The sequence below is a fragment of the Callionymus lyra genome, chromosome 16 (genome assembly GCF_982586985.1).
Source record: "Callionymus lyra chromosome 16, fCalLyr1.hap1.1, whole genome shotgun sequence".
NCBI classification, from domain to species: Eukaryota; Metazoa; Chordata; class Actinopteri; order Syngnathiformes; family Callionymidae; genus Callionymus; species Callionymus lyra.
The window spans coordinates 301,382-582,652 of record NC_141833.1 but is presented as its reverse complement, the minus strand read 5'-3'; the positions used below and the strand labels follow the sequence as shown (position 1 = coordinate 582,652).

Genomic DNA, 281,271 nt, shown 5'->3' with positions numbered 1-281,271 from the left:
ATATATCAAAATGACTTGTTCAGATTGGCAAATAGATATGCATAGAACACAATCAATTAGTAGTTATCAAACACTATCAAAACTTTTTTTTCTTTATCGTAACAGAAACATGAAATTCTCAAAACAAACTCTCAAGTTGTAAATATCTATTTTGTAAATGTTTGCTTCTGATTTTATTTCCCAAAACAACTTATCTTATAATGCACACATTACTACTAGATCATTGGTTCAATTCCCGAGTAAATCAAGTATATCCCGTGGTAAAATAAATGTCTTATTGTATAGAAACTGGGTGCACTTCCTTGTAAAAACAGCAGATGGAAACAGAGACTGCAGGCCTATTCTTTTACCTATAATTTACCTGAAACTCATCATGGAATCACAAGCAACTACGAGGAGGATCCAACTGTGGTGATGTTATAATCCGAGGCGTTGACAGCGTCTCGCTGACTAAAGCACTAGATTTTAGTCTGTGGTCTATAATACTTGGCTTTGAAAAATTCAAATACAAACAATTTTACCTCCTGAAATCTGACAAAAATGGGACAAAATTACTATTCAACTTAAAATTAATCTAACATGACAGGCTCTAAAGAGCTTCATGTGCTTAATATAAAAAAAATCTATATGTTCAAAGCTTTTGCTCTGTCCGTCACTAAATCAGAAACATTAAATTCAACCCTGGATTAAAATATTTGAATTATTTGTATATGTGTATTGATTTTATCAATGTATATTTTAAAGGCATACACAAACGTTTGAAGATTTTTAAGAGTAAAGATTGAGCCTCAGACAAAAATAAAAGTCATGTGAAAGGCAGTTGAAGAGAATGTTATTTTCATTTTTCATTCATAAGACGTGGAGGACACCCTGAACAGGATGCCAAACTGTCACAGGGCACACAGAGACATACAAAAATTCAAAAACACACTTGGCTCCCAACCTGAAAACGCACCGGCATAAAGTAATGTCTTGAGCAAAACAGTCTCCTCAGACACCCCTGTGTGAGTCATTGTCTCCACCATTGGTTTATCCTCCATTTACTCCTGTTGTTTCCTCTGATCCTCCCAAAGAACCCACGCAGACGAGAAGGAACAGGTGTCACTACAGACGAACACAGGTACCGTTTATCACAGGGTTTGAATTTATACTGTGGTGCTGAGGGTCAGGTAAGGCATGTCCGTCCTGTTCGCCCCAAGGTTGCTCGTGTTCCTCCTGCAGCCGGCACTCTGGTAGAATGACGTCAAAAACTCATTCTATTAAGGTTTTATTTTCCCCCACACTCTTTTTAAATAATCACACCACCACTGTCCAGACTCTTGTCCTATTGTGCCTGGTCCCCGGTTAAACTTTTATAAACGTTTTATCCCTGGTTATATTAAGACATTTCACTGGATTTCTGAGGCGGACACCGCATAGAAACAACTTTGTCGGCTGAGTCTGACGCTCCAATCCTTCGTCCTCTGGACAAAGTTCCTGGTGGAGGTCGTCGCTTCAGGCTACAGTGTTGGTGCTTTTCTACACCCCTGTGCCTTCTTCTTGAGGAAGCTGACTCAGGCGGAGGCCAACTACGACGTCAGCAACAGGGAGCTGCTGGTGGTGGTGGCTGCACTAGTTGAGCACAGGCACTGGGTGGAGGGTTTAGAGGGTTCACTTTGTGATTTTCAATGACCATAAGAACTTTACATACCTCAGGTCAGCTTCATGTTTGAACTCTCCTCAGCTCTGTAAGAAATTTTAACATTGTCACTATTGCATTGATTGATGTGTTGGGATTTTTCAAATTGATCTAAGGTAGCAAAATTAGCTTAAAATAAGTTGTGTTCCCAGAGTTGACACTTATCAAAGCCTTCAAGTCAGTTACTTCCTGATTAATTAATATCGTTCCTTCCATGATATCAAAGCAATCATCATCATTACATTACATTTTTCTTAACTGTTCTTTTTTTCTTTCTTTAAATAAATCCTATAAAAAGTACGTCAGTTTCCTTTTTTTTCAGATTTTTGTATAATCAATTCAAGAGCCTCTTTTTCAGTAAAAAACATTATACATGACAACAAGTAGTGACTTTAGTTAATGAGATTGATTCAAACTAGTGTTTCATAATTAATTAATAAAGCCAATTAATTAATTATTATCCACATAAATCTAATGACTAAGACTCAAAGGTGGTGCGCCAACTTCAGGTATTCTGACCTAGAAGAAATTTCAAAGTTAAATCGACCAGAACTTAGATGTTCTGAAAGTAAACCTTTTTCTAAGGGCTGTAATCACTACAAGTCAAAAGAAAAAATTAAACTAAGTCTTATGTCGAGTTAAAACGGGGTGAAGCCAAATCTTGTCAAGACACACTGGTGGATTCTTCTTCTGGTAGAGATACTCCTTATCAACATGAATAACGCGCTACTCAATCATTCAATCATCCCCAGCCGTGAGAGCCTGCCTGCGTCTGTCAAAAGAAAGAACAAAACATAAAACTGGAAAGACAAAAACAAAATGAAACCGTAAGAGAAGCAGACATGACCATTTTCTTGAAGTGTTCCAATATGTTAAATTATTTTTCTCAACTTGAACAAGATTTGAAAATTTACCGATTTAAAAAACATATTATTTAATGAGGACATTAAATATGACAAATAGCTAACAGAACAAAACTGCAAGCTTTAGATAATAGTCTTTAGTCACGCAGGCAGAAACCGGGAGGGCAAAAATCTAAGTAAGCATTAACATGATTGAGTGAGTGAATGAGCAAAAGTTGAACGAGGAAATTAATCTCAAGCTTGGGAGTTGATGTTCTACTCTCTGATTAAAGCCACTTAATACAATTCCCAGTGCTACATCTTACATGATGCACCTTTATGTTAAAATACAATTCTTAACTTGGCCAACTATTTAATTTAATTTTGACTACAGGGTCCGAGGAGGATCATGGTGAAGAATCTTGAATCTGTTGACATTGTTTTGGAGGAGATCCTAGATCCAGCAGTGGTGGCAGCTTAAGAAAAAAAAGGCCTTGTTCAGCCAGAGCCTGAGTCAGTCCTTAATATAGGCTTTATTAAAAAGTAAAGTTTTAAGATTTCTCTTAGGATTAACAAATTCCAAGGGAAGGAAATGCCTGTGTTTTGACAATTGATATTAAGATTAAAAGAAGATTTTTGAGATTTTTTTATATGTCAATTAAATAGTAAGTTTTCATCAGCAAAACATTTAAACTTTTATAGTGAATAGAATCGGGCCAAGAACAGAACATTGTGGGACACCACAGCTGAAGCGTGTGTCGATAAAACAGATTTAAAGCAGTTTAAAGAAGTTCCACTTATACCTATTTGGTTTTCTAGTCTTTGTAGAAGAATTTGGTGGTCAACAGTGTCAAATGCAGCACTGAGGTCCAGAAGCACAAATACTGAAACACCGCCCCTGATCAGAGGTGGTCTCTGTGCTGTGGTCTTCCCTAAAACCAGACTGAAGCACAAAAGACAATTGTCAAGGACTAACTGGTAGAAATTATTTCAAATATGAATCAGTATATATTAGTATGTATGTCTAGTAAAGCTTTAACATTTGTAGCAGAGGACACTAGCAAGTATTGAATCTTTCATCTAATAGTTACGATTTACCATTGAAGAAGTTCATTAAATCACTCTTGCTGAGATGAGGAGGAATGGACCACTCAATAGAATTATGGTTCTGCCTCAGCCAGGCCACAGTGCTGAATGAGAACTTTGTAAATAAAAAATCAAAGACTCCTCAGATCAAAGATGATACATACATAGATACAATGTAGTGCGTCACTGTACATCTGAGAGGAAAAGATCATATCTTAGGCTTTCACTTCTGACTTTAAATATTATGTGGGGTTCTGAACATAATAATATGGAGTCCAAGGTTTTTCGTGGGTGCATAAAGTATTATGTTTATGTGGGCTTCATCTGCTTAACTCATGCGGTGGAGGCATCCTGCAGGGTGAGTTACGGCATCATGTGGGGAGTCTGAAATTTGAAGTTCAGTGACCCCGATTTTCAAACGATTATCTGCTTATCGTAAACAGAGAACCAAGAATATTTTACAGCAAATTATTCCCTCACATTTTCCTTGGCCTGTGGCTCTCCACGATGCTTTGGACTAGCAGACTTCAGACAGTATGTTGCCTAGTGTCTCTAGCAATCTGTCAAGCTTATATGTTGGTTGGCTTTATGGCACATAATAGATTCTTTTTATTATGCAGTCATATCTTTTGACTTTTTCTTTAGGACTTAGGAAAAGCATAACTGATATTTTTGCTTGCATGCAAGCAGAGATAATATAAGTACGCATGTGGTGACTTATGAAGCTAAAGCAATTCGAGTGTTCTAGGTACATGTAAATTAAATCTCATGGCATCTTTGTAAGAGAATGTGGCTTTGTGGATGTTTTAAACTACTCTTGTGCCAAACTGTGCTGAGATGTAGGGGCTGGTGGGTGTGGCAGGTGACAAGGAGGTGCAGGAGAAATACGCCACCAATTAGAAGGTTTTTTCCCAAGATTCTTCTGAAAAACAGAAGGTACGAGTGAACGGAGCTGGCGCACTGCAGGACGTGACAATAGGAAATATAGTGGAGGGTTCCAACAAGGTGCTAGACACACCAACAATATTGCAGTAAAGGATGAAAGCTCCCATATTAAAGACACTTCTGCTTCTGTGTCCATGTTGGACCAAGGCAGGGTGATTGAGGGCGGTGTCATAGTTGAGTGTAGTCCTCGTCCCAATCCGTTGGTGGGAAAAGCCACAGAGCTTACGGATGAGCACATCACATTGACAAATTCAAGAGTGTAATACGGCAACCAGCTGATGGCAAAGACCAATGTGGAACCAATGAGAAGTGCTGTAGCTTTCTTGTTGCGTCGATGTGCAGCCAGTGTGGTCCTGCAGCGGTGGAGGTGGGAGATGATGAGGCCACAGTTGATGGCAATACAAAGGAGGGGCGCCACATAGTACACCAGCAGGGCAGGAACGAGAAAGAGGAGCCACTCCTCTCTTCCACCAGACCATGTGCAACCAACATCGAAGTTGATGTAGGTGACTTTAGGTAGAGCCATCGTCACAGAGACCAGCCATATGCCAACCACAGTGCACAACCTGGAGTGAAGAAAAGCAGTTAAGCACATTTCCCCCCAACATGTTGCCTAAGCATGAACAAAACTCTATATACGGCTTATCCTGATGGCAGCAAAGCCTCCCTTAGCAGTGTGGCATGCAGTCTCGGTTCTGAATTACTTTATTCCATAAAAATACATCTTTCGCAAATTTCAAAAGCTTTTTATGACTAAAATACAAATCAATTGTCAAATCAAAGCAAAAATAAGGCTTATTCCTTAAAACCTTGTTGAAAGATATAACTTTCTTTGACCAATGCAGTAAAATCACAAGGACAAGTTTTTGCCAAAGAGCTTGTTATTTAACATCTCTGAAGAGAGAAGCCATTTAAACATTATAATAATAAATCATGATCATTATTATTATTCTTATTATAATCAATTCAACAATGCAAAACACAAAATAAAAGTAAAGTAATACGAAATGTTTTGTTATCAAAATTATTTATAAAAATGTACTGTAACTGACTGACCTGTTGAGAAATATATATTTTCTATGTAAGCTGAAAAAAAATTATAGTTTACCAAGACTACATTTTTAGGACAGCGCAAATTTAAAATCACTTTTTTTAATTGGCAACAAATGTCAAAATTGAACCTTCAAGTTTAAAAGTTACATTTTCCTCTTCTACAAACTGCAGTGAGGTCCTCATCAGAATGATGCTCCATTTTCAAGTTATTACTTTTTGTAGCCCTTAATGACATAATAATGGGCTTTGCTCCTCCTCCAGCCTATATTTAGTTTACAACACAGGCAATAAAAGTTTGTCATTCTGACTCTGAATTTTTTTTTTTATGAAAATATCATTTTTTCAATGGTGCATGAAAAATAGACAGTTTCTTCTATTAGTTTGTCTTTTATTTGACAAAAAGGTTACTGTAATACTGTAAAAGTCTTTCCCTTCATGATGATGTTCCGTTTTGAAGCTATTACTTTAAAAAGTGGGGGCCCATTATGTTAAATAACAGACCTTACTCCTCCTCCAGGCAGCTGTAATCACGCCTTGCTTTATTCATACAACAAGTCCCTTGGAGGTGGACTATTATGCGGCCTCAAACTTGTCCAATCACACAGTGTCTAGAAAAAAAAGGCTTTTCATCAGGCAGGGCTTAAGAACATTTTCCCGTGAAAATATTTAATTTAAAGAGTTTTGTACAAATAGACATATACTGATGGATAAGGATGTTTCATTTACTTTGTATAAGTGTTTCCTGTTACTTCCCTTCTCTCTCTCTCTCTTGACAGTTCCTAGACCTGTGTTCCGTGAGATCTACAGCTGCTGACAATCGGGCAATCAACCACCAGGGATAAAGCCAAGGCACACCCAACAGTCAGCGTCAACAGATTACTTCTGATACCTTGGTAATCTTGCTCCTGCCCGACATTCTGGATAACTTACTCTGTACTCGTACCTCGCTTGTTGTCCTGACTGCCTTTTGAGTCAGCGGTTTTTGTTTTCCTTAGGTCAGTTGCCTACTAATTTTGTTTCTCTCCTCTCACCTAATGGATCACTTGCCTTGCAGCCACGCTTGCCCTGAACTGTCTATCGCTTTCTCTTGGACATTTTGATAGACTTCACAGGCCTTTGTTTATGAATTGAGAAAACAGACTATTAAACACTATTTTTATCTTGTGGACATTTGTTGTTTATACATTGTGATTAAACTGTGTATTTTTATCGTTACCTTGCCACTGTTCTTTATCTCCTTCCGCACTTGGGTCTTATGTTTAATAAATCATAACAGAACCTGTTGTCCATCATGAACCCAGCTGGAGACGATAAAAGTCAACGACCTCTAGCAACCCAGGGTTCTAGGATTGCCGCTCTTGAAAATGTTTTGCAAGAGGTTACTGAATGAATGTAGCCCTTACTGCAATCGCTTCAGGTCCTTCTTCATCCTCTTCTGTAACGGATCACTTGATTATTCCTTTGTTAGCTTGTGAACCGTATGCTCAGGGGGAAGGCTAGTGCTTGGGCGACTTCGGTATGGAAATCCAGGCCTGAGTGTCTAAAATCTAAAGGGGTCTTCTTCCGTTGCACAGTTCAGCATAGAGTTTCCAGTGGCAGCTTTGGAGTGTGGTTGGAATGAACCCGCTCTGAAATCCACGTTCACTTCTAGCCTAAGTGACACAAATTCTTTATCAACTCTCGACCTGGGACAAGCCCGATTCCCTAGACGACATTGTTTCTCTCGCGGTTCGTATCGCCAATCGACTTCACAAGCGTAGATGCCATGAAGGGGCAAGAAAATTAATTAAGAAAAAAAGGCAAAAATCATAGCAGTGAAATAATAACATTAGAAAAATAAATCTGAAAATGTCAATGGCACATATTCCATTGTAGCTGTTTGTCTGTTTTGGTTATAACCAGGAAAGAACTTTAAGCAAAACAGATGGTAACCTCTGGTTCCAGGAATGGAGCTCCCAGCAGGATGTACCCAAGGATACCACTATAAACCTGAACTGTGACCAATACGTTATTGCCACTGTTTGACTGAAGATGATTAAATCCTTACCATTTAAGTGTTCATGTAAGTTCTCAATGACATTTAATTTATCTTTTATCCTCATCCGGTTAATCATCCACGATATTCATGCGGTCCGTTATTGTTTGTTGCTCAATAAACTAATAATCTGTGTATTGATTCTTCAACACTCAGGCTATCTCGCTGACTCTGATCTTTTACTTTTTGCAAATCCTTCCACTGCATGAACTGGTAGATTTAAGTATCTCTTAAATTTATATTGTTCTCATCAGTATATGTCTGTTTGTACAAAACTCTCTTAATAAAGTTATTTAAAAATGCATTTAAGTCATGCCCACTAAAAACGCTGCGTTTTTCTTGAGCTAAAATGTTTTTTACCATAACCACACTTATTCGGCTGTGATTAGTCAAGAATGAAGGTTTGTCACACAACGTCATCAATAGAGGAAGTCTCCATTTCCAGAAGCTGTTTTTTTTTTCGATAGATCTTATTGATTTTTACATTTCATACACACAAGTTCCATACACATAGAAAAAAACTAAAATGAAATTCTAGGTTTTATCAGTGAGCAACAATTACAATTAAAACATGAGGTGAAACTAAAGAAGTCAGAATGAAAATTCACAAATAATATAGTTTTACTTGATTTATTTACCAGTGCATTAAAAGCAACTTTTCGATCTGCTGCATTTTTTTTGGTTCTTTAACTTTCCATAGTGTCCTTTTTTTGTTGTTGTATGAAGCTAGCAGTCACTTCTGGCTGAAGCTATGTCATTTGTGTTCTAGATTGACCTACGTATGATCCAAATTAATCGACTTTCAAGTCTTGTATTCATCTTAGCATGCTAGTTTTTGACCTTAAGATGTTTACAAACACATTTCCACTCCAGCTGTCTTTTAAACCTATTTAGTGAGCAGATGGAAATAATGGAAATGTATTCATATTTTAAAATATTATGTTAATGCCCTGGAGATTGGTTCTCAAAAATATGAGCCAAACTTAATGAGCTCCGTTGCACGTTCTTTGAAAAACCAGCTAAATATTTATTCTGCAGAAAATGAACTCTAGTGGTCCTGTCGACCGTATGACAAGCATGCTACAAATCATGGAAATTATGATTAACGCACCATTGTTTTCTTGTAATGTAGGCTCATCTTAATTCATGATTTAACTTTTAGAGCTGATATACCTAGACGTCTTTTGTAGTTGTGGTTGTACGAATGTGTGAGGCGCTCTCTACTGGCTATCGCAATGGGTTTAACACCATACAATGCATTTTTTTTCAGTTTAAATTGTAGCATCATGTTGCTCTTCAGAATCCATCTTTGCTATCTTGCAGTAGCGTGCTACAGCCAATATCTAATCAGGTATTATTTAATAATACTACTATAAAATGGTGATACCAATGAGTCATTCTCTCAATAAAAAGAGACCAAAGAGATACAAAGGAGGTACTTACACCTGGGACAGGCTGGCAGGTGGTCTAGAGCGCGGGGCAACAATGCGATATCGTAGCACGGACAAAGCTGCCAGACTGAAAATCTCCACACCGACCGTTACAGAAGTCATAAACCCAAGAAGTACACAGGTACCACCTCCAAGCTGCCAGTTCTGGAAGCTGGCACTCAGAAGCACGCAGGGCAAGGTGAGTAGGGCGCCCAGGTCGGCCAAGCTGAGGTTTAGCAGGAGGATGGAGCTTGGTTTGCAGCGGCTCCGAGGATTCCTCAAGAGTACCAGCCACAGAAGTAGGTGCCCACCGATGCCCACCAGGAGAGACACCAGGCTGACAGAGGGTAGAACCACATCGAAGGAGATAGTGGTGTTGGTGGAGACCAGGTTAAAAAGGAGATTGACAATTGCCGGCATGACAGGTAACACTCTGAAAGACAAAGGGCAAAAGTCTTGAATTTGGAAGAGAAATAGTTTAACAGGAACTCTCATAAATATTGGTTGGTGACAAAAAATAACTTCTAAATACTAGTGGGTAATTATAATTGTCCTGTTAAAAGGGTACGCAGGAAAAAGTGCATATGACGGAGTTGCCTGAAGTATACCATGTTGACACTTTTGGTAATATACATTTAGTTATTTTAAGCAAACTTGAAAGTTTTGAAAAGTAAAATAAAATGTATTGTTATTATTTAAACAGGTTTAGAAATAATACTCAATAATAGTTGGCTTTATGTCTATGTCTATCTATTGGTCGAGAGCAGTCAAGTACAATTTGCTAGGCGATGGGTCTTCAGACGTACAATCTCGAACAAGTTCCATTCTGTCTTCTTTTTTCTGGTTGATCAATTCTCTCCTTGCTACTCGGGCTCTGATTAGTAAATACGCTTTGACTTGCTTCAAAAGTTTAGGTTTTTCAACTTGAGTGGTTGATACTGCAGGTGTCGCCAGACATTTGAGCTGAGAATAACATTAACACCCCAAACACTTTTGTTCCCCTATTCCAAGTGTTGTCATTTTCTCTACATTCACTTTAAATGCTTAGGGTGTTGCTATCCTTAAACTGCGATCTATTAGTTATACCGCAAATCTATAAATGTAGATATGGAGCCAGGGTCTTCAGTTTTTTATCGTTTTTTTTTATTATTTTTTATTATATTTGCTGTTAAATCAACTACTTCAGTCCGGAGTTCTTGAAACTTTTCTTTTTTCCTATAGTTGGGCTCTGCCTGAACCAGCCCTTTTGTCATCTTGTTATAGGCTTAGATTGCTGAAGCAGGAGCTTTTAAACACAGAGCTCTTTCTGTATCCTTCTTTCCTGCACTATCTTTATCACCTGTTCCGTTTAAAACCAGACCTTCTACTCCATCTCTTCCAGCGCTCCAGGCTGGTGTTCTGACATAATCATGAAGTCGCTTAATTCTCTTTAACTTTGATTCTAATTCGGACAACAATGTCAAGGTTTAGAGATTTCTCTTCATCACCCTCTGTTGGCCTAATCTATACTCTCCGCTCTTCTCTCACTTATCCATCTGTATCTCTATTTTGTTTAGTGCCTCAAAAAAAAGTAAAACAGTGTTTGTATCAAAAGTATGGAAGGATCACTAACATTTTTGCCCACTAGTTCTGGGGTTTACGCCCACACAAAAAGCAGCAAGAGAAAGCCTCACAAAACATCCTGGGAGACTTAATTTTATTGTGGTCGTGTGTTCACTTTCACTTTTAAACTGAGTTTAAGAACCTTTTTATTACCCCTCAGGCTGACATTTAAATTTAGAATAGATAGTGGTTTAACCATAATATACAAGTGACGGTGACTCATAAACATCCAGAATGATGAGCTCAAATTTCTTAAATGGCTTGATGCATCGTTACACCCACTTTAGTCTAAAATATGATCAGTAGCTGTGATACCGCGAGCGAGGCACAGATGGAAGGACAAATGAACAAATGTTGATTTGTTCCTCCATCCATCTGTCAGCATCACTCAAGCTCAACATCCAAATGAAGGAGGTGGATGTACGTGAGCGGCTCAAGTGCAAAGTCTCTGAAGATAGTTCTGAATGGATCATTAAGAAGTATTCAGTTAATAGTCAAATGCTCACAAGTCAGGGTTTGAGAAATTAAGTAGCTAATTATACAACTTAAACTGAAACTCAGCAGAAGCGTGAAAAGGCAAGTGAAAGAAAGGGCAGAAGAGAATGAGGGAGGAAAGATTGTAGCATGACAGATGAGAACCAATGCCGAGAGCCCAACACAGACATGCGATGAGCAAGGCTGAACTAATTGTGTTTAATTTTAGACTCAATGACCTGAACGTGAACTGATTTGAAGTTCTTGAGTTGTTAAAAGCTTAGACATGGAAAAGAGATATCTTCTTGAAAATTAATCCAGCCAGATCCTGCTGCCCAGTGAGCTGGAAGAGCAGAATGAAAGTGATGACACTTTTCAGTTCTCACTATCATTATCCAGCTCACATTTTCATCAGTTTCCCACTAATCCAGTGAGTCTGTCGGTAGATTTTATGAAAAGAGACTGAATTTTTTGATATATTCCTAGCGATGGATTTATAAATAAGTTTCAAACAAAAGATACTTTTTTCCATTAAACATGTTTGACTGGCAGCACAGTGATTTGTAAAGAAATGCTAGATAAGAAAATGCTAAGCACTACAAGCCTACTTTCTTCACCTAAGATGCTGCTAACCTAAAGATTTTTACAGGCTCTAGCAGCGTTTAGAAGGCGTTCTAGCAGAAGGTGCAGGAGAAAGACAGACAGGCAGAAGAAATAATATGCAGAGGAAGATGATTCAACAATATCATACTAGAATTATAGTGTTTAAATCATATAGAGAAAAGAAAGATACGAGTAGCAAAAAGCTTAAATTGGTTCAATTTGTTGGGACAAAAAATTGGCTGTGAAAGTGTATTGTTTCTTGAAGATTTAGGAGCTATTTATTTGCAAAAAGTAAACATACGCAGCATTTTTTTCTAACCTTGTGAATAAATAATTAAAGTGATAGTTCACCCAAAATTCACTTATATTCTATTCACCCTCGTGTCGACTAAGGGTTTGGATTATTTTCTGAGTAATCTGTTCTTTTTTAGAGTTATAGACTAAAATATAAGTCCTTGTTAATGTAGCTCAATTGTCATGCATCTGTAATGTCTTCTTCTGTAATCTTGTATTTAAGCCTTGACATGAGTAATTGTTATGAAATAAGTCAAACAAGTCTATATTTTAAGCTTGATTTTAGTGATAGCTGCTAGGCCATCATCCAAAATTCTGTGCATGCACACTGACACTTAATGTGTTCGAATGAGGAAAGACTTCAGGCTGGGAGACTGATAACTTCCGCTGCAACAGACGTGATGTCGAGGATTAAATACAAGATGGACGTTGCAGACAGGCAGGCAGACAATATGAAGGGGCTCACTGACAACTGAAAGTATGATCAGCTGAATGAGCCTACTCAGGAGGCGATCTTAAAAAAATAGGATGTGGAAAATCTTATTTATACAACATATTATAATATCATGTAATATCACAAAATAGGGTTAATAGAGTCATTTAGAATGCCGTGTTTTTCTTTATAAAAAATATTACGTCACTATTTACAATACACAAAATCTTTAAAGGACCAATCATGGCAGTTATAGCTAGAATATCCATTCCAATTATCTGGATAAATAAGAACCCCCCCAAAACATACAATGCTAGATAAACGTATAAATCCTTTCTGTATTCATAGGTAACACGTTTTCACTGCTTAAGCCTTACAGCAAAAACACTAGTCCAAATCAGTCTAAAGCATTTACAGTACAGTAAGAAGTCTCAGGAGAACAGAAAATGCACAGATGGTTCATGGATAGATGAAGAACGAGGGCACATCACTTACAATCAAACTGCTGCAGAAAAGAAAATCCCTCTGCTCTATGTCAGGTGAAGCGCCGGATAATGAGAGATCACACTGCTGCGTCCCTAGTGCTGTCACTTCACTGTCATGGCCATGCCCTCCATATGACACACACACACACCTTCACACGTGCACACACACGAATGTCACTTAAGTCTAAACCTTGAGTAAAGTTTCATGTGAGGAAGGAATAAAAAGTTTGTTTGTGCTGTATCATTATAGAATATGGTGAAGGTAGAGATAACATTGATAACATTTTAGTGGTTTTTAGAATTGTAAGGTTTGTAATATTTAAACATGGATTAAATAGTTCCTGTATAAATATGGTTTGCTCCATCTTGAACATGTTAATGTGTTAAAAATATATTTAAAACTGTTGAAGTGAACATCGTTCCACTCAATTGACTAAGAATTCTGACATTGATACTACACTATGTTAAACAATACTGTTTAACATAGTAATACTGTAATGTTTTTTGTTTAAAATCTAAATATTTTCCTAAATGAAAGTTGATTTATGGTTGTGTCCTGTAGTTTTATATGCAACTTCCCCAACTGATAAATCTTTTTAAAAATCACACGCAAAGTAGAAAATTGTTACAGCAATTATCATCTATCTGATTCACACTCCTTGTATTTGGTGGTGCCACAGTGTTGTGTTAGTGCTGTTTACTTGGGTTGTTTTTTTTCATTACAACTTTTCCAGTGGCCTGTTCACCTTGCTCACCCCGTGCTCCGCTGTCCTCACAATGTTCTCTCCATCACTCCGGCTCAGCCTGACTCTTTCTTGCAGTCACTTTGGCTCACAGCAAACACACTGAGCCACTCACATCTTGCTGGTAGCAGCTGAATCGCGGGGAAGTTTGCAGCACACGACAAAGTGAATAAACATCTTTTATTGCTGTGACAAAATCGGATGTTCGATAGGAGGGTGGAGTCAGAGGAATGTGTTAAGAGGGCGACACTTTGTCTCTTTAAAAAACCCATAAACAAGATTTTAGTTGGCGCTTTGTCTGGGAAAACTGGGGTAATAAAGTTTATTGCTTTACAGTATCACTTGAGCATGAAACACAACAGATGTTGCATTTTTCTGTTGTGTTGTTGCAAACGACTTGACAAAATTTAGTCACATGACCTTTCTAGTGCTGTTGCACCCACGTTCCCGGTGGAATTAGTTTTCAGCATCAACTTTGTTTACTCATGAATGATAGCAAAAAAAAAGCATCGAAATGCACCTCAAACTTAACAACACAACTAATTTAACATGCATTAAATAGTCAAAATTGAACTACAGATACCATTTTTGGAGAGTTTTTAAGGTCTAAAAGTTAAATAAATGATCTTGTTAATCTTACTGTCTGTCTGAAGGTCAGACAGTGAAGAAAAAGTAATAACAAAACTCCAGGACACAAAAACCATGTGTCAGCTTCTTTTCAAACACTAGATTGCAGAACAGACAGGGGACAAAAATGGAATTAGTGTGGCCCCAACACAACCGTAAATCCTTGTTAGATTTAGGGAATTGTCAGCACTTACCCTCAGAACTTATTAAACATAAAATGTGTCAGTTGTTAGATTAAAATTATTATACACTATACGTATACGCCATAGTTAAATTAATGCTAAAAGATAATCAAAATACAAAGTATAAATTACTCGCTTTATCTAAGAGCTTAAACGTTTGACTAAACATTGACAATCAATATTCCACTCCAGACTGATTCACTGGTTCGAGGCAAGCTCGGATCAGAATTAGAGCTACGACACCGGTAATTTAAAACATGTTTATCTGCAAATCACACCTTAAATCGTAGATCAAAGAACGAAGCAAGACACACCCGGGAAAGGGGGGCTAAAAGACGGAAACCCCCACCCAAGAACATTTGAATAATTCGATTACAAGAAAACAAATTAGGATGTCTCTCAATGGGGGATCGGGACACAGGGAACTTGAAAGGACAATTTAGCAAGAAAGGACGACCCCCTGGGCGGGAAATTTGCCTTAAATATAGCGATGTTTCTACAGATCGAGGCCTTTTCTCCCGGGGCTATTGACCTGTACAGTCCCTGGGAGATAGTGTGTCCTGTCGCGATCGTAAAGCTTGTATTTTGTTTGACTTGGAGTGGAGAATAAATTACCCTTGACACACTCTGATTGTCCATCTTTCTCCACAAAGCGAAGTATAAGAACTGGGACAGGAAGTGACGTCGTGTTGGATCGACGGAACGGACTCCATGTTTTTATCGTTTTACTGTCAAACAAGAAATTTAGTGGGACAAACAATTCCACACAGTGACAGCTGCAGCAGAGATGTTGAGAGACTAACTCTACAGCATTTACTCCAACTCATCTTATCCCTTGTGTTATGTAGGGCGCTCCACCACTGCATATGTATTTTTTGAAGCCAAGGAGGTTATTCAACACATGTGTTGATTTGAGTGTATCTTGGACCTTTATTGTCATCTGATGGAATGTTATTTTGTTTACCACCCACATTTATTTAAAAATGCTTAATGTTGAGTAGGGGTTGTTTTTTTTAAACCATTACTTTAAAAGTATCGTTCATACGTTTTCTGAGGTCACTTAGAATCAGCTGCTTTATTGAATAACAAACTGAAGACAAAACTTTGACTCTCTGGAGTCTCCACCTCTGACTTTCACGTTTCAGCTCTGAAGCTGTAGAAACGATGTTCTGGCCTGAGAGTCTCCAGGTGACGGTGTGGACTCCTCAGTCCAGCAGACAGCAGCTCCACTTCTGGATCCTGCAGGTCGTTGTAACCCAGGTCCAGTTGAGTCAGACTAGAGGACAGAGAGCTTTTTTCACTTAAAGTAGTTCAAATGTTTTACATTACCCATCATGCATATTAATGTAATAATAATACATGTATAATAACAATAATTATGAGTAAATGAAATAAATAAATGTAAACCCAATATAGTTTGGGGTTGGGGACAGGGTTGGAGATTTAGTGCCAAGAGCCACCATATGGTCCTAATATGGGCCTAGATAGAGTGTCTATTACCCAGTTGACCATAAAACAACCTTTGAATACAAACGTTCCATTTTACAAATGGCAAAGGTTGACCAACTGCTCTGTTAATGTGAAGCTGTATGCATAATTTAAAAATGCACTGAGATGTAATGTAATTACATGTGATGATGTGGTCCTAATTAGAAGGGTGGTTCTGAGGGATGGACACTTAAAGTCGTCTCTGACCTTGCTGGAGCACAGTCAGTTATAAATCATGCTTCTGTTCTCCCTTGACCTTTAAATAACCTCACTGTGGGTTCAAATGACAAACTAGAGTCGATATCATCCTCGAGACTATTGAGAGCGTTTACCTCTGTCATTGGTGATCCTCCACCAGCCCTGATGTCCTGGAGTGTCTTAATTAAGTCTGCAGATTAGCTACGGCTTAAAAAGGATAGCATCCCAGGCAAAGGATCTCTTTGACTCTGTATGGCATGTTTCCTTCACACTCGATCACATTTTCACTTCATCAGCCGAGCCCTAACCCTAGTTCTTGGCAGATACAGATGATTAAATGATGGATTCAGTTGGGGACAAGCTTGGGCTTTGGTCCTATATACAGACCAGTAGGTCTCAACTAGCTGAACCTGATAAAACAATACATTCAGCCTGGGTATAAAGATGAGCAAGATGATACAACTTAATATGTATGAGAAGATGAACTCATGCTGGCGAAAAAAACTAATGTTACACCTCCTGCTGTATTCCCAAGATTACAAACACAATCCACATAATTTCCAATTATAATCAGCGTTGTAATCATGCAATCATGTGCAAGAGAGGAGCAACAACTTCCTAAATAATGAGCTAAAGTAGAGTAAACTAGATGGAATAATGATGGTAGGAGTTTAGGATTATTTTTGTATTGTAAACAATTGAATTGACGACATTTCAGTTACGATATTCCGACACCAGGGTCAGAAATACTATTTTGTAAAAATAACCAATAGGGCCTTTAACACTTAAAATCCCTTTAAAAAAATTGCATTATCCTATATAGTTTTTTTTTTACTTAACACCATGTAAATCCCATCAGTACTTGCCAACTTTAGTTAGCTAGTTTATAGCTTATTTTCTTAGTTTTCATTTACCACCCTATAATACACTTTGTAAATTTGACTTATTCCCAAATAAATAGCAAACCTTTTATTTCTCACATCAAAGTTACATCAGGAAAACCTTTTTAATTATTGAAATAAATATATGTTTTAGGTCTTGTGACTGGATGATGGAAACAAACTGCTCTATGAATAAGCACACCTGGAAAAAGGGAAAACCTAAACTATAAATATATGGCTGATGATAGTAAAAAAAAAATCTTGTTTGAAGATCAAACTTTTTTTTTCATTTTGAGATAATTAAAAATAAATTAGTTTAAATATTAACTTAGTTCAGCAGCTGTAATATGTCAGACACAGATCATGGCTTTTATGTCTAAACACATAAAACAACAATCAACAACACATTAATACTGTACATTTCTGCGCTTGATGTGGTAAAAAAAATGGAATTGAAATGAAGTGATGGTATCTTGTATTAAATATGAATAACGCTGATATATTTTCACCAGAATCGGACACTTGAGAGCTAAAACAAAAAAGTGTACTGCCGTGTAATTATTATAAAACAGATTATTTTATAAGAATGACATCATAAACATATTTCTTCTTTCTTATTTGGAGTGACCATGGTTGTCTCATCATCCTCTGAGTTCATTATTATGTTTATGTGAAACATTGAAAATCCTAACTCTTCACATGGATTAGCTGTATGACAGTCACTGTTACATTGGAAGTAATAACATCGCTTTTTATCCTCAGGATGAATCAGAATGTTAGTATAATCATACATTTATGTGAACTTTTTTCGTCGACTTGATTTCACTGTCTGTGGTGACTCAATAGATGCAAATGACATGACAAGGATATTACTTCACTTCATATACAGTCTTTTTTATCGTACAAAAATACAATTATAATACTTACATTCTTTGTAAATGTATAAACTTCTGTTTGTAAGGATTCATCGAGAATCATATTATTCTATGAAACATTCGATCATGTCATTGTAACACACGGTTAGTTCCCTCTGTGTCCCTCTGGTGGCGCATTCCTGGCAACTGCACCGTCTTTGTTTCAGGACAACTAAATTCATGCATATCTGTGGAAGGCAGGAGCTGAGACTGGTCACTCTCTGCAAGATCAACACACACCTGAACACCATCTTCACCTCCACCGACAAGGACGCACCTCCAGGTACGTCCACACCGGGAGACAGAAACTCAGAAGGAGGGAGAGACGAGTAGGTAGAAGGTGAAGGTGGGGACAGAAGCTGCTGACCATCGGAGCACCAATGACAGGAGGGCATGTGTGGAGCTGATTCCCTCTCATTCCTACTCATGGAGCGCGCGCACGAGCAGGTGTGGACCAGAATCGTCGCGCGCCCAGACCTCTCCTCTCCTCTTCCTCTCGGGCGGCGCTGAAGGATCGTACTCGCCGCGGAGACACAACAACATCCTCGTGATCCTGCGCGTCTCTTTTGCGAGGAGATGCCACTCATGACTTCATCTCTGGCTTGAGAACTCGAGCGCTTGAGGAGGTGACCCCAGGAGACCACCATGGCTGACCAGGTAAAGACGACAGATCTGTTGACGTGATTCACTTTAGTCATTTGGACTTTAAAATAACTAACACGTGGTCAAATATGTGTTATTGTTGTTCTGATTGCTCTAATAACTGTAGCAATATATGATTGATATTATAATATAATATGTCTCAAGATTATATTCCACCTGGATAAAATAGACTTGAATCGATTGTTATCGGCCCCAGACAGTGGATTTGTGCTGCAGATTCCAACTACTCTGCGTGTATTAATATTGCATTGTGAACTGTTGTTTGGCCTAGTTTTCTTGTCAGCGTGGCTCAGGGAGAGAGATTAACCCCTGACTTACACGGGCTGAGCCTGCGGTCAGAGCTGTCATCGCCTGCACGGCTCCCCAGAGGCCCCTGGCACAATAGAGGCCATGTTTAATTGATGAGCTCTTTCAATTAACTTAATTGAGCCACCTGACGAGTGTATCACGTCACGAGAGTCTATGATAGTAGTAGAAGATACAGTTACTGAGAGCCACACCTCGACTGAGAGTAACACACACCCCTGTAGTGTGTGCAGTTCTTCTCGCTCTGAGGTGTGGTTTGTGTTTCTACACTCTATGTAATGTGTGTGTTATACACTTAAAAACAGATTGTGACTGCACAGTCAACTTTAATGTTATGAGATCTTACATGTCTCAATGGTTGAATATCTCAGTCCTTCTTCAGGCACAAAGATTATTTTATTATTATTTATTATCTTATTGATTTGATTGTTTAAGCGCTTTGTGACCCTGGTCTGGAAAAGTGCTCTATAAATATTACTTACTTACTTACTTACTTATTATTTGAATGGTCTAACTAAAACACAAGTATGACTGTTTACTACCCACAAGGTCAGAGGTGGTTCACACTTCAGTCAATTTCCTGGCACAGAGACATCTTATCTTAAAACTTAAATTCCTCTCTCGCACTTGCAACAGACAAGATACCAGCATTGATACAATTATAATAATATTATATTTGGTTAATTTAATCTGATAAACAAACTCTAATTCAGTGTTTTTCCATCATCGGCAAAATAACTAAAGAGTCAAACTCATAAATGAATAAAAATAAACTTGATTGATTAACCCAATGTGTGCGGGTCAAAAACATTTTTTTATTTAAGATCTTTGACTAAAAGGGAAACATATATTTTTAATGAATTAACCAAAGGCTGATGGAGTTTATTCTAAATATTTTGACCCTGTATATTGGGAAGTTTCTGACATAGCCTTTAGGGGCTGCATCTGCTGTGGTTCAAAACTAGGATGGAGTTATTTTTGGTAGGTATGCTAAATGAGTTAATTTATAACATTGAGATTTAAAATGTGATACATTTTTGTCCTTTTTCATGTTTTTCTATCCAACACAAATCATTCATATTACAATTCAATATATAACAAATCACCTATTTATCTTTGTAATTGTTAAGATTCAATTACAATTGTAAACAAACATAATATAAAACCCAAGTAGCAGACATAGAGTACAATCCAGCTAAAGATTGTGGTGTAAAATTCTGTTGATGCTTTAAAACAATCTTCTGTTGTCATAGGAGACTATAGGTGGACTCTACGATTGCTTACTCTTGTCAGGAAAGTTGCTTTGCATGATGATTTCTTACTTGTTTTGGTAGCACTATAGGAGGGTTTGTTCTTATGGTGGGAATCATAATCTGCTCTTTGTGCTTCTTTTAATAAAGTGCCAATAGTCCCCTCCCTCCTGTGGGCCCACTGGGTCCCTGGGGTATAGCTGGAGTAAGATTAATAGCTGTGTTTCTATTGAAGAGTATGCTCTGCTTTCCATATACTTTTCTGAGAAAAATACTGGAAGAGGTTGGAGGGGTTTCTGACCTATTTTATAATATTATTATAATATAATAATAATATTTTATAATAATTATTTTATGACTTTCTTTTCAATACACAGTGGATATGCACCTGACCTCACTTGTGTCCTGCTTTGACGCAGCTGTAGCTCTATTCCACACATCCCTGGTGTTGTTTTTCTCTCTGTGCAGTTATTCCATTTCAAACATGAAATTAACATATGTAGCTACAAAGGCTTTTTGTTCAGTTCCCAGTCTCCATGTTCTCTGCCTCCATGTGCTCTCCTCTTTCTCACGTCAGATTTTCTCCACCTTGGCAAAAGCTCACTGATATCTCTCCCCACCTACTTCCTCTATGCTTTCCTGTCACTTATCGCTCACACCTCTGTGGTTGGCACCTCCAAGTAGGTGATGACTCTCCCCCCTCTTATCGCCCTCTTCTATTTTTAAACACAATAGTAACGCTGGTACTATATGGGTCAGGAGCCATGAAAAAAAGGGTCTTATCTGTTTGCCATTTTTGTTTCAGTACAGTATGTTTCTGACCACGGCGCCACCCCTGCGGCGAGGAAGCACACCCCTACCTGTCAAGCACCAGCTGAGGAGGGAAGAGGCTGTAGCCGACGACTGCGATTGGATCCCGGGCCTGGAGCAACCTGCCACCCTGCCGATCAGTGAGACCACGGTGCCTCGGGACGAGTCGTTTAACCAGCTGCCCAGTGCACAGTCCTACCATGGAGGCGCTCTGAGGATAGTGCTGCTGGGACAGAACGGTGTGGGCAAGTCGTCGCTGGCTCTGTCGCTCGCCGGGCAGTCGGACAGATCCCTCTCCATAGACTCTGAGACCCAAGCATGTGGTAATGTCTGTGTGTCACGGACTGTGAAACCCTTTATTGATAACCCTGCCAACCAAGCTCATCACACAATAGCCTTCAGCACATCGGCACCACCTCATTTTATTAAGGCGAAGTCTAGACACCACCTTGATTTTTTTTAAGAAAGACCTCATGATATGACATGATTAAACCCCAATATTAAGATCATAACATGGTCACTTAATATCTGAAAGTGTGCAACATTGACAATCCTACTAGCATCCTAAAAATGATCTGCTGTTGAAGTCAGATAGTCCAATTCACTGATATGAAGATTTAGGGTGAAAGGGAAAGTGAAAGAGAGCAACTTGCTGACTAAAGCAACACAGTCCCGTCTTGTAATATATCGACTTTGTTATGGATGGTCCCGCGGCGTCTCTCGCCGATGCAACAACTCAATATATTATGCGACCGGAGTAAGACTTGAAATTCTCAAATGCATTAACATCTTCGTGTCGGATTATCTGACTGGCTTCATTTATGTATTTTTGTGTTTTCAGTCACTTCTATACAAAAATGTATGTATGTGTGAGTTGAATGTTTGTTTGTTTGAACGTCAGTGACATCACAGACAGGGGCAAGAAAAGCAGATTTATTTAACCAGTATTTAAACACAAATAATGATTTCATGATTCAGCTCAACACATCCCCTCCATGATGAAAACACATTCTAGTAACACACTGGCTACCATCTGCAGTTTTGTTTTTTTGTTGAAGCCACTGCATAAATACCTCCTGTCAAAATTAAAACATTGGTGAATAAATATATTTACAAATAAAACAATCTGCAGTTTTGCTAAGGGACTATGTAACCCATATACTGTAGAAACCCTCCATTTGCATTTTTACACTGTCACCCTTTATCTTCCATGACCTTCCCTTAGAAGGTTTGGAAATACCTTGTTTTAATTGACTTAAGGGTAAATACACAGATGTTTTTTATCCATTTTGTTTTTCATTTTCATAAAATTATAGTTTTTCAGCCATATAATTGATAACCCAATTAATTTCCAATCCAACTTATTTAATTTAGCATACATTCATTTCAGTTAACCAAATTGTTGTATATTGTAAGGGCAGCAGTGCACAGATTTAAAAAAAAACAAAAAAAAACACTGCTATCCTCTGAAATATCAAGCCTTATTTAAAACAAGAACATTTTATTTTGGACAAAACAAAGGTAAACTTTGAACTGGCAAAACCTACATGTGCAATACCTGGTGATGAGCTGATGAAAGTGTATGAAACAGTGTCCTCATTTTATGGGCCATGTCTGCTGTTACATATTATTTCTTAGCTGGCTGATATTCTGGCTGAGAGAAGTGACTGTGAATGCAGCCATGCACAATGTTTTTTCAGTGACTCAAGCCATGCCATCCTACCCTGTTAGTATTTACAATGAATGAAAGTTGATACACAAAGAGAGAGAAATAAACTTTTAGTCCACTGTAGCTCAATATGATATTGTTTAAAGAGAAATTAGTTAGTTTCTTTAATAAAAAGCTCCTAAGTCCACCTAAAAAACCCTCCATGTTGATGTTTCATCACAACCAAACAATGTCAACAATAGAAATTGAATAGATCCTTCAAGTCCCCTGTATCGCCCTCATTACTCAATTTATAAACTTCTTAAATAATTCAGCTAATTTAAAGCTTGATACATTGGTAGTTCTAGCTATTGCCGTCATAATTATATAAGAGGCATTTTTGGAGAAACAAAATCTACTAGGCTTAATTACTGCTGGCAGAGCAGATAACAGATGCTCTGCTTTTTCTTACAAAAAAAATCAATACTCATCCTTGTGAGATGATGGTCGGCAGCTGATTATTAATTGAAAATTGCTTTAGAAAGTTTGTTGAAAATGAATAGTCTATGAGAGGTTTTGGAAAAAATGGACTTTTCAAATTCAATCCAAACCCCAAGTTCAACGGGGTCATCTTAAATAAGTTGAAATTCACAACAAGCAGACGTTTTGTCATCTTCAATGGAGTCAGTCTCACAAAGTTATTTAAAAAGACTTAAATCTAGAGAGCACTTATATACAGTAGGTGTGTTTTTCTCTGACATTAGTGATGACAATAAGATTCTGGAAGAACTGTCTTGCTGGTGTAAGACTGAATACCATGTTCTTCCTGTCGTGAGTAAATCCTTCAGTCAGTGCCACAGACCCAACAGTAACCTTGTTGTTGCTTTGCTACATGAACTTATTCCTTAAGAAGCTGGTACTTGTTCAAATGACAGCGTGATGGAACCAGCATTTGGGAAAACCTTTCATCTGGGCTGTTCTACTAGAAACAAATGCAGCCACCATAGTGTGGTTTTCAGCTGTTTCTGTTCTTCTGCTGAAGGCACTGCTTAAATACCTCCTGTCAAAATTAAAACATTGGTGAATAAATAGATTTACAAATAAAAAAAATGTAAACAAAATCCGTACAATGTGTGTTTTGTGATTCCTAATAAAAAAACTAACCTTATTTTGGCTAATTAGTGAAAGTGCTGACAGAGTGTACGCCCAGATCTTAGCTAAAATGTTCTAAATTGGTAATTGAGTTTTTAGTTATGTAGTTCTGATGATAATAGAAAAACTGAAATATATATTTTCTTGTGAAATTGCCAGGACAGCTATTGGAAAGAAGTGGTTGGATACATGGTTTACCAAGACATTTATGTCTATGTCTATTTATGGACAGTCAAAAAATATATAGAAAATTTAAAAGTCCATTAAAACAATAACACTGGCAGGGGTTTGCTAGGATCAATGAGTAAGCCGGAATCCTTATTTACCTGGAAGAAGTCCACCCGTGCTACTTTTCGGGACAATATTGCTCCAGGGTCAAATTAAAACTGTCATGAGAGTTGTTCCAACATTGGTGTGGATGAGATCTAATTTAAAATAATCCTGAACCTATGAAGGTTATTCATAGTAATCCAAAACTGTGATGTCCATGTGACCAATTCTAGTGTTTTTTTCCATTTAAAATTGACCTGAAATGTTGTGGCTCATAAGTAATACACTACACATTCACAGTGGGAAACCTGTTGTTCATGTAAGAAAAATGTCAATTTAAGATTATAAATGATTACAGTAATTGTACGTAAGAAGATACATGACCTCCTCACTTGTGTGTCTCAACTTGTAGGTGAGGGCTACGAGTGCTCAGTGACGGTGGATGATGAGGACAGCAAAGTCATTGTTTTTGACAACTGGAAACAGGTGAGCAGCAACAATTGTTTCATTTCTTTCATGCTTGTCTTTCTCGGAGCAGAAAAGCCGCCATGAGCTTTCTGTTCTCCTGCCTTTGTTATTTTCTCACTCTAAAAAAAAACTATTTTTTGATTTCCTTCAGTGGGAATCCATAATTATGATGAACAAGGAGAGCTCGTGAACTGCTACTGATTTCCCGAAAAAAAAAGAGTCTGCATCTGTCAGCATGAACAGATTGGGGATTAAATCTCTGTGACATTGAGAAAGGCTTTAGACGTTATTAAAGCTCATTAATTGTGGTTTTGGAGGGGGCAGTGATCTAATTAGTGTGTGAGCTCAGTCAGTGTGTTCCAGATGTCCGGTCGTCCTCCCAGGTCTATCCCACTTACAGCTGATTTCACAGGCAGTTGCATTGAGCCCAAGGAACTCCACTCGCACTTTCTATCCTTGAACCATCGAGTTATCATATGGTCACCATTATTCACAAAGAAATGATAAAAACCTTGATGCGTGGTTTTCTTGTGGCCACATAACACTGTTGACTCTATATGCTCTGTATGTAGATGAGATGTAGAAAGTATTATGGTATGTAGAAATTAAACAAAAAATCTGAACTTTATGGTGAAGCTACAGTGATTTAAATTGCATCAACCCCCAAAACACCCCTCTTATATTATATATTATATTATATTATATATACCTCGCGGTGCAGGTAATAGAAACCTGGGGTTGAGAAGAACTTTTGTGATTATGCCCACAACGATGCAGGGAAGTGTTGCTGAAGGGCTAACATGACGCTGCATACTGTGGAGATGTGAAAGAGAGAGAGAGGCAGCACGAGTGAAAGCACCCTATAGCTGCTTTGGTTGGATGTGCATAACGCATGGACAGAAGCCAGAGTCTGCTCTGCCAGACTTGCTGGATGTTGTTTGACGTCACAGCAGCAGGATGGTTTTAAATAAGTCATTCGTGTTCCAGAAATAGAACCACAAGCACACTTGGCCTTGACCCAGCAACTGATCACTCCTCTCTGCCTCCACCCTGACTTGGTTGAATGTCTTTAACTGCCCATAACCAGGATTGAGGTCAGGAGTCTTTGAAATGCAACAGCACACCTTTATAGCATCGGTTTTGTACGTCTACATTTAGACTGCCGATGCCTGCGCAGCATTGAACAACATGAACCTATAAATATATATAAATATAAAGGGACACATGAGGGATGGACACTTCCCACTTAAGATCATTAATGTCTTCATCTTAGTGAAACTTATTAGATCTGCAAGACCATTTTTGGGAACAATAAATCTATAACTGCTGTTTCCCAAATTTTCACTGCCTAAAAAAATAGAACATCATCAAATTTCCGTTTTTCATCATCAAATACAATTGGGTATTAAAGACATTAAAGTAGCATTTGATTATACAGTATCTCATTTATTTATTGTTTTTATTCATTATATTTGGGACAATCTGGCTCCTTTTTAACATGTTAAGTAGAGCGGATAAGATCATTCCTCTGATTCATGTAGCTATGGTTTTTCCACGGACACATTCAATCATGTTTCAAGCATGTCAACATGACCTCATAGAAAATCAAATGACTCTCAATTTCTGACAATACCGAAACAAATCAATATTTCAATTTAGTAAAGCTTATTTTTTTACCTGGCTCAGTGCATTGAGAATCTTGAATAGCTTTCAAATGTCAATCTTTAATCACAGTCTTCTGTGACCTTGTCCTGAGAGTCACTTCTCTGTTACGTTGAGTGGCACCAAGGTGTTGTGGACACATCATTTTCATTGAGTTGTTGATGCATGGGACCTTAAATAGCTTCACCCTGCTCACAGAGGTCATTGAAGGTAGATATATTTCTTATCCTATTTTTCATACGTAGATGCTCGGTTGCTGAAAACACGCCAAAAATAATCAGTAACTCTTTCTTACGACTCAACTGTTTATTTCCTGAATGCTTATTGACCTGTGTAATCCATTGTTATTATCATGTTGAAGGCTTAGTGACTCCTGCTGCCATGAGTTGTACGAGGTGTTTGTAACACGCTTATTGGACACTCCTAATCACATTAAATATGATCTTTATGAAATTGTATATCGTACGAACTGCACAACAATCATAATCCATTGATACATTTACAAAAACAGGCTGACAGTATAATATCTTTCAGAAGTAGTGTTGAGGCTTTGTCATTTTCAGGGATCAGTGCATGACGCTCTTTCAAAACTGAATGAAGTCTAAATTTGAATCAATGTTAAAAGCTAAAGATTATAGAGCATCTTGTTGGCTTTAAAAATAAAGATACTGCTCTGTGACGCTTCATCAGCCCATCGATTGTTAATGGTGTTTTGTCTGTGTAATATAACATTGTGGTTTATATACGAGAGGTCCGATTGTTGGATTATCTATGACACCTGCAAAGTGAACCATCTGTAATTCAACTCCAAAAGCTTCAGAGTTTAACCAGGTGCGAGACAACTAATGGTTTAGGGTGTGCAATTCTAGAAGGAATAAATTCCGCATGTTTGATATTATGTTTTTGAAAATGCATATCCATGTTATTTAATTGGCATGCTATTCTGTTGTGTACAAGGATTAGACACCATCAGCTGCTTTGTTTTCAAGTATCAGATAAAGGAGGAGCAAAATAATTATTTAATGACTTGAAATTGAAATATTTATAAAGAGGACAAAAAGGTTCAGCCTGAAGCACTGGAGAATGTAGGCCAGCATGATTCTGGATAAGCTAATTTGTGAAAAGGAAACACTTCTTCAGAAGATCAGATTGTTTGTGGTCAGATTAAGCAAAGAGAGAAGGACGATAATTGCTGCTTGACCTCTAGAGTAACGTGAAAAGAAAATGTCACTTCACAGCCAAGTGTGCGGAAAGAGATTCGGCCTTAGGGAGTCAAAGGAATTTATCTCCCTTCTGACAGCTTTGCTTTTCCCTCTGTTGAGTTCTGCAGCCTGATGGAAGTTGTTCCGCACTATTTCCTAGTTCCCCCTGTTTGCCTCAAATCCACAGAAGCTTTTTCACCACATCTGGTTTGTTTGCTCAAGGTTCTTGTGGGAGTGAATAATCTTTTTTGTTGTTCACAGCAAATGGGGCTTAATCAAAAAGATGGAAACACAGTTGAAATCCATGTTGTATCGTCAGGTGGTTAAATGATTATAATGAATTAGAGACCACAGTCAGGTTTAGCTATGGCCTGCTGTCACGACCACCTCTAGAAGCATTGACAGGATTTTGGTGAAGAATGAGGTCCCAACAATGTCCATACATTAGCTGTAAAGGAAGAAAGCAGCTTTTTTTTGTTTTACTTTCAGAGCTATTCATGGTCAGGCTCCTCTTTACATCAGTGATCTGATCCAGCCTTACACCCCAGCTCGGGCTCTGAGGTCTGTGGATCAGAATCTACTGATGGTTCCTCGCACACGGTTCAGGACCAGAGGAGAGAAATCCTTCCAGACTGTTGCTCCTAAGCTTTGGAACGATCTTCCTCTCTCTATGCGCTTGATGGATCTACTGACTCCTTCAAGAAACAACTTAAGACTTTCTTATTCTTGCAGGCTTTTCCATCATTTTCTCTGACTTTCTGGGATCTTTTCCTCGGTGTTATCTTGATCTTTTTAGTATATATTTTTTGAGTATTTTTTTTAAATTCTTTAAGGGCTTTGTGACCCTGGTCTAAAAAAGCGCTCTATAAATATAAATTACTTACTTACTTACTTACTTTAAAACATAATTTATAATGTATAGAATATATGTATAGACATACAGTATGTTTGTTGTCACAAATGTATCTTAGCGCAAAACAAGAGTTAGGATAAGGATATAATTCACAGTGCATGGCCAAAATTAGCTATTTTTGCAGAACTATAGCAAACACTACCAACAGCATTGTAATGTAATACATATACTGTCTGTGCTTGTGTATCTGATAGTCAGAGACAGTGGGATTCTTTTCTTACATGCATTTCGGAAGCTGGATTCAGAGGTGACTTTGAGCCAAACGTTGTTGTTTCTAACTTTGTGAACATTTTATCATAGCAAAGTTAAACCCCAAACTCTCTTTCCTTTAAGCCTGAGAAAGTTTAGATGATACTTGCATATCAATAATCTTTAATTGAAGAGGACTTTTATCAATGTTTGTAACCTGATCTAAAAGACACTCACAATATGCTTGAGGTGATAGTTCACCCCAAATTCAAATTTCACTCTTTATAGGCAAAATGTATGTATGTACATATTACTGACGCAAACTGGGCTCAGAATACCAAAAAATACCTAGGGGTTATTATTGTATTATTGGACCAGAGGCTGGTCCAAATTGAGTAAAAAGCCCTGTTCTACACTGCAGTGAACAAAGACAACAGATACATGTATTAGCTCCAGAGATCCATTACACCAATCACATTAGTCAGGGATGATATGAGAAGCCTGAGAATGAATGACCAACAGTATGGTTTGATGAGTAGTGTTTCACCAGAATATAGACAAAAGGTAGGTAGACAAAATTATTCACATTAACTTGTATTAAAAAAACAAAATCTGAATTTCTGTGATTCTTATGTTGTGATCCAAATAATGCAGTATTTAATTTGTGTTGTGAATAAGTGAATAATTATATCAAAATGACTGCAATTCTGCAATTGCTCGAAAGGCTTCATTGTGTTTCACTAATCCACCTTACATGGAGAGGTCAGAGGTGAACTGCAGCATGGCAATCCTAAAACTGACATGGAATCTGGGATTTGCCAGTGGACAATTTAGGAGGACTGAGGCGCCACATGCCGTCCTATAAAGCTGGAATCTGGGTCATGCTGGGACAGAATGTTTGTTTGTTTGTGTGGCCCATGTGTGATGAGTTGTGTTCACACTGTCTTCAGAATGTGGTCATATCTGTTTGTGTATGTTTCATGGTGTCATATGTGTGTGTGACTAGAGCAAGCCCACTTTCCTGTAACATATTACCTCAGGGAAGTGTCGTCCCAGGGCATCAGGAATTTGGGAAAAAAAAGAGCAAACTAATTCAGCATGTTGTGCCCACTAAGCCCATCCGGTTTCAGAGTATCACTCTTGAGTTCTGCTATTTAATTCCCTTTTCTTTTTTTTCTTTCTTTTCTTTTCCCTCGGTCTTCCATTCAAGTCATTCATCACCCCATCATCTGTATTTTAACCATTAATTATTTGAACTAACTCCATCCCAGGGAGACAGTAATGGGGTAGAATGTTATAATGCTAAATTGTGGCTGAATTATTTACACGTTTACCCACTTGTTTGTGTAAGTAGCTGCTTGAGATCTAGGTGACATGTTCTGAATGTGCCAAATAAAGGTCTGTGTACAATTGTATAGAGTTTAAAGTAAAATATTATAGTGCAGACAGTGCTCTGACACTCTAGTGGCTTCTGACGCTGATAACAAAGCTTCAACATCATACATATTATAAAAAATATATATGTTCTGGGAAATTTTTAATCACAGCTTGCTTACAAATAAAGATTTACTTAAATAATAAAAAGTCATACAGTTTACATTTTTTGAAGTAAATTAGTCCACTCTATGTCCAGTCCTTCATCAGTGTGTTTTTCAGTGCTCCTTGCGCTCAGCTTTTAAAAGTAAGCAGATCAGAAAACTGTTTTTTTATTCTTATTAACCAACCTTCAGGCTATAGAATGGCTGGATTGATGGCACAGATAGTCCTGGGCCATTTTCATGTCAACATTTATCTAGAAGGAAAAGGAAGGCTCGACTGAAGCCTTGAAGGTAGACCCTTGAGGATTTCCTTTTTTGACACTTCAGTTTAATGTTCTATATGTTGTTTTCTTTTCAGTGAATTTAAATTGTTGAAAGCCAGTCATGCTATTTATGGGCACCTCTTGTAAAGGCAAACTTCCAAACTATAGTGTATCATCCACTTTGAAGAGAAGCACGACCAGTTGAAAGACTGAAGCTCTGATTTCAGTGCAGAGACTGAAATGGTTGATTTTTATTTTTTCTAACAAAAAAACCAGCAAAAAGCTCACCCTAAAAATAATGTCTACCTGCAAATTGCAATACAATTTATAGAAGATTAAATAGCTAAAAAATATACAAAACAATTATCTGAGATGATGTTTTACTCTGTGGATATAATGACTTCTAACTTTCCCAGGCTGATTTCTCAGCAGCAGAGTGTAACAGGAAACTGCTTCAGACACTAGTGATCGTCTTTGAATGTTTGTGTGTATGTGCATGGTGGGAGGAGTAAATACTAACAGATGGTCTTTTGTGAACAAAGGCTGGGCCTAATAGGACCGAAACAGAGAGAGCATGGGGTCAGATTAATATATTTACTTCTCTCCAGGCACACTACGTATCTGGCCTCACCAGTGTCCACTGCACTCCTATTAGTGTTTTTACAAGAGAACACCGTCTTGCTCTTTCTGTGTTTGTGTTGACCATTCCCCCGCCTCATCCTTCACTCCGACAGTGACAGGTGGCCGATTCTCATGCGTGCCAGCTCCCCCACCCACCCCTGTTAATCAGGCAGAGAGCCAAGGTTCTCCCTGTGCATGTTCCACTTCGAGGTCCTATCACACCACACTGGGCCTCTTGAGAAGGCTGTGTGTTGTAACTCATCAAAATGTGTGTCTGTTTTGCTCACCAGAGTTTGTGTTGTGCCTCGTTCCTCGATCAATCTTTGCTGAAAGTTCCCGTTCTCTGCTGGGATCGACTTGTTTTTGTATCGATTGGTCGCTGGTATTTATGGCTTCGCTCAATATCATTTGTTAGAGCATTAGACCTTAGCAGTGAGGATTGAGTTAAACAAGTAAAAAGTTACACATTAAAGTAAACAAACAGAATATCTTCAGGTGTTCACATTGAGCAAAGATGTTGACGGATGAACAAAGCATAGCTTTTTAGAATTAAACAATTTTTCATCAATTCATATTGAATAAGTTCATTTTGATTTTTCACCAGATATACCTTTCCAGCCCAGGACTTGATAAAAGTTTGATCTGTTTGAACTACACAAGCATGAACCCAATGTGTTAGTTTAGCACCTACTCATTTATAGTAGTCACTCATACTTGTACAGTGTGGGTTGCAAAGGCATGATAATAGTATTGATCCAGAGTGATCTTCATCATTAACTCCAGGCCTTTTGACTCATGGTGCCAGTTCCTCTTTATCAGGAACATCACCTTTGCTTTAGTTTCATTAGCTAGTCACAAGATAGTATTTAGATATTTATCATTCATTCATTTTCATTCACTTATTCATTTTCTACCGCTGATTCCTGTATCAGGGTAGGTAGACACACAGTCATTCACACACTGACGATCAGGTCAATCTAGAACCACTTAATCAACCTCATTGTGTTTTAGACTAAGGGAGGCAGGAGGAGTGCCCTAAGTAGACCTACACAAGCAAGAGAACGACACACAAACCCCACACAGAAAGGCAGCAAGTTGCCCTAAGCTAGATGCAAACCATCAACCTTCTTGCTGTGAGGCAGTAGTGACGTCACTGTTGCTGATTCACCAGGGGAGTATTCAACTCCAGATATTTTTGGAACAAAAGGTCTTCCTAATCATATGACAAGTTAATGTCAGCCGCTGATCTATCCTCACAGTCTGCGCTGGTTGAAATGACATCCAAGCCCTGTCATCTTGGCTGGAGACGCAATTAAAATCAGCAACATTTTTTTACTTTCATTATTGGCATTTCAGTGTTTCAAGTATGCAAGATAGAGCAGATTAGCTGCTTTCTGTCAACATAGTGATGTAGCATTTTATTGATAAAAATAACAATAAAATAGCTTCTGAGCCAATTAATCAACATTCTTTCCTTCCTGAACACACTGATTTTAATGTTTATGCCTCAAAAAAAGGAATTTATATTAATACTAACACAGAGGCACATTTTGATATGATAACATTTTTTTGCAATTGATCTGTCAATTTTGTCCTTCTGTTTTTTCTAGGTAAAGGTAGAAAAACAATTTGCAGATATCCAACCTCGACTGAAAGACAAAATCTTAAAATTGAATTTAAATTACATCGATGTCCAACCCTTATCAGGGGCACTAGCTAGCACAAACTGGTGCATGTGATACATATTGGCTAGGAAAGCTGAGCAATAATAAACTATATATTATTAATTCAAAAGGGAGTTGTGAGAAGAGGGTTTGATGTTTTGTTAAGTTCATAATTGCAGTTAATAATGGCGACGACAGGTCAAATTAAATCTGCTCAAGGGCCAGTAAAGACAGACCGTTGAAAATACATGGAATAAACATATCTGCAAACATTATATTGGCAGGAAATACCCCTGAAAATATGCAAAATCAGTGATTTTGACTATAAAATGTTCATAAAACAATACAAGGGATACCACAAACAAATTTGTTTTCGGGCCTTTGGGTCACCTTGACCCAGAGATAACGCAAGGTTTAAGTATTCAAACCAAAATTATTGATTTCATTTTATGTTTCAATATGTTATCAAATCAAAGAAAATATTATATTCGTCAAGATGTTAGAGACAGAGTTAAAGCTCTGCCTTTTCTCTGGTACTGCAATTCCAGGTCACATGTTTTTGATGATACACAATTTCCATAATTCATTTTTCTTCCCCCCGTCAGAGGATTTGAGTGTTTCTAAGTAGATAACCGATTTAACTCAGAAAGAGGAAATTTAGAAAAACAAGACTCAAAGCTTATGTATTTAAATTGATGCTCCATAAAATGTCTGTGTCACAACACATATATATGTACAAAGCATTTCTTTGACCCAAAAAGGAGCTTAAGGTGGTTCAATTGAAGGTTCGATTGTGGGAGCTGTTATTTCAACGTTGAGTACTAAATTATTTATTTAAAAGTTCATATATTGGGATATAAGAAATAAATACAAATACAATTTCTGTTTAGCGTGCAAAAATAAAAATCTGGGTTTTAGGATTAAACCCACACATCCTGAAACATTTAGGGAATTTTGAAAGGCTTTTAGGAACAGAGATGGGCAGAAGTGATGCTGAGTTGCTGTTTTTGTAATAACCCGAAGGGATAATTAAGCATCTGTGACTTGAATCTGTCGTTGGCTCGGTCACAGTCTAAATGGTCAGGAGACCCAGAGCCCAGTGTGACAAGCATATGCTGCTCTCCAAACAAAGCTTGTAAGTAAGTAGGTAATATTTGTAGAGTGCTTTTCTAGACAAGAGCGCCTAAACAATCAAAACAATACACAATTAAATATATATGCTTAAAAGGTCAAGACACCATCAAGACCAACACAGGAGTCCCAGAGAACCAAGGAAAGCCTGCACGAATAAAAGTGTCTTAAGCTGTTTCTTGAAGGAGTCAGTAGATCCATCAAGTGCAGAAGGGAGAGGAAGATCGTTTCAAAGCTTAGGAGTAACAGTCTGGAAGGATTTCTCTCCTCTGGTCCTGAACCGTGTGCGAAGAACCATCAGTAGATTACGATCCACAGACATCAGAGCCCGAGCTGGGGTGTAAGGCTGGATCAGATCACTGATGTAAGGAGGAGCCTGACCATGAATAGCTCTGAAAGTAAGAACCAGAATTTTAAAGTTGATTTTAAAGTTGAGTTCTTGAGCGGGTCAGAATTCTCGCTGCAGAGTTCTGTATAAACTGCAGGCGAGACAGCTCCTTCTTGTTAAGGGGGAACCTAATGTGCTGATTTAAGTGTCTCTTAAATTGTTCTAGGACCTCTATTATACTCATCAGTATGTTTCTTTTTGCACAAAACTCTCATTTAATAAAGATATTTAAATTAGAAAATACGCACCCCCACTCACTTAATATGCGCTGTTTTAGCTGAGAAAAAGTCTCCTCCAAGCAACCATGCCCACTCTGCTCTGATTGGTCACAAAATCCCAAGTTGCTTTCAAGGACTCAGGTAAATTTCAAACTCACCCCTAAAACTCCCGTTTTTTACATTAAAAACGACTAATAAAAATAAGGTTTGCTGCTTAATTTACACATTACAAAAACACCTAAAGGCAGAAGTAACTGTAAATATTTATTTTGTTTCACGATTAACATGTAGGTACTTAACTCTTTTTTTTTTTTTTAGAATCCCTTATTTGTCCCGCGAGGGGAAATTCGGTAGTGCTTTTGACAGCCATTCACACATACTGATGGGAGTAGGCTGCACACCTGCGCCAAGTCTACCATCAGGAGCAATCAGGGTAAAGTGTCTTGCTCAGGGACACAACGACACAAGCTTGTCTGGAGCTGGGACCTGCAACCTTTTGGACTGCAGGCAACCACTCTACCATCTGAGCTATGACGCCCCATTTAGGGCTTCTATGGGAGGACATCTCCACCAGAGTGACGTCAGACTGTTTAATTTAAGACGTAGTCTCGTTTGGCGAGATTTCAGACGGGAGAGAACTTTATTAAGTAATAACTTAAAAGTCAATGAATGACCTGCATTTTGAAGAGGACGACTTCGACATTTACAACATGTGAATAAGCCAGGAAAGTTGGGTTTTCACATTAGGTGCCCTTTAAGACATGAAAACAAACTATTGCAATAGTCCAGACGAGAAGACACAAACGCACAGATTATAAACTCCAGATCATGTTGTGACATAATTTTTCCTAAGTTTAAAGATTTTTCTCAGTTGAAGGAAACAGTTTCTGGTCAGTTTTCTGAAGTGTTGTACTAGAGACATGTCTTTGTCAACACCCAGGTTTCTCAGGCTCAGTTTCACAGACTGACCTAAGTCACCCAAGTACTGACTCAACCCTGGAACCTTATCATCAGGATCAATAACCAAAGTTTCAGTTGTGTCTTGTGAACAGGACAGCCTAACGCTCATCAACCTGCCAGACTTCCATCAGCTGCTGTGCCTCAAGGAAAATAGCATTCATTTCACCAGATCGTCCGTCACTCAATCTTTCCGCCAGTCATTTATTAATGTGTGTGCATGGATGTGTGTCCACAGGACCTGTCCACCCTACAGTGTGACGTGTGCATCCTGGTCTTCTCGGTGACTGACAGACGAAGTTTCCATCGTACAGCACAGCTCCGCCTTCTCCTCAGGGAGTCCCAGCCTCAGACGCCAATCATCCTGGTGGGCAACAAGAGTGACCTTGTCCGTTCCCGAGAGATCAGTGCGGAGGGTAAGTACCTAAGAGGCTGGGACCACAAACCTAAACCTTTCATTCATCTTGCTTTTGAATGTAATGGTGTAAAGCTTGACACACAAGTGTCCACTGTAGTGGTTCACTTACAACTTTGACATTGAGAGTCGTGCATAAATGAGAAAGAGCTTCTCAATAGCTGTAATATTCACTGCATGAAATGCCTAATTTGAAGAATCAGGCCTTCTTTTCTCGTGCACTTAATTTATATCTTTTGCTTTCGATGGAACTTGTAAATGGGGTAATAAAAATGAAGATTACCTCCAGAGTTTTCAAGTGCCCCCACAGAGATGATCCCTGTCTATCCAAAGTAAGAGTAAGAGTGTGGAGGCTGCAGTGCGCATCACCATTATTATTTCATTTAAAGGGGTTAGTTCACCCAAAATTCAGACTTCATCCATTGTCCTCTCATTCAGGAGTAATAGGCAAAATGTGTATCCATTTGAATGAAGTGAATGGAGCTCAGTTTTCATCTCCTTCATCTTCGTCCAAAATAACACACTTAAAATCATCCATATACTTCAGTGGTGCTTGTCTGTAATGTCCATCTTGTTCTGAAGCCTCGGCGAGAGGGATTGTTCTGGGAAAAAAAAAAAATATATTTTAAGATAGTTTGTGGCAGACATAATAAATAAAAAATAATAAGCGTAATAGACCGAAAATACATATCGGTTGCACTCCCAGAGCTTATACTGTCCACAGTATATTGCTTGTTAGTTCAAGCTAATTTAATTTAAATAATAGAGATGAGAGAATTAAATTGAATTTCTTTCTTGTGTATTATGCATTATGGGAACCTTCATAAGACAATGCAGTTAAAAGGCTTTAAATAAGAAGTTATAGTGGCTAATAAAAATATATGGCAACATATAACCTGCTGAATAAAGTATTCCAAGTTGTGGACTTAAAGAGCTTTAAGAAAATGAATTTCAATGCAATCCAAACACCCCTTATAGTTCATCAGTTCAGTTGGTATGATTTTAGACGTCATAAAAAGTTCTATGAAATCTTATACATTTTTTATGAACGTTTATAAAATGTATAAAGCAGCTGAGCTTCATAGCAGATAATGTTGTATGTAGGGGGTTTATTTCCTTGTGGGGATTTAGTTGTGTTTTCTTTGCCTCTGTCTCCTCTACCCATGATACCCATGTGATTTCAGAGTGAGACCTTCCCCGCTGGATCCATTAGACTGGCCTTGGGTGTTTTTTTTTTTGTTTTGTTTTTTTGCGTTTATCAGAAGGAAGAAATAGATTAAAGTATAAAGTCCTCCCGTGGAGAAATGACTGCAGCCATTATCATTATGATAAGTAGAAAAAAACCTCTCCATGTTGCTTCTTATGCCATGTAGAGCAGTATGTGGCCGTTGGGCTGCATCAAGCTCCGTAGAGATGTCTACTTAATTAAATTAACACGGTTGGAACAATAACAAAGTGAGTCAGCTCTTTCTTTTGAGTCCCACAGCTGCAGGACAAATCCTATCGTGTTTGTAGCATTTTATGTGTGGTCTGCATCATCTGAGAGGTCAAACAGACTCTTTTTTCACTGGTACCATTTTCACATTGCATTGTAAGACCAATGTACCTGAGGCACAGATATCATCCTTTTTAATTGTGACCCAGGTGCCATTTTTCGTAGAACAGATGACATTTCTTTTCCTCCTATGAACGGAATTTCTCCATTTTAGAAATAACCCTTACATATTCAATGTCATTAAAAAGGGATTATTCATAGGTTTGTTAATTAATGGGTGATATATAGAATTTTGAGTCTTTGTATATTTCTATGGATTAGAATCCAAGCGTTATAATAAACCTCAGAATGACAGGTAGCACTTTCATCTATAATCTTAGTTAGCAGATGGAGATAAATGAGTTTGTAGTGAAAAGTCATTTGTAGACTATGATGTTACTTTATAAAAATAGTGTCGCCAGACCATAGAAGCATGTTATGTAAAACCGCAGCAAAAAAACAAAAAGATTTTTAAGTTACACTCTCACCCGGATACATTTCTTTTTACAAGCAGACATCAGATGTAGTTTAAATAAAGTTACATTTTGATATGAGGTACAAAAAGTACTTACGATTTATACAAATTGATTGAGTAAAAAACAATCTCTCCTATTAAAAACTTCAAGCCACAAGGGACAACATTTTTTCAAAGATTTTAAAGCACCAATTTACCTTTAAACAAACGTGCGGAACAAACTCAACATTTCAATACTTCATGTACATGTTCAGTACAGTCGAGGACAGGGGATGAGCTTTGAAAACCTGGAGCTTGATTCTTCTAGATTATTGATGGAGGTCCTGGAGTGCCAGTACAGCAGTGTCCTGCTGTGGTGAATCTCCTGTCAGGGGTTGATTAGTCACCCTTTGTTACACATCCAGACTGTATATCTGTCTCTTAACTGTCACACTCCAGAGCACATGAAACACTTTTGAGCGTACAGACTGAGTGGATGGGTTTAGGAACTGTAAGATTGTTGGAAATTAAATACCTGGATGTGGTTGAAGCCAACCAAGGCAGAGCATTCTGTGTGTAAAAGTACCTTTTACCACACAGATGTTTAGTATTACAGATTACATTAAATTATTTTTATGTATAAAATAATAGATCTATTAAGAAACACATTTTCTCATATCGACTTCCAGATGGTTTGTGTGTTTAACTTATCTAAGTGTTCCAGGACGCCTTTGCTCCTTTATCTTTATGTGTGTTTGTCCTGTCTGCACTTAAACTGCACATGCATTGAGCGAGCAAACATATGTGTGAGCGCACACACACACACACGCACACACAGAGGTGCACATGAAATAATTGGGACCTGAATTGCTTGTAAACATTTAGAAATTTCTAGAATTTCTTGAATTTCTAGATATCAATAAAGCTGCTCATTGAATCAAACAAGACAAGTACATGCCGTTTTACCTAAGGTCATTCCCCTTGAATGTTGTCACAGCCATAACTGCTGTGAGAGTAGCTGGACCTGGCTTTCAGACCCCTGGGAGATTAACAAACATTTTGTTGTCATGTGTCGTATTGTGTGCTTCCATTGTGCACGGCCACGGGCCAAAGACCAGCACATGTAAATGCACCTGTCCAGTGCTTGACTTTCTGCACATCCAGAAATAATTCACTGGAAGAGGCAGCTTGTGTGAGAAAAGAACACTGAACTCTAACCCAGAGCTGCTTAGTCACAACATCCTCACACTTGAATGCAAATCGCTTTAGGTCACTCCGTGTAAAGACCAACAAAATGTCAGCGTCTATAAAAATAGACCCCAAACCATACTCAAGTTTGAGTTACTCGAGTTTTTATATATTTTTATTCAGAGATGGATTTTAGAAATGAGTTTATTGCCAGTTATATATTAAAACTGATTTTTTTTTTGTGGTGTCAGGGATATACCATTCACACTAATGTTCACACACATTTTCTTACTGGAAGATCAAAAAGCAAATTTGGACCAGTAAAATAAATCAGAAAATAAATTAAAATATGTTAGAATGTACCTACAAGATGTCAAGTTTGTTTGTTGTGATAGCTTGAGGAGAGTAGTAGAGTGTAAACACATCCCCAGCTGCTCATCTCTATCCACTTCAGTTTTTGCTGCATCCTCCATGACAGGAGAGGACAAGGGGGGGAATCAGGAGACAAGTCAGCTTATTCTCTCTTCACAAAAACAATAGCTGAGATGTGGTCAGCAATATGGAAATGTGGCCTTGAATCATGTACTGACCACATGTCTATGCTCTAACACACTGCAGAGGAAGACTTGTCAATGTCTGGCCCCCGGGCCACCCCCTACCTCCGAGAGGTCTAATGGAAATGAAGACACATGTAAAAGTGTAAGGGATATGCTGAGTTGCATTTTTGGCAATATGTCGGATCGTTTTATTTTTATAGCCAGCAGTTCTGGTTTCTCATGTGGCCCTTTTAAGAAATGAATGATCCCTCTTGGTCGTAAAGTCTGTTTACGACGTGTACAGTGACACTGTCATTGTGCTTCCTCCCGCCATCACTCTTCGTTGTTAACACACACACATACACACACACACACATAGACACATGCTCGCAGTGGAATAAAAAAACGGACTCTCTGCTCTTCTGGCCATAGATTAATATCTAGTGCTTAGTCGACATTTTGTTGCCATGTACAGCTCTTTGTCAAGACCCTTAATCATCCAAATTTAAGCTTAGGTTGCTACTATTTTATTGAGAAATCTCAAAAGTCAAATTAAAGTTGTATCTGTGAAAATTTCAATTTTCGGTGTCAAATCATTAAAGAGTTGTCTCAAGGCACGCCTTCGTCAATAGCTGTACTCGAGTTTGGAATTGTAATTTCTAAACTCTGCTACTGTATCAATTCTACTAAATAGTACCTTCTAGATTTAGTTTTAGTAAAAGTAAAAGAAAAGAAAAATATCACAAAACGGGTTCTTTCATCACTGGTTATTAAACAAGGTGACCCAGGAGTGGAACACAGAGCTTACGAATATTTAACGAGAACACTAAAGGTACATGTGAAAACCTAAAAACGGAGGGAGAGAGCAAATTCAAATCCAGAGAAGAAGTAACCAAAAGTGCTGACAAAAAGTAGCTACTAAACAGTCACAATCCAAAATTTCATTCTACAAGCTGGTAGAGTGAAGCAAAGCCAGAGTTTACCAGGTATTTTCAAAACATGCCAACACATGCTGACACGTGTGACTGTAAGAGGGCCAACACAGGAAGTGGCAGAACAAAACAAAATGACTGAAGAGGAGATCGGGATTGCCTTTGAGTCAAAAGTGTTATTCAAAGGCTCAAAACGGCTAATTACAGCAAGTGTTTTGAACCATACACTATACGTTTAGCGTCATTGAAATTGAAATTAGACAAAAGATTAGATTGTCGGACCTGTTGCCAGATATGCCAACTTTTGTCACTGTACCATCCATGAGAACAGTGCATGCAGCGATCGTGAAGATGTAGACAGAGTGGAACTGAGAACTTGGAATGAGGCCACTTCAACTGTGAGCTCGCCTGCCTATGAGTTGCGACGCAGTTTAAGATTCCGAAAGACACCTCTATGTAAATAATTGTTTACCTCTTTTTTTAGCAAGATGACATTAAGAACAATGTTAATATCGGATCAACTTTCATGAAGCCCCATTTTCAGTGCTGACTAGATGATACTATGTCCATAATAATTCTATTTCTAACAAAACCTCACAAACCAACCAAGCTATAAAAAAAGATGACACATTTTTCATTTAGCTTCACTAGACTCATTTTCTATTGTAGTTAACATTTTCATATTTGTATTTAATTTCTAAATTCTGTGATGTCTTCCTCAGGACCATCTTCATTAGGTGCCATCACAAATATATTTATCCCTTTTTGAACATAAAATCAAATGTAAATAAACCCACACCATGCCAAGAATCTTCCTCTCCCACAGGTGCACGCTTGCTCTTGGCTCCATTCACTCTGCACTCTTCCGCTGCAGTCCTTTCATTCTTCCAGCATCTTACACTTTTACTCATTTACTTCATTGCTCCTTTTCACATCCTCCTCCTCTATCCTCACATCCCTAATCTCTTTGAATCTTCCACACATCCCTTGTACGACTTGGAAAAGCCAAAAGACTCTGAATGTTACGAGTCCCCATCATTTCATCACATTATTATTATAGCGTAGAACGATCTTTCCGCTACTTCATACACAAAGAACTGCTTTGATTCTTGGAGGAAAAAGTTTCCTTCCCCAGTCCAACCACATAAAGGGATTCATTGGTGTCACAGCATATGTGACTGGTTGTCTGTCTTAATGTATTCAAGTCTTCCTCTTGCCCCAATTAGCTTATATAAATTGGTAGATACATTAAATGAATACCACAAGATGATCAGTTGAATCAGTACTGAATGTTGGGTGCATACAGGAAGAAGGTTGCTAGTCAGCCTCACGCTCGAGGAACTACAGAGGTTTATTCACGACTCGGAATTGTAAGTGTGAATAGTTTGTCTGTCGCTGTACCCTGTCTCTGCGACCGAGTCATGGTGTCCCCACATGTCTTCCAAAGCAGCTGGGACAGGCTCCACCCCGCATGACCCTAATAAGGGAATACGCGGTAGAAAATTAATAGGTACTGATGGTTTTCTCTATCTCTAATTAAGTTTTATCAAGACATCTCCGTGGTACCAAGTGGGATTCATAGCTTTCTTAGGAAAAAAAAAGGCGTGGTTCTTCATTTTAGATGAAAATAACAGTGAGAGTATTACGTTACATTCAAGTCACCTATTATTTTTACTTCTTATTTCCTATCCTCATCTTTTATGTCTTGACCTCTGCAAGTCAATTTTCAAAATACTATTAAATAATAAATTATATATGACTGAATTCAATCCAATCATCTGTCAGCGGTATTAGGATGTACTCCGCTGACCTGATTTGGGATTTGTGTGTTTTTGCCCTCCTGACTATTAACTGCTGCTGCTCTGGGCTGACAGCTGCTGTTGTGCATAGTTCTGATTTACTACGCTCTGATCAAATCCTGTTTTTCACTTGAAATGCCCCTGTGACACGTGGCTGAGCAACTGCAGTTTAAAGACATATTTTTCATTCCCCATAATTCCTCCCATTTGACTTATTAGAAGATATTCTTTAGATGTCAAATCCTACTTGATCTTTTTCTGAAAGTTGCAAATAGCTTTCTGCTAATTGGTCAGTATAAAATAGAGAGAAAAACAAGTCAGTCAAATAAGTTAATGGAACCTAGTATTCACCACGGTGTGGTTACCTATTTAGACCTTAATCCAGAGATACCAATCATCTCTTACTTGAAAGGTACAATACAGAGAGCACTGGTTGTAAACGCAGTACAAGGAAATATGAGTAAAAAAAAAATTGTATATCTGAGCAATTGGAGAAAGATAAATGACAGTTTTATAATAATAATATATGGTTTACTCGTATTTTTTTAGTTTAAAGAGATAAAAGGTGATAGCTGTGAGATGCAGCTGAAATGTTAATATAAAATACAGTATTATTGAATCTTTCATTTTCCTCTCTGCAAGTCAGCCACCTTTCCTGCACATCCATTTAAAATTCTTCTTGCCAGTAGATGCACTACATACATTTATCCGTCTGGTTTGTTATCATCCAGACAAATCAGCACCCTGTGCAGGCTTTTGCAGCGAGTCAACAGCATACCATTGCAGCTTTTATTTCTAGGAGAAAAATATTATAGGGGCAGTGACTTCACAAACTGCCACATGTAGCCTTTTATTTCATTGCTAAATATATGTGAAAAATATATCCCTTGATCAGGCCATAGAAGAATCGATTGATTAAAAAAAATTGCATTTAGATAAAAAGCATTTGTGTGAATATGATTGTATACAAACAGCATTTCTCTCTAAGGAGAATTTAAAGCTCTGATTAAAACGGTTTACTGCAAAAGACTTACAGAATCAGTTAGTAGTCACAGCTCCCTTAGCTGCACTCCTAAGGCCTTTATAAATCATGACCATGGATGTGTTATTTTCCCAAATGAATCCACAACTGTTATCACAGACGGTTGTGTTGGGAGTTTTTAGCTGTAATGTAGTCTGATTATACTACTGAAGCCGTTTAGTGTGCCCATTGTGATACACTCTGAGCAAGTGTATGTGTAGTGCTTGTATAGATATTTTAGAAGAACGGCTTGCTACTTTAGGAAGACAGCTAAGGAGTTTCCTGCATGGATGGTGGTTTTAAAGAATTCATGAAAATGATTGTCTTCAAGAGACATTTTGCACTAGTTCTTCTCCACGGACAGAATACATTGTTTCTCATTTGTTCCCTGAGGAAGTTGTACATTCTCTCTAAGCCAAAGAATCATTTCCAGTACAACTTTATACATGATTGTATTGTATTTGAACGACTTTGGTGCTGACCGGTGGCTGTTTGTCAACAGAAAGAATTTAATTTTTGAATTGATTTAGTCAAATATATATATATATATAGATTTATACAATGGTTATTTGATGAATAACAACCTAAGGTTTCACAATAGACTGAGATTCAAACCCGTCCTTAAACCAAAAAGAATCGTGCACTTAAAGTGACAATTCAGTCAAAATTCCCTCATTTTCTACTCACCCTCAAGTTGACTCAGGGCTGGGATCATTTTCAGAGTTATCTGTTTCTTGTAGGCAAAAATGTTTGTCAAATTCATTGTAGCGACTGGAGCTCAGGTGTCTTCGTCTTTATCCTTACAGAAAATAATAATTAATTTTGGAGGAAGATAAAGACGACGACCACATCAATTTTTGGCTATAACTCCATAAGCAAAATGATTGAAACTTGAGTGAACTTTGGGAGAACTATCCCTTCAATGTGCAGCAAAAGAAAGTATACAGAGAAAAGACTCTTGAAAATGATTCTCATCATCATCTTTGTCTCATTTTCCAAACAGAGGCCCAGTCCAGCGCGATGATGTTTGATTGCCACTACCTGGAGCTCTCCGCCTCTCTGGACCACGGCACGAACGAGCTGTTGGAAGCGGCAGTTCGAGCAGCCCGAGGAGACTGTGTCGGTCCTGGCTGGACCGATGGTGACCCAGGTTCGGGACGCAGAGAGAGCCTGACCAGCAGAGCCAAGCGCTTCCTAGCCGGGTTGGTACCACGCTCCTATGGACGGGACCGGGACAGGGGCCGCTATCGAGAGATGAGTAGACATCGGGGGAGCAAGATCCTCCGCCAGAAGTCGCGCTCATGTCACGACCTCAGCTCGCTGTGACATGTACAATCACACGGCGGCTCGAAGAAGAATCAGCTGACAGATGAACACAGATGCCAGATAAAAATGGAAAAATAAACTGTGTGGAAGAGATTTTGAACCAGCGGAGGAAAGAAAACCTGCTAAGCAATAGTTTAAGAAGACAAAACAGAGCGGATTCTGTCACCGTGAGGCTCTTTTGTACAACGTCAAGCCAGACGAGTTGGAATTGCGTCGCTCCATTGAGGGTGAACCAGAGAGAACTCAGGACCTGATGATCGCAGAAAAGAGTAAAACTTTGAAAGTGAGGTGATGAAAACACTAACACTTAAGTAGCACACGTCAACAATATAGAGGCAGCAATCTTTAGTGTTACTCTTTTTATAGCATGTTTCTGCATCATGACCCTTTACACTTACCCGAGTCTGGATTTACCTCACTGACTGACAACACAAATCCCTTTACTCAGTGGAGCCACTTTTCGCTACTCGTCATCCTTTTTGTGATCATGGACTTGTGTGGTTACCATCCAGTACCAGCCATAGTGTTCACCACACAGAATAACCCTTTACTTGTTATGGAGACAAATAGCTTTAGAGAATAACCTTTTTTTGTAGATTCATGATACGTCACAAATCCCTGATCGCGACCAAGCATCTGAACTACCTGATATCCATCAGTTAGCTCCATCCATCCACACAAACATCAGTAACAGTTTCTGTCAAGATGCATGTGACCTGAAACTGAACATTCTGAAACATGTTTGGAGTCGCTCAAGTCAGTTGATGTCTCGCCTAAACCTGTATTTCCCAGTCCACTTAGCACACCTGTCCTTCAGAGAATAAAATTTCGTTTGATGTCTGGAAAGCAAGTGTTCTCGCTGGGTTGTTTTGCTGAATTATGTAAAACAGAGGTCTCTGGTGGTGCAGGCCTTTGTTTAAACCGATCAAGCATGTACAGTTTAACCAATGAGGTTTCAGCTTAAACAAGCAACACCAGACTGACAGTCAACTGATTACACTCTGAAGACTCCTGATTGGGTTAAAGGTGGTGCTCTTGATTGGTTGAAACAAAAACCTGCACCACCCCAGCCCTTTGAGGACTGGTTTGGACCCCCCTGATGTAAAATGTGTCTTGGAATGGAACTTTTATCTAGTTCCTAGATATTCTGGCGATCAAATAATACGAATTTTGTAAATACTTTTTCAATCCAGGTGAAGCTGATTTGGTGAATAGAATCTTCAACATGCGTTGTTTAAATATCTTACACAAAGACAAATAATGCGTCCCACATGTTTTGTATCTTTTTCCTGTATTGCACTTTCTTATATAAATGAAACGGTTTACAAAAAAAAAAGAACTAGATTATTCCTAAACATTTTGGGTACTATTATTTTTACATTTTCTGAATATTTGGTTCACTCGTGTGGTAGAACCTCTAAGTTGTGATTTTTAAAATGTTATTTTGCACAACGTTACTTTTTCCAATTACCGTGAGACTTTTTAAGGTAAAACAAAAAACCCAGAGCCTTTATCTGGTTTATTAACAAATGTTTACATAGACAACTGGCAAGAGCAAAACGTAATATTTATGACATTTCAATAACAACTTTTACAAGAAGGGGCCCGAAGCACTATTTTAAATTTTATAGATTTGGTCTTAAACACAATTTCTACATACTTAGCTCCGTTGAGGAGGCTTTGAAATGGCAGATAAATTACATAAGTATTAAGTGTATTAGATTTTCCTCATGTAGCTACTTTACCTCCCTCTATATGGTTTGGCTTTAGTTACATAACTTTGTACTTGCAATGTCCTTGAGTTGTTGGCTTGAACAGGTTACTATGAGTACTACTGATGTATCACAAGTTGGTTGGAAATGTCACCTCTCATCCAAGATGCTTCTTCAGTTCCATATATTATATACATTTCCCTTTTGCTGGTATTATATGTTGTGCCTCAGCAAGAAGGTAAAAGATGATGCAGATTCCTGACAGAATAGTGCCTTGCTGTTTGCAGGGGAGTCCGTTGAATTTGTTATTTTCTCTCAACTGTTCTCCCTTTATCTTCACTTCTATCCCTCCTTGTATTCAGTCAAAAGTAGAGCCGCTCTATTTGTAATATTACTGGATTCAAATTTGTTTCAGGTTCTCAATGAAATCAGCTGGTTTAATGTTTTGTATGGCTAATGTGGGTGTGTCTCAGAAGTGCGACTCGGTTGTATTATGAAGCGCAGTGATGTACTTTACCACAATGTCATAAAATAATTTTATAAGTGTTGGTGGATGTCTCTTCAGAGACAAAATGCAACTCCAGCCTATTTGTCTCTTCAAACTCAGTCCAAGGATAGAGCTGATATTTTGTACCTTTGAATTTTTTCTTTTGGAGTTGGTATGTCATCATTTATTTTTTGTAGTTATTAGCAAATGGAGTTGCGACCGAGCTAACCACAAAGTCACTGTTGTCCACTGCCATTAAAATCCCCCCTCTAACCACCAGACTTCGGTTTGGTTGTTTTAGTTCTGCCTAAAACTAAACTTGAATTGGTCAATTTACCGCTCACTCTCCAACAAAAAGATATACTGTAGCTCTGAATGTAACATGGATTCAAAGTCCTGATAGGATCTCAATAGAAATTGATTATTTATTTAGCAAGCGTAAATAAATAGGATGCATTATGATTATTCTCTTGATGCTATTCAATCAGAATTGTCTTTTAGTATAAATGACATTGGATATGACTTTAAAATGCAGAAGAGGGGAAAAAAATACATTAAGTGCATGTTAACGATTCTATGCGATTTTAAGTCGAGCGACACCAGTGGACTAAAGTGGTAATGTTTAGCCCGACGGGAGACCACATTTCCCATGAGCACTCGATAAACGTTGCAAAAGTTGCCATGTCCCGGTTTGAGGAGTCAGACTTCCATTGGAGGATAGATACTGATGAGGTAATAAATCAGATTGTGGATAATGAAATATGATGTGTTATGACGTCTTTGTAAATAACATAACTTTAACTTTGTTTTTGTACCGTAAGTTATTCTCTTATTCATCATGCAATGGACACGAGGACAACTCATTGATATGACTCAAATCACTTGTATTTTGTTTTTGTGAGTTGATTGGTCAGGTCAGTAAATTAGGTTGTACATCTTTAAAGACAAAAACAAAGGTTAAAACATGCATTAAACAAGTATAATGCATTTGAATTACTTAAGCCTATTAAATAGGATAAATAATATCAAATTCCATGAATTTTCCAGATAAAGAATTAACATTTAACTATCTTTTACTTTTATTTGAAAAACGCAAAAGATAACTATAGTTTTAGCATAAACCTATTCAAAACAAATCAAATCAAGTCCATGCTGCAATGCGTTCCCCAATCCACCCAGCAGCTTAACAGAATGTCTATTGCTTTTGATTGTTCAAGCGCTTTGTGACCCTGGTCTAGAAAGGCACTTTAGAAATAACTATTACTTACTTACTAAGTGAAAAGGTGCATTTTTTGATGACACCGAACTGTATTTATTGAAAAAAAAAGCCAGATGAAATTATTCAGCGAACACAAAAATCCTGCTTTACAGATATCAAGTCCTGGATGACACAAAAGACAAACTGAGGTTCTAGTTCATCTCAGAAAATCCCTAACTAATGATATAGCCTTCATAACATGGACTCGCTGCTGCTGCTAGCACCAATGTAAAGAATCTGGGTGTTTGCTTTGATCAGGACTCCGCCAATCCCGCCGCCTGCCTACCTACCAACACCTCCGTAAACTTTCAAAAATCAGGAATTTCCTTCACTTGTTACCTCCAGTCTGGACTAATGCAACTGTCTTCTGTCAAGAGTTAAAACATTCCTCTCAGGACATCAAGTACTAAAGCCTTTTTTGGATTTTACAATCCTTAGATTTTGGACCTATTAGTTGAACCTACTGTAGTAATGGAGCCAGGGCCATCGGTTTTCAGGCTCCTCTGCTTTGGAACCAATTACCAATTACTTCAGTCTGCAGACCCCCTCTAAATGATAAATGAGTAATCTTAAAACTTTCCTTTTTGACAGACGAAGTCATCCTGCTATAGGCTTTAGAATGCTGAAGGAAAAAATATTACAAAACTATCGTACGTTACTATGTAAAAATGTTTAAAATGAGACAAATCTGTCTTAAACTTCTGAGAAAGCAGCTTGAGCTAAGATCCTATAATAAAAAGGTATCTTCCGTCAAATGAGTTAATGGAGAAGAGGAACCTGCTTGGTTTATTCTCCGCAGAAGTAAGTAAGTAGTAAGCAAAGTAAAGGTTATTTGTAAAGACAGACGGTATTATGTGGCAAAGAAGAGAAGAATCGTCCATCAGTCATTCACCAAAGATGTCACTGCCTTTCTTTATTTGTACGGAGAGCTGCAGACGTGAACACCTGCATAAAGCCATGGCAGGTGAGTGAGTGACTTTCAAATTCAGACGAGATTTTGCTGCAGCTAGAAATTGTACCTCCACTTACACAAACCGAAGGGATGAGCCACTATTGAAGATAGTATGATGAAGACACCGGGCGACCCTCGAGAGGAATAAAAGCCATCGTAAAGATAGAGTACTTTACAATCGTGAGCCGCTCTGAGGAGTAAAGGTTGCCTGGAGACAGTCGCCAAGGCGACGGTAAGTCCTATGGCATATCATTTGTGCTATATGTTGAGTTCAGAATTTCAGGTTTGTTTGACTTATTCTCCCCTCACCAGCTGCGAGCGCTGATAGTGTGGCAGTGCATCCTGGTTGCAACACAACACCTCAGCAGATTGACAGTGAGAGGAATTATGGCGGCTAAGAGGTCAGATAAGAGTTGAATAATGGTGCTTGCTTGACAGCCATGCATGCTGGAGGACACATGGGAAACAAGAAGGATAACCTTTTCCCTGCAGCGTAACCATATCTCCTATGACTATCTGTGTTTTCATGGTGAAAGGACGGAGACGGCTGAAAGGACAAAAGCCACCCTGTGGGTTGAATAGAAAGCCTGTCCAACTTTCAGCGTTCCTCCAAATGAGCAATGATTTTCATTTTCAGTGGTGTGGGTGGAGGCATGTAAGCAAGGAATCACCAACACAGCTGATGCCCTTTGTGCGTAATTGGACAGCAGCGAACGATGAGTGACACTTAATGAATATGTTTGAATATATGAATGTGAAATGGAGCTTCTTTTTTTTTTCACTTCATTGCCTCTGAAAACTTGTGTTTACACAACTTGACACCTTAGATGAGAGCAGTCTTGCCAGTTGTTGCTTTTTTTTTTAACCTCATTCACTTTCTTCTGATTTCTACGGCAATGCAAATAGTGCTTGTCAATTAAATAACCCGCTCTGGTAATTGGTGTCACACAAGGAGATGGGACTTTCGTCAAACAACTAGAGAAATAAAACCAAAAAAACAGGTCAAAGCTGAAAACATGAAACAAGTATTTTTAAATTAAAGTAAGAAAATCGTTTACATCAAGAAGATATGAGGAAAGGGGAGAGAGGGAGAGAGAGAGAGAGAGAGAGAGAGAGAGAGAGAGAGAGAGAGAGAGAGAGATATGGAATAACATCTTTTCGCTCCCCAAACTCAGAATTTTACAATCTAATAGCCCGAGGAATCAATTTGTCCTTGAGTCTATTTGTTTTGCACCTGGTAAGGAGCATTTGTGCACTCATTCTGCTTCTCTGATCACTGATGACAGTGTTGAGAGGATGACTGTCATCATCCATAATAGACAGTAGTTTGTTCAGTGATCTCCTCTCAGCAACTGTCACCAGTGAGTCCAGCTTCATGCCAACCACGAGCCAGCCCTCCTGATCAACCTGTTGACACTCCTCTTGGACACATTTCCACCCCAACCCACCATACCATAGAACAGTGGCCACCACAGACTGTTAGAACATGCAGAGGAGCTTCCTGTAGATGTTAAATGATCGGAGCCTCCTTAGAAAGTACAGTCTACTCTGAACTTTCTTATACACATGGTCTGTGTTGCAGGACCAGTCCAGTGAGGGTGAGGTGACCTGCTCAAACCTGTTGAAAAAGTTCTTGAGACCATTTGCCTCCTCCACCGTGTCCACTGCAGTCAGAGAGGACTTGGTCTTGTGTCCAGTGATGGTTTTAACACCATCCAAGACCTCTCTTATGTGTTCCCCACTCAGCTTCTCCTCCAACCTCCTCCTGTAGGTGTCCTTTTCCTCCCTCAAGCATCGCTTCACCTCCTGCTGTGCTGACCTCATGGCGTCCTTGTCCCTGCTCCTGAAAGCCACCTTCTTCCTGTTAAGGACATCCTTGACCTCCTTTGCTACCCACGGTTTATTATTATGGTAACAGCGGACAGTCTTAGCAGGGGCGACAACGTCTAAGCAGAAATTTATATTACCGTTATCGTAGAAGTCTTGATGGTCATAGTCAAATGAGGCATTAGTTTGTATAAATGACTAAAACGGCCCCTCCAATGTCCCCGTCCTGAACCTTCAATCTTTTTGACAAAAGTGAGACACTGAGTGACAACATCTTTTGCAGAATATTGCAGGTTTATGTGTGCTGTACTGTTGAGCAACCACTGATACTAGGAGAGACAGTCTTCTCACTCCTGCTGAGTCGCCACTTCACCCCCGCAAAACACCACAATGTGTCTGCAATTTCTAGAAAGGTTGTGCTTGTTTGGTAACAAGGAGGTGTGCAATAACTTGCCCTCTTCTAATGTAATAATGTTGTTCTTTTCTTCACTGTCTTTAGTTAAACCAAAGTAACTCTCCTACCAGTATATCATGTTCTCCTGCCAGTTTTACTGAATGAATAGGGTTTATTATCCAAAACGACATTTATATAGTCACCAGCCAGATGTCTCCTCCTGCTTAGTCATATCTCCAGGTGTCATTTGAAACCCAAACTTTAAAATCCTCCTGGAAATAGTTGTGAATTAACATCTGGATCCATTTACAAGTCCATTCAAAATGAATTAATTTGTTTATCATTATATTGCCAATTAAAGTCAATGCAATTTGATTTTGAAATCTGAAATTTCTTGACCTTATTTATTGATACATGGTTATATTTTCATATTCATAAAAAAAAAGGTTTGCTACAAGAACATGTTAGAGTACCTCACCTAGACAAACATTGGAGTGAATAAAAGTGATATTTCATGTGTAATCGATCTTGAGTTAGCAATGATTGATTACAGCCACAGAAGGAAAATCTGAAAAATGTTGCAGGTTTCTTTTTCTTCTCCCTTTGAAACTTGACGGTGAACTGAACTTTGACACTTACAGTTAGAAGTTGTGGTGCCATCTTTAAGTTCAGTTTGAATGTTTTCTCTTTGAGTCCCATCCTTGCATCAGGTGTGTCAAACTCAGTCACACAAGGGGGAGAAATCTGTAGATTTAGTTCTGAACAAAATGTATATTTACCAAACATTAAGTATCATCTAGACCAGGGGTCGGGAACCTATGGCTCGCGAGCCAGGTGTGGCTCTTTTGATGATTGCATCTGGCTCGCAGATTTCGGCTTTTCAGATAAAACATAAAATATTATCACTTGTTTCAGGGGTGGGCAATACGTCGATCGCGATCGACCGGCTGTTGCGAGTAGATCGCGTGATTTAATAAAATATGATATAAGAAAATAGTAAAGAGAGCTCTGATTGGCTGCTGTGCATATTAATCAAATGGTTATTGCGCCGATTGGTTGAAAATTTGATTGACATGCACAGCAGCCAATCAGAGCTCCCGCCTCTTCCACTGAACGCACGGAAAAGATCATATGAATCGAGAATAAAAAGAGCAAAACGTGCGACAGTCATTTTACGCAATTCAGAAAAACGATATAGAATTATAAGCTTGTTTTTTTTAAATAATATATCGAACAAAATAATGCGCGTTTGATCGCTTCAGGTTCTTCTCTACGAGAGTCACAGAAACATGACGTCAGGTCCATCAAAGTTAAGCTGCAGGTTCCAATGAAAGCGCAACAAATGCTGGTTTTCCTTTTGTGATCGCGTTCTTAAAACACACTTGTATTAATACACCATCACATGATGACTATTTGTAAATTACCTTTATCTCACGAATGTAATAAGAATACGCTCAAACCCAAACACATTAAACAGGTGCAGGTGAGCCACACATTCTAATGACGTCAGAGACGATCAGACAAAGCGATGATGATGTGAAGTTACTGATTTATTTATTTATTTAACAGTTTTATTCTCGTTAAACTTCATCTGAAATTTAATTAATCCACTTGTGTGATTCATATCAGACATGTTTAAAATTAACAAATATAAACTGTTAGTTTGAATTCATGTTTTCATTTGTTTTTGTTTTTTCATGATCACAGAAATGGAGAAATTTTAGTCTTGTGCTTCATTTGAATATGATGGACATATTGAAATGGAGGCATGGAAAGGGATGAACCCGTCTGAATTCTTTGTTGATTTTGATGAACAAAGGAAAAGGGCTTGAATTCGTGTCAAGCACAGATTCTTACATCTGAATATTATTTATATGGCTCTCACTGAAATAAATTTCCAAATATTTTGCTTTCATGGCTCTCCGAGTCAAAAAGGTTCCCGACCCCTGATCTAGACTGATTGTCATAATGTGTTTTTATCCTCAGGGCTTTATGTATTCTAATTTCTATACTTTGGGTTTGTCCCATTTATACTGTAATTGCTTCCCTTCATCAGTTTTACTCTAGTTGCAAGTTTCTGTGTTATAGTCCAGGTTGATACATGTGCCTTAGTGCATAATTATCACTCTTAAATAAGTTAAATAAAAGCGAAAGTTCACACAAAATTCAAATTCCACTTATTTTTTTATTTACTATTATTTTATTTACCATTATTAAGGGTTGGGATTATTACTTTTAATCTGTTACCTTTTAGGGTAACAGGCAAAAATACAAGTCTATTTTAAATGTAGTGACCTGAGGAGCTGAGGTGTCATTGTCTTCAATTGACACAATAAAAGAACACCAAAATACCTCCATACTGCTCATTTGTAATGTCCATCTTGTATTGAAGCCTAAAAATGAGAAATTGTTTCAAAATCTTAATTAAAATCCCCTAGCACTATTTTAGTTGACAGTTTTAATGGATAACTCTTTGACCTTTCACTTTTATTCTTTACCACTAGAGGTCGTAAAGCTCCACGAGGGCAAGGCCATCTGTACTGAATCTTAAATTATACCTTTTTTGAATTCTGCACACAAGTACATAAAAGTTCCTTTTTTATTAAATGGTATCCTCAGATACAAAAGAAAACAGTATTTTAATCAAGAATGTCACTAAAAAGCTTCCGTTTCTTAGACTCCCCGGTCTGGATTTCCTGCCAGTGGTATCGTCTGTGGATGAAGTGGGACAAAGCAAAGTTGGCCCAGACATGGCGTGCAAACTGATCTGACCTCAGCTGATTCTCGCTGGGCACTGAGGAAAGAGGGAGGGGCAAAAGGTTAATACTGCTGCCAAAGTCACACACCCAAATCTAGATCCGTGAAATCACCGAGCTCCTGTGCGATGTTCTCCTTCTGACTGGGGGTGGCGCTGTTCCACACCGCTTCTAGTACACGACTGCCCAACCTGGAGCAGGCCATTTTGACAAACTGACCCTGGACATGAGAGCAAGACAAGGTGACAGGCTGTCTTTGTAACAGCTTGACTGACACAACAATAGCATAAGGTGTTGATGGGTTGATTAATGCTGTATCATGATGCAGTTTCTTCATTTTACTCTGCACTAAAGTTTGTGTGATTTATTGTTGGCAAAGGGACGTCATAGCTCGTATGGTGACAGGTTCAATCCCAGTTAAGGACGACATTGGGGCGTTGTGTCCCTGAGCAAGACACTTTACCCTGATTGCTCATGATGGTTGAGCTGGCGTGCTGCGTCGCATCCTACTCCCATCAGTGTGTGATTGTGTGTGTGAATGGGTGAATGCGTAACTAAGTGTAAAATATAAGTAAGAGCCATTTACAATTTACAAATAACTATTCATTTTTACACCACACCTTTTAGCACATTTTTGCAAGTGAATATTTACAAGGCTTCAAGTTATATATTATGTTTGTTTTCAACTGTAATTAAAGTAACAAAATTAACCTTCTCCGTTTATTTCAATGTATGCTTTTATCCTAACTTTATCCTAACAATCACAAATAAATACATTTTTACTGTGAAGTGAATTATTCATTATACTATGGAAAAAATGCATGAAAAGAGGACAAAATAGTTGCATATTTAATTGCAATTGCAACATTGACGAAAATAATCGCAATTCGATTATTCTCAATTGTTTTCAATGTTCGCCTTATTACGGCATGATCCAGGTTGTAGCGTATTCAGTAGTGTTTGGATCAGGGGGTCACTGACGCTGCAAACTACTCCAGGGGCACTGATAGACCTGAAGGGCTACCATCCGTTTGTTACACAATTCTGAATAATTATTATTATTATTATTGTTGATGATAAATATTATTTTCCTGGAAAACACCAATCACAATATTGATTCTTCAAAATCAAACATTAAATAAGATATAATTACACGGTTATTGTATGAAAATATGTTTTGAATTGAAATTACTGAATTAGAAAGGGAAACAATTCTAAGAATGTTGCCACTACGAGAAACACCTTAAACTAAGAATATATAGGAATATGGTTTATATCATACCTCTAGTCTCCTCAGGATCTTGCCGCGCCCCTTGTCGCTCGATGTGGTGATGAGCGCCTGCAAGACGTGGCTGCCTGACGGGTCACAGGCCAGAGTTAAAAGGTCAGCCGGGGTCAGCGTGCGAAGGCTGCTGAGCAAAAGGGAACGCTCCTTGAACTTGGCCAGAGCCTGGACCAGACGAGAGCCATGGTAGCAGATGGAGGAGAGAGGTACCTGGGAAATAAAACGGATAAAAACGTTTAAGCCCTTAGATGAGGCTAGTATTTTATACTCTATATTTTGATCATCTTTTTAGCATTAATTTAACTTATGGCGTATACGTATAGTGTAGAATAATTTCCAATCTAACAGAAAGAACAGAGCTCCAGTGAGTATGTGACATGACACTTGACTATGGTGAGGATTCATGAATAATGATGATGAGGTTTAGGTTGAAACTATCATTACAATTCTATAAATCTTGGAGAGCTCTTCAATAGCTCATGAGGATACAATGCGTCACCAAAACATTAGACGAGACAGTGTTTTAACATGCACTTCTGTTATGAGACATGAGCACAGGAATTTAACATTTTATTTATGGATTTTCCAACTGCAGACACATAAAAAGTATTTATTTGTAGCTTCATGGAGTATTGATCCGTAGTCAACCCAGTAAAGGATTGATTCAAAAGGGCCAAAGATGAGAGAGCTCCTACAAGGTTTATCTTTTTTAAATCTGGGTCCTTCAAGTACAGTCAGGTTTTGTAAGTACTAAAAATGTATATTGTATGAGCAGAATGTGCACAAAAAACGACTACCGGTCACAATCTATTGAGTCAACCAACAGGTGTACAGCGCCATGAAAACAATCCAACCAAGTCAACAGATCCTTATGGCCTTTTTAAGAAAAAAACTTTGGACAGTTAATAATCAAATTGCTGACAGAAACAGTAGTAGACCCACTGAATTAGAATACTTAACACACAAACACATGTACATTCATTATATACACACATATGGATACTCTACTGTTGCTATAATTATTGTGATTATTATTCATTTAAAAAGGAGGAGATCGTGGACAGAAGGACAAAAAGGGAAACCTTGATTGATGAGACTAAAATCATGACAATTGTGACTCAGATTTGTGATTTAATTTGAATAAATTTGTGTTTAAGGTCAAAGATGACCTGGAGGGTAAGGTTCATTCGTCATCTTGGTACGACTCCATCAAAAGGTCATGAGGAAAACATCCCGTAGAAAGTATTGGGGATACATTTCATGTTTTTTTTTTCTACTTTAATATTCGGGTATCCTTAGCTTTACCTCGGCCGGTGTGCTGCCCTCTGCCTGGTCGGAATGGTAGTAAATCTCATGGGTGAGCAAGGACAGGAAGAGAGGGAGGCAGCTTGTGTGCCTGGAGCCCGGCACTGCGCAGTGGAACGCCTGGAGAAGGGTCATTGGGTTATAGTGAACAGGACACATTAGTAATGTTGGGTCTATACGAAATGCTTACATGTAGTAGACATTGCATCATCTCCTCTTGCCTCGTCTCATTCTCAGCGCAGCTTTCCGCCAGTTGCACGATCACACCCATGTGACCGACAGCCAAAATGGCTTCCACTCCTTCAACCAGCTCGTCGAACAACTTCGGGAACTGAGAGACGAAACAAACGGTAGAAGTGGTGCTAAATCAATACCTCGAAACAAAATCACTTGAACTCCTGCTCAGATACACTGGAGAGAGAGAAACATGAGGAGTATCTCACATCTAAAGGAGTAGTAAAGCGAATTCAAACGTCGAAACTGTAGCTTGTGGTTTGTTCAAAATACTGTCAAAAGGTACACTGTTCGGTACAGCTCAAACTGATTCTTGGCCTGATAAACCTCTTGATTTAAATATTGGCATAATCAACTTATTAAACAGATTTTTTTTTGCTTTAGTTGAAGCAAATTAAAATAAAATTATCAAATGTAAATATATAAATGGAATAAGCATTTATTTGAATGCACCACAGTCATTCCGACATTGTTGAACACACCAAAGTCACAGGTGAAAGTTTTCTCGTCTCTTTTCTTTTTGGCTAATTTTTCAATGTAGCGACATTAGCCTATTTTTTTTTTCTATTTCCAGTCATTTAGGTTCCTCAGGTGTGACATGGGGATTTGATAATGTATCAGCAAAAGCACTGTGGAGATTTGAGTTACACTTGTTAGACTTTTTTTTACAGAAAAGATTCAAAGAACATGTCAAATTTCCTAAAACACACAACTGGAGCAATATTTAAATATAGGGTCACGAGACATTAGCACTTACAAACTTGTACTTGGCTGCAGCAGCGGTAAGCCTCTGGATGGGAAAGTTGGCAATGGGATGGAGGACAAGCTCGACCAGCTGACCCTTCAGGTGATTCTTGTAGAGATCCCGAAGAAGAGACTTGGGGGAGAGCTGGATGAGAGTCTCGATCAGGTGACTGGAGGCCTGGTCTTTGAGGAAGACCAGGAGTGGGCTAACACAAAGTCAAGTATTTATGACAATTAGATCACCTTGCTCAATTCATATCAAGTACAAACACTGACCTCACTCCCGGGGCAGAGCTGCGACTACTCAGGTACTCTACGGTGCGTTTAAGCAGACGCTTGCAAAGTATAGGCCGCTTCCTATGACACACGGTCAACATGGTCTGGAAGACGGCACTGGCCACGGTGTCGGTGACACTCACTGGGAAAGAGATTAGAACAAAAAATTAAGTTTGAAACCAGTCAGTATAAGCAGTGAACCGAGGCATATTAAACTATGTGAATCTAAGCAGTGTCAAAATCTACTGTGGTTCTTGAATATGTCAAACCATGGCACCACCTGCTGTCGTGAAGGTGGAACTGTTCGCTGATGGCTGCATAAGGACAGTCAAAGGCCAGTGCTTTTGCTGAAGTCTGACCTATCTTAATGCCATCAGAATATATGCTCCCTGACAAATGTATAATGATGTATGATTTGAAACCCGTATTGGCAAAACATACATTTTGAAATGTGTGTTACATCTCAAACATGAATTTATTTACTTGTATCCTGTTTTTAATTAATGTTACTGCACATGGTAACATGGCATCTCTCTACAATAGAAATGCAAGATGCCATTGATACAAATAAAAATTCATAGTGAAATAAGAATTGACCATGATGCTGGTGACAGCATAGTACGTAGAGCTTATGATTCACCATCACACAGGAAGCACCGATTTAGAGGATTTATGCCAAAAAACTGAGGCCCTGAGGTGACTTCCTGTCCAGCTTAGATTTCATTAAATCAAACCATAAAAGTTAGTAAAGTACGGAAGAAAAAAAAGAAAAACTGGAGCAGCAATATCCTTTGTATGAATATAAAGTGTACAACTCAAGTCCCTCGATTAAATGGCAAGGAAATGTAACATGAGTAATGTAGGTTCATTCTAGATCAAACAATGCGCAACAACAGATGGGGAAAAGCACACATGAAGTGTTTAAACAGGTTATAAAAACAGGTACAAATGCTTTCATCGTGATCATTTTTGAGAAAAAATAATAATTGCTTACATCTCTGGTCTCATAAATGCAAACTACTTTATTACAGCTTCATCGATATGGTATTTAAAAGAGAGCAACAAGCTTTACCTAGAATCTCATTTCAAAAGCCATTGATATAATGTGCACAATGGGGACGGATGTGAGAGTGAGAGTTGTGTTTTCTTCACATAACACAGACAGAACCAAATTGAACAAACGTGTGAATGAATAAAAATACTTTTTTTTTATATATATAAGAGTACCACAACAACTGGAGACTGCAAGGCTTATTATGAAGTATTGTGTGTTACAGGAGGATAGAGAGATATAACCATTCTAAGATCATTTAAGACCAACCCTATAAAGAAATTCTGCAGAAATGCAAGAAAACTTACCAATGGTTTCGGATACTATAAACAACAAACTTCACATCTTTTTCATGACTTTACTCAGCATCAATAATTAATTGTTTTTGTTGAGAACATCTCCATATTAATGTTAGTCATTCCAGAAAAGATAACTTCACCATAAGCATTTCAAAGATGTACAACATCCAATATTTATTTCACTGGTTGAATGTTTTTTTTCGGTTTGAGAAAATCTCTTCACTACATCACTATGTACTGATGAATAGAAAAACCTTGATTCCTCTAATTGAGGATATCTTTCCTCTATGACATGTTGAAGTCATTACATGCTCGCCAAAGCGAACAAAACATGAATTAGTTACTGTGTAACTACAAATCAAACCTACACTTTCGATATTAACATGTTAAACACACAATTACTTAAAATTACGAGGATGTTTTGGACATTCTAACGAACCACTGCAATGGAGGAGGCTGCCTTTTTTTTTTTTTTTTAATTTCATGCATATTTCACTTCCGAGAATTCCTTAATGTCAAACGAAGCAACAGACCTCGACAAAAACATAGAACGCAAGCAGGCTCAATCAATACGGATTCTAATCTGATATTTCTGCCAGATCTTTTTTTACCTCTCAAACCAAATTTTCTTGCGGTTTTATACGCAAATTAACACAAGTTTTAAAATCACAGTTTAGCTTGAAAATAGCGGACCTTAATTTCCACTAAAAGGCGCGTATATGGGATCAGACAAGCACCATGAAAACATTTGGATGTACTTAAGTGCATCAGTTAAAGCAAAATAAAGACGAGGACAACTGAGCATCAGTTGCTACATTAAAATGGATTAACTGAAAATAATTGCTAACCTTAGTCAACAGTAGTTTGAGTAGAGAATAAGAAATTTGAACTTTAACTATTCCCTAAACAGTTTTAGACACTGCATTGTTATTGTATTCTCTTGCTTAGAAGTACACAAATATGAACAAATGTACGGAAATTCTGAGGATCATATTGGTTTGAAAACAATGTTAATGCGTGCAGCTTTAGACAGACAGATAGGCCTGCTGGGTTTTGTCAACTGAAGACGAGCAGCACTAATGAGAAGGACTTACAGTTCACATTGTCCATCAAGGTGTCCGTGAGGTGCTTCATCTCGTACCAAAATGAGGTGGGGATCTCAAAGTCTTTGAGCTGAGGTACGGCACAATGGTTCCTCTTTAAACCTTTGAAATAAATTCAGAAAAATTATGAGTTGGAAAGAAGATCCAGAACTTAAAAAGCTTTGGTTTTGTACCAGTTTTGGACTCTGAGCGCGCGGGTCCTATACAGCCCACCAGAACGTGTAAAAGTGTGCGGACCACATGCGAGCCATGGGGGTGTTTGATGAAGTCGGGACAGTTGTCTCTCACCACCGAACTCAAAGACAACACCTGAGTCTCCAGAATCCCAGCGACGTCCTCTTCCTCAGAAGCCGGATTATTACTCTCTGAAGTGACAAAAACTATTAAAGTCGACTTCTTTTTAGTTGTTAAAACGTGGCCTTTGTCGTGACACTGACCCTGCCATCTCGACATCTGTCTCAAGGCACTCTCCACCACGTGGCCTCCACAGCGATCGCAGGAGACCATTTTCAATCCTGGTCCTGAATCTTTGCAGAGTACAGAGAGAACTTCCCCCACCTGGTCTAGACTTGATAGGGGGAGTAGATTTTGGAGTGTAATGCTTCCTGTGCAATCCATGGCCACCACAGAGGCTTTTTCTTTGACCTCTGATAAGACATTCTCTACAAACATTACTGTGGGAAAAGAAAACAAGTAGATTATTGAGTGCAAAGAATGTAGTATTTATGATATTATTCACTTATATTCCAAGCAACGATATGTCAATTTTAATATGTTAAAATTAAAAATTTCAAATGAGAAAACATTTTTCAAGAATCCAAGACACAAACATTTGAGTTATAGGCATTCGTGTTTCTACTTGTTGAGTAAATATTGATTGTACCTCTCTCTTCGTCGTCTTCGAACCCTTCACCCAGTCGTTCTCCCACTCTTCTGAAGTATCCAACACTCAGGGCATCGAGACGCACCGTCTCTCCTCCTCGCTTTTTTTCAGAGTCATCCCTCTTCTTTTTTCCTCCTTCATTCGCATCATTTGCATGGTTCTTCCGCTTCTTCTCTCCTTCCTTAAGAGGCTTTCTTTTATCTGGATTGGCCAACATCATCCGTAACGCTAAACCTTTAAACGGATCTTAATACTGATCACAACTGTTCCACGTCGAATGGTGTCAACTGGAATGGGAAAAAAGAAATAATCCATGACTTTTTAAATACAATATAAAGTATATGAACATAAAATACACATAAACATAAATTACAAATAAATAAATAATCCATGACTTTTTAAATACAATATATATGACCGTAAAATACACAAACATAAATTACGAAAACATAAATAATCCATGACTTTTTAAATACAATATATTTGAACGTAAAATACACATAAACGTACATTACAAAAAATAAATAATCCATGACTTTTTAAATACAATATATATGAACGTAAAATACACATAAACATAAATTACAAAAAATAAATAATCCATGACTTTTTAAAATACAATATATATGAACGTAAAATACACATAAACGTAAATTACACCCCAGCTCGGGCTCTGAGGTCTGTGGATCAGAATCTACTGATGGTTCCTGAACACGGTTCAGGACCAGAGGAGAGAAATCTTTTCTGATTTTCTGGAACTCCTGTTGTGTTAACAGTTTTATCCTGATCTTTAAAATATATACTTTATTGAATATTGTTTTGATTGTTTAAGCGCTTTGTGACCCTGGTCTGGAAAAGCGCTATACAAATAAAAATTACTTACTCACTTACGTACGAATTGAAGCTTTCACATTATAATAGTAATACTTAAAAATGAAAACTGAGATTTATTTTGTTGGCAGTATAAACAATATATTTGTTGTTCTTTCTCTCTTTCGGGAGCAACAGTGGAACGTGTTCTTACAAAAGATAAACTGTGCAGAACCGTGTCTGTTGGCCTAATGTAACGCGGCGCAACACAAACAAGTCCCTGACAACGAGAAACTGCTTCAAGAATGCATCGTGCGGCCCCTTCAGGGAAAAATACGAAGATGAAATAGTGTTTTGTTTAAACGGGAAACTGAAAAGTTAATTCACTCACATGTCTTGAAGGTGTACCACAACGGTCGCCTAAAGATGACGTAATGCGTAAACGTCACGGGGCGGGTAGGTTGGTGAAGTTTTTGTTTTAATAATAAAAAAAACGTAGCTTTCTATCAACATTAAAAATAAACGATAATAAGTATAAATAAATATAGGAGGGCTCGTGGCTAAAAAAAAACAAACAATAATTAAAAAAAAAAAATCCTTACACTACTACTCACGGTAAACAATAAACACGTCAAAAAACGGCTTGAAAAGTTATATATATATATTTTAAAAGCTTTTGAAATGGCTAGCAGCCAAGACGTGGGTTGGGATCCTTATTACTATTTTTCCAAGTGTTATAATACAAATATAATTAAAACCTTCTCTGCTATATGAACAATGATCAGCAGATGGCGCTGTGACCCCCCGCCTGCCTGACATTTTTGTAAAAGAAGGGGAAGGGAGTGACCACCGGATATTCTAACTTTAGTAAACTCAAATAATAGATACAAGGTAATAAACAAATATAAACAGCAAACTTTACCATCCTGTCAGGAAAAGTATTTAATTAAATAATAAAACACACATAATTCTGTCAACATAGTTTATTTTCATAGTCATCAACCCACATCAGTAACTCATTGTTTTAGGCTCACATTCAAGATCCAATAATACAGGCATTTGAGGCAGTTGCTGGTTTTATTTTTTTCTCATTTTATTTGTAACCGCCACAGTGGCAGTGAGATTAAAACAAAGTTTCAAAAGCCTTCTCATGTTTCAATAGTTAATAATTGGTCATGGGAATATCGTGGATCTTTAAAAGAAAAAAAAAAGAAAACATTCTAATACATCATTATAGTTTTACAAGTCAAGGCAGGAAAGGGTTGCTATGTGGACACCTAGGTGTGGCTCAAAAACTGTTAGATGTTGCTGGCTTGATTCCATCGAGAAATCTATGTGATCCCCTGATGACTACAGTAACATTACATCAAAACATTTCATCACTAAACTATATAATTAAAGACACAAGATTCATTGGTTCAATTCCTGGCTATGCTGTCGATGTGTCTATCATCAATCATGCAATCCTCAATGAATCACAAACCCATGCTTACGTCTGTAGATATACTGTATATTAACAGCTTTATATGTTTCTTACCGTTTATCCTCTTTTTAGGTATCACCTTTAGATCAAAAATGTCCAGGACAAAACAGTAGTTTAATCGTACTACTACTTGATTATTTGTACCACCTCAGTCTTATATCTGAAATATAGTTTGTGTATTGTAAATAACTAAGTCCTGGTCATAATCTGGCAAAATTATGAGAAATCATAGGTTTGTTTTATTTGACAAAAAAAACAACAATAGTACATAATGTTCATAATACATAGTAAGTGTAATGAGTTGTATATTCTTATCATTTAAAAATGCAAAAATGTAATAAGTGCTAACTGTCTAAATTGTCTGACAATGAGAATGTTCCTTTTCCCTGGCAGAAATAACCAAAACATTTTGTAGATAATACAAAATACATTTACAATGAGATTCAAAAATGCAGTTTGTAATTCACCTTAAAACGGTTTTGATAATTTATTACGGACACTAAAATAGGTTGATTGACTGCTTACAACTATTTGGACCTTCAGTTAAAGTTAAAAAGTAAACATGATGAACATGTTCTTGATTCTTACATGCTGGGCTATAGTACTTTTTGCCTTGATGTCTTAAATCAGACCACCGATGCCCATTGGACCAATCAAAATTTTCTGGCTGACACAACAAAAAAAAGCAGATTTTGTCTGTGGGTGGCGCTGTTTGATGTGAAGTAGTGAGTACTAAATTACAGTTCTACAAAAAGAAAACCCTCTTAGCCCTTCCCCTTCGTCAACCCCTTTAAAACGAGTGTCAAGGAGAAGGGCTAAGACAGAGGCTTGGACTAATGTAAATGTATAATAATCTAGAGTCATTACCTATGCAGGCACAAACTTGTTGAACTTTTAATTAAAGTCAAAGTGAACTGCAAAATAAAACAGAGTGTAGTCATCAATCGATGTGTTCCCTGAAACAAAAGAAATGGTGAGATAAGTAAAATAAAAAATATTGATGATATTTAGTAGTATGTAAATAAATGTACATGGAAAATACAATAAAAAACAAAACAACATTATTACCGACATTAAACTGAGTTTTAGGTCGACTTAAATGAATTCTAGCATTCACTGGCTACATTTCTGGACTGTACATAGCTGTTCATCTTTAGATCGACTGCTGGACAAGAGCAGCTGTGAAGACTCAAGGTCCAGGAGCGAAGCCAATGTCGGGTCTTTTTGCTTCAAGTTTGTTTGGGAAGCACACACATCATCACACACTTGCTAACACATTCGATGGAAGACATTTGGTCTGAATCACAACATCTAAACAGAACTCACACAAAGATGAGAACAACACTTTGACTTTTTCTTAGTTTATGCGTTCATTCATGTTAAGAAACCAACTTGTGAATATGTTGATCATAGTGAGTAAATTGTTTTGATTGTAAAAAATAAGATGATTAGTGTGCGTAAATATATAAATAGCCTGTTTTTTGTTTTGTGAATGTGTTATTTCTCTCAATATGTGTTTTCTGATGTACTGTATTTATTTGTATGCGCGCTATAATGGATGTGCATTGATTTGCGTGGACATCATGCAGTTTGTCAGCACAACAAAATCTATGAAAGACTATAAAATTGTACAAAGTGTTGGTTTAAATATTGAAAGGAATCACCATGCTTCATTCTAGCTCTCAGCTAGAACTTCAATCCTCCATTCCCTTCACTTTCCCACAAAGCTTTGCTGATGAGTGAGCCTGCACAATGCAAAAGCCCAGTGTAGAAGAGATCTTTTCTCTGAAGTAAACATCCAAAACAAAGAGACTTCATCTGGAACACTGGACATAGAAGAATAAAAACTAAACTTCAGCACATACTGTACACATACTGTAGTGGTCCCCAACCCTGGGTCCTGAGAGACATTTGTCACTGGGCCGCACAGAAGAAAATTGTATCATTTCTGTTTGAATTATTATTACTATCTGAAAGGTGTTTTATTTTCAGCATGTGCCTAGTCACTCTTGACTTGTGAAAATGAAGAACCACAAATAAAATATGAGTGATGTATTCAATAGTCACTATGCATTTTTTAATCCATTTTTTAATTAATTCAGGCTGTTCCTCCTAAGCTTTGGAACGATCTTTCTCTCTTTTTTTTTTACAAACTTCTAGCGTTGAGTGCGTCTGAATTTAGAATAATAAGTGACTTTTATTTTAAATTACACGAAATGCAGAAGTGAAAGTCGACCAGCGTGGGTGTCTTAGTTGTGATGCTGCAGCCGGGAAGGACACTCCTTCGATAAACTTATGACATACATCTGACTCTTGGATCATGACTCGATCATGGACGTGTTCTGAGGAGCGTGGAAAGTCTTACCGCGCGAGGGGCGAGGTCAGGAGGAAGAGTGGGCTCGGAGGGGGGGGCGTGGGCGCTTTAAGTACCGAGCGGGATCTGAGTTCTCCCAGATCCTTCAAGGCAGAGTTTCCTAAAGTTCTTGCTTTGCACTCCGAAGGACAGTAAGTAAAGAAGAATCTCATTGGGGGGTCATCACACTGAGAATGTAAGTTTCCGTTTGAAGAACTAACCCTTTAACAGACTAACAGAAAACCACGCGTATTAATAATGTCTATGACAATAATAATACAATTAATAACAATAACAACGAAAGTAAGTATATTTTATAATAGTTTGTATTTAGAAATCACAATTAAAAACGCATACTCAAAGCTAAACCGAGTACTTTAATGATCTAAAACGTTTTTGTTTACGTTATTTAAGTTATTATCGCGTATTATTTTCTCATTTTCATTTATTTTAGGTCAAATTCGTGTGCTTATTAAAGGGCTAGAAATGTTGAAATCGGTTAACGGGTTGGACTTTTTTTTGAATAACGGTCCATGATTATGAATAGATATACTTTAATATGAATGCACTGCAATTTCATTATACTTAAAAAAAACATGTTAGGCAGTCTGGGCAGTCAAATTTTATTTATTGATGGGGAGTTCAATTTAAATACCAAAATTTAAAACAAATGTGGAGATTGAAATTATTTTAGTAATGTTCATAAAAGTTACAGTTTCTAACAGAAGTTCAAAACATCGGAGTTCTTTCATCCACTTCTGCATCAAATAGACCACATGATGCTATCAAAAGACGACTTGTTAAAGCTGAAAGCCAAGCGTGCTCCTGTTTTTCCTGATTTTGAAACTCTCCAAGCACCCATGCCCCTGTGACATGCCTCTCCAACTTTTCATGATGAGGAGAACAAAACAAAGTTGGAAACGCTTATCGCAGACGGCAGCAGGCTCAGAAGCCAAGCTTCCATGCCAACACAAACTGTGGGCACTGAGAACAGCGTAATGGAACATGTTGTGTTGAAAGGCAGCGGGATGGCCCATGAAGACTTCATTTCAAGCTTGGTTGATGGTTCCATTAAAAATCCATTTAAATTAAGACATTTAAATGTGAGGCAGCCTGGAATGAAACAAATAAAAGGAATTCTTGTGGGGTGGCATTAAAGACCTGCCAAAGCACAGGGGTAAGATATCTCATATGAAACATTTGAAGGCATCATTAACTTTTTGGATTCAATGAAAATGTATGAGAGATGAGAGAATGTATTTCTCATTAGTTGAATGACTGATATCCTGTTCTGGACCGAGTTTTGAAACCTGAAGTTCCTTAATGACTTTAACAATTTACTGCAAGTCAATTCATTTTTCTGTGTTTTTTCCTGTGTTTTCCTAAGATTAAATGGGGAAACCAAAGTTTAAAAAACATATGCCGTGGTTGAGTTTGTTCTTCTACAACCTAACTAACTCAATTGACCGTGGTGAAATCATGTACCTTAAAACTTACATTTTAATTAGGTTTTGTCGTATATACATTCAAAACATAAACATTTAAAAGTAGAACGCGACGTGCACTGCCAATTCTCTTTCATTAAAAAACAGCAAGAGTCAGCGGGGGTGGGTTATGGTTTCCCAACAACGATTAAGAGTGTTTATTCCAAATGTTTGTGTTATTGAAGGACTCAAAAATGTTCTTCTAGACCAGAATGTGAACTTAATGAAATTCAACTTAGGACAGGCAGATGGTTTACATATGTGGGGCTGCTCCACCCAACTACCTCATTCTCAGCTGTTATCTGACTCTTGAACTCTGCTGCATAACTCCCCAATTTATCCCCCATTAAATCAATAGAAAAAAGCTTAAATGTGTAAAGAAAACAGTGAAATACTTACTCCCATTTTGGATATATTCACTAAAAACAGAGCAGACACATCTAGCTGAGCAATCTTTCAAATAGTACTACAGAGTGTCTAATATTAGCTCAGACATAGTTAGGGTAGTATTTCCCCACATGCCAGGGTTGTGTGGGATCTTACTAGAGCAGTAGTTCTCAACCCTTTTTGTTATGTGACCTGCACTGACCCAAAAATAGGATGAAAAACCCCATTGTGCTTTAGTGTTTTAAAATAAATGATTATCACTTTGAGGCCTAAAAAATACAAACTTTAATATTAAACGATTAATTAATTACTAGATTAATTACACAGAAAACTAAACTATATTTTTCATGCTCAAAGTATAGTTACTACTGAGTTAAAGAAAACCAGTACATAATACAAATAATATTTAGTTTCTCAATCAAATCTACAGAGCTCCAGACATAACATTGTAAAACATGGCCATGAAATAGTATTTTGTGACCATTTGTTGCGAATGTATACCGAATATTAAATAGTAAAAACAGAGAATATATACAGTACATTTCAAATCATTGTAGTTTAAACTTCATTGCAGAATTTTATATATTTTTTATTGTTGCTTCATTCACAAGTAATGGAGTATCTGAGGCTCAATAAAGACGCTGATAACTCTGTTAGGAATTAATGAGAATTAAGTAACTTAATGACCAAACTAATTCAAAACCTGAGATATGTCTACCAAATATTGTATATCTATATCTATTTAAGAAACATCTCAGCACATGTTAACCACCAGTATATAAATGTATTCTCTTCTATTGTGTCTTTGATTGATTTATTAAAAATGTACCATCATTCTTTTAGTTTAAAAACATGTTTTAATGACATGTACTGTGGCATTTTCTGAAGAGATTTTTCAGAATCATCCATTATCAAAACATTTTCCCAATGACACAACTAAATATTTCACAAATAATGTTTTTGTAAAACATTCTCCTCCATGCAGTGCCAGTCTGAGATTTATGCAATTATAAATAATAGAGACATCACATTGACCGGTATTTACTGTATCTCCATGAACTACATCATTAATACATTCATTGTATCGATTTTTTTATTTGTCAATATTTTTCTTTTTTAACAGGCGGTTTAACCAGAATAGGAAAAGTATCAAAATAGAAAAGGGTAGAGATCGGAGACGCTTGCCAAGCCGCTCATTATATATTTTTAAGCTATTATTTCTTACGTAATGTCATTATAGGCTGGTGATCTCCGTTGAGATCTGATGCATTCAAGTGGTTCACAAGCATCTTGAAATATTCTTGTAGCAACCCTGTAACAAAATCAAATAACAACACAGTTTTGAAACAACACAGCCAGATGAATGTTGATTTATTGATTGGCTGACAAACAGCATGTTAGTCAAAAATCCTTTAAAATCTTACAGGATCAAGATGGTTATTTAAAAAAACAAAAACAAGCAGCAACCTCCTATGTAATAAATGCACAACTGCTTTTAGAGTCTTTGTGTAATCCCTGAGCTAGCCTAGTCAAACAAAACTTAATGTGGATAGTTATTTTACTTGTCCTCTTTGCTTAGCAACCGACTGGCGATCTTTCTTGTCCCCTTTTTTTGCCCATTATCAGCAGGAACTCGCTGCATGGAGCAATACTTCTACAATAAAACAGCTTGTTAATTTCACTTGGCAACAAGAGACTGAAAGGAAACTCAATCTATGTTTGTTGGACTTTCAGACTAAACTAGCATTGACCGAGCCTGGCAGCGTAAACATTTGGAGAAGCATGCTTTTATGTCAAAATTTAACCAAAAATCAAACAAATCTGCCATGTGTGTTTGTTTAAGAATCATGCATCCCATCATGATTATGGGATTTTACACAACTCAAGTGATTTTACAAGCGACATTACGCTGTGCTAGTACATTATTTTGATGTGCTCCAGGGACAACAAAAAGAAGGAGCTGTGATTAGAAAGCGTACCTCCTTTGACATTTGTTTTTGCTTTCACTTTTCAGTAGTTTTCATTTGCTGTAAATGTACTTTACCCAGTGAGCCAAAGCTGTGGAGGAAAAGGAAGGCTTATCTTCAAAGTGACAAATGGTCTTTTTCACTGTGGTCATTTGTTCCCTGCTTGTGGGTGTGGAAGGAAGACAATGATAAATGTGCAAATAAGTGTAGCTCGCACACATGAGGTGTGCAGGTCAGGGTATTTCTAATATCACCAGAAGTGAAACCATCCAAAATGTTTGAATGGTCATCAATGTGGGAAAGAAAATTGGGTTTATTTTCTGATCTAACAGAACATATATGGCCTAAAAAGCAAAATAAATCAAAGAAAAGAAAAAGGCTCTGTTATTTAGAGTTGTTTAAATATTAATAGTGAAGCAATGCAAACAATATCTGTTTGGAAAATCATAATGTCAAATAACTGGTAACTATATACATGTATGATGAGTTTGTTTACTTGTTTTTTTTGCATGAATGTTTAATGTCCGGATACACTGTACTGAAATAAAAACAATGCCATTTTGATGGTGATACAGTCTTGATATGTCCTATCGGTGGGCGGACTGGGGGGAAGACCTGGAGTCATTGACAGACTGGTCCACTTCACACGGGAAGTAGGAAACCAATCCAGCCTGCGACACAAGTTTCCTGTAGCTTGATGAAAAAAACGCATTTAACATTGAATTGGACCATAGTAAACATTTACCTGAAGCCTTAAGTAGTCTACTGTAAAAATAATTACATCAATGTAGTGATTTCATTGCAGGCTTTTATACAGGTCATTGATACAGTACAATGTATCTGATTTCTGATTTCCATTATTTTCATTTGTACAAATGTATTTGTCACTTCTTACATCAGACCCCTGAGGATAACCAGACAATAACATTATTTATGGACAAGTTGACAAAAACAAGAAATATCTGGTTGGGTTAGTAAGTGGCTAGCTAACACTAGGCTAAGCTTTCTGGGGTATTAACTAATGTTAGCCAAATGGGTATTTTCAATTTATCATGGCTGTCTGCCAGTTCCCCTTTCACAAACGTTTTAATTCAAGGTGAGCTAAAATGATTGGGATACGCTGCGATAAAATTAATGAATACATATTTTCTCCCTAGTACATGCTAAAGTTTTTATGAATGCCCCAAATATGAACAAGCTATTTCCTCCAAACCATTGCATGCTGTCTTATAGAAACACTTTTGCTTGTTTTTTCTAATGGCAAAATTATCGTAATCTGTTTTTTCAGAATGCCAGGCGAGAGGTTGACAGTAAGAGGAGCGTCAGAGGTTGGAAGATTTTCTGGGGCGGCTCCTCCCACCAGAGTGGAGGTGTCCATTCACAAAGATGGAGTGAAAATTCAGGAAGAGGGGGCTTGTCGCCGCTGGTTCAGGAAGATGTGTCCTTGCTGCTGCAAGCGCCAGAACACAACGTCCATCGACGTCACCGACAAGGTGGAATTAGTAAAACCTCCGGCCCCGGAGGTAGAACCTAACAATCCAACACTTGAAAATGGAGAGTCAAAGGAAATGGAAGGTCATTGCAAACATACCTTGTGGTGACAATGTTGCAGATTTTAAATTCAATCTTTTACTCCTTTCACAGAACTGAAGTTAAACGTGTATTCTGTGGACCTACTGAGTGACAAGACAAGTCAAAACCGACAGGAGCATCACACTGATTTGTACCACGGGAATGATCTGATAATCCGCAGAGGTCAGACGTTCCAGATCGAGATGGCGCTAAACAGACCTTTCAATGCAGACCACCATAACATGCACATCGACCTGAAAACAGGTATGTGACAAAAAGAAGTTACAACTCTAAGTGACATCAACATCAACTTTGTAGAGTTTGGAGGGAGAGACATTTTTTTTATATTACATTATCTCTAAGGTTTACAACTTTCAATTTTTTTTTTCATTGTCAAGGTGCTTTATAAATTCTAGCCCCATAAGACCACAGCATTGCTAACAACAGCATTTCTCAAGTGTACACATGGAGGGAGAGCAATTTTTGGATGCCATCCACAGCGTTAACAGTTTTCAGACCACAAGACACCAGACACCTCCCTCTGGTATTTCCAGGCCGAGTACCTCTATTACATCACCACGGCGAGCTGAGGGAGTAAACTCACATGATAATCTCAGAAATTCAAAACATGAGAACAACTTTGGTCTCAGCACAGGCTATTATTCTGAAGCAGTGGAACGAGAAATGAAAGTTGTTTTGAGAGTTTATGATGTTTACTAGTCAAGAGGGAAAGGAAAGAATGGAAGGACCCAAGGAAGGATTTAACAGGGAGCCAAAATCCAAAGAGTACAAACAAATGGGCTACTCTTACAACACTGTTGTGAGAAATATTCATGAAAGAATAAAAGTGTTGTTAAGGGTTCATATTTTTGATTATATAGATAGCTGTGAAATTAATAAATAAAATGATAATAACAATTTAAAATAGACATTTTATATTATGATTTATAATATTTTGTACTACATAGCGTAATATTCCAGACCAATGACATATTTGGGACTAAATGATCTGCTTTACGTATTGTCCAAATGAAATATCTATTAATAAATAACTGTTTTTCTTCCACTGTCTTTGTGTTAAAAATACTTGATTAGAATGACATTTTTAGAAGATGTTGACTATCAGAGAATAGAGGATTATAGTTTGGCTGTGTTCTGTGGTTCGATCTGAACTGTATTTCATTTACTTCTAATTATTACTAGTCACCAACCTTCGCTATGTTTTTTTAGTTTTTATAAAATACAGCAAAGTATCAAATCACTAAAATAAAAAATAAAAAACTTGCATTTAACTACAAATACAACTTAATTTAGAGTTTGTACAGTAGTTATAACGTTAAACATTCGGGAATGCCAACAAATAAACTACTAGATGATTACAATTCTTTGTCAGGCTTTTTTTGTGAACAAACATAGTTGTTGAATCCTTGGTTAAATGAGTTGCTATATAGGTGTATAGGTGGATTATACTGTGTTTTTATTAAGTCATGTTAAATTAGCTCCATGGTGGAGACAGTCTGGATGCTTTTCAACCTTCTATTTATTTTCTTAACATTTCTTTTTATTTTCTGACATAATATACTATTTGTGTTAAAAGGAGCAGATATTTCTTTGTTTCTTACAAAATAACGCATTTTAATAACATTACTTTTCCATGTTTTCTTGTTTTATCTCACTTGATTATTGCTGAACATAGTTCAGTCTTTTGAGCAGTGCGATTCTAGTTGGTAATGCTTTCCACATGGGTGTTCTCACTGTCAAAAAAACATGTTCCTTGTAAAAAAGCATTGATGTGGTGGTATGCGATTGGGTAATCTTCTGTAAAATCCCTTCATGAATAAGTTACAGATCAGAAAAAGATGTACTGGTGTCACAAGGTTATCATTTAATGTCACACCCAAAATCAATGCCCACTATTAGAACAAACAGAGCAGCATTGTCCTTCACAGCACTCAATATCTGCTAGACAGCTGGACTTTTTGAAATCTGTTCATAACCTTTCTAGTAACCAATTTTTATGGTTGGTATTTTTATGTAGCAAATATTTGATAACAAAATGATAGAAACCGTGAGGCTCAATTGTATCTTCTAATTTGTACACAATATCTGCACAAATTGAATAAGTGTTTGGATATATTGAAAACCTGCAGCTTCTGTGGTAGGTTTAGATCTTCTCCAAACTTTTGCATGTTAAAAAGTCATTTTCTCTCGTGTTTTGTTTTATTATTTGTCATGTCATCAATGTTCTCATAATGTCTAAAGTTAAAGTTTTGTCATTTGACAGTCATTTCTTGAGCTATGCTCTACGCTACCAATATTTCTTGATAAAAAGCCAGTCTCTGAGTATAATCCACAATATTAGTCCTACCATTTTTTGTCTTTTTTTGCAGGACCCCTTCCTCTGGTGTCAAAGGGCACCCATGTCATCATCCCACTGGTGGACCAGCTGGAGGACGAGCGCTGGGAAGCCAAAATAGTGGAGCAAAACGACAACAAGATCAAGCTATCTGTCAATTCGCCATGCAACGCTGTGGTTGGGCTATACGGGCTCTCAGTCACTACTAGTATCCTGAAAGGGCACCATCCTAACACCTTTGACTCCAACAAGAATGTTTTTATGCTCTTCAACCCCTGGTGTGAAGGTAAGACATTGAAACACATGTATCCATAAATTAAGCAACACAATAGCTCTATGTATGGTTACCTGAGAATCCTGAAGAATTCTTAAATAATTATCTTATTGGAAGCAAAATTTAATTTTTTTGGCTAATTCATGAGACTGATTTTTAGATTTAGTTAATTGAAATCTGAAAATTGACTTTGAATCATTAAAACAATCAGCAAAAGGCTCCTGACAGTAATGAGTTGCATGAAGGCTGTTATAATGTTTTTGTCAAGATGGCCTTTATCCAAACTTTATAGGGAGTCCTAAGCTGTCAGAAAGCATACATTATGTCAGAGATTCTTTGATCCATGTGTGACTACTGCGCTCATCGGTATGTGGCTTGATTATCCATCGATTTCCAACATAAAGCACCTTTACAGCTTTTGAATATATTAGCTTTAGAATTAATTCAAAAGCACCAGCTTTGGACTGTTTACAAAGCCCATGATACGTTTTCTGGAGTCTCATCCTTGTTTTCTCTGAAAGAGTCCAGTTATCTTGGGCGACTTCAACGTTAATGTCTGCTGCTGCCCTCCAAACAGGTATCAATCTCACTGATACCAAGTCTGGGCTGTTTGCATGCCTGACCACAGAACAGTTTATTAGCTAGAGCATCAATGCCCAAAGAAAAAAAAAACAAATATACCTGTGAGCTTGCTGTTTCAATACCCAATTAGGCAAAATTGTTTTAATACCAGCAATCTTATCTACTTAACAAATATTTAAATTTTCCAAATTAAACAATTTCCCGAAGGAGACCTCCTGAGGGATCAATAAAGTTTTACCTTACCTTACCTTACCTTAATAATTAATGACACAGAAGAATTAGTCCTCCGTTTTAATGTTGCTTAACCTTCTGATGCTTTTGCACCATACAGAAGCCAAACACAAAAGTTCAAAAATAGCATTTACTATGGTCTTGATGTGTGATTTGATATCATCTAACACTTGCATACCTAGGGAACTATTTCAGGTCCTAGACTCCATGACCACATCTGTCAAACCTCTTTTCACAAACAGATCTGCAGGTCTGTAAAAAAATATTTTTGACACAAGGCAATTGAAATTAGCTTTTCTCACAAAGCTCACCCAGTTTCCTAGAGATCTGTTGAAAATATAGATACATAAATGACAGATTTAACTCTTCATAATATAAAACAATTTAATATTTTTATTAACTTTTGCAACAACAAGAATAATAACAATAACAACCATAATAAGTATCATAATGGGATACTATGTGAACCGTACTTCATCAATTAAAAGTAAATCCAACTAAAATATTTTATATTTGATGTCAAATACATATTGACTACATCTAAAAAGCTGTTTCAAAGTAAATGCATGGGCTTTTATTGTGAAAAAACCTGCTAGCTGCTTACTCTTTTACTGTTTGCCCCTTTTATCCTTTAAATGTCATCACATACAAAACTCAGTTTGTGAACAAATGAAATAGCTCTCCAATGAAAAACCAGTACTCTGTTTTTCATCATGGGGTTGCTGCTTTTGGCAATGTTAGGATTTTGGCCTGAAGCCAAACACTCTCCTGATCCGCTTTATGTTCATGAAACTGAAATTCTTCCAAATGCTCTATAAATCACCCCAGGCAGTGTAAGGTCCTTGCACCGCCTCAAGCTAGAGGCCCTCCCTCTTGTTTTACTCTACTTCCTCACTTTCTCAACCTCGCCCATCCACCCCCTCTCCCTTTCTCCTGTATGTTGTTTCTTTTTGGGAATCCAGAAATAATACATACAAAGGAAAGCGCATGATAATACCATTTGGTTTGCTTTGGTTCACAGAACTTTCCCTCTAGCTCTTAATTGTCCCTGTTGTCCCTTTCATCCCTCTATTACTCTTTCTTTTCTTCGCGTAAAAAAGTAAAGTCACAGTATCTCCCAAGATATAACTCTGCACATCAGACTTGCAAACCATGAACAAACTTGTGAGTCCATGGAGAAATGGTTTCTTAACCATTTCCTGTGTTTGGTAGTTCTTTCACATCTTTCGGAGAAAATAATGACATTCCTTAGAGGGGACGTCACTGGCGAGGTGGATGGACCATGAATTCAGGGTCACACACAAGCAGCAAGGCAAACAACATCCTCTCTGTGAACCAAAAACCTTTCCTGTCAAAGCAGACGGATTGTTTCTGAATCTGCCTGAAAACCAAAATGATCGTACATATTTGTTGTTCAAAAGGCACATAATGTAATGTACTTAGGGTACTTTGTGGGAAAGTAAGTAAGTAAATAAGTAAGTAAGTAATATTTATTTATATAGCGTTTTTCGAGACCAGGGTCACAAAGCGCTTAAACAATCAAAAAAAAAAAAAAAAAAAAGTACATACTTTTAAGATCAAGATAAAGTATCCTGGAATTTTTAGTTGGGAAGGATTGTGAAAAGCACTCATTTAATAATTATACTAGTTGTTAGATTAACTTTATTATGTTGCAATCATTACAAAACATTTTAATTTTAACTTTAACTTTTTTTATGTTATTATTTTGCTTTAATAGCTCTAAATTGTTGCAGTTGGCAGTTGTTAAGATTAAATTGTAACTTTTAGAAAACTGAATGTGTTTGATTAGGAAGAAAACAACAAGTGGCATTTCATATATTAAATTTAGTTTCTTTTGTTTAGCTCTTCTTCCAGGGCTTCTCTAAACATCATTGCTCAGGGATTCCTATTCTCGAGACCACCAAACTGGACAACTTGACTCTGCCTAGAAATTCCATGCATAAAAGTTATGAACAGTAATGGCAGCCTTGTCAGATTCCAACCCTTAATGGAAATGAGTCCGACTTACTACCGGCGATGAGGATTAGGCCCTGACACCAGTCGAACAGGGAAGGAACAGCCTTATCAGTTTATCCCATTGCCTATATTCCCGCAGTAGCCTCCAAGAGGTTTCTCAAAGGAGCAAAATGGAAAGCCTTCTACAAGTCCACAAAGCCTATAAGCTGGAAGTTACAGAGGTTATAGAGCTAGCTCACAGCTCCGTGAATTTGAGGTTTGACTATTCAGCAGACACTACTTCCCAAGACTCCTGAATAGACCCAGCAGGGAAGGCTGAAGTGTGATTCCCTTATAATTGAAACACACTCTTTGATCCCTCTACCTAAAAAGCGGGCCACCACTCTTGGCCAATCCAGTGGCACTGTCAATTTTGTCCATGCAATGATGCAGAGGTGTGTCAAATGAGATAATCCAACAACATCGGCCTGGGGAATCTGGCTGAATCACAGAAAATTTTTGGAACCACCTACCTCAGTCCCAGGCATTTGACAGCTCTCAGCATCCCCCCTGGCTCAGTGATGGGATTGAGGCGATCCTCAAAATATTCCTTCCACTGATCAACAACATTCCTAGATAAGGCAGCTGTACACCATTGCCACGGTTCACATTGTTACACTGCTTCCCCTGAGACTTAGGATGGTCATCCACAACCTCTTCAAAGCTGTACGCAAGTCATTCTTTATGGTCTCAATGTCATGAACCGATCAGAACAGGAGACCCAGATGCGGAAGTGTCAATAATCCTCGGAGGAATAGTTCAGAATAAAAGTCTTTTAATAATCCAAACGGTCGGAACGGACCGGAAAAAACAAAACAGGTGCTCGGGACGGAGGCAGGGCACGGCTGGAGATCGGGGTCTCAAACAGCAACTAAAAACAAAAGGACAAAAAGACTCACGTGAGTTACTTAAAGAGCTGACAACGTCAGGGGTTTCCAAAGGATAGATCATTCAGATTTCAAAACGCGGAGCGAGATCAGAGATGCCAACCTGGTCTGGAAACTGAATACTCTGGCGAGTTCTTCCGGGTAGGGATGCTCCTTATCAGTAGGAAGAACCCGCAACACAATCATCCCCAGCCGTGCACCTGCCAGCGTCTGTCATAAAAAAACACAGGACACGTACCAAACGGAAACACAACTTCAAAATAAAACAGGAAGGACATAAACATGACACTCAACAAACTCATCGCACACCTAAGTTTTTGCCTTTAGAAACTGAAGGAGACTTTTCGGTAGAAATGCACTTTTGAAGATGAAGTGAGGAGCTTTCTTTCCTAGCAGAGTAGAGTAGACGTTCCGATTGTTTTTTTGGATGAAAATTAGCATAACGCTGACCCATCTATCTTCACTCTGTATTGTATGTTTTTTTTTTCCAAATCACAAACAAAATCTTCTGCTCTTGTCAACATATTAAAAGGAAGGAAGTTATAAAAATGTTTATTTTCTTTGTAGATGACTCTGTGTTTCTGGATAATGAAGAAGAAAGAAAGGAGTATGTTCTGAATGACACTGGAAGAATCTACTACGGAACAGAGAAGCAGATCGGTGCAAGGACGTGGAACTTTGGACAGGTATGGCTGTGATTCCCCTCTGTCTCTCAACTATTGTGATTATTTAATTATATACAAAACAATGTGAAAAAACATAACATTGACTCAAATAATCTTTCCGACTAGTTTCATGAAGGAGTTCTTGAAGCTTCTTTGTTCCTCCTGGAGAAGAGTGACATGCCTCCTTCTGGTCGGCGTGATCCAGTCAATGTAGTCAGGGTCATTTCCGCAATGGTAAGACTATACTACAAAACTGCTATACTCTTTTCTTTCTTTTCCTGTATTTTAACCGAACCGACTAATAAGCAATAGACATTTTAGGATGTAAATCAAGTGTAAATGTATTGCAATGGCTTCATCCAATCATTTTTCTCCATATTGACCCTGTGGCGAAACCAAGATTTGATATGCAGTTTTTGTGAATTAGGCGCAAAAGTCCAGGTTTTGCCTCCTGTTTAGCAGGAGGAGAGGAATGCTTGTACTTGTGACCCTTATGCACATTGCCTCTGTTTTAGATCAACGCCCAGGATGATCTTGGAGTTCTGGTGGGGAACTGGACTGGGAATTATTCAGACGGTGTGTCTCCAGCTGCATGGAGCAGCAGTGTAGAGATCCTGAGGAAATACCATTCCACCGAAGGAACACCCGTGCGTTACGGACAGTGCTGGGTCTTCTCAGGGGTCACCACAACAGGTGGGAGTGTATTTAAAATGTGTGCCTGAAAAGGGATCATGCGTGCAAGCAGCGATCACATAATTGACCCCTGCAGCTCACATTCTCTCTAAACAGGTCCCATCCCTCGTAGACAAGCTTCTTTTGCCGTTTGTAGAGACACATGTGCTATTTCAATTGAGCAGCTAAAAGTGTCACTTTTACTTGTTCAAGGGCCACACAAGTTGAAGAAGTGCAAAGACACACAAGTTGATCACTAGGTCTGTTCAGAAAACCACATTGTGAAAAGGAATGTTCACCTATATAGATTCTAGAACATCTCACAATCAATTAGATGTTCTATTCAATTTGAGAAATTGATAATATAGAAGATTTATATCAATGAAAATTTGTGTTTTCAATCTGATGCAAAGGAGGAAATGCTTTCTTTCTGTTGTTGCATTTTATTTTACTTCTTCTACTTCTACTCCCAGTTCTCCGCTGTCTCGGAATTGCAGCCCGTAGCGTGACCAACTTTCAGTCTGCACATGATACTGATGTCTCTCTCACCACTGATGTCTATCTGGATGAGAACATGGATCCAGTGGACCACCTCAACAGCGATTCAGTCTGGTAAGACGTCACAAGATAGCATATCTGAGGATAGGTCCTGCTGGAAATGCACTGCACGACACATGTCTGGTGTGTCTCATGACAGTCCTTAGAGACATCATGCTGCTTCACTTATTCCTAAATCACATTATTCTGCTGATGTTTATCTACAACTTGGTAGGAAAGTGGACATTCTATAACATGTTCTTTCATGAGGATGTTTCGTGAAAAGAACATTGGCATACATATTGGATGTGCATCGTTTTAAATTGTGTCATCTTCATGTTTATCTACGTTATTACGCTAGTTTATATTTTAAGTGTTGTTCAAGAACTATTACACAAAATCTTCATACAGGAACTTCCATGTATGGAACGATTGCTGGATGGCCAGGCCGGACCTTCCCCCCGGACACGGCGGATGGCAGGCTGTGGATTCGACTCCTCAGGAGACCAGCCAGGGCACATTTCGCTGTGGTCCAGCCTCAGTTAACGCCATCCGCCAAGGCCAGGTCTACCTCAAACATGACACCACATTTGTGTTCGCTGAGGTAAGGCATTAATTTTTTATTTGAATGACCATTTATATCATTATTTTGTATTGTTTATAATCAGCAAGTTTGATCCTAATTTAGGTCAACAGTGATAAGATTTACTGGCAAAGAAACATGGATGGGACCTTCAGCCAAATCTACAGTGAGAAGAAGGCGGTGGGTCACTGTATCAGCACCAAAGCAGTGGGGTCTGAGGAGCGAGCTGATATCACAGAGCTGTACAAACACCAAGAAGGTATGTCCATCTAGTTTTGTGTTCATGTCTGTGATTGTAGCTGTATTTGGAGTTCTGCTATCTTCTGCCTTGCAGACATCACAGATGGCATCCAAACATTTCTATGTTTTCTAGGAAAATGTTTTGGGAACATGATCTGGAGCTTGTAATCCATGCGTCTGTTTCTTCTCGTCTGGACTATTGTAACAGTTTGTTTTCATGTCTTAACAAGAAGGAGCTGTCTCGCCTGCAGTTGATTCAGAACTCTGCAGTGAGAATTCTAACCCGCTCAAGTAGAAGAACTCACATTTCTCCGATTCTTAAAACTCTTCACTGGCTTCCAGTTTCTTTCAGGATCAACTTTAAAATTCTGGTTCTTACTTTCAGAGCTATTCATGGTCAAGTTCCTCCTTACATCAGTGATCTGATCCAGCCTTACACCCCAGCTCGGGCTCTTAGGTCTGTGGATCAGAATCTACTGATGGTTCCACGCACACGGTTCAGGACCAGAGGAGAGAAATCCTTCCAGGCTGTTGCTCCTAAGCTTTGGAACGATCTTTCTCTCTCTTTGCGCTTGATGGATCTACTGACTCCTTTAAGAAACATCTTAAGACGTTTCTATTTGTTCAGGCTTTTCCTTGATTTTCTGGAACTCCTGTTATGTTATCAGTTTTATCTTGATCTTTAAAATACTGTATATACTTTATTGAATATTGTTTTGATAGTTTAAGCGTTTTGTGACCCTGGTCTGGAAAAGCGCTATACAAATAAAAATTACTTACTTACTTACTTACTATGTGGAGAGAAAAAATATGTCTTTGTGTATGTGACGATGTGTCACTTTTTCGCTGACCCTTTAGCTGGCTTTTATAGATCTTTGCCATTTTCAAACCTCGACAACATTGTTCCCGTGCCTCTAAAACTAGGACTAAATTTGCCCTTCTTGTGTGCTTTTTTTCTCTCAGGTTCTGAGGAGGAACGGATTGCTGTGGAGACCGCCAGTCGCTACGGCAGCAAGCCAGATGCCTACTCCAGTCCCATGGCTGAGGATGTGAGCCTGGAGGTCAGAATGGAGGGAGAGGGACCCAGGATGGGGGCTGATGCCAAGTTGAACATCGTGGTGAAAAATCTGAGCTCCCAGCCTCGACAGACAACATTGCACAGCCAGGCTGCTGTCATGTATTACACCGGCGTGCTGAAGGCGACCATTAAGAAGGAGCAGCTGCCTGTGGAGCTCCTGCCCAATGAAGGTACTAGTATACGTTTGAGTGAGCAGCACCTGCGTTTGTGTGTGCTCATCAAAGTTACCTTATGCAATCACACAATTCAACTTGTGTAAATGATGATATATTATCATGTGACAGGAAAGAGAAAGAGAAACTGTGCAAAAATATGCAGTAAGAAAAAGAAGAATGACTAACTAGTGTTTTCACTTTTCTTTACTCTGCACTGAAGTTTGTATGATTTATTATTGACTCATAAATATAAATGTTTACATGACAGTTTTAGCACGTTTTTACAGTAGTTTTTGCAGTATATATTATGTTTGTTTACAAGTTTAATTACAGTAACTAAATAAACCTCCCTTTATTTTAAGGTTTGCTTAATTTGCCTTTATAATAAAAAATACTTAATAACTTTATCTTGAGAATCAAAGAGAAATACATTAATGTAAAGTTAATCATTTATTGTATTAGATTTATTTTTTAAAAAAAGCATAAGAAGAGGACATTGAAAAAATAATCGCATAAATAATCGCAATCGCAATATTTCGGAAAATAATCGCAGTTATATTTTTTTCAATAATCGTTCAGTTCTAGCAGTAACCCTGCTCACACCAATAAACCAAACTAAAATGCAACTTTATTTCTAGTGCTTTAAGTATATTTATTGGTTTACTTGTTTATTTGTACCAGCAGTCAAACCAGTAGGATCAGGGTATGTAAGACAACATAATACATGACAAGCCACTAATCTTCCTTTTTTCTAATTGAGTGTATAAAAAACACATTTTCTTTGGTTATGCTAAGCTATCACTCATTATGATTATACTGTGCAGTGTTTCCTAAAATCCTTGTGGGCCACACTAATGCAACAATTGGACAGTGGCGGTCCATACAATTTCTTCCTGGTGGCAGAAAATAGCTGACCAGCCCCAACTTTCCGTTTGCTGACTTCAGACCTACTTAACCCACAGATGTATGAAAACCACATGTATTGTCCACACAGAGAAGTCCATTGAGTGGGTGCTGCCATACCAACAGTACCAGAACGAGCTGGTGGACCAGGCAGCTCTGATGCTTACGCTGTCCGGAAGGGTCAACGAGACCCAGCAGGTTCTCGCCATCCAGACGACGTTTAGGCTACGCACACCAGATTTAAACGTTACGGTGGGTTTTGACAACTTACTACAAGGACAACCGACGTATCCAATGTCATCCAATAAAAAAGATTTTTCCTTTAGTTATGTGTTTGTCCAAACAAATTGTCTTTAGGGCCAATCACTTGGTTTAGTTTGTATTAGCATTAATCTAAATTCATGGTAGGAAATTACATCTTCTAAGGGGACACATTAGGTTTAAGACTGCTGTAAGAGACCGTCAAGCCAAAAGAAAGAAAGGCCTATTTTATGAGGGGGAAATCTGAAAGATACATGGGAAACATGGATAAAAAGTATACATTAATATGGTAGTAAAATGTTAAATTGTGCAAAAACATAATTTTGTTTCAACAAACATATATTTTTATGTAAACGATCTGCTCGTGTTTCTATCAATAGCCGCTAGGAGAAGCCGTGGTAGGAAAAGAAATGGCAGCAAAGATCACTTTTACCAACCCGCTTCCAAAGACCCTGAAAGAAGTGGTGTTCAGAGTGGAGGGTCTGGGACTGCAGAAAGGCCATGTCGTAGTTGTTGGGTAAGACCATCTTTTTTATTTAGTTGCTACAAATACGATTGAAATATCTCCCTCTAAACTCGCAGGGATGTCGGCGGTCTCGCCACTGTGACACTGACGGAGCACTTCATCCCCACACAGCCCGGACCTCGTAAGCTGGTGGCTTCTCTCGACTGTCAACAACTGACTCAAGTTCACGGGGTAGCGGATATCAACGTTTTAGAAAAGTAACTTTTCTTTTTTTTTTTTTTTTAATGAGATGCGATTTTGGGAATGTGAACCTCTAATAACAGCTCAACGGTATTCTTGTATTTTTACACAATTTACAATGTTTTTTATGTGGTTAATATTTTACATTGTTTTAAATGATGTTTAATAGTGAAGTATTTTAACACATGATGTGTTATTTGAAGTATATCAGGGCAAAAGACACTAGAGTATTTCACAAAGAGTTGATCCTATTAAGCCCTCAGTATGATCGTCCATAAAAATGTGAGAAGATTTAGGCAATAGCTAATAAAAATATAAATATGTCTAACACGTGAAATGAAGGATCTTTAACTGAAGTTTTGTTCTGTGGTAGCAAAGATATCATGTTACAGAAAATATATATAAAAAGATAATTATTCATCTAAATAATTTTATATTAAGTGTATAACATTCAGAACACGTATTTACATGTTTATAAATGCATATACTTATTTATTATGTAAGAAAATAACGACATGTACTTCATATTAAATTTTGTACTTTATAAAGGAGCCAAGGTTCGTATTAAAGGGCAACTAATGTGTTAATTTAAGTGTCTCTTAAATTGATCAGGGACCTCTATTCTATCATCAGCATGTGTCTGTTTGTACAAAACTCTCTTTGAATTGAAATATTTACATTAGATAATGTGATTAAGCCCCGCCCTCTGAAAACGTTTCGGGTCTGCTGTGATTGGTCAAACATCTAGGCAATCCCAGAAGTCTAAAGGAACTCCTTGTATAAACAAAGTGGGCATGATTACAGCTGGCTGGAGGAGGATGAAACAATTTCCCGAAGGAGACGTCCAGAGGGATCAATAAAGTTTTATTTATCTAAAATCTAAAAATCTAAAAGGCTACACTCTAGTAACCTCTTGTTCTTCGGGATTTCAGACGGGGGTGATCTTTATAAAGTAATTTTTTTTCAACATGGCGATTATGGAGTACTTACTGCATCTTGGAGAGGAAGACTTCAACGTTTAAAACGTTTAAAAGTGTTGGATTTTTACATTAGTTGCCCTTTAAGAAAAAGAACTGTGAAAATACAAAGGGAATCATTAAACATTTAGCTTCACCTTTTTTTCATTTTAATGATTAATATATTTAAGTAAGTCATTATTATGCTCCAAGAGGAGAAACGAAAAAGTCCCATTTAGACTCTTAAATCCATCCATTAAATCCATTTGTGCGTGAACTATTTCCTTTTTTGATTACGACTTAGATGAGATTACGACTCAGTATTGGTTGTGAAGGACATGTGCAACTTTATTATTTATCTGACTGTCATATTTTGTATCCTTTTTCCCATGATTAAAATAAAACTCAAGTACCTGACTTCTTAATTCATGCTTGGTCATCTCAGGATTGTTAGAGACGTGAGGTGGTTACAATTGAAAGGTTTACATTTCATTTCCGTTGTATGCTACGTTCATGCAGGATCATCTGTAATACTCAAACACCAGCTCCACCCTTGTTGATACTGCTTGTTTAATAACCTGCAGGCTCATTGTGAATCATTAAACAAGAATGGTCAGAAAGGGGGAGTTATTGGTTTGGTTTTTTTTAACTCAATTGTTCTTCCACACCCAGGGTGAAGTATTAAAGGAAATTAACTTCTATAGTTCACGTATGTCCCTCAAAATTCAAGAACTGCTTTACCTATGTTACAACAAGTACTTCTATTAAGGAGTCATGAAAGGTACGATAATACATTATAACTAAAATCTGATATTATTCCACAAACAAAATTAATTAATTTAATGGTCAGCCATGTGAAATATCAAGTTTATCTTTTTTTTTTAAATGAATTTTAAGTACAGGAAAGTGTTTAAAAATCTATACTAAAGAGATTTCAGAAATCAAATCTATTTTCACATGAGCATCTTTTAAAGTTCTATCAATCTATCCATATGAGCAACTTTTTAATGTCCAATCAAATAGGCTGATCAAAGGCATTTTATTTAAAAATATATATATAATAAAAATACATTTCATTAAAGCACGATAATGTGTATTTTTTTTTTTACGTTTATGTCTTATAACATGTTTATTTTATTTCATCTTTTCTTAGATGCATTCAAAAACATTATTCTTTCGGGAAATATTAAGTGTTAAATTTAGTTTGTGGATTTTGTGAAACTTGGTATGGTTCGGTTGATATAACCAAGCCTTCAAAATATTGCAAGAATATAGCTGGAAATGTGATATGAATGCCAACTTGTTTGAGCATTGTAAAATGTATCCAGGCTAAAGAACCAAACCACTACATGAAAGATCATAGATTAAGTTTATCTATGATCTTTCATGTTGTCTAAACAAAATACGATTAAAATGTGTTTACAATCATCACATCACCATATTTATTGATTTAAAAAGTACGAAACACAGACATATTGCTGATATCGGACACCTCAATAAGTACTGAGGTACAAACCTATATACAAACAAAAGTCTTATACTGTTCTACTCAACATACAGTCATTCTAGATTTCAGATGTACGATACAAATATGAGGAATATGGTTTAATGATCGACCATATAAGTTGTGACAAAGATATAAAAGTAAAACTAAATGAAGGTTCACTGCTGCATGGTTTCAAATATTTAGTATAGTGAGGCGTATAGTGAGGCGTTCAGGGAGCAGATTCACAAATATGCTCCACGGCTGTGTTGAACTGCTGTGGCTGGTCGGCATACACATGGTGGGAGGCGTTGTCGATCAGCTGCGGAGAACAAGAATAAGTCAAAAAGGTTTTAAAGACTCAGCTCATTTTACTTTTGTAAAAAAAATGATCTTTACCATACAAGATTTACCCTGTCTTTTTTTTTTTTTTTTTTTATAAAATGCTTTTAAATGCGCGTTATAGTCCGAAAAATACGGTGGTCACAATAGCAAGGTTGGTGTGAAACACAGAACAAAGCTTTAATATTTGGCTTTAAAATCAAAGTCATGCTGTATGACAGAAGCCTGATTAAATGTTAGCCTAGATTTGAACGATGAATGAAAGTCTAATTTAAATAAAAATTGAATTTTTTCTTATTAAGTTAAAGGGTTCAAACGAATCATACTAAACTTTTTTTTTTTAATAAAATTAGCCATTTAACTATATAACAAGATAAATATTCTGCCAAATTGCAGGCTATCCCGGTTTCTTCAGGTGAGAGGCGAGGGAACACCCTGAGCAGGTCACACAGAAACAGAAAACAATTCACACACACTTACACTGAGGGAGGAAAACGGGGTTCATAGAACATACAAACTCGCAGAAAGGACACAGGTTGGCAAAAGCTGGAAGTCTTGTTTCCATATGTAATTTAAAAAAAGCTGTCAATATATGGCTCGACTCACCAACACTTGGGTCTGGGCTTTGTCCCTGATCTGGACCACCGTGTCCCCGGAAGAGCTGTCCACCCAGGACCGAGCCCCATATAGAAGGGTGAGTGGCATGGAATTAGGAAGAAGATGAACCCGCTCCAGCATGGGCTTCTTGGCCCAGCCAATGGACTTGGACATGGCTCTGAATCCTACCTCGCCACTGTGGAAGACACGCGTATTCTGAGTACATATTTAGCTCTTGTCTTGTTTAGAGGACCATTAATGTGCAGTGTCTCCTAAAATGATCTTGGACCTCTACTGTACTCACCAGTATCTGTCTGTTTGTACAACAATCTCTTTTCATTGAAATATTGACATTAGGAAATGTGCTTAAACCCCCCAACTGAAAGTGCTTTATTTTTCTGGAGATTAAATCTTGTTTACCATAGCCACACCCACTCTGCTGTTATTTGTAAAACATAGAGCTTTGCCACAGTGCATCCTCGATCCCAGAAGTCTCTCTATCTCCAAGGGAATCATTGTACTAACAAAGCAGGGTGGGATTACAGCTGGCTGGCAGGAGTGAAGTCCATTAAGGCATCATAATGGACTCTGCTCTCTTAATCTCTCGTATGCCGGGATTTCAGACGGTGGAGAACTTTGTAAAGTAATAACTTTAAAACGGATCAGACATACTGGACTTTGGAAAGGAAGAGTGAAATACTTCAATACTAAGTCAGGAGAGTTCGGTTTCACATTAGTTGCCCTTTCAAATTGTAAAATGTCAATAGCTCAGTGGAAGTTGATGAATGGGGATTTAAATTACAATTGAATTGAATCGAGGCCAAGTGAAAGTGTACCTCGGAGTCTGGGCGTTACAGTGATAGATGTACTGTGTCATGGTGTCGTCTTCAAACAGATCCTCGAACTTCCTCTTGAAATCAGGACGGAATCTGTTCACCAATCCTGGACCTAGAACAATGACATCACTAATAAGAGGACATAAATGATGAGTGTCCATTTTCCCCTGACAATCAAGCGACAAATTGGAAATTATTCTCTGCTTGGTTTGTTTATGTTTTTTGTAACAGCCTTAACTTGGAAAGGTTTAGTTGGTCACATTATTGTCTTGTCCAGCAATTACTATGCCCACACATTATGGCCTCATCATTTACTGCAATTTGAGGAATTACCAACTGAATAAGGCAAATCTTTCTGACAGAAAACTCTAAGCATATTGTTGTTGGGTGACAGTACTGTGTGACTGTAGTTGTACAGGCCTGTCACGTTCACATGATTCAATTCAATTCAATTTATTTGATGATCAGTTTATTCAACCTGTAAATGTTATACATACATACTTAATACATTGAATATGATGCAAACAAAATGCAGGTTTTTGCTTCTTTTTTTTTTTTAAAGGCATTTAATTCTTATCAAATTAACTTTTGGAGCCGCTCAAATGTTGAACAAGTGCTGTGTAAAAGACTCACCCCAGGGTCCTGCTGCTCTGATGATAGCCAACGGATTAAACAGAGAAACCACGGTTGCTATTGCTTTGACCCAGCGGGCAGGAGACGGCCTCTTCACCACCTCAGAGTTCTCGTCTGATTGGTTCTGGTTCTGCTGTTGCTTAGGGAAGCCCCATGGATCCACCAAAATAAGAGAAGACACCCTGAAGGACGAGTATGAAACATTTCATCAACATGTTTGTGGATAATCGTTTATATTTTCTTAATCAAATTCATTATAAAGTGATGATCTTCCCTTGGTATTCTATTGTTTTTCGTGTTGTGTTTTGTTGTCACTTTTGCTCCCATTTCCGTGAGTTGGGATGGATAATTGCTCACATTTAGACCATTTTGTGAATAATATTTGATCAAAATCAGTAAAGAAAAATAAGATTTAAATAACCGTTTAAAACTCTATGACAAATATTTTATTGTTGCTCAACATTTTTGAATGATGGTTTGATTTGGCTCTGACTTTCTAAATCAATTAAACATGACATTTTCATTTTCTCCAAGGGAGCCATCTAGTGGCCGTTCTAATTCTATCTGCTGGCTCATGAGGCCTCATTAACCCATCCCTAGTATTTATACATGTATAAAAACATTTCTTAAATTAACTTATATCCCAAGGCCAAGTGTGGGATGTAGATTATTTTATGATTATGAATCCTCAGATTTAATCTTTTTAAAATGAAACCAAGATTATTCACTTAAACATGTACAAATGTAGGCTGTTCAGCTCTGGTTCTATCAGGTCCAATATTTAATGCAACTTGACAGCAACAACTAAGCATAAACTTGCTATTGATGAAAAACTCTTCCTAGAACTCTACACAGTCCAGTTCACTTGCTTTGTAACCACTGGGATAAAAATGAATTTGAGGATCGAGAATCTACACGGACATACTAGCATAAGAACACGTTACGCCAGTGATGGGTTGAGCAATCCTAATATCTCGGCACATGTATGGAGTTCATGGGGCAGGTACTGGTGAGGTGCCTGCATCGCTCTAAGAAGACTCACAAGACTGATATAGCAGCTGCAGAGTAAAGCAAACTATGTTAAAAACAGCCTGGAGTGGCTACACTGAAGAAAAAAAAATGTGATTGTTGCATTTCATGTGTGGGTGGTTTTAATCTTATATCGACAAATAAGGGATTTGTTTTTACCTGTTCCATTCAGTTTCCGCTTTATTTATATTCTAAAGGTACATAAAATTCCAATTTCATATTCTACAGGTTAAATGCTCATCAGAGCTGTTAGATTATAAACAAATGCAAATAATTTTCTAATAATATACAAATACCAAATCATTTTTTGTAAATTACAATGCATTGCATGAAACAGATGGAGCCATACAAACATTATTATCAACATTACATTTTTTGTCAAGTTTTTAAATGATTTCATGTTTTAAAATACAAGCATTTATAAATGGTCTCACACTTCAGCATGCTCTGTGCCATGTGAAGGTTTGTTTCAAGATCTTGTTTCAAAAAAACTGAAAGAAATTATTTTAACTTACATTTCATTATATCAAACATGTTTCACATTTTTATAAGATATACTTTGTTTTATTGCCTGCAACAACGTTAATGGACCAACAGGTGTCGGTATTTGGAAAGTAGTAGTATTTGTGCTGGCACAGTATCAATACAGGTCAATGTATCTAAACGGTTCATAAGGCCTAGTCAACCCATCAGTACTTCGTACCATTCTTGTTTCAGGACATATTAATATATTTGGATGTGGATTTAATGCAAATACACATACCATTTGAATTTTTTGTGCATTTTAGAATCTGTAAACTTTCCAGCAACATCTCATTGACTTCCAGAGTAATATTGTGTGATATATTGAAGAATTATAAATTATTACAAACTATTGAACACTGCAATTAAAACACACATACCAACTGAAACTGGAATATTTTCTCTAAATATGTTAATTTAAAATTGCATTAACCACTTCACCTGGACTTTAAAGCAGCTGCAGATATAATTCAGGTAAATAAAAACAGTTGTTGAAGTGTATCACACTAAGACATGGCAGTGTACATTTATATACAGTACATCAAAATTACCTGGAGGGGTACTGCATAGCGTATGATGTAGCTAGGTATCCTCCAAGACTGTGACCAAGCAGGATCATCTTTTCCAAACCTACGGATTCTCTCCATTGCTCAATTGATTTGACAAACTGCTCCTCTGCCTTTTCGGCATCCGAAGGAAATGGAGGTCTGGAACTTCTGCCGAAGCCCAGTAGGTCAAAGGCATAGACTGGTCTAGATCTACTGAGACTGTCCAGGTTCCTGATCCAAAGTCCAACCCCACCTCCAAAGCCATGGACCATCACCAGGGGCGTCTTGGTAACTAAATAGAAAATGTGAATCAGTAGAAGTTAATATATAGCAATAGCATATAGCATCACTCTTCCACAGCTCTCACCCCATAGACAAATAAAAGTTCAGGTTCATTACCTTGCTCTGCTTGTTTTTTGTCTGCCTTGTTAGTCACCGTTAATGTCCATATTCTATCCTGGTTCGGGAGTGTCACAAATCTTGCCCAGATGTCATTCTGAATACCTGTGAACACAGAGCACAGTTTTCTGAAAGTCACAATAAAAACGTAAGAAAGACCACTTCAACAGAGGCTGCCAAATATCAAGTAGATATGTGTGATTAAGAAAATACATGAGAAACCCTCTGGAACAAGAAATTGCATTTCTAAACAAACCACTTCAAACAGAAAGTGGGGTGATCACATAATCTCATAAAGAATCAATTGCAAAATGTTAATACAATTGATGATTGTTAAAAAAAAGTAAGTCTTATTTCTCCAATCTTAAGCAGAATTGATAGTTAATGTATCTGCTGGTATTTACTACCACCTTGTCTAATGAAATTATCATTTCTAGTTGCACCATCAGCTATACTGTGTGTTAATATCAATAACAGTTAAGGACATTGACAGGACTGTTGTCAATGACATGACTTTCATGAGTTCATATTTACATGTGGTTCCCCATTTGGCAGCAGTTTTTTCACTAATATTATACACATATTTGACACATCAACACACCAGTTATTAAAATAATATATGCATTGAAAGGTTTTGCTTGCTTTTACATTGAAGAATCTTGGCCTCAGTAGTCTTCAGAAGGGACATAGATGTTGGGCACCAGGAGGGCCACCAACTCCAAACAGAGTTTGAACTGAAAATGAGAAGATCACAACAACAGAAATCAGCACCGTTTATAGTTTGGTCAGTCATGTTGGGGCTTGCATCGTACTGCCGTTTTAAATCATATTATTATTATTCATGTCAACAGTCAACATCACAAATGTGCCAAGTCATGCTTACAGTCAAGTGCAGACACAATGACTCTACTAAAACGTCAAGACATTTAAACGTGTAACTAGTGACGCAGTAATGATGGCTCAGAAAAGACATCTACATTGTTCAAGTACATTGTACAATTATTATAAATAATAATTTAAACAAATCTAGTTTTGTTTTATGAGAAACAACATGCACATAAGTGTACATTTACTTTATTGCTTTTAAATACTTACGGTGCCTCAAGGTCGCTCTGTAACGATGCAGTAGTCACCGTTGGATCCATTCACAACATAACACAACAAACCAAACCTTACTAAACTTGTATCGTTAAAGAAGGACTAAACAGCCATTTGATTCCTGTGTTTTGTAACTTGTATGCCAGACCAGCTGACCGGAAGCAAATGTCGTAAACAATGAAGACATGTCACTCTGTATATTATTGCGATAAGGGTTTAACAAAAAAAAGAACAGAGTTTAAAACGTTGTTAATTCCCTTGTAAGTTCGAACAATTAATCCTCATCATTACGTTTTTAATTTATGGTTGAATTTCCGCTTTCTTTTTACGTTACAACTTAAGTACCACTGTAGTGACGAGGAGTGAGCGCTCTTTTAATATACACGCTCTTTGTTATAAGGGGAGGAAACAAACAGCGTTGGAGTCTTTCATAACGTATTAATATCTATATTAGTCTTTACGGGGAACCATATGATATGGAAAATCATGAGAGTGATTGTATATGCAATATTGCAAGCAGTTTGAGGGGTGTTTTTAAATATAAATATTCGTGTCTCGGTTTATTGACCCGGAAGAGGTTTCTGTGACTACGACTACGACTTCCGGTTTGTGTGACACGTCATTCAAGCGGCGTCCACAGAACCACAGTTAACGAAGTCTGACCCAAATTGAGCTGCTAACATGTCGAATTCAGTGATATCCGTTATCTCTAGGTTCCTAGAAGAATACACCTCCACGACGCCCAACAAGCTGAAGGTGGTGGACGCGTATCTGCTGTACATTTTACTGACCGGGGCGCTGCAGTTCCTGTACTGTCTCCTGGTCGGAACCTTCCCCTTCAACAGCTTTCTTTCTGGGTTCATCTCATGTGTGGGCTGCTTCATTCTGGCAGGTAAACACTGTTTTCTTATTACAAATGCATACGTGCATGTGTTTTAATAAACACTGACTATTTTTTGGTGTGCAGTTTTTTTCACGAGCTCATTTGAAGGCTAACTTCCTTAGGCTAACACTAGCTTAGCTGTGACCCCACTATTTTAATATTGTTGGTATTTAAACTACTTTTACGCCAAGTAATTACTAATATTATTAACAATTTGTGTCGCTCAAGTTCTTAAATGTGAACATGCTAAACATACATTAAATACTTGTTGTTGTTGTTACTTGGGTGACTTAGGTCAGTCTGTCAAACTGAGCCTGAGAAACCTGGGTGTTGTATTTGATAAAGACATGTCTCTAGTTCAACACTGCAGAAAACTGACCAGAAACTGTTTCCTTCAACTGAGAAAAATCTCTAAACTTAGGAAAATGTTGTCGCAACATGATCTGGAGCTTGTAATCCATGCGTTTGTTTCTTCTCTTCTGGACTATTGTAACAGTTTGTTTTCATGTCTTAACAAGAAGGAGCTGTCTCGCCTGCAGTTGATTCAAAACTCTGTAAGAATTCTAACCCACTCAAGTAGAAGAACTCACATTTCTCCGATCCTTAAAACTCTTCACTGGCTTCCAGTTTCTTTCAGGATCAACTATAAAATTCTGGTTCTTACTTTCAGATCTATTCATGGTCAGGCTCCTCCTTACATCACTGATCTGATCCAGCCTTACACCCCAGCTCGGGCTCTGAGGTCTGTGGATCAGAATCTACTGATGGTTCCTCGCACACGGTTCAGGACCAGAGGAGAGAAATCTTTTCAGGCTGTTTCTTCTAAGCTTTGGAAAAATCTTCCTCTCTCTTTGCGCTTCATGGAGTCTACTGACTCCTTAAAGAAACATCTTAAGACGTTTCTATTTGTTCAGGCTTTTCCTTGATTTTCTGGAACTCCTGTTGTGTTATCAGTTTTATCTTGATCTTTAAAATATATACTTTATTGAATATTGTTTTGATTGTTTAAGCGCTTTGTGACCCTGGTCTGGAAAAGCGCTATACAAATAAAAATGACTTACTTACTTACTTGTGTTTTAAAATCTCTTCCCTCCAGAACTAAGTTATCCCTTTTTTTTTTTTACAGTTTGTCTCAGAATCCAGATCAACCCCCAAAACAAGGGTGACTTCCTGTCCATCTCTCCAGAAAGAGCCTTTGCAGACTTCCTGTTCGCCCACACCGTCCTGCATTTGGTCGTCATGAACTTCATCGGCTGAACCATCTCATTGACTTGCTAACATAACACTGGCACGGTATGGATTTCTTTTTAGAATACCTTATCTTGTGTTCTTGGGTTCTTCAGCTTCTCAGGAAACGTAACATTATTAAAAAAAAAACTCAAATTAATAGCCACAAGTTGTATATCTAATCTAATTGTGTTTTTCCCCCTAAATATTGTGATTGCCAGTTAATAAGCATTTTTTTCAATGTCCTCTTTTCATGCGTTTCTTCTAAAATACAAAATAATCCATATTACAATTTATATATACGTTATTGTTAAGATATTGGGTATACATTGAAATACAATTGTTTATTTAGTTACTTCAATTACAGTTGTAAACATATAAAACTAGAAGCCTTGTAAACAATAAAAAATGTGAAAACTCCTGCAAATATCTGCTAAAACACTGTTTTAAATGTTTCTATTTATCAATCAGTCATAAATCACGCACACTTTAGCTGGCTTTCTCTTGTTATCTTTTTGCTTCCATCTTTAAGTGCATCTCCTGTTATAAAAACATAATGGTATGTAATTTATACAGTTCGAATTGTCTGATTGTACAAGGTAATACTCTTTGGTTAGGTCTCTGCTTCCATGAAGTTGAGGCACTGGTAGCATTTTATTCATACAGCTCCACACAGCATTCTGCTTCCCTCGCAGGTCATGTTACAACATTATGGGCAAAAGTCAAATTTACATACATTTCTATTAAATCGCATCCGTTTTTTGTCAACATGTTTCTCTTAAATAAAACACAGTAGGAAGTGATTGGAGTTTTATCTGGAATGTATTAACTCTTTGTCCAGAGAAATATGTTTAATGATTATAAATCTAGAAACTTTTAACAATTAAAAATGTACAAGTTAAATTATTACTTAATTTCTTCCTGAAAAATACACACTCTTATAAATTTCTATGAGACTGTAATACTTCCAAAAGTCTTTAAATGTTTTATTTATTTACTTATTGCTTTATTTGTTGTTACTTTTCGGTTTTCTGTATATGCAGCTGTAATTCCCTAATAATTAGGTAATTAGACCCTGCATGTCTTTACAGCACAGGCACATAATTACAAGAAATGATTTATCGTAATTAAATCTGACATATTCTGACATATCTGTTGCTAATCGAAATATTGTTTTTTCCTCCCATCAGGTGGAGACCATTATCCAGCCTCTTTCTTCTCCTACAAGCGAAATTGAAACTTGGCATCAGGTTCCACCTTGTGTTTTGCAGTTTTTTTTCCATCAATTTATCTCATTCCTTTTATAAAAATGTCACGTTTGGATTTGAAGAAACAGAATAAAACCAGAGAACATTATTGAGTGACTGTTGTAAATAGTTTGTGCAAAACAGGGGGGATCACTTTTGAAAACCATTAGTCGTATGAAAATCACAAAAGGGAAATAAATTAAAATGGAGACAAATATAAATGTATTCTATATTAAATAGTTTAAAAACATGAGTACAACAAAACAAATTGAAAAATTGTAATCCAACATGCAATTATACAAATGAGAAAAGGGATTAGCAGAGCAGCTCATGGTAATGAGTCGTTATAGATCTCAACCAATGAATAGTTAATGATGACCCAATAAGAAGGTGATGATGATTCTCAGACATGCTGCAAACGAAGAGAGTATTTATTTTCTTCTGTTAGTTGTGCATGACAGGACAGTCAAATGGCAGATGTCATTAATCGTCCTAACCTAACTGTCATATGAGACGATAAACATGTAGATGATTTTTTCAAAACCCTAACAGACAAAACACTGTAGCTGTAGAGGTTTTTGGAAGTTCAATGGGCCATGATCAGTGACTAATGAATGTAATATATTGAGTTCATTCAAATAGATAATACACAATCTTGAACATAATTTAGATTTTAAATCTGCTTATTGACAATGTTAACTAAGTATGTTACAGTTTATTTTTTGATAAAATGTTTTTCAAAGGCATCTGTGTATTGTTCACATAAAGCAAAGCACAATAGGAATTAAAATGTTAATTTTCAATTGCGACACACTATTTTAGTGCCCTCTTGTCTACACATCAGGGGGAGACTCACTTCATGAATGAGACCCAGTTACTATAAACAAATTAAGAAATGTACCTTAAAGATGATATAAAGTTTCAGCCTTTTTTTCATCACTATTCAAATAAAAAAATGTATCTGTAATTATTAAAATTCTTCATTTAGCCTGTTCAATAAAATCAGATTAAGATGGCACCTTTACTTATCAACTGAGGACAAATGCAAAGCTCGAACTACATAACAATTAAACTGTTTCAATGGACCTTTTTATTTTTTTAAGAAGTCAGAATATATTACTATTTACTGCTAAGTTTCAAAACAATTCTTGCTCTGCTTGTCTGGTGTTACAAATCATCACAAGGGAAATAGGGAAGTAACAAAATGGCCAGTTTAAAGGGAACCTAGTATGAAAACCCCAGAGTTATCATCATAATCTCAGGGTCTACGAATTAGTGTGAAGCCCAAGAGGCCCCCCAAGAAAACACCCCGCGAAAGAGCCACTGAAGCTGCCACTCCACGGGTAAAATGTGCCCCTAATTCGCTAGGGGCAGATCCAGCTCGCTGCCTGGTAGGCCTGGATAATGGCCGATCTCACCCAAAGAGAGACCTCTGAGGGAAGACCGGCTCACCTAACCCTCAACCACCAAACATCTACCGTGGCAAATGAACAAGGCATCAGAGCAGCCGAATGAGGCCAGGCACGCAACACAAAACCCGCACAGGACAACAGGTGAAGACGATCTTGACCCGGGTCCAAGTGGGGCGGCGGTTGGAAGGCTCGCAGCGTGAGAGTTGTTGCCCGGAAGGGGGAGTTGAGAACCTTCGGACGACAGAACGCTGGGATTGGACGCAATGACAAGGAAGACACTCAGGGCTATTGGGGAGAGCACAAAGCTCACTTGTTCTCTTCGTGGATTTCAGGACCAGAAGGAGTGAAACCTTAAAAGACAAAATGTCACTAATTTTCAGCAAGCCCAGCCGCCTGTGAGCTGCTGCCATGAGCCCCAGGAAGGACACACAGCGCTTGCTGACGTCACATGACGTCAAGCTTCCAGCAACTGTGTTGTCAACCCGACTAATGGAGAGAGCACAAGGCTCGCTCGCTCTCTTCGTGGATGTCTGTACCAGAAGAAGCAAGACCTAAAAAAAATGTCCAGTTGGACTTGGTCAAAAATCTCAAATGTCAGGTCTGCGAGAGAATCCAGCCCTAGCTGGATATCCCGCCGAGGGCTGGAAGGCCTCACAGGAGGTCGAAGCCTGTAGGCCCCTAACAAGAAACGCACCACCAGAGGGTGGGTACACGCCGTAGCACCCGACGTGCCTTGTTGCTATGGCTGATGCAAACACTCAGTGTCGCCACAGTCCGTCTGTTATCCAGCAATGCTGCAGGAAAAACAGGACCGCAGTGACCAATCAGGAGCTGTGGTCCAGGGACCTGTCTGCACACCAGCGAGAGAACATCCCTCATTTGGAGGCATAAAGCCTACGTGTAGACGGGGGGCCAGAGTCCTGCTCGGCTCGTCCCGTGCAAGAGCCACACTTAGAGAGGCAGACCCAGCACCGGGGGTTCCCTCAGAGTCCCCTCTGCCCGGGGAGTACGGCGCCACCACTATAAACCTCAAACTTCCCCGCTTGGTTCACGTACGCAACCGGTGGAGCTGTCTGATAGCACTAGGGCGTTGGACTGTGACAGTTGGGGAGAGAAGCGAAGCAGGACGTTGTTAATTGCTTTCAACAGTAGCCAGTTGATGTGTCTGTACACCGGTCTGTTCCAGACACTGCTGGCGTAGGTCTGACCCGAGGGGCCTCCCCAACCTGTCAAAGATGTGTCTGTGTAATTAGGGACGCAACCTAATATAACTCTCCTTCTGAGGTTGGTTACTTGATGTACTGCAAAACCAAAGCGGGAAGGCTCACTTTCCGACCTTGGTCCCGCTTAGGGTCTACCTTAAGACGACTAGACCATCTCTGGAGCTCCCACATATGCAGCAAGCCCAGCTGCACTGCCGTGTGAGCTGCTGCCACGAGCCCCAGGAGGGACATAACAGCGCCTGCTGCCGTACTTCTTTCTGCTTTTTTACATGACGCCGAGCTTCCAGCAACTGTGTTGTCACAAGAACCCCCACTCTCGTACATAAAATCCGGCTCTGTGGTAGAAACGCGCAAGCTCACGTGAGAAACCTCATGTGTCGTGCATGTACCCTCTTCACCCCGGAAGTCTCCCTAACTCCCCGAACAAACCCTAAATCGGTTAAGTACCTACATGTTGATTGTGAAATAAAATAAATATTTATGTAAACATGGTGAGAGTTACTTCTGCCTTTAGGTGTTTTTGTATTGTGTACAATATGCAGCAAACCTTATTTTTATTTTTCGTTTTTAATGTACAAAACATAAGTTTCAGGGCTGAGTAGAAATTTACATGAGTCCTTGAAAGCAACTCGTGTTTTTGTAACCAATCAGGGCAGAGTGGGCGTGGTTGCTCAGACGAGACAATTCTCAGCTGAAACGGAGCATTTTAAGTGGGCGGGGCTTAAGAGTACTTAATATACTTACTATAATATAAATATCTTTATTAAATGAGAGTTCTGTGCAAAAAGAAACATACTGATGAGTATAATAGAGGTCCTAGAACAATTGAAGACACACTTGAATCAGCACATTAGGTGCCCTTTAGCAAAGCACACATAAACAGGTTTCTAACAGAAAAAAAGACTGATCAATGTCTACCAAATATTAACATAATTTAAATTTGGAGAGACTTGGTCACAAGTTTAGGGAAAAAAAGTTTTAATTTTGTGAGGTAGCAAAATAACTTGGCAGTTGGAACGCATCACCAGAGTTTGATGAATGATTGAGGGTAAGAGATCTGGGTATTCTGATGGTGTCTTGACACTGGTGGTGGTACGTTTGCTGTGTATTTTATTAGTTATTTAACTAACACATCTAAGGAAAACGGGTCCCAACGAACCACAAGAGAAACCGAGGCAGAAACCTCAAAAGGAACCAGACTTTTTGTGAACGGTAGTGATGGCTCCGGCAACACCCATGTGTCGGCGCATGTGTCAAGCTCACAGCAAAACTTGTGTCGTGCGTCTATTGCTTTACGTTTTAAAACGAGAATTACAGAGCAGCCTTCCACTGAAAGGAATGTTTTAACTGTGTGGGACCATTTTGTATCCGAAGGAATTTGATTTAATTCCTTGTCGATTCACCCTGTCCTTTGGTCTGGGCTGTAGTGTGTCATTGATATATTCGCGACTCTCAACTTGATGTAGCTGCTGATTAAATTCTAGCTGTTGTTGTTCCTCCGTGTGCTGTTGTGTTACTACATTTCGACCCAGAGTGTGTTTGTCTTGGCCATAGAAACCACACAGACTGCAGTCGGAGTGATATTTTGATATAATTCACTGATGTTGTGGTCATTTGATGATAAACGTCTTATTGTAAGGAAAATAAGGAAGTGGGCAGTGAAGATATAGCCTCAGATTGATCCACATGTATGTATTCATTGAAGGGTTAAATGATATATCCTCATTTTATGTACTCAATTGTTAACATTGATAATATTACCTTTTACTCAGAGTTAAAACATGTTCTAGTATTTTATCTTTTAAAAACGTGTTATTCCCAAAGAGCAGGGTTCAAAAGTTGAAGACTTTAAACATCTGTGCCTCAACTTTGTACCAACCTTGGTGTGCTTTTCTGATACAATTGACAGAGGCCTCTGTGCATCAATGGTTCCAAACTGTGAAAGATATATGTGTTGTAAGGAGGAAGCGGCCATGTTCGGAGAAATTATTTTCTGTAAACATTGTGGAGATAACAAGTGTGAAGGAATACTGAAGACGCATTGTTTAGGTCAGTGTTTAGGTCAAGGAAGAAAGGATGTCATGAATACAACATCTGTTGTTCATAATGGAGCATTGCAATACATACCGTATCCTAATTTAACTATTGTATAACCAAACTACTTCATGTGTCTCGAGGTCTTTAAAAGAAGGGACATGCTCAGAGGTTTTCAGCCACTCTCTGGAAGGATCTGGTGGGTGAACCAGGATTTGAAGGAGAGTGGACCGAGCGCTCTTATACAGTATTTCTGAATAATTTGCATTTTTTGTTAACTGTTGTATTTGAGGTCTTGTATGGCCTACTTTTGTAATCATTTTGTACTTTTAATAAATTAACTGTTTTAATTCTAAATGTCGCTCTTCCTTAAATAGAACGAATTTGCAGAACTCATTAGACGGGAAGGAGGATTGAGTTCTTTTAGCAGGCAGACTAAAAGTGCAACAGTTGATGCAATCCAGGAAGTTCAACATATTCTGACACAGGGAATATTGTGGATTAAACATGATACTAGGACCACAAAAAAAACACCTATCCCAACCACTTCCTGCTTCCTACTTCCAATTCCTCATTGTAAAGAAAAATGTTTTTTATTAAATGTATCATAAATAGCTTAGATATTTTAAATTTCAATGAAGGCTGAATATAAAATACAATGACTTGTATATATAAGGTCATCAGTGTCAGTTGAGCCTGTCAACTAGTTTGCCTGTAGGTTCTTTTTTTAAGTATCCACACAGTATCAATACAGTTTTGCTATGTATCACTCATGACGCCTCATCGACCCACTATCACTGTTGAACGGCCTTCTGCTGCTACCGGCTGGGACGGAAGGAGAGCATTGGGGTTAGATCTTGAATCCGGTATATCGAGGGACTTGAAAATGACTGCAGAGATGGGGATCGGTTGCTTGAACCATGAAGACTGTAGGTGGATGTAGAGAAGGGGGGATGCGTTGAAAGCAAGTGACATAGATTTAGATTCAGCAGTCAGTGATGATTGGTCGACGGAGGAGCTGTTATCGCGTGATTGGCAGTGTTGGCAGTTAGAGTGATGAAAAGAATGAGAATGGAGAAAGAGTCCCGACTGATTGAAAGAGTTGTGAGAAGGAAAATCAGAAGCTTTCCTGATTGATCTTTCGCTTAGATTCATTTAAGGTGTCAAATCAGTTAAAGTTAGTAAACAACACTGTCTAAGAGAAGAGAAAAATAGATCCAAACTTCCTTTTAACAGGTAGAAACCTTGAATTGACATTGTGTCATGAGTCTAGTCAGTGTAGCCGATTCTATTATGACTCAGTATATGTGCTCTTCCTCCTCTTGTTCAATAAAGCCGTTAATTCCTGTTTGCTAATTAATCATATGGTTTTCACAACGATTACTTTATAAAAACCCACAACATTTGATTTATTTGGCCTTTGGTTTGACCGTGAGCATGAGCTTCATCCTTGAATTATTTTTCGAAATATGTGGTATTGAATATAAAACTCCACTCATTCATCACTGAAATGATCAACGTCTCTTGACATTCTTAAACTATTCTCAAAGTCTTTATGAGAATAAGAGGAATGACGTTGAGATGTTCCACCTCTAGCAATTATGAATAACGAAACAACAGATAAAAGTGTAAATGCTCAAGGACATGAATTCAAATCAATTAGCATCGGAATAGTAAAAATGTTCTACTTGTTGTGTCATTGCTCTAAACGCTCCAGTTTTTCATTCTTCTTCCCAGAGATAAAACCTTTTATTATGTAGGAATCTAAGAATCTGCTCCAAAATGCAAGATTAATGTTATTTGACGTCTTTTTAGAGCTCTGGAAATGGAAAAGACACAAAAGAGACCAAAGTATAAACAGGCCTAAACAGGCTGTTTAGGACTGGAACACATTTGTTTGTGTGATGTGACATTGTTCACAGCAACCTAAAAGCTGCACTTGTTAATGTAGGTCAATAAAGAAACTATATTTATCGCAGTATATAAAAAGACCCCTCACGAAAAATCGTATGAATGTAGTGCTATTCTGTGTACCACAATAATCTTACAATTGAAACCAGCCCACTGCACACATGTTATTGTTCCTCGTGATCGTATTCCTTTTCTAGCTTTTTCACTGGTGAAAGTACATGAAAAAAAACGGAAATAGAAGAACAGTTTAGTTGAGGATACCACGAACGATTGGAAGGTTTAGACAGTCAAATGTTGATTAATGCAATCTGAAAAAGTAGCACTGGAGTAGAAGACCAGCTCTGAGTTTGGGAGAGACTGCTTTTAGCTGCTGATAAGTTTTGTTTTCTCAAGAATTTCCAGGAAATTAACTGTAATCCACCCTTCCCTCCCTCCCTCCACTCTTCTCTCTCTTCCACGTTGTGTTAACTAGATCTTTTGGGTTATAGAAGTAACAAATATTGTGCAACCAGTAAGCATGTTTCTTTCAATAGGATTTCAGGAGTAAAGAAATGTTGATCTAAACTGTGAGCAGCAGAAACATTCTCATACAGTCATGTCTCAGTCCAACTAATGACAGAGCGTCGAGTGAACATGTCTGTGTGTGTTCTCAGCTCCAGGGAAACATCCAAAGTCCACAAAGAAGCTAAAAAGGTTTTCACTCTCTCTGACTGTTAAATAAAAGTCCATGCTTTAATGTTATTGTGAACATAATTATACACATATTTTTCATTAAAGGATTTTGTTTTTTAAACAAAATGTTCATTACTTTTATTATCTGTTTGTGTTTTGTCTGCTATTAAATAGATTTAGATTATTTGGGTGACAGCAGATTACATCACTCAAGCTGGCAAGCAGTCCCCGGATAATTTCATTGGATTTTTTTCTTCTTCTGTAAATAAAGGTTTATATTTACTATGCAATGTCACCTGACGGAGAACTGATCAAATGGAGTTTCAACTGTCATTTTTAAGTGAACATTATCTGTATGATAAAATTGCTGGATTTACCCAGCTTCATTACAATTGCTACCTGAATTTATTCTGAGGTAAAATCCACAAATAAATTTAAAAAAAAGTTAAATCTTCTAATATGGCACCTTAGTGGTTAATCCAACATCTGCATCCAGCTAGAGGTCACATGATCAAGGGGAAGTGGGAGAAACACTCTGGTATTCGCAAAGCAGACTCGGACATTAAACATGGCTAGACTGTTCCTGCTGCTGTTTGGATTGTCAACATGGATCGCAGGTAAACATGTTATCACTGTATCATGTTGTTAGTGGTACATTTTTCAGCAAGTTAACATTATTTTGTAATTTTATTGGAAACTAAAATCTGAAACTCTTCCTGGAAAGTGTGGACAGTTTTTGGGGAAATGAAACTTAACCCTTATGAAGCCCTCCCTATTTCCACACAGTTTTTGTTACCCCTTCAGTGAAAACTGAGTCAAACTTGACCATTTTTCCCCCCATTTCTCCTTTTGTACTGGTTTTTAACACAATAAAAGACATTTGACACTTTTGTTTGCTTTTGACTGAAAAGTACTATTTATTCTACAATCTAAACAAATGTTTTTTTGTTTGGGACATGGGTCATTGTTACAATGGAAGTTGAATATTTGAGTGATTTGTTTTTATTCTGTTTACAAAAAAAAATGTAGCTTCTTATTTTTTGAAGGCTGCAGTAGTTCTTATCAGCAGCCAACATAGAAACCATACAAATGAATGATGAAATATTCACAATGCTCCTAACAAATCAACGCATCACCATCAAAGTGTAATTTTCGGTTCCTTTTTGCTTTTGTCAATATCTTTGAATCCATTAGAGATATTTTGCTAACAGACAGGCGTATCAACTAAACCTACTTAGTAGTGATGGGTTGATGAGGCCTCTTGAGCCAGTCGAGGCTGTATCATGATACAGTTTGAGGCCATTGGATCATTGGATGGCAGTTTCAGAGAAAATTATGTCAGGTTTAATTTAATTAGTAGGTAAGAGACAAAGATTATAAAGCATAGAGTTCCATCTAGTGGCCATTCAGAATTACACTACTACCTCAACCCATTATTACTCCTTTTCTTCTTTGCATCGAGATTGGAGATGGTTTGTTGAAGGTAAATTCAAGAATTGTGTGCTTTAATAAGTCATGTGAAATTTGCTTCTTGGCTGAGGTATCTGATGTTTTAGTGTCTTTTTTATCAGCTTCTAAGTTAAAAAACAAACTTGATTACTGTCGACTACCTTTTATTCCAAAGACCAGGAAATGTACTAACAAGAGTGGCGCTTGGTGTTGCTCTTCGGTCTAACTATTCTGTTTATCGTCTTCCATAGGCGTTCTGTGTAAGGTGACCATCGACGGGGATTATGAAGTGCTTGAGGGGGAATCTCTCACCATCCCTTGTCACTATGAGCCCCAGTTTGCCAACTATGTAAAATACTGGTGTCAAGGCGAGACAAAGTCATTCTGTAGCCCCTTGGCCCGCACAGATGACCCGGTGGCGTCCAATTCTTCTCAGAGGAAAGTGAGCATCAGGGACATTCTAGTGCAGCATTTGTTCGTTGTCACCATGAGAGACCTAAAGACGTCGGACTCAGGGTGGTACATGTGTGGGGTTGAAATTGGAAGTGTGTGGCATGCTGATGTTTCCGCCTTCTCTTACATCAAGGTCATCCATGGTGAGTAAATCTGTTTGTTGTTAAGCCTCACATACCTTTAAAAATCATTAACCCGGGCAAGTGTATATCTATGAATCTTAGCAGGCGCAATGGTTAGAGTTAATACAACAGGAAATACAGAGGCGTTTTTATTTTGATTTACTTCTGACAGGTTGGTTGGTCGTGAACAAACAAGTGACTGGACATCAGGGCAGCAGTGTGCAGGTGGAATGCTTCTACAGTCAGAGGTTCAGGTATGCATCAGGCCTGCTGTTTCTTCTTTTTCTCATGATTGGAAAATAAAGTTGACACTATCAGCAGAAACACAGTTTGACCTCCAGATAGTTTTTAACTTAAGAATTTATTTCTGTTTGAAGTTTGTCCACACTGATACGTACAAACATTTTTGGTAATAAGGACATGATTAAATATCTCTCTGTAATGGCTACTGACCACAAAATATAAAGATTATATATCTAATGAAATGCATTTTCTAATGCGTAACTAATAAGAGGAATTGGTTGTATAAGTGCATCATACAATAATTCTTTAGATCACCGGTGTCATTCTAACCTACCCGCACTCTTCTCCTAACCTCTTTTGATCTCTGTACATTACTCTGGAGCTCATCTGTACGAGCCGGAGAGGAGAAGAATAGTAGTCTGGGTGATGGGTGGAATGGGCAGCAAAGACTGGCAGGTGATTTGTGGCAATAGATTAGCAGCAAATGTGAAAGTGAAACTTAATGGGACATGATGTATGGTGTAGAGACAGTTACTCTGACAAAAAGGAAGCAGAGTTAGAACACACTGATGAAGATGCTCAGGTTTTGATAGTGAGTAACGGCTCAAATAACTAATTTTATGTACTGTACATAGATTATTTATAAATTCAAATACAAATACATTTTATGATCTATTTATTTCATTCTGTTGCCTTTGGTCTTGTTGGTTTTGTTTGAAATAAAAAATACATGTTTCTTTTTTATTTAATTTGCATTTTAACAATGTAACAAAACATTTAACACAGCACCTATGTAAGTAAGTAAATTAAATATTAAATGACACATGTATTTTCATGATGTATTTATTCATTTCATCTTTTCACTTCATGAAAAATGAACATGTACTGTAAAAAGAGGGAAATACATCTAATCTCTTTTTTGACCTTCAGGGAGAGTAAGAAAAAATGGTGCCGCTCTGGAAACTGGAGCTCCTGCCGGGAGATTGACCCAAGAGGAAGATACGAGGACGAATCTCTCACCATTGTGGACAATGGCAACAAGTCTCTCCTTGTCACCTTAAAGAACATACATATGAGGGATGCCGGCTGGTACATGTGTGGAGCTGTAAATTATCTCAAATCTGTAGAGGTGACTGTCAGACCTCCACCTGGTACGTAACCCAAGACATGATCTGTTTTTTAGCCCATCTTGGTTTTCTTAAAACTTACAACAGGTTAACAATCCAATATCTAAACCGACACACCAAGTTTTAAAGAAAATCATAAGCGCTTACCATTTTCAAATTTATATTGTCGTTCACAAAAGATATCTTCAAAAACATTTATTTTCTCTTTTTTGTCTCCGCAGTGGCAGCACCAATGATTTCTGAAAACATGGTGAGCCTCTCCGAAGAAAGCCTCACTCCTTCCACACCTGTCACCACGGAGTTGTGCAGCAGTCGCTTGTGAGTTACTCTGATGGTCAACATTGTCTCTGATGTGTCATTAGAGCTTTGACTGCTTATATTCCAAATATTTGAATTCTCTTCTTTACCTATTCAGCCAACAAAAAAGAAAAGAAAATAGAGAGGAACTAATGCTCACCCATACTTGCATATCTTAATAAAGAGAGATAGAAAAACACATAAACAACATAAATCCTTGCAAAAAGAAACACTATTCATGATTACCAAATTTTTAAAACATGTTAAACAACATTAACTACATGCCCAAACATTTTGTTTTTGGGTCATGTTATGAAATGGGTGTCTTTGTTGTTGAGTCCATTTGTCTCAGAAATATTAAATCATTTTTGCCTATTTATCTTTTTATATAAAGGTACCAAACTGTAATGCTTGCATTATCTGGCAAATTTTTACATCAGTATATTTTTGTGATTTTTATCTATTGATAAAGTGTATAATTTGACATACAATCTGGTAAAGCCTACATGTTCTGGTTATTACAAAGACAATATGTTTAAATAACAGCAGTGTAGGAAACTAAATTCTCAACCTAATCACTTTTGCTTTTCACATGGACTTTGCAAAGAAATTAAATTCTAAATGTTGACCAGACTAATAATATAAACCTACTTCATATGTTGGTCCACCAGTGTTGAATGAACGCAGGCAAGGAATTGCTTTTCTTAATTGTTTAATAATTTGTTGTTGTTATGAATGATGCGCTCAGCATTTATGTCGTTTTTATTTATTCTCTTTTAAATGTTTGTGTTGTAGTCTGCCTGTAGAATCGGTGATGTTGGTGCTGCTCCTGATTGGCATGGCAATATCTGCCATATTTGCCATGAAGATGTGGAAACTGCACAGTAAGTTTTTGAAATGAATATTTTCAAATTGATGCTCTCTGATTACCTTGCAAATGTCAAACAAGACCCCACCTCTGCCTTCAGAGAACAATGTTAGAAACAAGGATGTCGGGGCTGAACTAATGACTAAGGTAATTCCTCCTGGTCGTTGCCATATTTGTCAACGTGACTGAGTTATTAGACCGTCAATGATATATATATATTTCTTACCCCACAGGAGTACTCAGATGATGCCTGCAACCTGCACAATGCCACTGTGGTTTTTCTTAATACGGATTCTCCAAAGGCACACATGTACTGAAATGTTAACAAGCACAAGCACTTTAAATTTTAACGCGATCCTCTCCACAAAAAGGTAACACTTTAGAATGGGGAAGACATATTAATTATTATTATTACTTATTTATATCTGTATAAACAGGAAATCAACCACTTATTATTCATTATATAGAACTAACTCACACCTTGTTCATTGTGATTATGTATGGTAATGCTCTTAATATTTGCAGATTTTGGATTTTCCCCCAGTAGAAAATGACTGTTAAGTGTAAAACATATTTGAACTCATAACTGTCAAATCCTTTTGACTGAAGTATGAATATGCTGTCATTTTAGAATAGGAAACATATTCACAATTACAAATACTCATTTTTGATTAATTGGTAAGCTATTAATAAAAGTATATTTTACCTTTTTTCCTTTCTTTAAAAGTGACAGAATTATCATGTTATAAGTGTTATAAGTGTAGAACATAGTCACATTGAACAAGGTGTGAGTTAGTTCTTCATAATGGTTAATAAGTGGTTAATTTCCTGACCATACAGGTATAAATAATTAGCTTATTAATAGTTAATATGTGTTACCCATTCTAAAGTGTTTGTTTGCTGCTTTGAAATCATTATTGTCTTTGACTTTTTGTACTGCTGTAATATCTCATTAAAATAAAATGTTTAAGACATATTTAATCCTTTCATTATTATTGTATCTTGTAAATGTCCATAATCACACAATATTTAAGTAGAAAGCTTTGGGCAGGAGCAACATGCGGCCTTTCTGTGTGGAGTTTGTATCTTCTTCCCATGTGTAAGCTATAGATACTCTGGTTTCCTCCCAAAAAACATACACAGGTTGATTGTGAATTTGGGAAATTGTGCATAGGTAAGAGGGTGTGAATGGTTGTATGTCTTTGGGTGCCCTGTGACAGACTGGTGTGTTCAGGGTGTTCTCCGCCTTTCGCCCGAAGAAACTGGGATGACCAGCAACCCCCATAAAGGGGTAAGTGGCAGAAAATGATAAACACTATAACCAGTTAAGGTATGAAGCAAGAGGCAATGTTTTATGGGGCGTGAGCCAACTGGTACTTGTTGCTGTTGTTCTTCTACTTAGAGGAGCCAGGCGAGTCAAGTGCACTGCTGTGAGACGTTTATTTTTGTATTTTGCTACATCACACTGCCAAAATGGAAAAGGATTATAGTCTAAGCTTGTGTAGACCAACGCCGGAGCTAAATGTTTGCTTCGGACTACGTGATAACTAGCTCTTTTCAAACGGAGAAGTACACCCGAAAAAACTGTCTGTGTGGCTTTTCTTAGAAAAAACGCCTATTCTGCTTTCCCTGCCTTTTGTTCTAAACTTGTGACAATGCAGAATTTACCAAGACGCCTGAGCAAACATGAGGGATTGACCACTGTAGAGCAATCTTATATTTACTGTAAAGACATTGATTAAAGTATCAGAATTAAACACTTTTAAAAACAACCAAATATTTAACTAAGGGTCAAATGTGAAATCTGTGTTTTGTACACCACTCTACACCCTCATTTATGTTGTATGGAGGGTGCAGAGCGCTTTTTGTCTTACCTTCTGTGATATTTACTGTGTGTATGTGTGCGCATGATGTGAAGAAGTCTGATGAGCTATAAGATAACCAGAATCCATTTGAATAATCTACCTTTTTTGGTTTATACATTTGTAAATCTGACACAAAAGGAATCAGTGCCCCACCAATCATGAATCTCACTGCACGTCACTGATTTTATCCAAACTATCATCACAATGCAGATCATGGTGCTTCATTTCACTTTCTGTAATTAATGCATTTGATTTAAATCTGGAAACATACAATATTTGCTCTTCAAAGTGGACCGAAACCATATCACAGCAATACTATTGCCCTAAACTATGATCCTCAGGCCTGAGAAACCAATTTGAATGTAAAGACAATACATCTCCATCATATCAGAATCTTTAATTGCATAAAGCTGACTTGCTATCTGCCTGAGCTCACTGGCCGAAACCCTAGCCTAATGCATGTTCCCTCAGAAACACACCAAATAACCCCGTCATCATTTTAAATGGTTTATTTTTGTTGTTCATTGTTTGAATTTTAACTTACCAAACTTGGTGGGAGTTGGAGTGGTTCCAAAATGTTTGTTTCTTTTCTCATTTTTTCAGTTGTCAACAGTTTACATGTATATATGATTAACAGAGAAACATGAATAATAAAATCAAATCACAATAATCATACACACAATTCAAGACATGACGACTTGGGTGTAAGGACATTTTGTCCAAGAAGAGTACTTCCACTCTCATTTATTTCATTAATCTTTTGTTGTTGATGTTGCTTTTTTCAGTGTATTTTCTGTTGCTATACGCTGTGCTATTGTTTGTGTTTATGTTTTTGTCAAGTGGTTAGTTGTTTTCAAAACAGTCAGGTTTGTAAAATCCTAAAAGGGGATTGAAAGATGTACTTGGCAGACATGCAATACATTCTTCTTTACATTACATTTACATATAATTTTTTATTGGGTAAAATGCAAAGCTCTTTGAACAGATCTTTAACTTTAAAGAACTTTAACTTGGTCCACATTCAATGATGTTTTTTTAAATTGTGAGACAGTATGGTTATTGTGTGCATGACCATGTGTTGACTCCATTTTTGTCTGTTGTTTGATTGTTCGCCTCATATCTGGGTCCAGCTTGTATCCAGTCGTCACATCCACTGTACATATTAGCACTAACTAAATTCCAATGGTCACACATTTAGGAAAACATCTTACACAATATCCACACTTTGTGTGTATTTTTAACTTTGTATTGATTTGTTTTTAAGTGCTTTGTGACCCTGGTCTCCAAAACAACTAAACAAATGTCGTACCTCAGGATCAGAAGATCCAAATGCGGGAATAAAAATAGTATTTTTCAGAGTTAGAGTTCTTTTAATAGTCTTGTACTTCGAACCTCAGGGAGAACAAAAAGGCGAGGGGGAGCAGAGGAGGAGTTTAGCCAGCAGGCGATCTAAAATACAAAACCAATGTCAGGATCAAAAAGGAAATAACAAAAAGCGCTGGCAACGCCAGAAGTGTCAAAGAGAGTTTTAGAGATTGGGAAATCACTAAGACCGAACGGAAGCCAACTTTACCGAACGTGTGGAAACTATCAACTGGCAATGCGTTCACTGACTGTCGGAATCTTCAGCATCGCCCTTGATTGCCCGATCACCTGCAACTGGTAGTTCCTCCTCTGCACACAAAGCAAAAGAAAAGATCTCGGGGAAACAACAAAACACAAATACGACCAAAATACAAATTATTTACTTATTTACTTACTTTAAGAGTACTAAGTGTGTCTTTTTCTTCTTTGCACAAGCTTATCACAGGAATGAATGTGACATTTTTGTGTATGCCCAGCTTTCGGTTAAGGTTAGTGCTGATTAAGGTGTCAACTCCTGTACCATAGATATCATCTTGGGGTGGGCAAACTCGGTCCTCAAGGGCCGCAGTGGGTGCAGGTTTTTGTTCCAACCGATCCAGCATGCACCAATGAGGTTTCAGCTAAAACAAGCAACACCAGACTGACAATCAACTGATAACACTCCTAAGACACCTGATTGGTCAAAAGGTGTCCTCTTGATTGGTTGGAACAAAAACCTGCACCCTTGAGGACCGAGTTTGCTCACCCCTCGCTCAATGAATGGACTTGGATCAAGAATTTGTCATTTAATTTGACAGCATTTATGTTCCAAGCTCTGAGTATAACAATCTTCACAGCACTGTGCAAAATGTGTGATCGTGAAAATGTATGATCCTGTTATGATTACACTGCTTTCCATTTAAAGCATAATATAAAATATTTTTTTGAAAAACATCTCTGCGCTTGTGAAAGCTCACTATTAGTTGGCATCCAAAAACTGTGATTCATTGTCCTCAGTTTCCCTTTAAATGACACTAAACTTGCACATGAAGAAAACAAAGCATCTTAGAATAACTAATAGCGGTTTTAAATTAAAAACAATGTCTTGAAAAAACGTGGAGAAAAAGAAAAAGAGAAGCTAAGGATAGACTTCATAAATATAATAAATGCGGGAACTGAACAAGATCACTATCATGCTCACATAAGGCAGTGTACAAATAAAGCTTACTTACCTACTACCGTGTGAAACAAAAATGTTAAATGTATTTTACGACACTCAAGACCATCAGAATGTGACATAAAATAGCCATAATTTTGTTTTGTTTTATTTGAAAATGCATGTCCCTGCAATCCTGACATGACAGCCCCTACGACTAACACAACTGAGAACATAATTGAGAACCCTTGTGAATATTTTAGGGCACATTCAGGACTCAAGGATCCCGATTGCATTCTTTATTTCTGATTTATGTAAAAAAAAACAAAAAAATAATGATTGTGTTTCCATCATCTTTTCCCCACTTACGGTTGTTGACTATTTCCAATTCTTTCTAACACCTTTAGATCAATTCAACTTTAGTCTGTGCGCTATATTCTTGTTATGCGTAGGTGTCTGGGTTTTGGGGGTCTCCTCCAACAGCATTTCTGTGCTTTTTGTTACTTACCTCAGGGCAGGGTTGTTGATGCTGTTTGAAATTTGGTTTGCATCCCATCGCTGTGCTTCAATCTTATCTAATTTGACTGGTTGTTTTGTAAGAAGTAGTCGTCAACACTCAAGAACTATCTCCAAGCACTGATGTATCTTTTAACCCCTGGTTGATGTTTATTTCAGCCCAACTACAGGTTCACAACTGAAGTGAGTGACCTACTGATGCTGTAGTTGTCTCATGTCTCATGTCGAGTTAGTAATTGACTTTCTGTAGCATTTGGCTGGTGTCCCCAACTTACTGAAAAATGAGACTGTCAGAGAATGACGGCTTCAGAGGGGTCTGTTCCCTTCTGACAGCTGTCTCTCTAAGCTGGGGGGGGATTTGTTATCGTCAGTAGTGTACTAGTTTTACCGCTGTGTTACCGTGGACGTTACATTGTGCTGAGGTTATTTCAACTTTGAATATTGTTTACCCCTTGTGATAGTTTTTAATTTTAACTTCAAGTGAAATGAATGACACCCACTGATCTTCGTCTTCATCTTCCTCTCAAAATGAGGCACATAAAAGCATCCAAATACCTCTGTGATGCTTGTCTCTAATGTCCATTTTGTTTTGAAGCCTTGACATGAGGAATTGTTTTGGAAAAAACTTAAATACACAAAACCGCTTTAACCAGTTGAGTTGTTTCAATATGTATATCTTTATAATAATAAAGTGCCTTTCAATATCCAATTTTAGAATGTTTTAACATGTCAGTCAGTCTGTTGGTCACCAACATTTACATATAAATAAGATTTCAAGTTTTTCTCCTCTAGAGAAACACATTTATGAACAAATAACGTTTTTTCTAATGGCAGCATTGTTTTTCTTGATTATATCCTGCCACTGATTGTTGAAACTTTTGCACATCACAGAGTATGTCTGTTTAAAATAGCTCACTGTTGCTTTATAGCTGAAAAATGATAATCGTTGCATACCATTGTTTGTGATAAGACCTACTCAAACAAAATAAACATATTCCTCAAAGCACCCTTCTACACAGGCTGTTGAACATTTAAAAGACTCTCAAGTGGGAAAAAAGCACTTCACACTTTCAATTTATTTGGTATGGCTAATAAAGAGCAGATGACATTCCCAAAATATAAATGCAACAATTTTATTTTGAATGACACATGGGATAAAATACAAAACAATAGAATAAAATAATAATTGATTCATTTATTCATTCATTCTCTACCGCCTTATCCATTGTGGGGGTCGCAGGGAGACTGGAGCCTATCCCACTTTCATTGGGCGAGAGGCAGGGGACAATATGTAAAATCTAAATACTAATTCCAATCAGGAATGTTTATTTTGAAATATAAATGGCACTCTGTGGTTGTCACATATTTCAAAGCTGACCATTAAAGATATATTAAAGACAAATAATTTCCACTTTTTTTCATTGGTTTGATTGCAATGCGATTCTAACTGATCTCGTCTGATCTCGTCTTCTTTCATTTGCCCAAGATCAGGAGGCCAGGCCAGCATCGTCCTCTTCCAGGAGGATACGTTCAGCACCTCCATATATGACTCCATACACTCTTGACCCAAGTTAGTTGAATTGGCTGGAAAGTAATTTGCGCATTTGCTGCCCAATATGGCAGACAATTTCTACCTTGTCTGAATTATGCACAGTGCCTACTTCAACACCATCTAGCTCCTTTAGTTGCATTAGAGAAGGTAGCTTTTCCATGGCCACCATATAAGGCAATTTGAAAGTGTTTTAATGTTTATTTTGACTATTTTGTTTCGATGAATTTCTTAATTTCTGCTATTTCAATTACTTTTTTGCGCGCTAAGCTGTCACAATGTATATATATTTTTAAAGAGGTGAGTTAGCCTGTTGTAAATCCAAGATAAAAGATTTCCTTGTCGTTCAACATTTTCGACATTAGACTCACAATATGAGATCCGAAAGATGCAAAGCTATCTGGGTCAAATGAGTCTGTCCTATTGGTTGATGCAACCACCAACAGTTGCTTGGAAGGGAAGACAGGGACCAAAGGGGTATCCAGACATTTACAGTCGCTGCCCTGTTTTAAAGGTTTATAGCCAGAGCGCTGTCCGGGTTGGGGATGAGATCCTACCCCAAGTCTTGTTCAGAAGTGAGGGAAGAATGGACCGTAAGGTTGAAGTTATTAATTAGCAAGGTTCTCCTCCTCTCTGAAATTTTCGGAAATAAGAGCTTATTGGAGCTAAATCCATTATGACATAATAATGGTCTTCACTCCTCCTCCAGCCAGTAATCTGTAACCTGAAATCACACCGAGCTTTGTTAATAAAACGAGTCCCTTGGAGATGGAGAATTCCGGGATTGGTGACGCTGCTTCACAAACACCGATGCTGGACCAATCAGAGCAGTCCACTCAAGTACACTCAGTTTGTGTTTTATTTCGGTTTATATTTAAACTTTTCATTAATACAGTTTTTCTCTAAATATGTTGCCCTATATTCACAACTTTTGTTGTGTCTCTATGTTATCAAATAAGTACTTGTAATCTTGAAGTCTAGTATATAGAATATAGTATAGCAGCAACATAAATATTATATTTGTGAATGTCCAGTGTAGAAAAACAGTTTGAGAGTTTTCAAAGAGGAGGATTTTTTTCTTAATACCAAGCTTTTCCGGAATCTGTCATACTGCTAAAGACAGCAAAAAAACATATAGCGTTTCATTTCTTGGTGTGTATCGCCCTAAATATACCCAGCTTTGGCTTAGAGAGGATTCTGAGTGAATCTGTTCACTGTGTTGAAATCGATCTCTCCAGACAGTGGCAAACTGATGGGTGATGTTTTTCAGAAATAAGTGGATACAGCTGCTCTTCTTTTTTGTTATTATGACGACTTGTCACTGCTTCTTTCTAGAGACTCTTTGGCTTTAGTTCATCAAAATGATCTAGATCTATCTAATTGAGTGACAATTAATTTTGCTGACCATGGACACTGTTCCTTTTGAAGGAGGGCCACATTCAGTATCTAACTGCACTGCACGTCTAGCACTCAATCTCAATGTCTCTTTCATCTATTTATTCCTTTTTTCTCTCTTTTGCTCTGAGTTCTTTCTTCAGGTATTATGTACCACCGTGTGAGAGAAATGCCACCTAGAGGCTAATCATGCTCTCTCATCACAACCCTTACATCTCCTGTATCTGATATATGATGTATTTTCCAGCTGGACGAGTAGGCGATGTAACAAGGTCTAACTTTCAGTGAGCACTTGTTCTTAGACCCTTTCTCCAATGCTTTTAATGATTTTGTTGATGTGCTTATTAAAATGGTGCATGTCTGTGTCATTGTGTTCTCCCAGTGAGTCGTTGAACTGTGTTTATTGTCTGTATTCCATTCAGTGAGAGAAAACCTCGAAAAAAGTTGAGGTTTGTATAAGTGAGGCATATGCTACAAAAAGTTGCTCATCCGATACTGCCACAGGTGAGGAGGATGTAACAACAAGCCATCATCACATGGTGTTGGGGTCACAATTACCTTTCTTCGAAAACTGTTATTGTGAAACAACATTCTGAAGACAAGTCTGTTCGGGCAGGATAAAGGCATAGATGTTGCCAGGGGTGATGATTATACATTTTGATCATTTTAAGCTGGGGGAGCGTGGAAAGTGGGGTGTTTTATTTATTGTTGAAGCAGAGAGATTTAACAATTAATTTACTTTGAATGCTGAACTAGCCTTGGAAAAAATGTTGTTTTTTTTTAAGTTTGGTGACTACGCTTTTATAAGCCACCATAATAATTCCTTTCCGCTACTCAATAAATGGACAACCTAGCATACAGTTTCCGTTTTTAACAAGAGATTTAGGATAGAGTCATGCACATTTGTTCAAATCAGAGGTGACTGAAGTTTAAATCCTTTAAATAATAATGTGAAGTGGTTACTAACCTAATTGGTTTAACAGTTTGGATGTTAAGATACACAAAACAAGGAACAGAAAAAAAAAATGAACTTAATTTACTCACTTACCAGGAAATCAAGTAAATACAAGTCAACCAATCAAAAGCGCAATGTGAGGCCAACATTACTAAAGGACATGCCAAGACGATCCGGCACAAAAGAATGGAACGGTCTCTGACTGACTCTTGAGTCAGATTTACATTTGTAAGAACTGAACATTCTATTTCACTATTAACTCAACATCATGCAACTGGTAATGCTTAATTTTCAATCAGCGAACACATAATCAAACATATTCTACGAAGAATGCATCTTGTGTCTAAGAAATCCCCATTTACTCTGAACAAATTATATAGAGAGGTTTGGGTTTCGTTTTTTTCCGCGTATCCGTGTCCTTGTCCTTCTTCCCTCACTCATGAAGAACCCAAGGTACCTAAACTCCACCACTTGGGGCAGGATCTCATCCCTAACCCGGAGATGGCTCCCTACTTTGTTCCGACTCAGAACTATGTAGAGATATGTACAGATTTGAAGGTGCTGATTTTCATCCTTTCCGTTTCACACTCAATTTTCCAGCGAGAGCTGGAGGTCACTGTCTGATTAGGTCAACATGATCATGTCCGCTGCTAAAACCACTGAATTCTAATTCCACCAAACCAGACCAACTCAATGTTTTTAAAAAGTTGTTCTTTAATCGATTCTATTAAAATTTGTCAATCAAAATTAAAAAGAAAAATACATATTTAATGCCAAAGCAGGAACATCTCTCACACATACATTAAAGACATTTCACAGAGTAAAGAGAGTCTTTTCTTTATAACGAAACACCTTCTCTGCACCAATGCTCCTCCCCAGATGCAACACTAATAGACTCAGGGACTCATTCATTCCTCATGCTATTAGATTGTATAATTATGTGATTGGGGCAGGAGTGGAGTGAAAAGATGATATTCTATGTTAATCTTTGTATCCTTTTCTTTGATCTATGTTCTCTATACCAAGCTTTTTGTAATTTTTCTTTTTTTTTTTGTTGTTGCAAATTGTTCAATTTATCGTCTGTGTTGCTGTATGCTGGAAAACAATTTCCCGAAAGAGATCTCCAGAGGGATTAATAAAGTCAATCCACCCGTCCATCCGTCCATCTATGATCTGTGGTTGCATAAAAAAAGCTCTTGCTATACCGGTCAATCTATGTCTCTATCTTCACCTATGTTCATAAACTGTGTGGGGTGAAAGAAAAATGGCTGGGCTCTTCTTATCGATAATGTGAGAAGACTGGCCATCCTGGGGAGGCTCGAAGAAGAGGCGCATATTTTCCCCTGAGAAGAGCTAGACGAGAGAGGGAAGACTACTAAAGCTGCTGGCACTGCAACCGGATAAGTAAAAGAGGAAGAAGAAAACAAGATGAAGAAAATGTAATTAAATCCTCAACATGGTGTTATCCTGTTGAGTGACGTTATTTTATGATCTCATGAAACCACAGAGGACTTATGAAACAACAACACATTTCACAAGAAGAGAAAACAATAGGGTTGATATGCAACCTTAATCCTGCTTGTCGAGCTGCTGTGATTCAGTTATTGGAAATATAGATTTGGTGGTACCATCGCCTATAGATGCATTATATGTGATTATATATAAGCACCTCGTGAAGAGCTATTGAAGAAAAACAAGCCGCACAAAAACAAATCAATACCCATCCTTCAGGCTTTCAAATTGAAAGCCTGCTCAGAGAACATGAAAGGTTATAAAGATGAACATGCTGATTATAAGCATTATATAAGGGTTATAAGCAAGAATTGTTTCTGCCAACATTCAACAAATATTTTTTAACTACAAAATTACAATATGTATCATTCTATGTTGTTTTATTATAATTATTGTTATCGTCATTAGCAATTATTGGTAGTTTTGTTTTGTCAAGAATAAGTAAGTTGAGCAAACACATTAACTTTTGTATAAACCATACATTTACAAACCTATACTTTTCTGCTGATTTTTGGCTAAAACATTTACAGCTGTTGTTAATTTTTAACAATTATACACTTGAAACGTTTTTTTCAATATATATTGTTGAATTATAGAATTCTAACCATTCATTGGTCAAGCAATTCTAACTGCTGACAATTAATTGTAACCTGAAATCAAACAGTTTTCATCTGTGTTCAAACAATTCTCCCCGCATTGAAACATTTTTCAGCAGATGAAGACAGAAGACATATTTATTTATACTGGACGGTAACAGAGAGAATAACAGTTCTTGTTATTTCTTAACTCTTCCATAATTTTCTATTTCACTGAAATAAACATTAACATCTTACTCAATTCAGATTAATGCATTATATTATTGTTAATGTTACATAATGCTGTCTTTATTAAAGCCAGATGATCAATTATGTGATCATTATATTTGTCACATAAATATTATGATTTATCAATCATTATATGTATAGTTTGCATATAATATGTCTCATGTGAATTTGGAACTTTCCAATTGCATTATCTTTTAAGTAATATATACTTCTCTGAAGGATACTGACAGCTTGTGTGTAAAAAAAATGTTCCACATTTTAAATCTTTTTATTGAAACATTCATCTCCCTTATAGCAGTGCAAACAAATGATTAATGGAAATTCCCTTCTTCTTCATCATCTTCATATGTTTTATATTTAAAATGGCATTGTTGTAATTTATCATGAGTATCAGAGTTTTGAGTCCATCGATGTGCTGCCTAGCTTTGTTTGCTCTTCTAATCAAGCCTTTCAATTCAATTCAATTCAATTCAATTTTATTTAAAGTGTCTTATCATAACAAAGTTATCTCAAGACACTATACAGTTGAAATAAGACTATAGTTGATTAAGGAAAAATAGATCCCAGCAATTCAACAAAGAGCAAGAAGCGAAACACTGTACAGTGAGCTGTACAGTGAGCTATGGCGAGGAAAAACTTCCTTTTAGAAGGCAGAAACCTCGAGCGGAACCTGACTTGTGTTCCTGCTGCTAGGTCACTCTTTCCCTTCGCCATGTTTTCAAACTAATAAGCCCCAATCTTCTCTGTTGATTTGGGGGAGCCACAAAACTGGTTTAAGTCCTGGGGGGTTCTGTCAAACCAGCTGTGTTTGTATAAAATTCTGCTCCTATAATCCAGTCTATGGTTCTGGGTCGGGAAAAGGGTGGATTTAACGGATGGATCAGTACAGCGTCTTCAATTATTTTATTAGTCCTTCATAGTTAGGAAACAGATGAGCCAGAAGGGAAAGACCTTGAATAACGCTTGATCTATTTTCCAACTCTCACCTATGTACTCAAACTCTGAGTAGTACTAAAAGTAGAGAACCTGAAAGGGGTGGCTTAGGCAATGAATTCCTCCTGAAGTCCTCATAAGTGAGGTATACCAATCATGTACAACTGGGAAGAGGTCCCTTGGTGACGATCAGGAAGTTTAAATGTGAAAGTTAAAAAAGAAAGATACAAGTAAAACCAGCCTTTTTTAAACGGATTACCAAATGTGTTGGTTTCATGATCAGTAGCATTTCCTATTATACAGAAAAGGGGTTGGCATTATGACATATTGTATTAATTTGCACACAAAGTGCTGCTGTTTTTCACATCATCCCTCGGAAACAGATACAGTTTTGCAAAACAGCTTTTCTCAGCATCGCTGCATAATAACCTATTCAGATTCAGTGGAGAACGTCAAAAACGTTTATCTTTGAGTGGCATTCTTTTTCTTGTTTGTTTTTCATCCTGCAAGTGTATTCTAGAGTTTTATCTCCCTTACAGGGAAAAAGCAATTGGCTTCACAGTAAAACCCTGACATATGGTTTATGTTTGTGCCGATGGTCAGCAGCAGCGGCGGTGCTTTCAGGGGAGGGCCGCTTCACCGTTGACAGTCTCCACTTAGCAGTTATCACCGGCACCGCTGCCAAGGTCTGCAATCCTCAACACACATCCACACTTTTCACTTTGACATCCGCCAGCTGAGGTATGAAGGGAAGGAAAATAAAAGAGTTAAATGTGGAGGTGAGGGATGAAGGACGCTTGACAACACTCCAGCATCATTTTAAGTCATGTCTAATTGATGACCACATGCCAGATTTATTTTCTCGTATATTAAAGGAAAGGCGTTCTTTGACTCTGTAGCTAAACCATCAGCCAGTGCATACCTTTAAACTTAAAACAGGTTCCGTTGATGGGATCCCCAACATTTTTGAACTGCAGACTGAATGGTGTTGACTTCAGTTTCATAGACTGAAACATACGTTTCTCCATATCGCAGTATTGGCATCAATCTTTTTTTTGGTCCCATTCATTATTTCTCAGCTTATCTTTCAAGTTAATATGACCAAAGCAACTTCTTGATTTATTCATAGTCATTTCGGGGGAAATCTGGTCTTTTTTAAAAGAAAAACACCTTTCAGACAATAATAATCTTCAGAAATCAAATAAATTATTGTATATTCCAGTACGGCCCGATAACAGAAAAGAACAGATGCCCGGTCCTGACTCTGTGACCACGATTCTATTGGCACAGTTAGTTCGTAACTCTTAGATTAGATTAGAATAGATACACATTATTGATTCTTGTGATTGGTAGCAGTTTCTTTTAAACCAGAAATAAATTAAAATATGTTCAGAATTATAAAAGATGTGTGAAATTACAAAAACCTGTTTCAGGTCATTGCAGATCTAAATCTTTCAAGATGTTTAATCCCTACACTGTTACATGTTAACATTTACTATATTAAAACTTACTGTTTCTTTGGGGGCATGGCAAATAGTAGATGGCATGACTTAGTTGCAGTAGAAGGTTCTCACACAATTTGATAGGATTTATTTACTGTTTTTGGTACAGATCCAGAAAAACCTCCAGTCCAAATATATTCCAGTCTTGATTTTGACTTCATCACTGTTGCTGATAGACGGATAGGACAAATTCTTATATTTTTTAACGAGTGTTATTCATTTCATGGAACGTCTGAGATTAAAAAAGGTTAAACAATTCTTTATTTCTTGGACCACTTTTTTCTAATATATAAGATATATTTAAACGTGAATGATTATGTTTGTGTATTAAGAAGTAATAGAATTTTGAAAATAAATCATCCAAAAACATCAAATAAACTTAAGTACATTACAGGTTGTGCAAGAATAAATTATTAATATGTATTTCAATTATTAATACATTAAGTTTCTGAATGACGAGGTTGTTAGTATCCTCCTCTCTGTGCTGATGCATGACAACAACAAAGCTTTCTGCATTCAGTCAAATATAAATAACCATCTTTTGGAATTAATACACTTGTAAAACAAAAAATATAAGTCACAGTTTAAGAAATTCAAGCTTGTCTGTTGACTGCATCCATCATTTAGTAGTAGCAGTTTTTTATATATTGAAAAAAAGCAAAAGGATGATTCTGGATTTTTATTTTGCAGTTTTGTTTGTGTTTCTTTAAATGGTCCTGTGTGTTAGATACCAACCATTTGTAACAGGACTGGAAAGATTGTGGCATTGTTGATTTTTGCAATACTTGTTGCACTTAGCCTTTAAACTTGGTTCTTTTGAGAGCATTATTTGTAAACTTCATCTAAACATACCTTAAAAAAATGTTATACTACAAATGTATTCTTTTTGGCATAACATAAGATTTCCGAACAGGAAAAATATGCAATATAACCTTTTGAGATATGCATGCTATAATTGGCTCAGATGGTGGAATACCAAAACATCTCTTGATTTTATTTTTCCAAAACATAGGGGGATAGTTTGATTGATCTGTTTCGCCTGATTGATAAAATAATTTCTTTTAAAATCCCTTGTTTGATCTCGATTGAGCGTGAATGTCAAATCCTGTCATACATACATTTCTCACTGCAAGAAGAACACCAGGAAAAGATGGACCCTGTCAACCCATCAATCTGTGGGGAGCCAAGGGTATCCGAGCATCAGTAGAATATCTTGAAGAAGGTCAACGTGGTTTCTATTTATAATGACAGCAGGAGAATGACGGTTTTAGTTTAATGGAAGAACTTTGATACAGGAAGCTCAACCATGCTGACAAATGTTTGCCAGTATGGTTGTATTGTAAGTATTGTATCGTATATAGGCAGCTGGTCTCCTTTCACTGCTGAGCTGTGGTGCAAAAGGCGAGGTAGTAATCCACTACAGTTTTATCACATAATAATTGAACCAGACGGTTAACAACCTTTAAAACCTGTCGAAAAAACATCCTAGTTTTCAGAGGTAAAGGAAGAACAGTCTGTTTCAATGCAAATGTTGAATGCCAGACAAAGGTATGACTAAGAATTCACTTTTATGCCCTGGATAAGGAGTGGAAAAGACATCAGTAGCTGAAATGTAACTTCACCAACGAGACAAAGCTGCACACACACACTTTTGTCTGATATCAAAGGCAGAACACGGGAGAGTGTTCCCTACGTTTATTTAACCAGCAGTTAAACACATCGGTAACTCTATGGAGAAAGAGAAAGGAGGAATTTTGTAGAATACAAGCTGTACCAGAGTTGAGAAAATCAAATACGGAAAAACATGAATGGAAATAAAAATGAAAATGCAAAAATGTACCTTTATTTACCTTTAGTTTATGACTCTCTCAGAATTTAATATAATTCTTTGTATATGGAAAAAGATGTAGACTTGTTTTAGGAAACAGCCAACCACAGAGACCACACTGGTAAAAGTTAGCAATAACTTGCTAATGGCCTGTGGTCAGGGTTGTGTTTCAGTGTTCTCGCTTTTTAGGACCTCCGTGCACCACTTTCCATCACTTTGTACATGTCAACCATCTCTCATCGATGCACATTCCAGTAAGCTATGGTGTCCCACAATGTTGTGTAACCTCACCTGCTTATCTGGGGAAGTAAAAAAAAGACCTATCAGTACTGTAATTGTCTATATGTATGTGTTGTTCTGCTGTGATAAGCATCAGATCAGTATTGCTAACCACCCTTATTTTGCTGTGGATGAGGTACTTTAGACCATATGATACAGGGGTCCATTTTTTCCTTTGATCCATAATGGGGGGCTGGGATTAAGAAGTTTGATTAAGGGGAAATTATGAGGGGAGAAAGGACTCATGGGTACGCAGGTAAGAGTAGGGGTGGCTGTCAGATGATCTCGTTGAGACCAAGGATTTGTATTTCTACATTATTTTTCAAACCAAATAAGTATTAAGAATGCATATAGAAATATCATTATGTTAATAAATAAAAGTTAGCACTGTTCGCCACAGTCATATAATCTATAACTCTTAAAAGTAACAGATTATTCTTAAAACAATTCCAACCCTTAGTTGAAATGAGGGTGAGTAGACAATGAGTAGAGTTTGAATTTTGGGTGAACTAACTTTTCAAGTTTAAATAATATTTATTTTTAAAAAGCATCAATACAAAAAAAATAATTCTGCATTGGTTGAATCCATCTTCTTAATCGTCTTAGAGATGAAGCAACATTTATTCTTTTCCTAGTCGTGTCTTTCCAAGAATCAATAACTTCTTCCCTTTCTTGAGAGTGAGACATCCGCTGATGGAGGAAACTACTGACATCCGTCACAAATCTGCGCCCACATCTGATTGGTTCACCTACTTTGCTTCCTCACCTGTATGTAATCAGCAGTGCTTCTCAAATTAGAATCTAATCTCTGTTTTTTGTTATCATGTGAGTCCACCCTGAACATACACGAGTCCTTCGACAAAACATACCTGTGACCTGTTTTTTGGATCCTCTTTGTCATTTGCGCATCTTACACTCTTACAACTTAGTGTTTCACTGCCTCTTTATTCAGACTCCTTTACAAGATTTTTTCCGGTAAACATGACTTCCTTGCCCTTTTCTCTCATGCAATCTCAAACCGTCACTGCCACTGACACATGCTGAGGAAAGTTTAACATTCAGAAATCAAGGCTTTTGATAGTTTACAGGTTAAAAAATGTTTACAGTGAAACTATTAAAGTTACAGTATTTGAGCAACTGCTATAAATGCATCAACTCTGGGTCTTTTTTTGCGAGCCAGTGTAAGGAAGTGTAAGAATGATAAGAATTAACTGAAAGGAGATCATTTCATTGAACAACTCCACAAGCATCTCTATTGTCCAATGAGCTCTCCAGGTTCTAGCTAGACCTGGTTTACCAGTCAATCCCCTGACAAGCAGGTACATTGATAAATTGATCCCAATCGTGTCAACTACTTGGAGTTGTGTAAAGTATTCTGGAACATTTTCACTGTATTGTATCTCCCACAAAATTGGTTGACCTCACCAAAAATAATTTCTGCCGGATCAACTGAACCATTTACACAAATAAACTTACTGTGTGTGTTTGGCTCCTTCAATGCTGCAATCTTGACAGGTTTTACATAAATATCTGAACATAGTAAATATTTTATGCACCATCTTAAATTACCAGATTCATATTAAAAATTTGCATTTTTCCACTGGAATACGCATCCACCTCTGCTGTGCTACTGTTGCTCAAATAAATGGTAAAAGCTTTATTTAACCATACATTTATTTGTGCTTATTTCAGTTTTCATTTAGTGATCTAAAGCTAAAGCTTTGGTGACCTTTAATTAAATGCTAAAAATGTTTCTAAATCTGTAAAAGCAGCCTTGATCAAAATGGATATTTTTTCTTTAGAGAGCATTTGTCTGGTATTTTTCTATTTGAAATACTTTCTTTGTAAGCATAGTTTGAGACAACTTTGTTGCTGAAAGATACAAAATAAAATTTTCACAAAAAGGGGATTACACCCATTTATTTAGACATCTTAGTCTATCTGGACTCAAGTGACTATTGTACGTTTACAGACCAAAATTCCATTCCTTTCCTGAAGAAAAAATTAAGCAAAAAAGCAAGGATTGTCTGTTAAAATACATTTTATTATGTAGAAACTACGATTCACAGTGGGAAGGTTTCACAAGACAAAATTTAAAGGTTTCTCACAGTAGATTTGTTTTTTTGTTTTTTAAAGTTTTGAAGTCATAGAAAAATACAGAATGTTAATGAAATGTTTTTGTTACATTGTTTTTTCCTTCACCTCGAATGCTAATAAACAGCAACGTACATATCTGGGCCATCTCACACATATAGCATTATGAAAAGTATTGAATGCAAAAGGTTCCATAAGTACAGTGTGTCACAGGGAAAATGTAGTCTGATGAGCAGTATTTACACAAATCACAGTACATGATGATACACAAATCACAAAATAGTCAGTAAGTCCGATGTAATTTTTTAAAGGGGTTAGTGCAGAGAACAGAAGTTTTCCTATTGAACCACTTTTTTCAATTGTTTTCTATGCAGTACTTGAAACAACTATGATGACCCTAAAATCTATCTATGATAGTGTCCTAGATTTTCAATGGTTCCACATGAGTCACAAAGTTGTGGTGCTTTTGCTTTAACCGTGTCCATAGATGTCACAATCCAATCATTTAAACATTCCTTCAACAGTGGATTTCATAGGCCAGCTCAGAGCCAAAAAGCAGACTCTGGTTCAGCAAAATTTCCTCAGGGTCAGTTGTAAGTGGTCCCTCACCACCATCTGCTGGGTGTCTATGGAACCCTGGAGATTTGGTCAGTGTGTGCACCATCTCATGCTCCAACAGGGCCTCTTTTATTCCCCTTTGCTGGCCAAATCCATTCATAATGGATCCTCTACCCAGAGCAGAGCCAGCAGGATTAGCGATGCTGAGAACGTACATCTCGTGTCCGTGATCATCGCGGAACTCTTCCAGTTGAGAAAAAGTAGTTGGGCCATCGGAGTAATCATGAACGTAAACTATGCTCTCCTCCTTGCTGGTGCAGAAAGAGTCGTCGTCTTCTTTGTGGTACTGCTGGTGACAGGTGTAGATCAGAATGAGCAGAAGCAGAGCTGTGAGTGCTAGCAAGGAAATGCCGACAGCTATGGCGGTCTGTGTGGCGAGGCCCAGAGCGTTAAAGTCCATGCTGTCCTGTTCGTAAAGCAATTCCTGGCTCACATCGAGAACCTCTGGCTGGTAGACAGAGCCAGTGGAAGAGGATGCGTAAGCGTGAACGTTTAAGTGTGACCAGAACTGAGAGGAATATGAGGAAGAGGACATGTTGACAGCAAGGTGGAATGTCACCTTAGCAACACCGCCGGGATTCCACGCTTCACATTCATATCTTCCTGCGTGAGATACTGTTACATTACTAAGGAAAAGCATGCCACTGCCCATGTCAGGGTCAAAACTGTCCCGTTCTCCACCTTCCTCTGCGCCACGCACAAGGCCATGTAGGTCCCCTTCTCCAGACTGGACCCCAATGCTGTTGGGTAAGGAGGTCACCACTCGCCCAAGCCCAGGCTTAAAGATCTCACCATTTGGACCTAACTCTTGAACCAGGCCTCTAGGGGACAACTGTGGTTTACCGTGAAAGGCCTTCCTCCAGGTCACCTGAGGCTGTGGATATCCAGAGGCTTGACATGACACTCGGAGGCTCTCACCAAGACGCACCGTCAGGTGACTTGGCTCCAGTTGGACCACAGGAGGAATACAAACCAAACTGTTCAGAGCGACTTCCACCAGGCTAAGGTGTGAAAGGCGAGGCGGTTCTGAACACATGAGCTTACGCTGCTCGGCAGAGCTCAACAAACGCTGCCCTTCCTCTGTGATCCATGTCCTCAGCCAGCCAAGGGCACAATCGCAGCGCCAAGGGTTCTCTGAAGATGAAAAGAAACGCAGGGTTCAAGTATAAACAAAAGATGCCAGTGAGCAGCTGATGAGCTTTCATGAAAAAGTGTCCTCATTTTGCAAGGCCACTAAATGGCACTTACTAATGGAGAGAGAGATAAAAGATAAGTGTTAAAAGAAAATTTTACAAAGTTGAACATGTAATACTGGAGTGAAACAACTTTTTATAAATTATTTGTTACATGGACAATAAACTGACAGTAAACATTAACATGGAAACCAAGTCACCATTCTGCTTATCTGTCTATTGAAGTCTGTGGATGATAGTACAGTATTTGTGCATCAACAATGAAATGTAGAGGAGTAACGTGTTCTTAAGGTGTAATGCAAGTGAAAATCTGGTTTCATCCCTTGTGACTATTTACTTAGATAAGAATCCTTGAATATTGAAAGAAAGCCATTTTGTTTTGTGTCAATATATAAACAAATAAATGAAGATAAAAAAGATGTGGTTACATTTGTCTCTCAGCAGAAACAAGGCTGTCTTTCACAAGGCAAACATCAGAAGATTGCTCAGGTTGCTAGTCAAAGATCCTATTTTAGATGCATCTACCTTGAATGCCAAACTATTGAAATTACTGTTTCAAAAAATAAGAAAAAAAAAAGTATCAGCCTAATACATTTTCAAAAGAATAAATAATATTTATGTATTTACACAAAAAAAAGAAGAAATTCAAGTCCAGTAGGGGGGGGGCGACATTTATTGTATTTCTGTAAACTTCTTGGTGAGGACATGGTGATTTTTTTCGTTGAATAACCCAAGATCTCTACCTGTGACTCGGAGCACCTGCAGACTGACCAGTGGTTTGAGGGTAGGCGCTTCAAGAGTGCGTAGGTGGTTTCTGCTCAGGTCCAGCAGCGCTAGTGACGACAAACCGGTGAGAGCGTGCTCTGCTAGCATCTCTATGCTGTTATCCTGCAGGTGGAGTTCTTGCAGACGCTGCCAACGACACAAGAAAGAGAAATGTCACTGAACGTCACATATAAGGATCACTTAACCCCAAACTTAGGAGGTAGAGATTTAAAACTTGCAAATCATTCAACTATACACACTCTGTACTCTGAGATCATGAGGGCCACAGGTTCACCCATGTCTGCTCCAAACCTAAATAAAATGGAAGCCTACGATTTTTTTTAACCCTCCCGTCGCCCTTCATTTTTAATGTACACCCCAGTTTCTTTGCATCGGGTCAAATCTGACCACACAGAGTACAGGAGCGCCCCAAAACTGCATATGTATTTCTGTAAGCCAGGGAGGTTGTGTACTTGACCAAGAGACAACACAAGGGATACCACAAACATTTGTTTTCAGACCACCGGGGTACCTTGACCCAGAAGCAACACAAGAGTTAACCCAAGGTGCCTTTTACTGAGCTCTAGAAATGACGATGACTATATGATTAAGACAAATGACAAGATCAACAAAACTGCAAACTTACAGGATAAAACTCACATGGCTTTCTTCAAAATGACCTGCAAACTAACCTAAGGATCCTGCCCAGATTATTCAACATCCTCTTTGATTTAATCTTAGTTTGTGTTGACTTTCTATAGATATTAAAACGTACCTGCATCCCCCTGAAGGTATAGTTCTGTACTCGAGTGATCTGGTTTCCAGCCAGATAGAGGATCCGAAGGTGCTCCAGACCCTGAAATGTGTCTGAGGTGACAAGATGGATAAGGTTTCCATTGAGCGCCAGCTCTAGAAGCTGGCCCTGGCTGGCAAATGCACCAGGCTCCAGAGCAGAGATGCTGTTGTTCTGCAGGTATAGATAGTGAAGGCTGGTCTGCCAGTTCAGGTCCTCCAGACGGATCTGGATGATGGCGTTGTCCTGGAGGAATATCGTCTTCGCCGGGACAGTGTAGAAGATAGTTAGGAAACACAAAACACAAAGGAGCCAGTGTGATACATGGATGATATGTTTAACGTAGACACAATGCAGAGTGAGTGTCTGTGCAACTGTTGATAGTCTTAGGTGCCGTAGAGAGACTTTCTCCGGTGCGAGATAATCAATGCAAGAGAAAGTAAGAGTGCACTTTTAAAGTAAATCCATCTATTTCATTGACCACAGGAGACTTAATCCGACAATTACCTAAACAGCAGTTTAAGGAAATATTGAGTTTGTTCACAATTCCTCTTTATTCATCACATAACTAATTAGCAACATTTTCAAAGCAACTCATTGATCCTGTCTTATTAATTCTCAGTTGCTCCGCATTGATGCTCACACAAACGCCGTAATTCATACACACACACAGACACCCTACACAGACACTAATTAGCATGAACACACGCACACACCTTTGCACATTTACACTAAGTTTCAAGAACACACAAGCACACACACAAAATTCCAACACGAACCCAGACATACGGAAACAAATATACACACTGTCAACGAAATTGCAGGAACATACACACACAGGAGAGACCCCCCTACACATAATGCACTCGCATGAACGCTCACATACTGTAGATGCATGTGATAAAACATACATGCATGCAAGAACACACTCACATACATGAATTTGATAACACATAAATGTACGCAAGGACACATAAAGAAGATGCATGCAAGAACACACTCACATTCATGCATGTGATAACACATACATCCATGCAAGAACACACTCACATACATGCACGTGATAACACATACATGCACACAAGAACACACTCAAGTACATGCATATGATAAAACATACATTCATGCAACAACACACTCACATACGTGCACGTGATAACACATACATGCACACAAGAACACACTCAAGTACATGCATATGATAAAATATACATTCATGCAACAACACACTCACATACATGCACGTGATAACACATACACACACAAGAACACACTCAAGTACATGCATATGATAACACATATATTCATGCAAGAATGACACAAACATGCATGCAAAGAACAAACTTACATTCATGCAAAACACACTTACGTACAGGCACGCAAGAACACAAACACACACGTTTTCAATGTAAATAGGTATTTTTAGGGTGATACATCATTTTATCATTTGATGATCACCAAATGTAGGCTTCGGCTTCACACACAGTCGATTGTGCCGTCTGTTCAATAGTGACTACAACAAAACAAGATCAAAATGATTCTAATAATAATAACAACTTTCAGTGCGGGACATTTTTTACAGTATTGTGCTGGCCCTGCCAAAACCTTCAAGCTCGTAAATCCAAACTAGACAAGATGGAAACAACAGACAGGCTCCAAGTCTTTGCATGACATTGCCGCATGCTTTATTGGGAATATGTTTTCTCCATAAGGAAGTGTGATCTACAAGACGCTGATGCTGATTGAGGTTAATAGAACAATTTATGCGGGACATGATTCACATTAATATTCATGAGCTTCACTTGTGCTGGAGCTTGAACTCGTGAGAGGAGACGCTGTAATGTTAAACATCCTCTGAACAAACGATCACACAGCGTGTAAGAGGCACTTTTTCAACCGAGGATGAATAATTGCTTGGCTGTGTGGCGCATCTCCTCCCTCCTGCTCACATCAAAGGGGGTCACAGCGAATTGATTCGACACAATAATTATATTGTAATGAGAATGGATCACAGAGTAAATCAGGGGGACCAGTGAGGCAGCAACTTTCAGTGTGCGAGACTGACCTCTGTGACTGGAGGAACACCATGTGGGATTTCTTTGATTCCCAGAGACCCACACTCCACGGTCAGGCTGTAGCACCGACAGCCCACGGGACACCCCTGCGACAGTGAAGGCCTAGACATCAGCAGGAGAGCCATGCAGAGCCAGGAGAGTACCATGGTAGCTTCAGAGGTCGTAACTGTGGATAAAGAGAAACTAAGCTTAATTCAAACATGGTAATTAAACAAGGTAAACAGGTAAAAAACGTAAAATGTTATGGGTAAGGCATATTGAGATATTTAATTTTGAATGTTGTGTTTTTTTCTGGTTATCATCTGGTTCCATAGATCTGTTGAAGGATTGACTACTCTGTGCTGAAGACAGCTTAACAACTAGTCGGCACATGTGTGTTGTCCAAACATAGTTATATTTGACTTAATTTAATTCACTACTCTTGCTTTCTACATTATTTATAGGATATACTGTATATAATAGTCTGCAACTCCCAACATTAACTTGCAAAGACATTGATGTGATATTTAGATTTAGATTAGATTATAAAATAACTACACTGAAAGAGAAGATTTAAAAAAAGAATCCCATTACAAATCGCAATATTAAGGAAAAATCGCAAATTGATTATTTTACATAATAATCAATCAACCTGAATGTCTTTTTCAACAGGTTTGACACAAGTCTCACCCCCTCCAGCCTGCCTACCTTCCTGTCCTCCCTCCCCTCATCACCACCACCAACACCTCTGGCGCTTACACCTCCTCCCCCTCTTCGCCCACCACACATCGGTACACCACGGACAGTTGCCACCAAAAGTTCTCGGATGACACTGCTTTCACAGGGTGTGTGTCAGGGGAAGACGCCCTGGAATACAGGTGTGCTATCATGGACTTCGTCAGCTGGTGTGATAGAATCACCTCCTTGTTAACGCCAGCAAGACGAGGGAAATAATAGTTTCCTACAGCAAAACAAACACCGGTGAACATCCAGGGACTGGACATCGACAGGGTGACAACATTAAAGTACCTGGGTGTTCACCTAAACAATAAACTGGACTGGACTGACTGGTCTTCTTTACCTCCTGTGGAGACTGCACTCCTTTGGGGTGAGCAGTCCACTGCTCAGGACCTTCTATGACACTACGGTTGCATCAGTGTTGCACAAAAACAGACTGAAGTGGATAATTTTAGAAAGGCTGTCAGTGGCTGTTCCCTAGTCTCCATCAAGGATCATCCTAGAGAGGAGGGCTCTGGAAAAACTATCGGCCATCATGAACAACACCTCACACCCTCTACACAAGACTCTTGGGGCCTTAAAAAAGCTCCTTCAGTCAGAGACTGATGCACCACAAGTGCAGGTCCTTCATCCCATCTGCTGTCCGTCTTTACAACAACAGTGTCAAAAACAAATAGTGTTGTCATTTTATAGGCTCTTGTATAGGCTGTTGTTGTTTTCACCTTCTTCACTCTTATATTATTTCATGTATGTACAGTTTTTATAATATGTTGTCATTTTATGTGAATAATTTAAATTAATTATTTTTATGTGTAAATTGAGCTGCTGTAAATATGTTCTCTCCCCACTGTGGGATATATAAAGATATCTTATCTTATCTTATAAATAATAATGGAAGTAGACTGCCACCAAATTACATAACGGCAGGAATAATAAGCTTTAACTTTTCTCTAAGCTTTATACACCAATTGTATGTTCCCCCTTTCACCCCTTTGCCTAAGTATGTCCAATTTAATTTGTATAAAGCCTACATTTCTCTTTGTAGAGGACTGGCTTCTGTCTGAAAACCTGAATATGATACTTTTACTTTTTTTTAGCATTTGCTGTAGATCTCTCCTGCTGTCATTCCTGACATATTGTCTTCAGTCTGATGTTCAGTTCTCTTCAGTCACACAAGAGTTTATGTACTTTTAGTTCGGAATGTAGCTGGAAAACCGAGCCAGAAGCCATGAAGGTGACTGAGACATACTGTATAACCTCCTTGGTAGGGATAACTGATTTCCACCATGTGAATCATGTACTCATTCATGAATTGTCATCAATATTTTCATTAAGGTATAATATATTTAGAAATGTAGAAAAATATGTTCTTGTGTTAACAAAGAACATAATGTGTCTTTTATCAGGTCAACAATTCCCCAAAAAGTTTCTTGTTTGGCACAAACAATGCAAAATACAGAAGTGAGTGATCTTTTTAATGAGAGTGTTGCAGATAAAGAGGATTTTAAATCAGGTCACTCTCATTAAAATTGTAAGACTGTTGGGAAATCAGTTTAATGTCAACAGAATCTATATGCATGATGAAACTCTAAATAAATCAACAGCACCATACTGCTTTCTGGCTGAATTCTGTCTCTTTTGATGACCAAGAACCACAACATATATCTAATCGTTCAGAACACCCATTCTCAACCTTTCCTGAAATGATAACTGGAATCCAAACAGTTTTTGGCTTGTTTACTAAGGGACAGACAAAAAACACACACAACATAAACTCATTGATCTTATCTTTCTTCTCACATGCTGATTACATTTTATAACTTTGTCAGACTTGTAAATGTTCCATCTCACAATAACTCATTTGAATAAGTAATAATTAAGTATTACAATGACTCAATGAAAACGTTGGTTTCTTTGTAGCACTGGTGAGTCAGACATGACACACTGTTGAGTATTAATTGTTTTTGCTCATTTTGGCCTCAGAATGATAGGTTGCATTTTTGGTTGAAAATGGTTCTTTGTGAAAAGAATGACATTGAAATGTGTTAAAAAGTCAAGTATTATAGAGAAAAAAGAACACAGAATTATTTCTGAAGTTTCCACGAAAATAAAAAGACCCAACAAGAGCCTTTGTCCCTTTTCTTCTGACCCACTTGGGTTAAAAGGGAAGTTTTGCTTTTCTTAGGAGAAATTGTTGGCCATCAAAAAGTTTTCTATGAAGCCTTTTAAATAGATTATTATGTTTTAAGAATGTGCCCTCTTGTTTAAGAGGAAGTTCTCTACAGGGCTTAGTTCAAGTGAAGGAGGTCATCATTCTTTCATCCTTGAGTCGTTTACTTGCTTGCCACGCAGACGAGTACTTTGAAGCATACAATAGAGCTGAACTGTCCTGCATGGTCTTCTTAAAATATTCTGTCTGTACCACCACACGAAAAAAGCATCTTATAAATTTGGCAGCTGGTTTAGGAGTCCATCTTCAATCCAAAAAGAAGCTAACTCATCTTTAATGCTACCAGACAAAATCCGTACCCCTCCTCCACTACGCTGGTGTCTAATTCGAAGTGGAACTTTATTTCTATTACTGATCAAGCGGCAGGCGCATCCATCTGGTCCAGCAAAATCTCAACAAAAGTCTCATCAGTCCATGAAACTTTTGCTTTGACTCCTTGTTGAATATTTATCAGATTTCAGCCTAGCTTACCTTGTCTCTGTCCCGAAGTTCTTGTTGGTCAGAGCTCAGTCAATGAAGATTTTAGTTCTGGAAAATTCCAACACAAAGTTAATTGGTTCCTTGCTTTTTGTTTGTGCCCTCTCCTCTCCTTATCTGTTAGTTTGTGTCTCCTATTGACTATTTGAAAAACAAAAGGTTTAAGGGATCTTGGATCACGCACTAGTTCTACAGAAATCTTTAAGAACGCTGCATTACTCTGAAACGTGTTACATTTTTTTTGTCTTTTAGTGATTCATTAAAATATTTTTGGACCATTTGGACTGAGAAAATAACCTGTCATATAATTATGCACGTCTGAATATGGGATGTTGATCAACCTAGAACAAAACCTCCCTCATCACACCTATTCTCATCACCTGATTTGCTTCAATCCACTACACATTCCATTTTACAGAGCTTGGATTTGGAAAATATGCATACAATTTACATGTTCAAAATATATACAGGTATATATATATAAATATATATATATAAAGATTTTGATTTCCTCCCTATCCCTATGATATATTGCATGTTAATATCTTAAATTGCATAGTCATTGCTGCTTGTTCCAACAAGATACAAACTATTGTGTCTTCTAGTCTTTGTTTCTAGCTTAGCATGCACGAACTGTAAATAATCCCCTCCACATTTGTGTCTATGGCACAGCATTAGAGGATTACACACACAGAAAAACCTCCAGGACATGTAACTCCTTGCCGTCATTAAAATATTCAAAATGACATCAATTATTCAGTCGATTCTTTGAACATTCTTAAACAAAAGACCTGCTGCTAATATCAGCTTTAATAAATTAAAGATGTGATAAAAGGATCTGCCGAAGGGTCTCTCGCCTTAAATAGATCCTTTGCACAAAAACTCTTCAACTTTGGTCCAATACGTTTTTTGAACAAAAGCCATTACAATTGATTCATCATTTAATTATTTATAAAACATCTGTATACAAGCCCAGGTGTAGGAAATAAACTAGAATCTATTTTCTTATTGTTTATAACAAACTTATAGCATTAAACAATGTGATCTCCAAAACAGCTTATTTCGAAGCCTGTTGGGGTAAACTAAAGGTATTCAATAGAAATTAACTGAGTCTGTGGATTGGGAACACTAGAAAAATGAAACACAGCAACTAGTAACAACAACAACAAATAAATAACTTGTCAACTAAGTATAAACTCATTTTCTAGCTTCAGTTTTATTCTTTAATATTTTTGCCTGCGGGTTTCTAGTGAAAATAAGCTAGAACAGAACTGGTTACGGTCGCATAAATGAATGTTCCTTCACAATCTTGTCATTTCAGGGTATTTTGAAAAAGAAGGGAAATCGTGAAAAAAGCGAAACAGTTTGAATTATACCAATTTTCTTCACCATTCACTGGGCACAAGCTGATCTGAGACATTTCCTGAGGTGACGGACCATTATAACAAGGAAACAAGATTAATACATTTAGCATGACTGAGCTGTCAGTGTTCCCTTTCATTCTTCCAAAGATCTCTTCCGGACAAAGACTTGATCCAGATTGTAGTCACTGAATGTTTCCAGTCGCTGGTCATATCCTTCCCACAACATTGAAAATGTTATCATCATGATCATCAAGCATTTCTTGGCTTTGATAGGGCAACCCCGGATGACTGTTATGTAACACAATTACATTTAATTCAATCCTGGCAATCATCACAAGACACTTATTCACAGCAGTATTGGGATTTTATAAACTAATATTATTGCATTCACAATTTGTTTTTTCGCTCTGACTTTAATGGGACTTCATCTTCAATAAATGGGTATATTAAAGAGATATTTTACCCACTTAAACTTTACTCATTTTCTACTCATGTCGACTAAGGGTTAGGATTATTCCAAAGAGACCCTTCAAAACATCCGACATTACTCTGGGTAACATCTAGAGCAGTGGTTCTTAACCTTGTTGGAGGTACCGAACCCCACCAGTTTCATATGCGCATTCACAGAACCCCTCTTTAATGATAAATAAAATAGGATTTCTTGTATTCCCCGTCTCCATGCAGCTTCAAGAAGTGTTCCTTTAGTTTTGCCGGTGCGAGACTAGAGTTGCTCAACTTGGCTTTGAAAATCATGCAGACAGGACGCTCACTCCAATACGTGAATCCATGAAAATATTAACAAAGAAATAACAAAGAAATAACAAAGAATAACACAACATACTACGACGACAGTCGCACTAAATTCACCGCAGCACTGATTGAACAAGCAGTCTAACATGATCATCTGCAGCCAGGGATGGCCAAGCGGGTTTCTGTCATCACGAATTTACACGATAATTCGGGTGTGTCCGAACCTCCGCGGCGGAGGCTCTGCCCACACGTGCTAAGTGCGCCGTCCGTAGAGCAACCGACCGTGGGAAGAATTTTAAAGACTCACGGGGTCAGTGCGATTGGCCTCGCTGAGCAGCGGCCCTGCTTGCAAGGGGTTGTATAAATCCAAATCTAATCTTTCATTCTATAAAACACTCGTTTAACAATAATCTCTGCACACCTCTCCGGGCGTTAGTCAAGCAGCACCAGAGCCCCATTGATCCCTCTGACTCCAGATAAAGCCCAGCCGCACATTACTCTCTCCCAACGTCAGACCCGATATATTGGCAAAACAAACATCGACCTTCTCTCCAGATCCAACACCTGATCCATTTTTTTCAGGGAAAGAACCTCCTCTGCACCGACCAAATCAAAACATTGCATTCCCAAAAGTCTTCGAAAAAGAATCCTCAAACACCAACACTGCCTGCAAGTATTGAGTTTGTGAAACAAATTGACGACAATAAAACTGTCGCCCGTAAACATATTTTCTTCAACATACTTGTGTCTACAAGAGTGGAAACATCCACCTCACCTTTTTAAAACGAGACTTTATTGCACAGCAGCATCGCCGATGGCACAGCAGCAGAGAGCCTCCAAAAGAGCTTTCTTCTGGAGAGAATAGTGATAAAAATGGATGGTACAGAGCCAAACAAGACAAAAGATATATACATTTTCTAAAATAATGCTGCTGATTAGGCGGTATATTGTCCATGAGTTATGCAATCAGATGAACTATGTCTACTCTGATATACCCAGTATTTGCAGCATTAATACAAATGACCTGGGACATTTAGTCTGACACTGTACAATGTCTTTCAATAAACTGATCTTGTTTAGATCTTTAATGACAGAGATCTTCTGCTGAGATTCTAATGAGGAAATGTCTTATCTGTCGCTCGATTAATGGTTTCATTATCTTTTTAATTATCACTTTTTGTGGAGGAATCAAAGAGCATCAGTGAGATACGTGTGTCACTGTAGCTTCATTCAGAACAAACACAGAAATTCCAAAAATGTTATATAAAAAAAAAGCTTATTAAAGCTTTTATTTGCCTCCCCAAGGACGACAATTACGTATTTTTTAATTAGTCCTTTTTTTCATAATCTTTGATATGAATAAGATAAGAAGTTAATACTCTTCTACATATATGTATTGCATCATTACCCCTATAGAAGGTCTCCAATTCTGTTCAGTTTCTCTCTGATAAACCATTATGTTTCGTCATTATGAATTTTAGTATTTGAGCATTAACATGTATTCATTAGAATCACTTCTATTGACTTGAATCACAACTAATAACATTGTGTGTGAAGAACAACTCTATGCTAATCTACCCAGTCCAGCCAAGCATAGAGTTTTGTCAGACAGTGTGGAAAAACAGACAGCAGAGTCTGATATATAAAGGTTTCATCTTTCCAAACAATAACAGTATGGCCCTGCAATCCCATAATTTATGAAAGCAAGCTTGAAAACGCTCTTATCATCATTTTTGGTGCCTGAGAGGTCATTGTCAGTGCAACCATTCAGCATCGATATTAGCAAGGCCTGCTTAATATTTTATGTTTCATTCCTGGCAAATTTACAATTTTGAATGATTGTTACGTGACCCACATAAAGTATTCGGCTATAATTAACTTGTTCACAATGGCAGACTATTTTCTCTCCCTGGAGGGATCTTTACATAGGGAATCAAGCTCTATTGAAACAGGGAAAAACCTTTGCTTATGGAGGCTCTAATGAATGTTTCCCCGATCTTTCTTGGAGTAAAACGTCTGAATTAAATTTAAATGTAAAGTTGTGGCTTCAATGTAATATTAGTGTAATAAAGGCCTGTATTTCAATGCAATTTTTTTTTTTTTAAACATATTTTTATTGAATTTTCAAAATATAAACACACATTTTTTAAAAGAATGACAGGCAAACATACAACAAATCAAACCCTTCCCCCTCCCCCCTCCCCCCACCCCTGTGGTACATGTCTTACCAAAATACAGTTAACATTTTTGCACATCTAAAAATATATAAAAACATACATCACTTCTATCAAACATGAAGGTGGTAAAAAGAAAGACAAAGCAAATCAGTACTTGGTCATGAAAAACAAACAAACAGAGCAATTACAATGAGAGACCAAGAAAAATTGAAATGGTTGTTAATCGGGTACTGATTCCACATTGCCTCAAATTTCTGGACGGCTCCCGATAATGTTAGCCTCAGTTTTTCGAGTTTCAAGTGGTACAAAACATCCCTGATCCAGTGCAGCTGTGTCGGCGGTGAAGAGGATTTCCATTTTAAAAGAATAAGTCTTCTTGCAAGTAAAGTGGAAAAGGCAATGATGTTCTTCTTCATTGTAGAAAGGTTGACATTTGATGGTGTTATTCCAAAGAGGGCAGACCAAGGATTGGGAGATATGTTACAGTCCAAGATATTAGTGAGAAAGTCAAATATGTCTCTCCAATATTTCTCCAGAGAAGGACAGAGCCAAAAAATATGAATGTAGTTTGCTGGGTGTTGTTTGCATCGTTCACACACGTCAGAGACACCATCATACATTTTAGCCAGGCGAACCTTTGTATAATGAACCCTGTTAGGATTTTGCATTGAATAAAACCATGTCTGGCACATATTGAGGATTTGTGGACCCTTTCCAAGATCTCTGCCCAGCGAACATTTGTGATCTGCTCACCAAGATCTATTTCCCACATATGTTTGACTGTATGAGTGGAGTCGGCATCAATTTCAGAGATGTTTGAATAAATGGCAGAGATGGCGCCTTTTATAGAAGGGCGTGGTTCTAAAAACACTTTTAAGCTAGTTTCTGCTGGACAAAGAGGAAAATGAGAAAAAGAATTACAAACGAAGTTGCGGACCTGGAGGTATCTAAAAAAGTGACTCTTGGGTAGGGAGAATTTATTACTGAGCTCTTGAAATGTTGCAAATACGCCATTTGAATACAAATCCTTCACCATTCGTAGCCCTAGACCAGCCCATAAGGTAAATGTACCATCAGCCAGAGATGGTACAAAAAGATGGTTAGAAGCCAAAGGTGCACTTGTGGCCATTGACTGAAACCCAAAGTGTCGCCTAAATTGCTTCCAAACTTTATAAGAGTCAGCCACTACACCACTTTTTATATAAGAAGAAGTTGTGGAGAGCAGTGGTGCATGTAGGACAGCAACTAGCGATGTGGGGCGAACTGAGTTGGCTTCCATTTTTAACAAGGCAGGTGGTGTCTCTTGGTCTTTATAAGTGATCCAAAAATTTAGATTCCTGATATTTGCAGCCCAGTAGTAGTACAACATATTTGGGAGAGCCATACCCCCGGACAGTTTAGGCATCTGTAGAATTTTTTTTCCCAATCTTGTTTTTTTTTTTATTCCAAATAAATGCAATTATTAAACTATCAATTTTTCGAAAAAATACAAGGGGAATAAAAATGGGGATGCATTGAAAGAGATAACAAAATCTAGGGAAAACATTCATCTTAATTGTGTTGACTCTGGCAACAGTGGATAAATTCAACAATAACCATCTTTCAATGTCTTGTTTAATTTTCCCTAATAGAGGGAAATTTTTCCCAAAGAGATTTTCTTTAATCTGTGTGACAAAAACGCCAAGGTACATGAACCCCATCCTTGCAGTTTTAAATGGCAGTGTATCCAGTGGGTATTGCTTTGCCAAGTCATTGACAGGTAATAGTTCGCTCTTACTTAAATTAAGTTTGTAGCCAGAAATGCTGCTGAAATGATTTAAAATTGATAATATAGTTGGGATAGACTGAGTCAAGTTTGAAATGAACAAAAGAAGGTCGTCTGCATATAAAGAAACTTTTACTTCTACCTCCATTCGAGATATACCGGAAAATCGTGTGTCATTTCTTAAGGCTATTGAAAGTGGTTCCATTGCGATTGCGAATAAAAGGGGACTCAGTGGACATCCTTGCCGTGTAGAGCGGTGGAGATTAAAATATTTTGAGTTTAGGCCATTAGTTCTAATTGATGCCTGTGCTGATTTGTAAATTAACTTGATCCATGACAAGAAGTTACTCCCGAATCCAAATTTCTGCAGGGTAAAGAAAAGATATTCCCACTCAACTCTGTCAAACGCCTTTTCGGCATCTAGCGAGAGCAGGGCCTCTGGGAATTTAGAGGATTTTGAACTATAAAGCACATTAAATATTTGTCTAAGGTTAAAAAAAGAATGCCTGCCTAGGATAAAGCCTGTTTGGTCTGCTGAAATAATTGAGGGCAGGATGATTTCTAAATGACGGGCCAATAATTTAGATATTATTTTAAAATCTACATTTAGCAGACTTATGGGACGGTATGAGCTGCATAATAACGGATCTTTCCCTTTCTTTAGGAGAACAATGATGGAAGCCTGATTCAAAGTTGGAGGGAGATTGCCTACATTGATGGCCTCTTTGTATAAATCAAGTAGTAGTGGAGCCAATTCTTTCCAGAAAGTTTTAAAAAATTCGGTTGGGAAGCCATCTGGACCTGGGCTTTTACCATTTTGTAGTGATCTGATTGTAGTCTCAATTTCTAAAAGAGTGATTGGTTCCTCTAAGGTTTTTACGAGACTTTGATCCACTGTTGGGATGTTAAGAGTATCAAAAAATGTCTTAAAGTCATTTAAATTTGAGCTGATTTCCGAAGAATATAAATTGGTGTACAATTCGTTAAAAGTGTCATTTATTTTAACAGGGTCTGATGTTATGCCATTTGACGTTTTGATTTTCGAAATGATCTGAGAGGATGATTTCTGTCGCAGCTGATGAGCCAACAACTTACTTGTTTTGTCCCCTTGTTCATAAAATGCGGAATGAGATTTAAGAAGTAAATCTGCTGTATATTTTGTGAGTATGACGTCATATTTGGCCTGTAATGTTATGCGTTCTTGATAAACCTCATGGGTTTTTGAGATAGCATATTGTTCATCTAATTTTGAAATGTTGTGAGCCAATTTGGTAAGCTCTGTTTTCATGTTTCGGTTTCTAAAATTGTTGTAAGAGATAATCACTCCTCTAATATAGGCTTTCATTGATTCCCATAAAATAGATGCTGAGATCTCCGGTGTTTTGTTAGTTTCTACAAAAAAGTTGATTTGGTCAGAAATTAGTTTAACAAAGTCCTCCTCAAAAAGTAAGGCTGAATTAAGACGCCAGAGTGGTCGCTCTTTTACACAGTCCTGGAAGTGGATAGTTATTGAAGTGGAAGCATGATCTGAGAACAGGATTGGATCATAATTGCAAGTTGTGATTGAGGAAAGCAGTCTAATGTCAATTAAGAAGAAATCAATCCGAGTAAATGAGTGATGAACAGGGGAGAAAAAGGAATACGTTTTTGAGTTTGGGTTTTGGGCTCTCCAAGGATAACATATATTATATTCTGATATGAGGTGTTTGAGGGTTTTAGCAGACTTTGACAAGGAGACTGGAGGAGTGGTTGATGATCTATCTAGTCTAGGGTCCATCCAACAGTTAAAATCCCCTCCCATTATTAGCATGTGTGTTGACAAGTCTGGTATCTTTGAAAATAATGTTCTAAAAAATGAGTCATTGTCCCAGTTTGGTGCATAGATGTTTGCTAGCACTATTCTGGTGTTATAAACCTGTCCAACAATGATAAGAAATCTGCCGGAAGAGTCAGATATGGTTTTTGAGTGAACAAATGAGATAGATTTGTGAAAAAGAATGCCAACTCCTCTTGAGCTTCTATTGAAAGAGGAAAGGTAGATCTGGCCTATCCAGCTCTTTTTAAGACGAGCAACATCATTATTTTTCAAGTGGGTTTCCTGCAAAAAGGTGATATGTGCGCCCAGATTGTGAACATAATGTAAAATCTTACTTTGTTTAATCGGGTTGTTCAGACCCTTACAATTGAGACTAGTAAGTTTTAAGTCACCTTCTATCACTGATGAACTGACCCGTACCATGAAGAAGAAACAGAATAAAAGTAACCGTGCAATGATGTTTGAACTACCATGAACATATAAACGACATGTACCACACCCCCTCCACAAAAAGAAAATAAAACATAGAAACCCCTTTCCCTTCCCACATTTGGCAGAAGCACCACAAAATGTAGTGCATGCCCGACCCCCCTTACAGAAAAACGAACCTGTGTTGTCTCTTGTAGCATGACAACCTCAGGGAATAATAAAATATAAGATTTGTTTAAACCCCAGTGCCTAACAAATTATTAAGTTTGCACAATTATTTCCAACTGAACATTTTTATGAATAAAATATGAAAAGGAGAAAAAAGGAATAGAAAAAATATATATACCAATAAAACTCTACACACCACATACATTGCACCCTCAAAATATCTCTATAAAATAGATATTGTAACAAAAAATATATCTTACAATGAGAATGATAATATATGATATATATATCCCATATACATATACTGTATATATTATATACATATATTAAAAAAAAGAAGAAAAAACTAGGAAGTTTAGTTATAGTAACCAAGTCTCAGAACAGACTCTTTAAACTCTTGAACCTCTAAGTGTGAATGTGAAAATAGTGAACCTGATCAATGGTCTCCTGATTTTTTTAACTTGTTTGTCACAAAGTCCATCGTCCTCGAAGCTCCTGGTCCGCTCTCCATCAGGAGTGATGAGTAGTGTTGCTAGGTAATGGATGCCAAACCTGACTCCTGAGCACGAGCGCAGCTCCTTCTTCACTTTCCCGAACGCAGCTCGTTTCCTCGCTACCTCCTTGGGAAAGTCAGGGAAAATAGAAATCCTTTTTCCCTCGTGCATCAGCGGCGACAAGTTTCCGGCGGCTCGTAGAATTGAGTTCTTGGTCTGGAACAAGTGTACCCGGGCGATGACAGGGCGAGGACACTCTCCATCCTTTGGTTTAGCTCGCGAGAGGCGGTGGGTCCGGTCCAGAACCGGCTTCGTATCCAAGCCCAGCAATGTTTGTAAAAATGATGCCATGTATTCCACCGGGCGGCCACCCTCTGAGCCCTCCGGCAGGCCCACGATTCGGATGTTGTTCCTCCGGGAGCGAGCCTCCAAGTCCTCACACTGCTTATTCAGCGACTCCACGGTAGCCGTTAGCTTCAGAACGGTGCTCTCCAGGCTAGCGATCCGTTCGTCGTGCTCGTTAGTTCACTGCTCCAGTTCAAGCATGTTGTCATTCATTTTACTCACTTTCTCCTGCAGCGGCTTTAAAAGTGAGGCAACTTCTTTTTTGACAGTGTCCGCTATGACCGTTTCCAGGCTGGAAATTATTTCGGTGCGCATCTCGTCCATCATGGCCTTGATGCTACCTAGCATAGCTTTATCCGTTAGCTTGCTCTCGGGCTCCGGGCCCGGCCCAGCCTGTTTGCGGTCAGGTCTCTGTCAGGTGGCTGCCATATTCTTTCAAAAGTTGACTCAGGCGAAGAAAACAACTTGCATTGAGTGTAATGTCCAGTTTTGTGAAGTTTGAGGCGTATAAATATTGAAAAAAGTTGTATCCCCGGGAGCTCTCTCAAAACGCGTCTTACATCCTACATCCTCCTCAACAGCGCCCCCCTTTCAATGCAATTTTGAGGAAATTGTTTTTCATTTCAAATTTCAGGAACAGATGACTTGTTGGTAATTTAAATTTGAAAATGGATTTAGATATGTCAAAAATCAATGCGTGTTTGTATGGTTTTTGCCTGCTCCAGCTCAATCACCTTACTATATTCACAATTAGAAAAACAATGAAAAGCATACATCACTTAAGCAAATGAACCGTATGTTGCTACAGGCCCGATTCTAGTTTGCCCGAAGCAAGGAGGATTAGAAGTTTGACAAACGGTCAAGCTAAACCTTCAGTGAACGAGGAGTTCACCACTCCATGTGAGATTCTGACCAAGGGATCAGATAAGGACTTTATGGCTTCCTGCAGACGCAGAGTCAGTGGAGAAGCGAACCAACCTTGAAAGTGCTAACAGATGTCTTCACAGGCAGAATGTGTGTGTGTGGGTCTTGGATAATATTCATTGAAATGTGTATAACCTGCTTAAAGAAATATACTTGTAAGTGAATGGAGCTACGTGCAAGGTGTTTGAAGTTATCAAAATATAAGAATTGAATTAATCATTATCAAAACCTTCATTTTGTAATACGTGTTCTACATTTGTCATGATTGGTGTTATTTGAATGTCCGCGCTCCGTGGGAAAATAATCTAGAAAGAACAAATCGTTTTAAAGCATTTTTAATGTACATATGATTTTTCTTGTGTGATGAGAAGAAAAGACAATTGGAGAGGTAAGGAGGAGGAGGAGGGGGTGTCAGTATGGAAGGACCCTTTTCCCGCCAAAGAAACGTCAACCAATCATAAGGGTTTGCCCCTTTTTACGATCACTAAGTTTCAACATAAGAACTGTGTTCAACTTAGAGAATTCGTGTTCCGAAAAACAGAGCGTGCCTCTTAACATCAGAGCGTACCTCGTAACATCAGAGTTTATCACCTCCAGCGTTATAAACAGGTTCATCACCAACTGCCTTCAAGACGATCTCCGGCCTCCTGACCTGAGCTCCTGCAAGTCCAAACTGAGGTCCGCACTGAAGGACCCGCTTCCAGCATCCTTCCAGACTCCGCAAAGTTTCGTGAGTTTCTTAATAATCTCGACCAGACTGGTCCGATTATTCCAATATTCGCAGCACGTCTCCCAGACTGCGAATCTCCATCAAGAAGCAACAGCCTGTGAATCATCCTTACCTCCCGTAAGAAGAAAGTGTTCCTGACCTAAAGACTTTACCTCAGCGAAGTGAACATTCCAGGCGTTCAGCACGTTCACGTGAGGTGTCTACAACCAGGAAGCCAACACTGTGATTCATCGGACCGCTTGGTCCCCTCGTCGAAAGAACTTTGATTCCCTCGTTCCTGACTGTCCTCCTCATCATCCTCTCCTTCATCCTCATTCTCCAACTCCGTTGACATCCACTCGCTTGCCACCTTCATCTGGTCTCCAGCTGCTGCCTAAACATCCATTCACCATCTACCGTCAAGTAAGAAGCTGATCACTTCATCTTGAACAAATTGATTTGTGTCTGGGTTGTTTAATATGCGGGTAGTCTATTAAGATTTCGTCCACGATGCTTTTCCCGTTTCCGTTTTTATTCTCGGTTCCGAAACTTACCATAACATACTCATTTTTGTCATTCATTATTCATCCCTTTTTAAATAAATTTATAAAACGTCACGTCGTTGTACGCGTTGTTCTATTCTGGTGTAATAACGGTAAATTTAAGAGCCTCTAACTCAGTAAAGAACAGATAATCACGACAAAAAGTAGTAAACTTCAGTTAAATGAGATTGATTAAAAATAGTGTTTCATAGTTAATTAATTAGGCCAATTAATTAATTATTATTCACGTAAATTTAATAGTTTCCCTTGTACTATAAAACAAGGGTGGTGCCGCCTTTCTTCAGGTAAATCTTACCTAGAGGCAATTTTAAAGTTAAATCTACAAGAACTTAGATGTTCTGAAAATAAACCTTTTTATAAGGAATAAAATCACTACACTGTGTTTGTATCACATTCCAACTCAAATGTTATGTGTTCACTTATACACCGCATCGCACAATTAGTACTTCTAACTCAAAAACAGTATTATCTAGTCCCTACAACAGTGTCTGTTCAGTCCGATGGTCATTGTGGCAAAAGTAAAAGTAAGATAGTGTGAATTGATCTTTATTACGTTGAGATTGCTTGACAGTGTTCTGTATCCTGTGCTGTGCTCAGTCTGATCAAATTTTGTTCCTGATTTAAATTCTCAAGTCAATATCAGGAGAAAATAGTTGGATAAACTTTGATTACATTTGTGTCAGGATTCCTGGGAAAGAGAATTTAAAGAGACAAATCCAGAAGTAGCCAGCAATGAACCAGGCTTACCATCCAGGAGGGGGATAATTCCAACGTCAGTCCAGAGGGCAAACCTTGTCCCTGTTTGTCAATTGTCTTCTTTGAACGGATGAGCTTACTGCTGGCTTTTGGGAGCCTTTCATTGCTATCTCTATTCTCACTAAGGAGGGAGATGATTTCCTTCTTCTTTTTTTTTTTTTTACTGCACAGTGTTTCTAGTCTCATGGTTCCATATCACTAAGCTGCTAGCTTCAATCCAAAGCCATTTAGTAAAACGTTTTAATTGCAGTATTAAACCCCTCAGGTTCAAACCAAGAGCAACAAAAAACAAGAAGGTCCTTATTGGCAGGCTACAGAGTTTGAAAATACATAATGTGAGCAAAAACTTTCTTTTATAACTCCATTCAATCACTGCACACAGAGAGCAATTTATTGCAATGAGCCATGTTTTTTATCTTTTTAGCAGTTGCCCATATCAGGCATAATCCTTTATTTTGACAGAATGAACATTTTCAATATGCAACAAAACTAAATCAGAAGATGGAAATCTACTTTCAGGGTCCATGATGCTGCCCACTGTTGCGGTCATATTTCACTGGAGTTGGTAACCTGCCAAAGAGCGCAGTGTTAAGCTGAAGCTTCTTGGCACACATACGCTATAAAACATAAATTAAGTTCATAAAAAGGTCAAATAACTTAATCCTTTCGTACCTGAACATGGACCCACGTGTCTACAGTATACTTAATGAATAGAATAAGCAATAGAATAATTCTTAATAAGTATTAAGTCCTTGTGTCTTCAAGAGTGGGAACATCAACCTCACCTCTTTAAAACAAGACCGTATAGCTATGCCAATGGCATAGCAGCAGAGAGCCTCCAAAAGAGCTTTCATCTTGAGAGCATAGTGATAAAAATGGATGGTACTGAGCAAAACAAGACAAAAAAATTGTTTCCTAAAATAATGCTGCTGACTCCAACTTCAGAGCTTCTGTTTATCATGCTCTGCTCACTGTATGTTGAGTCTTTGTCATGCTGATGTGGGATTTTAGTGAAAAGGGGTCAATTTGTTCGTTTCAGTCTTGGTAATCCCCCCGGGGTACGCGCATAATCTGCGCCATCAGATGCTTGTTAGCTAAGCTGGTTGCAGCTCTCGGCATGTCATTTTCCAAAGACTGCTACGTTCAGCTATGAACAGTTAAAATGCGGTCAGTGTCTTTCACTATCGATAGTCTGACATCTTGTTAATGACACCAGACATGTAAGAGTTGTGTAATAACAGGATACAGTTGCAACCGTGGATAAATGCGACAAAGCAGGCTCCTCTGGAATAATTTAAGAGGAAAGCTTGTTTATTTATTGTTTATTTTTCAACGTGAACAGAGATGAGAAGCTCACAGCTAGAATTGCTCGAGGCAGAAGCAAAGTTCACATCCCTGAGCTCATCTATACCAGGTTGGATGGTCTGGTTGTTATAGTAACTCCGGATTCGGTTACACCACTATTTTTCTATTTCTAATCAAGCTTTTTTTTAAAACAAAACAAATGACTTTGATCTTTTAGGTAAATTCTCAAGTAAATATTTTAGAAATATAATAATAATAATAACAATAATAATAATCAACCTCTGGGTACATCATGTGACCAAGACACTATGGTACTTCTCGGCTCCGGGCTTCAAGCTCATTTACAATGTTTTCTGTCACAAGCAAACAGGAAGCCTCTTCAGAAGAGGCACTAAACATTTTGGAACTAAAAATTGGATGATGCTGTTGTGTCAAAAAAAGTTTGTCATTACGTTGATTGAGAGTTCTATGTCTGCTCCATAATGATAATGAGTGTGCTTCTTACGGCACCTGTGTAATGACTTTGGAAAAGACAATGGAACAGCTACAATGAATACAATTGAAAAAATAGTTTGATGCAAGAATCTTAAAATTATTAAACACTGTGAAATAGCAGAGGGCAAGATCCCTTATTTAGAATTTCTTCAGACAGCACTGCCGACTCTTGTTATCTTGCCTGCCTTGACTTCACCACATTGGAGATTCAAGTCGCTCACCATTCTCCACCCTCTTCTAACGGCCCTCCGTACAGACCCCTGAGTGTTCTGGTGTGATTTCATCAATATTCTCAAAGGGAGGCGATACTACATGTTGAAAAACGATGTTGTTTGTTGGCTGTTTCTTTGTTCCTATTTCTAAGTTACCTAAATTGTGCTTAGCATCTAAACTCAGGTATACGTTTCATCTTATTCTTATTTCTCATGTAAGGTTTTTATTTTGTGTGTTTCTTGTTTTTCTGTTGTGTTGATCACTTGATGGACACAGGCAGTTGTGCATTGTTGGAGATGATTAAGTGGTGCTACTTGATAAGTAGCATCTCTACCCATAGCAATCTGAGTGTTGCGTCTCCTGCCCAGGGTTTGGCTTTATCTCGTTCTCTTCGTATGTTTTCCCTTTATCGTTCTGTGTTTCCTGATGGACAAGTTCTGATGTCAGCCTTTTTAGTTTCTCACGTGAGTCCTTTTATGTCTTACTTTTTAGTTGCCAGTAAGACATCCATCTTTAACTGGGTCTCTGCCTTCTGTCTGAGTACTTTCTTTTTATTCTTGCCTGTTTGAACATGTTTTGTCTGGTTTTGGATTTATTGTAACGATTTACATTAAAACTGTTTTTAACACTTTAATACTTTTCCTGACTCCGGTTTCCGCTCCTACTTACTTGTGGCAATTCATAAAATAAAAAGACGCTGAAATCTGTATACATTAAGACCCTAACAGTAGAATTTGAAGGCTGAATAATCCTCTTTTAAACATTTATTCTGATTACCTTTCACAGTCTTGGCTTGATAATAAAATATCTCCAAAATTTCTCACCTATGATTTATGATGCAGCTAAAGCTACCTTTCATGGAAACCTAATTTGTTTTCAGAGAATCTTTCATTGATTTATTTCAGTTGTAAAGGATACAATTAAAAAAGGTAACTAAATAGATTGGAACAAATGTATATGCAAAGAGAGCAAAAACTTTAATCATATGTTCCGCCCCTTAAACCAGAACATCTCTTGGTGGCAGCGAAATGAACAGGGATGTTTCCCAGTTACCCACGCAGCTAGCCTTTCTGCCTCCTGAGCCAACTCATTGGCTTTGTGTAACTCCTTGATCCTCAGCTGGTTGAGCCTCTCACAAAGCCCCTTGTGTACTCCAACCGTTCTCTCTGAAAACTGCAACTAGGTTGATGTATTTTGTCTTTTTCCTCTTATACACTACAACAATTCCCTCCTTCAATGGTGCTGTAAGCTACAACAGCAGCACAGATTTCCCCGCCTTGGACTGCCCAGAGCACCATATCTGGTGTTATGCTGCAGATCTACCCAAGTCTACTGAGAGAGCAGCTTGTTGATCTTCAAAGAGCCGTGGCTCACTAAGCTGACTCTAGTCACTAACGTGGACCTGCCGGGCTTCACCAACGTAAGAGCGGACAGAGACGGACACGTTACTGTTTAGAAAGCCTTGTGGTGTCAGGATTTAGAACTGTTGGCTAACATTCTGGGGCCATACTATCTACCACGCGAGTTCAGTCACGTGATCGCGCTGTGTTTACATTCCGCCGAGTGCTGCGGATTCACACAATGACAGCTAGAATTCAGAATCAGCATTTTGATGCTTTTATTATCATCTCTGGGAATTTTAACCATGCCAACCTGGACTCTACTTTCCACCAGGTGGTGGAATAACAGGACAATTGACCTTCTTTATTCCAACTTGAAGGATGTGTACAGAGCCAAGAGCCAAACCTCTTCCTCCACTTGGGAAGTCTCATCATAACCTGGTCCACTTTCAGTCACAGAATATTCCTCTGGTGTAGAGACAGACTGTGACGACTAGGACAATCAGGAAGTGGACACCAGCTGTAGAGGACGCCATTAGTGACTGCTTTGACACCACGGACTGGGATGTGCTGCGGAAGTCTCATGGTGAGGACATTGAGGGTCAGACACACTGTTTAATGGACTATTTAAATTTCTGCTTAGATGTTGTCGCCGCTGCTTAGACTGTCCGCTGTTACCCTCATAAAAAACTGTGGGTAGCAAAGGAGGTCAAGGATGTCTTTAACAGCAAGAAGGTGACTTTCAGGAGCAGAGACAGGGATGCCATGAGGTCGAAACAGCAGGAGTTGAAGCGATGCTTGAAGGAGGCAAAGGACACCTACAGGAGGAGGTTGGAGGAGAAGCTGAGAACAAACAAGAAAGGTCTGGGATGGTGTTAAAACCATCACTGGATACAAGACCAAGTCCTCTCTGACTGCAGTGGACACGGTTGAGGAGGCAAAAAGTCTCAACAACTTTTTCAACAGATTTGAGCAGGTCACCTCACCTTCACTCCAGCCCGCTTTAGAACCTTCCTGTGCTCAGCTCAGCTCCACACAACCGCTTCCAAGCATCACCTCACTCCGGGAACGCAATGTACTTTGGAGGATTTGTCCAGGGAAAGCTGCTTGTCCTGACAAGGTGTCTCATACGTTTTTATATTTTGAACCACGTTATTATCCCTATTATCCAAAGTTTTGGATCTCCTCATGAAGGAGTCCAAAAAAAGGGTGCCATGAGGAAAGTGAAACGAAGACAGAGGTGTTATTCAACCTTTTTAAACACAGGTTGATGAGATGTAAAAATGCTTTTCACGTTTTTTTTTAAACATTTTTTAAACATTAATGTTTACAGTTTTTTTGTGTTTTGAAAACTTAGAGCCTTATTTATGTTAATGTTCACACAAATAATACTGTAAGTTATTGTGTTTTTTTTTATACAACGTAGCATTCAGTCAGCAGCACCATTAGATGACGTAGCAAGGGGTAGGGCTGTCCCAATTCATTTCTACCCCTAGCCCTTGACAATCCGTTTTAAAGGGAAGGGCGAAGGGGTAAGGCTAAGACGGAGAACTGGAACAGGGTTGAAACCATTTTTGTCAAACCTCCTGAGAGCTTCTGCAGTGTTATCTTTCCCATCTCCTTGTCTGATAGGCAAAATGTATATGGCCTGCCCAGACTCCGGATGGGCTGATCAGCAATGAGTGAAATGTTTTGTCTGTCGATGGTAAATATGATCTTGTCGTTCTGCAGGTGTTAAGTTATCTAGTCTCTTCATCAGACTTGATATGCATGGGGAGGTTTTGAGCAAACATGTGATATCATCCATAACTCCTTTACTTGGAAGACTGTGATAAAGAGGATGGGAAGATGGACCAACCTATCTCAATCATGACCTCCAGCTTCTATCTGAATGTAGTGAAGTTTAGCAACATAAAGCACATGTGAAGGTACTGTGCGTATTTTTCTCACCATAGTCTTAATGTTCTGTCGGGTATAAATGAAATCCAGGTTCAATGCAAACTGGTTGTGTGGCACTGACCAATAGGCATTCGCCAAATCTAGCTGCACCACATGCAGGTCCTTCTTCTCTCCCTTTCAGACTGAATCTGTTCCCAGATCTTGGTGGTATGGTCCACACACCGGAAACTTTGTTCTATATCTGGTAGGTAGTCATCCTTCTTGCCATCAAAGACAAGAAGATCTTTCCCACAACATTTAGAATATTATATTTGAACTGCCTGATTGTCTGTTTTGGTCTTTCGGGATGGAGATGTCCAATCTGTTCTCCTGGATCCATAAAGATTGCAACACTTATATGCAGTTTTTTTTTACAGCCTGTATGGTATCCCATCAGGCCTTTGAGCAGATGCTGATCTTGTTCACTGCAATAGACTTTGGTGGTGATCTGTGTGAGAGCACATGGCCAGGTATGCCATGAGACTCATTCCTTGCAGAATTGCTATATTGACCCATGGATGTAGTCCTCCGGAGGCTTCTGCCTTGGTGATCTCAAGCGATCAACTTATCTTTTCCTCAAGGAGCCCTCATACAAACCTGGAGGGTTTTTTTTCCTCTTATTTTTGTTTTTCCTCTTCTTTTGCAGCCTGGTGCCTCCTTTTGATGTCATCCCGCAGGCCCTCTTTTTCTGCTTTCCTCCAGCGCTACCGGAGCTGCGTTCTTTCTGCTTTAAGGTTTCGACCTCAAATTCTCTTCTTACTCTCCTTCTTTCACCTGCTTTCCTCCCAGAAACCTCATACAGGTATATGCTTCTAAAACAATCTTAAATAATATTTTCTATAAACTTCTCCTTCATTCCCAAGCAAGGTCTTCTACAGTATCTCATGCAGGGAGTTGTTCACTTCACTCCAGTGTCAAATTGGTCCTTGGCCACTTCATCCTAATCCCCCTCCTTGCCTTATTCAGTCTTTTGGCATTCTGGCTTGTCTCAGGTCTTCGATAGCTTAGTGGTGCTCTTATCCTCCTTGTCATCTTTCACAAAGACATAAGAATCATGCTGAAATATTATAAACAAGTCATTTATATCCATGTTTAAAGATCTGTTAAGTCTGTCAAGGGTTTAGATATCAATGATTTTCATCCCACCTGATTTAAATTATCTATTAAATGCCAATAATCGTTTTCTTCACATTTTATTTTATTTTTATTAACCTTTATTTATACAGGTAATCTCATTGAGACCCAAGGTCTCCTATCACAGGAGACCTGTTCCTGGTAGGCAGCAGCAAAACAGAAAGTAAGACACAACATAAAACACAGACAGGAGACAACAAAGAACACAAACATTAACGTGAAAAGTACCTAGTGTATGTGCAGGCCCCCAGAGACGGTCTGCCTTCCTACAAGTCATTTGAAGCCGACTGAAGGAAAGGAAAGCTGGACAGCTATAGCCTCTGATGAAGCATGTCCTAGGTTGCAGGTGCAGCATAGAAGAAGTCCAGGGACATGAGGCTGCGATCTGACTGTTTCCTTGTCAAATATGTGTACAAGTAGCAGAGGAGCATTCCAATGATGGATTTGTGTATACATGTAAATAGATACCAATGTGTGGTTCTGCGCATGGAAGGTGAAGACCAGTTTGTGAAAGAGTACAATGTACAGTGATGTGTGAGGGGTTTACAACCAGTTATGAATCTCAAAGCCCCATGAAACGCGGCATCCAGCAGTTTCAGGGAGTGAACAAAGGCATTCATATACACAACATCACCATAATCCAGGAGTGGCAAGAAAGTGGCCGAAACAATGTGTTTTCTGGCTTTGAAAGAGAAACAGGCTCTATTTTTGAAGTATAACCCTAGCTTTAACTTAATTATTCAGTAACTGATCAACATGACAACAAGAAAGCCTATCATCAACTGTGATGCCTAGATATTTCTAAGTGGCCAGAGACTCAATGGGGTTACCCTGAGCAGACGTAATACAAGTTAGAACGGTAGGCACCTTCAGAAGGAACTCGTAAAGAAACAGGGAGTCCAGCTTAAAGGAACAAACTATGGGATTAACGATCAATATACTCGTGAGATCCAGGCCCGACGCAAGATCCTGTTTCCAATAAGTAAAGAGTACCTGGCTAAACAGAAAAGGTTGATTATCGCGATGGATAAACTCTATATTGATGGTCAGCTGTTCCGCGATACATATCTGACCCTGTGGTTATTCTGAATCAACAAAACCGCTAATGTTAAACCAATTCAATTCAATTCAATTTTATTTAACCTCAACACATAAATAATAATACTCACACGTCTCTCGCGTGCCACACACGTTTATTGTTGTTTTGGTTGTATTTATATGTTCTCAACACACTACTTCTTTTCTTTTCTTCACACTATGTTTCACCTTTCAGCCACTAACACACTCGCACATATGCACACACATCAGGAAGAGAACTTAGACCTACTGTTTGATGGACATGTTTAGGTTTACTAGCTGGAATGTTTGTGGACTTGGAAATCAGACAAAAGTCATGAAATTTAACGAAAATTAAACACAGACATCTGTCTTTTACAGGAAATTCACATGGTTGAATTAAGAAAGGCAGTATTGCGATCGGCTAACTTCCCGCACAACTTTATATCAAATTTCAACTCTAAACAAAGAGGGAATGCAATCTTAATAAATAATACAATACAATTCACACTCAAAACTTCACTCTTAGACCCAAAAGGAAGATATTTCATAATTAATATCTCCCTAAATAACAAACAAAATATGAGTGTATGGGCCAAACAAGGATGACCCAGATTTCTACCACACATTATTCTCAAATCTGACTTACCCAGTTCTGACCTGATTATAGGAGGTGACTTTAACACTGTACTTGATCCAGTCCAGTTCAATAACAAATACCAGACCTTCGCCATCATCTGCAGTTCTAAAACAGTACATGGAGGAGTTGGACTGGCTGATAGCTGGAGACTGAAACATCAGAATGAGAGAGGATTCAGGTACTTCTCACAGGTAATTCACACTTGAGGTAGATTATTTAGACACCCAAACCGATACTCTTCTCTGTCAGATTCGGAAAGTTAAATTAGAATTAAATTACATTTTATATGAAAAAGTGAAATTCCAAATTCAAAGACTACGCCTAACTGAATGAACTCCAGAACAGCAACAAATCAACTAAATATTTGGAAAATTTAATTAAACGAGAAAAAGAAAAATCAACAATCTCCATTATAAAGGACAGAAGTGGAAAATCCTTTCACACACAGGAAGACATTAATAAAGTATTAGAGGACTTTTATAAACAGCTATATAATGCAGATTTAAACCCAGACACAGATGATATCATGAAGTTCCTCAACTAGAGAACAACTGGAGAACAAGTAAATAGTTAAGACAGGCCCATAATACCCAGAGGAAATTTTCATAGCTATTAACAAGATGCATCAATAAATCTCAAGGTCCAGACTGGTTTTCAGTTTAGTTCTACAAACACTTCTGGCCGACTATCTTAAATCTATTCATTCGAATGGCTACAGAAGTCACAACAACAACTAGGATTCCCTCATCAATGAACACTACAATGATTACGCTACTCTTAAAACCAGATTAATAATCCTCTAACCCAGCTAACTACTGCCCCCTCTCACTTATCAACGAAGACATCAACTTATCAACTATTTTGCCACGCGTAAAGGCCAAACGATTTGTGTCAATGTTAGTTTCTCCACACCATCTAACAGTAGACAAGATTAAATATTCAAAAATCAATTATCTATTCACAATGATTCCCATCACCCCGAACTGTTTTTGGATCAAAGCTTTAAACTCTGCAGTTAACAAATTCTATTGGAAAAATAAAACTCCAAGAATAAAATTAACTACATTGCAAAAACCAAAGACACAAGGTGGACTTGAAGCTCCAAATTTTGAACTTTATTATGTATCCTACTGGCTAAAAGATCCAAAGTCTGACTCTTCCTGGCTTGACACAGAACAAGCTCATTGTAACATTGTACTGCTATCGGATCGTCCATTTATCATTCAAACTATTAAAAATCACCAATGTTTTACAACTTTTACCATAAATACATCCTTAAAGGCTTTGTGGAGAACCTTAAAAATTACAAACTTAAAAAATGGCCCCTTCAATCCACTCACCCATCTGGCTGAACCCAGGTCTCACTATTAACAAAAAAATGATTAACTTCAGCAGCTGAAGGGTGTTACACAGCTGCACTAAATTGTACGAGAAAGCTCGCTCATAGGCTTCTCTTAACTTGTAGATACATTTAATATGACACATTCACACTTTTTAGAATATATGCAATTGCATTCTACAATTTTACCAATAATTAGAAAAAATGGATCGTCAGAAGATTCCATTCCAGTGAATAAAATACTAAACATCCCCAGAACAAAGAAAATAATATCCAAAATGCATACCAACCTCAAAATGGGATGAAGACCTCTCCATGAGCACCAACTCTGACTTTTAAGTCACATATGTAACAACATTTTTCATTTAGAATACAAAAAAAACATTTACAGCTTATCAAATATAAAGTTATTCAACTCATTATACTGCTTCAAGACTACAACTGATGGGCTTCACTGAATTAGACCGATGCACAAGCTGCTCCAAAAGACTTACTTCCACTCACTGTGGACATGCACACCAGTCAAGTTATTTTGGCTTAATTTAACAACTAACATATCATACTTTCTGAACTTCACGGTTCCATGACGCCAAAGATTTGTATATTGGGAGACACTTCTCAGCTCCCCCTACTGGGAAAAACACGGCCCATATTGTTAACTTGTATAAATATAGCCAAGAAAACAATCCTTCTGAACTGGAAGACTAAGGAAAACAACAAAATCCGAAAATATGAAAAGGCCTTTTAATGGATTATGTTTCGAATGAAAAACTGTTAGCGTCTCATAATGACCAAATGTAACCACATCAGCTGCCTGACTTCTAACCCTATACAAACAAATTACTCATCATGCTGTACATATATGTTTTCCCAAACACTCGTCCTTACACTCAGCCACAGCCACATACACAAACACACACAAACACACATACAAAACAATAGCCCTGCATATCACTGATACACTTGCAAACATAGAGTGCGCCGGGACTGGGACATGACCGCTCTCGCCTATGTGCAGGGGGTGGGTGGGAGGCGGTTGCTGGCTTCTGAGTCCATCGGTGGCACCTGGGGTCATCCTTGCTTCGGGCTCTGCCAGGGCCCGGCTGGGCTGGTTCGTGGTGTGGGGGCCGTTGGCTCCATTCGCTGGCGTGGGGGGGGTCTGCCTCCTGGGGTCTGTGGTGGTCTGCAGGGGCATAGTGCTGGTGCGGCACTGGGGGCGGCACGTGGACTGTTGGGGGTGGGGCTTGGAGTTTGCTAGTTGTTCTGGATTGCCCTCTGGCCTGGGTGGCCTTCCACCATGTCCATGATAGGGGGCTGGTCTTGGGATGGATGTCCACTGCAGTTGTGGCTGTGACCCTCTGCGTGTGCCCTGTATGGCACATGCTGGGTTGGGGGCGTTCACCGCCCTGGCTGCGGGGCAGTTTATGACCGGGGTGGTCGGTTTTTTCGGGGGCTACCCTGACGGTGGGGGCTCAAACTTGGCAGGAACATGGCTGGGGGACGGCGGGAGCGATTGGCGGACACTTAGTACTAAAGAGACCGTGGACCGCCCATGTAATGCTGCTGTCCACCCTGATGCCGCATAGTAAGCAGGGACATGGGCTGGCTGGTGTGATGGGCGGACCTTGGTATCACAGAGACCGTGGAGCGCCCATGGAATGCTGCTGTCCCCCCTGGTGCTCATGACGAGGGGGAGGGCTGTGGCTTTCACAGGGAAGCCATAGTTTTTTATGGTTTCTCTGACCACACGACCGTGGCCTCCCTGTTACCCAGAAGACACTCACTAGAAGAACTGGACTGGTACCTGGCCGTGCTGCTCCCCAGCTCCTGGGGTGGTACTCGACCCAACTACTGGCTGTGTTATTGCAGGATATGCTTGGACCGCGACGCTGCAGTGGTGGCTTTCTGTCCCTCTGGCCTGTCTTCCTATGGTTATCTGTTGTGGGCGATGTGTTGGCCTGGTGGCCAGGGGTCTTCTGGGGCACGGCCTTGCCCTGATGCACTGTCCTTTGAATTGTTCGCTGGCTGTCCCTCGCCGGTTAGCCTGGTGTCTCCCCTTTTCACTTCCTTGCCAAACCCCATAACTGTTCCTTGACTCTGTGTGTTGCCGGGGGCCTCCTTAAGGTGGTCCTCTTTTTGCCGGTGTTCGGGGTCATAGCTAGATCTGGAGGTTATCCTGCCTGCCGGGTCCAGGACTCCGCAGGCTCAGACCGCTGCTAGGGCACTCGTGCCAGGATCTTGCCGGGCTAGGCATGGGCCCACATGCTGAGGTATGGACATGGGGGTGGAGTGGCTTCTCGTGTCACTGGGTCCCTCTTGCTCCTCCTGCAGATGTGTACAGCTGGCGCTTCTGGGTTCCTGCGCACACACACACTCCCCCTACTTGAGTCTGTTTACCTGTGTATTATATACATTTGCAATCGGCCTGATCAGTTGTGAAGGAGACTGCCTGACTGGAGCCTGGTCCTTTCAAGGTTTCTGCCTCCTAGAGGAAGTTTTTCCTTGCTACAGTGATGTTGTTATCATAAGCTATTGGCAGGAGACTAGAGGCTGCACTGGTAGCAAAGAGCAATTTTAAACTAACAATGAAATAATAAACCATGAATCCACATAATAAATCTTTGTAAATATTACAAATATTACTCACTTATAGACATGTAAATGTAGGCTGTGCAGCTCTGGTTCTATCAGGTTCAATATTTAATGAACCAAAACAACAACTTGGCTTAAAGTACCTATCTATGAAAAAGTGTTGGAGAAAAGTGTGTTGGACAATGGAAACCTCACCACAGGATGAACACAATACTTTTTGTTTTTCTTATATGTGTTTGTAACTGGGGAAGTTATGCTAATTAAAAAAAAATAAAAATAAAATAAATAACAACAAAGCTTAGTTTTGCCTGCATTTATAACTAGCCTGAGTTGAGACAAATGCGCCTAAATGGTGTCAAATGCAGACTGCAGGTCTGTGAACACCTGGGCAATAGAAGATGCGCAACAATATACCACGGTGTCATCAGCATAAAGATGTAGGGATGCATTAATATTTTGGCCCACCTCATTCATATATATAGTAAATAAGTGGGTAATCCTTGACCTGGTCAGTCACCAGCCTTTCAAGCACTTTTGCTAAAAAAGAGAGCCTATAATTATTTAATAAAGTCAAGCCACCCCTTTTCAATAAAACTTCCGCTTCCGGTGAGCCTTTGATCGGCTGCTTGAACGTAAGCTCCTGCAATAATTGCCAAAAACAAGTCGTTTTAACGACTATTTGTCCGGATATTATGCTCATATCACTAAAGATATGTCTCAAGCATCTCAGATCTATGATCGTGATGCTCTTTTCAACATCAGAGAGTCGATGGAGGATTATATTCGCGACCGTTACCAACGTCCGGTGAATGTGTTTCCGGCTCCGCTTCTCATCGACTCGGACTCTGTGGAATATCGTTTGATCTCTCGGGTACCGGGCGATTTCCACAAGCGATCGAGTTGGTCTGGAGTACAGGTCAGGATGAGACGCGCAGTCGAGATCGCTCAGAAGAACTCTGACGTTATCGGACGTCATCGATGTCTGATCGACATTCCTCTCTCTGAAGAGCGTGACGACACAACGTAAGATTTTTTCATTTCCTCTCTTTAATTCGGTTTTTACTACCGAGTTGAACGTGAGTGACAGCTTCAAAAGATCCCGCTCTGCGCCTGTCGTGATGTCATCGGTGCTGAATGTAGGACTTCTAAATCTTCGCTCCATTACTAATAAATCCTTTATTCTTAATGATCTTTTCACAAGAGTTTGGATTTGGATTTATTATGTCTTTCTGAGATTTGGCAGAGAGAGGAAGAGTTAATTCATCTGAATGAACTCTGTCCAGTAGGGAGCGCTGTCCTGGGGAAGCCTCGCCTCTCTGGTCGTGGGGGAGGTCTTGCTACAGTTTTTAGGGAGAGTTGTTCTTGCAAAGTGATTCAGACACAGGAATTCACTTCTTTTGAGTCTCCGATGATCTTGGTTGGTTCTAAAAGTCCTTTCTATTGTGTGTCAATCTATCGCCCGCCTGGTCCTGCGGCGGTGTTCTTGAAAGACTTCAGTGACTTCCTATCTTCCATTATTCAAATGGAATCTGTTCTTATTCTTGGAGACTGTAATCTTCATGTTGATGACGTCACATCTTGTTCTGCTAAAGAACTTTTAACTTTAACAGAAGCATTTAATTTTGAGCAACATGTTTCTGAACCCACTCATCAAAAAGGCCACATTTTAGACTTAGTTTTTACTCTTGGCCTGGACATTTCTAATGTATCTGTACATGATGAAGGAGATCTCCTGAGGGATCAATAAAGTTTTACCTTACCTTATGATGTCCATCTGAGTCATCATTCTCTTGTCTTGTTTAACCTGGACTTCATCCCTGAACCTAAGCCTTTGAAAGTTAGGTCTCAGAGGCGTGTCATCTCAGCCGATACTGCAGACAGTTTTTCTATGTTTGACGCTCTTTCCTTTAATGACTGCCCAGACGTGGACAGTTTGGTTCACTGTTTCACTAAACATTGTGTTGAAATACTGGATCAAGTGGCACCTGTTAAATCAAACTTGAAAATTCTGAAAAAACGGTGCCCTTGGACAAATGAAGATCTCCTCAGTTTAAAGACTTTGTCGAAAGAGAATTTGAGTGTCTCTGGAAGTCCACTAAACTTGAGCTGCACAGACTTCACCTCAGGGATCTGATGTCTTCTTACAATGAGATGGTAGAAACTGCTAGATCTGATTACATCAGAAAACTGGTAGCAGCAAATAAGAAAAACCCCAAAGTTTTGTTTGACACGATTAATTAATTCGTGTCTCCTGCTCCTCAAATCACGCCTGTCTTCTGTGAAGCTGACAGCAATGCTTTGTTGAGATTTTTCATTGACAAAATTAAATTGATCAAAGAGAAAATCTCTCCCCCTTTGTTTGGAACCCCTACTGTCTCTGAGCCCCTCTCCTCCCCCTTCACTGCTTCAAGATGAAACCCTCCTCTCGCTCAGGTGACATCCTTCCTTGTAGGCTTTTTATCAAAGTATTTGATGTAATTGGCCCCTAGGTTACCAATATGGTGAACCTCTCCCTTTCCACAGGGGTTTTTCCCAATGCATTTAAACATGCCATTGTGGAGCCTCTGCTCAAAAAACCAGGCTTAGACCCAACTGACCTCAGTAATTTTAGGCCTATTTCTAAGCTCCCTTTCTTGTCCAAGATCTTGGAGAAGGTGGTGTCTGAGCAGCTGTCTTTGTTCCTGGATCAGAGCGACATCCATGAGAAGTTTCAGTCTGGCTTCCGTAAACATCACTCTACGGAGACAGCTTTATTGAAAGTGTCCAGTGACATCATGATGTCGACTGACTCGGGTAAATCCACTGTTCTGGTTCTCTTGGATCTGTCCTCAGCCTTTGACACAGTTGATCACCAGATCCTGCTAAGTAGACTGAGGGATGGAGTGGGACTGTCTGGGTCTGTGTTAGAATGGTTCTCATCTTACCTTTCTGGGCGCAGTTTTAGTGTATCTGCCAATCTAATGAGGTCTGAATCGGCAGATCTGTTCTGTGGAGTCCCTCAAGGTTCTGTTCTGGGTCCTTTATTGTTTTTGTTGTACTTGATTCCCCTCGGTAAAATCATTCAGAGATTTCCTGATGTTTCTTATCACATTTTTGCTGATGACATCCAGCTATACTGCTCTTTTGATCCAACTGAGCCCCAGAGGCCGAACAGCTTAGTCAATTGTTTGCTAGAAATCAAACAATGGCTGAGTGAAAACACTCTACAGCTAAAAGTGGACAAAACTGAAACACTGGTGATTGCTCCTGATGATAAGGTTCCAGGGTTGAGTCAGTACTTGGGTGACTTAGGTCAGTCTGTCAAACTGAGTCTGAGAAACCTGGGTGTTGTATTTGATAAAGACATGTCTCTTGTTCAACACTGCAGAAAACTGACCAGAAACTGTTTCCTTCAATTGAGAAAAATCTCTAAACTTAGGAAAATGTTGTCAGAACATGATCTGGAGCTTGTAATCCATGCTTTTGTTTCTTCTCGTCTGGACTATTGTAACAGTTTGTTTTCATGTCTTAACAAGAAGGAGCTGTCTCGCCTGCAGTTGATTCAACGAGAATTCTAACCCGCTCAAGTAGAAGAACTCCCATTACTCCGATCCTTAAAACTCTTCACTGGCTTCCAGTTTCTTTCAGGATCAACTTTAAAATTCTGGTTCTTACTTTCAGAGCTATTCATGGTCAGGCTCCTCCTTAAATCAGTGATCTGATCCAGCCTTACACCCCAGCTCGGGCTCTGAGGTCTGTGGATCAGAATCTACTGATGGTTCCTCGCACACGGTTCAGGACCAGAGGAGAGAAATCCTTCCAGGCTGTTGCTCCTAAGCTTGGGGACGATCTTCCTCTCACTTTGCGCTTGATGGAGTCTACTGACTCTTTCAAGAAACATCTTAAGACATTCTTATTTGTGCTGTGTTTCTCCTGTGTTGTTTTCGGTGTTATCTTGACCTTTTAAGTATATATTTTATTGAGTATTGTTTTGTTTGTTTACGCGCTTTTTGACCCTGGTCTGGAAAAGCGCTATATAAATATAATTTACTTACTTACCTACTTACTTACTTGTAGATAGACTTTAATCAAAACATTAGTTATAATCACCCAGAAAGAGCTGTGACCAGAAGTTCTTCAAATGTGACTCGCTAGCATAGATGAAACTGCCATAGCAACTCCTCTGCGTGAATAAACCTGAGGTCTGAGAGAGTTGTATATAGTCTGAAATAGTGCTTTGCAAAATCTGGTTGTTTTTTTATCCCAATGGCCATACATAAATACATATATATGAGAAAGTTTATCCAATCTCTTTGTATACAATGCACAAAAAGGACCCCTACCATAAATAAGATTTACAGTAGTAAGTTTAGAATGGAAAAATGGGCAAAAGAAAACATAAATAAATGGGCTATGTGTTATAAAAACAAACTTTCTTAGGGTCTAGGGATGTCTTTGTTCAGGTTTTCAGGCTTACTGGTTTATTTTTGTTTTCTGTCTATCATTTGGTGACTTTGAATTAATGTTTTTGTTTTGTGGCATCTCTATGTTTCATGCTGTCTCTTGTCTGTTGTATCTTTTAGTTTTATAAATAGTTGGATGTGTTGAAATTGGCTGCATGTTTTACAAGTGGTTATTGTCAGGTCATTGTCCCTTATTTTTAATGTAAACCATAAACGCACAATGTATTCCGCCAAATTCTGATTCTGTAATGCAGTTGTTTACATCCAAGCCTCTGTTCAGTACCATAAACAGGTCCTTGCAGAAGTAGTATAATGTTAAAACAACAACTTTGAGACACTTTTATATCGCAGTATGATAGACTAGTCTGAGAAAATACAAAAGTCTTATTTTTTTGTTGGTGAGCAATTGTTAAAGGGCAATTAATGTGTTGATTCAAGTGTCTCTTAAATCTATCTTGGACGTCTATTGTACTCATCAGTATGTATCTGTTTGTAAAAATATATATATATTTTAATTGAAATATTTACATTAGAAAATGTGTCATCAATCCAGGAAGTCACCACCTCCAAGGGACTCGGAAAGCAGGGTGTGATTACAAAGTGATTACATTATAATGGGCTTTGCTCTCGTTTGCCAAGATTTCAGAAAGGGGAGAACTTTATGAAGTAAGTAAAGTAACTATAAATGTTCATCATGATGAGGGATCTTGGAGGGGAAGACTTCAACATGTAAGGAAGTCAGGAAAGTAGGGTTTTCAAATGAGTTGCCCTTTATTGAAGGTGGGTTAGGGATATTTAGGTATCTGCAGGAATTTTTCTCAGTTGAAGGAAACAGTTTCTGGTAAGTTTTCTCCAGTGTTGTACTAGAGACATGTCTTTGTCAAATACAACACCCAGGTTTCTCAGAAACATCAGGAAATCTCTGAATGATTTTATCAAGGGGAATCAAGTACAGCAAAAACAATGAAGAAACCAATACAGAACCTTGAGCGACTCCACACTGAATCCGAACTTATTTGATTTGCAGATACACTGAAACTACGCCCAGAAAGGCATGACTAGAACCACTGTAACACAGACCCAGACAGTCCCACTTCATCCCTCAGTCTTCTCAGCAGGATCTGGTGATCAACTGTGTCAAAGGCTGAGGACAGATCCAAGAGAACCAGAACAGTGTACTTTACCGAGTTAGCCGACATCATGATGTCACTGGACACTTTCAGTGAGGCTGTCTCTGTAGAGTGATGTTTACGGAAGCCAGACTGAAACTCTGATGCAGGAACAATGACAGCTGCTCAGACACCACCTTCTCCAAGATCTTGGACAAGAAAAGGGGCTTAGAAATAGGCCTCATATTACTGAGGTTAGTTTTGCTCACCAGTGCCAAAATATCAGCCGTTACAATGTTGAAGGAGTACCACAACGTGGCGACACGAGTGACAGCAGGGGTTCCACACAAAAGGGGAGAGATTTTCTCTTTGATCAATTTCATTTTGTCAGTGAAAAATCTCAACAAAGCATTGCTGTCAGCTTCACAGAAGACAGGGGTGATTTGAGCAGCAGGGCACACGAGAGAATTTATCGTTCAAATAGCACTTTGGGGTTTTTATTATTTGTTGTTACTAATTTTTTAATGTAATCAGATCTGGCAGTTTCCATCATCTCATTGTATGAAGACATTAGATCCCCAAGGTGAAGTCTGTGCACCTCAAGTTTAGTGGACTTCCAGAGACGCTCAGTCTTTCGACAAAGTCTATTCAGACTCAGGAGATCTTCATTTGTCCAAGGGCACCGTTTTTTTTCTGAATTGTCAAGTTCGATTTAACAGGTGCCAGTTGATCCAGTATTTCAACACAATGATTAGTGAAAGAGTGAATCAAACTGTTCATGTTAAGGCAATCATTGAAGAAAAGATGGTCAAACATAGCAGAAAAACTGTTTGCTGTTTCGGCTGAGATAACACGTCTCTGAGACCTAACCTTTAAGGGCTTACCATGGGTTCAGAAACATGTTGCACGAAATTAAACGCTTCAGTCAAAGTTAAAAGTTCTTTAGCAGAGCAAGAATGTATTTATTTTAAACTGTTGTATCATATTGTTTTTTGTTTCTTTGTATCTAATAATGTATTTAACTGATGTATATCCGTTTTCCATGTTACAAATTTAATTTGGTTGGTTTTTAATGCTTTTTAATGTTTTATCCCCTCAGCAGCTAAATTGTAATTGTAATAATTTGGTGTTTTATATCTTTCAGGATATCATTATCCAGTATGCAATTTTAGTTGCGTGATAATTATAGTATTTATTTAGTAATATTAGGATAAACAATGAAGAATGATGATTATTAACCTGCAAGCTGGGTTTCACTATCACCACTAATTTTGTCGACAAATGGCCAATTTTAATAATTCACAGTGAGTGGCAATGTTCAAGCATGTCATTTAAATTTTGATTTATTTTATTACATTGCTTGACCTCCAAATATCTCATTCATTTTTTTGGAGTAAAATTCTTGCCTGGCAATATTCTTTAACAATAAAGACCACAAGTGTGAGAAAGAAATACATGAATAACGCATGAATAAAAGCCAGCAAATGTCAGTAATGCTGAAAAGAATCAGACAACGCAACATGTTTTGCATGGAAATGTAAGAATTGTAGAAAGAAAATGGAATACATTTACAAGGTGGATGATGAGACACATTCCTATCTTCACTCAAAAGAAGGAAAAACCTCCTGCTGATTATGATCACATATAATCTTCGCTCAAAATGTTTTCTCATATGTGTTGTTGATTACATTTTCAAAATAAACAAGTACGCTTGAATTTGTTTTAGTAGTATTACGTTTTAATTAAAGAATAATAGATATGAATAAACAATTCCCCGAAGGAGATCTCCAGAGGGATCATTAAAGTTTATCTATGAACAATGAAAAGGGTAAGTCAGATGTGGCAATAAGTTCATCAACACGGTCTAGAGCATGATTTTGACGATGGCCATATGTCAACATGAATCAGTAATATTATCACAGAGCTTCCTTATAAGGAGTTATCAGACCAGACTAGGTTTTTCAAAATTTCTGTGTTGTGTGGCATTTTCTATGACCTTGAAGGTCATCAGTCTTTAATGGAGACCAATCTTTTTGTTCCAAATATGGTACAAAAATAGGTTGCTGGTGTAGGACTTTCTTGGTCAAATGTGTGCCCTGTTACCCTGAGTCCGACCCAACTAATTTCCTGATGTTGTCCACGGACTGACTGACAGTTTGCAGTGACCTACATTTTTAGTTTGTTTCTACCTGTGGCTAAAATTGTTCTGCTGCGTCTATAATAAAAACAGAAACATTACTAAAACATTACTAGCTTGAGGCAAGAGATGGTCAGTCAAAGAGAAACATCAATACAAGAAGAGAACCTGAATTATGCTTCAGGTTCAACATGCCTTTTCAGTACCGTTAATGTAATCAAATTGTTCTTTAGTAGACTTTTATTTTGGGAGAACATTTTTTTTTTTTTTTCTTCTCTTGTTTCTATCCCATCTTTTCCTTTACATCTGATTATAGTTAAATGTCATATTGATATCACTGTTTGGTAAAGCAAAGAGCAGCAAAGACTTGATTTGAATGAATCAAATCATGCAACACAGATAACAAAGGGCAGGATTCAAAAGAACCCAATTCAACAGCCTTGTCATCTAGAGTTTTTGATTGTTCAGTCATTTCACCAAATGCTATTTTATTGTTATAAGACCTTTGATAACCTAAACATCTTCTATTTTGTATCAGCAAATACCTGCATGTTTAAGAGGATAACTGATAACCAACAACAATATTATTGATGTGAGATGGTAGCTCTGGATACCAAATATTTTCTATTCTTCTAAATGGTGTTGTTTAAATCGTTGTTTAAAAGTGTATTGAGATAATTTGTTAGGATTTGACTTTATATCAAACTTTATTGAATTCTATACATTTGTAACTCAGACAAAGCAACCGTCAATGCAAACACACAAATATAGAGAAATATTATATATATATAATGAGACAGTTCTTGAGAAGAACACTGGAACCAGAACGTTCAACATAAGAATAAACTGAATACACTGTTGTATAAACAAAAGTAACAGTCTTTGAAAGTATATTTGTGATTTTTTTTTTTTTTGACAAAATCTAACAATTTCTGGTCTTGTTTGAGTCAACGTAAATGATTTAAGAATAGTTTTTTATGTTTAGTCTTTATTGTATCTGTCACCACAGTCCTTTACAATGTCGAGGGTTGTTGTAGGTTGTAATTTTTGTTGAATCTTTGTGCGACATGGGCTTTTGAAGACACAATGTAATGTGGCAGATTACCTACAACTTTCTTTTTTAGAATCAGAACATTTTATTGCCAGGGTCGTTAACATAACATGAGGTTTTATGGTGTCAGTGAAGAATCAAAGAATGAAATGAGATAACACAAAGTAAGCAATAGAAAAATAGAACTAAAGGACAGTAGGTTTTTTTGTTCAATTGTTGAACCTGTAAATGACCTGACTCTTATAGGGCCAGTTGTTATCCCTCATTCTATCTGTGAAATTCATGTTTTATTAATTTGCTGGTTGGTGGCTGCTTTAAATGCAATTACTCAAAGAGCCCATGTGGATTTGTCTTTTATTATTGTATAAATATAAAGCAACTGCTTTGCTGATCAAAGATGAGTTTCACTCTTTGCTTAAACTTCAAAGACCCTGTTTGATTTTTATAGATGTTTGACTTTGAGTGTGAGTGCATTTGTAGATGGTTAGATGGGTTTTGTGTCATATTCCGTTTTAGCATCACTTCACATTTTTATTAAAACCCTTGTGCCTTGAAAACAATTGATAACTGAATAATATTGTTCACATATACATCCTCCGTCAATGCTCCGTAGCCCAGTTCCGGTCCAAAAGACCAGGCCATACAGAAATAAACTTATTGTTATATAATTACCACTGTACTGATGTACTACATTAGTCTGAAACAAAGAAGACTATTTTGAATAAATAAACACAGAACACACATTAGATCAAGTCTAGTGCAGGCTGTTTTTCGTGGATTTACATTAAATAGACAAAACTCAGATCATGATCTTTCGTACAAAAACCAACGTAGTTCATACTAAAACATACAGCATATTTTAAATCAATTAAAAAATATGTGAAGGAAAGGGCGTTTGTTTTTTTGAGGATTGTTGAGTTAGGGCTATGCTCTACCTGCCAGCACTTGGCAAAGTTTAATGTGTTTAATATCTGTATTTTCTAAGTCGTGGAAAAATATTTTAATAAGGAAAAAAAAAAACCTGAGACCAAACTAAGCAGAAAATGAGTTCTTTTCAGTTTTGTAAGTATTGTTTCTGTCAGATGATGTAGAGGCTGTCTTTGTGGTTTGTGTTTCCTGTGTGTAGAAAAATCTCTTACAGACACTTAATCAATAACTTTCAGTAATTGTTTAGTTGTTTTACTGGCACAGTCAATCACATTACTTCCTTTCACTGTATCTGACAAGAGGGACACATATATGATTAATTGAATTGGGCTATATAGAGTAATGTTTTCTTTTCTCTTCCTCTTTGCTCTGTGTTCATCAATCTGGTCCAAAGACACTGATGTTCTCCCATTCTTCTCTGTCACTGGCCTGAACAAGTGTGCATCTCCATTTAAGACTTGCTTCTTGCCGTAATTGATGGATGGGATGTGAGAGGTCGGAAGAAAGATGCAGGGAAATCGCCTCCTCTTCTTATATTGAGAAGTATAATCATTTATTTTTTCTACTTTTCAGGGGGTTGTGATGAATGTTTTTTGATTGTCCCAGACTCTCAGCTGCTCTGGTTTTCTCTTCGCTGGAGTTACCTTGCCCTAATAAAAATGTTGGTCCTGGAAAGAGAAGTCTTGATAACGATCGCTTATCGTTCTACTTTATTGCATTTCAATTAATACTGGATGTGGCACATGGCTGGCTCTCTGCAGAGCTACGGAATCCTAATAAAAGATGTTGCCATAGCTGTGACAGTGCATGATGGATGTCAGATAGAAGTCGTATTGCACCCTGCCTAGTCTGCTACATCGTGGCTATCTGCTTTATCGACAGGAATCTGATGAAATTGCAAAAAGTAATTACTTTCTCATGCATTTCTTATTGCCGTTGATCTTTCCTGCTTCCAGTTAGACGACGATGGGAGGAGTACACAATTAGAGCCCACAGGGACTTCAGACATTGTTGTCTGCCAGACAGGAGCCCATGAAAAATTCAGAAAATCTCTGCAGGCATGGGGAATCTACTTGTCCGTGCAGATCTGACGGCTCAACCTTTTGGAGTTTAACAAACAAGGTCCTATGTAAAGAGGTCTGTTGTTTGCCACCACAGGAGTGCACAGAATAGCAATTAACCAAAGTGACTTGTGTTGGAAGCAGAGGGAGGAAAGTTAAAGACTTGATGTCACGATGGGACTTTTTTTTCTCTCTACAAGAGAGTGCAGCGTTTTATTATGACAAAGAGTAAGTTTGTCCTTAAAGTCAAAAGTATCCATCTGTCCTTTCTTTCATTCATTTATCTCTCCCAAGTGTTTGTTCATCAGCATGGACTGACAGCAAGGAGAGATGAGAGATGTGCAATCCAGATCTTATTAGGGATCAAGGTGGAAGCACGGTTTACTGTCTAATGCTATCCTCCACCCTTGAAAATAATTCCGTGAGGGGGGAAAATCAATCGATTATTTTGGGCATGATAACACAGAAGTAGTGGAAGTGTGCATAGAGACCACATGTGTCAATTGCTCGACCAGCAACATCTTTGTAGACACAAATGAAAATTGGTTATTAATTGCACCTTTCCTGGGCAATCCTGAAAATTTTCTGAAAATCATACCCATGCCTGTTTTATTTGTATTAATTGTGTGGACAGCAAACAAGCAACCACAAACTGAACCTTGGCAACCCACTTATCATGCATAATAAAGGCGGAAAATATTTTTGTTTCTGTAGCATTATTGCCAAAATGGTTAAACCTGCTCAAGTCTCTGAGATTGTTTACTCAAGTCTCCACTTTTTGTCTTTACCCTGTCTACTTGTTCAAGTTAGTGAACCATTCAAGGTGGTCTACAGAGCATGGATTTTTGATGTTCTGGAGACTGTGTAATGAAATAAATTTGAGAGGATTGATCCATACTATTTTATTGACAGCGACCTAGTTTTGCTATGATCATGAAACAAGGTTATGTGACCAAGAGTTATTGAAGAGGTCATAACTGTCCATTCTAGGTATATTCAAGCAACACGGAAGCATTTAACCCCCGAATCTCTTGACCCAGAAGCAACACAAGGGATATCTCAAACACATTTGTTTTCAGGCCACCAGGCCACTTTGACCCAGAGTCCACACAAGGGTCGAGAAGGACAGCACATCCAGAATTGTGGTATGTAGCGCTACCATTTCACATCAAAAATTATTCTGTTGGACATCAGTTTATCATTTTCCACCATCCCTTTTTGCTGATAAGAAATGATCACAGGAGTTATTAAATCATCTTAGTTATTTTTTAATCACAGTTGCCTGGTCCTGTGAATTCAGAATTTGAACATCTGTCTATGGCTCTGCTTGGTCTGTGTTACAAGGACAACTGCTTTCGCGTGTGGTTCAATGGATGAACTCCGCCCTACATTAAGCAAATGTCACTTAAAAAATGCAAAAACGTTAACATGCATGATAATATAGTATTTGTATTTCAGATGAGAAATATCTTATTCGAAATACGTAAATTATCTGCAAGTGTTTTGGTAAAATGATGTTTTGTGTTACATTTAATTCTATTTAGTTTCTAACATTATTTTCATCAAATAACACTTTGCCAATGAGGCTACAAAGTACAAACTGAGATATCTTAAAAAATAAAATAAATAAATCATTTGCCACATACAGTATTTCGCATGTTTATCAAAATCCCATCTTATTGCTTTTCCTTCTTCTATGGTGACAATAAAATATGTCACTAAAACGCCTGATGTTCTGCATGTTGGGCAAGACTTCATTCGTCACACGTTGACTTGACTTCAGCCTCTGAAGCGATCATGAAAGCTGGGTCAGGAGCAATTGGACAGTGACTATACTCATAACATCACAGTGTCATCCCATGGATCCATGGATTTCTGTGTTGTAATACAGTCAAGAAGACAAAAATAAAAAAAACGTGCGATTGACTTGCTAAGTCGTCTCATGAAATAAATAAATATTAATAAATAACAAATGATGAAAAGTTACAGAATCTGACGCCTAGTGACAAGCTGCTATGTTCATCTTGTAAACATGCTTCTCTACACGTGCACGCTCCCTCGACGCGCTTGTTTGGAATGTTAGTGCGATTGATCCAAATTCTTGTACCAGCGACATAACAGCGGTCGTTTCCATTGTGTTATTGTTTCTCTCCCACCCCCTCAAACCAGGGGAAAAAAGCGAACACGTACCGTTTTTCTGCACGCATTGACTTGCACGGACACGGCTGCTGACACCTAACAAGTTTGATGGACATCCAGAGAAGGACCAGGATGGCAGGTAGACTCCAGTGGAGAGGAGAGCGAGCTGGTGTCTGGCTCCCACTGACGCTCCTCGATGCGCTCTGTGGAGGAGAGAGAGCGACGGTACGTCAGGGGCGAGGATCAGCCTCTCCTCCTTTCCCTTCTGCTCTTTTCATTGTTCCTGCTCTAATCTCCGACTCGCTCTCTGCCTATTTCTATCGGGTTTTTTTATGCTGTCATGTTATCACTGTGAAACGATGCTAGATGATGAATAATATTTTGTTATATTTGTCACCCTACTCTTCTAGCAGGACTACTAGAAATGATCAAACTTGAATAATGATCTCAACCTTACCAACATCCTCCCTACTGTATGTCCTCCTTTACTGCATCAATGAACCCCAAATAACCGTCTTCCTCATCTCCATGGTACCTCCATCTTCTGTCTCTCCACTACATGTCCGAACCACCTGTATCTATCAAACCTCTCTAAATGACCATCTCTCTCAAAAACATTTATTTCCTGCCTTCTCCTTCCTGCCCCATCTGAATTAAAACCTGAGCATCTTCAACTTTCAGCTTCATGTTTAAGTTTTTATACTATATATTGTTTATAATATTATATTGAGTATTTTTCAAACAGTAAGTACCAGCAAAGTCATGTGAAGTTCTTCCCCTCATATTCATAAATATTATCAGTTTTCTTGCTCAGTTTTGATTGGGTGTCAATAAAGTAGCAGAAATAATCCCAATCCATTATACTTTAATTATTTTTCTTAAGACATTCTTATTTGTGCAGGCTTTTCCCTGATTTTCTGTGACTCCTATGTTTGTCTTATGTGTCTTGATCTTTTAAAGCATTTATAGTTTAGTTGTATATTGTTTTTAATCGTTAAAAAACTTTACAAATAACCTTTAACTTTAAGAGCTCTATTAAAGTCAAAGACCAGGCGAGATGGAGTGAATGCGTAACCTAGACAAAACTTAGCTTAACAGATCTACACTTTAATTTAAAAAAAATTCTTTAATAGTTAAGGGGTTTATATAAATCAAGACATTTTTAAATGTTTGTTAATGTGCTTAGTTGTTATTGTGTGATTTTCAGTTACTTCCTGTTTTTTTTTTTGAATGGTCTCACTGCATTTTGTTCCTGCTTGATATTCATGTCCAGCAGGAACACCTGTGTCCTCAGCAGCTCTACAGTGATTCGCTGATGAACTCATTGCCCTCCTTGTGAATATAGTCCGTCTTGAGCCAGTTCTGTCAAAGAGTCATTGTTGGGTACTTGTTTGGATTGATCACCTGTATACTAAACTTTAGCTGGAATTCAAGACCCTATTTTCCTTGACCTCTGCTGTAGAGACATTTGTGCATTTCATTCTAGATTCTGTGCTCTCTGACAATACTACAGCTCGACACTTCTACCAATTTGAATTTGTCACTCCCTATGCCCAGTTGGAGGCTGCACCATCAATCTATGGCCACATGGAGGGTCCATTAGGGGAAAACCTGCCTCACAGAATGCTAAACCCTGCAGGCCTATTTAGAGGATGGTAGAATAGAATATTTATCGCTACCTTGGAAAGGCCCCAAGTCCATTGCAGGTTTTGACCAACATCAATTTCAACCTTTTTTATGAGAATATCTGTCGGTAAATGAGTAAATCCATTTTTTTATTAAACAATTTTCTGGCTGCCCCTCGAAATCCACAAACTGGTGCTTTAAGAAGCTTGTTTCTCTGAGGAGGGAAGTCAGCAGCAAGTCTGTCACTCCCCTGCCCTTCAAGCTCTGCCTGTCATTGTTTGAGCTCTTATGACTCGCTGTTATACTGCCCAGATGTGATTTACCAGGTGGTCCCACATCCATGACAAGGATGTTACAATGATGAAAAGGAAATCATGCAAGTATTCAGTGGGTACAAAAAGTAATCAGATCCCTTTCGATATTTCACTTTGTTTCATTGCAACCATTCTCCAAAATAATTTAAGTTAATTTCTGTCCTCATTAATGTACACTCAGCACCACATCTTGACAGAAAAAAGAAAACATATTTATTAAGAAAGGAAAACTGAAATAACACAGGGTCATAAGTATTCAGACCCCTTGCTCAGTATTGAGTAGAAGCACCTTTTTGAGCTAGTAAAGCCATGAGTCGAGGAATGATGCAACAAGTTTTTCACACCTGTATTTGGGGATCCTCTCCTATTCTTCCTTGCAGAACCTCTCCAGTTCTGTTAGGTTGGATGGTGAACGTTGATGGACAGACATTTTCAGGTCTCTCCAGAGATGCTAGATTGGGTTCAGGTCAAGGCTCTGGCTGGGTCATTCAAGAAAGGTCTCCGAAGCCACTCCTTTGGTATTTTAGCTGTGTGCTTAAGATCATTGTCTTGTTGGAAGGTGAACCGTCGGCCCAGTCTGAGGTCCTGAGCCCTTTGGAAAAGGATATTGCAACTATTTGTTTTCCCTGCAGCTGAAAAAAAACCCATAGCATGATGCTACCACCATGTTCACTGATGAGCAGTGCCTGGTTTTCTTCACACATACCTCTTAGAATTGAGGCCAAAGACTAACTTGTTCTCATCTGACCAGAGAATCTTATTTCTCATAGTCTGGGAGTCCTTCACGTGTTTTTTGGAAAACTCTGAGGGCTTTCATACATCTTACACTGAGGAAAGAACTTTCTCCCATCTCCCCACTACACCTCTGGATCTCGGCCACAATAAAGTTCAATCTATCTCTCTCTCCATCTATCTATCTATATATCGGTTCTTTTTTTACCTCCCTCACCAAGGCTCTTCTCTCACGATTGCTCAGTTTGGCTGGATGGCCAGGTCTTGTTAGAGTTCTGGTCGTCCCAAACTTCTTCCATTTAAGGATTATGGAGGCCACTGTGCTCTTAGGAGCCTTGAGTGCTGCAGAAATTGTTCTGTAACCTTGACCAGATCTGTGCCACAATTCAGTCTCTGAGCTCTTCGGGCAGTTCCTTCGACCTTATGATTATTATTTGCTCTGACACTTATCGTGAGCTGTAAGGTCTTATATAGACAGGTGTGTTTCCTATTCAAGTCCAATCAGTTGAATGAAACACAGCTGGACTCCACTGAAGGAGTAGAACCATCGCAAGGAGGATCAGAAGAAATGAACCACACGTGAGTTAAATATGAGTCACAGCAAAGGGTCTGAATACTTATGACCATGTGATATATCAGTTTTTCTTTTTCAATAAATTTGCAAAAAAATATTTTTTCTTTCAAGACGGGGTTCTGAGTGAACATTAATGAGGGAAAAAAATGAACTAAATGATTTTAGCAATGAAACGAGAGAGTTAAAAAAAGAAAGGCGTCTGATTACTTTCCGTAACCACTGATTGATTTTAATGTGAATAGTTCAACTTTCTACCTTTTTCCAAAACCTTTTCTTTATATGTTTGTATTTCCTCAAGTCACTCATTTTGATACATTTATAATTTATCCAAATGATTACGTAAAAAGAGAAGGTTTTCTGTAATAAATGTACTTCGATGAAAGATTCAAAGTATTAACCGTTGAAGAGTATAGGTTTTTAAGGGTAGCATAATTCATCGTTAAAATGTGTTTTATCCAATCAGAAGAAACAAATTTATCAAATTATTAAGAGTTGCAATCGTATCTCAACTCTCAATTGACTATTTATAGATAAGTTAAAGCGATATGTTGAGCGAACATGGTACACTATTTTGGTACACACTGTCGTGTATTATAAACGAACCTCAAGGTCATTGACTTTGGTCATGTCAATTCATATAATATTTGATTAGTTTTTAAAATCTAAACATTCTCTCTTGTTTAAATTACCTTTTGACCAGGACATGCTTAACACGTCAGTGACCTACATTTACTTTCCCTTGATTAACGCCAGCCGTGGATGTGTGTGCGATGTTGCCACGCTTGAGCAGGTACATTAGTGCGTGTCTAATTGTGCCTTCACAGGACTGAGCCGACTGCTATGTATCTGTTTGAGCTCTGATTTTAATGATCTCCTCCTTCCCCCTCAGGGCCAGCAGTAGCCTATTTCTGCCCACATCAAGATAATTATCACAATCTCTGAGAGAGAAGTGGTTTCCCTTCTTTAACTTTTCCTCTCACAATCCTCTTTCCCAGCAACAAATGTTAAACTTGTGCCCCACCATCTATTTGTATGAGTATAAAGCACCAATTAGGTTTCCTCGCCGCGTTAATTGCGCATTAAAATTTGCAAACAAGTTGTTGTTTTTTTCCTTAAAACAACCTTCTCATTAAACAGCCTCCATAATACAGCGGGAGTGTGAAAGCCACGGTTGGCACTTAGAACCTGAGATCTGCAGGAGCATGCTTGTTCGTGCCCACTCACTCCACTGTCCAACTGTCATAAGTGTTTTGTGATCCCATCACTATTTCAAGCACTGCCAACGTCAGAATTTAGGTGTGAGTTCTACATCTTCCATCCTTTGGCAGCTCCTCCCACAGAGACGGAATTTTCCGTTAGATAATTAGTGCCTTTTCTTTATTCTTAAATAGTCACTTTTGAGCTGCCTTTACATCCACATGCCTTTCTGTGATGAATTCAACTGTTTTAAATCTGGGCAATTGTTAATAAGAAGAAAAACGTGATGCTGAAATGGCAATTTGATACACATTTTAAATGATCTGAATGATGAAACATTTATTTTTGAAATGTACGTATGCTGTAATGTTCAAACATGGCTGCAGTGATTGCAGTGAGAATGGTTCATATCTGCAGCAACTGAAAAGGACTAAGACATAGCATACCTTTGCTGAGGAACTTGTTTTACATGAATGTGTTTTAATCTACATATCAAACCATTGTAACAATACAAACCTTGATTGTTAGTTTCATGAATCGTTATTTTCTTCAACTTCTTCTTTGGCTTCTTGTGCTGTACTGTATGTTACTTTAGTGTAAACATGCTTTCCAACATTTGGAACCGTCCATAAATCAAGGCAGTTGTGCCAAGCGATGTATCAGTGTGGTGTAGTTCGAGTTGACCGGCAAAGCTACTACTACGACATCAAAAGTGTCGAACCACCTTCTATAGTTTCAGCTGGTCAGAAAAAATTAAATAAAATAAAGTCGTGTACAGTTGGTGAAACGATGTTTCTTTGACTGAATGCAGCCAGTAGTGTGGAGGTTCCAAATGTACTGATGGCTATCTTTTCATTCTAAATCATTAGGTTTATTTTTTCCATTTTACACATGACATTCTTAAGCACAGCTTCAAACAAAAATAAAAAATATATAGAAAAATAAAATTCAGAGTAGGGACTTTAAGTGTTATGTGTGAAGTTTAGTGCATTCCAGTTTTTGTACCACAGAGTTTACATCATCGACCATTTGTATGTTTGCATACAACAGATTTCAAGCTAGAGCAACTCTTCATTGCCGATGTGCCCCATCGTGTTAATTCTGTAATGCTGCTTCCACCTGCTGGTCGTTTTAGCTCATCGCTGTAAATCATTATCGAAGTCATAGATTCAACAATTTAGGTTTATAATATTGGTCAAAACATTATCCGCTTTGCAATTATCCGCCAAAGTGAAACCAATGCAGAAGCCGCATTTCATTGAGTGCCCGCCTGACTTTTAAGGCAATTATAAATAAAATAGAATTTACATGATTTAATTACACATAATCTAATCTGCATCATACTTCCAAGAGGTTTTTATAATTATTATTATAAGAAGAAGAAAAGCTAGTCAATGGGTCTACAGCATGTATTTTAGTGAAATAGTTTAAAGGTCAGGAAAATCCAAGATTATTATTTTCAGAGTTTGATTTAGAAATTGAAGAGTTGATGGAATCCTTTAAAAGGCTGTGACGGATATGTCTTTGTATTTTAAACTAAATAAAGCGAAGCTTGATACATTACATGTACCTCTTGTAAAGATAATGAAGACTTCAGCTCTCATCTTATCCTATTTTATGTATATAGTAAGTAAGTAAGTAAGTAATATTTATTTATATAGCGTTTTTTCGAGACCAGGGTCACAAAGCGCTTAGACAATCAAAACAATACTCAAAAAAGTACATACTTTAAAGATCAAGATAATACTGAGAACAACACATGAGTTCGAGAAATTCAAGGAAAAGCCTGATCAAGCGCAAAGAGAGAGGAAGATATACCTTCTTTCTTAAGGCTGGGGTTAAAGCTTCCTGATCAGAATATATCCAACCTGAGCTCCAGTTGTCTCTTAGCAAGCATCGGCAGCTCATTTTCAAATTGCTTCTCAATTCCTCTCACTAAGTGCCCTCTGTTTCATATTACAGCTGACATGAACCTAAGAGAGAGATGAGTTGTTCAGGTGGAAGGATGGAGCTGAAAGGTTCAATTCTTTCTATTTAGGTCCATGGATGAGAGTTTGACTCTTGATTTATACAACCTCACTGAAATAAATGTTCTGGTGCTCTGATGAGCGTTAATGACATCGGATATGAGCTTGTGTCCCTCATCAAGTCTGTGGATAAAGGTCATCAAAATAAACAAACAATTGTACTTGCTTATCCCATCTAATCAACAGCAAGGATGCTACTTAAGATGTCTTCTGACAAGTGTTGTCCTCATGCAGGTTTAAGCTAGAACTTCATTTTCAGTAAATCCAGACTACAGGGACAGAAACATAGCCGTACTGAAAGTGTGCAGTGACATCGTGAAGTCGGCTGATTCTGGTAATACACTGTTCTGGTTCTCTTGGATCTGTCCTCAGCCTTTGACACAATTGATTGACTGTCTGGTACTGTGTTACAGTGGTCCTCGTCATACCTTTCTGGGCGCAGTTTTAGTGCATCTGCCAATCAAATGAGGTCTGAATCAGCGGATCGGTTGTGAGGAGTCCTTCAAGGTTCTGTTCTGGTTCCTTTATTATTTTTGCTGTACTTGATTCCCCTGGGTAAAATCATTCAGAGATTTCCTGATGTTTCTTACCAGATTTCTGCTGATGAAATCCAGCTCTGCTGCTCCTTTAATCCAACTGATCCCCAGAGGCTGAACAGTTTAGTCAATTGTTTGCTGGAAATCAAACAATGGTTGAGTGAAAACACTTTGCAGCTAAATGTGGACAAAACTGAAACTCTGGTGATTGCTCCTAATGATAAGGTTCCAGGGTTGAGTCAGTACTTGGGTGACTTAAGTCAGTCTGTCAAACTGAGCCTGAGAAACCTGGGTTTTGTTTTTGACAAAGACATGTCTCTAGTTCAACACTGTAGAAAACTGACCAGTAACTGAAAAATCTCTAAACTTAGGAAAATGTTGTCACAACATGATCTGGATCTTACAATCCATGCATTTGTTTCTTCTCGTCTGGACTATTGCAACAGTTTGTTTTCATGTCTTAACAAGAAGGAACTGTCTCGCCTGCAGTTGATACAGAACTCTGAGTAGCTCTAGTAGAAGAACTCACATTTACCCAATCCTTAAATCTCTTCACTGGCTGCCAGTTTCTTTCAGGATTAACTTTAAAATTTGGGTTCTTACTTTCAGAGCTATTCATGGTTAAGGTGATGTAAGGCTCCTCCTTACATCAGTGATCTGATCCAGCCTTACACCCCAGCTCGGGCTCTGAGGTCTGTGGATCAGAATCTACTGATGGTTCCTCGCACACGGTTCAGGACCAGAGGAGAGAAATCCTTCCAGGCTGTTGCTCCTAAGCTTTGGAACGATCTTCCTCTCTCTCTGTGTTTGATGAAGTCTACTGACTCCTTCAAGAAACATCTTAAGACATTTTTATTTGCGCAGGATTTTCCTTGATTCCTTGATGACTCCTGTGTTTTTCTCTGTATTATCTTGTCCTTTTAAGTATATATTTGATTGGGTATTGTTTTGATTGTTTAAGCGCTTTGTGACCCTGGACTTGAAAAGCGCTCTACAAATATAAATTATTTACTTAGTTACTGCAAAGTTAACTTTATTTATGACTGGAATATAATTTCCTCAAGTCAGGCCGCTCTTGCTTCTGGTCTCACATTGTTTTCCAATTCAACCTTCCTGCTTCCCTGCGGCCATTGACTGGTTTTTGGACTCCACACAGGTGAGCGATGTTATCTGAAACAAGCCTAAGGGCATGCTGCAGGAGTTTGTCATGCGTTCTATAATCTGTCTGCTGTTGACATTTCTTTGTATATAGGCAAATGTTCAATCCTTTGCAATGACATTTGTATCTCTGAATATAATCAATACATTGACTTGGCATAACTAATAATATTATTCCTGTAAAATCTTAAATATTGAAGCTGAATATTGGGAAATATGTGTCAGATAAAGTCTTTTTTCACACAACAATGTATTTTCAAGTTATTATCACAAGTTATAAATAATTTCATACATGACACCTTTATGTAAGTGCTTTACAGACACTGTGATAAAAGTCACTTTTGTATATCCGAAGCTTGTTTGTGGGCCCATGACTAATTTTAATCTTTATACAATTATAACCATTAGGGACAGTGCAGGAACTCCAGACGCTAAGGAGGAAACTGGTCAGCCCTTGACCAACTCCAATGCTTTGGATTCATCTAAAGAGGTGAGGGCTTAAGTCCATGGTAGCATCAAGACAAACATCCAAAGATGGCAAATAAGGTAAGGTTAAACTTTATTGATTCCTCAGGAAGCAAATACTTATTCTGCAAAAACATTGTCATGTCAATGATTGACCAATCAGCTGGACTAGAAAGATGATGTTAATAGAATCAGAGAGTTTATCTCAGTATCTGCTTCTAATATTTTATATGAGGATTATTAACACAGTCTAGTCAACCTTTTTTAATTTACAATAAAATTGGAATATTACTTAAACTTTAAAAAAGCACTAAGACGAACATACTTGCACTTAAGTAGCTCTCAGTTATAACATAATATAATAATATAAATAAAAAATAACAATACAGTGATCATATTGTATGATCTTGGAAATTCTAATCATATTACATACATGTCTTTCAATTTGAATTTAAATTTGAATAATTTTTCCTTTTTGCGACTTCTAATAAAAAAATAATATAATTTAATTGAAATTCGGGTGCATTGGTTGCATTTCTTTAAACAAGATCTAATCAACAATTCAAGTTTCTATATTAAATGAAATGTAAAAGTTAGCCATTAAGAAAAATAATTGGAATCTGATGAGTGGTGTTGTCGGAGGATGGGCCCAGAGAAACAAAGACAACCACAGGATCGACGGGATGAGTTGGTTGGTTCGTTGTTGAAGAGATCAGAAGTCTCGAATTCAAGAGATAATTTGTTTCAATTTAACAATGAACGTGTTTTATATATTAACAAGTCATGTCTTCCATATGCATACTTCGTGCGCTCTGACAAAATGCTGTCATGATTAATATTGACTGAACTGAAGGCGCCACACATCAGAACTCGTCCAAAGATGATTCATCACACAAAGAAAGCTCTGAACCTTGACCTGAGCCATTTTGTGCTTTTTCATTCCTTGTGTAGATTTGTATTTAGTAGAAAATATAATATATACTGGGACAGCTTTATCTCTACAATTTATTTTATCATCCATCACACTTTATTTAGGTAAAAAAAATGTGTCCCTCCCTTGAACATTTAATTTGACTTATTGGAATAACTTATTTTTCATTTGAAAGATGCCCTGGAAGTATGTTTTGTCTTAAATGGGTGTGATTTTGTGATATCACTAGAGTGTAGTCTATGGTATTGGTAGACTCAGATAAAAAAAATGTAGCTGAAAAACATCAGTTCCTTTTTGGCCTGCATTACTTTTGGTTTCCTCACTGACTCCAGTCTCCAGATACTGAACCCAAAATCGTTTTATATATTGAGGACCTCTCCAGAGGTGTCTGCTACCTACCAAATCAACATCAACAAAACCCCTTAACTTCAGGAATACACCCTGTTAAACTATTATACAAACTATGTTTGGAAATATGTATATATCTGAACAAGTCATTTAACCACATTGTTGCATGTATTTATTCCATCAGTTACAGGATAAATCTGCTTCATGTAATAATGGGTCATTAAAAAGTAAAATATTAATAAGATTTACCTTTGATGCAAGAGAATGTTTTTGCAAAGTGGAGACCATAACTAAAGCTATCATGGTAAAAACAGATTTACTAATGCATCATCTGGAAATTTTTGCTTTATAGACTATATTTGATGAGGTCATTAAAAAGTCATAACAAGACTGGAGCCTTTTCTAGAAAAGCACAGACAACAAGCACATTGATCTTTAAAATAGAGTTTATTTACCATTTTGTAATTCCAACAGATTACGATATACAGCAGACAGGACTACGAACATTTTGGCCCTAAAGGTTGAAGAAGACATGTTAAATCGATCAACGTGACAGAAGGTTCCAGTGGAACTGTATGCTCTTGTGCTTTTGCTCTTTACTCATCCCACTTCATTTACCGGAGTTACATTGTGGTCATTTTCTCTTTTCACAGGAAGACCACAGGATCTAGAATAAATGTAACAAATAAATGACATTTTTTTTTGCTGATAATATGAAGCAAAACAGTTTAAAGTGCTTCAGATGAGATGATGCTGTGATGAGCAGTTGTGACATCAAGACAAAGAAGCACAGACACAAGGTTTGTGTTTGTTTTAATTGTAGAAAAAAAACAACAACTTTGTGCTTTTGTTAGTCTCTTCAGCAAATCTGGATTAGGAATACTGCATGTTTGAGAGGCTGCGTTTACATGCTCAACAACACTTTGAGTCTCCATCTCTAGTGTGACGGAAGGTTTCGAACTAAAAAGGCATCAGAACCACAGTTGCAGACTCAACTGAATCAAAGATGAACATGTGTCATCGTCATCACGAAATATTCTGTGGGAAAACTCTGGTGTAAATTTAACTAAAATTCAAGTTTAACGTTAAAGTATATCTCTTAGCTCATAGAAGCCTGGATTTTTAGAAAGAAAGAGTCTATCTTCTGGAATAGTTTCACATAAGCAAGACAAACATTATAGTTCCTACATGTAAAACACTGGCTTTGGATCAGAGTTCTCAAGGGGTTTGCTTTTGATCATATTAAAATCCCCTCAAAACCTTCTTCAGTCACAAAGGCAGAAAAAGGCTCAAATACTAAAATGTGATGAACTTCACCTAAGAAAGCTGACTTTTGCAGGCCTTTCATTAATACTTAGTCAGCTCACATTTTGACATCCATGCCTATGGAGTAAGCCGTTTAATTTCTATTTTAATTTCAGTCACTTCAGGTCCTACAGGATGATCAATTGTTTGTAAATCATTGCTCCAGACCACAACACTTAATGTCATCTTAAAAAAAATCCTTGACCCAGTATTATTGTCCGTGTAAACACAGCCTATGAGAACACTGATATGATGAAAAGAAAAAAGAAAAAAAAATCACATCATAATTCAATAGTTTCAGTGTTGATCTTGCTCCAGTTTAAACGACATAAAAGGCGTCCGGACTGCTCACATTAAGGGGCCACGACGTTGCGATCAAGAATGAGTTTTTTCCATGTTGGTACAAAACATCAGTGACATACAACTTGTATTGCTAAGAAACAATTAAATCATGGTGGCACTGTGTCGATGGAGTGGACAGTAAAACCCAAGTTCAAGTCTTAATCCAAAGCTTATTTTGTTTGGCGACACCGTTAGTACCAGCTGGCTTGACCTCCACTTGTCTGCTCTAGAAGCAAAACAAATAACCATCACAGTGGATACAACCCAAGATAGAATATGTGTCACTTTGTTTTCTTCATTTAGTATAAAATGTATTTTTTTTGTTGTAATTATTCATTAGCTGACTTACATACAATATTTTTTAAGATTAGTACTACATTGACATCAATACTGTACTAGGCCTGCTCTACATGCAGACTTGTCAATAATATGAGCGCAAACACTACACACAAAGTACACAATACATCTGACTCACCTACGTTACACTAGAAGAAAAAGAAAGAGACAAAAACAAAGGCAAATTGATACCCTACCCAACCCTTGCCTGCAAACACACACCCTGACCTGCCTCCCGAGATACAAGTAAAACAAACATGTATGCACAGTCCGATTATAATTTTTACATTACTGTACAAAGGGGGGGAGGGTTGTGGAGCCAGCAGAGATGGAGAGGGTTGGGATATCTAGCGATGGCATGATAGCATGGTGGCCAAGCGTCTTACAACAACAACACAAGACGGTCTCAGCGTGTCAGTCCAAATATACACAGATGACTAGGCTCAAAGTCTCAAGAACATTTTCATTATTGGAAATTCTCCTGACAGGAAGCACGATTTTGATACTGTAGAGAGATATTCTGGAATCAATTCAACCCTGACTCCTGACTAACGTGCCTAAAACTGGATTTTTCTTTGCTGCAGATCCAACTCTGTCAGAAGAAGCCTGAGCTGCATGGCAGTTCAGTGGAAGCATTGCCCCATCAAATGGAAGGTTATGGTACTGCAGAGTCAGGTTAAATATGATAAAACACTTAACTCGGCAGTTTCTGTCCTTGCAGAGTAATATGGTAACATGTGCATAATCCTAGATTTATTTGTGCTCAATGATGATTTTCACTTCCTAATAACGTTCAGATGTGTTTAACCTCACAACGCATGGCATGAATCTGAACACACATCAATCTGAAGCTTTCTCCAATTCATTATGTGTGTTTACACATGCTAGAAAATAAATTTCCCATTTTAGGGAAGATTGATAAGGATGAATTCACTTCAGTAGAATTTTCTCTTTAAGCTGAATAAAATGTCGGGGAACAGTATTTGTCTTTTCATCGTGGAGCTCAAGGTCTATTATTTCCTGACTGGGAAGAGTGGCTGCTAGTTGCTTGGCAACTGCTTCTTTTTGGGAATTGTTCTTCGCCATGCAACCATCAATCACCTTCGGTTGTGAGTCCAACTAGTATACTGGATGATTCTATTTTCTCATCCTGTTGACATGCATTTAAAAGCATGATATTCACTTTCCTTATTTAACATATGACTTTTTACTATGATTAATATACATTTACAGTTGGATTTCAAGCTTTAGTGTTCTTAACAAATCAAAATGGATCTGCTGAATAATCTCTGGCTATGAACGTCTGTTTTCTGTGGTGAAACCAAACTGACATCCACTGAGATTGAAAAGATTCGATAATGTTCCAAGTCCTATTTCTGAAGATAATCATTAAGGAAGTGACATCTGTCTTTACCCTTAAAGGTAGTGTCCAATGCTTCCTTCCCGCACTGACCATGGATTCTGGTGAATTCCAGCTGCTTTGGAAGAAGAAATGTACCTTAAGACCAGCAAAGCAGAGATGTAAGACGTACAACTGACTGATGGAAATGTGCCGGGGTAAGGTGACCACAAAACAGCCTGCTAGAGAATATTGCTTTCATGGGATGTGAGCGGTATTGTGCTTTCAGACCCTACAAACCATTAAACTCCACAAAAACAGAGAACATTAAGAAAAACAGTATATACATACTAGATATACCAACAACTACTTGTTCCTAACTACAGTGTTGTGTTTTTTGGTTGCATGTGTTTTATGGGGCAACTTGCTACCACCCAAGAGGACACATTGTACTTCCTCCAGACTCAACTTTTCCCAGGGAACAGAACAAATGCTTGGAAGACTTGGGAAGATGGCACTTGTATGTACAGAGTTGCATCCACATGGTTGCACGTGTCGGGGATAGAGAAAGTCAGATGATGCAGGACACCTTGAATTTGAGAGCTTCCAGAGGCCAGAAACGACAACAAAATGTTCTACTTTAATTAGACCCTGAGAAATGGGTACTGGGATTCTCATCAGTTAAAATAAAATGTTTACGTGTGTGTGTGTGTGTGTGTGTGTGTGCATGTGAGCATAAGTAGGTGACGATTCACTTGAACTCGCAGAATGGAGACAGTGTCTTTCAATGCGGCTGCAAGCAGCTCACGCTATCCTGCATATGAAGGTGACATTTACAAGTTTAATAAAAAAAAAAAAATACAGGAAAAAAAAAATGAGCTGCTTCTTTTAAAATGACGTAGTCAACGACCCGCACACATACACACAAACAGCAATCACGTGGACAATTATCCAGTATTTTGTCTTGATTCCTTTAGAGGCAACACACAGCTATAAGAAGAAGTTAGGGTAGATATAATAAGCCCTTACAATATGTAAAGGTCTCCAGCGAATGGGATCTCCCCCACAGTGGACTGCAGGAAAGCGGGGTTAGGATGAGGAGAGGGAAGTGGACGAGGAGATTTAGTTGAGCGCAGCGATAGTGGTCTATGCGCTGGCGTTTGGGTTGGTGTGTGTGTTGGTAGAGCCGTTGCTTCCCTGGATGGTGAGGCTGATGTCATCCTTGATCTCCTTCTCCTTCAGCTCTTCCTTCTCCTCCAGCGGGTGAGTCTCGAGCGTGTCCTCTGAGACAACTGGGGCATAGTGTCCCGTTCTGTGTTCTTTCAGAGCAGGACCCCATTTTGGGTGGGGCTTACAGGCATTCCTTAATCGCTAATGTGAAAACAGAAAAAATACATAAGCATAGAAAAAAAAGCATAGTTGAAATCTTGTAATCAATGTTTGTCTCTATTGGACATTTTAGGAAGTGCATATATTTGACAACCCATAAAAAACCATCCCATGAAAATCTGTTAAAGAAAAATGGGATTTATGGAAACATGACATAACACTTGAAAACTCATACCATGACACTCATTTCCACACTTTTGGAAAAAGGGACATACCTCTCTGAAGGTGGCACCTGGAGACTTGGAAATCTTGTAGAGGGCATAGACGGGTATACAGACAACCGAGGACAAAGCCATGGCAAAGCCAATACCCAAGGACCAGCCGGGGTAAACGTAATCATTGTAGGTGATGGGCTTGTACTGAATTACTGTGAAGATCAAGATGAACTGCAAAGAGACAGCCAGATTTAAAATAACATTTGGAGCAGAAAGAAATACTTAAATGATACTTAATATGATAAAATAAACAATAATTAATTTAGAATAAAAAAGGAGTCAGGTTTATCATATTTGTCATCAAGTCATTGTCAGAATTACTTTTTACGTTTTCACGGTCCTCATTCGGGTTAATTACATCACATTTTTCTTTTTTTCCTACTTGCTTTAATTGTTATCTTAGTAAATGTAGTAAATCTATTTTTGTATTAAAATAAGTCAAATTGAAAATCATATGTACTATCCCTATGTATGAGTGTGTGTATTTATAGACTAATAACCAAGCACATATAATGTCACACATTTTTTAATTCTAATGGCCAAGAACACAGTCGTGTTTAACGAAAGATTTAAAATCTGACTTTGGTCAGTGTTTGATTTTTGGAATTGTTTTGTGAGTGGCCTGACGGTCCAAAACCACATGAGAATGTGCAATCATCAGAGCAGAGAAGTGAGAACAAAAGTGCATAAATCTGACCAGTAATCCAAAAACAAAAAAATCACAGCTTGACCCAGCTGCTTAGATAGAGGTCAATACACGCTACTGTGTCCCAGTCGGAAAGATTTACTATGAGAGGTTTGAGTCGGAAACAAATCCGGCCAGATTAGAATCAGTCGGAGTGAAATGTAGGTCAGTTTTTTTGCAGTGGTAGGGCAGAAAGTTGTGGTCCGAGTGCGCGACAAACTTACTGAGATAATGACCGGGGAGATGAATCTCCAGCAGACTCTGAAAAAGAGAGGAGGGGGAAAGCCCAGCATCATCTCAACGTCTCTGAAGTAGTTTTTGTGACCTGTTGAAACAATAGAGGTGATCAGAACTGGGAAAGTAAAAACATTTGATTAGACCTGATTAGTAATTGTTACACCAGTTTTCATCATCATTAAAGAATAAACTCTTCTTCCTTCAGACCCCAAGATACTAAAAGTCAAATCATATAAAGATTTTTTTTTTTTCTAAAGCTATTCGTAAACGTGATCAGGAGACAGCTCTGCCATTAATCTTATTTTGACATACATGTACAACCCAGGACACAAATCACTAAACAAACTTCCAGGCTTGAAGAATTGTTATCTTAAGCTGGCTATACGGCTATCCACAGTAGGCTGAATGAAAAGTGATTGTCCTCATTTGACAGAGAGGAGAGTGCCATCTAGTGTGTACAAGGAGGAATTAAATATGACATCATTTTGAAGTTTAAATTGATAGTCACAGACAGTCGCCTTCATGGGGGTAGAATGCAGCTGGTAAGCAATTTGTTTTGTAGTGTGCATGTGAATCACTGAGATGAGGATGACGGCCTACTGAAGGATGAAGATTTAGGGTCAACCCCAGGATTGTGACTCTTCAGACTTTAACACCAGATTCTGTTAGGCAACCAGATTATCGATAAACTGACAGTTGGCACACTCCCGGCTAAAGTCTGTAAATTCTTTTTTAGAATGAAAGTGTTGATAAATATAGAGGTTTTGTTGCTCACCGTAAACATACATAACACAAATGCACATGATGCAGGAGATGATGACCAGTGAGAAACTGGCAGCATAGTTGTCCATAAGCAGCAACCAGTAAATACCAGCCTGTGGACAAGAAGACAAGTCATGGGGGGGCTCCTACAGTTTCAATCCATGAGGGTTAAACTGAGCTCACCTGCGTGGTCAGAGGCACGCCCAGTAAAAAGCCAACCACGGCAACAGACAGCGTGACAACCGTCTTGTTCCGGATGATCCAATCTGTTCCAATCTCATCCACGATGGCTGTGACCAGCGTCTCCAGCAGACAGAACTGAAAAGACGACAAAAGAGATTAAGATACGTTTCTGCAGGGCCTGCTGCCGTTTTCTCATCTTCACCTGAGTGCCAAGTCCCAAAAGGATGAGCATAAAGAAGAAGAGCAGCGACCAGAGAGGGGAGATGGGGAGAAGAGTGAGGGCTTCTGGGTAGGCGACAAAGGCCAGACCTGGTCCATGGTCGGCCACTTCTGAGACAGGGACGTTCAGGTGGTGGGCCATGAAGCCCAGAATGGAGAAAATGACAAATCCAGCGTAGACGCTGGTCGCACAGTTTGTAATGCTGATGATGATGCTGTCTCTGTTCGGCCGAGTGAGAAAAGTCAAAAACATCATGAGATCGAGGAAGATGAGATAAAGACATGGGTCTCTCCACACTGCTGATAAAAAGGTCAACAGTAGGGTAAATCTAACACTGAAACAACATATTATTATATTGGTATATTACTCATGTTACCCATATTGACACCGGTTCTGATATGTTAACCAGCAACCAGACCAAAATAATTCTGAATGGACATGGCAAAGACCCTCATGCATGCAGTCTCACACACAAACAATTTAGCCACTTATTAAACTGGCAGAACAGAACCCACCCAAACCGACACACAAAACACAAATAAGACAAATTGTTATTGCAGACCAGAATGTAATTAGAATCATGTTCAAAGCAATTTATATATTCTAAATTTAGGAAAATAAATGTATTTTTATACTGGTAAGGTTGTGAAACATTTTGTGTCCATGTTTTTAACATTATTTAACTACTGGACCCGTTTCAAAAGCACAAGTCTACAAAATATTTGATGAAAACTACAATACACATTGCTACGCATTACAAAATGGTTGAAAGAAAGACGTGTGTTTTGGTGTTTAAAAAGCTGTTCAGAGTTATGAGGTGATTACAACAAGCTACTATATATATTTAGTAAAAATGCAGGAAATCCTGACTACTATTAGAGAGTATTTTATTTACAACGGTAGGACCAGAGACAGTTGTAACTATGTTTAAGAAAAGTTAAATGCTTAGCCTGGTAAAATTAATGCATTGGAAATAAATATTTTCTCCTAAAACAACAATCTTTTTATCATTCCCTGAACACTCACCACTACCGAGTTATCTCCTCAGATGTGGAGGACTCTAAACTTTCAGTTTATCCCTCAACACAAGCTTCCAATCAAGTCCTCTCAGTCTCACACAAGCAACTGTCCTCGCTGATGCTCCTGGAGTCGAGAGCTGCTCCACGGGGAAAGCGCCACAGAGCTGATAAAGCTGCTGCACAGCTGTCAACGTGGATAGCACAACTTCAAGCTCCTGACAGAGGCACAAATAATCTTTGCAGCCTCTCCATGAAGATGTCTTCATTCTGACCATGCTAAGAGTGAATGACATCTTTTTTCTCTTCTTATCAACTCTTCAGTCTTGCACTTCCAACAACTTAACCTTCTCTGCAGCCTGTTTGATGCTCCCTTGGTTGCAAAGCCAGTGAAGATAAATTCACAGAAAGTCTTATTTCACCTTCTTCCTCCTACTCACAAGTGCTCCACAAAAGTTTTACCCAGCTTTATATTATTGATAGAAAACTAAAAAAGTTTAGAGCTATCATGAAGCTAGTGATAATCTTGTTCTGTGTTATTCAAACAGACACAAACCATGACTTTTCACTCATGTGAAGTTTTCCTAGTCAATACAGGTCATACACTTAAAACACTCCGGGTCACCATGACACTGAGATAACACAAGGGATACCACAAACATATTTCCTTTCGGGCCACCGGGTCACCTTGACACTGAGATCACACAAGGGTGAAGTGAGATTTACACAGTGCAACTATTTACTTCTTATTAATATGGTATAACTGCGTAAACTGCAGTAGTAGTTTGGACATGATGGTTAAACTAATTGAATGGAATTGTGGTTGAGAGCAATTTAAATTTCCAGGGAGCTTTAAGCTAGCTTTTGAGCCTTGTTAACACAAACCATTTCATATGCTATAGTGTAAGTACCTGAAGCAGTTATTGTGGAACTTGTTATAGGAAGCCATCGTGATGAGGCCACCCCAGGCACAGCCCAGTGAGTAGAAGATCTGTGATGCAGCATCGCCCCACACCTAAAACGTCCCGGCCAGAAGGTGAGATGACGCGTTACATTTCTCATTGTCGAACGTCTCGTTTTAAAGATATTAATACCTTAGCATCCATGACCTTCTGCCACTGAGGAGTCAGGTAGTACTTGATGCCATTGATGGCTCCGTCCAGAGTGATGCCACGGATGAACAGGATGGTCAAAACCAAGTAGGGGAAGGTGGCAGTGAAGTAGACAACCTGCACAACCATATCCATCATTGTGAATTCATGCATTTACATTTCTATAAATGATGTCATAGTCACATATAATAAAAGCTGATACACAATTAAACGACACAAAATGACATTAACATGGTTGTGGGATGTGTACAAACGCATATTGGGCTAGACTGACATTTGGATACACCTTACATTTCAGTATAGAGAATGTAGCAGTGGGTCCAATTCCACTAAAACATTACAATGTACATTTGGCTGACTCTACATTGCTATTTTAAATATTCCATACTTCAGGAAATGCTCCAAAATATAGTTTTTATAATTTTTCAAAGTCTGAAAAAAAAAATGTCATACAAACCTTATAAAGAAAAAACAAACATTATCTAGAATAAACAACTAACTAGATATCATTGTACAATACAACAATGGGAAACCCATAAATGACTTGTCTCGATGCTTGGCAGCGTTTGACTCACCTTTCCAGAAGACTTCACTCCTCTGATGAGACAAAGGAACACAACAAACCAGGACACTGCCAGGCAACCCAGAATGGGGAGACGGACTTCTCCAAAGGTGCCGATGCCGTCAGAGATGTCCAGCACATAGTTTCTTGAAGAGTGAGAACAAAGAGGGATTATGTCTTGTAGGTCTTTCTTAACCATCTTTAGACATGTTTTTCCCTCATAATGTTTTCATTGTGCGCCACCAACAAAATAACATTGACAAACAAGCCGATCCAGAAGCTCTTCATGAGTGACTCTTTCTAAACAAAACATCTGTTGTGTTCTTGTGCTCCAGGGATTGTTTATTCCTCTAGGCCAGACCTGGTTTATGTGGCACCCCTGGGACACATGCAGCCTGTTGACAGATTTTATTGTGGCCCTCGTGAGGTCGGAGTAAATTAAAAATTGTATTTTTATTATTGAATGCCATTTCAATTTGAAATCCCTCTCTCTCGAAGTTCTTTCAGTCTTGTCCCTCAAAATAAATGAATGAATCATTTTAATTATTTAACAATTAAATTATAACGGCATAATTGCTATGTGTGAATGGCTGTCAAAGCGCTTTGTGACCCTGGTCTAGAAAGGCGCTATATAAAGAGATTATTATTATTATTATTGTAATATTCTCACTTAAAGCATTTGATCTTAGCTAATTATGGGATGGTGACTAGAACAAGGCCCACATACAACATTGAGAAGGACTCACTTCCAATACTCCTCACTCGGGCTGGTCCTCTTAGTGCGGTTGACCACCTCAGCGACCCCAGCGACCAGGCTGGTGGTGGCGTTGGCTAAGCTAGCGTTGAGTGGGCTGCTGACAACACCGCTGCAGGCAGCGGTGTTCCAGGGGTTGTTGCAGTAGGTCCATGGCAGCAGGTTGGTCATGGACATGAAGAAGTAGTAGAACGCGATGCAGATGACCACATTGTAGTAGATCCCGATGTAGGTGGAGACCACCATCATGCCGTAGCCCACGCCTGTGAGGAGATACATACCTCTTTTTAGAATGAATGGAGACAGTGTGAAGAGAAAAACATATATATATATGTATTATCAATACTTCTAACTTGTCAGATGTGTTTTGATTACAAAACTACAAAACGAATCAGCTACATGTTAATTACAACTTAGTTACTGTCAACTGTCAACCTTTTTTTTCTTTCAAGCAACATATTCACAGCCTCACTCTTACCTTTGAACATAGGACTGATCTTCCAGACGCCCAAACATCCCTGACTGGCAAACTGACCGAAGGACAGTTCCAAGAAAAAGAGTGGAATCCCACAGAACACCAGCATAATGAAGTACGGGAGCATGAATGCACCTGGTGGAGGGAAGAATATTTCAAAATCTTCATGGTCAGTTCGGAAATAGACTAAGAAATTAGTTTGTTTTTTTTCTTCTAAATTTAGTTATTCCTTATTTCAAATAAATATATAACAAATATCACCCCCCAAAAAATCTTTTTTTTATTAACATGATTTATGAATAATATTGTATATGTTAAAATAGAAATAAATAATTAATGTAATTGCAAAAACACCACACCGTTTTTTTTTTTAATAGAAAATGAATTTCAACACCAAGTAGATACATTTGTGTGACAAAATAGAAAGCCAGGGCTCATCTGTAGAAGTGATTTCCCTGGAGTGATTAGCAAGGTCACTACATGTTCATCTGTGTCCGTTTGATGCTGCAATAAGTCTCCAGCGGTTGGGCCGGGATCAGGAGCCAGACAGTCCTCTGGGAAAATGTGTATGTGTGTGTGTTCAACCAATTGTGAATCAGGTCACTACAACCAGGTGACACAAGGAGATGGTCTACACGTCCATGTTGCCACGGGGAACCTTTTTACGGTGAATATCCTCTTTATTATTCTTTACTGTTATACCAGTGGAAACAGGATCATTTGTATGATGAGATTTGTCTTTAGGTGAGATGCCCTCTTATTTGAGGTGAAAAACTGAATCTTCAAAATTGTAACTAAATGGGAAAAATCAAATCAAATCAAATAAAAAGTTATTAGAAGGTTAAACAGAGTACTTAAACCAAATGGTAGATATTTTTTCCTACACTAAAAAAGAGATTTATCATTTTTAGAGAAAAAAAAAACAAAGCTATAAACTTTTAGCTGCATGCTGGGTCATGTGTCACTGCACTGCCAGCATATGCACAGTCTCTAATCCAGAGACAAAACAAAGACTGTTGAGTCTACTTGCAACATTTAATTCAAATTATGAGGCAGCAAGAGCAGCTGGATTCATTTAAAGCAGTCAAGCACGGTCGGACACAGTTCAGTAAACACTGATGTGCAGGACACATTAACATTTTAAGTTTCCCAGGGACTCTTTAAAAATCTATATTCTAAATTAGTTTGTATCAGAATCACAACATTACCTCTGATAGAGTTAATACTAGTCAAATATGTGAGAAGAGAAGCATTTGTCAGACTGGTGTACAGAATACTTCACCTGCAGAACACCATCCATCCCTCCATCACTTTATTAAACCCTACAGGCTCCGAACTACTCAAGTAACATTTTAAAAAAGAACTCTGCAACTTGTGTTTTGACCAAGACTAAGAGGCGTGATCACATTTCTCCTGTTCTGTCCCACCACCTCATTGATCTCCCCCTGTGTTTTGTTTACTGCATCATGTCCCATCACCTGTGCAGTTCTACATTGTCCAAAGCCTTTTTGCTCATCCTTTTTTTTTCCCTTTCCTTTCTCCGCATCACTTTAGAAAGTTTGAACATTTTTGGGTTCTGTTTATTTTAACAAAGTTCAGCAGTTTCATCTCAAAGAATCCTGAGGCAGTTTCTTAATTTTCAAGTCCTCTAGATGACACTCTGTTCTGTAGTAAGTGTGAACAACTATTTCGTCATACGACATATTTTTAACTAAGAGCAACACCTAACATGGCTTCAGAAGCTCATAACCATCAACAGGCTCTCCCGCTCAGTCTCTTTTGATGATTATAAATACATAACCCTTCATTTGACTATGGTGGCACAATGCAGAGTTATTGTTCAGGCAATATTGCTTAAAGACTTGTCCGTAGAGATATATGGAATAATTCAGAGCAGACTCTCGGGTCACTAGTTTGCTGAGTGTTTGGGATTTCTTTCTTTGCTGGGAATTTATGAATGGATTAATGGGAGACGTTTCATTCTTTAGGTTATATGCTGTGTTTTTTATAATGATTTGAAATAAGACCTTAAACAAGAGCTACAGTGGTGAAAGTTTGGAATCAAAGCAGGTGGTCATTAAAAAAATTATAATAATAAAATTGGGGAGCCAGTGGAGGTTCGATAATGCAATAAGTTAAATAATTAATTTCTATTTAACAATAGTTTTTCAATGCATGTTTTGTAAAAAAAATGTCATATTCTGTTATCTTGCTGGAGTTTTATCATTTGAGAAGATATTGATGAGCTTAAATTTAGACCTTCATCATGATTTTTTGGTTTTGGCTTTTGCATCCTCTCTAATCTAACTTAATTTCTTCCTCATCCATCAGATTCATGGTCATCTTTATTTTCTCTTTTTACCCGTATTGTACCGCAATTGCTAACATTCTTCATCAGGGTAGGCTTCTCTGCTTTATTTTAAGCTTTGATAAACATGTTCACTCAATTGTACTTTCAATTATTAGAGAACTAAACATATTTTCACTTTATAATGGGTAAAGCCGTCAATGGTGATTAATACAATAGAAAATACATCTAAAGTAAGAGATCTACAAGTAAAATGATTGTACAGGTAACAATGGAATATATCAGTACTTGACATTAACAAAATCTGAGAGTGAAATAAACGTACCTCCTCCATTTCGGTAGCAGAGGTATGGAAACCTCCAGACGTTGCCCAGGCCCACGGCATAGCCCACGCTGGTCAGGACAAACTCAATCTGGTTGCCCCAGTTCCCCCTCCGGGAGTTTTCATCCTTCTTCACAGGCTCGCCTGGAACTGCTCCATTCTGCAGCAAAACACACAAGAGACGGCCGTGACTTCAGGTGACACAACACAAAATGTGTTTCAGTGATAGTAGCGCCAGCGGATGCTCTGCTCAGTGGAATTTTCCTTTTTTTTTTACCAACTTGATCAGAATTTTCCTCTGCCTTAAATGAAAGTAATCACAATTTAAACAAATACAAATGTATTGATTAATAAATATCAATAAGATTTTTTTTAAATTCTTTTTTCATTTATTTATTGGTTGATAAGACCATTTGAAGATTTGTGCTGCTATTATATATTCATTTGTACAACTTCATATACTCATCTCAACCATGTAATTATTGTCCATTTAGGTGACATGTCCTCTGGCCTCAGTGAGCCGTGCGCACAGACATCTGCTTCAGGATTTGTTTTAGGTCTGTGATTGCACTTTGAGACATATCGGATCGTCTGCTTTCTCTGTATTCTCCATGAGGTTAACTTACATTTAAGTATCCGTCCAAAAACACATCTAAAGGTTTAAACCTTGCATAAGAAGAGAGCTGCAGTTCACAACCACAGCTGAGGTTTTGGAGCAGGTCAGCAGCGCGGGACCATCTGATGCCAGCAGATGGAGTGATGGAGGGGGAGAGGGGAGAGGAGGAAAATCTGGTAGATCAGTACGACACGACCAAATGCTTATCCACTGCTCTTAAGGCGCTGATTTCACTTTACATCCCTTTTGCTCCAGCGCTTCTACCTCATGTTTGGGCTGCTGCATCAAGGATATCATCTTCTGGGAATCCTATTAACAACCTTAAACGGCATCATGTCTTTGTACCCATGATGCTGCTCATTTTGCAAAACAAGTGCATCAAATACACAGACTTCAGTTTCTGACTAATTAAAGACAGCCCTGTCCTTCCCTCTGATTGGATGATCAATCCTGAGCCAGGTTTGATAAGAGAAACACATCTGAGATGCATTTACTGACAGTTACACATTAATAATACACAAGTAATAATATTATAATACTATAAACATGTAAGGTGAACAGAAAACTGAGGTTGTCTTGGACCTTCTTAAAATGCATTTTCAATCAGAACCTTTGAAGAAAGTTTCTACATCCTCAGAAGTGGCTAACTTGCTAGGCTGAGCCTGCTGCGAACTATTGTCAAAAATGTGAAAACGAACACTTAAGAAAAATCCTGCTTCAACATTTCATCAGCATATTTATATTTATTAATTCATCATTCAAAGCCTACAAGTACTTTTCAAGATAGAATTAATATTTACCTTTTGTCTAATTTGACAGGGTTCTGGGTGAGACGCGTTTCAGTTAGAGTTGCCGTTTCCCTCAGATACTAACACCTAAGGATTCATTACTAGAAGCTGTCTTGTGCCAACAGAGCATTCCTCTAGAAACTGACATTAACAACCAAAACACTTCTTTTAAACTATGAGGGGGGGCTGGTGAGCACTGATAAATGGACGATATAATGAGTAGGAAACCTACTCATATTTAAACAATATCAGTAAATCTCTTTATGCTGGATGGATCCTGATGAACACAAAATTCATCTTTCAAACACTGACTGCCCAGGTCTTCATATAGAATCTGCCTCATGAGTCGGCAGGAGAAAACAAAGAACATTCCTACAGATTTCTCTGGTGGGAGACCATGCAAAATAGTTGTTGATGAGGGAGAGCTGAGGCTAAAGCGGTTATCAGAGCAGGTTGTGAACCTCCTGCTATCACTGTGTGCAGTTGATTTTGGATGTAGACTCCATCAGAACCACCCTTGCTGAGAGCAGCTGTGTGTTTTTCACATTGCAGCCAGAGACCGTCACATCCGTCTGAATCTGCAGCCGAGTGTTTGCTGCTGAGTGCTAAGTTGAACACAGTTGTTGACAGTGCAGATGATGTAAGGATTAGTGGAAATATATATGTGCTGCAGATTATTGCTGAAGGGAAGAACAGCTTCATATATTTTCAATCTTCACTCAACCATAGAATAGTTGGAAAACGAATCATGTCGGTTTGATCTGTCAGTCAAACTCTCTGGGAGATGCTGAGCAGCTGTGGAACATTTTGAACAGAGGGGGTATGACATTTGAATTAACGTTTTGCTTTTACTACTACTACACCTCCTTTAGCCAGTGGTCCACCAAGTACAATAAGGTTAATCTGTGTGATTTCACAGTCTAGTGTCTCAACAATGCAAGAATTGCAACACACAGGGCAGTGTAGACATAAAAAGGTAAACAAGTTGTATTTTTTTAACAGTCTGTCCCACGTCTCACATGCCTGCTCCTTATTTTATATCCTCATAATGCATATCTCATGTTTTGGTGCTTTAATAGCCGTTAAGGCATAATGTATCAATGAAAATCAGAGCCACCCTGTACCATTACAAAACAAAAAATAATAAAAATGTTCTGTTTGTTTTCAACAAATCTTTGACATGACATTTTTTCCTGAAGCACACAACACAAACCAAGTGTACCTGTATATGAAACAAACCTACTGAACAATGGAGCTTCTTGCAGGTAAATATTTGTCTTCTAAACGGTCTGTGTGTCGTGTGGGTGTGTGCCATTTCCAGTCCGAAAGGTTTGTTGAAAACACAAACGTGTTAAAAGCAGGTGAAAAGTGCAAGCAAGTGTTAGCTGAGCTTGTGAGTATTAGACCAAAGTGCTTTGATTATTATTTTTCAAAATCTATTACTTAGATGGGAGGCACACATTGATACATATAAATATGGACAATCTATGGCTGTGGAGCATGTAAATATGCTTCTAGAACATGTTTATAAAATAAGCCTCTTTGATTATATTGCATTTCCCGGTTATTACGCTGGCATGGACACGGCAAACAACTATTAAATTAATTCACACATTAACACATTATTCTGAAACTGTTAATTACATTTTGTATTGATGGTGTTAAAGTTAAATTGGTTGACCATATTCTTTCAACGTATTTAATGGGCAGTTATTCTGTTGGTATTGTACAACTGTAAAGTTAAAATATTTTTATATATTTAAGGATGTAGAATTTTTGATATAGTGATTTCATTAGATTCCATTTTTTTTTTATTGGCCCGTTTCTCTTTTTCCTAGTTATATTTAGTATTTAAGAAGACAAAACCATTTATTTATCTCCATGTGCTAAGTGTCTTAAATAAAACATACAAGAAATATAATCTTTGTTGTTATAAGTAACAAATCAGTAATTTTGTTAGTATCGTAATAGAAATTAATCCCAAAGGAGTTCAACCTTACCTTAACACATTACTTACTTTGGGAATTTCATTACCAATATAGTTGAAAAGTGGGCCATATTTACTTCATCTATCCCTTGCTGAGAATCAGATAGTCATCGTAAATAGTTTGCATTTCTGGAATCCACCAACATTTAATTGCTCATTTACCAAAAGTAAAACAGCAAGAAACGAAACCCCATGAAAAAAGTACAAGATTGTGAAAGCTCTCAGTTAAAGTAAGTATGTAAACATCAGTTGTTGCATTCATCCATTAGGTATTTAGCACAATCTGCCATCAATAAACAAACAAGACCTTTGCTCAGGACAGAGCAAATATCACTCAAGCACAAACTGTTTCTGTTGCAGTGAAAGTCAAGATAGTAGAACATCTTCTGGCAAATAAACCAGATCACAACATGACGCGTTTTGTGAGAAATGTTGTTGATCCGGGCACCTCGGCAATGAACGTCCTCATTTACCCGATTGAGGTCCAAGTCTCCCCACACACATCACCAGTATAATCCAAACGTGTGCATGACCCAAAGTATAGTTTGCATGAATTTCAAAATATCCTATAGACATTGACATAAAGTGTGTATTTACACAAATGGTAGAAACATAATTTCATTTTTTTTAAGGATTGAAACTGCTTGTTTGAAGAATTATGTACATGTTAGATCTCACTGGAATATACATCATACACTCTATAATCATGTTTTTGAACATGTCTAGAAAGTCTAATACAGAATCAGCATTTACTCCCTTCTTTTTTAATAATTTCTATATTTCATTTTACTAATAATAACAGTAAATGTTGTTTAGATAACCTTTTAAATCACACCAAGCAAAGTGTGTAACAGGCAAGACTGAATATACAGTATACATACTATAGATCTATAAAATATACATTTATATTTAAACAAACATATACACATATATAAACGTAAGAAGAAGTGTAAGAGTAGGAGCAGATGTATGTAGTGACGCTGGCCACATCACATATAACACTTTTAACATGTTTTTTATCGAATTGAATATAATAGGGATAAAGGATTGGTTGGTTCCGATTGTGGATAGGATAGTTAAGGCAGGAGTAAGGTATAAAATTAAAGTGCATCCAGTGAATGAAAACACTTTTTTTAGACTTCAATTCAAGCAATTCTTCACATCACACACATCGCTCAGTGGTCTCGCTTCACTTCTTCCCAACGTTCAATCCAGTGAGCATTGAAAATACCAAATTAACTTTTTCAACAATTCTTTTTTCCTCCTCCTATGCGTTTGCCAATTTCCTAATATCAATATATCAATATCTACATGCCTTAAATTGAGTTGCTGTTGGCCAGTGAGTCATGTGAAGTGGGTTTCAGAAAGAAGAATGTGGTGTCAATAAAGTTTGACAAGAGACTTTGACAACATTGACTCATGAGCATTTGTGAACAAATGTTTATCGATACAACAATTGTATTCATAGGTCTGTGTTTATTGCATATATACAGGGTTTTAAATAAAATAAAGCATAGTGGATTAAAAAGGACCCTGTCGATTTTTGAGAAAATTAAGGATTAAGGTTGAAAAATGTTAAATGCGCCATATAGCCGGAAAAACACGGTAAACGTGATTTACGTGATTTAGCTGTTGGCTATAAATAAGTACCTGCTTAAAGTCTACAATAATAAAGACGTTTTGGAATTTTTGGTACTACTGGAAGGACGTATAGGTGTTTAAATAAAATGTAATATGTTTACATCTTTATCAATCCTAAACAGAAACAATTCTTTATTGGAAATTTTTTTAACATAAATTTCAACAATAATATATTTTGAACAGATGTGCTGTCAGCCTCTACTTTAATATCTAAAGGATCCTTTAGTCTCCTATCATAAATAAAATCTGTCCAAAGCCTTTATTGAGAAACTATGGTTGAAAATGGCTTTCAAGAAATGTTTGTGTAAAAAGAGCATTTATGAATCAACGATAAACCTTGTATAACATCATACCAACAGATAAGGTCAGCAAAAAGTCCTGACACTCTGCATACTGGGAGACAGCAAACACCACAGCAGGCGATTTTTGGATACACTCCTCTGAGGAATGAGATGAACTTCATGTTGTGTCATGACTTTTCTCCTTAGAATGTCGCCCCGAGTCCGTCCACTCTCTGGCCAGGTGCTGTGGCCTGGGGTGTCGGCTCCTGGCGGTCCCCTGGTTGCTCCCCACACACAGACGCAGAGAGAGAGATGCCCCCTCCATGTCTGTGTCACATGCTAGTCATGAACCATCTGTGCTTTATATAAGAGCACACATGGTCTCGTCTGATGCTCCCCTTACTTCTAACTACTAACTTATCCGTTCAAGGACTCACTCAAAACAAGTGTCACGCTGCTTTGACAAACACATTCGGAAGGACATCAGGGGTATTGCACCTTATGTGCAGACCCCTCCTCTACAATTTATGATCATTCATTACGTTTCAGTCATCGTTCATTCAACAAATAAAGTTGTGTTTAAAGAGTTTTAGAAGCTGTGCCTAGCAGGAGTCGAACGATAAGAGTAACTGAAAGTTTGAAATTGTGACGATACTTGTGATGTAATTGTTGCACATTTTTCAATTTATTGTTTAAGACAAATATTGTGATTTTGCCTCCTAACTCAAACCAAAAAATTAAAACGTATAACACGCATTTCATTAATATAAAGAATAAAACATCAGTATTTCAAGATTGGTAGGACATATTTACTTACCCTGTCAACATATTAATAGTGAAGTTTTTACATTTAATTTTACTTCATTCTTGTAATTATCGTGTCTCTTATATAATCGTGTGCATATGAATATGATCCGATCTGTTTTAATTGTAATGCACACAGCTTATGGGAGACAACACAGAGCAACACAAATATCTTTCTCTTGCAATAGTTTTTTTTCAACAAACTATTGTTGTTCAACTTTCAATTGTTCTACTTAATAGGATCCTTCTTTCAGAACTTGTCAACATCAGCTTCCTTCTTTTTTTGGCAACATTCTGTTCTTCATTTTATGTTGTTAGGAAAACCTCTAGCAAGTGTTTCCTGCTGTAAGATAATAATAAAATAGTATTTGCATGATAGTTTTTCTGATAAAATGTAAAATGTATAATCCTTCAAAGAAGAACAAAAAAATCCAGTGTTGTGTTTACAACACTGGCAATAAAGGTTTTCTGATTCTGATTCTGAAATGGCTTCAACGCAAATCAGTGGTGCTGGTAATCCAGGTATGACAGGTTAATGATATTTCAATATTTAATGCAATAATTTTGACAATCTGACATATCTCACCTGGCATGATGGAATAGTGAGCGTCAAAAGAATGCATTATGCTTATAGTTGTTGTTTATTTCGCACTTTACAGCATACATAAACAAGACATTTTCCATTTGGTGTTTTTCTAATGATAGAAAAGAAAACACTAACTTCAATCCAATCTTTTACAATATCTGCCCTTGCCAACGCTATTTTCCATTCTCAGACAGACAGCTTGGGTTTATCATCGCACACTGTGTCATATTGGTTAGTGCCTCACAGAAAAAGTCTCCAGCTTGAGTTAACCTGCTGCCCACGGGCACTGCGGTTACCTCCAAAAATATGCATAGGTTGATTGAGAACTACAACTACATCATAGGTAGAAAATCATTGGTTAATTGTCTTGGCGGCCTGTTCAAGGTGTTCCACTCCCTCTTGGCTACAACAGAATTTATAATTAATAAGGTCCACGATCCACTACTGCTCTAGGTTTTTTTTAATCCATTTATATCTTCACAAGATAAATAAAAATAAATTGTGCTTAGCGATAAACCTAACATTTAAGTCATAGTATATTCCTACCAGAAGGCAAACAAGAGTAGAGTTACATGTATAAATACTATTTTAACTCATTTCTTTTTAGAGTTATAGAAAAAAAAAAACATTTGATGAAGCGACAGGAGCCTAGTGGTGTTCTTACAAAAAGACGCTTAGAAACACATATATATATATATATATATATATCCCTGGGGTGCTCGTCTGTAATGTCCATTTTTTATTGAAGCTTCGATGAGAAGAATTTATTTGAATTAAATAAGTCCATATTTGAAGCTCGTTTGTGACAGAAGTTTAAAGAATAACAAGCGATATAAACTGGAAGTACAAAGTACAGGTAATATCAAGGGGGGCTTCCAGTGTAGACTGTATGCACTCTAGATATTACAGACGAGCATCATGGAGGTACATGATGTTTTTAAACGTCTTTTGGAGGAAGAAGACGAAGACCACTGAGATCCAGTTGCTTCATCAAAATTGATGTACTTTTTTTGTCTTCAATTCTAAAAAGGAACAGATTACTAAAATAATCCCAACCCTAAATCGACAACACCTTGGTTGGACATTTTAAGTTCTAGTTAGTTTTAGTTCTTCAAGTCAGCTTCCAAAGTAAGTGTTTAGTAAACATGTGTGTGGGCACTGACTAAATCCACTCAGCTATTATGGAACTAAAAGTCCACCGGATCCTCCAAAAACAAGTCACTCAAAGCCCTCATTATGAGTGGGCTGTGAGGTGAGAGTAATGGGCCTTAAGAAAGTGTAAACGCCGGGTTCCCAACCTGCAACCATGGCGGCCACATACCAAAACATTCCATTGGACAGGGCCGGAATTAATCCTCAATCACGACTGATTAATTGAGACCAATGGCCGGGTGTCAGGAAGGAGGGAGAGATGGACAAGGGGGAGAAAGGGAGCAGTGGAGAAAATATCAAGTGAGGAGTCCCGCTTAGTTATTAACAAGACAGGGGAAAATATTTAGCAAAAATGACTTTCAGAAAGCAAAATCTCTGTTTTTTGTTATTGTTACAAGCCCCATTTAACTGGTCATTCATATTTGAGAGGAACAGTAGGTCATATCTGAGTGGTCTACAGGTGGGGGGCTGCTCTGTGCAGGATATGGAGACAGAAGGGGAAATTAAATGGAGGTCCAACACTGGAGACAAATATATGTGCTATTTATTCTTGGCAAAGAGCAGTTAATAACTCCTAGAGTGAAATGATCATGTGATGTCACTAACAAGACATGCAAGTGTAGAAAAAGTAATTCTAGAAGGTTCAGAATCGAAACGTGAGAAAAACCTGTTAGCTGTTTTTTTTTTTTCTGTTTCTTTCATGAACTTGTTTTGCTACCTGGATGGGAGAAGACACCAGCTGCATGCTGCAACAAATTGGATTGCACTCGATGTACACACTACACAACAATAGGATAACTTTCACTGCAATTTAACTTTGTCACCATTCATTTTTTTTCTTGTGATCGAAACATTCCAGAAATACAACGATTGCTGGTTCACATCATGACAGAGAAGACATCATTAAAACTGCCAAAAGGGATAACCCTGTAAATCTGTAAAATAGGTTTACTTTAATGAACTAGGCTCCATGTCATAAAATTAAAAAAAAACCCTGAACCCATCCCCAACCACTCTCGCACAATTCGATAGCTTCAACCTCAGACCAGACTCCAAATCTTCAAGCAAACAAATGATTAAATAACTACATACTGACCACACTCAAATGTGTAGTCATGCAGCCACACCGAAACAGACGGACAAAAGACTCAAGATTGAGTCATGAAACAAATTGAATGCTTATTCCCGTCTGTTAATCGGATTTTAAATGGTTTTGCTAATATAGAAAAAAACATCTAAGAAAAGATTAAAGGTAATGGTATATATTCACAGATAACAAAGGTAAAAACTGAAAATTATAATCAACAAATGCAGAAATGCTCAACAGGGATTTGACTTTTTCTTTCAGAACATCTAAATATTGCATTCCAGATCTTATTGATGGTTGTAAAAACAGTCCATAAAAAATAGTCATAAAAGTCATAAAAGACTCACAAGTAGGAAAAATAAATCAGCACTAGCTACAATACTTGTTCATGCAATAATTATCCACACATTTTAGATAAAGATTAGGATGTTTCGTTTAATTTTCTATTCTATTTGTATTCAAATAAGTATTTATGGATTATGAATTTATGCAGAGCGTTGAATGAGCACTGATCCAATTGAAATAGCCAAATTCTTCTGATGTGAATGGTTGGCAGATTGGGACCAGCTGACTGATGCCTGTCAACTCATGCCTAACACGACCTCCATTACCATTTTTATGTTGAGAGAAGATACCAAGGTAACCCTTGAGTCATCAAACAAGTCATCATCAGCCAGTCAAGTTCAGGGAGATGTGAAATGGTAATTATAGCCCTTGCTTAACAAGTTCATTTACCGTTGTGTCTTCAGAACACTTGAAAGAAACCACTTCAGCTCAGACCTCACTGAGTCTAAACTGAAACCTGTGAGTCCAGATTCATTATGTTACATATTTCTTATACTTTTCTGGAATAATCTCAGTTAACATAAGCAAAGAAGATGCTCCTGTATGGTACGTGTTGTGTGAATGTTGTAGGCAGGACGTGTACCATGTGCTTCCCAAAACAGAACAATATCAGTTGCACTTGACCATGCACAAGATGAAAATAAGAGTCCTTCACAAGATGCTGCTTGCAACTTTGTCTATATTTTCCCATGGTGCAGTTCTTTGAAGTACTTCGTAACAAAGATTTAAGTATGGTCAACGGACAAGGACCTTTGAGTAAGATTTTACTTTGGGCTCCTCCAGTATAGGAATAGCAATTATTTTATTTTAATTTTATTTTTTCTTGTTCTATCTTCAATATGATATTGACAAATATGAGCCACTTAATTAACCCAATTACATGAGAGCATTTAAGTTGCACGTCTTTATTGATTATTGTATCAGTGATCCAACCACATTTGTGGCACACACTTTATGTACATCCCACCAATATTGGCATTCAATTTATTTTTTGTCTGGTGAAAACAATACATCTGCTATCAGTTATGGATTCCTGATGTTGATGTCAATAGTTAGTCATTTTTAATTATCTAGAAGAAAAGGCATACAATATATTTAACTCACAGGAAAACATTTTTTTTTTCAATCTATGGTTTCTCACTGCTGAGGTGAAAAGGCCGAACGATGCCTGTGGGTGGTTTAAAAATTTCAATCCAGGTTTATTGAGTTTCAGTTAAACTTTGACTCAGTCAAAGTCATGCATTGTTGCTTTCAAGTACATTGCAAACTAATAAAAGCTCCTCAGAATTGAAGATGAAGAATATTGAATTAGCAAACACCATTTAAAAAAACTGACATCATTTTTCTTACCTTAAAATAATCATTCATGTCGAGAAAACCTTTATCATCAGACAATTGTGGCTTCTGGTGGCAGACCAAGGGGCTTATCTCCGTAACCTCAGTAGTGTACTACAGCCATTCCTCAATCCTTAAATGTCTTCACTCAGAAACAGAAAGGGGGCAGGGAGTTTGTTATGCGAGTGTCTTTGTAGGAGGGAAAGTGAGGGGATGGGTGTGGTGATGGCAGATTGCAGGGGGGGCTAAAGATTTGGACAAAGGCTTAGACTTAGACTTGATAACAGTACAATCAAAAGTAGCCCACTGTGGAACCTACCATTCACCTGAACAGTATCCAAATTAGTCCTGTCCTAGTGACGCCCTGGGGGCTAGTGAGGCGTGGGATCAAAAACAAAAGTGTTTTAAGGGTCTGTAGTGCTTCCAAAGAAGTAAGTGCATTTGTTTAATGGTCGTATATTGACTTAACTTCTTGTTTCTAGTTTTTAAATCAGCAAATTGTAAGTTTGTTTATCAATCAATCTGATCGAAAACTTAAAAACATCCGGAATTAAAAGTAAATTGACCGTTTGGAATAATTAATTTAAAAACTAGAGTACATGGGAAAAGCACTTAATCACAGTGATGTAATGGAGTAAATACAATTTATCACGTAGCTAGATAGATCGTTTATGTTCATTGCATAATATACAAAGAAATTGTAACAGCTTACCTCAGACTCACAATTTGTTTATATACACAGTTTGCTTCACTGATCCAGCAATGTTTTTAACGTCTTCACTGCATTCTTACATTTAGGGGTCTTTTTAACATAATTAGTTTATGTCTCGTTAAAAAGCCAAAGGGCATGAAAGTGGGTGTTCGACATGTGTTCAAGCCCAGAACATGGTCAATACATATTGTGCCAGAAGCCTGTGGCCCTCTATGAAGTCATAATGAGCGTTGATAATAGAGTACTTATTTGAAAGACCACATATGGGTTCAGTTAAGGGACAGGAGTAATTGATGAGGTACTTGTTGTTCGACTCGGTGTGATAAGGTAATGTTTTCTTCAGGGCTCACTGCTCACCACCGCAACTTTCTGAAGTCCAAAGTTAGCAAAACACAAGGCTACTTGGAAATAGCCCTGGGTAGAGAGACCAGAACATCCAGACTGATGATTTAGATAAAGATAAAACATTTGTGTGAGACAATGCATGAGAACTATCTGAATTGGACAACAATTGGCCAAATTATTAAATCGCTTATTTTTGTGATTTCCACAATATTTTTGGTTTGTATTTATTTAGTATATACTAGCATTCCAGAAATCCCTTAACAAACAAAGCAAGCAAAACCCTTCTTTCGCTGCAGCTCCTTCTTGACAACAGAGAGTTATGAATACTCTAAAACAAATCTATGAAATTGCAAAGAGTGAATAGGTCACATGAAATAAAGCATTCTGAGAAAAAGGATATAATGGCTTATTTGTGCAGACTGTCCTGCAGGTCTTGCAAGAGTTGTGTAAAGCCTTCAATACTCCCAACTGAGCCAACCCCAACACTACCACCCCCTCCGTTGTTCAGTGATTTGCTTAACAAGTTCATTTATGCGTATTTCTTCATGTTGTATTGCTGTTAAGTGATGCGCGAGACTGGCCTGCGGAAGCGTTGGCCCTCGCAAGCTGTTCACCTGCATCCCTCTTGCCCCACTTCCACATACATTAACCAATAACACACACATACAGATGTGTGAAAGCAAATGTCTACATATATATCAGAAATCCCTAAAGAGTTAGCAGCGAAGGAACTAAATCATATGTCATATTTCTGATACTATAAGTAGCCGCCAGCATAAATGCTGTTACACAAACACAGGCTGCAGCTCGCCCGCTTTCAAACAAAAGTATCAACTCAATGGTTAGTCTTCTTCTAACCCTTTTGGTCCAACTGAATTTTGTATGTCCTCTTTGAAAGCAACTTTAACAAGAGTCATCTCCATGGAGTTGCCCCAAATCCTCTCTGTGCCAGTGCGTGGTCTTTTATTTTCACCCTTTTCCTAAATCCTTTCAACAAGGGAAAACTTAGCGCATCCGATGCCTCTAAAATCAATCTAGCTGGACAAACTGTTAAACGGTTCAAGACCATTATGATCCATTTTTCAAGATTCATATTACTAGACCCATTCATCAGGAGAGATTCAACAAAATGAAGGTGGATGTCTTGAATCAACACTCACATTTTTTTGCTTCCTTGATCGGCAGTTTAGGATAATGTTGCTACTTTCTTTACGGTGACATTCCCACAAAAAATGATTAAAATAATAGCCTAATAGGTGATTTAAAATAACTTAAATGCCACAATTTACCGATTACGTTTTGGATTACATTCTACATTTTATCTATATTATATTATTATTATCTATATTATTTGAAGCAACTGCTCATGTATCCATTATAAATTGAGGGCGCCTCCCTTCCCTGGTTCAACCACTTCTCATTTCTAAAAGTAGACCTTATCCATTTTTACAGGCTTATAACTCCAACAAAGAAATGTTTGAAAGTAAAATGATCTTTAAAAGCTAGAAAGAGAATTAAACCACATTTTTTTGGTATTGACGTATATCAATTGACCTTTACATTATTTATGTTGTTTTGCCATCATGCTACTTTATGATTTAATTTATTAAAATTATATTCTTTTGGAGAATAATGCTACAAAATGTAATACTACTCCATAATTAAATGCTGAACAACAATCAAAGCAAAAGGTGATGTAATCTCAGAAAAGAGAAATGCTAAACTTGTTTTGTTAAAATCAAGCAAGAATATATTGTGACATTGTCATGGACTCTCCGCATCTGTAGGTTAACTTGTTCCAATAATGGGGTTGTATATGGAGACAGACATTTTCAGACTGCAAGCTCAGCTAGTTCCGATTGTGACTTGGTGAGTCTCGAGTTGCCAGTGACTTAAATTACAAGGAATGCTACCTTCTGACCTCGACATCACCTATAACCTGAACTCTTTCTCCTCTGGCATGAACCCTCAGGATTCCTCAAACACCGTTTTCTGCCACACTATAAATGCCTCACCAATTAGCTCCAAGTCCTGTTTTATTGTCTTGGCTGCAAAATCAGATGCAAAAGTAAGAAGTTATGAACAATATAATTAAAATACTTAATACTGCAGCACAAATGTGGCTCAAAGAAGACAAAGTAAAAAAAAGAAAAAAAAAAGGTGTTTCGGTCTCCCTGCATTGACACTTCTAAACCTGTAATCCTGAGTAGCAAAAATACTACTCGTCTTTTGGAGGCTACACATTTAAAGAATTATCAGACTACTATCAAAGAAAACTTTTGTTATTGCTATACCATATTCATTTAATATCTGAGAAAGGTTCTCTCAAGAAGAGATTCTGTATGCTGAAGGGCTCCAGACTGCAACCAATACAGTTTTTTTGAGGCCAAATGTGCAGACGGGCAAAATAGATTCTGCATCACTCACGATTAAATTTGAAATTCACACCCCTGCACTAAAGTGACTGAAATGGTCAGTTGGATGTATGACCCAGCCTGAAAAAAGTGAGTGTAGCATGTACATGATAGTTTTATAGCACATGTTAATAAACGTATAGTTATTTATATTTGAACGTAAATTGTAGCCAACATAATGCTCAAATTTTTGCTTTGTCATCTTTATTCTGCTTTTCCATCCAGTGATATATAAAGTACATATTCTACTACTAATATTTTGTTGTTTTTGAGTCAAATATATGACTTAAAAGTAGGATAAATTCAATGCATTTTGGTTGACTATGAACATTTGTATCTTTCTCACTGGTTTAGGAGCTCCTCTGCTGCTACTGCGTATTGCTGAAATTCAATAAGAATAATACAAAAAAGCTTTTATTCATTCTGTCAGACTTGGTCGGACAGAGCTATGGCTGTGGTAAGGCTGGGATGAACGAACAAGATAAAACAAAGGCACAAGAGAAGGGCGACAAAGACTATTTAAACACGTGAGGTTAAAGGGGAACAGGTGGAAACAATAGGCAAGTAGGGGGGAGACAGGTGAGGGAGGGGCCAGTGAGCTCACCACCGTGTGACACATTCAAGTTAATTTACAAATATTAAGATGTGTGTTGAGGATTTTGCAGCAAGATATTAAGAATGCGTTACTGAAAGGTTATGAGAACGGAAGGGAAAATAAAGTTTACGTTTGAGTTCCTCCATCAGCCCCTTTTTCTCATTAGATTTCTACACAATTAATTCTCCTCACACATAAGTCAAGCCTTCGTCTCTACTGCCAATCAGCCGTGCATATATATTGTCGTTTTGCAGTTTGTGCCCTTCTGCAAGGCAGCTGTACGCCTGGAAGCGCAACTTTGTGAAATCAGAGGGAGACGAAGGATTAGAGACACCATCGGGAGCTGGACAAAGTACACACACGTGTACACGCATGCACACACAATGTCTTGATCTATTTGTGTGTACTTTTCTCCCCATTTGTCTGTTCCCTTGCTTGTATACCCTTTTTTGCAATGAGTAAACAACTTTTTTGCAATTCTGCTCCATAAACTGCAACACCTGCCCCCAGTCCGAGTGTGTGTGTGTGTATGTGTGGCGCACTCGTGCACATGCTCACTATTTCTCCCATCAAGTACTTATATACTTAACACCAAAAGGAACCCCTGAAAACAATACACAAGTGTGTTCGTCATTTTTGACTTAGCTAATACCAAAAAAGAAAGGTGTGTTTAATAACAATGTGATGTATTTTCAGATCACAAGTTTATATCACTGCTTAAGCGTTGAGAAGTCAGATGAAATATCTATACTATTTAAAACTAGTTTTACTCCAACTGAACTGGGGAGAATGCAGCATTAAATATTTGCAACAACTATTTTAACAGGGAACTTTTTTTCCTTCTAACAAACAGATAAAATTAAAAAAGAAATATAATTATAAACATATGCTTATATTTTTCATCAATGGTCTTTTTGTAAGTAAAAAGAAATAATAAAATGAAACATAACTAGTGCCAAAAAATACTAGATACCAGTATTGTACCAGTATTTATTTACATTATATTAGGGATTGGTCACATTCATGTAGCCCTTTAGGGTACTCATTTGCTTAACTCTGATCTAGATGCATATTTGTTGAGATGAAGATGATTTTGCCCACAGTGAAAAGAACACGTTGGACAAGTCAAACATTTGTAAAGAAATAATCAAATTGATTAGTAAATGAACACATTGAGACATTTTAAAACGCCATGCCTATAAAACCAGCCAGGTCTAATCATAAAGAAAAATGCCGGAATATCAACACCAAGTAGGTTTTAAATGAAGTGTTAAATAAGTAGTAATGCACAATTATTAAGCAAATGACATTGACTGATAATCTAATACCCATTTTATATTTATAAGTTAAATTAGCATAAGCATTAAACACAGGTGTAAATAAATGGCAAAGGCATGTGACACTCCTGAGGGAGAAACTGGTGAAGATCGGAGTGAGTCCTAATTTTACCAACTGGATCCACAACTGTCTCACTGTACAGCCACAGTATGTCAGATTGGTGAAGAGTGTGTCTGGAACTGTGGTGAGCAATACTGGGGCACCACAGGGTACCGTTGTTTCCCCCTTCCTCTTCACAATTTACACCACAGACTTTGCTCATAACTCATAACATGCCACATACAAAGGTATTTCAATGATACGTCGGTTGTGGCATGTGTAAAGGAAGGGGTTGAAGCAGACCACTGGGATTTGGTGGCTGCTTCCTTTAACTGGAGTGAGAGAAATGGTCTGATCCTTTACACGTCCAAGACCAAGGAGATGATCATTAACTTTTGCAGGAGTACCTCCCATCAGCCTAACACAGTAAATGGACAGGTCATTGGCGTTGTCAAGTTGTACAAGTACCTGGGAGTCCACCTGGATCACAGACTGGACTGGTCAGCTCAGGCAAGTGCAGTGTACCAGAAGGGTCAGAGCAGACTTCTTCCTTCTTCTTTCTTCTTCCTGAGGAGGCTGAGGTCTTTTGATGAAGGAGCTCAATTTTTTTACCTTTTCTATCAGTCTTTCATTACTAGTGCGGAGTTCTTTGGGGTTGTGTGTTGGGGCAGAGGCATGACAACCAGAGCCAGTAACCGACTGGACAGGCTGATGGGGAAATGTGTGTCAGTGATGGGGAAAAGGATGGACTCTGCGAGAGCAGTGCTGGAGAAAAGGATGAAGGCTCTTATGCAGAGCACCCAGAGTAAATTTCGACATCGTCTGCATGAAACTATGGCGGCTAAGAAGAGTAACCGCAGCAACAGGCTCCTCTCCATGCATTGCAGAACGGAATGTTTTAAGACATCCTTTGTCCTCTCTGCCAACATGCACTTTTTACTTTTTGTTGGCAACTTTTCAAGTATTTATTTCTGTTTTGTTTGTATTTATGAATTTATTATATTGTATTTATTTGATTGTTGCTAAATGTATTAATGGATGTTTGTTTGGATGGATGCATTATTTTGCTCCTGGAAAAAAAACATTTTTATTCCGGGGATCAATAAAGTATCTAGTATAAATCATTTCGATTATCATTTTGTTCCTTCTTAACACAAACAATACATTCTATTGAAACTTACCACAGACTTTCTTTTTATGCATCTAAAAAAAATTAAAATCTGTTGAGGTTTTGCTATAAAATACCGTACTGCAACTCCTCCCTATTGGCCATGTTTGATGGTTCAATGAAAGGGTAGCAAAAAATACAAAGCACAGTTAAATCTTCAATTATCTTACACCCCCAACTGTCCTGACTTACTCAAACATTGTTAAAGTACTTGTTGTATGATGTTTTGAAAGTAATACTTTATAAAGTCATCCTCTGTGTAAAATCTCAGAGAACTCATTATAACGTAATAATGAGCTTCTTCCCCGCCCCAGCCGGCTGTAATCACGTCCCGCTTTGTTTCCATAACTAGTCTCTTAGAGGTGGAGACTTGGTGACGCTTTTTCAAATGTATTGTTTACAACTAATATCTAGTTCACTTCTTCACAATAGCCTTAACAATCACTTTATCATCATCATCAGCAGCAATAAGCAGATTGATCTGAATGTCCCATTACTGCGATCATTAGTCGAGCATTCAGTTCATAACCATTTGCTACATTGCTCTGGCACTGGTTTTCTGAACCCTTTAGTTTTTATGAGTCACATATAAAAAAATGGGTGATGACTTTGCACGGGATTTGTGGTAAGGAAGGAAAACTATTTGCATCTGATTGGAAACAAAATGAGCATTTTTCTGCTTTTTGCACTTTTATATTCACGCTTATATTCACAGTTTGGATATGAGCATCCCTGTTTTTGCCTTCTGTATTTTATGTCCCTCTCAGTATCATGTATTATGATATATGTCTGCTGCCCTCTAAATCTCCCTAATGTCCATTAAAAAACATTTAAATTGGTATTTTCATTTAACAACAAGGACTTTGCTAGCGCATGTTATTCATAGGCTGTGTCATACAGTCTTTATAAAAATCCAAAACAAGTCAACCTTCTCAACACTTTTAATAAAACTGAAAAGGCAATAAACAGGAGTTGCAGCTGGAGCAGAGCTACAGATAAAACATGTTGTTTGTCAGTACTTACCAGCATAAACAGTATTTAAATAAGGTAGGAAGAAAGAAGAGTTTAGGGGTGCAGAAGAGATGACAAAGGCATGTATCCATACAACTCAAATGGATATGAAGCGTCACTGAAAAGTGTATTTAAATGTAGACAAATCCACAAATGTATTCATTAAGCTAAGGCTACTGTTGAGAACCTATTGAGTACTAACTATCTCAATAGGTTTCATTAACATTTATGCATTTAGCAGGCACTTTTCTTCCAAGCAACTATTTTTACCCATTCACACACACAATTACACACTGATGGGAGTAGGCAGCGATGCAGCCAATGCCTTGCTTAAAGACAAAATGTGAACCTTAGGATTGAACCCGCAACTACTTTACCGTGTGAGAAATATGTTGCATGTTTTTTATATATATACGTATATATATTTGGCTTTAAACCAAAAAGTGAAGACTCAAATATGCAGCTTAAAGGTATATTAAAGGTATATGACAGTCTTTTAATATAAATCATGGTTGCAAAAGAGCCAATAGTTTATAGTTGATCAACTTAAAAGGAAATAGATTATCCAAAGCAAAGCGCAGCAAGATGTCTCTTTGTAGGATGTTATTTTAGTCCACTTTGGGCTGATTAATTCAATTATTATGATTCAAACGTTCAGCCATATTCCTTTGCAGAATTCCTCAGCAGACATATTCTACATCAAATCTGATTGATCCTGTCCATCAACGCTTTTGGGAAAAAAACGACTGGCCACATTGACAAATCTGCACAGCCCAGAACCAGAGGATTAGTGAGTGTGTGAACAAAACATCTTCTACCTTCTACCCACTCCTTCATTTCATGCACAATTTGTGTGTCGATGGGAATAAGCTGTCAAATTCGCTGAAAAACTTGAAAGATTGTTTTTATTGCGTGTCCCAGCTAATGTGTGTCGTTTTATTTCCCAAAACAAATTAGCCACAGTTTTGTATTAATCTGCTTCAGTATATTAAATTAATTAAATGTAAAGAGTGATATAAACAATCAATTTAAGACACACAAGCTCAATTACCAATTATGGAATATAAGGTTTACTATTGTTTGAAAGTGCTTGATTTTTGTGGCTATGGGTGGGAGAGTGCACAGGAGGGACGCAGGCATAAATATCCTGCCTTTCTGGACACTTCTGCTTTTCCACTCTGTCACTCTCTTTCACACACACTGCTGACCGGCCCACTTCCTTACGGCTCCTGTCTCTCACAGTGCAGCCCGGACTTCCCACTGCAATTACTTATAAAAACTTTTCAGGACTGCCACACGTGGTCGGGTTTTTAAAGAGCTGCCTCCCCCTCCTTACGGGATGTGGGGGGTATTGAGTCGTCACAGACCCCCTGAATGATCACCGAAAAATAAGGCGGCAGAGACAATAGCTTGTCTTGATGAATTCAATTCTTTCAGGACCCTGTACCGTTGTCCAGGCAGCTCGGGGCCAAAACAATCGTTGCTTTGATAGTCCAAGAAACACACACTTGCATGGTTGCTGTTAGAAACTCTGTCTAACTACTTCCTAATCAGGATGTAAAGATGACATACATCAGACTGGATCCCGGTTTGTCATCACCAAAAGTCTTCAAACAAGCCGGAGAAGGGTGCCTCTTTTCACGAACCAAGAATAGAGGCGACCAAAAATGACAACAATTCAACAGCTTAAACTGACCTGGTCTGCGGTGGAGGCGGCAACAGTGTTCGACTCAGACATGATTTGATGCTGTGACCTAGAGGTGATGATCTGCTGCCCACTGTTGGCTCCTTCATTCACACCTTGCCTTTCAGTTCCACAGCCAACGAGGGGGGAAGAAAAACACAGTATACCCTCCCTTTTGCCGGGTCTTGATTAATTCCTGAATTACTTTCACCTCATTTCATCTGATGGAGCAATGCTTCCTGCCTGCCTCCCTCACTCATTCGGCATGGTAGCCCACTCTCTCTCACTCTCTCTCTCTTTCTCTATCTCTCCCTACACCCCCATCCTCCTTGTACAATCCCAATGCTCCCTTTCTGCCACTACTCCCGCCTCTTGCAGTATTACTTTTTACTCAGCCCACTATTTCTCCAAAGCCTCATTTACTTTATATTTCCACCCCCTTTTTCTAGCGTATTTTACCATTTTAGGAATATGCACCCTCCTCAACAGACGAAGGAAACATCCACAGTCATTTCACTCTACCGCCACAATGAATGGGCCATTGTCACTCCAGCACCTAGACAGAATACAGAGCAAGTTTGCAGGAGAAGGAGGAATCATGGGGGTGGCTTTGATGTAGGGGACCAGGGGGTGTCGAACTTTTAGTTTGGCTCGCTGGAGTAAAGTGGTATAGATGGGGGGTCTAGAGCACCCATGGGTAGTGGCCAAACTCCCTCGCTCTTCCCCACTTTTCTCCCAACAGATTAAACCGAGGAAACAAAAAGTGAGGAGCCCACAAGTGACAAGTCTCAAAGTGAGGTGCCCACACGCCATCCACCGGACTGCCATGCCCCCCCCCCCACACACTCACCCTTCATCCTTTTCACTCTGTCTCTTATTTCTTCAGTTTGTTTTCAAAGGCAGCTGCTGCAACTTTACGGACCACCAACAACTTCCCATTCAGGAGCACTTGACTCTTCCAAATCCTCATCTGTCTCTACAACCCGACATTGCCAGCGCCCTCACCCCACCATTACCCAAGCCCTGCGTGCTGTCACACCACCAGGCCAAAAAGGCCAAGACCCAGCTCTTCCGCCTCTTCAGCAACAAGGGACCCCCCGTTTTAAAATCAAGCACGTCCCTACTGACTCTCCGTTTGGTTACATGTATTATTACCTCTACTTGACACCATATGGCTAGTAGCTAGCGAAAAGGTGAAGAGAGAGAAATAAAAGTCAGGAAGCAAGAGTCAAATTTCTTTGGGTTTTAAACAATGGCGTCGCAGGGATCAACAAGAACATCACTAATGCAGGGGAACTAGACCAAAGTTTCTCACTCTTGATTTGTTGACTTGACATTGTTCAAGCGATGTCATTAGAAGGAACTGGCACAGAGCCTAATGTCAGTTTGATAGCTCTGTATAATAGTCGCTGCCACTTCAACGGAGGCCCGCCAGTCATGTTTAACATGGGACGAGCAACGTGGACAGCCATTCATTTGCTTGTCAAGGGAATTGAAAATCTCATCAGGGGTTTGGTGAAAGATTGATTGACACATACCCGCCCAACACAGTGTTCCTGGAGGAGGTGTAGAGGCACTGAGCGGAAGTTTAACTAAGAAATCGTCCAGCCGAATGACAGATTTATAGGGGATCAAAGGTCAAGTTTATTTGTGGTCTTGTTATGTAGCCACCATTAAAAATATCCTATTTTCTGTTTCAACATTATACGCTTTTCTTTGAGTTTGTTGTATGAAGCATGTCAAATGTGAAATTCCTAAAATATGTGGGGTTTTTTTTGGTATCCAGAGAGGTCTAGCAATGGATGTATTGCTTATCTAAAAGCTCTGTACTTAAAGCCTGTTTACATAGCTTGAAATCCTTACTGAATTGAACATCTTTTCATGACAGATTACGGTCTTTGCAAGGCACACATGCAGTTTGTTCCTCTTTCATCAGATCCCCTAAAGATACACTGCCGCTCAACAACCAGGTATAGATAGGTACTACAACTACCTGACCAAATTTGAATTTTATCTTAACATCCTTCTACAACAAGAATCAACTGCAAGTGGGACACAATAAAACATCCATGAACTCATCTCTCAAGGAGAAGTGTCACTTAGCAGTACAAGTACAGCTAAGATACAATCGTTGTGACTCACATGAGATCATTATAGTGTCTGACGTCGTCTTAAACTCTTTCCATCACCCAACTAGTTTGACCCATTGTGTTCAACAAGTCTACTGAGTCATAATGTTTTGGACCGTGCATGAAATCCTTTATGGTTTGACTCTTCATCTTAAAAATTTGAAGAGAAGCATATTCTCTAACATTTTAAATAAACTCCAGAATTAGATGGAAAAAGTAGTTCAATAATCTAACTTTTTAATATTTTAACTCTGAAAGACTTGTTAGACAACTAAGCATTAGTTGAGAAGTAAAAAAAAATATCTGGGAGAGATCAACGCAACTCCGTTTCAGTTTGACGCTGTCCTCTGGTTTGAAATTTGTACTGCAGAATAACAATTTGACGTAACAAATATTGATACTTTGGGGACAACCTCAAATGACATTCATCCAATTCAATGAAAACTTTAAACAAACAAGTTGTTTGTTCTTTCAACATTGAACACATACAAGAATACATTTAGTTTAAATAGTATTACACAAACACTCATATCATTAACATGAGCTTGTACGACCCCTATACGAATTGCTATTCTACACTAAAAGGCAACATAAATCAAAAAGGCTTTTAACAAGTTCATGAAGTAATTTAACACACTGCAAACTATGGCAGTATAATCTTAGAAGTACAGGCATTGAATGTGGTGGCTGCACGTATCACGTCACATACATGCCAAGAATATTTTTTAGGACACAGATGCCTTGAGGAAAAAGGTGCACTACTATAGGAGAAATACATTAATGAGCAAATCCCATTTGTCAAGGTCTATTTCTATTTGGAATGATTCACAAGATCATGAGGTGCAGAATATCACATTTTAAGACCGAATTGTTGGATGTTGTTGATTTCATTTAATAGTCAAACATACATTTATTTTAAAAAGCCCAATTTTACCACCACTGGCTGTGCCTAGTTGCTGCTTTACAAATACTTGTTATACTCCAATGACCGTAAAATTCATTTCTAGCAGTGTGTCATATGTATAAATGCATCAGTCCAAAGTCATGACATTAACCAAAGAAATGTGTGGTGCTTAATTAGCCCTCAACAATTAGAAGGGCAGTTGATAATACATTGCGTTAAGAATCTTGATTTTTTTCTTTCAGCTGTTCAATACAAATCACATATTTTCAAGACTAGATTTAAACTTTTTAACGTCCCCCGGTGAATTCTGGGCATAACTTTTATTTTTAAGTGTGTGTGTGAATTTTTTTTTATAAGAAAAAAACAATAATTTATGAACATTAAAGGGCATATAAAAGGGGAATAAAAAATAAAGAAGCTGCAGCAATTTGATTTATGTTTTGTTCAATGCAGCAACTGACTTATTGAGCTAGGATTAAAAAAAAAGGCTTGAGGATTCTGTTCAGATCTCCATACACCTAAATATGTAAAACCATATCCTGCAATTTGTTAAGGACAAAGTTTGACCAAGGCACACATACATCTCCATTCATTCTAATAATGGTACTAAATACTTTACACGTTCATACTTCATATACATGGGTCCAATTATATCCACACCAGCGGAATGTCATTTATTTAATTATGAAAACCTCGTCCATAACGACTGTCATAATCATTAATGAAGAATCATTTCGACTAGTAGATGATTCTAATCTAATTACAGCAAAAGTTTTAATTCATGCTATTCTCTAAAGTTTCTTTCATCACATCTACATACTTGTCCTCTGAATCAATTAACTTAATCTCCTCTTGCCTTTGTCAACGACTGCCAGACTATAAACTGCAAAAGGCATTGACAAGGCTGACATTTTTTAATTCCTGCAAGACGAACAAGCTAAGCAAGTCGACAGTAAGGACGGAGAAGCTGATGTGATCAGAAAAGTAGAAGGAGAGAGACAGAGCCTCACATGGACGCTGGTCACAAGAGGATACCCGCTGAAAGATTACTGGAGAAAAACGGATACAAAAGATGGTGTTTCGCAGCAGCAGGACAGTTTTGTTCAGTGATTGGAAAGACATGTCAAGGCAGAGTTTGAGAAATAACAGTGAATTCTAGTCAATTCCACAGCTTTTTAATTGGAGGCAGCGGGGTCAGGAAAGAGGAAGAAAACAGAGAGCAAAGGAAATCCAGATTAGAATCAGAGGCGTGAACGGTGAGTGACATTCAAATGAGTGAGTCGATATTTGTCTGCCTGTCTGGTTCAACATGTCCTGACCTGGCCGCTGCCAGAAAAAAAAAAATGGAGAAAAGCAAAAGAGGTTAAAAAAATGAGAGCGCAGGAAGACATTTCCTACGCTTGGTTTAACCTGAAGTTTCCATGATAATAATTTCTCCCCCCTTCCCCCCTCACCCCTTTACCCCTCACTGCTTTGGCTGGGAGGGCCCCAGCTGTTAGGTCTGTATAAATAGCGTGAGGCTTCAGCTTGGACCCCCAGGGAGAGTGGGGCTCATTGGAGAGAAGGCGGCGGAACAAATCAGGCCGGCAAAAGTGCACAACATACACATTTTAACAAACATATGGGACCATTGCTAGGAATGAAAGTGAGGGACATGTGACTGAAGTTGTCCACACGTGGCAGAAGTCACTGTTGGGCTGAAATGTAGCTAGAGGATGAGCAGCATCTGAAGAGAGATAACTCGTCCTCCATTTCTAAAGTGCCGATGCTGCACAGACTTTAGTAAGGTGAGCAAAATCCTTAATGCGACAAAGCTCATGGGTTCTCATTTCGCCACATAGAGCTGCAGATCATGCTCTTAAAATGGGAGAAATGTGATGATTATTCCACCTTTTAACACTCACAATTTGTTGACATAAATGAAGATGCTAATCCTGCTCTTTCTGCTGGGTTATAGAATAAATTGTGTCTGTGAATTTGAGGATAAAACATCTTAAAATGACAATTAAAGTAATTGGTAAAATGGTGAGAGACAAAAGACTTTGTATTCACTTTGTACCATTGATTCACTCTCAACTTGAGTTGCAGAAAGTTCTCTATTGTTATGGTTCTTGTAATTCATTCAGTCAAACTTACGGTAACTTCAGTCACAGAGAAACGATTGAAAAGGATCCAAACTGATAAGTATGTCAGCAATTCAGCGGGATGTTCATCAACTATTCCAACTATGTGCTGGAGTATTACTCTGCACCAGGGAGCCATCTGGTGGGAACCAATGTCACAACATGCACAATGAGGAGGAGAGATGGAGGACAACATAGTGCAAGTGTCAAAGAGCAGGATGATGATGATGATGGTAAGGAGTACAACCAAGGACAGGGAAGTCTTCTTGATATTATGCAAATGATCAGCAAAAATGTAAGAAATTAAATATAAAACAATGTTTAAATAACTAAATGGATTTATATAAATGCCAGGAAAACCAAAACCAAGGCAATTAAATAGCCTAACTTCTATTTTATGCAGTGTCTTTTGGTTTGTACAATGATTAGTAGTGTATTTTATGTAGACATACTTGGTAATTTGGCAACTAGTTAAACATTGTTTACATTATTGATGAATACTTCCTTATTGGAGTTCAGGGGGTGCTGGATGGCTGCAAAATCATGAAAAATGTAACAGTTTGAGTGACAAAATTGAATAGTTATAATTATCAGGGGAGAAGACGATAATTGTTATCACCCCAATTTTAACGGATGAACTGTGATGACTATGTTAGCATATAAACCATTTGTGGTGGACAATAAAATGTAATGCGCAAAGGGTCAAATAGCATAAGTAGCATAAATAAGAAACAAAGCAATAAATAACTTGGGGGCGGTGTGGGTCAAAGTAGGCGAAGGCTGACCAGCCCTGAGAAAAGCAGACCCCCCCTTGTCCCAGGCTCATAGCTGCCATTCAACACTCCCATCCACACATAGAGCCAGGGAGCAGGTTGGGTTCAAGCGCAACAAATTACCTAAATATGGTTCTGAAAAGGCTTTAGAAAAGAGTTCATTGAAAATTATGATAATACCAAAAGAAATTGGTGATTGAGATTTAAGAGCCGTGTTGTAGGTGCACAATGTCAGGGCCCAGTCCGCAATTTCCCCAACTTCAGCGAGGAGTATTGTTCTATTTTCCAGCTTCATTTGTCTTGAAGCAGGAGGGAGGGGGAGCCATTAACCAGTAAATGCAAGGGAGAATTAAAAAATAAAGGAAATAAAAGAAAAAATTCAGCCTCAGTGGGTTTTCCCAAATAAGGTCCAAAACAAAAAGCGCTTCCTTTTTTTCCTTCTTACTGTGTGTACATGGCAGTTGGTGGGTTACCTTTTAAAGGCTGCCCAGCAGTGGACGTGTTTGGCATGTCTGCCACTTGTCCTTCAATTGTACAACAACTAATGAGTGGCCTGTACGACAGCTGGTTACTTTTCTGCTACTTCCCATTCATGTGGGTAGTGAAAGGGTCAGAGCAGAATCTGCCACAAATATATTTCTCTTTAACTTTCCCCAAAAATATACTTTGACTTGCACTCCATCCTTCCATCTTCCTACACATGTGTTACACTTTCAACCCAGAGGCAGTCAACGTGCACTGAGCAGTGCTGTGAACTCAGTGTGTGTCTTACATAAGTTTAAGAGAACGAACCGAAATTTAAGAATGATGAAGCCTACTACGAATGCTAAGACACGCCAACATTTAGATGGTTACTCACCAATATCCGATATGCAGAAAATAGCCTGTAGAATTTGAAATAATTTGACAGAAGAAGAGGGATCATTTAGTCCTAAAAGCACAGCTGTAAGACTAAGAAAGAGGATAAGGATTCCAAAAGAAGTTCATTTGCTGGATTAAAAAAAAAACATTGGATGAAGGAATATTTATTTATATAGCACTTTTCATCCCGATTGGCAGTCAAGTGGAATAGATGGGCCATGTTCACAGACATTGAGAGATAAATAAAAAGACGCCCTGTTATGGTTCTGACCAACAGTTCTCAATGGCCATAACGCCTGCAACACTGTTGCCTTAAGAAAATGACTTTACACAAGTCATCCAATCACCATGCGATGACATTTTAGGACATTATATTCAGTGTTATTATGTCTAGTCTCTGTGGATTTTGAGCAGTGTAGAGAGAGACTGATTTTAAGCTAGGTGCTGGCACCCAAGCAGTGACACCCAGTAAAAAATGTAAAAAGTCTCACACAGTATTCAATTCAGGATTTTATTCATGTGGATCTCCTGAGCTATCAGAACTTAGCAGACCCTCCAGTCTACTCCTCCTCCCTCTGCACCCTTAAACTCGCTCCAAACTGGAAACATTTTAAAGAAAAACGTGTCCAAAGAAGTCATTTGGGAGTAAAAACAAAGAGACAGCTTTCTGCCCTATAAAGGTTTGTGCCAGGGCACCATCTGCTCATCCGCCCAGTGGAAGTGGCGGCTTCCAGGCCAGTCCAAGACAACGCAGGAAGATTGAGGATATGAGGCCAGCATTGAACTCTGGGAAGGAGCTGGGGTATAAAGTTTTGGAAATAAAGAAACCTGACAGAAGGCTACCAGCCAAGAAGAGGAGGAAGCAAGCGCCTTTTTCATAGTATAAGATTTACAGTGATGGGTTCATCCACCAGCCATCTGGGAGGCCAAATGTAAATCCTTAAAACACTCCCGGAAAACCAGACCTGTATTAAAGCACATAAATAAAGGTTCAAATAGATGATAATTAACTTTCTTGCCGCTTGAGGGTGTTAATGGCATGAGCTCTGCAAGAAATGTTCTTGTGTAACACCAAACATGTTTACCTTCAGATTGGGCCCCTGATAGACCCTTGTCCCATCAGGCCTCAAGGACGGTCTAAAGATCAACTTAGTTTAACTGGTGACATCATTAAGACGAGCTCGAACAGCAGAAATAACTTGGGAATCTCTAATTGGAAGAAAAATCTGTGTATTTTACAAAAGTGAAAATATATGTTGTGAGGAAATAACTTGGGGCCCTACAAGGGAACCTCGTGGAACACCTCATAAGTATTGAGCCATGGAGAGAAGTATGGAGAAGTTTCAAATGGTGAAATACTGGAGACGGATGTGTTTTACCCACTGACAGCTGATCCTTAAGAAGAAAGCAAACCCTTGGCGCAATGATAAGTAAACGAGCCAAACTATAGTTTGATCTTAAAGGAATCACACACAAAGGCTTCATTTCCATTTTCAATGCAAATACTTAATTAAAAGGAATGATTTAAAAAGAAAGTCCATGTCTTCACTGTGGATGAATGTCATGCTTTGGTGAGAATAAGGAAAGTTAATCTACTGTATGGTGTCAGTTCAAAAGAAGTTTGAATGTCAGGAGAGTTTGTGTTTATCCCTCTCTCAAGATGTGTGGCAGAGTGAATCAGGAAAAGAGAGGGAGAAAAGGAGAAGTGACCTGACTGCCAATGATGCCAAGTCTCTATTTAAAGCACCAGCAAAAACCGCACACTGACAAACGTATCAAAGCCCATTAGTACAAGAAACTTTTTTTTTAAACTAATAAGTGGATTATTATATAGTTTTGGAATATTTAAAAAAAAGTTTTGAACAACTTTTTGATGATGAGTTGTGCAGATCTGGGAAAACAAGCAAAGTTAAATCAGAAACCTAGCTAGGAAAAAACTACATACAAAAACCACAAAAAGTTCATTCAAGGTCTGGGGGAACTTTCAAGATGACTGTCCTTAAAATACACATTTACAGTGTCACCTTAGGGTCTAGGAGAATGAAAACATTTTAACTAGGACAACAAAATAACAGTTTGCGCTCTGAGTGACCATGTGGTGCAGCAAGATTAAACAACTTAAGTGGAGGGCGACTCATGTGGTCATCCGACAGCTGCAGACGAACATCAAAAACAGACTGGGGGTGAATCTTAGGCCAATTGCACATAGACAGCCATCTTCCTCACGTCGCTTCACTATGAACTTGGGTTTGAAAAAATGTATCCAGTAAACTAGACTACAAGTATTACAATTTTATACGCGTTATATATATATATTAGCTAAGAAAATTTGAATGATCTAAAAAAATATAAGGTAAGGTAAGGTAAGGTAAAGCTTTATTGATACTAAATAGTTTTTTTCCAATAACCAATACATACAGCAATTTTTTATAAAAAATAAAAATTAAAGCAAAATTAAATAAGAACAAGAACATAAAGAGAAAGAACAAGATGACACAATCTAAGTCTAAAGATAAAGAAAAAGAACATAGATCAAAGAAAAACAACAAAGACAAAGGATACAAAGACTAACATAGAACAGAACATCCAGATACTCTCACTCCACTCCTGCCCCAGAACTCAGAATTGTACAATTTAATAGCCCGAGGAAAGAATGAGTCCTTGAGTCTATTTGTTTTGCACCTGGGAAGGAGCATTCGTGCACACAATTATTATGATTGGTAAGAAGTGTGAAACATTAAGCAGTTATAGATGATAAAAGTCAGAGGACCAGATGTGTCCAAGAGGCTACAAGCCTACCTGAGTAAAGCTAGATACAACTAACATCTTAAATCATAAATGAAACAACAGAAAAACGCTTGTATAGGTTTGTGGGATCTGATAGATCCGCCTGTAAATAATGCAAGATCTAATAGAAAAATGCAACCCAAGGATAGAGAAGATGAAAGAGTGTTGCTCTTGAAGAAAATCAAATGCAACCATTTTTTGTTACAAACCGAGAACAAAAACACACATATACAGGTGTCTACTTTGTTGAGCTTGGAAAATGCTGTGTGTGTCACAAGTGAACTCACCAGGATCCCAGCAACTTGTTTAACCTCCATCCTTCTCGACTCTGATGGCAAAGATCCGCTGCCTCTGTGCGGCCGTCTCTGCTGTGATGCCCCTCTGCTCTCCTCGTGTTCACTCGACCGCCGTCCCCTCCTTCTATCCGTCCTCTGCCTCTCGTATTGGGGAGTGTAGCTGGAGTGGTGTCGCGGCTTTTGTGTTGGTTCGGCTTAAATCCGGAAAGTTTTTTTTTTTCCACCTAATCTGTGAAAGGGTCATGTGACATGAGGTAGGGGTAATAGAAGAGAAAAAAGGAGAAAGAAGTTAGGTTGGATAGTAGAAGGTGGAGTTTGGGGTGGGGGGGTCGATGGTTGCCTCTTTCCTCTGTCGCCATCAAAACAAGTTTGTGCTCGGGTGATAAAAACTTAATCCTGACATTTCAAACAAAACCCACTGGAAATAAAGACAGGCAGAGAAAGAATCTGAAAAACTGGTAAGAGATTTGCATTTTTGTCACAAAGCAGCTGCAGTAACAAAGTGCCCTTTTGTGTAAAGAGATTAACTGTTAGGGCAACGATTACACTGAATGTTGAGGGCTAAAGTGGAAACATATACCGGTACTTGGGAAGTAGCATGCTTGGTATGTTGGATGTGAAAACCATAAAATATGTGCCGTCATATTCTTATCTGTAAATGTTTTTTAAAAGAAGAAACATCAATCTCTTGCTTGTCTTTATCGCCAAATAATGCTTCGATTGTTTTCCGTGGACAATAGTGACTGATGGTGCCTCTCAGCATCATGCAGTAAAGATGAGTTCATAAGCCACCAGAGGGTTGTAGGTTTAATCATCAAAATCAATTTCCTCCGTTTTATAAGTAAGTAAGTAATTTTTTTTGGATTGTGCTTTTGACCAGGGTCACAAAGCGCTTAAACAATCAAAACAATATTCAATAAAGTATATACTTAAAAGATCAAGATAAAATTGATAACACAACAGGAGTTCCAGAAAATCAAGGAAAAGCCTGAACAAATAAAAACGTCTTAAGATGTTTCTTAAAGGAGCAAGTTACTTTCAGCTACCCTTGCTTTAGATATCCATCCATCCATCCATCCTTCCAACTCTCTATCATGAAGCTAATGTAATTTTAAGTTTAACGTAATTTTACGCTTAAAACAATTAAAATATGTTTTGCTTTTCCCTCTTTTTAATGTCACAAGGTGGAATTTAATGGAAATTGTCAAAGTTCACAGATCCTAGACAAATTTATTGTGTCTAGTAGAATCGTCAAAAATGTTGAATGACTTCTAAACTGGTGCCAAAAAAGGTTAAACCCTGCAACACGATATATTATTTCTGCACAGAATAATATTACTCGTGTCCACACTGCTTTATTTATTAGGTTCAATCGAAATGCTTTTGCAGATCTATACTTCAGTTCCAAATAATCAAAATAATAATAAAAAAGAGTTTTATGTGCTGAAATGTTGTGCCAAATTTCAGGATTAAAAGCATACATTTTGTCTTTTTTCATCTTTGTACAAGGAAAATGCAAGAGTGAAGATCGTAATCATTCAAAGCCATTGCATGGCCTGGAAACTTTTTGAGCAGCTTCGAAGGCCAGTATTTCAAAGCATGACTACACATGTGTCACAAATCTGTGTGTATATGCAAATGAAATAGACACACGTTATTTTATTCAACATAGCAATATTACTCAATACAATAGAATGTGATTTTGTAAAGATAGAATAAAAGTTGGATTTTTAAATGGTCCTAAATTTAGCCATCAACTAATGTCTGCCGCTTGTTATTGACGGCTCGATGGGGTACATCCCAGCTACAATGAGTGCATAAGATGAGCGTGGACACCCTCAAAAAGGTAAACTATGAAAGTTGGTGTTTATCTGGAATAGCTTGAGGGAATGGTCTCAATTGACATCTAGATCAAATAGTTAATGAATCGTCACTCTCTGTGTTGTACAACGTGCTGAAGCAAAAGTTCTCAATGAACAGCTCAGATTTCTGCGACTCTCTGGTTCTACAAAGATTTTATTTATGCTCATTAAAACATTTTAAGCACTATTAGGTTTGAAAACGCAATTTACGTATCCAATCCATCCTTGGATCGGTGCCAAATAATGAGTTTGTTAAACAGGCAAAATGTGGCACTTAAACTTTAAACTACCACACACTGTTCAAAAGTCTTTCAAAAGAAGAAAAGCAAATTCTAAAACATAAATAATAAATTGTTACCTAAAGGTTTAAAGCTAAATACTTTTGCTTTTATCTTCGAGCAGTCTACCTTACCGTTTTATAAATCAAATAAATACTTCCGTACAATAGAGTTTCTAAAAATGATACAAAAAAACGTGCACACTCACTCATCCACTCAGCAGAGCCTACATGAAAACAGTTTTTTCTCATTGTCCAGGTTTGAAGGATGGTGAAGATAACAGAAGTCAGAAAGTTACTGCACTGAACAGCAAAGTCTGTGAACAAGTCATAGTAGCCCTGGTTGCATCCCACTGGGCAGATCTACTAGTGTATGTTCACACAGAAGAAGGAAAGGGCCATTGGTTGATGCCAGTAGGAGTGGCAGGAGGACACTCCAAATCTGTCCTGCGGCCCAACAGCCTGTTAGGAGATATCAGTTAGTTGGCAACTGATATCTAAAAACAATTCAAAACAGAGTCGAAGTGGGGCAAAACTAAAAGTGTATGAATTGAAAAATCAATAAAAGTTTTTTTTTTTTTACAGGGTACATAATTCCAACCTGCAATTTAGGGGCTTAAGAGTGCTAACCCTTGGCAGTAATGTGTCCTCCTTCCCCAGTGACTCTGATCGTTTACACCAGAGTAACTTATTTTATTATTATTTTCAGCAGGGATAAACACATACCTAACAGACACCCAAACATACAAACAGATACCCCATGTATAATTGACAATTTACAGTCTATGAGCCTTAAAAAATTAATTTCCAAACCATTTAAGCTTCAACGTTACAGGACCACTGTGTTACATATATATCTTTAAAAGATGATAGCCATGAAATATATACCTCTTTGTACTGAACATCTTGAAGGGAGTGACTTTCTGAAAAATACTCTCTTATCAGCATGGATGCAGGAGCTGATTTAACTAATGATGGGCAGCTATTCATAATGAAGATAAACCACCCTAATTGTTCATTTTGAGAAGGAGTAGGGAGTGAACCGGTCCAAAAGTCACCGGTTCCTATTATCCAACAGTTTAAGTCAACCACATTTGAGGTTATCACTTCTGACCTTAAGCACATTGAACCTCTCCATGGATGTATTTGCTTAGAACTGGTAGGAGGAGGAAAGGTGAATGCTCATGTTAAACATTAACTGCCAGAAAGCGGGTGTGTTACCATAGATATTTCAGAATAGGTCACAGCCATGTTAAAAAACTTAACCTGGAATCAACCTTAAATACTTTAATAAATACAGCAATCTGAAAATCTTCCCATCGACAGTGAATCGCTGTGTTTACTTTGCGACAGCAACCATTAATAATGTTGGTTGAATGATGATAATTGTGTTAGTAGTGATGTGTTGTGACGTGGGCAGGGATTATTTGTTTAACCATAATGAACCACTTGAATTGAAGTTGAGGCTCCGGTTATCTTGCTTGAGAAATGAAAAAGCAGAACACCGACTTCTTATCAGTCTAAACAGAAGAGAGACCTTGGCCTGGTAACAGCTGCAAAGGAATGGTACGTCACACCACAAACGTTGAGTCGGAGGTCTGCGATAAAAACAGACTTTTTAAACAAATGTTTCATTTCCATGTTCTCCCTGGCCCAGAAGTGATTAGGTATTGACAAGCTACAGAAGGCTTATGATGTATTTTTTCTTGCGTTGTCAACATCTCTTTTACAATTCCCGTTTTACAATTTACGGACTTACTAGTTCTGCTGCCATTTTTCTTTTCACAAATAAGGGTGATAAGTTAACATATTGTTTCTCTTCATGAATGAAACTAACATTGTGAGCGAAGCCATGTTTCTCTGATCATTGAAGCGTTGAGTCGGAGCATGTGATGCAACTCTCCGGAAAGACCCGAGCGGTGTCACAAATCGCATACTTGTCTTAGTATACTAGAAGTTAGTATGCATATAGTGTACGTACTAACTAGTACTAACTAATTCTCGACAGATAGTATGTCTCAAATCAAACACTGCACTAACCGGAAATGACGCAACAGCTTCTTCTTCTACTACTATTTAACAATGGTTGCAACCAGCTGTTGGATCGCTATCGCCGACACGTGCTGGCAGCAGAAATAAAGAAAAAAATATGAGAAACTAAAAATAGAATTCGTGAGATATTTACGCCGCCTCATCCTTCTACTGCTGGCTGAAAATGCACCTGTAACTATATGCATATATATGCATATACTGTATATGCATATCTATATGACGCAACTTCAACATCACTAAGATGGCGGCTGTTTAGGGTAGATAGTGTCCATTGAGTACGCAAATTTAGTGTGCATGACACACTACATTTCGCATACTAAGATTTGAGACGCACTTACGCACAAAAAGACTTACTTTGAGTAGGCAAGTATGCGATTTGAGACACAGCTCTGGGTTACTGACTGGATTGAAGATGACCTGGTAAAATTAGTTATTATTTTAGTTTGTATGGTTTACTGTGTCAATTTCCAACTCAAGTTTGAGTTTCAGAGTGCCGCTGTTACCTCTTTGTGTTCCAATTTGGTTTGCTCATTCCGAGGAAATAAACTTTTTTTTTTTTTTTTTTCACAGACTCTACTCCCAAATATGATTAATTCGCTAACGGATTTAATCATTATTGTTGGGGAAAAAGGCAAAATTAAGAATAATTTTTATGTAACCACAATACTGTATAAATTTGTGAAAGGACCCACGTTAAATATGAACGTATGTATGCATGTATTGCGACCGTGCGCCACCCTCATCATAACCTCTCAGTGCTTTAAGGTACTGATTTGCAGTTTTATTCTTGTTAAACTTCATTTTAAAATGTTTTAATAAACTCCTGGCTGTCTCTGTATCAACTATTCGTTTTAATAGCTGGATATGTAAAATATTAACATTCACCGGAGCACTTCTGTACTAACGACCCATGTGAGAAATGTTTAAAAAATACCTTTTCCGTAAAGGGGAGTCAGAGGTTCTGGTTCATTTGAATGATTGACATATTTAAAGATTTGTGCGCACTCATAGATGCAGTCATTTAAATACTCATAATTTAAAAAAAACATTTTTTTTCATTATGTATTGATTTCGGTTTATCCGATTCACCAAACCAATCAATGTTCACTTCCGCTTCTCTCTGGTTCTGCTCAAGGTTTCTGCCCGTTTAAAGGAAGTGATTTCTTTTCTTATGGATTCATTTAAACATATATATTTAAACTGTAAGTAAATCTATGTTATGATTAGACACTTAAAATTCATTTTAAATGTTAAAAGAAAACTGTATACATTTTGATCAACAAAATAAAAAATGTCCTTGAGATTACAATTATAATTGCTGATTTATATATTAAGGCTGAGCATTTGCATTTTCAAGCACTGATGTTAAAACGTTTCACCAAACTGTTTATTTTATCGGTCACTATACTTCCTTGTTGACTTTTGCATCCATTTATATAAAAGGAGAAATCATTAAGTGAAGCAAAAGTGTTGCAGCTACTTAATTGGACTGGTTATTAAGAAAAGTTGGCTTGGTAAAACAGTTGCAGAATAGAACATCTATAGTACAGGTGTGATAACTTTCCAAAGTATAGGACATTACAGTATAACACAAAGAAACATTACGTTTTCTGCAGTTTGGTAGGAAAAAGTCGCGAACTTATTTCAGGTATATCGCCATAACAATCTGAACTCATGCATGTCAGTTCTATAGACTTCAGAGTAGGCTTTACTTTCTGAGGAGGCTCCGATCATTTAACATCTGCAGGAAGCTCCTCTGCATGTTCTACCAGTCTGTGGTGGCCAGTGTTCTATGCTGTGGTGTGTTGGGGTAGGAATGTGGCCAAGAGGAGTGTCAACAGGTTGGACAGGTCGATCAGGAGGGCTGACTCTGTGGTTGGCATGAAGCTGGACTCACTGGTGACAGTTCCTGAGATGAGATCTCTGGACAAACTACTGTCCATCATGGATGATGACAGTCATCCAATGAACACTGTCATCAGTGAGTTTGGGGGCAGGAGTGCAGTGAAAAGGTGACATTCCATGTTAATTCTGTCTGCATTATTTTTCTTTGATCTATGTTCTTTATCTTAGATTGTGTCATCTTGCACTTTCTTTTTATTGCTCTTTGTTCTTGTTTTATGAATCTATTGTCTGCATTGGCTGGAAAAACAATTTCCCGAAAGACACCTCCAGAGGGATCAATAAAGTGTATCTATCTATCTATCTATCTATCTATCTATCTATTTATCCATCTATCTATATGGTGCCCTCTGGTGGTCACGGTCGATTGTCCGATTTTATTAAATATAATGATTAATTCTGGGAAAAAGGATGATTCCTGAATCACAATATCCAACAATCACCATCATTAAAATGCCTTTATTTATCTGAAATAATGACCATTGACACTGTAACCCAAAGGAATAGAGGTCATAACTGGATTTCAAATGTAAAATGTAAAAGCCAAAACTAAAGTTTGCCATAAAAGGGTTTGAATTATTAAAAAATAATTTAAAAGAAAATCATTAAATTATAATGTTATGTAAAATACAATAAAAACTATGTTGCTGATTGTTGCTGATAATCATAGTTCAAAGAAAGTTGAACAAGAAATGTAAATTATCAATTTAAAATAAAAGACCATCAGTTATGATCAAACTTAAATGAGAAATAAATCATGAACTGCACTATTAAAAATCACACGTATGAATTAAAGAAAGAGGGCAAGTAAATATTAGAAAGCAAAAAGACCCATGAAAAAGTTAAGCAGCCAATTATGGTCTGTTATAAAAATAAATACAGAACATTTAATTTGAGGTCGTTTTCATTTGTTTCAATTGTTTTCATTAAGGGGAAGAGGGTGGACTTAAAAAATAAGAATAAAGATGATAAATAATATTTTATCTTATAGAAGCTGCTTCAATGAGCATAACAAGCAGTTATTTATGAGATGTTTTCTTAAAGTAACATATGGTGGGAGGATCTACATAAGGTGAGCAAACAAACTGTAGAGTGTGTTTGGCTGATATGGAGGGAAGTGTGTTTGAGTGTGTGCATGCATGCACAATGTGTGTTGACATGTTCTAGTTACAGTCCAGTGGAGGCTTGAGGGTCAAGAGATAAGACGTAAGGAGTCTGTATAAGTCCAGTCGTCGTCGTTGTTTCTTTAGAAAACAAAGTTTTGAGGTGAAAAAGAAGAAATAAAAATGTATCACAATGTTTGTCCATTTTTTTTTTTTTCGACTTTCAACATAACTATTTAATGCACTTATTTATTATTGTTTACATCTTGTGTAATACCTATGAATACATTTATCCAAGTTATTATTTTAAGTTTTAACATAGTTAGAAATTTCAATTGTTTTTTTATTATTCTTATTCTTTTTTTTCTTTTTTTTTTCTGCCACCAGTCCCCTTATATGACTCTAGGAGGGCCCCACCTGAACCCGTCGCCTGTAGAACATACACAACCCACAACCTTCTTGCTCCACCATGTGAAATGAGTTATAGTAATATAATTGTGATGTATAATTGTAGATTTAAAAAGTAGCTCTTTGTCTGTGAATGACATGAAAATTATTAAGTACTACCCATCCAAAGCTAGCTCTTTGTCTCCATCTTTGATACATACTGTAACTGCAATACATTTCCCGGAAAACAACACAGCTTCTCCTTCACTCATTTATTATAAGCTAGAAACGCACACAGAGAGCAAACACCTTCAAAACTCGTTTTTTGTTTTTTAACAACTCCATCACTCTACATCATTTTTCCATCATTCAATCAGACAACATTTTAGCATTCGATGTGCCATTGAAAGCTTTAGAAGTCATATTTCAATGTGCTAATTAGACAGACTTTTACAGTAAAGTACCAGGTTTCTTTGAAAACGTTGTCATTTGTCAGACCAAATGGACTCAGAAAAACCTCAGTTGGATGAAATGGACAAAACTTCTTTCATTGAAAATGAGTCGAAAAAACATTTTTCAAAGGAAAAGGATTCAGAAAACCTCTATCAGATGGAAACCCACAGACTTCAAAATAAAAGTTGGACTACTTTAACTGCCCTGAAACTTGTTAGTCTTAGATATGTTATGTAAAAAACAGTAATAAGTTGCCACCAATGACTTAAAATTATTTAATTTATCCATTACAACTTTCTTCCGTTTCGTCACAAGCCTCGGTAAGCTTGCAATTGCTATTAAATGCATAATGCTGTATAAAAAGCCATTGCATCAGAATCATGTTCATTGCCAGGGAATTAAAAGCAATGCAGGATAGTTTAATGGTGATGACTGTACAGAGTAAATAGAATATATTTAAATTAAATAAAAATTATATTCATGGAATACAATAAAGGAAAAATAAAAAAGGAGAAATTAAATCATGTAACCAGAGTAAATGTTTTAACTAAATAAAGAATGAAGCCTGGAGAGCACAACGAGAACGATGATAACATTCAGTACTGGGTGTGAACAAGCCTTTTGGAACAAGTGTGATGCACACCACCGATTGAACTATTAGGGCTGGTGAAGAATCGGGAGTAGATTGTAATATTTTAAGTAATTCATGGCCACAAAATCCTAAATCGTGGCCACAAATGTGTGTTCCCTGGCACCGATTCACTTACTTCTTTTTTTAACCATGCCATCTTGTTTGAGGCATTCAAATCCAGGACTATGTTGTCTTAAAACAATTATTTTAAGGCCTGTAGACATTTGATTGAGGCTTTTCTGAGTCCATTTCATTTGACAGAGGTTTTTCTGAGTCTTTTGGTTCTGACAAACGATGAGGTTTGTAGGTCCCACATACAGCAGGTGGCAGTAGCGATCTAAAACACACTCTCACAACAATAAGGATGACGCTTGTTATACAGCATTCTATTAAAGGTCATGAATTCTTAAATATACCCGTTTTTTGTTTTTTTTTAAGTCATAAATAAATTCCAAGGTAAAATTAAGAATAAAAATGTGTTTTTGTAAAAAGAAATGTATATGATTTCACAGAAAAAATCGAATTTATCAAAAGATGGATGAAAACAACTTCAGAATAGAGACGACTCCAAAAGAAGAAGAGGCAGCAGTTAATAAAATAGATATAGAGGGGAAGGTTAAAATAATTTCTAAATGCTTACCATTTTCATGGACTACTTCGAGAAAGGATGACAAAGTCAATTAGTTAATGCCCAAAGCAGCTGATACGACAAAAACCCTGACGATGATAGCAGGACAAATACTACATGTCACAACGGATAACAATACAAGACTTTAAACTAAATAATCTTTTGTTTCTTTTAAACTGAGGAGGTGAAGGATAACATTTCCGTCTGTGAAGGGTTTTTTTGCCTTTAGGTTCCTATTACTATCTGGTGAAAATTAATTAATTCATAAATTCATTTTTTATGCGTGTTTCAATCTAACAAATTCACACATGCTTTACAATCAGAAAACTAAATTACATGTGCCCTGTTCTAAAAAAAAGATATACAAGTTAAAAGTAAGTATCAGTTTTTGTAAAGCACCTTTCTAGACCAGGGTCAGAAAAAATTCCTACAAGTTTAAAAACTCTAAAAGGTATAAGACAAACACAAGAGTCCTAGAAAATTAGGAAAAAGCCTGCACAAATAAAGGGTATTAAAATGTTTCTTGAAGGAGTTCAGTAGACTTCATGAAGCGCAGAGAGAGAGGAATATCTTTTCAGAGCTTAGGAGCAACAGCCTGGAAAGATTTCTCTCCTCTGGTCCTGAACCGTGTGCGAGGAACCATCAGTAGATTCTGATCCACAGACCTCAGAGCCCGAGCTGGGGTGTAAGGATGGATCAAATCAGTGATGTAAGGAGGAGCCTGACCATGAATAGCTCTGAAAGTAAGAACCAGAATTTTAAAAGAAGAGAAGCTTAGGAGAAAAGCCTAAAATGAAAGATATAAATAAATAAATATCTGTAATATTGTTGCAAGAGTTACCTTTATTACAGTGGGCATGTCCCTTAAATGTCTTTCTCTATCATTTAAATTCTAAATATGTTAACGTAGATTATGTGTTTGACACAATTTAAAGCAGAATCAAGGCAGAGTTAAAAAAAATAATTGTACTTTACTAAGCATGATGACTGCGTGTTCTTCTTCTTCTTTCTTCTCTAGAAAAGGGTGCATAAAAAATGTTCATTTATTTCTTAGAAATTCAAAAGCATGAAAAACGTTTTGATAATATTAAATGCAACAGTATCTTTATAATAAGTAACATATTTTGGTATCTGGTATATAACTCAAATCATTCTATTCTATATATACTGATATATATATATATACAGTATATATTTAAACAATTTCCCGAAGGAGACCTCCTGAGGGATCAATAAAGTTTTGCATTACCTTATATTCATTCCTCTGGCTATTAGATTGTACAATTCTGAGTTTGGGGGCAGGAATGGCGCAAAAGTATAAAGTATCATGACATTCTATTCTATTATTTTTATGAATTATCGTCTATACTGCTGTGTATTGCTATTTGGAAAAACAATTTCCCACAAAAGACCTACCGAGCGATCAATAAAGTTCCATCTAGCTCTCCATCTATATTAAAATACAAATCTTAATTAGAAAGCAGGAGGCAGTAGCGTTCCAGAACGTGCACCAAAAACCCGGTAGAAAACGAGCTACAAAGTCAGTAAAGGCAACAACATTTCCTCAAAATTTAATTTTAATTTATTTTACTTTAGATTCAAGTGAAAAACGTTTGAATCATTTTCATTCTATTTGTGTTTACTTCTAAAGACCCGCCAGATCTCACACACAAGTAACCCCCCTCAGTACTATCTGCCAAAGAAGTTGAGTTGAAACACACACACACACACACACACACACACATACACACACATACCCACAACGTCTCCCACCTGGTAAGTTGTTTGGACGAAGATCGGTCTGTGATGGCGTTTCCCCTCGTGGTGTGTGTGACATGCGTGTGTGAGCACACGCCGGCGTTTTAACCCCTCATATGAGGGTCCACTGAGGGGATCCGTTGCATCACAGTGTCAACTTCCTTCTCTGTTTGACCAACGACTCCTCCTCACGGCCCGCCCCCCCCCCTGATCCCCCCCAAATCAAACCGTGACTTTAATTCAATTCAGAACTATTCAAAAACAAGAAACGTTTTCAAAAATCCTAATCGATGAATTACTAAGTGTGTGTATTTTTTTTTCATAAAAAAAAGGAGTTAGCCCTTTCATTTCTTTTAACCAGAATAATGAGAAAAAATATATATAAAAAGTTAGCCCCTTTCATTTCTTTTAACCAGAATAAGGAACTCATTCTGACTTATTTGAACGTTATTGACGTGTCAGTTTAGTCATTCTCTTGTGTCACACTCTTGTTTCCCAACACTTCAGAAAATGCATGTCGTCTTCATCTAAGCACGTTAACAATGTTTGAAGAATTCATTGAATTGAAAAAAAAATCCGCAAATCCAAAAAGAAAGCCTGATCTCATCTCATTCTGTCAGTCAAACGCGCGGCGGGTGATGACGTGCACGGTATGATATCCATTCATGAATCCACGCGTGGATCCGGAGTCAATGTGTTGCGCCTTTTTGCCAGCTGCGGTAACCGTTGCGTCCAGGGCGTGTGTGTGTGTGTGTGTGTGTGTGTGTGCGTGTGTGCGTGTGTTATCAGATGGCTGCTACAGACACACCACTGACGACTGCAGGTGTGGAAGCGTAGCTGCGTGCACGGACGGATGGATGGAGCAGACGCTTCCACAGAACAAAGAGATGGTGGTTGGATGACCGAGGAAGATCTCGCATGCAGGCGATTTACCTGAGTATTTGTTGGGGTAGGAGGGGTGGTGGGGGGTGGATGCGTTAGAAAGGTGGTTGATGATGAAGAGACTGGGCTGCAGGAGCGGTGGTCCGCTGGAGACTGAAGGGGTGAGACAGAGGAGGGAGGGATGAGAAGTGGGAAAATGTTGGTGTTCTAACGTGAAAACGATTCAGATGTCACTTATATTTGAGGTTAAGTATTTTGAAACATGAAATTAGGAAATTAGTAAATGTGTGGAAGTGTAACATTTAAAATTACTGTACAGAGTGAGATTGTGTTTTTTAAATTTGTAGTACCATAGTTGCCAGACTTTTTTTTTTTTTTAATCGAAATTCAGAACGTAAATATAAATAACAAACTGCCTGGGTCAATTAACTTTCTGTTACCATTTGATTCCATTTCCAATTTGGTCTTTTGATGGTTACAAAATGGTTTACACAACGAAGAATAGCAAGAATTAAGCAATAACTTCAATTTCTTCGGAAAATGTTTTTTTTTGTCTTTACAGATCTGCTGATTCAACAATGTTCTTTGGTGGGGAATTTCACAATATTGCACCACAGACAGGGTGGTGTCACCATAAAGAGGTCACATGGCCGGAGAACCAGAATGACCACAGAGAACCAGAAACACCAGATGACTTATATTAAAGTATTAAGTAGAGTATTAAATGTCATTTTCTTGTTCAATAAGATATTTTCAGGTAAAGAGAAGCCAAGGAAGAAAGTCACATGCACTATACAACCAAACATAAGGGTTTTGATGTCTATATACTGTTTGAACAAGTCAATATTGTGTTTTCATAACAAGTAATGTTTGATATCATTCTGAACCCTAGAAAGAGCTGGGAAAGATATGATTAGTTAGCATTATGTGTGAACCTCAGATCTTTCAATAACGTCAAATAAAAGAAGTTTCAAAGTCAATCAGAAGGAGGAGAAGGACAGAGGGAGTGGACCAGAGCTAATCTCTAGCCAATGGGTGCTGAGGAATCACATGTCACCCACCAATCCAGGAGCACGACTGAATGGCTTTCGGTCTTACCCTGCAACTTGGTGTGGCAAGTCTCCCCAGCTGCATGACCCTCTCAAGACGCAAGCAAGCTGCAGGCAATCCAACCTCCAGCAGCCAGCCGAGCAAGCCTGAACCTCTCCGGCTCCACCAAGCAACCAAACTGCTCTTCCAGAGAAGATCCATGCGTCAAAGACTTGTGATCCCTTGAGCCGAGTCAAGATACGTCTCTGGTCCGTTATGCCAACTCGGTCGAGGAAGATCTTTGCCAGCCTGCAACAAAGGACCACCTCTCTCCTCTCGACGTAAGAAACTATGACATTATCACTCTTGCATTGATTGATGTGTTGGGATTTTTTTAAATGATCTGAGGTAGCAAGATTAGCTCAAATTAAGTTGTAACGCTTTCCCAGAGTTGACACTTCAAGATCTAACGAAGATCAAAGCCTTCAAGTTAGGTACTTTCTGATTAATTAATATTGTTCCTTCCATGATTTCAAGGTAAGGTAAGGTAAGGTAAAACTTTATTGATCCCTCAGGAGGTCTCCTTCGGGAAATTGTTTTTTTTTCCAATAGCCAATACATACAGCAATTTTTTATAAAAAATAAAAAATAAATCAAAATAAAATAAGAACAAGAACATAAAGAGAAAGAACAAGATGACACAATCTAAGTCTAAAGATAAAGAAAAGAACATAGATCAAAGAAAAACAACAAAGACAAAGGATACAAAGACTAACATAGAACAGAACATCCAGATACTTTCACTCAACTCCTGCCCCCAAACTCAGAATTGTACAATTTAATAGCCTGAGGAATGAATGAGTCCTTGAGTCTATTTGTTTTGCACCTGGGAAGGAGCATTTGTGCACTCATTCTGCTTTTCTGCTCACTGATGACAGTGTTCAGAGGATGACTGTCATCATCCATGATGGACAGTAGTTTGTTCAATGATCTCCTCTCAGCAACTGTCACCAGTGAGTCCAGCTTCATTCACCACAGAGCCAGCCCTCCTGATCAACCTGTCCAACCTGTTGCTGCTTCTTGCAGATGTTAAATGATCGAAGCCTCCTCAGAAAGTACAGTCTACTCTGAACTTTCTTATAAACATGGTCTGTGTTGCAGGACCAGTCCAGTTTACTGTCCAGCCACACGCCGAGGTACTTATAGTTGTCAACTATCTCCACCTCGTCGCCTCTGATGGACACTGGACGTGGCTTTGTCCTGGACCTCCCGAAGTCCAAGACCAGCTCCTTGGTCTTTGAGGTGTTCAGCTGCAAGTGGTTCCTCTCACTCCAGTCCACAAAGTCACGTATCAGACTCCTGTACTCGTCTTCGCTGTTGTCCCTGATGCATCCAACAATGGCAGTGTCGTCAGCATACTTCTGGACGAGACTCAGCTCTGAGTTGTAGCAGATGTCTGAAGTGTAGATGGTGAAGAGGAGAGGGGCCAGTACTGTCCCCTGAGGTGCTCCTGTACTGCACACCACAGTGTCAGATATGATGTCCAAATTGTCAAAGCAAGCATCATCATTCCATTCAATTTTTCTTAACTGTTCTCCCTTTTCTCTTCATTTCTTTTAACAAATCCTATAAAAAGTAGTGTCAGTTTCCTTTACCATTTTTCACATTTTTGTATAATCAATTTAAGAGCCTCTTTTTCAGTAAAGAACATTAATCAAGACAACAAGTAGTGACTTTAGCTAATGAGATTGATTCAAACTAGTGTTTCATAATGAATTAACAAGACCAATTAATTAATTATTATCCACGGAAAAATTAATTGTTACCTTTGGACTAAGACTCAAAGGTGGTGTTCCATTATTTAAGGTATATTCTTAAAATATTACATTGTAATATTTTTTAAAACCAGAGCGCTGGTCGTTCTGATACAATGTAACCCTATATTCACTACATAGGTCAACATATAAACTCATATATAAATATGAGGATTAAAGATTAAAATGACTCTTAACTTGATCTTGGACATGACCAACTTTTGATGGAAAGACAAAGAAATCTGTGCAGGTTTATTAACGCAGAGGAAATGCTTTTGCAGTTAATTCATGTGGTATTTTGTACCCGTCTATGTATGGCAACCTTTTGAGTGCTAAGCTGTCACAATGTACTGGTGCAATAGCAGGGTGTATATGTTATACCTATAAGGGCAACAAATGTGTTGATTTCATCTCAAATTGATCTTGGACCTCTATTGTACTCATCAGTATGTGTCTGTTTGTATAAAACTCTATTTTAATTGAATTATTTACATTAGAAATGTATGTGCCCACTGGAAATGTCAGGAGTGAAGCCCATTATTACATTACAATGGCCTCCACTCCCATAAGCTCTCTTTTCCCGAGATCTTAAACAGGGGAGAACTTTAGTTTATAAAGTAATGACTTCAAAGCAGAACATCATCATGATGAGGGACTTACTGCAGGGGAGTAAGACGTCCACATTAGTTTCCCTTAGTCTTCTTTGAGCCATGACTTTGCAATGACTTTGCAGGCCAGCTGTCACATGTGCCTGAAAGGAAGCTTAAGTCGGACTTGCGGCCAAATGTCGGGTGAAGAGAGTGGCGGAGCTGTCAACCATCTGGTGGTGAGTATGCTTCAATGTCGGGGGAGGATGCCTGTAAGAGAGAACTTTAACTATGTTCCAGGTGAGCTGGGAGACGTAGAGTTCTAATGTGCCATGTGTATAATACATGTTCATTTGTTGAGGCAGCTGATTGGAACTAAGGCCGTGAAGTGGATGGGGCCTGTCGTGGTTGTAATCCCAGGACCAGTTTGTAGACCCCAACGGTGAAGGATGCCGTCAAGCTGAAGAAAGAAGCCGACCCCTCTATTTTAGCCTGCCGGTTTTTGAAGAAGCTGATAGGTACTGGCAGGCCAAGCGGGGAAAAACCCAGACGTGGGGGGAGTTTGGTTGGGGCTATCAGGCACCACAGGAGGCTGTGGATTGTCAACATTGTGTACAGTGGCAATGGCAGGCTGCCGACCTCTTCTTGGGATGTTATAAACATCATATCGTTGGAAACTTAGAAGATTTTAGGATACTCAACATCTTTTCCTAGGAGGAAGCAGTGGAAGCAGCAGAAGGAGTAAGGGGACTCTGATATTGGCTCCTCATGTTTGGTTGGTTGGTTAAAAAGCTCCTCGGTTGCAGGGCCTCTAGGTTGGATGAGAACCACCCAGATTTGCATTGGATGTTGCAGGGCTATCATGGCTGACACGCCTCTGCAACATTGCATGATCATCAGGGACAGTACCTCTTGATTGTTGGACTGGGGTGGTGGTTCCTCTTTTTAAGAAGGGGTATCAGATTGAGTAGTCAAAACCTCGGATTCAGAAGGAGCACTGTAGTCGGACCAGGTTGTGGGACTTTGGTTCTGCTCTACACCCTTGGCAGGATTCTTGACAATGGGAGTTCGCCCAATCTGTCCATAGGTGTTTTGTGGATCTGGAGAAGTCATTTGACCATGTCCCTCTGGGAGTCCTGATTTAGTTCATAACTTTTATGGACAGAATTTCAGTGGACTTTGAGATCCTTCCCCAACTGGAGGAGTTAAAGAATTTTGGGGTCTTGTTCGCAAGTTAGAGAAGAAGGGAGCATGAGATAGGCAGGCAGATTGTGGCGATATTAGCAGTTATGCGGACACTGCGATCCATGGTGGTTGTGAAGAGAGAGCGCTAAGCCAAAAGCCAAATCTCTATGGTCAAGAACAGTGGGTAGTGACCAAAAGAACAAGATCACAGGTACAACCGGCTGAAATTAGTTTTCTCTGTAGTGTGGTTGGGCTCTCTCTTAAAGATAGGGTGAGAAGAAAAGTCAGCAGGGAGAGGCTCAGAGTAGAATAGCTGCTCCTTCAAATTGAGACCAGTCAGGTAAAGTGGATAAGGCATTGATTAGTATTCCTCCAGGACACCACACTGGGGAGGTGTTCAGGGCATGTCCGACAAGTAGGAGACCACAGGGTAGGCCCAGGACACGCTGGAGAGACCATGTCTCTCAACTAGTCTAAAAAGGCCTTGGGGTCCCCTTGGGAAGAGCTAGACAACATAGTTTGGGGCTAGTGAAACCTGGATTGTCAGGACTCGAGACAGGAAACCAAATTGCAGAGGCAGGAAACCGGAATGAAGAGTAACCTAATTTATAAACCAAAATAGCAGGCAAAAAGGCACTGACACAAGGCACAAAACAATGGCCAGAACTGAATTCTTGACTCAGGCAAAAACACATACCAAAGAGGTTTGTCATCAAGACAGAGACTAACACACAAGTATTAAACAGACAACAATCAAGGGGAACTGTGATCAGGTGAGACGAAGACACCAGTGACACAAATAAGGGCAATCAGTTCAGGAGCACAAGAAGATGTAAACAAGACTGTGTTTCTGTACTTGTACTCTTTTTAAAAAATATTTTAAGTCTGACCTATCAGATAGAGATTACTATGAAAATATTCACCACCTCTTGACGATGTACACCGAAGTTAACTATTGTATTCCACAAGTTTCTGTTCTTGGCCTGATCCTAGCCACTATCTTGCTACGACGTTCAATTCTATACTAGAAACTATAGCTACTCTCAGTATGTACATGAACCTACTCACTGTTTCAACCACACTTCTTCAAAATCGCATCAATTAGAGGAAAGATTCAAGACATCCTTGTATTCTCTACTACAAATTGTGCGGCTTTCAACTAATTTTTACCAGTAGATTCTCGATAGTTTTCTTTTTTCCTCCCATCCCAAATGGATGCCAAAAGAAGTGTCCCACTTATGTAGTACATCTGTACTTGACATTATTAACTTGAAGTGAATTACATCAGGATGTGCTGCAGACATGAGAAAGATGCAGACATGAGAGTGAGTAGAACATTTCGGACATTTCGGACTATCTTACTATCTTACTGATCGACCACAGTATGTCAGGCTGAAAGACATCATGTCTGACAATGTGGTATGCAGTACAGGAGCACTACACTTCAGCCATCTGCTACGACTCCGCGCTGAGTCTCGTCCAGAAGTATGCTGACAACACTGCCATTGTTGGATGCATCAGGGACAACAGCGAAGACGAGTACAGGAGTCTGATACGTGACTTTGTAGACTGGAGTGAGAGGAACCACTTGCAGCTGAACACCTCAAAGACCAAGGAGCTGGTCTTGGACTTCAGGAGGTCCAGGATAAAGCCACGTCCAGTGTCCATCAGAGGCGAAGAGGTCGAGATAGTTCACAACTAAAAGTACCTTGGTGTGTGGCTGGACAGTAAACTGGACTGGTCCTGCAACACAGACCATGTATATAAGAAAGTTCAGAGTAGACTGTACTTTCTGAGGAGGCTTCGATCATTTAACATCTGCAAGAAGCTCCTCTGCATCTTCTACCAGTCTGTAGTGGCCAGTGTCCTGTTCTATGCTGTGGTGTGTTGGGGTGGGAATGTGTCTAAGAGGAGTGTCAACAGGTTGGACAGGTTGATCAGGAGGGCTGGCTCTGTGGTTGGCATGAAGCTGGACTCACTGGTGACAGTTGCAGAGATGAGATCTTTGGACAAACTACTGTCCATCATGGATGATGACAGTCATCCTCTGAACACTGTCATCAGTAAGCAGAGAAGCAGATGGAGTGCATGAATCCTCCTTCCCAGATGCAACACTAATAGACTCAGGGACTCATTCATTCCTCGGGCTATTCGATTTTTGTTAGTTTGAGGGCAGGCGTGGAGCGAAAGTATCTTGAAATTCTATTCTATGCTAATCTTTGTCTTTGATCTAAGTTCTTTATCTTTATCTTTATACTTAGATTGTGTCATATTTTTATTTATTTTTGTCCTTTTTCTTATTTTTATTTTTTATGAATAATTGCTGTATTTTCTGTGTCTCATTGGAAAAACAATTTTTTGTTTGAGGTTTGCCAACAAGGAGTCATGTAATAGCTACTCAATAAAGAGGAACAAGAAAAGATACATGTATGCCTCAAGTCTTCTTTGAGCAATCCTATTAATAGTTTAGTTTAGTATTAGTTTCAGTTTATTGTCCAACAGTCAGACTTACTGGCATAGATGCCATGTGACTAAGGGCACTTCTCCATCTGATCAGAATAACATGACACAGAGAAACTTGCCTGAGTAATTATTTTTTCTGTGGCCACCATTGGCCACCTGATGATAATTGTTCAAACCACACCAGGAGAGGGCTTATTTGTTGTGAATCAAAACAGATACACAAATTGTGCGTGTGGTCATTTTGTTAACTTTTACTCACAATGGATTTTGTCTCAATTTATTCTAAATTCAGCATATTCCTCTGACGTTTATGCATTTGTACCAATGCAGGAACTTTAGATACCGGAAAACGTGTTAATATTATTGAGGTCACTAATATTATAATATTAATTTGAGAAGTTGGTCAACTCAAAAAGGTAGGTGAATGTGCCACAACTGCTGAGAAAATATATTTTTTAGTTATGCTGACTTTAGCCATATATACTCGACTACATCCTCTCCATAAATAATATTCAAAATGTAAATTGTCTGTTACATGATAGTTTTCACAAAATTATATACTTGTACACATGAGTGTGAAATGGAGTGTGAATTTGTTTCAATAACTCAATTGCAAAACATCAAATTCATATAAAATTCAGATCGAAAATCTATGAGTTACAATAAAAATAACCACATACAAATGAATATGAATAAATCAATTCATTGAAATGACCACTTGGAGTCTATTCTGGTTTATATATTATTTGTTCGACAATATCAATGTTTACAAAATAATAATGAAGTTACCAGTGGTCTGCTGTAACCTGTTCACTGTATTGTATTGTGATCATTAAATAACCATTAGCATCATTTGTTTCGTCTTCATCAATATTTACTAATCACAAAAAAACAAAGCAAAATATACATAACCCAAATACAACTTTTCTTTATTTTCTTATATTATTATGCTTTCTGTTTGTTGTAGGCGTGGTCATCTTGTTACAAACACTGGGAAAGACGTGTCCCTGTTCATGTCCTCCTTTTCTTGTTATGATTAAATAATGTTACATTGGTCCTTGAGGTCCCACACGTAAACCTGTCACTTCTACAAATGATTTATTTTAAAGATCATTGCAACCTCTGAAAAATACTGTAGTGGGCAGTGCATTTCACACATAGGCCTTCAGTGGCGGCACTCATTTAAATGAATCCAACTCTATATAACTACTTTTAGGTTATTTGTACACCATGTATGTAGATTCGACCGTGTACTGTTATAGGTCATTAGAGCATTATCAAATAAGCACAACATCATCGTATTACTTCGTATAACTTATCATCAATCAATAAAGTTCTACTTAAAATATCACTCCGATTATGGGTCTATAGACGCTTCCTGCATCGATTTACATGACTGATCGACACACAATAATGCAGACTGGACCAGGCTGTTTGACTCCCCGGAATGAGAACCGTGTGGGGTCAATCATCCATCCAGAGTTACGTATTGAGCATTTAAAGAAACTGTTGTGCAGGAATTCAGAGCTGTTCATAACAGACAGATAACTCGCATGGCCAGAATAAATGCCTTAAATGCATAAGTATCTTTACATTGCAGCTATACCTGTGACACACACAAAAGCATCACTTATTACCTCATAAAAGCGCAACATTATTTAGGAAAGTTGCATTTGCTCAAGTAGTTCATGGACTAAAAGTGTTGGACAAGACCTTTCCGATTGGTTAAAGCGTTTAAGTCTAATGTTATGGTTCAGGACCCGCAGAACTGACTCTGAAGGCCTCTGGCTGACTGGCTGAACTCTGATCGGATGAATGCTGTTATATGGATATTTATATTTGGAAGCGGCGCGACCAGGGGTAAGCTATGAAAAAAGGTGGATAGACTATTTTAAATTATTATTAAGTAGCTATTCACCGAAAATATAATACATTTACAAATATTAGAATTAAAATAAGTTTGCAATTCAGATATTTCTTAGACCAGCATAGAAGGATTTGCAGGCCTGGATGTCCCACCAATAAATAAATCCATGTTTCAGCTGCTGAGTGTATGGATTCACTGTATTTATGTCACAAAGTTCGAGTCCACTGTCGGTGTGTGCACCCAGATTGCGTTTTGTCCATCTGGACCTGGTCCAGCAACTTCTATAATTGGAACCATCAGCAGATTCTGATCCACAGACCTAAGAGCCCGAGCTGGATTGTAAGGCTGGATCGGATCACTGATGTAAGGAGGAGCCTGACTAGAATTTAAAAAATGATCCTAAAGCTGGCAGCCAATGCAGAGTTATAAGGATCGGGAAATGTGAGTTCTCCTAATAGAGCAGGTAAGAATTCTCACTGCAGAGTTTTTCATTAACTGCAGGCGAGACAGTTCCTTTGTGTTTATATATGAAAATGAACTGTTACAATTGTCCAAACGAGAAGACAAAAACGCATGGATTTGTCCCAATCGTGTTGTGAAACCATTTTCCTGAGTTCAGAGATTTCCCTCAGTTGAAGAAAACAGTTTTTGGTCAAATTTTTTGCAGTGTTGTACTAGAGAAATGTCTTTGTCAAGTACAACACCCAGGTTTCTCAAGCTCAGTTTGACAGAATCTTTCTTTTAACAGTTTTGGGGCGACTATGGTCATCAAGTTCTATTGAGTTAGATTCAGATTTGATCTTTGATCTGGCCGTCATGATTGATGTCTCAGGGTTTGGATATAAACTCTGATAGTAAGGAGGATGAACGGATCCAAATGGTGGTGTGCTCAGGATGTCTGTTGGACACACCACCTTATTTTCTGTTCTTCCACCTGCCTCTGAATGCAGTGGCTGGATTTGCCGTTATATTCCTTTTTCTTTCCTTCCTTTCTCTTGTTTTCACTTATTCCTTTATTCACCCTTCCTTCCCCTTATTTGCATCTTTACACCAAAAAACATTGTGACATTTTTTTAAAATCTCCTTTAGTCTTTTCAATTATCTGTTTACTGAGTTCATCACATTGACTTTTGTCTAGTTTCCTAGTAATTCCATATCCGTTCTTATTATTTTCAACATATTTAATGGTTTATATAATTCAATTAATTAATCACCCCCCTCTACAGGTGCACCATTGCTATTTTTAATTTCCATTTTGTTTATCTTCGAGGATTTTACCAGTTCTATGTTCTTATTTTGCAATCAATTACTTTAGATTACCGTACATAGTCAGTCACGTTAGACTACCTCAAGTAGTAAATTACTGTATACTACTATATTCTTATTCTGCACATGCAATAACCTTAGATTACCATACATACAGTAGTTAGTCATGTTAGACTACTAGGAGTAGTAAACTTTATAATACTAGACCAGAATTTATTCAATTACTTTGAAGATAAATAATTACATGTGTCTAGGTTGAAATGACCATGTCTACTTCAACATACAGACTACTTCAGTTGTCACAGTGAGTTTTCCACAGTCTAATAATTATTACGGTATTTTAAAAAACAAGATTTGAAGGCTTATGGTGTCTTACTAGTGACACTGTGTGAAGTTGTGTGCGCTGCTGTGCAGACTCCAGATTTAGTTTAAAGTCAGAATAATTTATTCTTTGAAGCAGGGACAATAATAAAATACCAGTAACACTCTGTCCGATGTTTCTCTAGATGAAAAAGCTGTAATGCCTCCACAAACACAGATGAGGACAACTCCCAATCCCCCACCACACCACCCACGATCACAGCAGCTCAGGTTCATGGAGAGCTGAGGAGGCTGCGCCCTAACAAAGCTGCAGGTCCAGATGGAGTGTCGCCTCGACTACTGAAGGCCTGCGCGCGGGAACTGGGTCACCCCCTTCAGCACATCTTCAACCTGAGCCTGGGACTGGGGAAGGTTCCCCAGCAGTGGAAGACACCGTGCATCATCCCAGTCCCAAAGAAACCCCATCCTGGAGAGATGAACGACTTCAGACCTGTGGCCCTGACGTCGCACGTGATGAAGACCATGGAACGACTGGTGCTTCATCACCTCAGGCCACAGACCTGCCACGCCCTTGACCCCCTACAGTTTGCTTACCGGGAAAAGGTGGGAGTGGAAGATGCCATCATCTTCCTGCTACACCGATCTCTCTCTCACCTGGACAGAGGCAACGGTGCTGTGAGAATTACATTTTTGGACTTCTCCAGCACCTTCAACACCATCCGGCCTCTGCTCCTGAGGGACAAACTGTCGGGGATGGGAGTGGGTTCACACCTAGTTGCCTGGATAAGCGACTACCTGACCGGCCGACCCCAGTATGTGAGATTGGGGGAATGCAGGTCTGACACGGTGGTCAGCAACACGGGGGCGCCACAGGAAACTGTGCTCTCTCCTGTCTTGTTTTCCCTGTACACGTCCGACTTTCAGCACAACTCAGAGCTCTGCCATGTGCAGAGATTTGCGGACGACACAGCCATTGTTGGCTGTATCAAGAGCGGAAAGGAGGATGAGTACAGGGAGCTCATCCAGGACTTTGTCAAATGGTGTGACAACAATCATCTGCTCCTAAACACCACCAAGACCAGGGAGATGGTTGTGGATTTCTGGAGATCCACCTACAAATACCTGGGAATACAGCTGGATGACAGGCTGGACCGGACCACCAACACAGACGCTCTGTGCAAGAAAGGACAGAGTCGTTTGTACTTCCTTCGAAGGCTGGCATCCTTCAACGTCTGCAGGAAGCTGCTACAGACCTTCTACCAGTCTGTGGTAGCGAGTGCCCTCCTGTACTCAGTGGTGTGCTGGGGGGGCAGTCTAAAGAAGAAGGATGCTTCACGCCTGGACAAATTAAAAAGGAAGGTAGGCTCTGTTGTAGGCACGGAACTGGACAGTCTGACATCCATAGCTGAGCGACGTACCCTCAACAGGCTCCTGTCCATCATAGACAATCCACACCATCCTCTTCACAGCACCATAGACCGACAGAGGAGCAGCTTCAGTGACAGACTGCTGTCAATGTCATGCTCCACTGAAAGACTGAGGAGATCATTCCTCCCCCATGCCATCAGACTCTTCAACCTGCATCATACATGACACGGACTCATCCCATTCTTTTTAACGTTTTTTATATATTTTTTAAATATTTATTTTATTTTATTTTATTATATATTTTTTTCCTTTTTATACATATGTTTCAGTATATTTTAGACTGTACATAACTTGCATGCCTCTGTGTTCTATCTCTTTGTAACATATTCTGGAGCTGCTGAACCGTGAATTTCTCTAAGGAGATGAATAAAGTATCTATCTATCTATCTAATGCCGTTTTATTCCTCATCCCAGGTTCGTAAGCCTTTGTTTTAAAGTAACAAACACAGACATGAACATTTCCTTCCCAGTTTCCCACAAAGGCAATGATAAAAGAAAGACCAAAAGTGACGCAATTAAAAATGATTATATGATAAACATAAGAATTACCATTTTTTCCATCAAACAGATAAACTTGTAGTGTATAGAAGTATTATTATTTGGAAATAAACAACATTAAACAACTTTAGTGAAAGCCATCTCTCTGGAACTGCAATGGGAGTTGAGAACACCTACATCCTAAAGAAAGCCTAACGTTTTTTTAAACTGTAATTCTGTAATTCTATGGAATTAAATGGGTAAAAATCTGTTTTCATGATTTTAACTTGGTAGCCTGAGAATTATCAAAGGCTTTGTAAGAGATTGATAATAAAATACATTTATATTTTAGATCAATGAAGTAAAAGTTCTCTATTTCGATTTATTTTAATATGTACTGTGTATTCATATTTCACATTTAGTTCAATGTGTACACAACAATATTGGAGAGCTTCAAAGTTTTGCTTCTCTTTCAGTTCAGTTCAATGACCATTATGTCCAAAAGAATGTCATGCATTCTTGATCAGCATAGATTTAATAGTCCTCTACATGTAAATTATATCAATTGTGTGAGAGCCTAGAAAAAAAACAAATCTTATCGCAGAAACCACCCTAAACTTCAAACGTTGCATATTCCTTAACCATCATTTATGTCAATTACAAAACTAGTTTGAAGACCTATTGGACCATTTCTGCTTCTCTTCATATCCCCTTGTCATATTCCGTCAGAACACATAGGGCAGCTGAAAAAGTCACCTACATTTATTTGCATACAAACGATGCAAAACTGTATTAGATATTTATTTCAAACAAAAAATGATTCAAACTCCCAGCCAAAGAAAAAAAACTTCACTTCACCAGCACTTTATTGGCATCATTTGAGATTCTGCCACTAGGTTGACCTCTGTGTTCACCAGCCTCAGATCAATATTTATTTTGTTAGTATTAAGTAGTGATGGGCTGATAAGGCCTCGTGAATCAGCTTCAACAGTGTCATAATTTTGATAGGCCACTAGATGGCACTCTCTGCTTTATAATCGTTGGCTCTGATCGGCTAAATTAATTATACCTGGAATCATTTTCACTAAAGAGTGTCATCTAGTGGCCTTTCAAAATGACGACAACCCATCATTAATAACTCGGTTTTTTTGTTATACACACACTTTTATTTTCCAATTAATATAAAATGGTCCAACGTCCATCCATTAACAAAATAAAAATATATATATTAAATTTAACAACATAGCACACTCAAAAAGAAAACATTTTCAGTGACCTCTGCGGTGAACACTTCACATGGTACAAGCTCTAGCATTATGCAACACAATCTACCTTCATACTGTATATACATTGAAGGTTTCTGTAAAGTGTCATAGCAGTTGTCCTTGGTTGAAACTGGATAAATTAGCACTAATTTTCAACTGGTGGTGTCTTACTAGGATAGGGGGCAGCTGCCACAAAGCCAGGGCCCAAAATGGTGTATTCCAAGTTCACTATTTATATTACGAAAGCAAATGATGTACTGACTGATGAAGTAAGCCTTTAAAATAAAATGTGTGTCATAAAAAGGTCACTTTAGTCCAGCAAGGCTTAGTCGGGGTTTGCAGGAACTTGGCCAAAATACATGTTCCTGCATGTTCCTCATTACTGTAGAGGTTTAAAGGTTCAAAATAGTTTGTAAAATGTGCTTCCATCATGAACTGTGTGGATGACTTTTCCCCGAATTCAAAATTGAATGGATCTGTTTATTGCAAGATATTGACTGTGATGTCATGAGGCTCATCAAAGTTCAACACTGCATCATCAAAGTCAGACAACAGAAATGTCCACACTAGAGGGTAAAGTCATATAAGAACCAACAACAGAGATGTATTGACCAATAATGAGAGGATCGAAAAGAGCATTGAAATAATGAGCATTCCAAGTGACAGTCGAGAGAACGATATACCAAGGGGGATCTCACCCGGGACCAGCAACTCGCCCAGCCTCAGCTCACTACCTGCAGAGAGAAGCATACACTGGTGGCCCAGACAAGCTTGTAGGGAAATACAATACGTGGGTGTTGTGCTCTCACACATCTTTAGTCCTTTTAGTATTTTTATTTTAATCCTGTTTTTGTTTGTTTTCGTTTTAATCAAAATTTATATTCTAAAAGCTGACAATTAGTCAGGCCTGGACAGGAAATGGTGGGAATGAGGATATATTTGGGATATTTTCTGTGTGGCAGATTAAATCATTGATCAGTAGAGAGCAGCATTCAAGGACCTTTTTTACTCAAGGATGGTGGTCAATTTGGTTGACCCAGAGTTGCCTGCCTGTGTTCCAGGGTGAGCAAGAATACTCGGTAGACCTCGAACCCTTTTGTGTTCATAAGCAACCGAGGTGCAGCATTTCTCATCAGGAAAAAGGACACTTTGACATAAAAAAGAAGGAATATGTTCAGAAGATGCAAGAAGGAGAAGACATGATTTTACTCTCAGACAGACACATTAATATCCTTAAAATCCAAAAGAAGAAAACAAGTATTCTAATAACGGTCTGTTCTGAATAACTCTTGGGAGGTGGCTTAACATTTTTGTGGTCACAGGAAGTAAATTGTACGACCTCTGAGGAAAAGAGAGTTTAATCAATTTTTGGACAGTAGATTCTACCCAATGGGAATAGGAATCTCAAATAAATTTAAATTGCTAAACAACACAAGTCCTCAGAAAATGTATTTGCATTGAATGATATATATGAGATGAAGTGTACTCAACAAAATAATAGTTACATTGTCTTATTATTAATGTATATTTTATGCTTTTGACTACACAAAGCAGTATTTTCCTTTCTTCAAATAATAACAGGAACACAGAGAAAACAACTGCCTGTTGCTGAGATGATTTTTTTTCATTATTTAAAACCAAGGTTATGTTGCACGTGTTCGGGACAAATTGAACCCTTGGCAATGTGTAAATGGCATGTATTGCAACTGTATAACAAGAAGGCAAATTATTAACTTGGAGTTAATTGAATCAAATCAACATAAACCACAACATGTATGTGAGCGGTTCATTGTTTTGTAAGATTTTAAGTAAATTTTTCATTTTCTATACTCCGCCTCATGACGACAATGGGTTTGGATTATTTTCAGAATAATCTGTTCCTTTTTACAGTTCTATAACTGCTACCAAAATGTTTGTCCATTTTAATAGCAACTCAGGTTACATCGTCTTAATTTTCGTCCAAAACGACGCACTTAAAAACATTTAAATACCTCCATGGTGATCGTCTGTAATAGATAGATAGATTATTAATCCCTCTTGAGATCTCTTTCGGGAAATAATGTCCATCTTGTATTTAAAGAATTTTCCCGAAAAAAAGAAACAAGTCCATATTTGTTTATATGTCAGAATCTTGTGCATTGACACTTTTAAGGGTTTGAATTAGGAAATACTTCAAGCTGAGACATTGACATTCTGCTACAAACTATTTATTTTTGAAATATATTAAATATAACTTTAGGGGTCCAAACAAAAATAAATATTTTCTAAATATATGAAAAATGAATAGATGTTTGTTTATCCACAATAACAAGCAAAATCGGAAGAACTGAAGGGTTTGAGTCGGACCTACAATTCTGTCTCACAATTATTTTATTTTTTAAAGGAAGTGAAGTAAATAACGTTTTCTCTATCGGGTCTTGTTAAGTTTCAATGCTAAGTTGCAGATAACTTAACTTGACCCTCATCAATCCTGAAAAAAACAAACACGTTTTGAATAATTTATTAAATAATTATTTGCTTTGCTATGTTGTGTTAAAGCACTGTACTACAGGGTAAAAATATTGTAGTTCATTTTCATCAATATTAATAGAATAAACTAGACATGTGTAAAATTCTGCTTTTGTGTTTTAATTCATTTGAGTCTCAATTACTTTCATTTGTTTTGCAACCATGAAGAAAAATAGCTGAAATACAAATTTAAAAATGCTGTTTTATTCATTAGCATACAAAAAGAACATTCTTTGAAAAGGGAGTAACAGTTCAGAGTCATTTCATTCCTTCATAAAAAATAAAAATAATAAAGAAAAACATAAGGAATGTGTGCTGAAAATAAAAGAAAGTAAAAATACAATCCCTGACCTGTTTTGTAAACATCATCCACACTATTCTGGGTCCAGCCCATGGTCAGTTCTGTCAATAACTTACTGTGACAGAATAAATATCTAACTATAATTTAGCACAACGTTATAAACAAATGTACAAAAGAACACACGGATTATGGCTTGAACATGGCTCTACATGTGCCTCTTCATGTGAAGAGCCAGGTGGTCAGAGCGGGAAAACGCTCTTTCGCACAAGTGACACTGGAAGGGTCTGTGTCCGGTGTGTTTCCGGAAGTGACGTGTGAGCTCGTCGGACCTTGCGAACTTCCATCCGCAGCCTTCCCAGTTACAGTGATACGGCTTTTCACCTGAGAAACAACACATCAGAATTAGTGACCGAGGTTTGTATAGTGGAATGCACAAGTGACAGAAAACCCCTCTTACCTGTGTGTGTTCTCATGTGCGCCTTCAGGTGCGAACTCTTCGTGTAGGTTTTCCCGCACCCCGGAAACTCGCAGTTGTGCGTCGCCGTGCGTTTCCTCGCCCACGACCTGCGCCCCCTCTTCTGCTTGATCGCCCCGACTTCATCGTGCGCGTAGAAGTCCATTAACGACGGCGAGGATGGAGGGGTGAGCATCGCCCCCTGGTGGTGGGGATGAGGATGCATCTCTCTGTACTGCTCTGGGAAGCACGGCTGCGCGTAATGGGACGGATACTGGTACTGGTTCTGCGGGTGATACTGCTCTCCCTGGTGCATGTGCTGCAGACTGAAGTCTGCGGGGTGCTGCAGGAACGCAGTGGGGTGCCCGTAGCTGCCATTTGGGGTCACCACCATGCACGACTGTTCCGTGGGTTCGGTTTTAATTTTGTATCCAGGTGGGCAGTTCGCGCGCAGCTCAGTGTATTCCCGTCTGTCCGGTTGGCTTTCCGCCGTGTAACTGATGTCCGGGTGGAGGAGCTCCGCCATGAGTCCACGCACGTGATAGTGGGGCGCCAGGTGAGGGGACAGGCGGTCCGAGCAGCTCTGCGGGGACTCCGGCAGCGAGTACGCGCACGGAGAGACGTCACCTGTGGCCTCCTGGCTGCTGGTTTCTGAAGGGATGGTGTTGGACAAGATGAACTCGATGTCCACGAACTTTCCCAGCTCGTCCTCGTCCCTGGAGGGCATCGGAGGAGAGCCTGAGATGTTAAACTCCTGAATCCGGGGAGGTTTTACGCAGCTGCGCGCGTCCACGGTCTGGAGGCACGAGAACATATGGAGTCAGTAAAGAACCAGAGACAAGAACAAGTCAACACAAACAGAGTCTTGGTGTCTACTTACAAATTGATGTTCTGGAAAAGTCTGCAAATGGTTAATATGGATCACAGGTTCAACAACTGCCATGTTGTCTCCGTCAGAGGATTAAGAAAAGCGCTCAGAAACTCTGTCCTCCGCTTCCATACAGGTGTGGGAGAAGGTTCTGGATGAGGATATGAGGAGCTACCGTGAAGCAGGGTCTTATAGCCCAGTGGAGTATGTCAGAGGTGTGGCCACCCCCACCCCTTTTGACACACATAGCTACACATCCACCTACCCCCGCAAGGTGGATCTTAACAAACTCAGGTAACCACCGCTGTATTAGAGTAATCCATTTTGATAGAGTTGATCTATCAAAATCTAATAATATGTAACAAAAACGATCGACATCTTAAAAACACTTCAGAGCTACGTCAGTACATGGTAATTCGATTATATATATATATATATATTCAACTTGCATTATTACTAAATAGTTGTTTTTTTTACTATTATTTATTTATGTTTTATTATCTTTATATATTTATTTATTTTAAATTTGGAGAAATGTATGATAATGTAAGTCGACAAGAATTCGTTTTATTTCATGACTGATGGTGTATCTCGTCGTATCTTACAATTTAAATGAAATTGACAGTTTCGCTCTACTGGCTTCCATTCGCACGCTCCACCGCTGGACGTGTGAATCGTCACCCCACTATCGAGATTCATCGATTGGGGGCTTCTTTATTAATGACCCCTTCATTGCCTGCACCCTGAACCAGAAAATAACGTCGTAGTCACGTTGAGGAGAATTTGCTTTAATTCATATTCCAAGTCAGGAGGGCTGTACACATTTTGTTGGCATGACTCTCAATAATGACCAGTAACAATAAGTAAAACTTGGTGCTTCAACAACAAAACAGAAAAGCATAATTATTCATAAGTGCCTCTACTACAATACAACATTGTTGATATGATTCATTCTCATACATATTTTGATCATCATGAACTGTAAGAAAGTACTATGTACACATTTCACTACTGATGAAAATACTCCTGGAACCGCTATAAAAAAGACTGCAACTAATCATTATATTTTCAGTACTCTGTATTATACTCATAGTATATAATTAAACAACTTAAACTTCTCTTTATTTTTCAAATGAGTACAATCTACTAGCTTAAGATATTTTACACACGTGATAAAAGCCTTTTCTCAAGTAGCAGCATTAATTAAACTATAGTTCCTGTACAACAGTGATATACTGTATGTCTTCTTGTATGTTTCAATTAAAATGATCAATTGGTAATGAGTCGACCGTCGATCCTCTACTACTGTCCTGAGAGTGGGTCAACATTCTGCTTTTATACTCATTTATTTTGAAGTGAGAAGAACTTCCTTCACTTACACTGTTTTCTTATTATATTATAACATTTACTGAAGAAATAAAGAACGAGTCGTCTTTTAATGTAAATTATATAGAGTTTAAAGTTGAATACTTTGGAAGATAAAGTATATTTTAAAATCATACATTCAACTCATGGAAGATGAAACTGACTCATGAGCACCTTAACAAAGTCACGTAAGTCACGTTAGAAACAAGCTGAGGATAAGGAGATCAAGATAAAGACTTGCTTGAGGGCTTCAGGTTACTTCTTTTGTGACTCTTCAAAATGACAGAAACAGCTCAAGTGGTTTCCATCCACTTAACATTCGGCCACCAGCTCAATACAAAGGGTTAGCTTTTATGGAAATTTGTTCACAAATATCAAGATATAAATAAAAGCTAAATATGAGTCATAATTTGTTGTATTGCAAACAAACAGACACACAATTATTTACAATCCTCTTGTTATACTATTTAATCTTATACAGATGTTCTTTGAGCTATACAAATGTGTTTCCCGAATCACTAACGTCTATATATTTATTTCTAGCAAATATATGGCATTATATATATTGAGTTTCCATCCTTGCCTATAGTTATTTGGGTTTATTTTGACTGTTTAGGGTGTGTAAGATTTTGTTTAAAGCTATGGTTTGTGAGATAATTCAGTGTACTGGATGATAATACTGAATGATAACAAAAATCATGAGTAAGTAACCAATTCTTTAAATCCAAATGTTATCCCATTCACCCTTGAATGTCAAAAGTTTCCCCTTTAACTGCCATCCATTGCTCAGTGTGTGTGTATGTGTGTGTCCAGAAGCTCTATTCTTAACCATCAGAAGAATGTGGACACACACAAACACTCACATCAACAGTAATTACCCTCTGAAGTGATGAGGGGAAATCCAACTGTTATCTAGAATAAATATGCTGCCTTGCATGGCATGAAAAAGCAACAAGATGATTTTGGGAAGGGGGAGGGGGACACTGGTTACCTTTCAAAAAGATATCAAACGACCAAGTGCAGCAAAGGAAACCGCAGCAAACTGCCAACAGTAATCACGAGGGCAATAACAGAGGCCTAAGGGGCACAATCACTAATTCAGCTCTTCCTGAAGCTGGAGTTTGACGCCTGCTCAGCCAAACAGTCTGCAAGGATAGAAGTTTTTTTTGTTGCCATTTGTCCATGCTTAATAGAAGAGGAGGTTTTTACAGCTTCACTTTTGAACTATATGGTTTTAAACAAAAGCAAACAAAATGTTATTAAAAATAATTATGGAATCTTCCCCTAATTAGAATCGCTTTATTTGATCTATGTGTAGACAAACAAATAAAACATTTTATACAAAAAATCTGCATGTTCACAGAAATTAAACTTAAAAAACTGATAATTAATAATAAAATAATTTTGTCAACTTTAAAAAGTTGGTCTAGTATATGAAACCCTCTTTCCAGGCATTCAATCAGATTATGTTGGGACTTGCATAAACAAGAAACCCTGGAACCACCATCAGTTCATCCAGAATTTAAAAAAACGAGTACAAGGATAACCAAGTGAAATAATTCTGACGGCTTAGAAGCGGTTAAAGATGTGGAAGACAACATGTTGTTGAAGAGTAAAACATGCCGTGGCAACTCCTAAAAGAAATTCTCTCATGCCTGTGGAAAAAACAATTGACTTGCGTATATTTTGAACTGGTCAAGGAATTCTGAACAAACTAATGTATGTTAAAGTCATATCATCATAACTCTACAAAAGTTTGAAGAATGCTATGGATCATATAAAAAGTGTATTTCCATTTTTATCATTTTAGGTTTAAAACCAAGTTTTTATCATTTATATCAAGTCGTCACTCCTGTTTACCAGGTTTAAATCAACATACAAGATTGATGTTATAAAAGTCAATACAATTAGTTTAACAAGCCTTTATATCATAACTCATGTTGATATCTTGTAGACTTGCTGAGAAGAAAACAAACTTCACCCCGAATGTTAATGACATCATTTGTCTGATCAAACAGAAAGATCATCGGCCAATGTCGATGTTTAAATACCTGCCGTGCTAAAAGGTTTAACACCTGGGTCATTAAGCCAATAGCTCTCCTGGACTAAATGGTTTATTCACATTAATGAAGTGTTTGGCAGCTTATTGTCAGCCTAATTAGATCATACTTAGCACTGCTGAGCCGGTCAATGAAATTAATTCAGGTTACGATGCAGATCACAAATAATAAAATGTCATGGGGGATGATACACAGATAGAAGTTGTTGCAGGGAGTTACATTTGGGTTGTTGCACCAAGTGGAATTCAACACACTTTCAAAATGATAACATTGTTTCTGGTAATTGGTACAGCAGTGTTTCTAGTCAACATACCTTGAATTGTTTTTGAGTCGATAATATGATTTGAAGTTTCAATGACAAACCATTTTGTGTTGAAGTGTCAACAACTTAACCAATTTAAACCAATCCATTCATTTAACTGATTAATCAATCATATGGCTGATGCTTGCAGATATTTGCCTGGTCCGACTTGTGTTTTTATTGATGATGATGATGATTCTTAGTCAAGCCATTCTTCTGAAACCTGTGTTCTTTACATTTTTGTTCTTGTTACAAATGTCACATGTTTCTCTTAAAAGCCTGGTGTTTTTCAAGATATCTCTACTGATATGTTTGGATTTCACCTTTCAGTTCAGTTTTCTATCATTCAGCTCATTAGAACAAATGTTTTTTGATTTGTTTCATTGAGTACAATGCCTGAGAAGTGCAAAACAAATATGCAAACTATTAAAACAAATGAAGTAGATCACAAAACCAATTTAGAAACTTCTTGATTCAAGAAGATGAAAATAATTTGTTAGAATCTGTTTCGTGAGTTTGTTAATTTGATCTTTTATTAAAACCAAATGAATGATACAGTAAGAATAGATAATGAATGTAAGAGAAAGTACAAACCAATTTTTAGAAAATGATACTGGATGAGATATTTGTTTTTGGCCTCTTCATGCCGGGTATTTTAACTTCAATACTCCACATTGACTTGGAAAATTAAGCTGAAGCTGAACAATAACAGCAACCTAATGCCATGCAGCTACAATCCAACCTGATCCACCAGTATTCATTGAGTCAGCTGAGTTAGGCAGAACTGGTTTGACTTCTTTGAGTCTTTAGTTTCAGTTCTAGCCTTCAGGTGGAATAGGGCATCGTTCTAGTTCAGGGGCAGCATTCATTGTAAAGGGGACAACAGCAGGACTGCCAAATTAGGTCATATTTTATTCCATTACCAAAATATTGTTGTTGTATTTTATGCCATACATTGGATCTCCTCCACAACAATGTCAACAGATCCAGATTTCTCTCAGTGATCCTCTCTGGACCCTGCTGCCCTACTCCACTATTTTACTACAGCCACTCTGCTGTGATTGGTCAAGGATCAAGGTTTGTCAAAGCACGTCATCAAGGGACTCGTTGTATAAACAAAGCAGGGTGTGAGTAAAACTTTCTGGAGGAGGAGTTAATCACATTATTCAGCATAATGGGCTCTGCTCTCGTAACCTCTCTTTCGCCGAGATCATCAGTCGTTGACATTGGTTGCCTTTTAAACTTTTTTTGAGATAACTTATGATTTTCCATTTAAATTCAATTCAAATAGCCTGAAATGAATGCACGATGCAACATTTGACAACTGAAAAGATAATTAAAATAAGGAAGGCAGACTGCTTTAAACTTCTGTTGTCTATTTAGGTCAATCAATTCCGCAGGCATATCCAAAGTCCAGCCCAGGGGCCATTTTTGGCCCTTGAAGAGATTTTATGCAGCCTGGCTCTTCTTTAAAGACTGTATTTGTATTATACCATTCACATTTTTGGAAGGAAAATAAAAACTTTTCAATGTCCTTTTCAACAGCCCACTTGCCTGAGGAACTTAATATCTGCAATTGTACTTCATTTGGAACAGGTGTTAACAGCAGATATTGCCTTGGAAGATCAGACCTGATCATATACAGTAGGCTGTAGTTAGCATCACATTTATAAAACTAATTCCAATAGTGAAGAAGCTAGTTAACATTTTTTTTTTTTTAAATCAGGTGACATCTCACATTCAACAATTATGCTTTCCATGGTTGTTTGCATGTGTAGCATCCCTGTTTAAATGAAAAATAATGATTCATTTCGACAAAAGAATAAAGGAATAACCACGACTAAGATTAAAGTAAATTTCATGCATGCATTGTTTTTTTTACACGCAATGTTTGTTTTGTTTGTTGCCATTCAGAGCCAATAGTTCTTACCAGCAGCAGTAAATTGAACAATGTTCATCAAATCCAAACCAAACATCACCACCAACATGTGATCATTCATTTTTTTTAAATACACTCAGAACCCTTTTGAGCTATTTTTTTCTCCCAGGTAAATTAAGCAACTAAACTGTAGGTAGATCTTTTCACTTTGTTTCAACAATTGATATTTCTGTTGACTTTATAAAGCATTGATCCTAATTACCAAATTTCATTTCATTTATTACATCCTAAATCAGTAAAAATCACAATTTTCTCTGCATAAAACTAAAAAAGACTTCATAATTATGACTCTTGATCTCGAACTTTTATATTTTTATTTTTACATTACTCGTGCCTGTTTATTGAATGATGAATCCCTCTTCTTTAAGTGCACTAGTCGATGCTAATACTAAAGATTTGGTGCTGACGTCTTCTATATGTACTTCTTCACAGATGAGGGAAATCCTTAAGAAGCGTAAATGTGTGGTTCAGGTGAGCAAGAGGTCGGGCCCCATACAAAGTCAGACACACAGGTTCACTCTGTGCAAAGGCTAATGAGTTGGTTTTAATGCAGACCACCTACATGGATGATGGATTGATATCCATGAGTCATGTTCAACAAACATTCTACTGAGTCAGACACTCAACGAATTGATGGATTTTTCTGATTTATTTATGAGGGATGGGACGATGGAAAAAAAAGAGTTACCAACTTGGAGAGAGAAAAATCTGTCAATGGAATGCACCTCTAATGGATTGATAGGAAACTGATTGTTAAAGTTTAAAATGAATAAAAACATCACATGTTATAAAGACGATATGTCCGTATAAAGGACATGTTTTTCCTCTGGAACACCATCAAGTGAAAGTGAGGTGCTAATGTGTTTGTTTGATCTCTGCTATGGTGGTGAAGTGTTCTGAAAGCTAGAAGACAGACAGGAGAGCAAATAATTACCTTTCCCAGGTAGTCATGCTGACAGTTTGTGGGGTGGAGGATGAGTGAAGGGCTCCATTTGTGTCTCCATGTGTGTATTTGTTCTGAAAAAGTGTGTCCTTTTGACCTGGCAGTGCAGTCGCACACAGAGAGACAGTTTTGTGTCCCAGACAGAAGGTGTGCTTTCAACTGAGCCCTCACCCCATTGCAGGGACAAAAGGGGGGCAGAGGGACTGGGACCACCAGACTGCTTCATCAGAGGAGGACCAAATCACGATCAGGCCGAGGAGAGATGACCACCAACCACCCTGTCACACAGTCAACACTGCATTCATTGGGCGTGTCTGTGTTATACAATAGTTGATCATATTTTTACGTGCCAATTTACTCGAGGCGATTTGGTAAATTAAATTTCCTGTAGCCTGCTGGGTGTTATTGTGCAGGTACAGGCAGGATTAGCTTACCTGCAGTTTTATTCACACATGTGACAGCTACAGCGGCCATGATGTATATGTGTGTGGAGACGGTGGACTAACCTGGTTATTAGCACACTTTAATGAGTTTAAATGATTTTAGAAAAAAACCTCACCTTTTCAAATGATTAGCAGTTGCTCGACATTACTTTGAGTTTGTGACTGTTTAAAACCTTTCATTTATTCAGTTATCATCTGATTCGGCTCATTTGATTTGCAGCTTGAATTAAGGACAGATCAGCCTCAATATTCAGCCAGTACTTTTTAGCGAAATTGTGCAAACACATTTTTGAATCGCTCCCATCATTTTGGTGTTATGCTAAATCTTAAGAGTTAATTCTACATAACTCATCAAGGATCTGCAGGTGAATTTGCTTGGGTTTCTGAGTTAGTAATTTTTTAATGCTTTTACCTTTATAACACTTTGTTGAAAAGTTTTGTTGAAGTTTTGTTCTGTGCTAAACATTAGAGAGCACAGACCAAAACCAGGATTTATTTTGTTATAACCTTGTCAATAGCATCAGTTTCTCATACGGAGATCAAACAATTAAAGAAAGTTTTTGATGAGAGAAAATTACTATATACATTTTATTCAGAATTGGCTTATGTAAATGTAATTTCAAAACTTTATGACCTCCTACATCTTCACATGTGCACTAAAAGGAAATCATCAAGTGTCATATGCCAAAACTAAACCCATAAAGACGTTTCATTAGTATAACAATGTTGAAATCTTCCACACAAGAAATTCATGTGATCACAGCATTATCAGTGAAAATCTGTGCAGCTGTTACACAAGACAGAGCACGTGAAGCTTTTTGTGGAGCTTGTTTTTGTACCTGCGCTTGTTGGCACAGACAATTAAAGCACGAAGACAGACTTAGTCAAACAAGCGTTATCTGAAGTGGAACCCATTAGCCCTCCAAATGTGACTGAGGGTTTGGGGATGGAAAGTCAAAGGTGGGGGTTTATTTAGCTACGTCAGTACGTGCATATGATGATAAATTAGGGTTAGAGAAAATTGTCAACCAGGGGTGAAAAGCTGAAAGAAAAGTAAAGACCGGTTAGGTCCGGCACTAAGAATGCCTTCATGCTTGGAAGAGGTTTACACAGCAAAATAAAATGAATACATTCAACTAGATGTAATGGTGATGAAAAAACTCTCTATTAATTTAAATATTTGCATTCGAATGTAGAAAATGATTAACTTAATGTTCTATTGAAATAATATATTATATAATCATTCAATAATCAATATTTTTTGTGTAGACAACTGTTTCACGTGGAAAAGGAAAGATTCACGACAGCTGCATGATGAACAGAATCCAGTTGATCTACCATTGGTGTAGTGCACTGATCGTCACCTCTCAGGTGAGCACAGTGCTCAAGAGGGTTCCGTGCAGAAAAGGGAATCCTTCATACAAACCTGACGGTAAGTTATTTGGCAGTGATCGAGGATCAAGTTCTTCAAGCAATATTTAATTTAGAATTTATTTGATGACCAACAATTGATTTTCAAACACGTATACACAGATTTAATGAGTCAAGTCCACTTAAAAGCATGAGCAAAGGGAACAGTTGAGAACCTCTTAAGATGTTATGTTCGGACATATTTTGCTCATGAAATGAAGAAAGGAAGATTTAGTCAGAAGGAAACATCTGATATGAGAGATGGATTATATGCTCAGAGCTGGTGCCACTTATCCTCACCTGGAACAAAAGCCAAGTCTTCTGGCTGCTTACTGTCACAGCGCCTCAGGCTCAGAGGCACATAAACTGGTCTCACTGGTCTCTTACAGGACACAAGCAGAACCGGGAAACCCTTGAATGCTCCCAGCAGACCTGCTATGTTGATGCAACAATCACTGTAACAGAAGATGATCACCTTCTACTGTTGTTTTGTCAGTTCGTCACAGCTGGTAAGGTGAGACGGAACCATTTGAGAGGATTTCCACGGGAAATTGTTTGTGTTTGGTGGGATACTTTCACTGCACTAGTGTTAGAGCAGGTCAAGTAGGTCTACTAGCTCCTGGGAAATGGACGTGCTTGAGTATGGCACATAATCATCTACCTCACATCACCTTGTCTCACTGTTCACAATATAAAGAAGATCAAAGAATATCAAAGAACAATATCAAAAGCTTGTCTGTCTGTGTGGGCTTGTGTGTGTCTGCCTGTTCCAAATGTGTTATTGACTCGCGCAGAACTCTGACACGCACAACAACAAGCGTTAAAGTATTTTACTTGAGTTTGTTTAAAGATTTTATATCAGATTTATGCAGAGCAAAAAAAAAAATCAAGACCTGGTGAACTATAATTTCTTTCAGACGACATAGAATATTTTCAATTCAATTCAATTCAACTTATTTAAAGAGTCTTAACATAACATCATAACAAAGTTATCTCAAGACACTTTACAGTTAAAGAAAAACAGATCCCAGCCACTTAATAATGGGTAAAGCACAGTGTGGCTAGGCGAGGAAAAACTTGCTTTTAGAAGGCAGAAACCTTGAGCAGAACCAGACTCATTGTTGACAGTCTCCTGCTGTGACCGGCTGGGAGGAAGGATGGGGGGAAGACAGATGGACGGAGAGAAGAGTGAGGGAGGACTAAGAGTTGAGATTATTTTCAGAATAATCTGTTGTTTTTCGAGTTATAGGCAGAAATGTATGTTCATTTTAACGTAGTGAATGGAGCTCAATTGTCTTCATCTTCATCTTCGTCTAAAAAGACCCTTAAAATCATCCAAATACCTCAGTGCTTCTTGTCTGTATCGTCCCTCTTGGATTGAAGCCTCCACATGAGAGCGTTAGGCCTGGTATCATCCACTAACAGCAAGCTTAAAATAAAGACTTGTTTAATTTTTTGGGGAACAATTACTTATATTTGGATGTTTTTCATTTTGTCTTTATATGTAAGGATTTCTAACTTTAAAAGTCAAAAAGAGTTTTGCGACTCCCAGTGTTTTCTTTTCTGTAGGAAATGGGTCCAAATGGCTCTTTGAGTTGGAAAGGTTGCCGACCCTGTTTTAGGGAGAAAGGGGGCACACATTTACTTACTTACTTACATTTAATGTTTGGTACTCATGATGTTGATAGGGTTTTATTTGGGTTTTTTTGTGTCTTGTGTTTTTAAAAAAGTGCAACATACACAAAAAAAAGTTGAATCACATTACCACAAAAAAGAATAATTAAAATACATCCTCATTATAAAGCCACCACAGACCATATTAGCATTTAAGGAAGTACGAACAAGCCATTGATCACAACTGCCTATCGGTATCCGAGTTCAGTGGGAAAAGTGTTTCACCTTACCTGAAAAATGATTTTGACCTTTGCTCTCTTGACTCCATGATCATGCCCAGAGGGATGAACACATGGTGGATGTGGGATTTTCAGAGGTGAAATAATGAGCATGTAAATATATCCTCAAAAATGTGGCCATGCTACCTGTAGATCTTGAACGAGAGCGAGCCACTGAACCTGCAGATGCAACTTGTGGGCACATGTGCGCCTGCAACGACCACTGATGGTTTCCTAAACTAATAATGGTCACACTAGAGCGCTGTCTCAAAAAGTATTTAAATTAAAGGTAAGTATATTGGACCAGTTGCTCAAATATAACAGAGGTGGTACCTGACCTTTGATTGTTGTGACTGATAAACATAAATAATCGTTGTAATTATTACTATGACACCTATTATTATTAGTATTACCTAAAAGTTACTTTTACCTTTATACCTACCTTACCTCATTTCCCGAAGGAGATCTTCAGAGGAATTAATAAAACCAATCTAATCTAATCTAATCTAATCTAATCTAATCTAATCTAATCTAATCTACTAAATGCATTATTTTATTTGTGTCTTTAACTATTTTTTACTCACCATTTTCACCCTTGTATAGATTGCCTTTGCAATAACATTTGTTGAGTTAATTTTAAAGTAAGATCAATACAATCTGTAAAACAATTTGGATCAGGAGAATGGATTTGTGCCATGTTGTTTTCTGTCAGCATATTTTGGGGGCAAAGTGTGTGTAGGTGAAATCAAGTGCATTCGTGCTCATGTTTAAAGTTGGAGTTATTGCACATTCTAGATGATCTTCTTCAGGTAAAATGAAACCAATACTGCAACGCTTTGGATCTGGGGACTACCCTTTATGACGGAGATATGGCCAAAACAATTTCACGAAGGATCTCCAGAGGGATCAGGAGAGATCAATACAGTTTATCTAGTTGATCGATTATAGAATCCAGTGGTGGTACACTCCTAGGTTACTTGACATAATTCTGAACTAAACGATAAGAGGAGATTTTAGAGAGGCTGCTGAATAAACATGTTGAATATGAAACTGATCACACTTATTTGTATAGTTTTATGACTTCATGGATCTGTTTTTCATGTTTTGTCATCATCACAATTTTTATATAGACAGTTTGTCTTATCTGCTGTATTTCTTTTCACTTAAATCTTCCAAGTAGTTCCTATCATTCAACCTCCTGACCTAACATTGTTTTTCTTCGGTCTGTTCTTTTCATGTACAACCCAGTGAAATGTTATTCTTCTCTTTGAGCTTCTCCACCCCCTCACCTGTCACTGTGACAGTGTAACACCGGTCTGCTGTCGAGCTGACCTCTCTCTTTCCTCGACACTTTGTATTCTCTTCTCACGTAACTAAAACCCTCCGGAGTAAAAAACTTCCTTAATCTCCCCCTCCCTCATTTTCTCTTTCAGCACTATGATCTTTCCGGTGCTCTGTGTGCCCAATGTTTCCTGGCCCTCCCTCTCACTGCTGAGTGTCATTTGTTGTTCTGAGGTATAGTTAAGGGCCAAAGACAAATACCCACAAATGTCAAATCAATCAAGCCAAAGTTCTAGCCCTGTAAACCATACAGAGGCTATGTCCACACGACCCCCCTTCTTTAAATCAGTTTGCCTTGCAGCATTTGTTTATCTCCTTCTTAAATTCTTCATTTCTTAAGCCATTGTATCTAGGCTTGGGCTGCAAAAGAGAAACATTATTTTGTTTTCTCCATATCTACTAGTTTTTGATTATTTAAGTTATTTTTCAATCTTTTCAATTGCCAATTTTGTAGCACCTGTTATCAAAACTAAATAAACTAGAATTATTTAAAGAGTTTGTTAACATGTGAGGTAAACAACTGGTCAAGTTAAGTAAAATAAAAATAGACAATATAAGAAAAATAAATCCACTCACATTATATAACAATCAAAAGAAATACAAAGTTAAAAATGTTAAAAGGTTAAGACAACATAGAGACAAACACAGGGGTCCCAGAAAATGAGGAAAAGGCCTGAACAAATAAAAAGATCTTAAGATGTTTATTTGTGTCAGTTAGTTATTAAACGAGACGATTTAGGAAAATTATTTAAAGTACGTTTATCTCACAAATTGGGACATATCATGCAAATTCTACTGTTCAACACTTTTCCGTCGCACACTTTCACCGACAATTCTTTCTTGTCATGGTTACACACAATGAAATCCTTTCTTTCTTTCTTTCTTTGTTCTCTTTCAGTAGCTTCACAATCGATCTTTTTCTTTAGTCAATGTTGTTTGCGCAAATGTCTGAGCACACAGCAAAACTGGAACATGCAAATGACGACAGAAGAATCCGTGAGAGGATCCTCGAGCCTGACACAGGGAAGTTCCCCAGTGGATCAAAGATCTTCTAAACCCTGGACCAATAAGCTTACATTAGGTCAATAAACCATACACAAATCAGGTGAACGCCTGCTCAAAAAAATGCATTTTGTTGACAGTTTGGCTCATTAAATATTGATTGTTTTTAAAATAGCTTAAATCACTTGCAAGTTGACGTTGATACTTAAAAATGTCTGCAAAAACCTTTAGCCAAATAATGCTAATGCTTGACTGTGTGTGTTCAATCACTGAGTTGAGACTATGCTACAGATAACTACTGCAAATTCCTCTACTTAATTCCTTCAAAAATGAACTTTTAAAATGACTACATTAATTGGATTTCATCACGGCTAAAAAGTGTTAATAATACCTGAAGAAAAATGCAGTACTTTGTCATAGTTCATGTATTTCAAAAATAAGTAAAGGTGTATCTGAGGTCTTGCCTGCTGTCTATATTTGTAAAACACAATCTTAAAATCGACCAAGATCGGGAATGAAATATAAGATCAAAGTGAAGAGTCAGCAAATATTAGAGTAACCCGGCTGCCACGTGACATGACAAGACACTTTTATTTTGAAACAGCGGGTTAATGAATCATACGGCTCACCTACAGCTCAGTGTATTTAAACAGACACTTTAATGACAGACATACAACTCATGCATGCTTAGTCATCCTACATATGTATCCTGTCACCTAAGAACATGCAGGATGTTTGCTTGTGGTTGACGGGAGACTGTCAGGTTTGTCCTTTAAATTCTTGAATCAATTTGCCCTCTACTTGTTTATGACCAACAAATAACAGGGGATAGAGGTCACTTATTCACCATCTTGGAGCAGTAGGCTGCGATAATGATCAACCAACAAGTTGAATATGTTTATTAAAACCTTTATGTTCTTTGACCAGGCAAAGCTTTCTTCATTGATGATATCAGAGCTGATAATAGTATTCAGATGTTTTTCTTGGACTTGTTGTTATGTTCACTTTCTCTAGTCAATAAGAAATTATGAATTCAATATCCTTTCTATTGAACCATGTGGATCATGTTATTGAATATCAATACCTAGTAGACGTTTTGTCGAGGTTTATTTTTATTTTTAACACAGCAGCATAGAGAAAAATCTCTAAACTTAGGAAAATGTTGTCGGAACATGATCTGGAGCTTGTAATCCATGCGTTTATTTCTTCTCGTCCGGACTATTGCAACAGTTTGTTTTCATGTCTTAACAAGAAGGAGCTGTCTCGCCTGCAGTTGATACAGAACTTTGCAGCGAGAATTCTAACCCGCTCAAGTAGAAGAACTCACATTTCTCCGATCCTTAAAACTCTTCACTGGCTTCCAGTTTCTTTCAGGATCAACTTTAAAATTCTGGTTCTTACTTTCAGAGGTATTCATGGTCAGGCTCCTCCTTACATCACTGATCTGATCCAGCCTTACACCCCAGCTCGGGCTCTGAGGTCTGTGGATCAGAATCTACTTGTGGTTCCTCGCACACGGTTCAGTACCAGAGGAGAGAAATCTTTTCAGGCTGTTGCTCCTAAGCTTTGGAACGATCTTCCTCTCTCTTTGCGCTTGATGGAGTCTACTGACTCCTTTAAGAAACATCTTAAGACGTTTCTATTTGTTCAGGCTTTTCCTTGATTTTCTGGAACTCCTGTTGTGTTATCAGTTTTATCTTGCCCTTTTAAGTACATACTTTATTGAATATTGTTTTGATTGTTTAAGCGCTTTGTGAACCTGGTCTGGAAAAGCGCTATATAAATAAAAATTACTTACTTACTTACTATTTTGGAGGCCCAATAGCTCTACTTGATGTCATGAAGCAATGTCAAATGAATCATTAGAAAAACAATTTCAGTATCAGAATCAAAAACCTTTATTGCCAGAGTTGTAAACACAACATTGGACATGTGGTGGGAGTACAAAATAAAATAACGAAACAAGATAACACACAAAATAAGCAATAGAAAAACCAAACCAAGCACCAATCTGACATAAGTCTATTCACTTATTAATTTTCTTTACAGCTTAATCGCTTATGGGGGTCGTACAGGTGAGAGGCGTGGGGGACACCCTGGACAGGGAGCACACAAAGACATCCATCCACACACAAACACACTCATACCTACGGATTATTTCCCCAATTTCCTAATTAACCACTGTAAGTTTTTAAGAATGTGGTAGGTAACCGGAGTCACCGGAGTAAACCCACGCAACATTGGAGAACATACAAACTCCACACAGAAGGTTCACAAGTTGGCTCCCTCCAGACCTGAAAGCGAACTGGCGCTAACCACTGCGCTACTGTGTACCCCCACGAGAAAGTAAATTTAATTATTTGTTTGATATCTGTCGATACAGACTATATGTTTTATTTGGCTTGATATTATGGGTTAGCAGTTACAGTAATAAGTCCAATCTGAACCATCCTTTTCAATTTGTTTCAATCTAAACTTGTCTTTTATTGGTTGACAGCTGTGGAAAAATGATGAATTGAATCAATAGTGAAGGATTCTAATGCAGTAAACTCATTCACTGTTGTGAGCTCACTTCGACTTGTACACAGATGTCGGTACAACGTTAAACTCCCTCCCTCTGGCTAAATTCCAGAGAGGTGTTAACTAAAGAAGTCTTATTTAAAGTAAAGGCCGTCATTAGTGTCACGCTCGGAAGTGATCAAGGAGTCGGGAAGGACTGGGAACATGGTACGGGGCAACGTTAGGCTGGAATTCCATCAATCACAGCAGGACGTGAGTGTAGGCCCAACCCGAAATTTTATTCTAGTAGATTATTTGCACTAAACCTACTCTCCCACACAAGCCTGCTGTTTGTGGCAGAAGTTTAAAGTATAACAAGCGATACCACTGAGCTTCAGTCGCATCATTAAAATGAATTTTCGCCTATAACTATAAAAAGGAAAAAACTACTATGAAAATAATTCCAACCCTTAGTCGACATGAGGGTGAGTCGAAAATGAGTGAAGTTTGATCTTTTGGTGAACAATCACTTTAACCCTCCAAACCACAAAAGCCACAGAAACAAGAAGAAAAGCATAAACAATCCTCTACAAACATCTGATTCTTCTTTTTTTGTTCTGCGAACCAATAAGCAGGAACACTGGGCCAGTTTCTCGATAATCCCATATACAGTTGGTTTTTCACCTATTTATACTTGTTTACAGGCTTCTTTCTTTTTTTTAATAACAACAGCACAACAGTAATAATATGAATTATATTTTCTTTATGTGTGTGTGTATTTGTAACTGATAATAAACAATTTGGTTGTCTTTTATACTGGCATGCTGTTGTGTTGTAAATTGTTATTGTGAAACAGACAGAAGCAACCGTTCTGCCTTCATAAACACTTTGAAAATAGCAAACAAATAACCTTAAATCACAATGTTTAGTTGGCTATTCACTGGGTGGAAAATGAAATAGTTGAAATAGATGAAGATTCAGCTGTCAAATCCTGTTTAACGTAGCTTGACCTGCGTGTCCCCCCATGTTCATGATTGCTGTGTCACACAGAAACAGGATTAACATCCTTCCTCACAACAGAAACACACTCAAACCAGACTCCACTCACACACATGTACGGGGCAAACACGCACACAAGCACCCGCAGCTTTGCAGAGCAAACAGTGACATTACTGAACGGTGTGTCTTTGCTTCTTCCTCACACACATTGATCCTTCCATGAAAGATTCTTGCAGCGGCCGCTTTTGATTCCTCTCCCTGCTCTGCACCGATGACAAGTTGACCTGGTTGTGTAAATATCTCTGGGGCCTGTCGTGAGACAGCTGACTTGCATCCCTTGGGTCAAGTTGTGTATCAGTTTAGGAAATATAGGTATGAGTAATCATGTTGTGGGTTTTTTTTTAATCTCATTATTTACATGGTCTTAAACATGTATATATTTTACTCCAATTGTATCTAATTATTTATTTTTGTCTGTTTGGTCTTTATTTTATCCCAATTCTGCTGTAAAAAGTATTTGTGGTTCGATCTCATGTTAACTAAATCCTACATTTATTTATTTTTTATTCATTCATTGTCTACCGCTTTATCTCTTACCGGGGTCGCGGGGAGACTGGAGCCTATCCCAGTATCATAGTGTGAGAGGCAGCGGACACCCTGGACAGGACGCCAGTCTCTCAAAGGCCACACTCTCATACCTATGGACAATGTTCCGAAAGTTCTCAATAAAACCTCTGTATGTTTTTGGACTGCGGGAGGAAACCAGAGTGCCCGGAGTAAACCCACGCAACACGGGAAGAACATACAAACTCCACACAGAAAGGTTGGCTCGACCTGGAATTGAACCAGCAACCTTCTTGCTGTAACCATTTCATAATTTCTATTGTTTAGGGTAAAAATAATCAATCCCCCCACACCTAGTCCCTGTTTAACTTGATGTTTTTATGTTGTTTTTGTGTTGTGTGAAGAACTGGTTGATTTAAGTAAGTAAGTAATTTTTATTTATATAGTGCTTTTCCAGACCAGGGTCACAAAAACTTCAACTTCTCCTACTCACAATGTTTATTTGACGGTAATACACAAGTTGTGACAGTCGGTACCTGCCGGTGAGTGTTTTCCTACTCCTGCAGTTCTACCTGGTGTTATCCTGGGACTACGGGGGTGTTTGATATTGTCCCCTGTAGCGTCCTCTTTAGACCCTCTTTAGTGCCTGGTGGGCCAGCCCAAAGGCTAGGGCTAGCCTGTGATTGTAGCCCCCCGCAGAGCCAAGAATGGGGTGCCTGCCTCCTTCCAATTACACTCAGCCCAGCCCCATGAAACGTGAGGCTTTACGGCCCTTATCCAATATGAACCCCAGGCAATAGAGGGCAGTGAGAATAGGACAGCAGCAGGTAGTAATGGAGCTTAAATGGCAACAGGGATTCCTCAGAGTGAGACCTCTCCCCCTGCAGGGGACCACAGGGGCGACAGGTGAGCGATGGATCGTGCAGGTCTGACAGAGGGTTCACACACTGACCCGTGTGAATGCTGTCCAGGTGACACAGGTTTCCTCAAGTCAGGAAGCTTCCCAACCACCGTCAGGATGACCGTAGAGACGTATGGCAACAGTTACAACGGATGCCATAGCATCACATCTCAACCATGATGGACTTCTGGCATTTTATCAATGAATATATATCACACTACCAAACATACATTTTCTTAACATAGGTCTTTATGATTCATTAAAAAATTGGTCAGTAAGATGAAATGGGTCATAAGAAAATTGGTCTTTTTGAAATATTTTGTTACCTGTCTTAGTTAATATTATTTTGTGAGAACTTGTGAAAGTGCATTGCAATTGCATTGATATTTTTTCTGTATTCATTCCATCCATAGGAAAAATATAAAAATTAAGTTCCTCATATACAGTTTTTAAAAAGGACATTCCAAATTTGATATTTAGTGATTTATTTGACAAAGCAATAAACATTTTTTTTGCTGGTGTTTATATTTTCTTTGTATTTGATCTTCCTTTTTTTTTTAGATTACATTTTCAAACAGTTTATCAATACATTATTTTATTTCTATATTTATTTTTATTGTTTGGGCCTTTGGGTAGACATTTTGTTTAATTAATAATCATTAATGTCATGAAAAGTACAGTGACATACAGAAAATTATTGGTTAACAACAAAAGCACAATTACATCTTTATGTCAAGGAAAAGTTCAAAGTAAACATCTTAATGATCACCCGACTCCAATTGTTTCTATTCTGTTATCAACCAAAGAGTATACAGTATACAGAGAGCTTCCAGAGGATGCAAATAAATGACAAGTGAGGTAGTTCTGAAGCAATCTCCAAATAGGTATATATATGAGAGCTTTTTTTGTGTTTTCCATGCTCCTCAACAGTTTGAAAATAATAGTTCCAAATGACTTTAGGACCAGATTCAAGAGATATGAATAAAAGTGTAGAAACACATTTTTGGGGCCTTTTTCTTCCAATGATTTCCCTGTCAAGCTTTCTACATGCATATTTTCTGGGTTGTTTTTAAGGACCTGTAACGTCTCAGAAGCCTCAGGGTCTCCAGGCTGGTCGTGTTGGTGCAGCACACTTTGGCAGCAAGGGTAGAATGGTGCCATCTCCTGCCCATTGTCCCAGAATGATTTCACAGAGTATTTAGGGCCAACATCAGACGGTTGATTGAGCTGTAGGCCATCCATAAATGATGATTGTGATTTTATGGTGGGAGTAGGTGGGCTGGTAGTGTAGCCCCTGCTGAGAAGCCCAGTGGCAGCTCCTCCCAATCAAAACACTGTAAATCAAGTGACACAAGAAGTTACATTTCCCAGGAAAAAAAAAAGGATTTGCAAATCACAAAGCCTTGTTCAAAGATTGAAGACTAGTTCCATCTCACCCTGTAAAGGCATATTTGTGGCTCATTTTATTTAAGAAAAGCAGAAGGTTGATGATAATTCTTTAAAATAAAGCATTGCATTTTGTTTCTAAATTAAATCTTTTATGATTCTTGCCTGATGAAGCTGTGTTTTATTTTTCAATTGAAGATGTTTTAGGTATTTTATTTAGACTTGTTTTGCAGTGTTGATTGTCCAGTGGACATGTGTATTACATGAATTAAATAAATAGTTGTTACATCACTGAATAATATATAGTTAATGAAATGCATAAATAGCTGAGTCAGTATATGCAAATTCTGTTCTTTAGACTTTCGTCTCCCTCCCGGATCAACAATCCCGCAAATATCCTGCTGGTTTGGCTTCCTCTTGCATGTATGCTAGTGTACACAAGGGAACCAGGACGGGACACAGATGTTAGCAAATGTTAGGGCCCAGGGGAAAAGGTGTTGTCCAGGTAATAGCTTCCCCTGCTGTTACCCCACTGTGTCACCCCCATGGGGTCACCTGACTGCGCCCCAGCCCGTGCCCCTACAGTGCCTCAGCCTTGGATTGACCATCATTGTTCACTTGACTCTCCAAATATATAGTGAACATTCCTGCCATGAATACCTCTGGGTAACCCGAGTCGGCTCCCCTCAGTCCTGCAGTCATTTCATGCCTTTCAGGATTGATTGTGATTTTATGGTAGGAGGGTCCCAGGTAAAGGGCTGAGCAGGTACCCCTGTACCCCTGCTGTGAGGTGAGGCAGTAGAAGATCCTCCAGCCAAACATTAGGAGTTGTGTGTTTTTCCACAGTCTGATCTCCTTTTTTTTTCCGCTTCGGCTCCTGCATTGCAAGGTTTCCTGTGATCATTCATTTTGAATCGATCATGCTGCTTTCAGAACGTTATATATTCAAAAGTATATTTTCATCATGAATTACACTGCAAAGCCTGCAGGGTATATATTATGGATGACGCTTCCATCATAGTGTACACAAAGTTGTGTTTACTGTGTGTATTGAACATATTTCTCCACAAAATTGTATTTCTTAATGCTGTGAAAGGGTAAGTAGAAGTAAAGTCCTTAGTATTCTCATTTTTGACGAAACTCCTTTTTGTAGAAAGTGAAGAGTCATTGTTGTGACGAAAGCCTAATTCTAATATTGGAGGGCTGCTGGTTCGAGTCTAGTGTTGAGAAAACAATTGGGTGCTTAGATAAAAACCAAATATACACTTCAACTTTTTGAAGTATGAAAAATGTCTTGCTGTTGGTTTTTGTTAATAATTTGGGTGGATGTTTCTGTAGTTGTATAAAACTATTAATAAAAGTAAGTTTCATAAACAGATTGTTGGACAGACAATTGCTGTCACTGAGCCTGTCTCCAGCCTGTGGTCTGGGACTTCTGTGTTCGTCTTATGTCGTCTTGGCCTTTTAGAGTTTTTTTGTTTGTATATTTAACTGTGTAGTGCCTTGATTGTTCAAGCGCTTTGTGACCCTGGTCTAGAAAGGTGCTTTACAAATATCTATTACTTACTTACTTTTAATTGGGGTTATCAATTCAGTAGACCTTTTAAGGTACCAACTACATTTAAATATGTGTCACCAGTGAAATTGATTCATGTAAACACAATGGAATTCCTTTGATCAAAAGCCAGTTTGAGTCCATTGATCTTAGAATCACTGTCAAACCATTCCCCTTGTAAAGCTCCTCTTATTTAATGGCTATTTGACAGGAAAGTAAGATCTTTTTTTTTTTAGGTTAAAGGTATTCAAAAGAAATGTAATTTAAAAGATAATATATTGTATATGCATACATTCCTAAATGCTGCTGCCTTCTTACAAACTGGTCAGATCACTATCACCATTATTAACTTTTAGTTCTCAGTCACACCAAACACTGACAGCTCCACTAAGCCACCGTGAGAGAAGGACCAAGCGATGGGAAATCATAATCTAAACACTGAACCGACAGGAACTGAATCATTTATTCCTTGTCTGATCTAGTTAGAGATAGGACCAGCTCTGATACATGAGGCACATCACGAAAAACTGGCCAGTTTTTTCTCCATAGGATATGATAAGACATGTCTAAAGAACTTTTCCCATGTAGTCCTGTCTCCACCAGTCACCTCAACCGTGGAGGTGGAAAGTGGTGGGGAAGCCCCCTGGAAGCCCAGATGGAACCTCAGCCCCATGTGTGTGGCCTTCACAGCTTCATTATTTGATGAGTAGTCGGTCAGAACGTGACTCCGATCAAAATCTTCCTTATTGTTGATTATGTATTAAAAAGATGACATCATGAATGTTAGGTAGAGAGTCAGATGACTCGACACAAGTTCATTTTTTATGCTGCCATAATGGCTGAGGGACTACAGAGACTAGTTGAACCTGACCACTAACTACCCCCTCTGGTCGCCATAATAGTCCAAGCCTGATGACTGACGAAGACAAGGCTCAGTGCAGACCCTGCAACCCTGAGTGCTGGTTGTAAGGTCTTGTTGACTTCCTCGACTGCAAGAGAGAAGTCAACAGTGGGACCAGGCAGGGACACCAGAGGGGACATGGACCACAGAACTGGATTCGTTATCTTCTGCTCGGGCTCTACCCGGAGGAAACCCACACAGAACTTTAATTGCCTCTATTTGAACTGGCGACCCACTACTCCCCCTGGCAGACAGTTTGTCGAAGAGATAACACAGAGTTCTACCATCAACAATCCGAATATGAACCGCAGCAGACATGACATGAACAAACAGGCATGAATTTATGCTTTAGTTTCTTTTGTTTAGTTTCAACACACAAGACGGGAGGAAAACTTTCTTCATCTCAGAAAATCTCAATAAAGATACATTTGAATGAAGTCAGGGGGAAACCCTTTTCACTTGTCTCAAAGATTTGATTGAAAATCAATTGTGACGTAAGGTTAGGTTTTAAGAAAAAACTTGCATTCATGTTCTCAAAATCGGTGTGTGACATCTGACATCTGCGATCAAATGTAGTCCACAATTTGATACTTCCGCCTTGATCTTCTCTGCCAAGGTTTTATGATTTATACCTTCAGATGTGTCTGATTGTCTTGTCAGATCACATAATATCAACCTGATTAAGTATCCCATAAATACACATTCAATTTGTGAGATAACACAAGGGTTAAAAGGAAGAAACACACAATAACAGACGACAAAAGGTGTGTGTGCTTGGTGTTCTCTGTGCGCCATTTGTACCAGTAAACACACTCTTGTCCATGCTTGAATCCCAGCACGTATTGTGGGCTCCCAAGAGAAAACAAGCACAAACGGTCGGTGCCGAACGGTCGGAAGTTGTGTATCGGCCGACCCAAGTAGCTTCAAAGGCTCCAAACTGGTGCCTATGTGCTTGTGGAGATGTTCTATTTAGATCTTGTCGCCGGAGTGGCACCTCCGTCTTCCCGTCGTCCTAACCGCACTCGTTTTTTTCCGTCTGACATCGTAAACTTCTACTTATGGTTGAGTGAGAAAAACACACAGCAGTTTGCAACCCAACACAGCTGCCCACATCAAACAGCATAAACACTGATAAGATCATCAGCCATTTTGTTTGTCTTACATTTTTGATATCCATCTCAATGTCATGTTGTTTTAGTCGCTTTCATGTGTCCCACTGAATTATTGCAGAATTACCCCTCCCTTGATTTGCCATTTTGCTCCTGAACTTTATATACTTAATTACATCAAACAAATACATCTCTGTACCCCCAGATATGCACAAGAGTTTTTCTACTGAGTCACCCAATATAAGGCTGATAATTTTATATCTAAATATCTTATTCTTGCCGGGAAAAGCAGTAAAAAAAAGTAATAAAAGACATGAGGGATTGGTTATCAAAGTTACGATTTTTTTACATTTTGTTTTCATTAATTCAATTCAATTTCATTAAACAGAAACACAACTTCTAAAAAGTACTCATTTATTAAATCAGCCTTTAAAGCGAGAAAACAAATATATATACTGTATAATAAACTCTTTAAAACGCTTGTTTCTAGAGATAGTGAAAAATACTGCTCTCTAGTGCTTGTTTGAGGGATAACATTAACCTATTTTGCGAACAATGCTGACTGTAGCTTTAGGGAAGAAACAGAAATAGCTCAAAATGTTCACATAATTTTTAAGTTAACCTACCAATGCTGAGAACATCTGCATGTGTTGGCACAAAGTCAAATTCTACAAAAACATACATGGCCAGATGTTGATAAACCCTTACAGATTATTTGACCCTGTGCTGTAAATGTAAATAATAAACATGAAACGTATATTAAATACATAAACATATAGTATAATGTTGGGAGACGTCAATTCTCAATTAAGAAAAATGTTGGAGAAAAGCTGGTGAGTTTAGAAGGATAAAGAAGAACCAAAGTATTATCCTCTGGATCCTGAATGGTTTATCTTGATTAGAAGTTTTCTGTCTCCCTTCCATCACATGTCACCTCTTCTGTAGTGTTTTGGTATCTACAGGTTTGGTCATAACTTTTAACTCTCTGTAACCATATCCTCTTCTAAAACACACAGACGCATGCAGGTCTTCTGTTACAAACGTAGCCGAGAAGTTAATCTTGAAACAGGACAGGCTTGTGTGTGATCAAAGCCGCCTGCGCTTTCTTTGCTGGAGGCTGCAAGAGGTGACAGACACACTGGTGTGCTGTCATGGCACAAAATGACCATATATATACGTATATATATATATATATATATATATATATATATACTGTATATATAATTATCCTATTTTTTATATTAAGCAATTCAAACGTGACATTGTGAAATAAACTACATTATCGTAGTAACAAAAAAATCTTTGAAGAAATAGTTCCACCATTTTCATACTTTCATAAATACTTTTGATACATACATCTCTGAATTCATTTTCTCTCTTTATCATTTCAACCCTTTTTTAGCATTTAAAAAATTGTTGGTAGTAGGTTTTACCTCACTCGCTTGCCAACACACGTAGTAGGCCCGAGCAAGGGCCGGAGATAGTAACAAGGAAAACAAGGATGTGTACATTGTGTAAATACATAACGTGAAAAACATCAGAAGTCTCTTGACAAGTGTACAATACACATTGGTAAATTATGAAATGTAAATAACAGTTAAGCTCATTTTATAATTAATTCTGGAACACAAGTAAAAAAAAAAAAATGATATACAAAGAGTGGTTTAATTAACAAGTTGATCAATTTAATGCCATTAAAGTTAATTCTCACTTTAAAACAGTTCAAACCTTTTTTTTCGAGAAGGGCCACTTTTGATGAAGTGTTAATAAGCAGGGATCAAATACGAACCAAGACATTGAACCAAAAGTAAGCGCTGTAGTTAACTTAGTTAAAAATAAAAGGTCCTGTAAAAAAGGAAGGAATTAGCATTGACACTTAGCATTGCTTTACTTTGTTGTTTTTTTTAAATGTGGAAAATATGAAAAAAAAATCTACATTGCCAAATCGTTATCAAGCACTTGCTTGAACATCACACACAAAAAGCAAGGTCCTTGGATAGCTCCTTCTTGACTACAGAGAGTGAGGACTTATTTGAGGATCCAGATTGTTCTTGAAATACAATTACATTGTATTCAAGCAAAATGTCTGATCCTGAATGTGTATTTGTTTTCGTACCTTTACCATAAATCGGAACAGTGGCCATTATACATGTTGACTAACTGAAGTTGACATCATTTTCCATTTGAAAATTCATCAACTAATCTTGTAAATGTTCAAGTATTGTCGAGCCTGGTGTTTTGAAAGCGTGTGACGCTTATTCTGCTCTGTCGGCTGTAAAGCTTGTCGAGACAAGGCATCCCAAGTATAATGATATTTCTTCATCAACATCACTTCCACATTCCTTGTCGCTCTGAGTTACACCCTGACAAGTCACTCCTGTCATGCTGCTTCTTCCACCTGTCTGAATATTGCAGCGTGCAGCAAAGGTGTTCTATACAGAACTTTTGTTTAATGTTACTTCACATCATTAAGTCGTCACAGAACCATGGAAATTGTTTCTCAAAGCTGGACTTTTGTCAGAGGCAACAAAGGCTTTTGTCTTCCTACAATGCTGACGTTGGAGAGAGGATCTCTGTGAAAGACCTGCCGGTATCGAATGCACACTCCACACAGCGCGTCAAACCCTCTGTCACTGGATCCAACAGATAAATCATGAAATCACACCACAATGGTTGAGGACTCGTCTCTTTCACGCAGACCACATGAGAAGAGAAGAAGAGAAAGAGGGAAGTCTGACTTCCAGAGCTCAGGCCAGGCAGACAAAAGGTCCTCGAACAGCTCTGCCTCGGGACAAATCATATGACACTGGCGCACAGGAAATCTCCCAAATTTTCCATTGTCTGGGACAACATCAAAATCCTTCTGCTTTCACATGGACATGGAGGGTGGAGGGGGAGGGGCGCTGGGAGAAGATGGATGGGATGCAGGAGAAAGAAGAGAGCTTGAGACTGTTTAGAGTGGAGACAGTCAAGGTTTGATTCTAGAACCCTCGACGACGCACATTAACTTCCCATCTCTGATCTATATCGAGTCATTTGACTTCAGAGATAGCTCTTCCCCTTTCAGATTAATGAGCATGTTTGATCTTAGATAGATTTTTATTTTGAGTCCAAATTGTTTTCTAAACTAACAGGACTTACTTTCCTATTAAAATGGGTTGTTGAAGTAAAGTCTCATTGTATCAATTTGGATATGACTATAAATGATGTTTAAATGGGCTTCTTAAATAAAGTAGCATTTATTATTCTCCTTCAATTGTTTGCAAAATAAGTGTAAATTAGCTGCTTGGCAGATATCTGCGTTAGCTCCGTTAGTTATTTGTGAATCTATATTTTCCATAAAAATCTGGACATTACTTTTTCTAAACCAAAACATGTCTGATACAGACCTGCATAAGTGTTTTTATTTTACTTTAACGGAGGTAATGTATTAGAGCAGGTAAGTACAGGTCGGCTGAGAGCCAGCAGTCTGTCAGGTAGAGCCTCGGGCAACACTGCTTCTCATGTATTCAGCCAGGCATCTGATAGAGACAGACGTTCTTACCTCTGGCCTTTAACCATTTCATAAGTTAACACTCTTTCACGCACGTCACACTCCAGAACTATGAGAAGACCTGTTGTGAAGTTCACACAGTTTTCCAAATATGGGTTCCTGGTTTATTTTTCAAAGAACTAAAATTGCTGCAAATACAGCACAATATTTAGTTGCAAACCAAATGCTGTTTACACATGGAATCACTTGTGAAGAAGTAACATAATCACCATGTTGACCACACAGTTTAGAAGGAGCAGGACAAATGGAATGATCTCAGTTGAGAAGGAAGGCATATTTACTCAATAGATCTAATCAAAACAGTCTGCAGCTTCAAATAGACGTCTAGTGGAAACACCAGTTTACAGCAGTTTGTTCTGCATCTCAGCCGGCAAACACCAGCTCTCCTGAAAAACACGCTTGTCCACACACCTGATTCTAAAGCTGCTTTGTTTGAAGCCTTCTGGATCTAAGATAGTCCGCAGAATATGTATGCTTGTTGTCCTCCGAGTTTGCTGGCTACAGTCTAACACGAAAATTGGAATTTGTTTCGTGAAAAGGAATTAATCTATAAACAGAAGCAAATTAAGTGGATGGAAAGGAAAAGCATGACTGTAAAAACAAGACATTGGCAAAACTGCAATGGAAAATATGAATAAGATTCAAAGCAAGGCAGTACACAGGTTATCAGGAAGTTGACAAACGTTTGGTTTAGGATGGCTGACAAGAAAAAACGTGGTTATATCAAGCAAAAATAAAAACCGTTTACAATCGAATGTTTACATGACACCAATTTGTCACTGCAGATAAAAACAACAATTATTAATAATTAAAAATGATTTTAATTAAAATGTAAAACATTCGAAAGCGTGTCTGTTGTTAAGTGAACTTGATGTATAATTGTATTAAGTAGACGTTTTAAGGTCCAAACACACACAAATAAAAGCTACGGTCATGTAAAGAGGACAAAGAATATGTGAACACGTAATATAATACTTTGAAGTGTCTATAAAATTAAGTCTTACGTTGTTAAACATTTCTTAACATACATTTTAATAAGTGAGGATTATTTGTTTGACCTTTTTTGCCATGTGCACCGTATATCTAATTTGTTCAATTTAACTTTTACATTTAAAATCTTTTTATTATTTTTAAATTAAAATATTTGTCCTCGTCACAACCAAGGAAATGTGTTTGAATATGTAAAGTAAGCGGTGCGCACACTCATCTTACGAACTGTTCATGCAGACCACTGTAAAAACACGCTCGCTGGAATCTTCCTTTGACAAACGTCTGCCAATCTATGTCGGATCATGGTGTGGGTTTATCCCGCCTGAGCACTCGATGGCTGCAAAATAATCCGCACTTAAGGAGACACTGAGCAAACAGCCATCGCCCATCT

The 281,271-nt window shown here is 38.1% G+C and overlaps 9 protein-coding genes across 14 annotated transcripts; 4 read left to right on the top strand and 5 right to left on the bottom strand.

Moving 5' to 3' along the window:
- The first annotated feature begins 18,399 nt into the window (after positions 1 to 18,399).
- On the top strand, positions 18,400 to 47,368 carry rem2 (RAS (RAD and GEM)-like GTP binding 2). The gene is made up of 5 exons (XM_087811606.1): positions 18,400 to 18,650; positions 21,018 to 21,345; positions 24,505 to 24,578; positions 35,545 to 35,722; positions 44,189 to 47,368. The coding sequence occupies exons 1-5, from the start codon at positions 18,639 to 18,641 to the stop codon at positions 44,509 to 44,511; spliced, it is 915 nt and encodes a 304-aa protein (XP_087667732.1). The 5' UTR covers positions 18,400 to 18,638; the 3' UTR covers positions 44,512 to 47,368.
- Positions 47,369 to 53,728: 6,360 nt separating this feature from the next.
- On the bottom strand, positions 53,729 to 62,720 carry nop9 (NOP9 nucleolar protein). Its single transcript, XM_087810835.1, has 12 exons — positions 62,279 to 62,720; positions 61,078 to 61,364; positions 60,632 to 60,868; positions 60,368 to 60,559; positions 60,186 to 60,296; positions 57,742 to 57,883; positions 57,479 to 57,671; positions 56,678 to 56,818; positions 56,488 to 56,607; positions 55,180 to 55,392; positions 54,012 to 54,117; positions 53,729 to 53,935 (listed from the first exon to the last, which is right to left on the bottom strand). Exons 2-12 carry the CDS (start codon positions 61,295 to 61,297, stop codon positions 53,781 to 53,783), a joined length of 1,830 nt encoding a protein of 609 aa, XP_087666961.1. The 5' UTR covers positions 61,298 to 61,364; positions 62,279 to 62,720; the 3' UTR covers positions 53,729 to 53,780.
- Positions 62,721 to 70,846: 8,126 nt separating this feature from the next.
- Positions 70,847 to 84,652, top strand: tgm1l1 (transglutaminase 1 like 1). The gene is made up of 13 exons (XM_087811394.1): positions 70,847 to 71,136; positions 71,206 to 71,397; positions 73,524 to 73,775; positions 78,047 to 78,165; positions 78,271 to 78,378; positions 78,660 to 78,837; positions 79,290 to 79,428; positions 79,765 to 79,957; positions 80,042 to 80,195; positions 81,140 to 81,424; positions 82,404 to 82,564; positions 82,954 to 83,090; positions 83,156 to 84,652. The coding sequence occupies exons 1-13, from the start codon at positions 70,851 to 70,853 to the stop codon at positions 83,298 to 83,300; spliced, it is 2,349 nt and encodes a 782-aa protein (XP_087667520.1). The 5' UTR covers positions 70,847 to 70,850; the 3' UTR covers positions 83,301 to 84,652.
- A 1,001-nt stretch (positions 84,653 to 85,653) lies between these two features.
- On the bottom strand, positions 85,654 to 91,868 carry abhd4 (abhydrolase domain containing 4, N-acyl phospholipase B). Of its 2 annotated transcripts, none has more exons than XM_087811583.1 (8): positions 91,720 to 91,868; positions 91,267 to 91,358; positions 90,625 to 90,729; positions 90,229 to 90,517; positions 88,127 to 88,308; positions 87,494 to 87,605; positions 86,667 to 86,853; positions 85,654 to 86,040 (listed from the first exon to the last, which is right to left on the bottom strand). In XM_087811583.1, the coding sequence occupies exons 1-8, from the start codon at positions 91,767 to 91,769 to the stop codon at positions 85,951 to 85,953; spliced, it is 1,107 nt and encodes a 368-aa protein (XP_087667709.1). In that variant the 5' UTR covers positions 91,770 to 91,868; the 3' UTR covers positions 85,654 to 85,950. The 2 variants fall into 2 exon arrangements, with proteins under 2 accessions (XP_087667709.1, XP_087667710.1); XM_087811584.1 differs by having other exon boundaries at positions 91,273 to 91,358.
- Positions 91,869 to 92,333: 465 nt separating this feature from the next.
- On the top strand, positions 92,334 to 95,188 carry dad1 (defender against cell death 1). Its single transcript, XM_087811036.1, has 3 exons — positions 92,334 to 92,614; positions 93,732 to 93,898; positions 95,023 to 95,188. Exons 1-2 carry the CDS (start codon positions 92,404 to 92,406, stop codon positions 93,860 to 93,862), a joined length of 342 nt encoding a protein of 113 aa, XP_087667162.1. The 5' UTR covers positions 92,334 to 92,403; the 3' UTR covers positions 93,863 to 93,898; positions 95,023 to 95,188.
- A 7,672-nt stretch (positions 95,189 to 102,860) lies between these two features.
- On the top strand, positions 102,861 to 107,871 carry pigr (polymeric immunoglobulin receptor). The gene is made up of 8 exons (XM_087811521.1): positions 102,861 to 102,948; positions 104,032 to 104,376; positions 104,528 to 104,609; positions 105,529 to 105,749; positions 105,947 to 106,043; positions 106,818 to 106,906; positions 106,991 to 107,037; positions 107,124 to 107,871. The coding sequence occupies exons 1-8, from the start codon at positions 102,900 to 102,902 to the stop codon at positions 107,205 to 107,207; spliced, it is 1,014 nt and encodes a 337-aa protein (XP_087667647.1). The 5' UTR covers positions 102,861 to 102,899; the 3' UTR covers positions 107,208 to 107,871.
- Positions 107,872 to 124,575: 16,704 nt separating this feature from the next.
- Positions 124,576 to 170,848, bottom strand: lrrc24 (leucine rich repeat containing 24). Its single transcript, XM_087810250.1, has 5 exons — positions 170,740 to 170,848; positions 130,077 to 130,252; positions 127,994 to 128,272; positions 127,197 to 127,365; positions 124,576 to 126,394 (listed from the first exon to the last, which is right to left on the bottom strand). The coding sequence occupies exons 2-5, from the start codon at positions 130,230 to 130,232 to the stop codon at positions 125,160 to 125,162; spliced, it is 1,839 nt and encodes a 612-aa protein (XP_087666376.1). The 5' UTR covers positions 130,233 to 130,252; positions 170,740 to 170,848; the 3' UTR covers positions 124,576 to 125,159.
- Positions 170,849 to 181,024: 10,176 nt separating this feature from the next.
- On the bottom strand, positions 181,025 to 235,163 carry slc6a9 (solute carrier family 6 member 9). 5 transcript variants are annotated; one of them, XM_087812021.1, is made up of 14 exons: positions 235,028 to 235,163; positions 223,951 to 224,188; positions 194,162 to 194,318; positions 191,532 to 191,663; positions 191,046 to 191,316; positions 190,313 to 190,445; positions 189,720 to 189,854; positions 189,537 to 189,640; positions 187,592 to 187,829; positions 187,390 to 187,524; positions 187,220 to 187,319; positions 186,432 to 186,532; positions 185,523 to 185,693; positions 181,025 to 185,289 (listed from the first exon to the last, which is right to left on the bottom strand). In XM_087812021.1, exons 2-14 carry the CDS (start codon positions 223,978 to 223,980, stop codon positions 185,065 to 185,067), a joined length of 1,932 nt encoding a protein of 643 aa, XP_087668147.1. In that variant the 5' UTR covers positions 223,981 to 224,188; positions 235,028 to 235,163; the 3' UTR covers positions 181,025 to 185,064. The 5 variants fall into 5 exon arrangements, with proteins under 5 accessions (XP_087668147.1, XP_087668150.1, XP_087668146.1 ...); XM_087812024.1 differs by having other exon boundaries at positions 223,951 to 224,183; positions 235,028 to 235,045; XM_087812020.1 differs by lacking the exon at positions 235,028 to 235,163 and adding an exon at positions 226,308 to 226,427.
- A 17,125-nt stretch (positions 235,164 to 252,288) lies between these two features.
- klf17 (Kruppel like factor 17) lies at positions 252,289 to 253,900 on the bottom strand. Its single transcript, XM_087810838.1, has 3 exons — positions 253,740 to 253,900; positions 252,863 to 253,655; positions 252,289 to 252,786 (listed from the first exon to the last, which is right to left on the bottom strand). Exons 1-3 carry the CDS (start codon positions 253,800 to 253,802, stop codon positions 252,611 to 252,613), a joined length of 1,032 nt encoding a protein of 343 aa, XP_087666964.1. The 5' UTR covers positions 253,803 to 253,900; the 3' UTR covers positions 252,289 to 252,610.
- Between the last annotated feature and the right edge of the window lie 27,371 nt (positions 253,901 to 281,271).

Bases quoted from the DNA above. Each gene is read 5' to 3' on its own strand.
- abhd4 (XM_087811583.1), bottom strand. From the start codon at position 91,769: ATGGATCCAACGGTGACTACTGCATCGTTACAGAGCGACCTTGAGGCA. The intron at 91,359-91,719 runs GTAAGTATTTAA...TCTCATTTTCAG, and splicing joins CAGAGCGACCTTGAGGCACC to TTCAAACTCTGTTTGGAGTT. The intron at 88,309-90,228 runs GTAATTTTGATG...CTCGTCCTTCAG, and splicing joins GCTATGCAGTACCCCTCCAG to GGTGTCTTCTCTTATTTTGG.
- lrrc24 (XM_087810250.1), bottom strand. From the start codon at position 130,232: ATGGTACTCTCCTGGCTCTGCATGGCTCTCCTGCTGATGTCTAGGCCT. The intron at 128,273-130,076 runs GTCAGTCTCGCA...GTCCCGGCGAAG, and splicing joins GTGTTCCTCCAGTCACAGAG to ACGATATTCCTCCAGGACAA. The intron at 126,395-127,196 runs GTAGAGATCTTG...TTTCATCTTCAG, and splicing joins GCAGGTGCTCCGAGTCACAG to AGAACCCTTGGCGCTGCGAT.
- dad1 (XM_087811036.1), top strand. From the start codon at position 92,404: ATGTCGAATTCAGTGATATCCGTTATCTCTAGGTTCCTAGAAGAATAC. The intron at 92,615-93,731 runs GTAAACACTGTT...TTTTTTTTACAG, and splicing joins GGGCTGCTTCATTCTGGCAG to TTTGTCTCAGAATCCAGATC.
- rem2 (XM_087811606.1), top strand. The intron at 24,579-35,544 runs GTGAGCAGCAAC...GTGTGTCCACAG, and splicing joins TTTTTGACAACTGGAAACAG to GACCTGTCCACCCTACAGTG. The intron at 35,723-44,188 runs GTAAGTACCTAA...TTTTCCAAACAG, and splicing joins CCGAGAGATCAGTGCGGAGG to AGGCCCAGTCCAGCGCGATG.
- slc6a9 (XM_087812019.1), bottom strand. From the start codon at position 214,140: ATGTCTGAGTCGAACACTGTTGCCGCCTCCACCGCAGACCAG. The intron at 194,319-214,098 runs GTCAGTTTAAGC...GTTTTGCTGCAG, and splicing joins CCGCCTCCACCGCAGACCAG to AATGGAGCAGTTCCAGGCGA. The intron at 187,830-189,536 runs GTACTTACACTA...TCGGCCGAACAG, and splicing joins TTCCACAATAACTGCTTCAG to AGACAGCATCATCATCAGCA.
- pigr (XM_087811521.1), top strand. From the start codon at position 102,900: ATGGCTAGACTGTTCCTGCTGCTGTTTGGATTGTCAACATGGATCGCA. The intron at 104,610-105,528 runs GTATGCATCAGG...TTTGACCTTCAG, and splicing joins TTCTACAGTCAGAGGTTCAG to GGAGAGTAAGAAAAAATGGT. The intron at 106,907-106,990 runs GTAAGTTTTTGA...CTCTGCCTTCAG, and splicing joins GAAGATGTGGAAACTGCACA to AGAACAATGTTAGAAACAAG.
- tgm1l1 (XM_087811394.1), top strand. From the start codon at position 70,851: ATGCCAGGCGAGAGGTTGACAGTAAGAGGAGCGTCAGAGGTTGGAAGA. The intron at 78,166-78,270 runs GTATGGCTGTGA...CTTTCCGACTAG, and splicing joins GGACGTGGAACTTTGGACAG to TTTCATGAAGGAGTTCTTGA. The intron at 78,838-79,289 runs GTGGGAGTGTAT...TTCTACTCCCAG, and splicing joins CTCAGGGGTCACCACAACAG to TTCTCCGCTGTCTCGGAATT.
- nop9 (XM_087810835.1), bottom strand. From the start codon at position 61,297: ATGATGTTGGCCAATCCAGATAAAAGAAAGCCTCTTAAGGAAGGAGAG. The intron at 56,608-56,677 runs GTAAGCATTTCG...ACCCTTCTCCAG, and splicing joins TGATGCAATGTCTACTACAT to GCGTTCCACTGCGCAGTGCC. The intron at 54,118-55,179 runs GTATGATATAAA...TCTCATGTCCAG, and splicing joins AGATCCTGAGGAGACTAGAG to GGTCAGTTTGTCAAAATGGC.
- klf17 (XM_087810838.1), bottom strand. From the start codon at position 253,802: ATGGCAGTTGTTGAACCTGTGATCCATATTAACCATTTGCAGACTTTT. The intron at 253,656-253,739 runs GTAAGTAGACAC...TCGTGCCTCCAG, and splicing joins CTTTTCCAGAACATCAATTT to ACCGTGGACGCGCGCAGCTG. The intron at 252,787-252,862 runs GTAAGAGGGGTT...GTTGTTTCTCAG, and splicing joins GCACATGAGAACACACACAG to GTGAAAAGCCGTATCACTGT.